The sequence below is a fragment of the Eulemur rufifrons genome, chromosome 17 (assembly GCF_041146395.1).
Source record: "Eulemur rufifrons isolate Redbay chromosome 17, OSU_ERuf_1, whole genome shotgun sequence".
NCBI lineage: Eukaryota > Metazoa > Chordata > Mammalia > Primates > Lemuridae > Eulemur > Eulemur rufifrons.
Genome location: NC_090999.1, coordinates 11,324,995 through 11,568,787, shown reverse-complemented (window position 1 = coordinate 11,568,787; position 243,793 = coordinate 11,324,995). Strand labels below are relative to the sequence as shown.

Here is a 243,793-nt window from a genome sequence, read left to right as displayed (position 1 = left end):
GATTAAAGAAGATAAAAATTAAAGAATGCAAATTGTAAAAAGTAAGCATAAACAGTCACCCCTTTCCCCCTCTCCCCACATTCACGCAGAAGCAGGGCCAAAGAGACCCGGCATGGGAGGTCCCAGTATCCCCTGTCACCCCACCACAGCCCAGACGCCTGCGTGAGGCACGGACACGAGAGGCACTCTGGAGTAGCCAGACCTCGTTCCACACGTGCAGAGGCGCAGTCTCCGCCGGGGTCTTGCTTCCCAGCTCCCTGCTCACCTGTCCCTTGCACAGAGCAACGTGCACTTCTGAGCCACATCAGTCAGCCACAAGGAAACCGAGAATCAGAGAGAGGAAGCGCCTTCCCCCGTGGCTGCAGCTTGGCCTTTGCTCACGTGTGAAACGAGAGGGCCAGACACTCCTTAATTAACCCCAAATGGTTTTTCTTCCTTTCTCAATCCAATATTTATATCAGCACGTTATTCCCAGGGTGCCAAAGACCCCTGCTATGGACGTGCCGCTGTCCCTGCAAGGGCATGGGTCGGGGAGGGGTGTCCCCTGGACCTGAAATCCGCTGCCAGGGGCACGGGGAGCCGGGTAACGCCCTCAGAGGCTGCAGGATGGGCGAGCGATGGCTCTGGCTTGAGAAAATGAAAATTGTCCAATTTATTTTGCCGGTAATCCCGACCCCCTTTTAGATAAGTAGCCGGGCAGCGGTCCTCCACTTCGCCCTGCCCGGCTGTTGCAAGGAAAAGGGGGGTCATTTTCCTTGGGTCCCTGGCAAGGCCATCGAGGGGGCCCGCGCTCCCGGGAACGCCGCCCTGCTCGCACCCACCGCGCGCGGGATGCCGCCCAGCCCCTCGGCGCCCCGCCCCGCCCCTGCGCGAACTTGGCCGCACCCACTTCTCCCGGGCGGCGCCCCCTCCGCGGCCGGGGCTGACGTCACAAGGCACCCAGCCGCCTGCGCCCCGCGGTGCGCGCCCCGCGCCGGGACCTGCCGCCGCCCGCCGCCCTCTCGGCGCCGCCACCCAGGCGCGCCCGCGCGCGTCCCCGTCTCTGTCCCCGCCTGGAAGCACCGCTGAAGATGGCGAGCCCGGAGCCCCGGGAGCACGCCGAGGAAGGATGCCCGGCTCCGGCTGCCGGGGAGCAGGCGCCACCGCAGCCGCCGCCGCCCCGGGATCCCCCGGAGAAGGAGAAGGAGGAAGACGCACAGGAGGAGGGGGCGGCGGCTGTGGCCGGCCCGGGGCCGCAGGTGGAGGAGGCCGCGGGCCCGGTGGCCGCCGCGGTGACTTGGCTGCTCGGGGAGCCGGTGCTGTGGCTGGGCTGCCGCGCCGACGAGCTCCTGAGCTGGAAGAGGCCGCTGCACAGCCTGCTCGGCTTCGTCGGTGCCAACCTGCTGTTCTGGTGAGACATCGGGCTGGGTGGGGGCGCCCAGGAGGGCAGGTGACCTTGGGGCGCCCGGGGACCCATTGTGGGGGGTGCACGCTGGACACTGCGGAGGAAGAAGTGTCAGCCCTGCCCCACTTTCTGGGCCACCTGTCTCAAACAGGTAGACACTCGATTCAACTTTCCTCCAGAAGCATTTCCCTGTAAACAGTTGTCATCCCCCGTGAGTGTATCCAGTTTCAGATGGGAGGTGGTCGGCTGACCCGCGGGCACCTGTGCCTACAGGTGTTCCCAGCGTGCATGAAAACTTCGGCCCCTGCTTTCTAAAACTCTCAGGTCTTGACCTGCTCGCCTAAGCAAGCCGGAGCAAACGTGCTTGAACTTGTATTCCTTCTTGCACCCCCAGCAGGCTTATCTAGACCAGCTTAGATGCACGAGACTGCGCCGCCTTCACCAGCCACCTGAGATGGGCACTGAATGATTTGTTTTTCCTTCCCCTGGAGGGTTGGGTTTACTGTCTTTGCTCCCTGATGGGAAGACAGGAGCCAAACAAACAGGTGGCTTGTGCACAGCACCCCGCCTCCCGGGGGTGCGGTGTGGAAAACAGTCGCATTTTTAGGTGAAGTACGGGAAGAACACACGGGAATGCTCTCTTAATAGCCCCTGATCAACAGGTTTGTCTCCCTAAAAAGCGCTCTTCTCTGATAAGGACAGGGAAGTGTCTGGCTCCTTCACTGAAGGCTGTGCCCTGTCTGAGGGCAGAGAAAAACCTTCTTGGTTTTGCTAAGTGTCCTCATAACACACATGACCCACACTGTGCAAGATAAGCGGAGCTTCAGGAACAGATACCTTGTTACAGGACATAGATTTCTTGAAGTTGAGAAATAAATAAATGCAGAAAACAGACACGGCCTGTCACTTTCTAGGTTAACTTGAGCAATGTGAAGATTTTTCTGCAGATCTGTGCCAGTCCTGATTTTCTCTTAAAACGAGCTGTATCTTGTAGGGGGGTCCCTACAAGAATGTGAATTAACTGTACTTTCGGTCTCTTAGCTACCTGTGTTTCTAGAATTTATTCCACTATCTAGCTTGTTAGGAAGTCATGTGAGCACTTCAATGAGGGGGACACATTGTATTATGCTAGATTGGGCAACTGTCCAATCGTTTGAGGGCTGTGTCTCACTAATTTTTTCAGGGGTGTGTTTCACTCATTTTTTCAATGAGCGACATGTTTTTAAAATTTTATTTCTTAATTTAAATTTTTGTTTATTTTAAAAAATAACTAATACAGTCTCACAGTTCAAAAGTTTAAAGGTACGAAAGCGTAAACATTTTGAAAATCTCTTTCTCGTGCCTGTGTTTGGCCACCCAGTTTCCTCACAGAGGCAACTGATGTTCCTAGTTTCCTGTGTATCTTTCCAGATAGTGCGTACTTCAGCAAATACATAATATCTTATGCAAATTGTGGAATACCATATGGGCTGTTCCTCTTCTTAGTATTACAATCACTTCCTGGTTCTTTTTCAGCTGCATAGAATGTATTGTAAGGATGTCTCAAATTACTTAACCTGTCCCCTACTGAGACACTGATGTTGTTTCCAAGGTTTTGCTATTTCAGTGTTATAGCTAATGGCCCTGTACATGCATCATTTTTCATATATGCAAGTATTTTTGTAGGATAAATTCTCAGAAGTGGAATTGCTGGGTCAGAGAGGATGTGCATTTGTAATTTCGATGGATATCACCATATTGCATGCACTTCCTTAGGGTTCTACCAATTTATACTCCTGCCAGCAATGTGTGTGACTACCTGTTTCAGTACACCCTTGCCAAGAGTATTTTATGAAACTTTTTGATCTTGCAAATCTGATAGGTGAAAAAGAATATCCCAATATGATTTTAATTTGCATTTCTCTGAAATTGTGCATTTTTTCTTATGTTCAAGAGCAACGGCCAGGCGTGGTGGCTCACGCCTGTAATCCTAGCACTCTGGGAGGCCGAGGTGGGAGGATTACTCAAGGTCAGGAGTTCAAGAGCAACTATAGTTATCTTTTCTCTGCATTGTTTGTTTATATTAAATAACTTTTGTCTATTTTTTCAATTGGGCCATTGATCTTTTCCTTATTGATTTGTAGGAACTCTTTTTATATTAAAGACTTTTGCCTAATTTCTATAATATGAGTTGCAAATATTTTTCTATATATTCTTTAATAATAGCTATTAAAAATAATGTTTTTGCATAAAATAATTAAAAAGCATATTTGGTATTATTCAGGAGTGATATAGCTTCTATCCATTTTACTTATGACTATGATGGAGAGGTGAACAATGGCCAGGGATTCAACCTATTATAGTTATAACCTTCTCCTTATCTGTTTTATTTCTTCTCCTGTTTTAGTATCTGCATTCCATGCATGTATTTTCTTTTTCTTTTTTTTTTTTTTTTTTTTTTAGACAGAGTCTCACTCTGTTGCCCAGGCTAGAGTGAGTGCCGTGACGTCAGCCTAGCTCACAGCAACCTCAAACTCCTGAGCTCAAGCGATCCTCCTGTCTCAGCCTCCCGAGTAGCTGGGACTACAGGCATGCGCCACCATGCCCGGCTAATTTTTTTTTTTTTATGTATATATTTTTAGCTGTCCATATAATTTCTTTCTATTTTTAGTAGAGGTGGGGTCTCGCTTTTGCTCAGGCTGGTCTCGAACTCCTGAGCTCAAACGATCCGCCCACCTCGGCCTCCCAGAGTGCTAGGATTACAGGCGTGAGCCACCGTGCCCGGCCATGCATGTATTTTCTTTGACAAAGATAATAGTCCTGCTCTTTAAATTCTGAAATATTTGTTCTTGCTGTTGTGTTATAATCCTTTGGAAATAACCCATTTATTAATTTCACTAAAATTTTGGAGTTTTTCCCCTTTTATTTGTTACTTTGCAGTTAAAATGCTTTTTAAGGACATTGAATTTTCTTTAAACAGTGTATTTCTTCTCAAATGATCTTAAATTATGTGATGCCCTAACATTATGTGTCCCAGGAACTTTAAAGCACTGTATTTTCTGTGAGAAAAACAAACAAAAATCAATATTAGAAATATGGGGGCCGACGTGGTGGCTCACGCCTGTAATCCTAGCACTCTGGGAGGCCGAGGCGGGTGGATCGCTCGAGGTCAGGAGTTCGAGACCAGCCTGAGCAAGAGCGAGACCTCGTCTCTACTAAAAATAGAAAGAAATTATCTGGCAAATTAAAATTAAAAAAAAAAAAAAAGAAATATGTGAAACTCATATCTGTCTTAAGCAATAGTGATTCTGTTTTCACTTTAATTGGTGTGATTTCATTTTTATGGAAATATACTTTTTAAACATATATTTTTGAATGCTTTCACACCTGGTACTAGCAATAGCTTGTAGGATTTTGAGTTCAACTCAAAAGCTTCAACATTTACTACTTGCATATTATCTGCAAGATTTCACTGCTGTATACTGGAAGGACAAAAATTGAGACATGACCATCACATAGGGGTTTAAGGTTGGGGTCACAAGGTTGCATGAAGCAAGTGTGGTGGAAGAGTCAAGAAGGGAGAATTTGTTTTGATATGGTTTTGGGGGACAGTGGCATTATGGATGGAAGAGACTGTGGGGATCTTCATAAGGAGATCATACTTGAAGTAGACTTTGATGGACAGGAATGATTTGGATATATCAAAGCATTCCAGCCCTAAAGAATAAAATGAACCAAATAGCATCTTGAGGGTATGCTTAATATTTCAACCGCAACAGATGATATGGCAGCATGAATTTGTAAAGGAAAATAGTGGGGTTGAGTAGGTGGTTTGGGGACACATTTGGGGGCAGTAGGTGCCTCAAATGCTATGTTGCATGTTTCGATTTGTTTTTTATGTGGGCAACAGGGACCAGAAAATGCCTTGTAGAAGTGTCCATAAATATTTTAATGGATAAGTAAATTGTGGTTCATTTATTCCTACCATAGGGTAGGTAATATATAACAGTGAAAATAAGCTATAGCTTTGACAACAACATGGATGAATTTTACAAATGTAATTTTAGGCAAAAGAAGCACTAAATAATATATACAGATTGATTCAATTAAAAAAAACACTTTACAATGTGCAAAACTAAACAGTATTGATTAGGGGTACATACATAGGAGATAAAACTACAAAGAAATTGAAAGACATTCTTGAATCAGATATGCACACACACATACATATATACATTCCTATCTATGATATATCTTATGAAAAATACTACAGTATAAAAAAATGCTAGAAAAGGGGTACTCACTGAGAGCTCAGAGGAGGTTGATAAAATGCAGACCACTTATAGTACCTGTTTCACAAAGCAGAGTTTCCACAACTGAAATAGATTGGGCAACAGTCCAATAGTCTTATGGCTGGGAGGGCCACAGATCAAATTATCTCGCCCATTTTACCAATTAGGAACATGTTTTTAGAAATTTTCTCCTTAATTTTAAATTTTATTTATTTTTTTTAAAAATAACTAACACAGCTTTACAGTTCAAAAGTTTAAAATGGTAAACATTCTGAAAATCTCCTTCCCGTGCCTGTCCCTGGCTACCCAGTTTCCTATCAGAGGCAACCCATGTGACAGCTGTAATCACATCCAGAAATAGAATGTGCCCAATGAAACAGAAAATGTTGCGTTTATTTTTGTTTTTAAGGAGTCAACTTTTTGTGGTTTACTGTCAATAAAATGCACACATTGTAAGTATACAGTCAGATGAATATACCTACGTAACCACACTGGCAGTCGGGGTCAAGATGTTCCGTCACCCCAAAGGGTGTCTTTGTGTTCCTTTCCTATCAGTATCCACGCCTGGGGACTGATCCTTTTCTATCATTGTAGAGTAGATTTGTCTTTCCTAAAGTTTCATCTAAACAATATCATGTAGTATAATATCTTTTGTGTCTGGCTTTGTTTAGTCACTGCAAAGTTTTGAGACTCAGCCCTGCTGTGTATACCAGTTCTTTTTTCCTTTTTATTGCTGAGTAGTATGTCACTTCAGGGATAGACCAGAATTTGTTTATCCACTCCCTAGTGGATGTTCATTTGGGGAGTTTCCATGTTTGATTGTTATGAATAAAGCTATTGGGAAAATTCAGGCACAAACCTTTGTGTGAGATGTCTGCTTTTGGTGAGGAAGGTGGTAAGCTCTGACCCGTGTTTCGGATGGCCATGTGTTGGTTGCCTTCGATAGGCAGGTAATGGAGCAAAATGCCCACATTCTGTTCTTCTTGCTGGTAATAATACTGAAATTTAATGGCTTACTAGGAAGCTACTTTTTTGGGACACTTGTCTCTGCAGCCTAGAAAGCCACTCGGATGTGATTTGGTTTTGAACCTCCAGTTGAAGACCATGAGATTTAGAAAATTCTATGCATAGGCCTTTTTCCTCAGCGTATCTGGCATTACAAGATGATGACATCACTTTCTTTTCTTTTCTTTTTTTTTTTTTTTTTTGAGACAGAGTCTCACTCTGTTGCCTGGGCTAGAGTGAGTGCCATGGTGTCAGCCTAGCTCACAGCAACCTCAAACTCCTGGGCTCAAGCGATCCTACCGCCTCAGCCTCCCGAGTAGCTGGGACTACAGGCACGCGCCACCATGCCCAGCTAATTTTTTCTATATATATTTTTAGTTGGCCAGATAATTTCTATCTATTTTTAGTAGAGACGGGGGTCTCACTCTTGCTCAGGCTGGTCTCAAACTCCTGACCTCGAGTGATCCACCCACCTTGGCCTCTCAGAGTGCTAGGATTACAGGCGTGGCCACCACGCCCAGCATCACTTTCTATTTGTATCTAGTAAAACAGTAGGAAAGTGATTTTCTCGAGGTGACTGCACAGGGCACACCTGGCAGGAGACTCTGACTTTCCCAGCGTCTCAGGCGGGGCACCAGGCAGTCCAGAATGCCAGCAGGGCCTGCGGGGGGTGTTGGGAGCACTGGCTGTAGAGTTGCTTTGGAAGCTTGCAGGGTCTGACTTCCAAGTTGGTATCAAGTGCCCCTTCTCTGCCAGCACTAATGGGTCCTTCTAGCTTGCGTTAGAGCTGTGCCCGTCAAAGTGTGGTTCTGGACGCTTTCACTGGCATCACCTAGGTGCTTGTTAGAGACCCAGATTCATGGGCTTCTCCCACACCTACTGAACAGGAATCTCTGGAGGTGGGGTCATGACATCTGGGTTTTCTTCAGCTCTCCAGGTGATTTGATATATGTTCATGTTTGAGAACTACTGTGTCCAAGCACTTTCTGAAATTGTGACCTCTCTTCTCCATAAGGCGGCATTCCCGTCGTTAGACAACACTAACTAGTAAGTGTTTTCCTTACATTGAGTTAAGGCCATCTCTTGGTTATCCCTGCAGCTGCCCAGGATCCAGGTCCCTCCCCAGGACAGTCCTTTGTCTGTTTCAAGATTCATTCTGTTCTTGGTTCCTGCTGAATCTTCTTTTCCTTCTCCGGCTGAGAGATCCTGGGCTCTACCACTCCTTGTCTTCCTGTAGGGTTTGCAGACGCTTCTGCACCTGCTTCAATTTGTGTGTATTCTGCCTGGAATGTAGCGTTCCCGAGACGGTGGGACCAGTGTGTACTTTCTCCCCTCCTCCTGGACAGCAGCCTTGTAGTCACATAGCCTGAGATAGAATTTCTTTATTTCAGTTGACAGTAACTCCCTTTGACAGCAGCTACTGTTGCTGGTTGGTAGACTTTCCTCAAACTATAACTACATAGTTATATATACCCACTAAGGTACTTGTTGCTCCCATTTTCCACAAGAGGAAACGAGGCCCATGGAATTTAGCAGTAAAAGATGACTTTGTCCTGTACTGTTCAACAGAACGTGTGCAGTGATGGAAATAGTCTACATTTGCGCTGTCTGGTACGGTAGCCAGTAGCTTCTTGCAGCTGTTGAGCATATGAAATGTGGCTAGTGGGACTCAGGAAGTGTAGTTTTATTTTTATTTAATTTAAATGTAAGTGTAAATAGCCACATGTAGCTAGCGGCTACTGTATTAGACAGCACAGTGCCAGATAACAGTGCTGGGGCTGGGTCATGTGGCCAAGTCCATTTTCCATATATTCTGTGTTTTCTTCTACTCTATCACTCTAAAGAACAGGAGGAGACAATTAGGGCTTATGTTTTTCTTTTCTTTTCTTTCTTTCTTTTCTTTTTTTTTTTTTTTTGTGACAGGGTCTTGCTCTGTCGCTCAGGCTGGAGTGCAATGGTGCGATCACAGCTCACTGCAGCCTTGAACTCCTGGGCTCAAGCGAGCCTCTTGCCTCAGCCCCAGAAGTAGCTAGAACTACAGGCGTGCGACCACCCACAGCATGTTTTTTATTTTTGGTAGAGGCGAGTCTCACTTTGTTGCAAAGGCCAGTCTCAAACTCTCAGCCTCAAGTGATCCTTTTGCCTTAGCCTCCCAAATTGTTGGGATTATAGGCATGAACCATCATGCCTGGCCATATTTTTCAATATTACAGAATTATGCTTAATGATTCCATCATAGAGTGAAACAAATTATATTGGGAGAAGTTTGCTTCTGCATTAGTAGAGATTTTTTTAGTCTGTTGACCAGTCTGGACTAAGTTCCTTGCTGCATCTCTGCTCCGCCTGGAGAGTCGGCAGCCGTGGATGAGGGTCTGCTCTGTGCCCAGTGTGGTACCAGGACCAGGGGCCACACCAGAAGTCCAGCATCTGAACTTGCCGCTGAGACCCTACCCTCTAGTTTAGGAGATGTGACTGCTTCAGTGAATTGATTGAGATAGTACATCACGGTTCTAAATTGCATACCACAGTCTCCAGGGCTTTACAGGTTAGGATAAAATGGGGATCGGGGGTTTTGGAAAAGGTGATAAAGTTCTGTGTGATTTATTGCATAGGCCTGGAAGAAAGGATGTAATTTTAAAAGCAAGGTTAATGGCGCGAGCTTTCTTTGTAGGACAAACCCAGGAGAAAATGGGGGGTGAGTGCTGAATGTTGTCAGGATGGGGAGACTCACCTGACTCCCCCTGAGGGGATGTTTTGGGGGGTGGAGAGTTAATCTTGGATGCCTAGATCAGCACAGGATCTGAAACGTTGTAGATGTTCAGAAAACTTTGGTGAACTGAGCTGGACTGGAGCATATTCCTCGACTGTGGAAGGGGTGGGGCTAGTTTTATGGGCTGGGGGGATACCCAGGGGGGAGGTGGGGAAGAGAAAGGTTTGGGCCAATTTTTGAAGAGGTCACTATTGGACTGTGCCAAGGAATTTGGACTACATCAAATAAGCAGTCTCCATTTATTACCCAAACACAAATACCATCATATTCCTCCTTCATTCAAGACTTCCATTAAAAATAATGCAGCAAGTATTTATTGAGTGTCTACTATAGAACTGACACTGTTCTAGGTGCTAGGGGTATAACAGTGGACAAACAGATAGGGTCCCTATTCTCATGGTGCTTATATGATAGTGGTAAAAGTGGTGAAGGAAACTAAAGCAGGGACAAGGAACAGAGAGTGACCAGGAGGTACTGCTTCGCTGGAGTGGTCAACGTGGGCCTTTCATGAAATGACCTTGAGCAGACACCTGAAAAGCAAGTCAGGGAATAATCCAAGCAGATAACTCTGAAGTGGTCTGTTCCAGGCAGAGGGAATGGCACTTGCAAAGGCCCTGGGGTTGGAAGTGGGCTTGGGGTGTTTTCAGAACAGTGAAGACCATTGTGGCTGGGGCCGGGTGAGCCAGAGGAGGAAGCGTTGGTTCAGCTCAGATTTTCATGCTATGACTGTGCCAGATTCTGCTTGTCAGCTTTCTGTTGGTCCCTCTGGTTGAATTAGGGGAGCAAAAGCCTGGGGCCAGGGACCAGCGAGGACACCATTGCGGGACCACATGGTGATGTGGAAAGGCTGAACTAAGGTAGTGGCAGTAGGGACGGGGACGAGGAGATGGGTTCTGAGGTGACTCTGGAGGTAAAATTGGTAGTACTGAAAGATTTGGTGGGTGGGGGAAGAGAGGATGAGGAGTGGCTGGCACTGTCATTAGCCAATGACAGTGTTGCTGAAGTTGCCCCAGGCTGGGGCTGTGGGGGTGGAGGGTGATGTGCTCGTGTTTGAGGATGTTGAATTGGATGTGCCTATAGCTCATTGCGTGAATTATCCACATACATCAGTAAGGGTTGGACACGTAGACTGACGGCGTGGGGGAGTCCCAGCAGAGGGTTGTTCCAGAGAAGCCAACTGCAGTGACCACTGCAGTCATCCAGCACCTGGGTTGTGATTGCTCCTTCCTGGCCTTAGCTGAAGCCGTTTCTACAGGGGCTTGGTGGTCTTGAATTGCACCAGAAGGGAAGGATTGTCTCTCCCTTCCTCCATGGCACCACCTCCTTGGTGCAGCACCGCAGCTCAGGGGAGGACAGGCTTCCCTGCTCTCTATTCCTAAGCCTCTCTGTGAGTTGGTTCTCAGGATAGCTCCTGACTTGGCCAACAGGAATTCAAGTAGTTTAGGAAATCTTTTCTCTCTGCCATGGTCTGAATATTTGGGTCCTCCCAAAATTCATGTGTTGAAACCTAATCCCCAGTGCAATAGTATTAGGAGGTGGAGCCTTTAGGAGGTGAGGAGGTCACAAAGGAGGAGCCCTCATGAATGGGATGAGTGGCCTTATAAAAGGGGCCTGAGGAAGCTTGTTCACGCCTTCCACCATGTGGGGGCACAGCTAGGAGGTGTCATCTGTAAAGCAGAGAGTGAGTCCTCACCAGACGCTAAACCTGCTGATGCCTTGATCTTGGACTTCCCAGCCTGTAGAATTGTAAGAAATAGATTTCTGTTATGTTTATGAGCCACCCAGTTGATGGTATTTTTGTGATTGCAACCCAAACAGACTAAGACACCCTCTCTGTAATGCCTGGCTTTCACCTTCAGTGACATCCCCTATTTTGAATGTCAGAAGCTGCATTTCAGCTGTGCATCTATTTACATTCCTTCCGTAGTGTCCTAATGCCCCTGCCATGCCATTTTCATCTGGGTGGGGGGTACTCCAAAGGACACTGGGATCTGTGGGGAAGGGGCCAATGGAAAGGCAAGGTCAGTGATGTGGGAGGGGGTGTGATGGCGTGAGGCTCTGAGGAAGAGACAGGGGCGGGCTGGGAAGTGTACCTTTCCCCTGATTCCTGAGGACAAGGGAAGGATGGGTGTGCCTGCAGCAGAAGTGGTGGGGAGTCACGTGCTGGCCATGGCGTCCGATTTCTCTCTGAAGCAGGAAGATGGTGATGTGCTGCAGCTGGGGAGTTGAGGCAGGACCAGTTACGCGCAGGGACTGGCGGTAGCATTAGCGGGAAAGAATATCTGCAAAGCACAAATGATTGGGAGGAAATACTAGATGACACTGCTTTATGTTTGGCCGTTTCTTCAGTGAGAACATTTTGTATTAGATTCCTATATCGTCTTCTTTGTCCTCATAGACCAATTTTTTTTCGAGGCCCATTTTTTAATAGAATAGTACTAAATTTAGTATTGTGGTCACCTCATACTATATAAGCTTAACAGTAAAATATCTTATGGGGAATTTCCCATTTGCTAAAGATAAAATGTGGTATCCACGTGTCAGTCCAGATGTGCTGTTAGCAGCATGCAGCTCCAAAGTTGTTTTCCTAGATTCTGCCAAGTGATTCAGCACGGTGTTCTTTGTTCTCTGCTGATTTCAGTTTATCTGGGAAGGTTTTTGTCTCAGGGATGAAGATGGCAAAACCTAAGAGAAAACACGTTGGGTGAGACGTGGCCACTTCTGCACACTTTCATTAATATTTTGACAGTTTTGTGGCACTCTTTCAGTGGCCTTGTATAATTTGATCATTGATAACTGCAGTGACCATTTACTGGGCTCCTACTTTGCTGGGCACTTGGCAGAGTTATCTTATTTAAGTTTCACACCACACGGCAAGGTGTCATTGCGCCATTTGGCAGAGGCACGTTGAGGCTCAAGGCATTTAAAGTAACTTGTCCCCAGATAACAGTATGTGGCAGTTGGGGGAGTCCAACCAGTTTTCTGTGTTTTCCCCCACAAACCAGACTGTACTACAATGGGAGGTTGCAGTATACGATTAGAACATAATTCTGTACAGCTTCTCCCCTCTGCTTCTAGAGGACAAAGTTAATTTACTTCTCAAATGAAAACACCAGCGGTCTCCCACATCGCTTGCTATCTCTATCTGCTTTGGAAAAAGAAGTCAATTTATTTTTCCAAGTAAAATTTCAGCACCAACCACAGCTTCGTCCTTTCAGAGGGCTCTGCGCCGCCGCCCTTGTTTTCCATTTTAGGCATTAATTACCAAGGCAGAGTGTGCATTTCTCTGAGTTGTCAAGCGGCCCGGTTTCATCATATTTCAGTGCCCTTTTGTGTCTGCCCTTTTGACCCGGGGCTGGGTCTTTCCTGACAGGTAAGATGTCGTGTGGGCCCTCGCCCATTCTTTGCTGATCGCACCGCTTGTGGTGGAATCAGATACACACGTGGAATGTGTGTGGCATGGGATGCCAGCCTGGGTGGATCTAGAGTTTGGAGAAATAACATGTTGTCCCGAAGGAGCACCTGGGCCACACCGGGAGTGGGTGGGCGGTGGGCATGGTGCCTTCAGGGAAGGAGCCCGGGAGGTCACTCTGCGAAGCCGGCGCTCTGCGCGGCTCCTCGCCCTGGGCCTGCACCCTCCTGCCTCCATGGCCCCTTCCTTGCCCTTCTCTGTCATTAGGCCCTACTGTCACCTCCTCCTCAAGTTTGTCCCTGGCCACCTTGCCTGTTAATTTTAACTGTTGTTAATATTATTCTCTTAGCTCTATATAGACTTTTCTAAATAATATTCTTAAAATGCCATTTCTTGATTTAGCAATCTAAGACATTAATTTTTATCTTTGCACACCGATTCACATAAACTCTTCCCATCCTGATCCTCTGTAATTATATCAGAAGTTTTGGTTAAATCATTATGACTATGTAAATAGCATTTGTACGTGACCTAAGCAGAATGCCACGTTTACATTTTCTTTCTTGTACAACTTTATTTTGCTGTTCCTCTTAGCTTTTTTAAAAAATTTGATCTTTTTTTTTTTTTTTTTTTTTTTTTTTTTTAGACAGAGTCTCACTCTGTTGCCCAGGCTAGAGTGAGTGCCGTGGCGTCAGCGTAGCTCACAGCAACCTCAAACTCCTGAGCTCAAGCGATCCTCCTGTCTCAGCCTCCCGAGTAGCTGGGACTACAGGCATGCGCCACCATGCCCGGCTAATTTTTTCTATATATATTTTTAGCTGTCCATATAATTTCTTTCTATTTTTAGTAGAGATGGGGTCTCGCTCTTGCTCAGGCTGGTCTCGAACTCCTGAGCTCAAACGATCCGCCCACCTCGGCCTCCCAGAGTGCTAGGATTACAGGCGTGAGCCACCGCTCCCGGCCAAATTTGATCTTTTTAACTCTTTTTTTTTCCTTGTTAAAGAAACAGAGGGATGGGAATAAAATGGATTTAGGACACCCAGGTTGAATTGCAGTTTACTTTCCTTCTGACGCGTGGCCAGGCTGTGGTGCCAGACCTGGGCTGCCAGCCTGATGGGCAGGGTTGTCCTTGGCACTTACGTGTGGGAAGGAGGGTTTTGTCTCTTGAACGTGGCTGCTTGGTAAGGAAAGTTGTAACTGTCACCAAGGGAGCCCTGGGACCTGCCACCCCTCAGATCGAGCTTGTTTTATGTGGCAGTGGCCCGAGTGGCAGGAACAGGAGTCTGGCATGCCCGGGCCGGCTGAGGGTAGTAGGGTTGCCCACCGCCTGCCTCCCTCTCGCCTGGAGCAGGTTTCTTATGCCTTGGCTTGAGCTGAATTTGGGTGATGTAAATTCTTTTGCTACTTGATAAAGTGACCTCTAGGTATTATAGAATGTGAAGGCAAACAGTTGCAATAAATGATCTGTACAAGCAATGTGAGCTATTTTTTTTTTTCAGTTGATAACAGGTCAGCTGGACATGTTACTTCTTGAATAGGTTAAAGTAACAGCTACTGTGAACTTTAGCAGTTTCTTCTATCGCAAACTAATGTCTTTCCTGGTGTCAGGCTTAAAGGGTTCTCTCTTTTCCTTTCCTTTGGAGCCATCGCTTCAGAGTCTTCATCCTTCTTGGAACCCTTACCCTCCTGCTCTGATCTCCGTCTGATGGTCTACTGGGCTTGCTGTCCACTTAGGACGTCTGTATCATCATCCCTTTCCTTCTCTTGTGAGCTGGAGCCTCTGTTATCCGGCCCTTGCCAAAAACGGGTGTCAGCACAAAGTCAGCATCATGAATGGGGAGGCCCACATTTTTTCTTCTTAGCAATCTTAATGGTGGTTCAAGGTTTTCTTAAGTTTGTTCTGAGTTCTTGATTTCTGTTTGTTTCTCTTCTGTTCCTCAAGTCTATCTTGGTGCACTCTTGTCTATTGGGAGAGCACATTGTCTAGATTGGCGGGAGTACAGAGGGAATACATGGTTTGAGAATTTGTGTGCAGAAAATATTTTCATCCCACCATTGGCTAGTTTGCTAGATCGCTAGTTAGGCTTGACTTAGAATTCTGGGTTGGGAATAATCACCATTAGAAATTTGTAGCATTGCTTCCCTATCTTCTTGCCTGCTTCAGTGTTGCCTTTGAGCAGGTGGAAGGCCTGCCAACACCCGGTCGCTTGTAGATGCCCTGGTTTGCTTCCCCTAGAAGCTTCCAGGATTTTCTCTTTATCCTTGATATTTCAAGTTGACAGACCTCTTTTTTTCCCCCATTTATTCCAGGTTTCATGAACCTTCTTGGCTAGAAGCTTAGGTCTTTCAATTCTGGACAATTAAAGTATTTTTTTTTTTTGATGATGATGATTTCCTCCTCTCTGTTTTCTTTCTACAAATCTTGTTGATCCAACACCGAACTTCCTGGATTGCTCCTGATTTTCTCAGCTTTTGTTCCTATTTTCACTTTTGTTTTCTGTTCTCCTTTCAGAAGGATTCCTTGATCTTTCAGTCATTCTATTGGTTTAAAATTTATGATCTCACTTTTAGTTCTAAGACGTTTTTTCTCACTTTTGATTTCTCCTTTTAGAATGCCCTTGTGTTGGTTCTTGGGTTTTTCTCCTCCTTGATAAAAAAGGAGGAGATGGTTTATTTAAGGTTTTCTTAGATGTTTGTCCTGAGTTCCTTATTTCTGTGTGTTCGGTACTCTGTTAGATGTTGGAGGCTTTAAATATCTCGGGCCCTTGGGTTCCTGTTCCCGTGTCACAGTAAAGGACTGCAAAGCCGATTGGAGCGCTGTGTGCAGGGGTGAGGTGTGGCCACTTCATGGAGTCACTGTAGTTCATCAGGTGAGGATCCACTCTCGTGGGGGGACGGGACAGGGAGCAGAAGCCTGACTGCTGGTGTTCTGGGGACTGGGCAAGTGCGGCGATGAAAACACCGGGGAGAGGGGATGCCTGTTCAAGATGCTCACTGGTGTCAGCCCCCCTGTTCTCAGTGTGGTTCCTCACCCCTGCTCTCTTCTGTGCTAGCACCCCCGCGTCTGAAGCCCCAGCGCTTTAATTTCTCCAGAGAACAACCCCCGTTTCTATCATGGCGGATGAGGGGTCCTCTCCTGACCCTGCAGGGTAGACAGTAAAATCTGAGGTTCGACCTGTTCATTGTACAGATTTTCAAACAATCCTCCCATTTTCAGACCTGTCCTCAGCCCCTGCCTTCTGCTGGTACCTTCTGTTCCTGTGCTTTTCTGAGTTCTGCAGCATAGGGACGTGATTTTGGGAGGCCTTCCCTTTGCATACCTGTGGTTTCCAGCGTCATTCACGCTGTTTGCTCAGTGGTCACTCTTAAGCTTACTTTCCGTCTTCCAGAAATCTGTTGTTATGTCGATTGTTGACTCCTTTTCAGCCCTCTTTCTGTCTCATGCATGCATATCTTTGTCATTATTTTACCCTTAATCTGGCATGGTTTGGAGACAAAGAGGAGAAAGATATGCGTGTTCACTGTGTGGTGTCTGACATTGGGTCTGTCCTGCCCACCTGCCTGCGGCTCCGGGACACTGGAGCTGCCCCTTCAGCTGTGTGTCCTCAGCACCATGGCATGTAGTAGGTACTCAATAATTGAGTAAGTAAAACTGCAATGACACTCGCAGCTTTTTCATCCATTTCCTCATGATTCCCCTGCTTGTGGGACAACATAAGGATTTAAGTCCTCTCCTCACCTCCTTAAGAAGGATAATTTCTGCTCTTTTTCCATTTTCTTCCCAAAATCCTGCTGGTGCGGTCATGAGAAATCATACCCAAGCCAAGTGCAGCACTTTGTAGATTTTAAGTTGAAAATTGGCTTGAAGGTACTTTATTACTGAGTAATACATATCTGGATTTTGAAAAGTTTACTAAGTAGAATATTCATAAATAAGGTATACTTGGTTCTAGCTAGCCTTGTTAGCATGAGAATGGTATTTTGTTAAAGCATTTTATCTGTAAAATTTTTAAAAATAAACTAAACAAATAGAGCATGACTTGATGAACGAGGGGCCCCTGGTATCAAACTCTAGATCCCAGGTGTCTTCAGGCTGCCTGGATCTGCCATTGAACTTTAGCTGGCAGGGGACCTGGGGGTGGGGTCCAAGCCTTCTAAAGGGTGGGCGGGGTAGTTCTGGTCCCTCCTGCAATGTTAGCGCCACCAACATCTATCGATCTTGGGAGAGATGACAAGTAAAGCAGCAACTACAGTTTGGTATGACAGTCATGAGCAATGAGTACTCAGGCTGTTTTCTAAATCCGGTGACCCCAGGGAGGTCACACTTCCGCTGAGTTTTGAGTGCCGTGTAGAAGTGGTTTGGGTGAGTAAAGGTGAGAGGGGCCTTGCAGGCTGACGGAGTGTCGTGGAGGCTGTAAGAGGGTGACAGTGAGTAACTTGGCCCTGGTTCTACTCACTGAGGACGTGTCAGGTAGATGTCACTGTGCTGGACGCTGGGGGCCGCCACCGTGCCTTCCTCCGTCGTGAAGCTCGCAATCTGGGGAAGAAACTCAGGTCAAAGAGCCTTTCCAATATGTTCTCATCGGGGTCATGCTGGGGGTATGTAGGAGGGGCAGCCGCGGTGCTTGGCGGTCATGGAAGACCTAGAATAAGTGACGTTTTAACTGAGACCTAAATAAAGGGTCAGTAGGAGTTGGCCGGGTTGCGGGGGCTTGCAGGAGATGGAATCGTTCCAAGGCAAGGGAGCAGCGAGTGTGAAAGTCCAGACGGAGGAGCACGGACTGCGGAGTGAGGTATGAGAAATCTGGTGTGTTTGGGAGGGCGAGGAGGGGAAGGGTGAGGGGCGCAGCGAGGTGGGGATGGGGCGTGACGGGCTGGCCATGAATGGGTTTGGGCTTTGTCCTAAGGGCAGTCAGAAGCAGGCACTGCCCAGACCCCCCCAGAGTGACACAGTGACCGTGAAGAATAGTGTGATGATTCCCAACTAACGCGTGTGGAGTGCTTATCCTGTGCCAGCTGTTTTAGGCAGTTCGCCCGTAGTGTCTCCTATTCCATCCACGTAACAGCTGTATGAGGAGGAAGGTGTAATTGCTACTATTCCCAGTGATGCTGAGGCCCAGAAAAGTGAAATGACTTTCCCAGGGTGTACAGCTCGTGTGTGGTTGTGGCTGGTTTATACCTGTGTAGTCTGACTGTAGAGTTTGTCCTCAACTCCCTGAGTTGTTTTGCCATTCAATGCCTTTGCCAGCCTGCTCGTTCGATATTCTTCCTGCGTCCAGTGGCGTAGATGCATTTCTCTGTAGTTGGTCCAACTATTGACTGTTGATTTCTAGTGTTTCAGTGAGCAGGGAGTCAGCCAGACAGACTCCTGTGTTATCATTTGTCATCCATTACATCTTCAGGGAAAGCTTAAAGCATTTCTTTTTGCCTTGTGTACTTCTAAGACCCAATGGTTGCTTGCCATATAGAAGGTGCATGTGATTTTTGTGGTCCATTCTCTAGGTGGATAGAGTTGAACACAGGGCTTCTGTGTCGTGCATCTTCAGGGCACTCACACGGAAAACAGCATGAGCTGCACCCCCGGAGTTGGCAGTGAGGCTGCCCTGGGTGGATCTTGTGGGCTTTGCTGAGTTGTGCCCTGGGGATGGGTGGCTGTCAGGCCAGTAAATTGGCTTGTGATCCTAGAATAGATTGCACTAATTCAACCAAAAGGCAGAGAGAATTCATACCTTGGTCTTAGCAGCACAACTTTCAAGACAAATATCCTAACCCACCGTTGACTGGGATGCATCGAGCTGAGGGAGCGTCCTGCTATTTACATTTTTGGTTTGGTTTGGAGCTCAATGCTACATAGGTGCTCATTTCCCTTGTCAGCTTCCAAAAAGCCACCCTGGCAGTTTTGCATGTGTTTTGCTAATCTGTGGCCCTGAAAGAAGTGTGCCTCTGGAGTAGCAGATTTCAGTCGAAGAATCACATTTAAATCATCTAGGACCCCAAGCTGCCCAGTTCTTTGAAGGTACTAACCTGTCTTCAGCATTTCAAACACTCAATGGAAGATGCTTACTTCTGTGATAAGTTGCACCAGCTCTGACCTAGTAAACCATGTTATTTGTTTTGTTAGCAGCTGAGATCTTGCCACAGAAGGCATCTGTATGATGAAATGAAAGGAGAGGAAATCTTCATTCCAGTTTAACCACCTCATTTTAGAGATGAGGAAACTGAGTCCCAAGGTCCCATAGTGAGCTGGTGACAACATGACCTGTATCAGAGCCTCCTGGCCCTTTTGTTAAACTGCATGAGGCTAAGTGTTGAAACAATGAGCATGATGAAACTTAGGAGGGCAAAATAATAGTTTCCAAGTCCCCGGATCACTGATCATAATTTGCAGGTCAGTGTGGGAACTTTGCTGTGTTGATCCAACCACATCTTTGGGGGGCTTGACGGATGGTGTATTGACAGATGTCCCCATGATCCGACAGGACCTAAAAAGCTCCAGCTGTGAGATTCCGGCCTTTGCCTCAGACTTCTCCATCCCTTCCTGCTCCCCTGGCAAATGCACCAGAGTTTGTTAACAGTCACGTTGATAAAGGAGGCAACGGAGGGCTTTCTTTTGCTCTCAGTAGTGATGGCTTGTGTTTGACCACATCTACTTGGAACAAGGTGTTTAACATCCAGCTAATGGCAATGCAGCCTTCTTTCAAATGGTGAGAGCAAGTCCATCCTGGAAAACCTTTCACAGGAGACATTCTTGGCAGCTGAAAATGCATTTACTATTCAAAGGAAACATTTTTATGTGTTCTTAACTACAAATTGATAACTGTGTTTGCTAAAACAACACCAAGGCCTGTTAAAACGGACATGGTCACTTTGATACAGTAGTTATATTATTTATCATAACGCAACTTGAGGATTTGTTTTGGTTAATAAAATTTCTCTAAAAGAGCTGTTGACCTATTTTCATTAAGCTCTTCTGCAGCTATTACACTTAATATAGGGTATCTACAAACAAAAAACATGCATGCGCTCAGTGCTTAAAAAATTCAACCTTTCTTGTGAAATAAAAGCAAAATATAAAAACAGGGACCATTGAAGAAGTCCATTAGAATGGCGAGGTTTACTGGGTGTGATATGCAAGTCTGCACATCACTGCCACCCTGAGGGGAATTTGCCCTGAGTCAGAAGGTGGCTTCGTGGTCTCTCGTCTGGGGCACAGTTGCTTGGGAATTGCGTAAAATCCAGATCCATCTTTGCGTATGAGGGAAATAGCTCATACGCTCAAAGAGGTCCGTTATATGAAACTCCTGTAACCTGAATGGGTATATTTTGCAGTACTGACTGCAGTATAGAAACCTTACTTCATTAATTTCTTCATCTTTTTAGGAATGACTGTGTATCTTGCTAGCATACCTTTTGAATTCAACTTCCAAATACCTTCTGAGTAAATTCAAAAGAATAGCTTGTATCCTTATGCCATCTATAATTTTTTTCCTGTTTTTTAGTGGGAGACTTTTAACCAGTTTATTATCATGGTTCATGAAAAATGATATGTTACACTTTTAACCTTTTTCTTATGAAAGTTATCTCAATATTGAAAGATATTTGACCATGAAATTTCACATTTGGCTCAAGTTCTAAGAGTGTTAGCATAGGTTTTTAAATGAATGGATTAAATGAATTCTTAAATAGAATGGAAATGAAAAATAAGATTTAAAAATTGCTTTTCTGTTCTTTTTAATTCACTAGTATTAGCGAACAGTAGCTTTTACTTATCAAAATGAAAATTGGGCTTTGGGAGAAATTTTGATATATCACTGAATATAGCTGAGAAGTTCAGCACATTTGTATATTGATGCTGTGTGTGACTGAGGCATTTGATTCTGTGCACGTGCCAGCTTTTTGCTGTGATGTTGCCCAGGGAGTCTCTGTTGCGTGTGGGTTTTGCCTGGTGCAGAAAGGTGGTATCTTAAGTCTCATGAGACTGTGATCGATTACATGCTTGCTGGGAGCGTGTGGCATTCAGGAGTACGGATGTTGGCAAAAGAACCATTCTGGGGTTACAATCCCCCCAGTGTCAGTGATGATCTTTGGCTTTTAGTTAGAAGAACTACCAGAGGTCTAGAAGGAAGCCCAGACCTACACTGTATTCTGTGTTGGTGTTGCTTTCACAATAAACATGGCTGCTTAGATTTGAGGGAGATACGTCTGCTACAGCTTCTTTGGTGATGAGGATGCATGAGTGGGCGGGGTGCCGTCTTCTTTGACCTGACCAGCCACACCCTTGCAACATGCAACATGCCGCCTTAGCGTGGGGCAAATTAGTAGAGCCAGACTTACTTCTGAGAGCATCCAGGTCCTCTGATAAAGAGGAAATCAGATTAGTCTAAGCCAAGATCCAGGGGCCATTCGTGTTCTCTGATACGTCACAAAAGGTCTTCAGAAATGGTATAGACATTTTAATGCTCCCCATACACTTTTTTCAGTTTGGCAAACTGTTACTGTTATGATAGTGTGCTTTAGGGAATCCATGATTAATGAATGAGCTCGTAGATTACATGCATGATTAATTAATTACATTAATTGAATCACTCACCCAACAAATACTGCATGAGCAACAACACACACAAAAATACTTATTGAGCACCTGCCATTGGCTAGGTGGTGTCCTAGTGCTGGGGTGATAATGGCAAACAGGAGAGAGTGGGCCCCTCCCTCACAAAGCTTGTAGTTTGGGCTGGGAAGGACAGACAGACGGGAAAAATGGACAAGCAAACAAACATACAAGTGGGGACCCAGGAGACTGTGAAGGAAAAGCCCGTTACTCTGGGGGAGCGGAGGGGTGACCTAATTTGACTGCGGGCTGCCAAGGAGCCTGGGTTGTGTTTCCATTGCTGTGCCGCTGTGCTGCGCATGGGATGGTGAGTCCGCAGCTCACCGTTGTGCCTTTGCCAAGCTTTTGAAACGCCTTTTGCCAAATAACCCGCATTCTCATTTCTCAAAACCATCAATTCCTGTTGGGTATAGTGGCTTTGAAGTTCTGATATGACTGAATGCACAATTGGGGTTATTTTAAAAAAGCAACTTGCTCGACCGAGGGCATTTCTCTGTCATTAATTTTACCGCCCGTTCACTTCTCATTTGATTGAAAGATAAGCTTATGATTAAAATGTAGACCCTATTCTATTCCAAGTTCACAGTCCTGATTATGAACTGGAGCACTTTGTGGTTGAACTGAAGCATTTTCTTTTATTGTTTGGGTTTAATGTCAATTGTTACAAACCCAGAAGCTATGCTGCTCGTTCGGACAGCTTAATGAGAAACTGCCATCTTTTCTTATTATGTATTCTTCTTGCTCCCTGCATTGTTTTTCATGGCTTTGTCTGTCTTGTTTGGAGCGTAAATACGGTGCTGGAAATCTCAGGTGGAATTATCAGGAGAGACGTATGTTTTCCTTTGGACTTGGTTAGGGCCAGTGCTAAGGGAGGGCTTTGTCTCGCTTGTTTAATTAGAGAAAGTTGTTAGGACCGTCTGCACCCCTGTGTACTGCACGTGTGTGCACACAGAGGGAGCAGCGAACGGCCAACCCCTTGGGTAAAGGGAACGCCTTCTAGCAAACCCATGTGAGTTTTGAAACAGTGTGTGCTGGAGAGGGTGGTAACACTTGTCACCACCATTTCTCTTGTTCTTCCATTTCATAGCTCCTTTTTGGCAAACAGGGAAAAGCATTAAAAACAAACATCCCAAGAGATTCACTTTTAACAAATCAGGGTGGTATTGCTGCTGTTCTCTGGCCCTACAGTAAACGTGGGGTGGGGCCGTCTGTGACATTCACTTATTTTCTAGGCTTGCTGTGTTTTCATGATTGAATCTTTCCATATTAAGAAGATATGGAAAGTTTCACTGTGTTAGTTTGTCTTCTTCGCCTGTTAGGTTAAAAAAGGGTTCCTTTCATGATGAGGTATCAAGTTCTTACCCTAAAGAGGTCATCTTAGAGCCAAATTTGTCATCTCAACTCATGGCTTGAATTCTTATGGGCTAAACGTCAACCTGAGTCATCTTCTTTTCCTCGGTTTGTTTTCCTTTTGCCCAATTTCCTTAGTTTTTTGTATTTATTCTGTGTTATAATAGATTCTTAAGCTTTATCAATTGGTTTTTGGACTGAAGTATAATAGAAATAAATCATCATGGAGGTAGGCAAGTGTGTGTGTGTGTGTGTGTGGGTGTGTGTGTGTGTGGGTGTGTGTGTGTGTGTGTGGCCGGGCAGGAGGGGTTTCTGGAAAGAGGTGAACTACCTTCTAGCTGGATAAACGCAGTTCAATGACTTCATCTTTCTGAGCTTTAGTTTCTTTATTTGTGAAAAATGGGTAATGCCATCACCTCATGGCTAACAGCGAGGCCCTGGGAGGCAGCCCTCCCTGGGAGCCCCCTCCTGTCTGAGACACGGTACCCTTGTGCTGTGGTCTTTCACAATCACATTTTTCCACTTCAAGATGTTTCATTAAATTTTGTGTTATTGAAAATTTAAAATTACTGAAGGTTGTTTTTAAAAAACAACAAAATGTGAAACAGGACATTAAAATATTATTTCAAATAAAAGTACCTTTATACCCAAAGGAAGCCTGGTTTGTAACTTTGCTTGTACTTCAAGGTCTAGGTTCAGTTAATCCGGCTGCACAGGTTTGTGGTTTGAGGACTTTTCTGTTGCGGCAGGAGTGTGCTTTCGTGCTTCTCCCTCCGCCAGAGCCGGCGCCATCACCTGCTTGTGTGAGTGGCTCCTCTTGCCCTGTCCTCACACCCCGCTGAGGGATCCTGGAGGTCCCAGGATTGGGGCTGAGGCTGGGGGACCCAGAGAAATTGACAGCCATCAAAAAAGATTCATTCTCATCCCAGGTTCACTCTCAGTTTGGAATGTTCTAGAAACACAGAGTCTAGGGAACTTAAGGAGTAGGGTCCACAAGGCAGCTACCAGTCCTCTCTCATGCTTGTGCTCTCATACATGGGTGTGTGCTTATGCTTTCTCTCTTTCTCGTTCTCTCCGTCTTCTCTTTTAATTAGACCCATAGGAAAAAGTCAAAAGGTGTTTTCCTCCCTGGGATGACACAACATAGTCTCTGGCCTTGAGGTGGCCCTGCCAATCAAAGTTTAACTGGAACGTGGTCATTGGCATGAGGCCCAGAGTGGATGTTCCTGATATTTAGTATTGGTGCCCAGATATTTGTCACCTTTTGTGCTGTCTCAGGATTGGCCACAGAATAGCAGGGAGTCATAGCTCCCCAAGCACTGGAGTTGATGGGCCACGGTTCTTCCCTTCCATGCCAGCAGCTAGGAGGGCATTCACTGGATACACTGCAGACCCCTTTTTTTTTAAACTCAAGTTTTGAAAACATCTCCCACCCTGTGTTGGTCAGGACAACTGCATCCAGTGGGATTATCATCCCCAGCTTTGAATTCTTTATCCCAGGGTTGCCTTCCATAGGGACAGATGCCCAAGGGTATCATCACTGTTCTGCCCCCTGAATATGTCCGTGGAAACTGTGATGACAAGAGTCCGTATCCAGTGTTGGGTTTTATATTGTTTCTCCAACATTTTGGCATTGAATGAGAAATAAAAGTGGGTGATGTTTTCCAGGAACAACTACTGCATATGTGGTCCCAGAGATTAAACAAAGTTCTGTGTAAGGAGGCTGCTCGCACATCCCAGGGATACTGTGTTCTCAGCAGAGGCATGTGCATGAGTGGCGTGACCCAGGTCAGCTCTGCTGAGCAGTGAACTTCACCATTACTGATAAAGGACTTGACCTTGGCCTTCAGATAACAGGCCCCCATAGGATGACAAAATTACTAATTCACTTCTCAGTATATTTTATGTTGTGGGCTTTTGAAACAAATTAGGCAGTTGCTTCTCTGTGTCATGTGTTCATTTAGATTTTTAAGTAGGATGAACATATAATTTATTGTCCAAACCTAAGTAGGCCAGGACATGGTATAAACCAGGATACTGTGGCTTCTTTGATCTTAAGTAGCCTGCTAGTTCTAATCTACACAGTTTCTTATAGCTTGTTCAGATATTGCAGCCTTGTTCTAGTTTTGTTTACTAAGGGTAGCAGCCTGAGAGAATGTTTGCATTTCCAGCAGGGAGTTTGCGAGGAGACAGGATGTGTCCTCACCATTGTGAGGCTGACAGGGCACATCACAGGGCTTCTTAACCTTGACATGGGAGTGACCTTGGAGCTGGCCGTTGTGTGGTCCAGACATTTGGTGTCATGGGCCAAATTGTTTTCTCCGCAAATTCAAATATTGAAGTCCCAACCCTTAGTAGACCTCAGAATGTGACTGTATTTGCAGATAGGACCTTGAAAGAGGTAATTAAGGTTAAATGAGGTCATATGGGGAGGCTCTGATCCAATATGACTGATGTCCTGATAAGAAGAGAACGAGACACCAGGGAGGCACATGCACAGAGGAAAGACCATGTGAGGACACAGTGAGAAGGCTCCATCTGCAAGCTGAGGAGAGGGGCCTCAGAAAAATCAAACCTGCAGACACCTTGATCTTGGACAACAGTGTCCAGAACTGTGAGAAAATAAATTTTTGTTGTTTAAGCCACCCAGTCTGCGGTATTTTGTTATTAGCAAACTAATACACTTGGCCCAAGAGATGTAAAAGCCTCAGCCCTAGTTCTAGAAGTGAGTACCGTGGTTTCAGACTGGGAGCGGGAGGGTCTGGGCAGTGTGAAATCTTACTGTTGAGTCCAGGCGGGAACTTGGCAAGGAATGGTCTGTCTCCATGTGGCTGTGATCTTGGACAGTGGGTTATTAAGATATGATCAAGATATGATAAGATTCACCTGGAAAGGGGTTAGCTGGGGCTGGGTGAGCAGACCCCTGGCAGGGCTTCTGGCAAGGAGGGGAACATGAGGAGTCAGGTCGGGATGGGCTGGAGAACCAGGCAGAACCATTGAGCACAACCAAGGCGAGAGTGGGTGCCACGTGGATGCACCTCGGCCACAGCCTAGTTCTTTGCATTCTTGGTTTTTTGGAGGGCGGAGTAGTTGGGGAAACAAGAGGCTGGCTCTTCTACAGCTGTGGCAACGCTATCAATCTTGGAACTGCAGAGTGGCTGAATTCCTTTCTGGGACCCTGGACAGGGTCAGGTGCATTATAATGGGCTCTTGAATAGACTGTGCACGTGAACTGATGAGTGGTTGACCACAACTGGATGGGAATTTAAAAGATAGGTGCTGACATGACAATTGGATTTTCAACTCTGCTCTCTAGAGCGTTCTGTCACTTTAAGATCGATTGCTTTACAAATGGTGTGTAAATAGAGCAGTGGACTTGGAGTCAAGAACACCAAAGTTTACAGTCTGACTCTTTCCATTATAGGCTGCATGATTTTAGACACATTGTTCCAACCTAATCTAGTTATGGATGTGTAATTTCCATATATCTACATTCATCATGTTGTTTAGGAACATTAAATGAGATAGAGATGTGAAAATATCCAGCACAAGGTGGGTACTCATTACATATCAGCTTCTTTCTTTCTTGGGCATACCCAGGGTTCCTTGAATTTATTAGTATGTGTCTTCCCCCCCAAGAACTGTTCTTCTTAGAAGCCTCTTTGACACCTATCGCTGTGCCGAGAACCTAGTTGCAATGAACTGAATTTATGTACCCCCCACCCCATCTATATGTTGAAGCCTAATCACCAATATGATAGTATTAGGAGGTGGGGCCTCTGGGAGGGGATCAGGTCATGAGGGTGGAGCCCTCATGAATGAGATTAGTGCCTTTATAAAAGAGGCCGTAGAAAGACCCCTTCCCTCTTTCACCATGTGAGGACAGAGCAAGAAGGTGCTATCTATGAACCAGAAAGCAGGTCCTCACCACACATCAAATCTCCCGGGGCCTTGATGTTACACTTCCCAGCCTCTAGAACTGTGAGAAGTAGATTTCTGTTGTTTATAAGCCATTCTGTCTATGGTATTTTGGTGTAGCAGCCTAAATGGACTAAGACACCAGCACATACATTTATTTATGCATGCAGGAAGAGGCCTTGAAGCTCAGTTTGATACTTGGATCAGTTACATGGCATGCTCTGGAACTAGGGTTTATGGACTCAGAGAATGTTGAAAGGGAAATGCCCTGAGAGATCCTTGCAGTCCAGTGGTCTGTAAACCTAACTATTAACATGTAGATTCCTGCACCTGCCCTTAGAATTCTGATCTGCCAGGTCCAGAGTCGAGCACAGAAATCTGTCATTTTTAGAAATGCTCCAAGTAATTCTGCTGATGACAAGGCAGTTTGGGGAAGGGCTTATCTAGTCAATGCTTCAACTTAAAGGTGAAAGTAGTGAGGTGGAGGAAGTGAGGGTGTTTCTCACTGGCCATGCTGGGGCCTCTCTGCACATCTCTCTGTGATTAGGGCCTGAAGTTCATATTAGAAGTTCCCAGTGGGAAGATACTTTGAACATCTCCTTGCCGTTTGCAAAAAAAAAAAATACAAAGAAACTAACTGGGCTGCCTATGACCACAGCTTACTGACTTTCATGTGTTTATTCTTTCTTCTCCATACCTCTTGCTACCCGTTTCTTCCCTTCTTCCCTGTAACTGTCGTGCACTACATTTCGATGTATGACTTTTATCTGATACTGTTTTTTCTTCTGGTAGCTCCTTTCTGTGACTGAATCTGGTTATATTTGACTGGTGACTCAGCTGGAGTGGGCTGCAGTGGTTGACTGACCTGTCCTGCTTGGCAGTCCCCTTATCTGCCGAAGGAATAGGTGTGGGCAGGACAGGTCAGGTGGAAGGTGTGGGCAGTACGACAGGGCAGGTATTCAGTGTATACAGTAGGTGGAGCTAAGGAGCCCATTGCACTTTCCTGGGACTTGACTTACCTGTGGCTTTTCCCATACTTCCAATGAGAGCAAGCAGAGTAGACCATGCCTGATTCCACTTGGCCTTGACCTCAGATGGGCTTGGTTCCACTCCAGCCATGCCTGTGGCTTCTCCCATTCCGTGGGCTCAAGAAAGCAAAGAGAATGTGAACTCCCCGCGGCTCCTCCACACTGTTCCCTCTGCTTCTCCACCACGCCTTGCTGACCTGGGCACATTCCCTGAATTCACTGAGTTATCACGACCTATTTCTCCTAGAGCAGGACTGTTTCCCTCCTCCACTGCATGGGCTCTTGCTGATTGCTAACACCCAACATTTCCCTGCTGATTGATGTCTTCCAAAATTCCTCATCTGCCTAAATAGAAAGAAGACCCACCCCCTTCTCCTGTGTTTTTTCCCTTTCTTATCATGCTTCTAATTCGCTTTCTTGGTCATTACAACTAAAGAAGTACTTCTCTAGAAAAAAAGGCTTTTGAGTGTTGTTTAATCTCTGATTTATAATTAACTGACATTACTTTATATCACTCCATTTTATGATGTGCTTCTTCTTTGCAAATTATTTAAAACTTTGTATGTTGTTGATTTTTAAGAAATATATCCCCCTTCCCAACACACGTGTGTGTTTTAAACAGCTCTGAAAATGGGATGCATATTACAGTTGGGAGGATCATCATTTATTTGATAACTTTCTTTCTTAATGATATATAATTTAATTTCACACTACATCTTCAGTCATTAATTTTGCAGAATCTGTACAAAACCCCAGGAAAAATTAAGGCCAATGTTAGTTGAAATTCAGAATTTTGTGATATTAAGTTATTAATAGATGGCTGTCAGTGTGCCTAACTCTTGAGAAGATCACTGTTTTCCAGTAAAATGTGATGATCTGGACCTTGAATAATGTTTAGTAAATCATACCTTATGAGACCCCCTTTCCTTTTGTAATTAGAGCCGCTGTGAGATCATATACAGCCAGCAGACATTAAGGAGTCTGTCTAGGCTGTCTTCAGTTATATGTCTTTCAGTAAGGGCACACAAAACCTCATTTTTGGATCTCTATTTTAAAAGAGTTATAAAGCAAATAATGCAGATTAATTCCCACATCAGAATTATGAACGGTTCCAGTGCTTTTTTCTGTAGACCTTTCTTTTATGACAAAAAGGATGTATATTTTAGCTGTTGGCACCATTCATTTCATAGTACTAAGTGAGTTGTGCTTTACCCAGAAATGAGGATTTGGTTTTTCACATGTGGGAAGAACTAAATTTCATCCTTTTCATCCCTTACCAAACAAGTTTTGTGTGTGTGTGTGTGTGTGTGTGTGTGTGTGAACTGTTCCTTGCTTTGCTGTATAAGAAATTTATCTTATTGAGCCATTCAATTTAGCCTTGCAAAACTCAGCATGGGGTAATAGAAAATTTTCCTTGTCAAATGGATATACAACTAGTCAGAAAACATTTTTTGTAGTTAGCCGCTGAGTGCAGTTCCACTGACGGTTGCTCTAGCACCGTCACCTTCTTTTTCATCATGTAAATTGCCCACACAGCACAATGCCTGTCCCCACTCTCTGGCCAGCCTAGCCACTTGGCCGTGACTTCTTCCATTGCTAAGCCTGAGCAGACACAGGTGTCTGCTTGGAGCAGCCGCAGCAGAGCTCCACACGTGTATGGAGTGCTTGAAAACCAATAAAGGGACTATCTATAAATATAGATCTAAAGTATAGATCTAAAAATAAAGATCTATAAATAAAAATTATATTTTATAAATATAAAAATGATATAAAGAAGGTAAATGTTTCTTCCTTTAAAAAAGAAATAGAAGTTGTGTTGTTAATGTTCATATTACGATGCCACTCTTTTAAATCATGCATCTGATTGAAAGGTATAAATATCAATAAACAGGACTACTCAGTTTATCAGCATTTAATATCTAAGGTGAGTTGGGGGTATACCAGGGGTAGGCTATTACAGAAGATAATTGGCTTGGTGTTCTAGAAGTTCTTTGATCCAGAGGTAGATGCAGCTGGAAAGCAGACAGAATGGATTGCCAGTTAATCACACGTTACCTCATTATTTGTAGAAGCCATGAATTTTGTTCACAAGTAGGAGATTCATAGGAGCAAAACCTCTAGGACAGATGAAATTTTTCCCCTGTTGCAATGGAACAAGAGTTGTTTTCAACTCTAAGGCACATTATTTCATAATGAGCAGGATGTTTTCTTTTACTTTCCTCCCTTTTCTCTCTTTCTCTCTCTAATATGTGGAATTTTCTAATATATGGAAGTGTCATTCTGAGAGCAATATTTAAATTCTCAAGAATTGACTTCTAGTGTTGAGAATAAATTCAATTTCAATCAAGTTCACGTTAAGTGTTGCTTTAAAAAAAGTTGAAATCGTTCTTTACCTGCAAAGAATCAAAACCACGTGAAATGACTTATGAGTTGGAGAGTGGTGAGCTGTGACTACTTTGCTGACTGTTTAGGATGTCATTGTAAATAAAGGTTTCTATTAAAAGAAAAGGGAGGGGGGACAAGAAAGAGCCATGGCCTTGGCAGGGCTCTGAACGATCGGAGCACGGAAAGGGAAGATGGCGGGTTCCCTGAGAGCAATTTCGTCCCCAGCCTGTGGTCTTCCTTGTTGAGCATCGTTGTGGAGTGAGTTCCCTACTCACAGGCAGCTCATGAGAAGCCTGTGCAGACCTATTTTGATATTGGCCAAAGCCTGTAATTCGATAGGAAAATTTTCTTCTTAAAATCATGGTGCATTATGAAATGGAAATAATCCAGGGGTTACCCAGGCCCTTACAGGATTTGAGACTTTCTGGGGATCCTCACCTGCTAGGCTTTCACTCTCTCTGTCCCTGAGCATGTGGCGTGCGGCTTACTTCTTAGCCTACCCAGATAACTGGATACAGACTAGTCCCATAAACTATCCCAGCACCTGGTTGCTTGAAAACCAGATTAAAATTCAAAATAATGTTACTGAATCTGGGGATGGAATAGAAAAAAGTATAGAAGAAATAAAAAAAACAGTAGAAAAAACAAATAGATTTAGCCAGTATAGGCTGTGGTAATCACAAGCTAAACATGAGTCACTCAGCTAATGTGGTATTTTTTTTTAAAGCAATCATCACATTAAGATGTAGAGATAGGCCCTAACTTGCTAAAAGAAAGTACACATAGTGATTTACAGAACTGTGCCTTTCCAATAGCAGCCAAACCACACTGTATGTCTTCATAAGACAAATGGGGTATTATTATACACATAAAACTTTACGTGTTTATATATAGCATAGAATTATCATATGTAATATTTACCTATCATGATGTGTATATTTATATTATAATGTTTGCTTATCTTAGTTTCCAAAATCTGAAATATCCTTTATCAGATAAATATTATATGCTATGTCAGCCAAAAGAACATGTAACTCTTGTAGTAAATAAATGATATTTTTAATTTAAAAAGGTACAGTAGTTTTTTTTTTTCCTTTTCATTGGTTATAAAAAGCCCATCAATCTACAGAAAGATGTTTCTGATAGCTGGAGACTGAGGGCTTGTTGCAAATGGTGCTTCTGAATCCTCTTGGCTCTAAGATCCATTGATGCTGTCATAGGTTCCCAGGCGAATCTGGATAAAGACAAGGGTCAGTGGCCTTTTTCACTGAACTGAAAACTATTTTAAGGAGATGAAAAGCCTCTATTGGTCACTGTGACGGGGACCTCACCTCGAAGACAGAGTGAGGGCAGGGCTGGCTGAACAGACGAGTGACCTGTACAGCCACCTGGGGCCTGAGCTTCAGGACGCCCTGCACTTGGGAACTAATGCTCCGTGGTTGTCGTCTTCTTAGTGCTTTCTTCTCTGAATGTGTGTTTTGTAAGTGAAGTGTGGTGGGACGTTGGAGCTTGCACAGGGGCCTGGAGCCTCAGCTCACGTGCAGTCCTGCATCCCACTGACCCACCTCCCCCGGATGGGTTCTTGGCCGTCCGCTCCCTACCACTTGGTGCCCCCTGGGAACAGCCTCTCCCTCCCCAACTCCACCCTGTGTGACTGCCCAGGGTGGTGGCCAATTGCATCAGCGGGGAAAGTTTGTGTCCCATTTTGGCCATCTGCCCCTAGAAGGGGCCTGAGCAGGAGGGGCTGAGTGCCCTGCAGCTGCGAGGCAGGTGGTGTTCGCCCTCACCTTGGCTGGCAGTGAAGTGGTGCATTCAGTGGGTGACCAGGCAGGGACCTCCCACCTACCCCGGATCCAGGTCCTGACTGTGCCTTGGCGTGGAGGTTGCAGTATCTTGGGGATCTCCTATGTGTCTGTGTCGGGGCAACAGAAGGGTGGGAAGGGGAGTGTTGACTTCTCCAGCCCAGACGATGTCTCTGCATTTTCACTTTGTCCTGGACCTCAAAATCATGGTGTTCCCTGGGTGATGATGATGATGTCTATCCACAGACCCCCACTGCAGCATCTGTACTGGATCACTGTGCTCTCATTATCTCCTGGGCATCCTGCATGTTGACTGCAACACCCCCATGATAATGAAATCACCTGTGTGTGGCCGTTTTTGCCTCTAAATTCCTCCATGGTTACCACATTTCTGTGAATTCTGTGCATGAGCAGATCAGCAAGGTTACCCTGAGGCTTTGGCTCCAGCTGTGTCCCATGATATTTTTGGCAGAGTCTAGTGGTGTTTAGTTCTTCTGCAGAGAACTATTACACACCTCAAAGTAATTTTCAGCAGCAGTCAAGCACATCAGCACTTGCAGACACTCTTAGACCTTAGGAATGCAGTAGGTCTCGGCAAAGCATTTAGGAAAAGCTCTTATTCTGTCTTTGTGAATAAAATGGAACGATAGGGACAAGAATACAGCAGCAGACTGGATTGTCTGCTGTACTCACGAAGTGCTGATTAATAATTCTAGGTCACTCCGCTAATGGAGAATGACGGGACTCCAGGATGATCAATATCTTTGATCAGTGGTCTCGATGAGGACTGATATCCAATGTGAAGCTGGACAAGAGAACAGATGTGATTGATGCCACCATTAAAGTCTGTAGGTTTGAATGATGGGCCGTGTCAAACGAGAACAAATTGAATAGGACATACTTTGATTCAAAAGTGGCATCTGAGAAATAGAACCCTGGGGGATTTTCACTGCCTGTGAATTCAGCACAGGCCAGCATGCTGATGGAACTGTTAAAAGAAAAAAGGGAGATTGTGCCAAAACGAACTGAAAACTTACATCCACACAAAATCCTGCACACAGACATTTACAGCAGGTTTATTCATAATTGCCCCAAATTGGAAGCCACCAAGATGTCCTTCAATAGGTGCATGGACAAATTTTAGTATAACGTATAATGGGATATTGTTCAGTAATCAAAAGAAATATGCTCGCAAGCCACAAAAGCACCCATAGGAACCTTCAATGCGTCCTGCTAAGTGAAAGAAACCAGTGGGAAAAAGCTGCATACTGTGCGACCCCAGCGGTTCATAGATGACATTCTGGAAAAGGCAAAACTATGGAGACAATAAAAAGATCAGTGGTTGCCAAGGGCTTGGGAGAGGGAGGGATGAATGGGTGGAGCACAGGGGATTTTGGGGACAACACAACTGTTCTGTAAGATACTGTAATGGTGGATACATGTCATTATGCATTTGTCAAGACCCGTAGAATGCGGTAAAAACTGCTCTAAAGTATAAAAATTCAAATTACAGAAGAAAAAGCCTATAAGTTGGTGCCAGTCTTTCCTGCTCTTTCCATGTGAGAGTGGGCAGACCAAGAGGCAGAACTGGCGTCCAGCAGCCGTTTGGCAGAGTGGCGATAGCTGGCTCCCAGCCAGGCTGCCAGATTCATATGCTGGTCCTGCTTCTTATCTTGGGGCTTTGAGCAAGATTCTTAACCTCTTTGCTCATCTGTAAGATGGGGATAATGGTACTACTTCCCTCAAGGTATGGTTATCAGGATTAAATGAGTGAACACATGTAAAGCTCTTAGAGCAATGCCTGCGCTCACTGGACATCAGCTCTGTTATTCAGCCTGAATTTGGTTCTGGAGGGCATAATTGGTACCCTTGGTGGAGGGAGGCAAAGTCAAGGGCAAACTTTCTAACTCTTAGGCTCTAGCCTCGTTGCTGTCCTGCAGTTCCCTTTGTGTATGCTGTTCCCCAATCTGGGATGCATTTGTCTCTTTTCCACCTGGCCAAATCTGACTTCTTTGGCAAGTCAAAGTTCAGATGCCACCTTCTCTCGAGAGCTTTCTCTGACTTCCTTACACAGTTTTCAACTCTCTTTCCTGTTCCCACAGCATTCTGAATAGCACTTGGGTTAAACATGGTTGGCTCTCTGTCTGCTTTCCTGGCTTTGCAGGGGCAGGCTGGGGTTTAGTCACCACTGTTTTCCCAGCAACTAGCCCAGTGTCTGACAGATGCTCGTTAATGGAATGAAAACAGAATCCCCCCTCCCTCCGGTAATAACAGGATACTGCAGGAAATTGGATGCTGCAAGAAATGTTGTGCTCCCTGGTATGAGATGTGTTTGAGTGAGTGGGTGATTGCAACTCGGGGGATTCATGGATGAGGTGAGAGTATAAATCAGATGACCCCAGAGCGTCTTCCAGCACAGTGATCCTGCCACAGCGCTTCCCTGAATGGTGAGACATAGTCCTGGCATCAGAGCCGCCCATGTCCAGCAGACAGGTATTGCTTTCTTGATGTCCTTAGATTGGTTGGAAACAACTTTGTTCAATTACTTTTTAAATAACAAACTTTGATTTTATAAAATTGTAAATTCCACACGCTCATTTTTCTTTCAGCTTTCCATCATAGCTGACAGAACATTAGTTTATACATCTAGCAAATTTTTTTTTAATTTTGCAAATTTTAACAAGCATTTTTAAGAGAGTGTTTGGTGAATGATTAGTTTCATTAAAAGGTTGAGTTATACTCCCTTGAACATTTTAAACTGCATTTGTAAGTTTGATATTTTCTATGTCCTATTAAAGTACTTCACTGTCCAGATAACTAAGGTTGTGACAAAGGGACTTGGGGGACAACCTGAGTGAGCTCCCGGGGGACAGCTGGAGGACCAGTAAGAATGTCACTGTGGTGGACTGAAACACGCCAAATGTGTGCGAATTCCTGAGTCTATAGTAATAGGGGGAAAAGAGAGAATGAGGAAAACGTTTAGAGGGTACTAAGTAACTGCCTCATTATCTTAAAAAAAAGAAAAAAAAAAAAAAGACCTGGTAAATAGAGGGAAAGAATCAAGAATTGATCCTGCCTTTCTTATGAGCTCCGTCTCTCAGGGTAACCAGACATTGGTGAGCGGGAGTTTCTGTTTACAGATCTGATCCAGCTAATACCTGAAGGAGAAAGGAAGGGCTGTCACCCCCGTGTAGCCTCTGAAGAGTTAATCACTAGGCAGTGACCATCTATGGCTGCCATGTCACAGAAGTGTAGGCACCAGACATCTGGACAGTGTATGTGCTTTTTGGTGGAAACATATCACCACCTATCATGAGGTTTTACAGGAAAAAAAAAAAAACAAACAAACCCAAAAACTCTATTTGATCAAGCCTCTGGATCCAACTGCCAATTTATAGTCTGCATGAAGGGTAGAGGAAAATGTTAAACTAAACCACAATGGTACCATAAGTGATTCCAAGAGTCTGGAAAACTTTACTGGACAAATGAGGCTGTTTCTTCCACAAAAAAATTCAAAAAAAAAGAAAACAAGAAACCCAGAAAAAAACCCCAAAGATGGCAGGGGACCTATAGAGACCAGGAAACTTAAAATAAAATCTACCAATTTCAATGTATGACTTTTTCTGATCCTGTTTCATTGTGTGTGTGTGTGTGTGTGTGTGTGCGCGCAATGATTGGGGAAATATGAACCTTGACAGAATATCTGATGACATTAAGAATTAAAATGCTTTTTTAGACATGATAGTGGTATTGTTGCTTGTTTAAAAAGACCCTTTTTGGACGATAAATGGCAATATTTTCAGATTACATAATGTTTGGGATTTGCTTCAGATAATTTGGTAGGAAGGAGCTGCTTGGCGGGTGGGAATATATAGTATTAGAAGAAACAAGATTGACTACGAATGTAGAGTTGAAACTGGGCTCATTACAATCTGGCCTTTCTTTCTGTATATGTTTGAAATGTACCAAAAACAGAAGCTTTTTGTAAACTACTTCAATTGTCTAACAACCTAAGCCTTCTCAAATATTAGATAATACCTGTAAAATGAATAAATGAAATTCATGTTTCCAAGATTTTAATTTCAAATCACAATTCTAAATTACCCAACCAGATATTTTAAAGTGGAGCCACGAGACAAATGATCTTCCACATTATAAATAATTAAAATACCAAGTATGCAAAGATTTTTCTAAATACCAATTATTCATCTTAGGGATTTATTTCTCAAACATTTCTATACGTCATTCTTAAGGCTAACAAAGGCAACATACCAAGGAATCGATTATATAGTCCCATACAGTCTCGGCATTAGCCCTCCCAAGCAATCGCTGGGCCTGCCTTCTCAGCTGACTGAGGATTCTTAGTGACCAACAAGACCTTGGCCAGGATGCCAACTGGACCCTTGCCCAGGACACAAAGGGAACAGACATCCCAGTGCTCTTTGGAGCTGCTATGGCAATGCCTTCCAAATGAGGTCTGGCAGCCAGGTCTGTGGGTCAAAGTCCTGTTATTACCTAATTTTTTATTCTTTTTTGTATTCTCAGTGGAAGTTTGTAACTTCCACTGAGAAAATAATCAATGGTTTTCACTGCTTCCGTTGGTATTGAATTCCCCTGTTTTTTAAAAGATACTTAAATGGCTTTCTGGTTAGCACCAAAGACCTTTAAACTTAAGGGGACTCTCTCTGTCTCTGCAAGGAAGGCCATTCTGAGGAAACAGACTGGTTCCCTGTCACTCGGTGTGAGCCAAACTGTGTCACAGCTCGTTAGCGGGTCCTGAGTCAGTTGTGAGTCAGAGTCAGCAGTTAAACACCTAATAGAATCGAATGGAAAAGATTGAAAGGCAGTATGAGTTGTAAGGGTAGACAATTCATTTTTTGAAACCTGTTTTCATTTATAGGTGTTTAGATGTGAATGAATTTCTTACTGTGGGTCACCATCAAAACCTTTGAAAACTGCCTCTCCCACGTGAGGTGGGGAATCCGGGGGAGCCCAGCACGCAGACAGCAGCAAGAATTAACCCTACACGGACAGTGAGGAGGCAGGCCCTGAGCAAAACAAACCCCAAAATGCAGCCTCGGTGAAAACAAGCGTAAGGGCCACAAAAACAGAGCAAGTGGTGGCCCCTGAGTGGAGAAACAAATGATTGTTGCTAACGGCATGGATTATGGCATTTTTATTAATTTTGTTAATTTTATCTTTTTTGTCTGCTGCTTCTCTCTATGATCCTTATTCACCAGTTATTCCCTTTTGGTAGCACAGTGCGTGGCCCAGTGTAGCAACCCATAAATAAGTATTTATTGAATGCAAATACTAGTAATTAGACCACTCGTTTCAGAGGGACGGGGGGAGGAGGCTGGGGCCTAGGAATCTGCATTTTATCCAGCTTTCCCGGCAGGCAGCCAACCTGGCAGCGGTTGTGCATCAGTAATTAAGCACCGACCTAGTCCACCCGCTCATTTTGCCGGCCCAGGCCACACACACGGTGAGCATTAGAACAGAGCTAGCGCTTGCATCGTCCGCCTTCCCGTGGAAGTTGGTGCCCAGCTTCGCCCAGCTCCTCATGCTGAGCCACTTCTCACCAGACACACTGCATAGCCTGGGCTCTGGGCTTCCTCCCCACCTCATGCTTTCTGCCGTCCCCCGGGCCTTTCCCTAAATTACCCACATTTCATTTTCCTGCTCTATACCTTTGGCTTTCTTTATTGTCTGTAGCATAAGACCAAGTGCCACAGCCTGTGTGGTGTAGGCACCTTCCCCTTCCCCTGACTCTGAGCTTCTGTCCATGCTGTGTCCTCTAATTGCATCCATCCTTCCAGACCAAGGTCGAGTGCTGCATCTATAAAACCTTCCCTGCTATGGTGTGATTCCTCTCTCTGTGCTCACCCCACTCTTTGTCCATATTCTACCATGGCGCCTAGGACTTGCCTTAGACTTTGTTAGCTCAGCCTGTGTTTGATGAGAAAGCGAATTTAAAGAAGGCAGTATTCGTGTGTCCTTTACTTCTCCAGACAGCCTTGCAACCAGTATTAAACATTTTTAAAGTTAACTTTTCTATGAGTTTAGATTCTATCATTGGCAGCTTGGCCAACTAATTTGTATGAAACAGTAGTTTCAACCTCTGGTCTCCCAGGAAGGCTCAAAGCTCCTTGTAACTTCTTTGCCATTTTATTCCTTTATAAGCCCAACCCAAAAAAGTACTGCAGGGTTTGTGTGCTGTTCGTAGTAAAGCATTTTCATAGTTTGTTTCACTCCAGAGAGGAGGTAGACAGGTGGACAAAAGAGGAGTGATCTTAAAGAGAAAGAGTTAGCAAACTGGATCGTTAATAATGGCTGTTTTGAAGATGTGGGGGTGTGGTAGTCAGAAAATAGGACGGGGCTAAAAGAAAAACATAAGACAGGGAAGAAGGGGCATCTGCCGTAGCTGCTGTGGGTCTGTTCGATGGCTTTCCAGCCCATCCTAGCTGTTTCAGGTCGGTTCCATTCTCCATCTGCTAGGGGAGAAGCTCAGCTCTCGGTGCAATATGGGGCCATACCCAAGATAGCAAGTCTTCTGCCCAAATTAGAGGGTAGAGCAGAAAGCCTAGCACAAAAGTGCATCTGGGCTCAAGCATTTTTATTTTGCTGACTTGGATGCCTATTAAATAACGTCCATGCAGTCACGTGGGGTGATTTCCAAAAGTGAAATCATTATTGAATGCATTTTTTGTTTCTGTGGCAGGAAGTAAACCTAATTTTTAAAAAGGATTAAAATCCTCCAGTTGAAATAATGATCGGTCTGCTTTGCTGTTACAGGTTCCTTGCGCTGACTCCATGGAGAGTGTATCACCTGATTTCCGTCATGATACTGGGGCGTGTTATTATGCAAATAATAAAGGATATGGTTTTATCTAGAACAAGAGGTAAGAACACCCACATTTCATTTTTATGATATTTAATTTTCTAGATCCTGAGTTTCTGGTCTTTGTGTAGACATAGTAACCAATTAGTCTTTTGGATGGGAGCAAAGTAATAGATTATATAGGCATTGACTTGGCTATTTTCAGTCTAATACTTTTTTTTTTAACTAATGTTATCTCTAGTCATAGCTACTGCTCCTGGGCCAAAGGTTTGTGTGTGCTAGTTCGTTTCTTGGCTTGAAGTGCTATTTTAAATACCATTTTGATATCTGAGTAGGCTACAGTGAAGATAACAGTTAAATATTTATTCCATCCTACGTGATGGAACTGGGCTGCAGAAAATGGACAAGTATATAAAAATTTTCTCTGCCTCAGTGAAGAAAAAGCAATGAGTTCAGGGTTTCACAACAATTAAGTGATAGTTAAATAGGTTTTGAAAAATAAGTTAATGGTGAAAAATGAATTAATTTTCAGCATTAAGTTTAAAAGTGAGAGCTTGAATTATTTTTTTTTTAATTTGCTTAAAGTGTTTTTTGAGCAATTTAACTGTGTTATAAATCTGAGTCAAGCTTTTCCGTATTTGAAGGGGCCTTGACGACCCGGGTTTGAGCTAGTTTTTGTAAATGGGCAAAAAACCCTCCTGGAGGTAATTGACCTCTATGAACCAAATGTAAGAAAGTAGATTTGATCAAAAGTACTCAAGAGGAGGTTACAATGAGGCATTTAATTACGCCAAATGTACCCCCAAACGGAAGGATGCTTTTGGTTGAGGTCCATGTGTGTTGAGGGGCGTGAGAACTGCCCAGCACCCTGGTCCTGGTAGGGATACTGAGGCCTGCGTTGTGGGAGGCGCCCTTCTCTTCCCTGTTGCCAACTGAGACAGGGGTATAAGCGATTATGGGTTTCCCATCATGATCTTCCATGGGTCTGCTTTAAATCCAGTTTATATTTTAAGTCTACACTGTTTTTAAACCAAATCTTCATGTAAACCATTTTTAGAAAGGTTGTTTTACATTGGTGCATTTCCATGTTTGAAGGTAATTCCTTCCCAGTGTTCTGGGAAGACACACAAATGTGTTTTTGTCCAGTTGCTTTTCATGAATCTGTGGATTTAGGTTATATGCTTGTGCACGATCTTCCTTCTCTCCCCTTGCCCTTCATCTTCCTTTCTTCTATTTCAAAGCACAATATTTAACTCCCCAACTTTTAGCCTAAGCAGGCCCTTGCTCTAACACCTGTTCGTCAAGGATGTACGAAGCCGCCTGGAGGTGGCCCTCTCCATGCGTTCGGGTTTTGTCGAGTCGGTCAGAGCAATCCCTGGAGATCGCCACGTTTCAGCCCTGATTCGTGACTGCTGGAGGAGAGCCCGTGTTTCTCAAACAGGCTTTGTGATATTTTCACCCTCGTAGTACCTCCCTCCTGGGACTCTTAGAAGATAAAGCCACTCACCCATTTATCCACAGCCATTTCAGCTCGGCAGAGCAAGTTCACTCAAAAGCAAACCAAGCATCTCAGTATTTTCCATGTGTGTCAAATTTGGCCCCAGTCAGGGCACAAGTTATAAGGAATAGACAAATGTGGAAGCCCAAAGATGAAGTTGAAAGACTTCAGAACTGTCCTTTTCTCGCTCCTAGCCCCTCACACAGAGATTATTTCCAGTGTAGACTCATTGGCTGGATATTCGTGCAAATGTGGACACTTCATACTAACAAATTGCAGGAAACCTTTACATTGCAAAGATTCAGTCCTTTAAAAAAATTGAGGTGGTAGAGTTAAAAGAATCCTAGCCTACAGAGTCTTTTTTTTTATTTATTATTATTTCAGGATATTATGGGGGTATAGACATTTTGCTTACAAGTAATGCCTTTGCCTCGCCCAAGCCAGGGCTAGAGGCGTGCCCTTCCCCCATACAGTGCACACCGCATCCGTTGGTTGTGAGTTTACTCAGCAAGAGTCTAATTCTTCAGCTGGTTCATTTCATTTCCTAGCTGTCGAGAATCCACATAATAGACTCTATTTGTTTCCTATGGCTGCTGTAATAAATTGTCACATACTCGGTGGCTCTTCTTTTGTTGTTCTAGAGGCCAGTAGTCCAAAGTCAGCATCACTGGGCCAAAATCACGGTGTTGGCAGGACTGTCCCCTTGCCGAGGCTCTAGGGAAGGGTCTGTGCCTTTCCTCTCCCAGCTTCTGGTGCTGCTGGTACTCTGTGGCTTAGAGCTGCGTCGCTGCAGCCATTGCTTCATGGTCCCTTCTGTGCTGCCTGTGCCAGGTCTCCTGTCTCTCTCTCGTAAGGGCACTTGCCATTGCATCTGGGGCCTGCCCCGACAGTCTGGGGTAATCTCATCTCACGTTTCTTGACCTCATCACAAATGCAGAGACCCTTTTTCCATATAAAGTAACATTCACAGATTTGAAGAATTAAGACTTGATATCTTTATGAGCTGTTATTCAGCCTGCTCTACCATCTGAACCTTTTTGTCTTGTAAAAGGGTAGAAACTCTCCTCCTACCACAGGGTTTTATAAGGGTCCAATAAAGGCATGAAATAGACATGGCTTCAGCACAGTATCAGCCCACTTTGTCCTGCTGACGCAGCATCGGGGCCACCTGGGCTTTGTTCGTTCCTGGGTGAGTCTGTGTCGAACCCCCTCTGTGTCCAGGCCTGTTGCAGGCACTGGGGTGCCAGGGGGATCCAGACACACTCCACCCTGTAGGGCAGGCCCTCGTCAGAGGCCAGTCTTGCTGTCGGGGTTCTCATCCGGTGACATTGCTCCAACTATAGCATTTCTACTGCAAAGGAAAAAAAAAATAAATAAAAGACACGGGAATAATTACTCTGCATTCCCAGAGCTCTGTAGCCTGTGACTGAAGAAACACTGGTGCTGGCTTCTTCCTCCTTTAGTGAAGTCTTGCGGGACAAAGACCCGTCTGAGCCCCGTGAATAGCTGGCAGCGGGCGGCGTGTGCAGGCCTCCGAGCGCAGGGCACTGCCGGGGGAAGTGGTCTCTGCAAGGCACAGTCTGGCTTCAGGTCAGACCCACATGCAGTTGTGGTCACTCCATGGCTTCGGTCAGAACTGCCAGCCGCTCTCGTTAGCTATCTCGGCTTGTAGCAGTGACAACAGCAGCAGCAGGACAACCACGTCATCAGGGCTCATCGGCCTCTACCTCCTACCCTCTCTCTCAGCTTCGCTGCTTCCCGTATTTTTTGGCTGAAGATATTAAACTTTTATCGTTAAGAGTTTAATTGTACCCCTCCCCCAGTTACTATTTTTTTTTTTTTTTTTTTTACCCTCTTAACAAATTTTTAAATGCAAAGTATTGTTGACTGTGTGCTCACTGTTGTACAGCAGATCCCTAGAACTTTTCATCACTGGTGGCTGGAACTCTGCACACACTGAACAGCCAAGTCTCCCTTTTCCCCTTGCTCCAGCCCCTGGCAACCACCATGCCACTTTCTGCTCCTCTGAGTTTGATTGCTCCCGGTTATTATCTTCGATACATCTTACATGCTTAATATGAAATGGATGGAAAAAAAAAAAGCAGAGATACCATCTTGTGAATTACCTTTGTGAAGCCTGCAGGAACCCAGGTGTTGTGAGCACCTGTGCAAACAACTGCTAGCTGCGACGGGTCTCTCTTACTGTGTGGGCCTTGAGCACGTGCTTCCCTGCATGAGCCCCTGTGTTTGGGCTCCGGGGAACTCTTCTGTGGCCTGGAAGACTCCTCCTGCATCCTTAAACTTTTCCTTAACCGCCTTTTCCCCCTCTCTCATTGAGATAGAATCAGTCATTTCTGCCACTGGCTCCCTTGAAGATCCTCTTCAGCTACTGCCCTGTGCCGTGAGAGGGGGGCTCAGAAGGTGGCCCCGTGGCTCCCCAGCCACCTGTGAGCATTTGCAGCCACTGCCTCTTTACACCATCCCCTCCTGCAAAATCTCCATGGTCCGCTTATGCCACCTCCTCAGCACCCGGTTGCTAATGACTGTGGACCCGTCAGGAATGGTGGCCCAGGAACTTTTCCTGCACTCTCTTCTGCCATTCCGACTTGTACCCCAATGGCTTATCTGATGGCCTGGGTTCGGTCACCTACTAGGTAGCCTCATCTTTGACCTTGGCCTTTGGAAGTACTGTGTCTCCAATATCTGCAGAGTCTGAGAGTCGGTTCCCAGCACACCCTTTATCCGCCCTTCCCTGGCCTCTTGCTCCTGTTGAACTAGCTCTTTGTCCATAAGTTTGACTCTTTTCCTGTTCAGCCTTTTGCCATCCGTACTGTCCCACAGGCTTGTCTTTGGCCTGACTTTCTCCCTCTACACAGCACCTGCCTAATCTCTACTCAGTGATTACGGAGATGCTGTCCTTGCCATTCTAAAGGTCCTTGTTTCCTTGTCCATCAACCATACTAATTTCTCCAATTTTTAATAATAAAAGGAGCAAGCAGACATCCCATACCATTATCTACTTTCTCCATTCTTGAATTCAGTGTTGTTAGAGAAATGTCAGATGATGAGTTGATGCCTCTAGACTTTAGTCTATCCAACTTTCCAATTTTAGTTGAGACCTCACTACTGCTCACAATTCCCTGGGTTCTTTTAAGTTGTTGATTTGTTTTTATATGCCACCTAACTCCAAAATGTGTGAAGCAGCTCATTAGGAACATAAAACACAAAACTGTTTAAAAGAGGTCAAGTAGAAAAGCAGGAGTCTAACGTGGTGACCATGATTGAGTAACAGATTTATCCTCGTGCTTACTGGCAGGCAAGGCACAAAGGGAAATCAGATTAATTGCACAATTCTAATCGACTAAAAACAATGAAACAAGCAATTCTGGGAAATTTATTCCTGGAAGTAAATATTAAAAAGAATTTATCACCATAGATCTTTGAATGGGGATATTGAAGAACATAAGGAAACACCACCTTTGGCCTTTTGTTTGATGGAAAAGGCAGAAATCTTCTCATGGTTATTTCTTATATTGAGCTTCATTAAAGCTGATAGCTTGGAGTTTAATATCAATGCGTAGTCCAATAAAGACATTCAGTGGAAAATTAAGAAAGCAAATGAGATCTAGGTATATATATTTTTTCTGTTGATTTCATTTGTGCCTAAATATAAGCTCAAAATGTCTAAAGAATGAATAAGTAAAAATCTCCCGTTTTTTTTTTTTTTTTTTTTTTTTCAGATAACAGTTGTCTTAGTTTTGTCAGGACCATGTCAATACTCACCTTAAATGCCACTTCTGTTATTGGCCCTTTTCTGAGCAGCCACATTTTCTCTCTTCCCTTGAACTCTCCTGGTTTGTGCCTCTCGTATAGTTCCTATGCTACATACCTTGGTTCATATTTACTTGAGTGCATATTTTGTCTGCCCCACTGGACAGCAAAATCCCTGAGACGGGGACCAGGTATCACAGAGCATTCCATCTCCCACAGTACCTACCCAAGTGTTTTGTATGTGTTAATAGTAGGATCTCAATGGATATTTGTGGACTAATTGCAGTATTATTTGTGGTGCATTATATATGCACCACAGTTTGGAGTGAGGTGGCACCATATCTATGTGAAGTATATATACACTGTATGGTTTGATTAGTTTCTAGAGTTTAAAGATCTAAGTGTTCCACCTTAAATAGGTTGGAATATTTCTAAGTTGAAAAATGTCTCAGGAGAAAAATACCTCGGTTAAAGTTTCTCGTTTTACCTCTCCCTGTTGCAGGTGCACAGTTGTGGAGAAGTCTCAGTGAAAGGTAGGGAAGCCTCCTTCGATGTCGCGGTTAATGGAGGGCAGGGCGGGGAGAGGGCTGAGCCACCAGGATGTATCTCTGAACTAATAGTTCAGTGACAGGGACCTAAATCCTGGGGTAACTTACAAGAAAGGGAAAATGAAGAACAATGCAATCAAACTGAACACAAGGATAAAATTGGGGCTCATTGTAGGAAATGGTTCATGTTTTGCTACAATATTGAGCAACATGAATCTGTGAGGTTGGCAACATGTGAGGATTTGGAAGTGAAGGGAGGGAGGCGTTTTCATTTGGAATTTCCACTTAGGCTTCATGTTGGGGGCATGAGCAACACTGCCATCCTGGGAGAAGAACAGGGTTACGCTGAGTCGGGGAACTCCGCTGGAATCTTCCTGACGGGTTGCCCATGCTGTCAGTTCAGAGGACTGTGGCATGAGAGGCTCATAGGGATGAGGGTGCAGGAGCTGTTGACCGACCTCTTGACTCCCTGCCCAGCCAGGGGCAAACATGGGCTCCCTCTTCATGGACCGCCCATCATCCACCCGTCCTATGGTACAGGTGCTATTTCCAAATGGAAGAGAAGAGAGCTGGGCCGGTTGTGTGGGGAACATCATTCACTCCACCAGTTGGACGTATGAGAAGTGGAAAAATGAAGAAAATATGAGGATTAATGTTCTAGTGAAATAATTTTTGCAGGAATTTATTTTTTTTTAATTCTGCCTTAAAAATATACTTATATTACTTAAAAAGGATGATTGAGGTGCCTGACCCATATCAAAGTAGACATTGTGAAATGAACGTGCAAAAAAGGAGGACAAAAAAATGCCATAAAAATCCTCTAGTATTTTATCTAATGTGCCTTCGGAAGCTGTGCTCGTGGAAATGATGCTTTCTTCAGGTGTAAAGGCTAATGTTATGGTCAGTTTATGACTGCTTGCTTGTTCCTTCATTTTGGATCCCAAATTTTCATGGGCAGAATGCAAACTTGCCAAGGAACTCGGGAAAGGGTGATGTTGGATATAAGGAGAGAAATCTGGTCCCTGGTGGTTCTCATGGAGGTGAGAGGCTGCCTGGGAGGGGCCAGCACAGGCATTTGTCTTGCCCCGTGTTCTGATCTGTGTGCTGTGCACAAGCAGTGTAAAGTTCTCTTTATATTTTATAGAAATTCCCTATGGACGTGTAAAGATAAAGAAAACTCTAAATTACTCCTTTGAGACAGTTAGAGAAATAGCTATGTGTTTTGGAATTGGTTGAAATGTGTTTTGGGTTTTGCTGTCCATCTGCTTCTGTGCTCCTGTGTGCTTTTCTACACTGTCACCTTTTAGGAAAAGCATTTACATTGAGAACGTAAGAGAACGTCTTAGCTGGAAATAACATCCAGGTTCCTCATAATGTTGGAAGTCAATAAAAAGACATCCGTGAAGATAAGGAATTTCATACGTTTGTCCAGTATGAATTTCTAGAATTATTTTAAGTTTCAAATATGCACAGACAATAACTTTCTTTACTATCAAACTTTTATAAAGTTTAGTAAAAGGGAGGATGAAGAAGAGAAGGAAAAGCACCCTGGGGACTTAAAACGTGGCTCCTAAGCAGAAAATACATCTGTGACCCAGCAGTTGCGTACATGGGACCGATGAGAAATATGCTTAAGTTTTAGATTTCTTTTAAAAATGAATAACACGAAAGCTTGAATTCATTTAATAAAGTAGTTCGTATAATTGGAAACAAAGTTAAGATATATTGCCAATGGATATAATGACATAATTCCTGCAATCATACATAATAAAATGTGTTCAGTGACTCATTTAACAGAAGTTTCCTCTTTTCCAGGATTTTAATTTATCCGGCAAATAAAGTCTGAAATACATGAGAAAAAGATTTTCTGTTTTTAGGCCTTATTGATAGAAATAAAGGTTAATGTTTTAAAGCCTTTTCCATAGAAAAACATTTCCATCTAGGAATATAAATTACATTTTACTCACATAGGTCATCTTTTAAAATCAAATTTTCATAAATGAATCAATTAGTTTAGAAATTAATAACTTGATAAGGGATAGAAACTGGGATAGGGTTACCGTGAGCTCACAGTTTGTTCTCCAGCTCCACACATGTTAAAGACACTCAGTTCTTACCGAAATTTCTAGACTCTGAGGAGCGATTCCTGCCAGCTAAAGCCCCAAGACAAAAATGTGTGAAGGCGAATGAAGTAGATCCATCTCTGCTGAGGAATTAGACTGTCCAGTGCATTTGAATCTCACAGTAGGTGGTTTCTCTTTCTCTCTCTCTAGTAGGCTTTATTTTTCTTTAGAACAGTTTTAGATTTACAAAAAAATTGAGAAGAAATAGTACAGAGATCCCATTTACCCCTATGAAACTAAAAGAATCAACAAGGTCAGAATCTAGCATAAAGAAATTTTATTCAAGGGCGAAATTTGAGGACAGCTATCCAGAAAATATAGAATTCCAAGGAGTGGAAATCAGTCTTCCAAAGTGTAGAACTTTGAAGTTCCTTATTATAGACAAAGTTTAGGGAAGCTTAACAGAATTTCAGCATCTTTCTATTGTATATAAGGCTTAATGCATAGTTATGATGATCTGATTAGTTGAGGTGGTCTTTATCTTTCAGGAAAAGTATATGTAACATTCTGCACTGAAGAGGTAACAGCCATGGGGTCTTTTGTGCCATCTGGCCCGAGTTAGGTGCAAGACAGTAAATAATCTAGAGCAATAATCTATAGCAAAGATCAGTGATTGGAAAGGGGAAGGCCCGGTCTCAGGTCTCTCCTAGTCATTTATAGAACAAGAACTATGAGGAAGAGAGTTAATCTGTAATCTAAGAAGCAGAGGTTACAGCTACGTGCTCCGTGACTCTGATCACAGTCACAGCTCTCTCAGGACTGGAAGTGTTTTGGGGGGTTTCTTTAAATTTTGTTCATTTTCACACCCCTCTACCCTCACACACAGTTTCCCCATTCACGGCATCTTACATTTGTTACAATATATGAAGCACTCATTGATACATTTTTATTAACTAAAGTCCATACTTTATTCAGTCATTTTTCTGTTCCAGGATCTCATCTAGAATATTTCATTGCATTTAGTCATCATGTCTCCTTAGCCTCCTCTTAGCTGTGATGGTTTTTCAGAATTTCCTTGTTTTTGTTGACCTTGACAGTTCTGAGGAATATTAGTCAGGTACATTGTAGGATGCCCCCTCTTGAAATTCGTCTGATGTGTTTCTCAAGATTAGAATGGGGTTATGTGTTTTGGGGAGAAAGACCACCGAGGTACAGTGTCACTCTCGTCACACCCTATCAAGAGTATATGCCGTCAGCAGGATTTATGACCGTTGATTTTAACCTTGATCACCTGGCTGAAGTAGTGTGTGCTGGGTTTCTCCAAGTTGGTTCTCTTTTAATCAGGGTAATCTATTAGGGAAACCGAATTAAGATTAGAGGGCTGTTGATGAAAACAGAACCAGAGAGAGGAATTAGGAAGTTTGTTAAAGATGCTAGGCACGCTCCCACCCCTGGCCTGGCAGTTCGGGCCACCACAGATACGCTGGGCCACCTTGGGTAAGTGTCTTAAGCTTTCTGTGCCTGTTTCCCCATTTGTCAGGTGAGGAAATTGAGGCTTGCTCTCTAATTGTGGTTGGGGAAGATTAGACCAAGTGATCTAGTGTAATTTCAAAGGATTTTGAAAAAGCACTTTGTGCTCTTCGATGCAGAGTTCTTTCAGATTTACTGATACACAATTTGACCAGAGCATTGTCTCCTCTTTCTTGGAGCCCGTGTCATCCACGGCGCTTCTGAGTGCATCCACGATTTGCGTGTGACAATTTCTGCTGTGTGCTTTCTCGTAACACAGAAGCTGTTTGAGTGCCTGATGATAATTTGGAAAAAATATTAGCACCGCAGGACCAAGGGGCTTACTTCACTAACAGTCTGGTTTTGTTCATGTGTTTGTCTCCTATGGGGAAGTGCTCCTGAGCCCCAGAGAAGGCATGCAATGGAGATAACCTTTTGTAGGAAAAGTCTCATTAACTCCAGAATCACCTGTGGGTATATCCAGGCCCAACTAATTTCCACCCTTCCCTAACCCTGCAGCTGTTGATCTTGCCAAGTTCACTTCTCGTGGCCTCAGTTTTCTCATCTGCTTAGTGGGAGGTGAGAGTGGATTATCTCAGATATCCCATCCAGCCTGAAAAGTCTGTTGTGGTGCAGTTGGAAGCATTTGTGGGTCCCTTTCATGCTGTTGTTATCTTTTTACATTTTGGTTTGGCCAGTGGCTCTTTCAAAGTGATTCAATTTATACCCGAAGGGACACTTTCCTGTGTTTGTCCACTGCAGTTTCCAACATGTCACTGTTCATCACATTCGAAATGTGAAATTAAAACATTTATTCTTTGAATTTCTTTGATGATGATTTGGTAAGTTGTGTGCAGTGATTCTTAGCGTCTGGTACTGGGTAGTGCTTATGTTAATGCTGAAAAATTTAAAAAACCACTTTATCTTAAAGATGGAGTATAGTGGATAAAGTGGATAGTGGCTGATAAGCAGATCTTTGGAGCCAGAGAGAGGCGCAGTTTCTCTCCTGTGGGCCACCCTCGTCCTTTTCACGTTCGCAGGTGCTGGGCTCAGAAACCTCCCTTCACGTGGCTGTACGTCGAAATCATCTGCCACTGTCCTTTGGCCGCCCGGCTGAGATTCTCAAGTCAGTCAGCCAGGGTTAGATTTTCCTCTTTCCAGCATCGTGCTAGATCAATTTTCGGTTTGTGCTCGATCTCAGAATAAGCCAAGCCTTCTCTCCAGGGGGTTTTAATCAACACCTTTAAGCGGCATTCATAGCATGAATTTCACTGTTAAAAAAGTGAATCGAATAGTGGACCATTTACCACTCATAATGGTGAATGCTATTTTAAGCCATTAAATGAAAAGGAACTGCTTCTTTCCTTCGCTACAGTCCTAATGGCTTGTTATTCACAGACTGTTATTTACTTTTTGGGAAAATTTGCTTTTGTCATCTGAACTAAGCTCAAAGTATTTCCTTCAAAATTTAGTATGAAGATGGTGGTGGCTGTGTACACGTAGGCATGCAGCTGTCCATGTCTCTGGGCAGTTAAAGAGTATTCATACAGTTCACAAGTGTTATACTGAACTAGTGCATAATACTAAAGGCAGGGTCTGATTTCTGGTGGCGCTATCAACAATAAAGTGTAGATAATTTTAATCATGTGCTATTCACATGTCCATAGTTGTACCTAGAAAATTCATTCGTGAAAATATGATTCTCAAAGTGTGTGTGTTCTGAGAAGGGCTCCTGCTTGACCTACTTCTTTAATAAACACGAACTCTACAGTCTGCGAACAGGAGTTATACAGAGCTGTCAGCTGAACCAAATTAACATCTTTTGTGGCTCGTTCCTAGTACTGTATTGAAACCTGATCGATAGTATCATAACAGCTTTTCATTTCTGCTGAAACTACAGCAGCTGATTGAATAAAGTCCTCTGTTAACAAATGCGAATGTGCGCACGTTACCTTTTCCTGTGCACATGTCACCTTTTAGAAACATAAAATTGCCACACTTTTCTAAGTATAAATTAGAAAAAAAAAAACTTTACATATAACAATCATTCAAAATTTCTTTATCTAGTTCTTTAATAGTTGGTACCATATAACCCAGATTAAGGAGTTAGTATCATCATACATCTTGTTTTACTGTTCAGTGCCGATTTAAAGAAAATAAATTTTGTTCTATGGCAACTAAACTTGGAAACTTGAAAACGATGGCTGAGAGCCATGGAATTTTCCAACAGGCATTCCAGGAATCCAGTTACCTCCAGCAGTGTGTTGTCTGCAGAAAGTGGGTAGTGGCTTTCCAGTGATGAGACCAGGGCTTCGCATCTCGTGGCCTTCCCTTGAGCTGACTCTGGAGAGGCAGAGCACAGAACTCACAGGGTCAGTTTTTCTAGAGCCATCAGGGATTAGCAAGAGAGTCCTGAGCTCTTTGCCTCTAACCTCAGCCTGTCTCTTTCCCTCTTGAACTCTTGAGACAAGCAGCTGTGTGGCTCCAGTTCTTGGGATGAAATGCCCTTTTGTTTTGTGAGCTTCCAGATAACTGCCAGTGAAAATTGTTCTAGCTGGTTGTGTTTTGGGGGGATAGAGGGAGGCCAGGAACCTTTGGTTGTAAAACCCAAGTCCTGACGTTGACCCAGCTTGTAGGCCCAGAACTAATTGGAGCATTTAAATCAGAGATGTCTAATAAGTTAAATCCTTGAGCACAATGTTATGCCACTGTTAGAAGTGAAGAATCATCTAGTGTTTGCTAAATTGTCTCCTGTGATGAATGAAACTTAGTGAGAAAACTGTGTTTATGTTTATGACTCGTATCATTTATTCATATCATATTTTGTAGACAGGGTGGCTGATTTGAATTCCCAAGTAAAAAGCATTAAATAGTTACCTGATAGCTTAAAAGGTTTACTCTCTTTCCATGTTAGGCATAACAAAATTTCTAACTTTCATATGTTGAAACAGTTTTAATTACAGTTTTAATTTTTTTCGAATGTGTCTTAAAGCCCCCCCCCCCCCGCCCCTTTTTGAGACACAGTCCCATTCCAATGCCCAGGGTAGAGTGCAGTGGCATCGTCATAGTTCACTGCAACCTCAAACGCCTGGGCTCAGGCCATCCTCCTGCCTCAGCCTCCCGAGTAGCTAGACCTACAGGTGCATGCTACCATGCCTAGCTAATTTTTGTATTTTTTATAGAGACAGAGTCTCAGCTATGTTGCTCGGGCTGGTCTCAAACTCCTGGCCTCAAGTGATCCTCTCACCTCGGCCTCCCAAAGTGCTAGGATTACAGATGTAAGCCACTGCACCTGGCCTAAAGTTGCCTTTTAACTTGCACTTTGTAACCTTGCACTTGTACCTTTGTAACTTGTACCTTGCTAATAAGGCATGCTATTAGTTTTATGTTTAGTCAGAACTATAGACAGGAAGCCACATCTCAACAAGTTTTAAAAGGAAAATCTTGCTTTGAAGGATGCACTTGTATCTTAGTCCATTTTATGTTGCTATAACAGAATATCTGAGACTGGGTAATTTATAAAGAAAAGATATTTATTTCTTACAGTTCTGGAGGCTGAGAAGTCCAAGGTTGAGGGGCCCACCTCTGGCAAGAGCCTTCCTGCTGCATCATCCCATGGTGGAAGGTGAAGGGCAAGAGAGTGCAAGAGCACAAGAGAGGGTCGAACTCATTTTTATAACAACTCATTCTTGAGATAACAAACCCACTCCCCAAGTAACAACTTTCATCATCTCTTAAGGGTTCCACCTCATGAATAATATTTTCGCAATGGCAATTACATTTCAACATCAGTTTTGAAGGAGACATCCAAACCATAGCAATTGGATTAAATGAAAAAAAAAATCTTCATCAGGAAAAAAAAGGCACTTAAATTCAGAAGATGCTGGACATATGCATTATGTGTAAGCATATCTGTGCTTGGGTAAATCTTTGGCTGAAGAAGCCTCGGCAAGGCTGGGAACTAAGCACCACTTTTAAAGTCTGTACCCTGCCAAACTAAAAACTCAAATAGGCCTTTTATTCCTTTTTTCAAAAATAATAATTGAATACAATTCTGTAGTCATATATTGCACAATGGAAAGTCAAAGCCCTTTTCTTCGTCTCCCTGATGAAATAACGGATCCATTCATTGTATGACAGATAGAAGCCCTTAGCCAGAGCTGCTGGGGTTTGGTCTGAAAGTTTCTCAGAGTTCTACATCCAGATTCCAATCTGTTGTTAATTTTTTAAAAGTTGTGCTTTGAAAATTAGATCCGTTGAAAATGAGTATGAAACAAGGGACTGCAAGCAGGTTTTAAAGCTGTTTTGGAGGAAAATGTTATGGAAAATTATGCTTGTTATCTCTCACCCTCAGTGCATACCTACATAAAAATTTTTCATGAGTTTTTAAAAATGTCTCATGCTGAACATTTAAGGGCCACTCTTTTCTCCCAGGAGTCTGTCACACTATAGTGAGTACATGCCTAGAATGTAAGTATGGGGAAAAGCCCTCTAGGAAATGGACGTGGCTCTCCATGACAGCCACAGATACACTTCTTAAGGCATTAAAAATAAAATGAAACAGGAAGCACATTTCGTATTCCAATTGCTTCATTGACAAGGGTGGCAAATTTTCAGACCTGTTCCTGGTTGAATATTCCTTTCATAAATATGTATTCTCCTTACATTCAGACAGATTTGTCAAGTCAAAATACAGGCAGAAAATCAGGGGTTTAAGGTTTTTGTGGCTATAGCAGCAGGAACATTAGGTGACTCCTAAATGACTTGATAACTCAGGATTCCCTAGGCGAAAGGCACTCAATATTATACTTTATTATAACTTACAATTTTTGTTGTTTAGGATAGTTTTCCACATTCCTTTAAGTTAATGTAATTCTATAATAATCTGATTTAACATGAGTTCAATAACCCGTTTTTTTCCCCCCATTATTTTAGGGCTACTTCATCTGTGCTTAATTAAAAACATTATTGAAGGCACTTCCTTGGGTCTCTATAGCTGCTTGATAACAAATGAAAGTCACAACTCTGATCACTTTATCTGTTTTCAGTTGTCTTAACCCCAAGTTTATTAGGTTTGATTAGTCAGTAGATCCTGAGTTACTAAGGATTTGAAATGAAGTTCATTTATAAATATACAAAATAATTAAGCTAGAATAATTAAGTAACCCAATAGCATGGTTGCTTCAATAAATTTAAATTACCAGAGAAGGAAGAATGATCAGTAGTTAACATTTCTTTTAACTCAACCTGGCCTGTGTTGCAATTATAAGAATATAAATTAAGACTTCACAGGTGGTTAGAAATCCCTTTCTCTTATTTATTTATTTATAGTTGCCAAACATTGTTATTTATAGTCATATTTGCCTAGTGGTATTTAAAAATAACTAATTTTTTTCTGATTTTGAAAGTAATACCATGCTAATTTAGCATAAATGGAAAATAAAGGAAACTTTACAGAAGAAAAACCAAATCACTTACAAACCCATCACCCAGAAATTAAACTTACTTTCAATTTTTAGTATATTTTCTTCCAGTCTTTTTGTAAAATTATATGTGTGTGTTTGTTCATTCATTCATCCATCTTTTCAACAAATATTTATAGAGTACCTTCCCTTTTTTTTTTTTTTTTTGAGACAGTGTCTCACCCCGGGTAGAGCTTGGTGGTTGGATATTAGCTCACTGCAGCCTCGAACCCCTGGGCTCAAGCGATCCTCCTGCCTCAACCTCCCAAGTAGCTGGGATTACAGGCACACATCATCAGACATGGCTATTTTTTTTTTTTTAGAGATGGGGTCTTGCTATGTGGCCCAGGCTGGTCTGGAACTCCCGGCCTCAAGCGATCCTCTTGCCTGGTCTTCCTGAGAAACTAGGATTATAGGCGTGAGCCACCCCACCCAGCCTGAGTACCTTTATTGCCAGACCTTCTTCTAAGCATCTGTGGAGGGGAAAAAAAATAAAAATTGACAAACAACCCTGTCCTCATGGAGTTTACATTGTACTGAGTGAGAATGATAAATAATAAATAATTACATATATAATGTCAGCTGGTGAACTGTGTTCAGGGGAAACTAAAGCAGGAGAGGAGGGTAGGGAGTGGTGAGGGGCAGGGAAGGTCCAGTTTGTAATAGGGTGTCAGGAAAGACCTGAATTTTGAGCAGGGCTTGAGTTTTGAGCAAGGACTTGAAGGAAGTGAGGTTATGAATCCTGTCCGGATGAAGCGTTTCGAGGCAGAGAGAACAGCAAGTGCAAAGGCTCTGAGGCAGGAGCTGTATGTGAGGGGGATTGTTGTTTTATACCTGTAAGTTTTATTTTGTTTTGTTTTGTTTGTGGTGTTTTGCAGCCATAGTGACTGGAATGAATGGAATATTATGTAGCCAATAAAGATTACGTTGCAGAAGAATATTTAAGGATATGAAAGGTCATCCTTTATTGCTAAGTTTTTATAAAACATTATAGATTTAAAGTAAGCACAGTGAGGTATCATGCATAGTACCTCAGTTCTCTGTTGGTACATAAATGTGTTTATCTCTGTGTGAGGGGAACATAGGTTTTTAATTTCCCTGAATTTGTTTACCCTTATTACATTTTTTCCTCATAATGAACATACCTTTATCAAGAGGGGAAATAAAAGATACTCAGTGGAAGAGGGAGTGTCCCAGCAGGCAGGAAGGATATGAGGAAGCGACGAGGTATTGCGTGCGCAGGGGCTCTGGCTCCGGGGCTGCCGTCGGGAGACGGGCTCTGGTTACGAGGAGAGAGACTGGCACAGCGCGGTTGCTGGGAACAGAGGTCAGGGCTGAAGTCCAGACAGCTAACCTGGGCCGGGAGGAGGGAATCCAGCCTCAGAAATAAGTCAGAGTCGTGACAGGTGGGGCCCAACTAGTCCAGGTGTGGCTTGACGCAAAGTATCACAGAATTGGGGGGAAGGTAAATATTCATTTCGAAGGCCCGATGCTGTCCCTGAGGAGTGGGATCAAAGCTCATCAATGCTTCCTTTCAGAGGCTGCGACGCAAGCTCCAAGTTGAGCCTCCAGGGACAGGGGATGTGGCCTAAATGCATGTGCTCATGATTTAGCTACACTCCCAAGAATGTTTCAAGTAAAGATTTGGAAACTCTCTCTACCATCCAGGGTAAGATTTCAGTCTCTATCCTTATGCTCCAAACTGGAGTCTTTGGACGATTTGAACAAAAATGAGCCTGAGAGGACATCGGGTTCTCTTCTCAACGACCTATCCCTGGATTCTATCGGTGGGCCGGTCTGTCTGTCTACCTGCATATATTCCTTATATTTTAATGATCATATTGAATATGTTGAAGAATACATATAACATATACGTAAGTTGTAAAACATAATGAAATGAATACACATGGCCGGGCGCGGTGGCTCACGCCTGTAATCCTAGCACTCTGGGAGGCCGAGGCGGGTGGATCGCTCAAGGTCAGGAGTTCGAGACCAGCCTGAGCAAGAGCGAGACCCCGTCTCTACTAAAAATAGAAAAAAATTATATGGACAACTAAAAATATATATATAGAAAAATTAGCCGGGCATAGTGGCGCATGCCTGTAGTCCCAGCTACTTGGGAGGCTGAGGCAGGAGGATCGCTTGAGCCCAGGAGTTTGAGGTTGCTGTGAGCTAGGCTGACGCCACAGCACTCACTCTAGCCTGGGCAACAAAGTGAGACTCTGTCTCAGAAAAAAAAAAAAAACAAAAGAAATGAATACACATGAACCAACCAGGACTGATGCAGTTGCTACTCCCCTTCCTGTCCTGCTGCCAAAGGCAAGCGTGGTCCTGAGTTTTGTGCTGTTCATTCCATTGCTTTTCCAAAAAGAGAGGAAGAAATAAATAAGAATAGTTATACATTTAAAAAATTATATTTAAATTAAATTTAAATATTCATATATTTAAATCACCTATATGTATACATAAATAAAATCTTTGGTTTTGAGGTCTATAAAAAATGGTACCATATTTATGCACTTTGTGAGGACCGGTGTCTGACCCTAAACATTTTTTTTTAAAAGATCGATCTTGTTACTGTGTAGAGCTGTAGTTCATTCAGGTTTTGCTGCTGTACATAATATTCCATCATATGACTGTCCCACAACTTATTTATCCTATTTTCACTGGACTTAGGGTATTTTTGTTTTTTGTTTTCATACTGCCCACTGTTTCTGTGCGTTTCTGAGTTTGCTATAATAGCAGCACAAAAGATCACGGAAAAGAAACAGGTAAACGCCAAATGCATAAAGTGAACACTTTCCAAAGCCAGAATATTGTATCCATGAAAGGCTGTGTAGAATCTATACCAGTACGTGGGCTCTGACACCTGTCATAGAAGCATTTCAGGCGTTCTTGAGTCTTTCTCCTGCGCCCGCTCAGCGGCGTTCCAGGGCGGGCGCCACTAGGGGGGGTGTGAGAGATGGGACGCCTCCCTGCTGTCGGAAAAGCTCAGAATAACCTGGCTCCTGCTCAGAGCTAACCCTGTGGCTCCAAAGCGTTATTAGTACTGGCACATTTCTGCAGGGCAAGAACATTAGTATTAATCCACTTCCAAAAAGAAAGTCCACTGAAAGGTTACGTCTATATCTGTACCTGTGTGCACATGGACGCATGGATACGCGTGTTCTAGTGTTGTGGGGGAGTGAAATAAATAAATCAAGACTGAGGACAGTGACAGTAGGGTGCATGGAGGCAGAATAATACAGAGACTGGGTGGGGAGGAATTTCACTACTGAATGGCATGAATCAATGACAAATGGCTGGGCTTTTTAGTTGAGAAAGAAGCTTAGGATTTTCAAGGCCTCTAAGAACATAATGGTACTTTGAATTCATGACCCTTTTATTGCTTGTTTCGATCCACTGCCTTATAAAATCTTTTGAATGTTCTTATTTCTGTGCTCTCAAAAGTCTTTCCTTCTCTCCTTTGTCCTTGACTTAGTACTTTTCCTCTCTCGGAAATGAGAACTCTAAGTAACCTCAAATCATGATTCCCAGAAAATAGCTTAATTTTTGAGTGACTGTGTAGAAAGAGGATGTATTAGTGAGTTATTGGCCCCAGGCATACATTGACCTGTTGCTTTTTGTATTGAGGGCAAAGATCCCTGCTTATTAGAACAGTGTACAAGAGCAGTGGCTGCCAAAGGACGACCTCAGGATCCTGGAATGGTTGGGACAGGCTGAATAATCCCGTCCCCTCACCAAAGATGCCCGTTCCCTAACCCCAGAAGCTGGCCTAACGGGGCAAAAGGACTTTGCAGGTGTGATTAAGGCTCTTGAGATGGGGAGATGGACCCTGTGTAATCACAAGGGTTCTTTTAAGAGGGAGGCAGGTCAAAAAGGAGAGAAGATGTTAGGCTGCAGGCTTTGAACGTGGAACATAAGACAAGTTAAGGAATGCAGGTGGCCTCTAGAAGCTGGAAGAGGCCGGGAAACAGATTCTCCACCAGAGCCTCTGGAAGGCAGACTGAAGAGTCTGGCCACCAGAACTGTAAGATGATAAATTTGTGTGGTTTTAAGCCACGTAATTTGTGGTAATTTGTTATTATACAATAGCAACAGGAAACTAAGATAGTGTTCTTCATACTGTGAAAGAATTAACTTTCATTCGAAAATGTTGAGGGGGGTTTTTCCAACTCACGTCTTCATCCACTGAAGAAATGCAGTTTCACCCCAATTTTTGGGAGAACTGCATCCTGAAACCAGGAGGGCTAGAGTATGCAGGACAGGCTAGCCACGTTCACCAAAGCAAAGGGAAGGGCAGGGAGACACAAATGGGTCTGGGAGAATGTTCCCACTGGGCAAGCGGAAAAAGAGGGGTTGAAAAAGGGGCCAATGTGGCCAGGGTAGTCAAGAACGGTCATGAACATGCCATGCTTGGACACCATGTAGTGTTTCAAGGAGGTGGCCATCAACCGGGGTTCTAAGAGCACTGAGCGAGGTTGCTGGCTTGCATAAAAATGTTTTTGGAGACCCTTATAAATAGTTCTCCATGCTTTTTGTTTATGTGTCTGGAGGAAGAGGTTTTTAGGAGTGAAAAGCCCAAATTCAGGGGGCTTACGGATGAGATGTGGGCTGAGAAGGTGGAGGTAGGTAGTGTGAACCACATGTTGGAAAATACTACTGGTGAATGAAAGGAGAGAAATTAAACAGTGCCAAGGAAACGAAGAGGCTTGGTTTTTGTTGTTATTGATGTTAAAAAGATTTTTTTTTAGTTGTGGTAAAATACATATAACATAAAATCTACTGTGAGTGCCATTTAGTATATTCACATATTGTGCAAACATCACGACCATCTAGTTCCAGAACATTTTTATCACCCCGAAAAGAAACCTGTGACCATTAAGCTGTCATTTCCCATTTCACCTTCCCTCTAGCTCCTGACCACCACTAATCTGCTTTCTCTCTCCGTGGATTTGTCCAATTCTGTATATTTCATGTAAGTGGAATCGTACTACATTTCACTAAGCATGTCTCCAAGGTTCATCCATGTTACAGCGCTTAACAGTACTTCATTCCTTTTCATGGCTGAATCATATTCCATCGCTTGGATATACCACATTTTGCTTTGTCATCCATTGATGGACATTTAGATTGTTCCCATTTTCTGGCTATAGTGACTAGTGAGCAGTTTGGTTTTATCTCGTTTGGCTTTGTTTTCAAAATACAGATGTGGCCACGCAGGTGAAGGAGAAGGGGTGAGCAGCTGGGCTTGGACATCTTTTGCCCACCAGGCAGAGCATTATGCGTGCTGCCCGGCCACGGAGAGCACTTGAAGGGAGAGTCTGGGTGGCCGCTTGGGGCAGGGTTATGTCGGGTGCGGGGGTGGATGGGGCACGTGATCGGCTTTGCTCATCATCCACAAATCTCTATTGGAAAACTGAAGACAGTGTTAGGTGACTCGGCAAATGCCAGAATGTCAGCTGGGGAAGTTGAATTCTAGGCACATTGGTTCCTCCAGTGGCAAGAGCATTGCGTCTAAAGGAGGAACCCAAGAATGTGCCCTTCATTTGTCATTTAAGTCCTGTTTCCTTTTAATTGTTTTTCGGAAGAGGAGGGAGTCTGCAGGAAGGAGGGAAATGAGGGGGTTGCCATTATCATTTAGAGGGATTTGGTCAAAGGAGAAAGAGGTACACGGTGTAGTATCCTTACTGGGGTATAGTGCATTATTACTCATGTGCTGTTTATTAGTTCTTTTGAAGGCTATTCTTACTTGTGCCTGTTTTTAATACCTGAACAACTGGGAGAGAGGACTTATAATCCCGCAGTCATTTGGCTTGTATTCTTAGAGAGTATTTTTAAACTATAACATTTAGAGCCATCTCATGTCACTTAAAGCCCAAGAAATGCTTTCAGTATTTATTTCTCCTGAGCTATAAACTTTAGATTTTGACTAGTTTTTTTACTTCCACAGTAAACACATTTTCTAGATCTTTTCCTTGATGTTTGCCGTATTTTGGGGGGTCAGTTAATGCCGTCCTTATTAAAATGGGTGACGATATTTCCAGTCATGACTCAGGAGTCATCTGCTGTGGAATGAAAACGGTCTGAATTCCAAAGCTCATCAAGCTGGACATCTTCAAGTCAGAAATGCTGTTTATTTTGAATAAATTGCATATTTAAATACTTTTTTTTTCCTGAGGCTAAGTTGGGATGAAATCATCTTGCTTCCAAGGGCTTTTAATGGATGTGTCATGTTTGGAATATATAATAGAGACTCAGTAATTGAGAGAATTTCTAAATGGAACAGAAACTTATATTTTTAAATTGAGAAAAGGATCTAAAACTGATATGGGACCAAAACAGGACTGTCCCAGGTTTTTATTACATAGAAATAGAAAATCCCATCCTTCTGCATAATCTTTCTTATATATGAGCTGTTCGATGCTTATGTAGGTAATTGAGTTGGACCATTTCAGCTTGGCTAATGGAAGAGGGGAAATGATCCTGGTGTGTGCAATTTGTGCTCTTTGTGCAGGGCACTTAGAAAGTTAGAGCTCAATTATAAGTTTGTCTTGTTTTTTGACCAAGGCATGGAAGTCCTCCAACAGTGAAAGAATATACGGCTCATAATAAATTAATTTTCTCATGCTGGTTAGAATATGGGTTGGTAATTTAATCAATAGCAGGAAGGTAGTCAGCTGAATTCTAGAGAAAGCTTTTTCTCTGGATACTGCCAACTGATTTCTGGAATAGGGGAAAAAAAACTCTTTTCTGGTAAGCAAGTGATTTAGAGAATTAGAGGGAGGCTGGTGAAAGGGTGGTGAGGCTGCTGGGCTGGGGTTTTTGACTCTTCTCCTGCGTCAGCAACACAGCTGGTGCCCACTGCAGGGACTTTGTGTAGCCTCTTGGCCTTGAATTCTCTTTGCCTAAGTCTGCTTGGGCTGCTATAACAGAATACCACAGACTGGGTGGCTTAACAACAAGTGTTTATTTCTCACAGTCTTGGAGGCTGGAAGTCTGAGATCAGGGTGCCAGCGTGTTTGGGTTCTTGGTGAGGGTGCTCTTTCTGGTTCACAGAGGGCCGTTTTCCTGCGTCCTCTCATGGCAGACAGAATGCTCTGGTCCCTTCGTCGCTTCATAAGGGCACCACTCCCATCATGGGGGACTCCACCTCTGTGACTTCATTCAAGCCCAATTACTTCCCAAAAGCCCCACCTCCAAATCCCAGCACATTGGGGGTTAGGGCTTTGCTGTGGTTTGAATGTCCCCTTCAAAACACATGTTGAAATTTAATTGGGAGGTGGGGCCTTTAAGAAGTGATTAGGTCATGAGGGCAGAGCCCTCTTGAATGGATTAGTGCCATTATCCCAGGAGTGGGCTCTGTACGAAAGGATAAATTGGGCCCCATTTTCTCTGTCTCGCCCACTTGCTCACCGTGGGATGCCATTCTGTCATGCAATAAGCCCACAAGAAGGACCTTATCAGATGTGGCCCCTTGGTCTTGGACTTCCCAGCCTCTAGAACGGTGTGCCAAATAAATCTCTTTTCTTTATATATTACCCAGGCTGTGATATTCTATTACAGCAGCAGAAAACTGGTTAAGATAGGCTTCAACATAGGAATTTGGGAGGGAGGGGGACAAACATTCAGTCCATAGCATTCTATTTCCCTGCCTGACCCATTTCCCCCTTTCAGATTTAATAACTAGTGTAAGTAGAGGGATTTAATTGTGTTGATACAATCCATAGGAACGCACAGTTAGAAAGCAGGATGAAGCTACAGATGGTCCAAGCCTCTGGAAAGGATCACAATGAAACAAAATCATAAGGATAGTCTGCCCTGCCCTCACATTCCTGGGGATTATTCGCATTGGCCTTTGGTTAAGTGGTTCTTGCATCTCACAACCCTCTTAGATACAAAGAAGAAATGTTCTTTTTAGACCCTTTTTCCTGCCTATTACTAACGAGCTCTGGAGCCCCTCAATTCAAGGGAAGTTATGGATACTTTGGCTTGGACCATGGAGGACTAAGCCATTTTCCGTTGCATATACAGTTTTTGCTCATTTGTATTCTGATGCCTTGGGAAGATAACTTTATGGCCACTAACAGGGGTCTAACTTTGTGGTAGGCACTTGGCGGGAAGTGTCACATGGCAGGGTCATCTGGCATCAAGATAGTATCAAAGGTGGAGCCACTAACCACTCCTGATCACATCCCCTCCCCCAACCCTAGAGTCTGATGGATCCTAGTGTCTCATTCATGTCATAGAAGGAGAGAATCCAAATGAAATAGCAAAGTGCATCTGTATAAAGCATTTTCAGTCAAAAAGGTTTATAATGCAGTGTTCTCAAGATCCTGTAAATCCTTTAAATTTTTCTTCATGTGAAAGCAAACGGAAGCAACATTAATAGTGAATGCATTATGACCCCTTCATTTGCTGTACTTTTCTTTTTATTACATAAGAACTTGTCATGGCCAGGTATTGCTGTGTTACAAACAAGCGTAAGACCTCAGGGGCGTACAGTGTGCAGTTGTTTCTTGCTTAGGCTTCTGTGGGTCAGCTGGGGTTCAGCTCTAAGTTTGGGGTTGCATCCAGGCCTGCTTTACAGTCTTTCAACCTCGTTGGACCAGAGGCTACCCAAGCGTATTATTCTCATGGACAAAGGCAGGAGGAGCACAAGAGCACAAACCTAGTAATTCAGGCACATCTCAAGCCTCCTCTGTTGGCTAATATTCAGTAGGCCAAAGCAAGTCACGCGGCCAAGTCCAAAGCCAAGCAGGGGAAGGTATATCTGGACACCACAAGGCCATGCAGGGTATGGACGTATCATACTCCTGTGGGAGAGTAAAGAATTGTCTCTCATAATTTAATCTGACCTTAATTTTTTTACATTCTTAGGTGAGAATTCCTTTCATATAGTTATACGGATTTTTATTCTACATTTAGTGCCTTGCAAAAGTCTTCAAAATAGTTATTTTTTGATGTATACATATATATTTTTCACTTATAAGCTTATAATCCAATCTATTTATTTTTAAAGATGGCTACTTTAAATACTTTTTTCTAACCCTTAGTATTTTATAAGTGTTGCTTGAATTTTTTTTACCATAATTATTAGTTTTACCCAGCCTGAATTTCAAGGAATTTACTCAATACCTTATTATTTTTTTTCTCTTTCAAAACCAGAACAGTTTTGCCTGCTAATAATTTCAGGATATAAAATTGTTGGCAAATTTGACATTGTAATGGTGCATTTGTGTGTGTTCATATATTCAGAGCTAAAGGGCTTTGTAAAACCTGCCGTGACATGACTCTGAACACATCTTGTACCTGTGTATCCATAGAAGAGCCTCATTGTACACGTTGAAAGGGGAACTTTGAAGAATCAGATATATTCTTTGGCAAAATCATCTATCTATTTCTGTAGCCTAAGTGAATGCTACTGAAACACAAGTTATTTATTTTTGGATTGTAAACTAAATTCCCATTGTTGCTAACACTCTTGGTTGTTCAGCAAAAGTTAACCGAGAGCTGACAGTTCGAGGCTCTGCAGAGTGTGGTTGAAAGGGAATTGTGAGTGCCCTAAAGATGCTACTTTTATTCTGAAGAAACCAAATTCTCCTGTTTCCTATTTGAGAGTTTATTTAGCCATCTGTGCTTTCCCTGGCTAAAATATCTTTTATCTTGGGGCTGACTCTGAAATTCTTCTCTTGAATTCCTTGAGATATTTGCAAAGGGATGAAACACTTTATACATGTCAATCTTTTTGTTTCTGAATAGAGAGAAGGCGGCGACATTTTCCGCTTTGCATGGTCCCCTGTTGGTCGCTGAAAGAGCTGCTATTTTGGATTCCTGCTTAAACTTTGGGGCCACATTGCCTGCAGCGGGCTGGAGCTGCAGTCAGTGGACTCATTCTTCCAGCATTTATTAAACACCTGCTGTGTGTAAGGGAGACGCTACTGGACATGTAGCATAGTACTTCACCTCATGTTAAGATTTTGATGTATTTCCCTTGACATTGGAACATGAGGAAAAGGCTCAGGTGTCAGTGAGGTGGTAGAAAGAACAGGAGAGTTGTACAGTGTTGGGCTTCGTAGAAGCTGTGTGAATTCACCTTTCAAATGATTCTAAAGAGATTCTGTTGCTATTCACGCTACATAAAGAGAGAGCGCCTGTGCCACCGGCATAAAAATAGCTGTCGAGTATTACATCATCAGAAAAAGTCTTCACTGGCACATCAGGCCTTGAAGGGAACAAGTCCGTGGTTATATTTAGATAGGTTCTGTTTTGCTCATTGAAATGATCATTTTAAGACAAAGGAAGGAAAAGGTGAGAGGGGGAGGGATGACTGAAGAAGGCCACCACATTTATTTTGTACATGTTGATTACTATTTTAATTGGAGTCTGGCATTCATTTTTATTTATACTGAATCAGCACTCTTTTATTCCTGTTTTCCAACCACCTGTTATAATTATGATGTCTCCCATTTAAACTATGAAAGCACAGAGCAACATGTTACTTCTAATGACTTACCTCTTTTTAAAAGTTGAATGTTAATGTATCTCAAGAATATGAAATTTCAAGATGTGTGCAGTAGAAAAACAGATGTACCAAAGGAAATTGTTTTCTTTTTAGTGTTTCTTTCTTCCTGGGGATTTCAACCATTGCGTTTTACGACCTGTGCAGACCGGGCTCGTTCAGGCTGTCTCATCAAGGGAGAAAGGTTTTAGCTCACCGCCTGCAGGCTGCACTGCATCTTGTTGTAACCCAACGCGTCATCCCCTCTGTCACCCTCTCCGGTGCTCCTTCCCTGGCTGTCTGGAGTGGGGGGACCCTGTGACCCAGAGGAGCAGCATCCTGGACAGGTTAGAGCCACGAGCCCGAGGAACTAGTTTACCTGTCTTTCAAGAAAGCTTCTGTGATAACAACAAACAGAAACCCCATCAGTCTAGCATCAATAAAGGAGGCATTACTATGGGGGCTCAGGGCATATCCTGGAAGCTGAGAGAAGGAAATAGAAAGAACAGGAACCGGGACGTTACCGGGAGCAGAAGCAGCTTAAAGCCTCCCTGGGAATCAGAGGACACTGACAGGGAGCTTGGAGTAGAGTCAGGGGCACTCGGGAAGGTGGAGGACAGTGGATGATGAGGATGATAAACTTTGAATAATGGTCGTCTGTTCATGTTTAATATCTGCCAGGCTCTGTGCTGAGTGCTTTCTGTGTCGTACCTAATTTATCCTCAAGACAATCTCACAAGGCAGGAATTAGTGGCCCCCTTTAAAAGACAAGGACACCAAAACTTGGTTAAATGACTCGACCAGAGTGAGGGATTCCACCCCCGTCTCTCTCCCCTCTGGCACCAGTGGTCTTCGCCTCGGCGTTCTGCATCCCATATCAAACTTCCCCAGTACGTAGCTTCTTAAACAGTATTTAGGAAAATAAAAGTATGGTTAGGAATTTAAGACAAGAATTTGAAACGTTCTCATCATGTGTCAATAATGGGGAAGCAAACAGAATGTTGGTGTCATTGGTGTTTAGGGACTAGAGAGGGTCAGAGACCCTGGGAACACCTGAGCTGGGGAGAGACAAGCCCAGGCCCTGGGGACTCAACAAATATCGCAGAGACGAGTTATGCTCTTTGTGCCTGAAATGTGTTTCTTTTCTGTTGTTTAAAGCTTATGTTTAATAGAGTTAAAGCTTGCTTTCATACAAAAATAAGGTTGTATTTTTAGTAGAAATTTATGTGGATCTCTGTCGTAGCAGCTAATTTTTTTCTTGGCATAGTTTGTCTCCTTACATGTAAAGTGTGAAATGTTAGGAGATGATGGGGCACCAGTGGAAGAACCTGGACTTTGAGCAAACCAGTGCAGTGCTCCAGGCCTCAGTTTCCTTACTGGTAAAACAGAGTGGGCTTGTTATAAAGCTATGGTAATCAAGACAGCATAATAAATGGATCAGGAGAACAGAGTAGAGAGTCCAGAAATAGATTCACACATGTATGACAACTAATTTTCAGAAAGGTTCAAAGGCAGTTCAGTGGTGAATGGATAGATGGTCTTTTCAACGAATAGTGCTGGAAAAGTTAAAAACCCATATGCGAAAGTATGAACTTGGATGCATACCTTGTATCATATATAAAACCTAACTCAAAAGGGAACATAGGCCTAAATGTAAACCTAAATCTATAAAACTGCTAGAAGAAATCATTGGAGAAATCCTTCATAACCCCAGGATAGGGAATGACTTCTTAGATTCAATACTATATGGATAACCCATAAAAGAAAAATTTGAAAAATTGGACTTGATCAAGATGAAAACTTCTGCTCCTTAACAGACAACGGTTAAGGAAATGAAAAGTCAAGCCACAGACTGGGAGAAAATATTTGTGAATCATATATCTGATAAAAAAAAAAAAAAACCTTACAGCCAGAATATATAAACAACTATTAAAACTTAGTAATAAAACAAAGTACCCAATAAAAAAGTCCAAAAGATTTGAACAGCACTTCAACATAGAAGGTAAACACATGAAAAGATGCTCTACATTATTAGTCAGTAAAACTGCAAATTATAGGCCGGGTGTGGTGGCTCATGCCTGTAATCCTAACAGTCTGGGAGGCCGAGGTAGGAGGATCACTTGAGCTCAGGAGTTTGAGACCAGCCTGAGCAAGAGCAAGACCCCATCTCTACTAAAAATAGAAGAAAATTAGCCAGGCGTTGTGGCACCCTCCTGCAGTCCCAGCTACCTGGGAGGCTGAGGCAGGAGGATCGCTTGAGCCCAGGAGTTTGAGGTTGCAGTGAGCTATGATGATGCCACTGCACTCTGCCCAGGTTGGCAGAGTGAGACCCAGTCTCAAAAAAAAAAAAAAAAAAGAAAGAAAGAAAGAAAAAACCCTTTCAGATCATAACCACAATGAGATACCACTACACCTATTTGAATGGTAAAAATGAAAAAAGATTGGCCATACCAAGTGCTAGTGAGGATATAGTACAATTGGAACTATTATATTTTTCTAGTGGGAATGAATATTAAATAGCACAACCCTTTTCTAAAACAGTTTGGCAGTTTTTTAAAAAGATAAACATATACCTATGTAATTCAAGCACTTCTGCTGCTAGGTACTTACCTAAGAGAAATGAAAGCGTATGTACACATGTGAATGTCTGTAGCAGCTCTATTTATAGTAGCCAAAAACTGTCAGCAGGTGAATGGATAAATTGTGGTCTATCCATACAATGGAATACGGCTCAACAATAAAAAGGAATGAATTATTGATACCAAACACCATGAATGAATCTCACAGTAATTATGCTGGATGAACGAAGCCAGACAGAAAAGAGGGCATACTGTCGGATTCCATTTGTATGACAGTTTTTTTTTTTTTTTTTTTTTTTTTTGTTGAGACAGAGTCTCACTTTGTTGCCCAGGCTAGAGTGAGTGCCGTGGCGTCAGCTTAGCTCACAGCAACCTCAGACTCCTCGGCTTAAGCGATCCTACTGCCTCAGCCTCCCGAGTAGCTGGGACTACAGGCATGCGCCACTATGCCCGGCTAATTTTTTCTATATAGATTTTTAGTTGTCCATATAATGTCTTTCCATTTTTAGTAGAGACGGGGTCTCGCTCAGGCTGGTCTCGAACTCCTGACCTTGAGCAATCCACCCGCCTCGGCCTCCCAGAGTGCTAGGATTACAGGCGTGAGCCACCGCGCCCGGCCTGTATGACAGTTTTAAAATGCAAACTAATCTGTAGTGAGAAAGCAGATCAGTCTTGCCCTGAGGTGGGGAGTGCAGGGAAGGATTAAAAGGGGCACAAGAAAACTTTGGGGGGTGATGGAGCTGTTCATTATGTTGATTTTGGTGATGGATTCATGGCTATATACATATGTCAAAAGTACCAGATAATATACTTTATACACGGTTCATTGTAGGTCAATTATACGTCATAAAGCTGTTTAAAATAAAGCAAAGCAGGTACAGCAGTCAACACTAGTACCTGAGTGGGCGCACCACAGAGTAGGAGCTGTCCTGCTAAGCAGCAATGCCGTTAGACTGTCTCTAGGTAATTCCAGAGCTGGTTGTGACAGCCTTTCACATTGCGGAGACGTCACTTTCACATGTGCTGTGTGGCACATATTTCCTTTAGTCAAAATGATTAAAAGGCCCTTTGACTTTTGAGAATAATGTATTATTTTAATTTTTTTAAAAAGATGGCTTACAGATTCATGGTACGAGGATGAGTAAGTGTGGACCTGAATTATGAGCGGAGTGCACTTGGGGGCGATGGCTCTGGGCCTCCTTGTTTGCATGTCATAAAAACAAAATCCAAAGGGATGGGGGTTGGTTGGAGGAAAACAGGTTCTGTTGACTATCTTCTAATGTTCAAAAGCCTGTCACCTGCTACTGTTGCATATCAATGAGCTAAATGAGACCTGCACTTGCTGCAACCTCCTCTCCGCTGAAAAGCCTTCAGGCAGAAGTCAGGTGGGGTTTTTGTTTGCTTGTTTTTCCCCCCTAGTACCTTTAAAGCTCCTGCCTTTACTAATCTGCAGGGACAGAAAGCAGAACGGTGGTTTCCCTTGTCCACAGAGGTGCCTGAAGCGAGGAAGGTGGGTGGGTACTTTCTGCAGCGGGCATTGGAAATGTTCTGTATCTTATTTGCGATGGTGGTTTCATGAGTGCAGACATCTGTCAAAACTCACCACCTTTTCTGCTTTAAATGGATGCAGTTTATTCTCTGTAAAATCTACCTCAGTAACGTTGTTACTTTTCAAACTCCACACCTTTCTGCTCTCAGGCTTAAGACATAGTGGGCCCTGCACCCAATTATTAATAAAATAATCGTCTCATTGCCTCCCTGAGTAATTTTTTTAGGAAACAAGACTAAAACCTCTCTTTTAGTTTTTTTCAACCATAGGCACATAGATTAGTTTTTATTTTTAAACTCAGATATTATTTCTTTATATCTGTATTTCTAAGGGCAAAGTCAAGTGTGAAATTGAGGCAATTTGCTTTAGCTAATTGTCGTAGTGCAATACGCTCTGGCTGCGATAATGAAATACTTGGCATTGGGTCATCTTTTATTCACAGTTCTGGAGAACTGGGAAATCCAAGGTCAAGGCACCGACACAGTCAGTGGCTGTGAGGGCTCATTCCTCACAGATGGCGCCTTCTTGCTGTGACCTTGTGTGGCAGAAGGGACGCGGCAGCTCCCTTCAACCCCCTTTATAAGGGGACTAATCCCATTCGTGAGGGTTCTGCCTTTCTAATTTAGTCATTTCCCAAAAGGCCCCCACCTTTTAATACTATCACATTGGGTATTAGGTTCCAATGTATACAATTTGGAGGGACACAAACATTCAGACCATAACACTGAATATGACAAAAGTGGGATTATTAGTCTCGTCTCCTCAGATGTGTGAGCTCTGGGGCAGTGTGGGGACCGAGGTGGTATTCTTCCCGGATCTCAAGCACAGTGATGGTGCACGATAAATACTTGTTTCCTTGTCAGTTGACTGAATCCTTGCTTTTCCCCCGCTTTACTTGGTCTGAGTTACCCACGACAGCTGCTCTACTCCCCAAGCCCCATGGTTTACACAGGCACAACTAAAAAGACACATGTGACAGATGAGCCAACCATTAAATGTCTTCGCGATGTGCTTTGCATCTCCTCTTTTTGTTGCCTCTTGCGCTCAAGTCCTTGGGAGGCCCATGGGTGGTGTGAGGGCGACCTGTGGTTTCCTGTTTGGTTCTTTGGGGGATGGGTGAGCGAGTGCACGCGGAGCGCCTGGCACCCGTGGTAGTACGGAGCGGGCAGTGTTCTTGCTCCTTCCTGTCCCTTTTATATAATCATCCGTTAGTTCCAAATCACTCATTAACAACTCTATCTTTTCCTGTAAGATCTGATTTTCTTACAGTGACGAAGTGAATCATTCACTGGTATGTTTGTGAATTTCCTAAAAAGGACAGAATCAAAGGGCTTGAGACTCTCAGTTTTCAAGATCCTCTCTGTAATAATTGAATTCACGGTGGAAATGAATCTGTCGTTCAGCCCTGGCCTGACGTCTGCAGAAGGCTCCTGAGCTCTTAGTCAAGCCTTAGCAGTTCTCCCCATAGACACTCTGTCCTTCCAAGTTTTATCAATTATCCACTTTCTCAATGACGCTGCTCCACAAACACGGCTAATGAGGGTAATTGATTTGCTGTTAAGAAATTTGCAAGTGCTTCACCCGCATCAATAGGACAGAGATTATTGCCATAGGAAATAAAACTACATAAAAGCCTGCTTTGGTGGTAATTTTTAGTTGGGGGATCCAGGCTTGGATTAAGAAATCCACTTTGGATTCCCAGATCTCCATCAAAAAGAGTTTCAAAAGAACTGTTTTTGCTAAATCTACTCGTTAAGTGTCTGTAGTCTTATCAGGGGCCAAATCCTTTGTCCTAACCAGAAAGCACTCAAGAATACAAATAAGATAATCATAAGCTTTACATGCTGGAATGTTATTAGAATGTGCACTTCCTTCGGGAGGAGATTCTTATCTGTTCATTTTTAAAATGTCATGCTCATTTTCTGTGCTGAGGCAACATTTAAAGAGAAAAGATATTTTAAAACATGTCATTCAATGTAGTCATAATTGATAAGTGGAGAATCTGGTACAGTAGTTATTTGACATGTAAATGTCTGGTGAATAAACTACTCATTAATTTCTGACAGTTACTCAAAATATGTTCAAGGCAAGTCAAGGAAGTGATGAAAACGTCTTCGTACAAATGCACGAGATCCGCCTTCAGCAATAGTGCCGTGACGGCAGGACCCGGGTGCCAGGGTGGTTGGTTTTCCTGGTGGTTGATTGGAAAGGACGTTGAGGATCAGATGCGGCAGCAGAGTGTGGAGCAGCTCGCGTGGGCAGCAGGAGACCAGGCTGCGCCGGGCAGGAGAAGGGGCTGTGTTTTGACCTTTCCTCGTCTCCTGGCGCACTCAGCCCAGGCCCTAGATTACGAAACATGTTCTGGAAATTATTTCCAGAGGGCACACGTCCCTTTGGTGACAGCTTATTTCTGGATTCCTGGTGCAGATGCCTGGACTCTGATGACATTCAGGGGTGTGTTTCGTGGCCCATCATCTGATTAGTCACTGAATTCTAAGGACTTTCCCTGCTGGCCTTTGGTCAGAGCACATGAGCACAGAAGCAAAATAACTTGTTTATTCCTCCAGGCTCTTTTTAACGGCTGTGAAGTCAGCCCCCCTTCCTTCCTTGGGTGTCGGCCTTTATGGATGTACCTGGCCATTTAGAAACGAAATACTCTGGCCCTTCACAGGAAAATGGCCTTTATGGCAGAGCTCTTTGAGGCTCTTTACAGTGATAAGTGAGCTTTATGTCTGAAGAGATGATTTTGGTCGCCTCTGGAAAATCTTGGAATACAAAGCGATTCTGTAACATATTCTTGCAAATGACCCTCAGTGTTGCTTTGAATAAGAGTGCTTTTGCTCTTCCTGATTGTGAGGTTTTGTCTGCCACCCCAGAGGTACACGGTGTCTCTGTAGGTCTGTGGTTACACTGAGAGGCAGGGACGTTGTGGTTTAGACAGACTTGAATTCAGGCTTCTTTATGCCTTACCGTGCTAATCTTTAAAATGGGTGTAGTGACAGAAACAGCTCTGGGGAAGATTAAATGAGGTCATGCATGTATAGTACTTGATAAAGTGTCTGGCATGTAGTATACATTTGGTTCATTTTAGTGATCATCATCATTGTTGTCTGTTGTTATCTTCATTTTATTTGAGAAGTAAAAGAGCCTCTGATTTGAAGCTACTTCCATGCTAAGAGCAAGACTCCGGGGGAGCCAGGAGCAAGCACTAATCCTGCAGCTGCCGGAGCAGTCACATCACAGGCTCCTTTTGTCCAAAGCTGTTTCGTCTCGTCATTTTGTTCCCCTAAGGGTGACGGCTTGGTCTCCAGCGTGGGAGCCAGGCGCCATCTGCTCCCTGCTTCAGTTGAGGCGGGTGGTGTGCGGTGGGGAGTTAAGTTTCTGGGCCTTCTCCAAGGCTCAGGGCTGCACCACAGCTCTGGAAATCTTGGTCTGATTGGGGACCCTGCTTGACCTCCATGTTTGACCTTGTGGACATCATCTCTCTCGTGCAGGCCACAGTCAAATGGAGGGACTGAGCTAAGCTGATCCCAGGTTCCTTCTCCTGCTAAAATTCTGTGGTTCTAGGAATATACTTGAGAGCTGAGGTCAAGGGGGCTTCATTTGCCTGATATTTCCCCCAAACACTGTGGACCCTGTGGCGCAGGGTGAGAACAGTCCCAGGCAGGGACGCCACCGTCTGCTCCTGGGTGAAGGGCACCACGTCTGGGAGTGGCACCCCTTTCTCCCGCCTCCTCAGCTGTGCTTCACATTGTCCTTTTCCCTTTAAAGAACTAACGCCTTTGTTGGATCTGCAGTCAAATCCACACACCATACACAAGGCATTCCTGCCACCTGGGCTGCTTCTAACTGTTGCCCGTGTTGGCAGCTGGCAGCCTTGCTGGGGACCGGCTGCCTTGGCGCCATCTGCAGGCGGCGGCCAGGGGTGGATCCCAGCGTGGACTCTGAGCCTCAGGCCTGGGGTTTCAACACAGCTCTCTCTCTTAACAGGTACCCAGCCCCGGACGAGTTACAAACCCTCATTTCTTCACTTTTAATATGTGGAAACTACTATTTAATTTGGGAGGTCATGGTGTGGCTGAAAGCACACGGAAGCTTGTAACGTGCTTGGCGCAGGGCCTGGCCCTTGGAAAGGGCTCTGAGAACAGAGAGCTCTTTGATTGGCACAGCTGGTGCACACAGACCCTCGTCCTCGTCCTCGTCCTCGGAAGGGGCGAGGCAGGCGGGGTGGGATCGGCACGGGGCTGGCCAGGGGAAGAGTAGGGACGAGGAGTCGGTTGTCACTGGCCCTTTGGTGTGACCCCTGCCAGCGGCAGCTCTTGCCATCTAGGACTGTGGTGGCTTCAGACCCGGGAAGAGCTGCCCTCGGCTCTGGAGTGTGCTCTTCCCCTCGCTGGGCTTTCTCCTCCCATGGCCCGCAAGCAAATCCATGTTGGAAAAACATGATTTTAATCCGCCAGAATGTTCCCACAAGACAAGAGTCTGAGATGAACGTTGAAGCCCATTCATTTATAAAACATTCCAACTCTAATTTTAATTTGTAAAAACATGATCTCAGGCATTCGTTTACTTTGGTGCCATCGGCACCTTGCGCCCATTTCCGGTCTTTTGGCAAACAACTGTCCCACCCCACGGTGATTCGTGACTTTTCCATCTGATGCAATCTGACACATCTGCGGAGTTAGTATTTCCTATTGGATGGGCTGAGGGAACAAATGTCAGAGTGTTGAGAAAATGAAACGGGAGATATATGTTTGTCCTGCGTCCTTGTGTCTCTTCGTGGCTCCTTGGGAGAGGAGTTAAAATGTGTTGAAGTGTTGGCATGTCTGGCTCCAAGGGGTGAACCGGGTTGGCAAGTCGTGTCTTGTGAGTTGATCCGCTTATGCTGACGAATAACCCTTGTCACTCCCGTTTCCCCTGTGAGTAATTGAATTCTTCGTATTTGCTGAAATAAGGAGTACGTTTGGGTTTTTATCAGCACTGTCCAGCTTCAGGGCATTTTGTGAATGCTTCTCTCTGGGAGTGAATCAGTGGGCTCCCTGGTTTCAGGGCCACCTGGGGAGAGGCAGGATTCTTCCTCTGTGAAAGCTGTCCTGAAAATTCTGATTCCTAGTTTTCATCTGGATGGTCCATTTCAAGCAAGAGAAGTGAAGTGAGTGGGTGGGGGGGCTCCCAAAGAGACAAAAGAACTCGCCATACTCTCGCTTTATGTGCTCCTGCGCGATATTAGACCAGGCAGGTGCACGTGGCAGGTGGCTCTTCTGCCCACCCGAGGCAGCACGCACGCAGTGGCCCCAGCTCCCGCCTTGAGAAGGGCTCTCTGCACTTGGCGTTGCTGAGATTGAGGGGAGTGCTCACATCTTGCAAGGATTGACCCCAGCCAGACAGCCTAGGAGTGAGCTGACTAAAAATATGTTTGTATGTTTATGAAATATACACTATATGTAAAAATATATTTGAGAGGGAGTACAAAGAATAGGAAAGCAATACGGGCATTCTAGTTCAAAAAACAAAATTGAGGCATGAACCTCCAAAGGCTCATATTTTTTTTTTTGCATTTTTTAGTAATAAAGCATTTTTGAATTAAAAAAATAAAATAAAATAAAATCCACTTTATTAAGAACCCAGCTTCTTGTAGCAGCTTCCTGTTCCTCTTAACAAGATGGGTCTTTGTATATTTATCTGTGTCTTCACTTGTTTTATGTCCAGCTTCTCTGTCACCCTGGGAGCTCCATGAGGCAGAGAGCGTGTCTCTCTCATCCACCCCTAGATCTCCGGGACCTTCCTCAGCACCTGGCACTTAATAAATGCTTAGTAAAAATACTTGAAGAGCGAATGAGTGATCTGGCTTCCATAAAAGAGACTTATATACAGAAGAAGAAAAATGGCAGCAGAAGACATTTCCTTTCAAAGTTTGGAAGGGCTATATCGTCAGTGTTCCCATCTCTGGTGTGAAGTATAGTTCTGAGGGGGATTCTCCTCTCAGCCAATTACTAAGATAGAGGTTCTGAGTCTCCTGTGAAAATTCAGAAAAGGAAAAAGGCAGCTGGCTGGAACTGGAGTGTGAATGTTGACATGAGCACAGAAATACCCGGGCTACCCCTTCTGATTCATTCGCACATTATCACATGATTGCCTCGGCCTTGATAAGGTCGGCTGAAATGAGCTTGGTAATCTCTCCTCTCTGCCTGCTCTATACATCCTCGCTCGCCAGAGAGGCTGGACGAGTGGGGAGCCCTCTGCAACTGCAGGATGATAACCTTGGGGTCACCCCTTCCGGTCTGTTCCCACTGCTTAAATCAGTGGGTAACTCATATCTCCGTGCTGAGAGTATGTGTAGACGATAATGTTCTCACACATAACCAAAGTCTTAGCTACCATGAATGTACTCCGATGCTAGGGGTTTTTTGTTGGTAAGAAGTTCATTATTGTAAATCAGTAGAGGCAGGGAAAATGTGATATTCTTTTTGGTTGCCTGGACCTTTTGAAGGACTGCCCCATGAAGGGGAATTTTCTGACTTATGAGTCCATGCCTTTGCAGAGTAGGAGCCGAGCTTCCCTCCCCAGCCACCCTTGAAGCTAGGGTGTAAGCACGTCACCCTAGACCCCACCAGCCAGGTGCATTCTCGCCAGACTTTGCATTAGAAGCTGGAAATGAAAGAGGCTTAAAGGAATTGGTTCTGGCCAGGACAGTGGTCAATACATCCATTTTCCAAAATAGTGAAGGTGAAGGCTCTAGGATGTGCAGCCTCTGGGAGCAGCACCAGGCACTTCCTTTGGTATTTCTGGGGGAGCAGTTCTGTGGTGTGATTTGAGTAACATTTGTGACCTGGTTCTCCGGCCTTCTAGAGACTCCCTGAGCTACACCGCATGAATTCCTTTCCTACTTGAACCAGCCAGAGTAAGTCGATCCTACTGGCCACCAGGAACCCTGGCTGATGCTGTGGGCCATTTGTGTCCTAGAACCCACAGGGGTCTGAATTATCACCATAATCACTTTGGGGCTCCCTGTCGGACACCTGCTGGTTAACACAGAAAGTTCTTCTTCATTCGTGAGCATTAGTTGAGAAAGGCTTAGGCCTGGGGACCCCTAGGTTGGTCTGCTTTGGGACATACTTCCTCCCCACTTGAAATTTGGCACTTCTCCTGGGAGGTGAGGAGGGATGGGGGCAGTGATTAGACTCTTGGGTTAAGCAGTTAAGAGAATCTTAGATCACTCAGACTGTGTTCCTCTTATCAACCGCTAAAGCGTGCATTTCACATTCCCTCCAACCCTAAAGTTTAGAATCCAGGATGTGGATCTTCCTAAAACGGTTTTCTTCAGATCTTTCCAAAGTACCACATGCAATGAATTCAGACAGCATATTGTATAAATGTATGTTTGCGTCTGTGTTGGGATTTGCAATTTGTGGGACAAGATAATTCTTCTAAATTATCTGTCTTCAAAGTAGTTGTTGTTATTGTTTTACATTTCACCAGGCCTTTACGTGAGCTGTGTTATAGGAGTTCTAACAGTTTATAAAACAAACATACTATGATGATAAACAATGAAGCCAGCTTGCTTCCCCGGCAACTTCCTTACATGTGGTCTCTTAGACTGTAACTTTATGTGGAGAATTCCCACAGTTATTGCATGGGCAGGTGATTTGTGAAAGTGTCTCCAGAAATTCGCAGATAGTAGCAGCACACTTTGTAAAACTCAACGGCATCTGGGCAATCGCTTTAGTCTTTCTCTTTACTGTCTGCACAGAGACTCTGTGTAACGTAACAAAACGAGTAAAAACAAACAGAAAAGCCTTCAGAACACTAATAAGTAAGTTAAGATAAGACCTTGGATGTTCTAGAAAACTGTGCATCAGACCTCAACCCCCAAAGACTTGAGTGAAAAACTAGCTATTAACATTTGATGTCACTGGGTCTCCACTGGATATTAGGAACTATTGTTTAATCTCCATGTGTGTCTTCCCATATCTGTCATTTAAGGAAGGTTTCCAAGGCCAAGGAGATCCTGGATCTGTTTCCCCCATCCCAGCAATCTAAGTACCTTAACAAGACAGACACAGCCCCGCATGGTCCGACACATTCATGGTGCTCTCTCTCCTACCTGGTGTAAAGGAACCTTGTAATCAGAGGCAGGTGCACGGAAACCTTCCTACTTTCCTCCCTGTGTGTTGTGAAAGAGAAGCCAAAGTCAGCGATGGCCCAGGCTAATTTGTTAAAGGAAACTCCTGTTCAATGAATGCTTAGTGAGGATTCACTCCCTCCCTTTCCCCTTCAGCTCTATCTAACCATCCCCCTTCGCAGGTCCTCAGATGTGTCTGGTGTCATCTTGCCTCTGCCTGGAATTCTCTCCACTTCCAAGCCCCGCACACCCTTTAGCATCACCGAGGCATCCCTTCCCTGCGGCCGCCAGACCCCCAAGGCTATCTCCTGTGCTCATTTTGTGGATTTCCGTAGCCCTTTGTATTTTCCCTGTCCTAAAACTTCTGTCACCTTGCTTTGTAATTGCTTGTTGATTTGTCTACCCCACCAGACTTAAAATTGGTGATGACAGGGACCATTTCTAATCTCTGCCCTCCCGGTGCTTGGCCTGTAATTGGCAATAATAACCAGTTGTTAAATGAGTCAGTCATTTAACCAAACTTGATCATTAATAAGTATCTATAATGATGAGTCTAGAACTGTACTGTGAGCCATAAGGGACTCGAGAGAAGAAAAACACGGCTCCGGCACAGCCATTTCCAAGCTCTGTGACATCAGGCAAGATAGGTACTGTGCCTCTCTCAACCTCAGCCTCTTTATCTGTGAAATGGGAAGGAACACCTTCCTTGAGACATTAGAGGGATTATATAAAACAATTAACATAAAGAACTGGGTGCATAGTAAGCACACTTTAGCTGCTGTGATTATTATCTGTCATCAAGGGGTGAACTGGCCAGCAGTAGTGAGGGACCAAAATTGAGAGATTAAGAAATCTAAGAAATAGTTCGTTCCCTCCCTCCCTCCCTCCTTCCTTCCTTCCTTCCTTCCTTTCATTATTCATTCATTTCTTATGTTGAAATTCTGATGAAAGTCAGAGAAAGGAAAGATTATTGTGATTGGAGAAAGCAACAAGGAAAATGTGGGATTGGATCTCTTTACCTCTTGGGTATTTTTGAAAGCAGACACTTCAGTGAGACGGTCAACATGCCAAGCACTGTTCTGTGTTTTGCATATGGTTACATTCTCATCCAATCTTTATACTTAATCCAACCTAATCATACACTTAATCCACTTTACAGACATTTACATATGTATTAAACCTTCACAACAAATATATGAAGTACTGTTATCCCCATATTACTGATGAGGAAGTATGCACAGAGAGGTAAAGTAATTTGCCCAAGATCACACAGCCACCAGGGGGTAGAGCCAGCATCAGAACCCAGGCAGGCTGGCTCTAGGGGTCAACTTGGCAGAAATGCCCCTGGGAGCATGTGCACTGTACCCAGCACAGTGAGAGGACTGGATGCCAGGGACACTGCCCTTTCGTGGTGGACTGTTCAGGCAAAGGGTTACAATCGCGGTGGGAAGTGAATACAGTTTAGATGCAGAGGAGTGGCCTATAGCCAGGGTGGGTGTCGCAGAAACGAACTGAGAGATGGAGATGGGCTTGTAGGATGTGTATCCGGACCTGCACCTGGGAAGGGAGGAGCAAGAGTAAGAGAGGAGAGGCGGGGAGTGGGGCTGTAACGTGGCCCTGGCCTCCTGGGGCAGGGAGAGCCTTTTCAAATGATATGAAGAGTAAAGGGTGCAGCTCTTTGGACGCAGGTCAAGCTACATCAGCCTATGCTTAGACTTGCTGCTGATTAAAACAGAGAGGCCAAAAATTAACCTAACGACGACCATGCAAGATGAACCTGAACGGGAGAGACTGAACTTAGTATTTATGCACCAAAAGGACACCTAGGGTTAAATTTCTACCCCATACCCTATTTCACGTTGGTTGGACTGACAAAACATGAAGTAATGCAATTAAGGGTGTAAAAAGTTAGGCCGAACTAGCTGATACAACTAAGAACTTAACTACTGTAAGCTTGCCATTGGACAATGATGCACAATAACCCTGGTGTGTGTTTGGTGGGTGGTCATAACATTAAATCAGATGTTGATACATGAAAACGGTGTTTCTGATTTGTTAAATTACCACATTAACAGCAAGTGCTGCTGGTTTGATTTGCACCTGATATGATAAGAAGCTAATTATATGACAGGGTGACCCACGTGGCACGGCAATTTCAGTCCTAGCAACACAATATTTATCTGGACAGAAAACAGTCAAGCTGCTAATTCAAGATGCAATCTTTTCCAGAGACTTAGCCAATGCAGTAAAAAACAACTTTCCCCATTCCTCATGCAGATACTCTCCAGGTCTAGGAAATACAACTATAGCTTATTTTTATTTTTGTCATTTAGAAATGATTTACTGATGACCTTACTTCTAAGTATTTTTATATTAATAGTCTCAATAAAAAAGTGTGATCAATGACAGGACACCAAAACAGAATCCTGGACTTGTTTGCATGTGCAGATTTTTAAAAGATAGAATCTCAGACTTTATTTTTTATTTATAGGTTTTATTTGATTGTACAAGGAATTCATAGGTGGGGAAATTTTTTTCAAAATACTTGAAAGAAAATAAGAATCATAGAGATAATCACTGTTAATATTAGGGTATGTGTAGTTTCTTCCAGATGTTTTTTTTTTTCTTTAATCAGTTTCAAAATAGGTAACTGTTTAAGTAAGTTATACAAAGTGTGTGTGTGTGTTTATAAAATGCAGGAGCAGGCAAACTATGGCCCACCTCATTTGTCTGCTCATGCTGCAACAGCAGAATTGAGGATTTGTAACAGAGACCACACGGCTGCAAAGCTGAACACACTATCCAGCCCTTTACAGATAAGTTTTCCAATCCCTGTTTTAATATGTCAAGGATCCCGTGCCATCCGCTGTTCTTCCAAAATGTGCTTTGAAGGTCTGCATGGTGTTCAGGTGAGTGGATTGAAGTCTTACTTGACTTCATCTTGTCCCTTACTGCACACACTCTGTCTATGGGTAAAGCTTCTTGGCTCTGTCTCCAAAACGTGTCCCCTGTGCCCTATTGTAACTCCTCCTGGCCCCCTGCTCCTTCTCTTGCCCTGAAGAGGCTGGTCCCCACACAGTCAAAAGCTAACAACTTTGGTGACTCCGTGTTCCATGCAAATACAATGTATGCCTGACACACGGTGACCTTGAACATGAGGTAACCACCCCCTTTCCATTGCCAAGGTCCAGGTAGAGCTTTTGGCCACCTTGAATATAGGCTGCCAGAAATACAAATGTAAAGCATCACATTTTCTATTCATACTAATTATAATCTCTGTAAAATCACTGCTAATTTAATTATGTTCATATATGTAAAAATTACGTCTTCACATAATATTTTAGTTTTAAAATGCTGCTTTTCCTATTCTCTCTTTATGCCTGTTTTATTGAAACAAGGGCCACTTTTTGAGTCTAATACATTTTCCAGAACAAATTGTCTTCACTACTAAGTTGTGATAGAGCAGGTTAAAGAATTAGAGTCACTGGAAATTATACTAAGCTGTGAACAACTGTTTTGATCAGTGTTCATCACAAGACCTCTTACTATATTACTTTTGAAGAAACTTTTGAAAGGCTATTTATAATGACACTTAGCCTTTTCACTGGTGAGATGACACCCCCACAAGGAATTATGAAATCTGTAATAAATTTCTTTTTCTACCTCTCTTTTTAATTATTATTATTGTTCTTATTGTGATTTGTACCAATTCTATCAGGAACCTCTATGATATCTACAAGGCCCTGAGCTAGCATTGATATCATTTCAACAATTCTTTCTTCCCAGTACTGTTCTATTCAAAATAAATGGAATGTATAGCCCTAGTACATGACAGATGTTGTAAGATCACATCACAGTGTCTGACCACATCCTATGTCTGGGGATAGTTTTGGGTAAAAAAAGCAAAGCAGAGAAACTTTGCCTTGAAATCAGATGTGTAAGATGAAATCTCAGCTCCTCACAGCCCTGCACAGCCCTGCCTGAGGAGCAGCCTGACTTGGTGGTTTAGAGCTCCACCCTGGAGCCATATGGCCTGGGTTCAAATCCCAGCTCCTCTGTTTACCAGCCTTAGTGCTCTGTCCCCATCTCTAAGGTCCCCCAGGATTCTGACTTGGAGATTAACAGATTCGATGGGGAGTGCTCTTGGGGTCACCAGCAGGGAGGGGAGAGGAAAGAGGCAGCGTGGGGCAGAGGGAAAAGCTGAGCTGTGACGAGGTCCCAACAAAGGCCACAGCCAGCACCACGCAGAGTCGTCCCCAATGGGCCAAGGAAGCCACTGTTTTGCACCCGTGTGCTGATCAGTCACAGGCTCACCCTGGATGGAGGTGTGACATTGGGACAGGCAGCTTTCTTCAGCGAGGACGGTACCCAGAGAGGGCTGATGGCTGAGAGCCGTTCTCTGCGTTGCTCCCGTAGCTGCCCAAGTAAGTCCCTCATCCCCGAAGCCTGGCCGTGCATCACAGGGTGCACCGTGGGGCCAACAACAGTCCCTTTCTCACAGGGTTGATATTGATGATTGAATGGATTAATATATGCACAAACGTTAGAACAGTGTCTGATTCACAGTAACTGGTATGTTTGTTAAGCAAAATTAAAATCTTGGGCCTGACTCATCTCCTCTCACTGTCTTCCTAACTGCACTTCTACTTAGGTTCCAGACCCTATTTCTGGAATATGCCAATTGCACTCCTTACTCGAGGCTTTTGTAGTTACTCCTGGGACGTCTGTTCTTGGGCCCACATTTTCCCACGTAATGCAGGAGGGAGCCTTTGAGAGGGGGCCCTCTAAGCCTTTCCTGCTTTGTCCTTCCTCCTAAAGGAGGCAGGTGACACTGCCCGGAGCTGGTCCTGACTTGTTACACCATGTGGGATTGCACAGAATATGCCCCAGTAAGTACGTGATGATTGGACAAATGAGGCTTGAGATTTTATTGTCTGCTCAACAGCGTGCCTATTGATCAAGATTGATTGGTTTTTCTCGGAAGCAAAATACTTTCCTACAGAATCGATTTGAGCCATTTGCTACCCACAGCGAGGGCCCTCCATGAACATTGGGAGGTTTCCCTAGTGTGGTGGTTAAGTTTATGTGTCAGCCTGGCCATGTTACGGTGCCTAGTTGTTTGGTCAAACACCAGTCTAGATGTAAAGTATTTTGTAGGTGCGATTAGCATCATTAGATCAGACTTCGAGTGAAGCAGATTCTCCTCCATGATGCGGCTGGGCCTCATCCAGCTAACTGAAGCCTTAGGTGCACGGACTGAGGTCCCCCAGGGAGGAAAGACTTGGCCTCCAGGCTGCCTGCACGCCCAGGACGGCACCTTCTGCGGGGATTACCAGCGTGTCGGCCTACCCTGCAGGCTTCAGCAGCCCCATGGTCACGTGAGCCTATTCCTTAAATCTTTCTCTATGCTCCTATTGGCTCTGGATTCCTGAGGAACCCCGACTCATACACCCAGGCACTTGGTATGTGCTCAGTCTCCAGCTCCCTGTTTTGTGGAAATTGCTGCCATGCCTGTCTGAAGGGCAGGAGAAGGCGCCATCCCACTGGTTTAAGCCTGTGTCCCAGCTGACTTGCCCAAGAGGAGCCCTGCTTTTGCCTTTAGGGTTTGCCATGCTGCATAATCGTGAAGAACCTAGGAAGGGTTGTTTCCCATTTTGGGAGGGACTCCGTGTCTGTCTCCGCACGTGTGGCCAGCTGTACTTGCGTGGGGGAGAAGGGGACCCAGTCATCCTGGGGGACAGATGTAAACGTAATGTCCCCACTCGCACAACCGTCCGCAGACGGTGTGGAAACTCGTCGCCTCCTGGCCTCTCGTGTGGTTTCCGACGCAGCGTATCTCTTTCTCATCACTTATATTTAGGACTCAGGTGATGTTTAGATTGTAGTTGCTTGGGACAGGCACAGAAGCTGCGTCGGAAGGCGTCTTAAACAGGTCACTGCCCTTTAGTTTTCACCACAACTTGTGATTTCATTGTCTCATTAACAAAAATAATATAAAATCAAGTTTGACAGAAAAATTCACATTGGTTATAAATACTCAGACTGAAAGCAGTGTCTGTCAGTGTGAATCTACCATGAAAATTTATGATGAACTGTGTGTATGATGTTGCCATGGTTTGATGCTAAAAGTAGGTGCACATAAAGAAGCCAAGTCTCCTTTCTATTTTTAAAGCTTGGGCTTCCTCTGATACTCAAAATAGGAAAGGAACACGAAAGGTAAGGATTTATGGCACGCAGGGAAAGGAAATCTGGACTTGGTCGGAGTGTCGGAGATATTATCAAAGGGGGGAAATGGGCATTATGGTTCACGGCTTTCCTAGGACCACGTTGGAAGTAGTTCATGCAGCCCACTGCTCTGGGTACACTCATAGCATCAGGCAGAAGCGCAGGGTCACCTTGTCTCACATGTGTTCGCGGCGATGGGTGCACAGGGTGTGGCCTGTCGCTGGTGCTGATGCCGGCGGGAGGGAAGCGACATCATCGTGGAGTGGGCTGGGTGCGCCGTGGTGAAGGCCAGCTCAGCTGGAGAGGGTGGGCAGGGCTGGGCGAGTGCAGGGGGCCCTGCTGAGAGGGTAGCTGGGGGCACTGAGGCAGGGAGGTGGCCCTTCCAGGTCGCCTAAGCGGTTGGGGGCACAGAGGCAAGGCAAAAACAAGTTCATGGCGGGAACAATTTGAGCAACAAAATAAATAACATGGCGCCCGATTATCACCCAAAGTGTAAGGTAAATACACGAATCTTTGCTGTATAACTAACTGACTGAACAACTAAGTGGGGAGAGGGGAGAGACGAATCTTCCCAGTGGAAGAATTCCAAATGCTGTGTGTCGACACCCCCTGGCTCTGGAGTTAGAGTTTTGTCCCTTGCGCCACCCTCCCTCCCCCTGTGAGTGAGCATGGGATTTAGTGACTTGTTTCAAAGACTAGAGTATGGAAAGGGAAAAATAAAATCTGTACAGTGGGCAAACCTGGCAAACACGATGTTCTCTGAGTGATCAAGTTAACACCACGTGGACCTCATGAACCCCAGCACGATGAGAGGAGACGGGCACTTCGCCTCCTGGTTATTCCTCCCCAGAACCCACACTCAGCCCAATCGTGAGAATAACATCAGACGAAGCCAAACCGAAGGATGTCTACAAAATACCCCTCAAATCTCTTAAGGTTGTGAGAACCAAGGAAAGCCTGAGGACTCTCAGAGATCCCAGGAGACTAAGCAGATAGGGAAACTGAGTGCAGTGTGCTGCCCGGAAGGGATCCTGGAAGGGAAGAAAGATGCCAGTGAAAAAAGCCAGTGAAGTACAAATAAAGTCTGCAGTTCAGTGTCTGGGAATGTACCAATGTTGGTTTTTAGCTTTGACACATGTGCCACGGTAACATACAATGTTAACATGGGGAAAAATGGGTGAGGGGGACACGGGAATTCTCTGTGCTGTCTTTGTAACTTTTCTGTGAATCCCAGATTATTCCGAAATAAAAAGTTTATTGAAATACAAGAAGTTCGTGTGTGCTGGAGGAGAGGGCGCCGGGTGCAGAGGACACAGGGACGGGTGTGCAGGCAGGAGATCAGGGAGTGACCCCGTTTCTCTTCTGGGGCTCTTCAAGATTAAGTTTTGGGTTTGTTTTATTCTATTTTTAAAACTCATCACTTTTCCTGGTCACTGAAGGCATTTCGCTCATACCCTGGTAGACATGAAGCCACTTGTGGGACACCTTCAAGTTGCTCTATCATTTGGAACCCTGAAGTGTCCTGAAGGACATAAAGCATGTTTCTGAGAGGGTGTGTGATAAACCATCCGGAGACGTGATTTGTCTCCAGACAGTGACTGAGGCGATAAGGAAACGACAGCCCATTAGGTTATCGGAGGAATCTGCTCTTCATAAGAAGCAGTTATTAGGTCTCTTAATTTAGGGCCCTCTTTTTCCTACCTACCAAGATCAGCAGGGAGCCCAGCTCCTGGTAGCAAATGCTTCTAAAAAGGCTGGTTCCTCTTCACAAAAGCCTCGGGGCTGTAGGATGTTAGCCTGGGAGCCACTTCCCCCCACCCATCGCCTGGAGGAGAAGTTCTTTCGGTGTCTGAGATCTCTCATCCCCATCCAAGGCTGGGTCAGCAGGTGGCGCTCCCCTGGCCAAAGCCACAGTGTCGCAAGATGGCACATGGCGGCCAGAAGAGGCGTTCCAGCCGCCGACCCACACCCTCAAAGTGAATATGGAAATAATGATTAAATGACAGGGCTGTGGGGCTGAAAAGTCTCCCTTTCTCTTGGGCTTCTCCGCAGACGACGGGACAAATGTATAGGTAGGAAGCATCTTATCATTTCCCATTCAAGGAATGAAAAGGTTTTTAACACTGACACAAGCAAAATGTAATAAGGAAGATCAACATGTACCCAAAGTATTACGTAACCCATCGTTAAGCAGAGGTTGTAGGTAATTGCCCCTGTATTGCACGGTGTTTTTAAACACAAGAGATGAGGTTTGTTTTGTGCCGTGTGCCACCCTTGTTGAGTCACTCCTGTCTTTACCATCCACAAAGCCCTCTGTCTCCGCGGTCTGTGGACTTGGCAAATGGCCACTTCCTTATGTTTGCTAAGAGCAGGGAGACCTGCCAGAGTTCTTTTGCTGCTGTGGCTATTTGTTCTGAATTTCTTGGAACCAAAGATTCTCCGTCAAGGAACTTCACCCCTGAAATACACATACTGTGCAGCCTTAAAAGAGAGCTTTGAGGAAGAGAGAAGGCAGGGAGATCATTCGGGAACAGGGGTGTTCCCTGGAGGGCAGCTTGAACCAACTGGTAATATTGGCCCCCCAGGGAATTTGTTGTCCACAAGTGTTTAAACTCTGCGGGGGTTTTATGGAAGTTTTTAGTGGGTGGGATGGGATGGGGAAGGACGAGAAGGAAGAGAGATAAAGAAATTGGCTTGATAGCAGAGGCAGAGCAGCTGTGTTTTAAGGATGGAGGAATGAGGAAGTAAGTAGGAAAAGAACCAGCCCCAGGTGACCGACAGGCCTTCTGAGAGGGAGTCACACACTGGGGTTTGTGGAGAGTGCAATGAAATGGGTCTCAGTAAACACAGGGCACAAGAAAAAACAAGCCGGTGACGTCGGGTGATGTGAGGCGTGAGGTCTGAGCACCTGCCCTGTTTAAAAGCTGTCACCAAGCAGCCTCCTCTTCCTCTCTGTGTTTCCCGAGACTACTCCTGTACCCCCAGTTCCCCGCCACTTCCAGCTCTCCTTCCCCACCTGCCATCACCCCACCCTGCCCGCAGTGAACCCCTGAGTGAGAGCAAACAGGTCACAGCGGACTTTACACCTTGCATCACCTACTCAGATGGTCATGAACTCCTAAATATCACAACTTAGAATTTAGCAACATAAAATGAAATTTTATTAAGAAGCATATTTGATCAGAAAGTCAGGACATAAAACATACTGCCACAGAGATCAGCATGACAAAATCTCCTGGAACAGCACAGCATCCTTGGAGGCTCTCGAGGCTTTTACGATGCTCCCCGGTGGCCTCTTCCACTCCCTTTCGCTGGCGCCACTGTCAGACTCTTCTTTCATATTTCTGTCCTTCCTCATGCCCTCGTCCCTCATTACCTTCTGCAAGTCCGTGTCCTCCACTCCTGGCCTTTCACTTGCACTGGGCTGGCCTGGCTTCCCTGTCCAGCTCCCTGGGTGTCTGCACGCTGCTCTGTACAGACCATGGTGTCAGCCTTTCCAGATAGCGTCGCCTCAGCAGATCCTTTTGGGAGGCACAGTTCAGCCCAGAACGGGATCGGGCAGCAGGCATGGCAAGGACCGGACAGGAAGGGCGTGAGAGGCACCCGGCCAAACTGAACGGTCCGTGGCAAAGATGTGGCACCAGTTGCTGGTCCCAGCCAAGACCATAACAGATTATGTGACAGTCGAGGTATGACATTCCAACACAAATGAACACAGTGGAAGTTCTGACAATCAGGGGTAAGAAAATGGTGACATATTGGGTTACCCTACAATTCACGGCCTAGACAGACACCAAGGAGAGTAAAAAAGATTTGTTAATAGTTGTACTAGGACAAGAGGTGCGACTGGGGACTGTCCCAGGCAGACCGGGCAATAGCATGACGACAGCGATGTTTCCAGAAAAAGAATGGAAGAAGCCGACAGCGGAGCTGGGGCAGAGGCAACTTCAGAGGCTCAGGGTGTTGGTGTGAGAATGCTGCCTATTTGGGGATGAAAAGAACTTTGAGGAAAACAGTTCCTGTGCTAAGCTTAAAAAAAGGTAGAAAGATAAAATGGGTAACTGGGTTAAGTCTGATCTAATTATTATGAAAAGAGGCTGAGAAAAAGTTTCCCTCTTTCTCCTGCTGGCTGTCCGGATTCTCCCAGCCACTGTTTCCAGCTGTATCTTGCTCAGCTCTGGGTTTCCAAGGACCTGAGTCAGGGGCCGCCTCTGGGGGCATCGAGGCCACGGTTCAGTGTCCTGCCCCATTTAAACCTCAGTAGCTCTTGTTGGCCTGGTGGTTGTGTCTTTTACATATTAAGGTTTGATATAACATAACATTTGCTGGGGGAAGTTTATACTGCTTTGAAGGCCACTGGTCTAGGACAAGTGTCATTATGATTCCACCAACCAGAAATCAAGAGAGGGGGACACCGTCTCACCCTTGGTAGTGTGACTGACACAGTGATTATCCACCAGATCATCGTTACCAAGTGGCATCATTTACACCATCGACATATGCTCATTTGATCCTTTGATTTTGCTTTTTTTTTTGGTTTGATCTAAGGTTTTTTGGTTTGAAAAATGTCCTCCTCTACTTTGTTCCAGAAATATACTTGGTTTGCTACTAGTTCTGTACTGTTCTTCCACTTTCACGAAGTGTATAACACGTATCTGAATTTTTGTGGGGAGCAAATTCTGTAGCCGTGACGTTGGAAGTCTTTGGTGGGATGTGGAAGGGAGGGGAAGGGGAATTCTTGCACTCTCGAGCCCACGGGCGGGGAGTTTGCTTTGCTTTCCTTTCTCTCATTCTTTCAGCCAGTGCGTGTCTTTCACCAGTCCCCTCCTGAAAGGTGGAGACTCCTACTGGTCGGCCGAGCAAAAGTCCTGAAGCCGTAGAGGCGGCTGGGGACGGACTCCTGAAGGCCGTGCGTCCCAAGCGAAAGAGAGGACCCTTCTTTCCTTTCCTGACAGCCCTGGAAAGTGCCCCCTTCCATTTAAAAGTAATCTTTTCCCTTTTTCATATTTTAAAAGTAATTATTTGTTCATATGGTAAGAGTAATCTGTATTTGTTGCTGAAAAACAAAAAAATGCAAAGAGTAAAATTAAAAATAATCATTATTTTTCTAAGCCAGAGAAGAAAACCACAGTGAATACTTTGGTGTTGGTCCTTCGTACATGTCCTTCCAGATATTTTCATCAGTATACAAATGTATATTTTCACACGAATGGGATACATTTTGCTTTCTGTTCTATCTCTGTCTTTCTCTCTCTCTCTCTCTCTCCCCCTCATTTTTTACAACTATATTAGGAAAAGACTTTTATAACAATCTTATCCTTTTTAATTGCAGCATAGGATCTCATTGAACCATAATTTAATTAACCTCTTACTGATAGACCTCTAGATTGTTTTTGTTTTTTTACTGTTTTAGAGAAAACTTATATTCATTTTATCTCTAATTTTTTTGTTTTATGTGTACAATTTATGAAGTACATAATATATTTATAAACAATATATACATTGTAAATACATTGCTCAATAGCCCCATGTGGCCAGTGGCTGCCATATTGGACAGTGCAGCTGGTTAGAAGAAAAACTTCCGACAAATTAAATTTAACAGTTGAGTTCAACTGAGCAAAGGACAATTTGCAAATTGAGAAGCCCTCAAAACCAGAACAGGTGCTAAGAACTCCAGCCTGCTGTGTGGTCACCCTGGCCTGCCTTAAGCAAGAATCCTGTCAGGTCAGTTTAGCAAAGAATTATCCTATCCTCTGTCCAGCCTCCTCACATCCCCATCAATGGTTGCAGCCAGGTGAGCCCTGAGCTCACCTGTGTAGCATACTTTTCCATCAGAGGGGTGGCCTGGCTGCAGGGCCTGGTCACAGTCACCTTTGTCTCCTAGGGAATCTCCAGGGCCTTCATTGTTGGTAAAGTTTGGGTGGAGCAGGTCTAAAGGAGTTCCTGTAACCTGCTGCCCCTCAATGCGTAAGATGCCCGGGCCAGTCCTGAGGCACCAGAGGGGGTCACTTCAGAGTTCTTGAACAGGTTCATTCTGGGCTCGAACACCTTGAACACCTTTACTCTCCTTTAACTTCCCATCCCCTTATCTCAGACCTGCCCTCTGTGGTCCTGTAGACTAGATTCACTCGTTCTTCAGCAGGAGCCCCTTTACATTTCTGAGCAGAGCTCTTGCGTCGCTAAGGTCTTTTCCCTGAGTTCCCCTGATTTGAGTGATCGTCTTTGAAATATAATTCTCTATTCTGGGTCTTCTCTAGAGCACACACCTTACAAACAACAACAACAATGAACTACTGACTTAATGAACCACTTCCTGGTTGTCATCGGGAACCAGTCTCAGAGGCCTGAGTGAGGATCAGGCAACAGGGGGCATCTGGCTTTTTTCCTCACACATTGAGATTGCTCTTACCATGTGACCTGAGATGGAAGTCTAGTGTCCTTTTTGTTTTAACGGTTTTGTTTTGTTTTAATGATTGTTCCTTATACTTTTGGGAAAATAGTTTAGGGTTAGGTTTGGGTGTGAGTAATGAAGTCTCAAAGTAATAGTGGCATAAATGTTATTTTATTTCTCTCTTACCTGAAAGTTGAGAGGTAGAAGGTGTCTAGGGCTGTTGACTGTCCTCAGTGCCTACTGGCCCCAGGCTGCTGCTTTTGTGGGTTCTGCCATGCTTGGCCTCTATTGCACAAGTCACCTCATGCCCAATGTGGCGTCTGGGGATCCAGCTATCACATCTGCATCCCAAGCAGCATGAAAGTGGAAGAGATGAAGGGGGTGTACCAGGTGTCCTTTAAGGAAGGTTCCTGGAACTGCCTAATATTTCTGCTGACATCTCCTCAGTCAGAGCTCAATCACAAGGCCTTGCTTGGCTCCAAAAAGGCTGAGAAGTATAGTTTTTATTCTGGAAGGCTATGCATACAGATAGAAATTGAGATTTCTGTTACCTGGCAAAGTTAGGAAGGGATATGAAGAGACAACCTGTCTCTACAGCATCTTCATTTGGCCACTCATTGCTAATATTGTCCTGTAATCACCAAGAGTGGGAAGGTCCCTCCTAGTGTTTCAGATAGAAAGTTCCAGAGCTTCAATCAAAGCTGCTGTAGAAGACATAGAAAGAAACAAAACAAAACTCAGACCAATGATTGTGTGAAGAGGAAAATGGCATTAAGAAAAGTAGACATTTAGCTTTGAAATGGCAGTGATTTTCTTAAACCATACTATTTGATTAAATTGGAAAGGAAAATAAAATGCTCATTTAAAGTATGTTACTAAAATTAAATGCATACATGTTTTGCAAGAGTGTGAATACAAGAAAATTTAAAAGATGGAAGTATCAGGCCACATGGGCTTTTGCAAGAATGTGTGAGCTCTGCTGGAGAGAAAGATCCCTCAGCCAAGAGACAGTCAGCCTGCAGGCTACTCCTGGCTCTGTCACCAGCGGATCACCTAACTTTGCTGGGTCACAGTTTCAGCATCTGAAAATCCTGGCGATAGCTTCAGTGGCCACATCTGTCTTCTGTGAGTCCTTAACTTCTGGATGTCTGCTAGATTTCAGGTCAGCATTGGTGAAGGAAACTTTAGCACCTTGGTCCCCAGCAAGACAGAAGGTGTCATCAGGGTGAGGAAGCCACAGGTAGGACCTCAGTGGGAACCCCCGTGTCAGTTGTGTAGCTACACTCTGGTTTTATCTGTGCCATCCTCATGAATTTTAGAAAACTGTGTTTTCCCTCTTTGTCCTTGTAAGTTTTAGAAATCACCATGGGTGTACCCAAAGGGGTTGGAGCAAGCAATTTTAAAATGCTTGGAGATTACTTTGCATGATGGAGTGGGGAAAAAATGCTTGAAGAAATGCTTGAAGGAAGTACAGATGTTGCTGCACTTACCACAGGGTTATGGCCTGATAAACCCATCATAAGTTGAAAATATTATAAACTGAAAATGCATTGGATACACCTAACTTACCGAACAGCACAGGTTAGCCAAGCCTGCCTCCAACGTGCTCTCAGAGCACTTACATTAGCTCACAGGTGGGCGAAATCCACTGGCAACACAGTCCACTGTGGAGTGTCGTTTTTTTACCCTTGAGACAGGGTGAGGGGGGGCTGACCAGGAGCTGCGCGCTCTGCCCCCACCTAGCATCTAGAGACAGTATCCCCACTGCATGGCGCTAGCTCGGGAAAAGATCGAAATCCGAAGTACGATTTCTACTGAAAATGTTTTGCTTTCACACCATTATAAAATCAAGCCATTGTAAGTCGAATCACCATAAGTCAGGGACCATCTGTATTGGTAAATATTTCATGGTGCTAATAGATAATTCATCTGTGACAGCACTAATCAGGTAAATGTCCTGTAAAATTGAGAGGCAGGTTTCAGGGATATATTTGGTTCTGTCGTAACCAGCAGCTATATTTAACAATGGTCACATTCAGACAGTCAAGAAATAGTAAACTAGGAGTTAAGGAGGAAGAAAGGTAAAATTCATGGACTAGAATGGTAGAACAAGAATTAGACAAGAGAATTAGTCTTTTGTGCTGATAAGGTTTAATACAAATACTGAAATATTATCAGTGATAATATTTTCAGTATTTCTGCTTCTCAATTCCTTAACACAGTAACTACCATGTGAGTTATATTTAACTCATGCTAGTTTTGAGCCTGGGGCCTCGTGAAGCATATGTAACTCACACGTCTTTTACCTTTACCCTTATGAATTGTTTTTCAAGGTGCGTATGTATATAACTCATGCCCAGAAAATAAAACACCCAAATTTTTCATTACATTAGAAAGGATTGTTTTGTTTTCAAAGTATTTATTCTATTTTTGTAATAAAACACCCAAGAATTTTTTTTTCTGGTGTGGCCGTCAATGTGTTAAAAACCTGGAAATTTCCAACAATACAGCACATTGCTTGGCTTCTAAGAGGCTCCTGCACACCCTGATCTTCAGAACTCAGCTTATGACTATTTTCTTTCAAGTTCCTGGTACTTGAGTTGTGTGTCTGAGTAACTGGACCTACTCAACCCTAGACTTTGAAGTGTCTAAGATATTAGTTCTCATGTGAAATATTTAATCTTTTAAAGAATTGTTTCTAATTGTGACAAACACACATCACAAAATAGCTAATGTTATGCAAATACTATATTGTTTTGACATTTCACTCCCCTTAATGCTGTAGAAAATCACTTTGACAAATATAAAAGGTAAAACATGAAATATAGATATCTTGCTAGGATTAGCTGTAACATATCAATGAAACACACATATTTTTAACAGGGTATTGCTTCTTAATAATTAGATCTTGCTTTCTGCTTCCCCTAATATTCCCAGTCAGGGAAAAAAGATGATTTCAATTTTTTATCCCAAGCTTTCAGGGTATGTTCCTAAAAGAATCTCAGATCTCAGTAATATTTCTCTGGGCTTTTTTTTTTTTTTTGAGACAGGGTCTCTGTTCTTTAGCTCACTGTAGCCTCAAACTCCTGGGCTCAAGGGATCCTCCCAGCAGCTGGGACTACAGGTGCACACCACCATGCGCAGCTAATTTTTTTATTTTCTTTTTTGTGGAGACAGGATCCCACTATGTTGCTCAGGCTAGTCTCGAACTTCTGGCCTCAAGTGATCTTCCCACCCTGGCCTCTCAAAGTGCTGGGAGCCACTGCACCCAGACATCTCTGGGCCTTTTTGAAAGCAAGATGTGAAGTGACTTTTGTCCTATGCTTAAAACAGTAGGGAAGTGGGGGTAGCTGGTCATGGATAACTCCTAGGCAGTAGCGAGGTAAGCTATGAGAACCCACAGCCCGATGACAGGGACATCTGGGGGAGAAAGCATTTTGTCCACATGAACACATGGACTCAACGTTTGTGTGTATTCTGGGTTGAGAAATCTAGATGATCTGAAGAAAGATTTTCTTGCAAAACAACATCCCTGAAATCCCGCTTGCGTACTGGCCTTTGTTTTTCACTATTTTGAGAAAGGATCTTTTTGCTGAGTGGCGGGACGTCCTGGGAACAAACAAGCTCGGCTCTCACAGGTACAGCCCGTTTTGCTCTCTGCTCTCCGGCTCCCTCCGGTGACTCAAAAGAGGAGATTTGATAGCCCAGGGTGAAGTGTCAGCCTCCTGGTGCTCATGCCAGGGGGAAAAAAGGAGCGGGAAAGGGCAGGCAGGCCTCGGTGAAGTCATCCAATAAAGGTTAGCAGCTGGGCAGGGCACCTTCTCACACGACTGCAGAGAGAATGCTGGAAGCTGGGCAGCGCTTGCTCCCAGCTGCCTGTCACGGTACTGGGAGTAAGAGGTGACCTAGTTATTTTTAGAAGGGGGCAGTCATAATAACCCTGCTCCTAGCTTCATTCAAGGCAGGCAGACGCTTTGGAAGTTTGTAAACACCAACTTTCTGAGTAAGGGAGGAGCGCTTTTTTCCCAAAAAGGAAAGAACTTCACTACTGCGGTTTTTCCTCTCCTGATATTCAGCTTTGGGGTGGAAAATAAACTATTGTTTGGCCTCATTAGCTGTGGGGAGCAGGTGGCTAAAGCCTTCTCCACTGGTATTATTTTTAAAGGGCAGAAATGCCTGAAGGTGAGGACTTCGGACCAGGCAAAAGGTAATTATGGTATATATGCACTTACTTTTTCTTGAGTCTGTTTCATTAGCTGGTTATCTTTTTGAAAATATTATCACTAATTTAAAAAGTAGTTTAAAATAAAAAAATAAGAATACAATCCTTAATTCCAGGAAACTGAAATTTCTTTGGCATGAACTACCTGAAGAGATACAAATAATATATTCATAAAAACATATGCAAATATGTTTTTCCTGATTGAGGAAGTGGTAGTCTTAATTTTTTTTTAAAGTGTTTCTCCATACATAATGTAAAGTCTAGTTGAATTTTTTGATGTTGGATTTTTAACTTTAGATGATAGTAGTTGGAAATCTAAGCTAATGAACATTTTAAAAACTGTCTGCATTTTAAAGACTTGTTGAGCATTTCTAGAGGCTAAATAATGGACCAATATACCAATTTTGATATTTCAAAACTTTTTGTTTTTAACCACAGGTCTTACCTTTGAAAATGTGATCAGTTGGCCCCCCATATGTGGTACATTAATTGTATCAGTGTTTTTATTAATATCTAATTCTAGATATTAATTTTATTAATATCTAATTCTAAGAAGGGGGCATCGAGAGAGGGGAAAGGAAACTGGCAATGAATTCCTGCTAATGTGAGCACAACTGAGCCGTATGGAAAGTGTCCATTGGAGCCCATTGCTGTTAACAAAACTTGCATGACTCAGATGTCTTCATTGGAATTCCAGTTGGGGTCACTGAAATTTGGATATGAAGAAGTAAAAAGAAAACTATTAAACAAGGAAAAGGGGTCATTGAGAACTTTATTGTCAGAGAAAGTGGAAACTGGTAACTCTCTAGGAACAAGAGCACCAAAATATATTTTTGTCATTGTATTAAACACAAGCATCCCCTTTCAGCCATGGTATGTGGAGCATGTTTGTGTGGGTGGTGATTATCATCAGTTGTAACAGTGTCCTTCAAGACTAATGTTCTCTTTCGTTTTCTAGCTTTTATTTTCTTACAAATTCCTTCCCAGTACGTCGACGTTAAGTTGACATTTAATTGAACAATGAAACAGCTTTCTACATAAAATGAGACAGTAAATCAGTTGCTGGACGATGACATTCATGGTAGTGTCCATAGTGGGATATGGGTTAACTAACTAGTAAGGAAAACATTTTCGAAGACATGTAAATGTCAGTTTTGGTTTAGAGGTGATGGGTTGATCTGGTGTTGTGTGTATCCCCTCTGTGACATTTCAGCTTTTCCAAAAGCAGAACTTTCCTCTTTCTCTCGGCACCTAGGCATTTCCACCAGCTCTCTGCATAGAATTTTGCACAGAATAGGCATTTTTAATAAATACTAAATAAATACTTGTTCAATGGAATAATACTATTTATAAGCCGTTTTACATTTGTAGTACCTATCTAGGGAGGCTGGTCATTATAGAGACTGAAAGGGAGGAGAGATTTGACAGAAATGTGATAAGGGTTAGTTTAATGAAATACAATATTTTCACAATTAAATAGTAATTAATTATTGATAATATTTTAAATTAACAATTTGTGATATAGACTAAACAAACATAAGAATTTTTCTAAGAATGTTTTTACTGGTTAAAAAGGATAAATAAACAAGGAGAATGTATATATACTCTCTATATATTATATAGCGTATAGATACCCACATAAATATATATTATATACACATATAATTATTATTACTAAAGTTAATAACATATTTGATTGAAAATGGGAAATTCCCTTTCAGTAGCATATTCTGTCCCCCCCACCCCCGTTTTATTTTGATGAGATTACTTTCAGCTCTTAACAGTGGTGGTTTTCTTTACAATATACTTTGCTTTACTTCATCCATTTGTTTGCTTTTTCTCTATTTGTGTAGAAAGAAAGGGTATCCTAGACTGGGGAATGTTTAGAGCTAGGCTAGAAATAACATATTACAATTGAGAGGGAATTTTACTCTTGCTAAATTTGAGATCAAATGCCACTGGACAAGTCCTTTGGTGCCATGTCTAAAAGAGAAATAACTATTATAAGTTTTGTATCTGCTGACAGAGCCTGTTCTAAGAGCTCAACTGCAGTAGGTTCTAGCTGAATCTCATGTTGGGGCTTATTGATGTTACTTTAGTCCCGTTTTGGGACTTGGTGACCTGGATTGCTCTGTAACTGCCAGTGAGCTAAACCTGAGTTTGGTCTTTATTTTAGTTTTTGTTATTTGTTTTTAATTTCAGAATATTTTGGGGGTATAAACATTTTGGTTACATAAACTGCTTTTGTGCCGTTTGAGTCAAAGTTATAAGTGTGCCCATCCCTCCAATAGTGTGCGTTGTACCTGTTAGGTATGAATTTACCAATCCCCTCCTCCCCCCTCCCACCTGCTTGATTTCCATTGAACGCTGAGTTTGGTCTTTTAAAAAATCATTAGGAACGAAATACTATGGAGCTTCATGAGTGCATCTGGGTGTGTGCCGCAGGCATCCCAAACATTGCCTGCTTTGTGCACCGAAGGTCCAAGGCTCCCAGGCACCATTTTATAGTCACTAAATGGACAAGAGTGAACCAACTGCTTGGGAGGGGGGCAGGCGGAGGGGAGACCCTCCTCCTTGCCAGCAATACTAGGTTCTTCTCATAGTAAGAACCTGCAGAGGCTCTGTGCCATTTTCAAGGTCAGAGGGGAGGCTAGAGGGTGACAAAGAATGACGCTCTGAAGCAGGCGAGGAAGGCAGAAACCCAAACAGGGAGCATCGCGTGCCAGAGAGGAGGGAAAGAGCAGTGGGGGCAGCGACTCGGGAAGCAGACGAGATCAAGAGACAGGAGGAAAAGTGTACCCTGGCCAGAGGCCTGGCTCTACCATGGTTCCTTGTCCCATGTCATTTTGGGCCTACCTTGGAGCAGTGACCCAGCAGGTCCTCTGCAGTGCCTTCAGCAGCCTGGGCGGAGGGCTGTGCCAGCCGTCAGGAAGGGAGAAGGAGCCCAGGCACCAAGACTGAGCACTTACTGCATCTTGTCATGGGAGCCCTCCTGCAGTGGAGAGTTACGTTCCCACATCCATTGGTTCACTCGGCAGGTATTTATAGAGCTCTGAATTTAAGCCAGTTGTCACGCCAGGGAACAGGGTGATGGATTCGGCCCCTGCTGTGACAGGGCACACAGCCTGAATGGGAGAGACACACAGCAAGGTAAAAATAAGTAAGTGAGAGAATTCCAGACAATAAGGGCTAAGGATATAAAAATGCTAATGTGAGAGAGGACCTGGTGTGTGGGTTGGGGGTGGGGTAGGGAACGTTATAAAGCAAAATGTTGGCCACTGATTCAGGACTCTGTGAAGCGCTGTCCTTTGACCTGTCATATGGTAAAGACTTAAACGTTTGTTTGGAAGCCCCCTGAGCCTATGAAACTGTAACTTCGCAGTTTTGGCCACTGAGAGAAGTTTTCGTTATTCCTTTGCTCGGGGTGGGGGGAGGGGGTGAAGTTGCCATCTCTCTCTGTTCAGGGTATACAAAAGGCTGTTGTATTTAAGAAAACCAAAGCTCTTTTACAGCACTACAGTCTGTTTTGTATTTGGAAATGTCATTAGTAATTGCATTGCATTTTATTCTTGGAAGGTTTAAAAGAAATTGATTTTAATGTATTCTTTAATCCAGATGTTCTAATAATTCAGGTTGGCCAGATGGTAGGCTTCATTTACATTGCGGATAAAGCCTAGCATCGATGATACCCTTTGTTTAAAATATAAGGTGAGGATGAGAAAAGCCTCTCACAGAAACCTGACCAGGCTGCTCCAACTCACGTTTGTGTGCCTCGACCTTCAGTGGAGATGGACTCCTCTGAACGAGCATATTTCAACTTTTCCATGTTTAAAAAAGTCCTTATGCTGCCTTTGGTTTTGAAATAGGCACAGAGAGATGAAGTAAATAAACAGTCATTAAGTGAAGGAGTTGCGATTTGAAGGCAGCGAGCTGACTCCTGCGTCTGTGCAAATAGACTTGTGTATAGTAGTTGCACGGCGGGGTTAACACTCAGAAAGAAGGTCGGTGTGGGTCCAGAAAGGCCAGTGGGATTGGCGCACAGGAGAAAGGAGAGAGTGGCTGGAGATCAGTGGGAGCCCCTCACGGGCCCTGTAGGCAGTGATGTGCTGGGGAGAGCTGGACAGCCGGCTCCTTGGGGAGGGAAGCCCTGAGCGTTAGCATTTGCTGATTCCTGCGGTGTAAATACTCCCACTGTGGACGACTGCACGCCATGCACCCACACGAGGCCACTGAAAGCAGAGAATCACGACACTGGCTCTCGAGAGCCTGTGCTCAGCCCCTGTGCTCAGCTCCAGCACACAACTGATTGAGGCCCAGACGAGAGTTAGCATTTAATTCTGTGTTACATCTTCTCCATTTACATATCTCTAAGGCATAATAGACATTCAGCAAAGATTTGTTGAAGGAATTAATGATTTATTTTTCTTCCACTCTTCTATACAGTCATGGAAAATGTCTACCAGGTGATGGAAAATATTTACCACTTTTGAAATCCCACTTTGACCCAGCTGGGCTAATATTTGCTATTGATTAAGAACACGTGGAACAATGCAGTCTGTCCTTGTTGGAATAGAGTTTGTTTGGTGTGAGATATCTTAATCACCAGTTAATAAGTACTGTGCTTCCTAAACCCTTGCAGCTCCCCAGTTAGTTTCCAGTAATCAAGGCCCTGTTAAAGCTGATTTCTATTTTATAAACATAGGGTGACTAATTCTTTGCTGCCGTCCCTAAACTGTGATGAAGGTCTGTTTGGTTTTCAATACCCAAGGAGGGCTGCAGCTGCGGTCTGGTGGGTCCTGGTGACTGATAGAACAAAAGCCTCATTGTGTGGGCTTCCCCTTGCTCCCTGCCCTTGTCCCTTTATGGCAAACCTGTGTCCAGATCCATTCGGGCGTCTTGCTGTTCTCCACACCAGGCTACTCTGGGTCCTGCAGAAGGTATGTGAGCACAAAGGCTTGCCTGAGGAACAAATCTCATACACTATCACTAGTATGTTTTAAAAGACAACATCCCATTAAACAGCTTCCCACAAAATGATGTTATAGCTGTTCATTTGGGGATATTAAAGTAGTATCAGGGAAAAAAAGATGAAAAGATCAACTGTAAGCTTAAAACCCTAAAAATATACTGTTGTATTGTTTTCTAGTTCTTCTTGGTTGTATTTTCTTGGCAAAGAAATACATATAATATTATAATCATATAATAAGTGTACGATGCCTACACTTGTGTGCTGTTTTTCTCCCTCATAAGCATTCCCAGTGGCATCTGAACATTTTAGATGCATTTTTAAATGCCTGCAAATATATTCTGTCCTTTGGATTTGTCCACCTGTATTAACCATTGTTATTAAAAATCGCTTTGCATTTATCAATGAGAGTGGGTTATGGCACTGTGTTTTTTCTAATTAGAGGAATGATGGGATCAAAAGATGGGAAGTACAAAGTGCTCATTTCCTAAGGCCTAGGCCCGGAAACCGGCAGAGCATCGTTCCAGCCAGGTTCTATTGGTGGAGCAGCCCAAGAGCCTGATTTGAGGAGAGGGAAAATAGAGCCCACTTTTCCCTTGGGAAGAATAATAGCAAAGAATTTGGGGGCTTTATTTTCCAAATAATGGAAAGAGAAAAAGTGCCTACTTAATATTTATTGTTATAAAATTTTATCAGTTGTCAGGGGAAAGGATATCTACGGTGAAATTTGCTATCTGGCCTCTCTCTGCTCTCAGAAAAATTGCAGTCTGATGACCTGTCTCCCTAGCAGGTGATGCTCCAGTGGTCTAGTCTCTTGATGAATATCCTCATTTACATAGAATAACTTTCTGGTTAATTGAAGCTCACATTTTTAAGCATAAACGAGTCTAGCCATTTTAACCATTCTGCAGGGTGGCTGTGAGCATGGGTTTTGGAATGATGCAAAGGTGTTTTTGATCCTGGCTGCAAATCCTACCCTCACCATGTCCTAGCTGGGAAACCCTGGACAAGTGAATTTCATTTTGTTATCAGTAAAATGGGGATAATAATACCTGCTTTATAGGTTTGTTTTATAGATTAAATATGGTAAGCCACATTAAATAGCTTAGTGAATGGCTCATTGTTAAGTTCTCAAAAGTGATTGTTAATAATAATAATAACACATAAGTTATGCGTTCCTTAAGCAATGCAAAACAGGTCACACTTGAGTGAAAACATCTCGACTATCTGTGGTCTATCCCTTGGGCATATCCTGATTGCTAGACATAAAATGTAGGGAGTGTCCTCAACACGTGCAGTGTATCCACTCTCTCTAGGTGGTGGTCTCAACTGAGGGTGTGGAGTTGCCTGCCCAACACCCTAAATAGCTCTCAGGCGCATTCCTGGTTGGTCTGGTCTGGATAGTCTATGGGCTCTTTGTGTTTGGGAATAGGACTGTGAAGGGTGAGTGTTTGGTTCACCTTGTTTCGACACTTCCTAGGATTGCTTTAGCCCATGTGAATGTTGGTGCTATGGCACGGACCTCCTTGAGTGAATGGCAGTATTTACCCCTTAGGGGGAAAGCGAAGATGTTGCCCAATGCATCTTACAGGGAGATGAATATCCACATAAGGACTGCAGGCTCAGGACGTGTCTCTTGTATAGTTGGTTTGCTTTAATCTTATGGGCGCTGTGAATCTTCTAAAGGGTCCTATTTCCATCTCTGATTGAGCCATTTGAAAGTTTGGAGCTAAAATTATAGTTCCTCTCTAGAAGGTGTGTAGAACTCTCTGGAATGCACTTCCATATGTTCTTCTTTTGCGTGGCTTTATTATCCTGTTCCCTTCAGGTCCTTTATCCTCATTCCTTGTAACACCTCCCCCATCCCCGCCCCATGGTTGCATAGGTTGTGTGCTAAGCCAGCCAGCTGAGAGAGCCAGTGTGGGGCTGCCAGTCATCCCAGGCTCTGACCCTGGAGCAGCAGATGTCCTGGCTTCGGGCTCATCTCCTGGGTAAAGGGTGCCATTTTCTGTGTTGCACAAATGCATCCTGTGGCTCAGAGAACAGCCTCTGCCACGTGCAAATTAAGTATATACACGCACACACACACACACACACACACACAGACAATGAAGTGTCCCATTCACCTAGCTTTAAATTTAAGACTAGGGCACGAAAAGCATTTCCATTCTAGAGAAGGTCAGTTAAGGGTTTGTGATACGGAGAAAGAAACGCAGTGCCTCAATTTTGCTTGTCAGAAAGTGGGGCACAGCCTACAGTGCTTAAAGATTGCTTTGAAAATCAGTATTTTATTCAGCAATCAGATGTCTCCTTCAACTAAAATCCAGGGAGTTTGATTTGTTTCTGTGGCTGGTCGGCCCTGTTGCAGCCTACATTCTTAACGTACACTAAGAGCCCTCCAAAACTCAGAAGAAAGACCTTCAGGCAGAAGTGAGTTTTAGAACTCTGCTTACGATTTTTTCAGCTGTTCTTATGAAACCACTTGTCAACTCTGGGAAAATAAAAATGACCTCCTGTGGGAACACTGGCCTAGTAGGAATAACCTCATCTAGTGTCTTCTCTGAGGAAGATGAAATTAGGCAAGACATCTCTACCCCGATAGGCTCTTACTTGCATTTTTTCTAATTTCTCTCTCACACTCTTGCTTATCCCCATAATCTCTCATTCATCTATTTCTCTTTAACCTTCTCTCTGCTCCCTGGTCTCTTCACACCAGTGAGCTGCCTTCTCAAACCCATCGAACCTGCTGTCTCTGGAGCCCCAGTTGACAAAGGGAAGAGGCAAGACCTGGATGTAGCGATGCATGGCAATACATCCAGGTCACAGTGTCCTGAGGCAGAAGTTGGGAAACGGTGGGGTAGGGAATGTCCCATTTGTTCCTGGGAAATGCACACGGGGTACGTGATGACCAAGGGGACTGCTGTGTTGCCTGGCTTCATGTGGACGAAGTAACCCGCTCATCAGGGAGACAAAGGAAATGCTAGTCTCAGAGGGAGGCTCCTGTGAGTCTGCCAGGCCGGGCCACACCCTCTTTCCTGCCTCAGCCTCATTTTTGCAGAGAGCCTGCCCTGGGAGTAACTGTCACCCCATGGCAAATACCATGGAGGGCCATTAAAGATGTTGTTCTGTGGCCCTTAGTAGTGTTTGGGGGAGGCATCGCCAGACTGCAGATTCTTCGCTTTGGAAGGGGGGATTGCAGCTGTGAGTGCCTGATAAGGGAATAGGTGAGTGCAAAGGGTCAAAGCCCAGAATGTTCTCTCTCCCCGGCAGCAGTGATTTATGAAGCATTGCTGTGTCCTCAACATGCAAGTGTTTCGTGGGTGGAGGCTGGTACTCCCAGAGTGGGGCAGACACGCACACAGGATGGTGATGGTGGTTAATGAGAGTCACATAGTAATTACCATCAGGATGCGGCCTCCTTGCTGGCCTATAAACAAAACAGAAGCAGCTGTGCAGAAACACTCCTCTGACTCAGGAAGTGGCATTGCAACCAGGTGGTGTTTTGGTTGAACTATAAGCAAGTGCTTTATTTTGAAAAGAAAATAAACCCATCTATCAGTGAAGCATCTTAAAATTATACCTATAAAAATGATAAACTCCATCTTTAGATTAGGTAAGGGGATTATAGATGTATTTATATTTCTTAGCAATTACTAGTTTCTACCACTCATTCTATGCAGGAATCACAAATTATGTGACATAATGTTTCTGGAGTAGCTTATAACATTAGTGGTGGATAACTTTCCCTCCAAAGTAATTGGAGTAAACTCCATGATTGGAGTAAACGGAACAGAAATTCTGAATACAGTCATGCACTACATAATGATGTTCTGGTCAATGACAGATCACACGTATGACAGTGGTCCCATAAGATTCTAATGGAGCTGAAAAAGTCCTGCTGCTTAGTGATGTCTTCATGATCTTGACCCTGGGTAGGGCTAGGCTAATGTGTGTGTTGGTGTCTTAGTTTTTAACAAAAAAGTTTAAAAAGTAAAATAAAATTTAAAATAGAAAAAAGTTAATAAGGATATAAAGAAAGAAAATAGTTTTGTACATCTGTACAATGTATTTGTGTTTTAAGCTCAGTGATATTACAAAAGAGTCAGGTCAGGCATGGTGACTCATGCCTATAATCACAGCACTTTGGGAGGCTGAGGCGGAAGGATCGCTTGAGCCCAGGAGTTCAAGACCAGCTTGGGCAACATAGTGAGACCCGGTGTCTACAAAAAATTAAAAATTAAAAAAACCCTAAAGAGTTAAAAAGTTTTTTTTAAAGAAGTTTATAAAGTAAAATAGTTACGGTAAGCTAAGGTTAATTTATTACTGAAGAAAGAAAAAAGTTTTTAAAAGTTTAATGTAGCCTAAGTTCTCATTAAGTCTTCAGTAGTGCGCAGTGACGCCCTGGGCCGTCACATTTACTTGTCACTCATTGACTCACCCACAACAACTTCCAGTCCTGCAAGCTCCCTTCCTGGTAAGCACACTATGCAGGTATACCATTTTGTATCTTTTATACTGTATTTCTACGGTACCTTCTCTGTGTTTAGATATATTTAGATACACAAATACTTACCATTGTGTTACAATTGCCTACAGCATTCAGTACAGTAATATGCTGTGCAGCTGTGTAGCCTAGGAGCAATAGGCTATACCCTATAGCCTAGGTGCACGGTAGGCTATTCCATCCAGGTTTGTCTAAGTGCACTCCATGATGCTGGTATAAAGACGAAATCGCCTAATGACTTTTGTTGGAATGTATCCCCATTGTAAAGTGACATGTGACTATAGTCATAGTTTCTCCATCCTGAAACATTGTGAAAACTACCTTTTAGAAGCATATTTGTTCTTGCTAAGGAAGGCTTTGCAATATAGATTTTATTATAAAATGAATACATGCATAGAGAAATTATAAACCTAGAATGAATAGACTTGCTTGCTGAAACAAGAAGAGATTTAATAAACTAAGATACAATAAACATTGGCATCAGTGATAAAGGAAGTAACTGATAATCCTTTTCTTTGGGCACAGTAGAGGGGAAAACTGGAAGCTGTTGTATCCCATAAGGCAAGTGTTGAGCATTTGACGGCAAATAGCTTCCTGTCTCATGCCAACTCTTACCAACTGGAAATGGCGCCTGGCGCTTCTGATAAGGATCATGAGGGTTTGTTGGGAATTTTCTGGAAAGAGTACTATGACACATTAGCACCATCTGCCATGTGTGGGAAGAGAAGACTATGCCTTCCCTGGGGTGAGAACAGGGGGTGATAATTTTTCTTTTTACTTATTTAGATAAACTTTGAAAGACCCTACCAATGTTCAGTGATGTTGGTGGCACCTTGACTTTCATCCCCTCCCCATTAAGTTACCAATGTTCTGACGCTTAAGATCCTGGAAGCTTTACCTAGGAAAATATGAAGGTTAGGTGCTTCCTTGCTAAAGCTGGGATGAGTATCTAGGGCAAGTGCTATTTTTAAGATTAGAGGGAAAACTTTGTCATTGTAATACTTTACAAGTCAAGTCTGGCATAACACCTTTGCCAGTAATATGACAAGAAATTGTGTGCATTTATTTCATGTATTGTTAGCTGAAGGATGATCTCTCATTCAACTTTGTAGAAGAACATTGTTTCGTCTGGAAGAGAACAGGCTTGGGAGCCGGGGGGTTGGAGGTGGAAAGACTGTTCTGATCCTGGTGTTGCCACTTCTTGGCTGTGTCTGCTTTCTCATCTGGAAAATGGAGGCATTTTGCCCACCTTGTCAGATTGTTGTGAGGATTAGAGAATATAGATAAAGCTCTTAATGTAGTTCCTAATACTTGGTATGTGCTCAATAAATAGGAGGTACTATTATAGTAGAAGCTCTCTTAATAGTTCCTAGTAGTAGCTTGCTGGGTTAATCAGTGATCTCCAACATCTCTGTACAGTGACATGTCTGAAACCATGACACCCTGAACTAGCAGACTCCTGTGGCTTGGGCCAAATCCACCCTGCAGCCTGATTTTGTAAATCAAGTTTTATTGGATTATAACCGCGCTCTTTCATTTTCATGCTGTCTGTGGCTGCCTTCTTGCTACAACGGCAGAGTTGAGTACAGAGACCATATGTATCGGCAACAAAGCTGAAAACATTTACTATCTGGCCCTTTACAGAAAACGTTTGCCTAACCTACTCTGGTGTATAACTGCTTCCACCATTTGAGTCGTGTGCTCACTAAGTCAGTTGTGTTTATTCTCAAATCTCTTTGTGCCCATTGTTGTTGCTATGGTACTTGCATAATTTAATTATAAATTATGTAAACTGGTGAAATGAGATCAAAAAGAGTATTGTTATGGCAGATTCTGCTGGTTGTTCTCAAATACCCAGCTTCCCTTTTTTCCTTGGGTAATAGAATCCCACGTTTCAGCTGGATGGTGGCCACCAGCAATTGAACTATGTTTCCTAAACTCTCTTGAAGCAAAGTGTGGCCATGTGACTATGTTCCAGCCAGTGGGAGGTGAGTGAAAGTTGTATGTGCAACTTGCAGGCCCTGACTTTAAAGAGAAAGGGGAATGCCCTTCCCTTTCCCCCTTCCTGCTGGCAGCAATGTGGGTGGGGTAACAAGAGCTGCAGTAACTATCTTCGTCCATGGGGTGGCAGTGTGATTGGAGAGTGTCTGAGCAACAAGATGGGCTGGGCCTCTAACATTATGGACATCCCATGTCAGCCTGGACCTCTAGACTCTGCTATGACAAGAGGGAGAAATGAACTGCTCTCTTGTTTAAACCACTGTTGCTTTGACATTTGATATAATAGGTGAACTTATTTTTAATACAGACAGCTGTTTATCTGCATGAAAACTAAGTCAGTGCATTGGAGAGAGTCAGTAAGTGCAAGTTGCTAGTACTGCTATTTAAAAAAATGTGTGGACAAAACAACTGAAAAGGGTTGGTAGGGATTGAGCATAAAACTTTAGAATTGTCCTTTACTTGGGTTTGACTTATGTCATTACATTCTTGCTTCTTTTAAAATAAATGAAACTAGAAATCATGCATAATACATGGGGGTGTGTTTTATGGAAGAACACCAATCTTTGTTCCAAGCTCTAAATCTGTCGGCAATTTTATAACTTCCTCAGCACCTATACATAAGTTAATATTTATTGGATTACATTGAATACCCCAGCGGTGTACTGCTTGGTTTGTTAAGTCCCTAGTCTGCATTAAAGTTATAGCCTGAATCTAAGAATATTCATACCAATTTCTTGTTAATATGGTTTGGAATTAATAGCTAATCTATACCATCTTAGATAAAGGAAGGGGATGTTATCTGATACTGAAAAAGCAGCTTAAAAGTGGCCATTGTTTGCAATATATAAGGACAGGATATAGTAGCCCTTTTAAACTTCATGATGAAAATCTAAGAATGGAAGGTTTAATTACTCCCAGGAAATTAGGCCCTGACATGTAGCAGCACCTATTGTTTTTAGTAAATTTGCCTTTACCTTCCAACTCCCATTTATGAGATCTCCAGCTGCATGTTTCCAATGAAATCAAAGACCCTTGCTTTGATTAAACCCAGAATTTCTGGTTCTATATTTTACTGACTTTGCTAAAGAAAGATAACATCAGTGAAGATCCAGCCGGCTGAGCCTACAGGAGGCAGGCCAGCAGGACACCTGCTCTGGCCACGCTGTCCCCAAGGGCCTGAAAATCAGCCTGGGACATCACAGAAATCCATTATAAATGAAAGATGAAACTCCTTATGGCTTAAAGCTTTTCCATTACAGGACCACAAACATTGGAATAACCTGGGTCTGACATTTTACATTTTAAATATCCTCACAGCATCAGAAAATGGACGTAGGCTGGGCCTTTCTCCGCACATTAGGAGGCCTGTTGGCTGGGAACCACTTTGGTCCTGAGATCTGACACTATAACAGTGTTGTACCTGAAGTGTCACTGATAGCTACTGTCTATTCTCATCCCCATCATTATCACCAGGGATGTTTTAAGGGATATTGTCGGCATTAAATATGCCTCTCTCAAGTTAATACCAATTTCTAAATCCATTCATTATGTGAGAAAGTAAATGTTTATTTCTTAGAAGTAGAGGGCTAAAGGTATTCAGATTTTTTCTGAATTCATATTTTCAAGTAAACGTGAATAGACTCCTTCTAGATTATAAAATCCTAGTCAGACCTCCACATGGCCTCCCAGTGACATCTGTGGCCACCATGCTACTGTGATTTGTGTTTTACTATATCTCCATATTCTTTAGCATAACTGGTTAAAAGAACATTAATTTCATTTGCTCTTACAATTCCAAAGGGATGATTCATATCAGAATTCACAGAGTTGATCCATTCCTGGCCTGTCTGGCTGTGTATTCAAAAAATCTTCTGTTCAAGAATTTGATTTTAAAATTAGGTGAACCCAAACATATACTTAGTCTCTGACTGGGGTGTCCTCTGGCTGTGATACTGTATGTAGAGGGATCACCCAAACCTTGTTAGAACTGGATGGTTTCGTTATAGACTACATAGATCAGAAGCAATGGCATGTATCTGTCTTTAAAAGCAATCACCTTTTACAAACCCAACATTTTGATGAGCCATTTTTCCATTTTATTGAAAATGCATTATGGTAACATGAACAAGGAAAAAGAGAAAAAAAGGAAGAATGTCCATGATAGATTCAGTTCTGGTCAAAATGTAATTCAAAGCATAGAGTATCTTTCAGGGCAGTGATTAAGGTATCTCTCTGTCTGTCTTCCATTGAATGTTGTTTATTTAAAAGTCACTGTTCATTAATAACAGGTGATTTTCTTTTGACCCTGGCTGGCTCCATTGGTTTCATTTTGTCTGTGCTACTTCTCTGAAGACTCATCCCCTAGGGTTATGAGCATCCAAGTAGGTTGGGATAAAATGTTTAGCGCCACCGGTGGATCCACTTAGCTGGGTGGAAACAACTCTGGGAATGTCCAGGCCCATGTAAATGCTGTTCCACAGTAGTTCTAGTCCTGTGGTTCTGGGTGGTTCTCACAGAGGAAAAGTAAATGAGGCTGAATAAAGCATTTCAGCTTACTAGAGGATCTTACCCAGTCTATTTCATGTAACTAAAATGTAGAGTACAAACAGAAAATGTAATAATAATTGTCAATCATTATTACAAACTGTGTGTGTCTGTGCATCTGTGTTTGCCTGTGTAACAAATAGAAGACATTTAAAATAATTTTACTGCCCGGAAGATTCAGTACACAGTGCCCCAGAGTGAGAGGAGCAGAGGTGTGGGTATGGCCTTGCACCTGAGGGAGCCGTGGTGGGTGAGAACACACACACACATCACCTTCCTGTGAGTTCTGATTAGTGAACACGGCTTCCTGAAAACAGTGTGGGCTAGCGGATGAGATGATCTCCAGTGTGCTGGCTTGGCAGTTTAGTCACATGTAAAACACGAGTGGCAGCCATTAGGTTTTCCTGCGCACCGCTGACAGAAACTTGAGCTCTGCCCTAGAGGCAGAGATGAATGCCTGCAACAGGCAAAAATGAAAGGGGATGGAGTGGATGGGCAGGCATCTCTCTCACTGGTGCAGCAAGGTTCAGCCTAGATCAGTCCAGCTTCACTTATTTGCATTGCATTACATTTCACAAAGGAACACTAATTTTTAAAAATGAGTTTTCCTGAGCAAATTAATACTGTGAAAAACATGTTGGAGGAACTCTTCAAATATCTGTTTTGAGGAACTCCTTAAATCACATATAAAATATACGATGAGGCACCTTGATTTTGGACTTCTAGGCTTTAGAACTGTGAAAGAATAGATTTCTGTTGTTTTAAGTCATAGTTTGTGGTATTTTGCTATAGAAATCCTCAGAAACTACTGTATCTTAGAAGTAGAAACTATAAAATATTAGGAAGAAAATTAAAATTATAAAATCAAGAGATAAAAAAATACAATGAATGTTATCACGATAATTAGAAATATATTGAAGGGCTGGTGCTTTTCAGGTATTTATTAGGCAAATTCCTATTGCTATTCTGTATCACGAGGAGAGGCCAGGTCATGCCTGTAGTCCCAGTGCTTTGGGAGGCTGAGGTAGGAGGATCACTTGAGGCCAGGAGTTTGAGTCCAGCCTGAGCAACAGAGCAAGACCCCATCTCTACAAAAAAATTTTAGCCAGGTGTGGTGGTGTGCACCTGTAGTCCCAGTTACTCGGGAGGCTGATGCTGGAGTATCGCCTGAGCCTGAGAGTTCAAAGTTGCAGTGAGCTATGATGACGCCACTATGCTCCAGTGACAGAGCAAGACCCTGTCTCTTAAAAAAAAAATTTAAAAAAAAAGAACCTAACAGTAGGAGAAATAACGTCTTGTGGAATATGCCCTCACTCCATAAATATCCGCCAGTGCTCACCCACCCTAGGCACAAGCTTCCTTCCCAATAGCACGTTTCATGTGCTTTTATATATTTCTAACTTCTCTCCCACACATCTCTTGCCTCCCAAAAACTATCTCCAGACTCTTCACAACACTTCAGCAATGTGACCTCCCACCATCCCCTTTCTTGTTTGTGCCCTCTGCACCGCCAGGGACACGCCAGTACCCATCTTCCCTGCCTGCCGTTGCTGAGTATTGCATTAGACTGATTTACCATTAATACACGCACTAAGCACACGGTAGCTGATTCTCAAAATCTGCTTTTGAGGGAAGCTGAGGGCAAGTTTAGCAAGCATCAATACATCATAATGAGATTGTCATCTTTTCTGATAAGGACCTGATCCTTTCTGTCAGAGTGTTTTCCTTTGAAAGGCACTGATTATGTCATTCAGTGGCTGACTTATAAGATGTATATGAAGATAAATGAGAGATGCATTCTTTAAAGGACTAAGGTGGGAATGTGGCCCATAATGAAACAGTCTAGCATCTTGATTGACTATCTCAATGAGCGGTAGGCACTCCAGGTTTATCGTAATTGAAGTTATCTCTTTGTATCGCGAAGGTGGATCACAAATTCTCCAGACAAAATTGATTTGAATTGACACCTTGGAGGAACTTGATGATTCAGTCTGTTTATACCTGCTCAAGCCCAGTGTGATGGGTACACTCTCTAGAAAGCAAAATTAGGAACTATATTGTTAGTGAAATGTTTTGCAGTGTAAGAAACATTTTTTAATGTTGCGGGTTTCATATAACTAGGCCAAAGGTTAAAGAACAGGGAGGGGACATTTACTTTTGACTCCAACTACAGTAAAACCTGGATTGTAATTGATTGAAATTGTAGATCCCAAGTAGAATACAAGGAAGGGTTTAAATCCAAATTAGCAAACTTGCTTCACAATAACAGTTTTCTATTTTCCTGGAGGAATGTTCCTTGACTTATCTGATATTATCTGTCCTTCAGGGATAAACTAGGAATCTTTTCTTCCCTCAGGGATAGGGATGGAAGCAAATCTTAGCGTTCACAAATGCAAAGGTGTTTAATCTCCCGCAAGTCTCACGTAGGTGCTTGTCCCGAGCTAGTGATGGAATTCACACTGTTCATGCCCTGGGCTTATGCAAGCCTAGTTATTAAAAAAGTTAACAGCATTAAAAAGGATGGAAAGTGACTTCTAACTGGCATGTTGTTCACAGAAACTTGGAACTGTAAAACCTCAGTGACGCGATGGGCAGTTTAGTGTCAGCCGTCCCGGTGATGCGGGCAGGTCTGATAACTGATGACCACTCAGGGACGTAGTCGTTTGAGATGGACGGGGAAAGGGACAGTCTCACAAAGTAACTGATCTCTGATTTGTTTCCAACGTGGTGTAAAAAGAGAGCGGGCCCCAAATAGAACACTAAGCTGCCCTGGGAAGGTGGGGCTCAGCTTCTCTGGGCAGAAAACCCAGGCTCTCGGCTGGCGCCTCCCGGGCGTTGGGAGGAGTTGTCACGTGGCTAATTGGCCTGGGAAAGTGAAGACTTCAGGTTGAGTGCTATGTAATTTCTTAATCTTGTGTTTGCTTATTTAATCCTCCACTTGACAAATCTCATTTGCTTTGTCATGGTTCTAATTCTGTGAGCGCTCATGCAGAGAAATATATCCGTGTTTTTATTTTGTTTCTCTGCCTACGTACACTCACACACAAACACACGCACACAGCAAGGTACATTAGTATCCACAGGATTAAAAAAAATTCTAGCACATTACTCTAAGAAATGTTAAAATCTGTAACCAGATACTGACTGACCTTTCTAAGAAAAATTCGACAGGAATTAGCATCGACAGATGTCCACTACCAATAGCGAGCATGAGACCCTTAGTCACTAGCTGAGAATGAAAGGTCTCCAGGCCAAAGCATATTTATAGGTGTGATCGTTGCAGCAGCTGTTTGTCATGGTTGCCAGGTGACAACTTAGGTTATAACAAATCCTTTCTTTTTATTTCAGAATATTAAGGGGGTACGAACATTTAGGTTACATATATTGCCTTTGCACTGCCCGAGTCAGAGCTACAAGTGTGACCATCCCCCAGACAGTGTGCACCACATCCATTAGGTGTGAATATACCCACCCTCGCCACCTCATCCTTTTTTTTTTCATTCCAATATAGAATGTTGACATAGCTAACTTTCTGAAAAATATTGTTTGGCTTCAGTTTCCATTTCCTATAGATTTTAAAAAATCATAAATAGTGTGAAATAATGTATATTCTCTGGAGGTATTATGACAGAAATCTAAATATCTTTGGAAACAATTATTGCAGCGTGAATTCATAGAGATGTGAAAAACCTAAAAAGTGACTAGAAAGGGGTGTGTGTGTGTGTTTGTGCGTATACGTGTGTTTGAGAGAAGACTGCAATATCTGAAACTGTTCTCCAGCAGTGAGGTGGCCCTACAAGAACTTGGAAAATACAGACAAGGGACTCATTCTTCTCTGATTTCTTATGTGAAGGTTGAGTATCCGTTGATCTTCCCATTCTTGCCCTACTCAGTTTAGGGGCCTTGGTCCTGGTCTCCACTGGTATCCCAAGTGCTGGCAGGTCCTGTGGGAGCAATGCCTGTACTAGGTTCTTGGGGATCCAGGGCTCCCCTTAGGGAATTCAAGTATTAAGGCCCAAGTTTGCCAGAAGGAATCCTACATGAAATACTGACTTCCCATTCTAGAAAGTCTTGGACTATATGAGGCATAATTCCTAATTACCTAATTTTGAAGACAGTTTACTGCCCATTTGCAAGAAAGAAAAAAATAAAGCAAAAACTATTCCATATAGATGAAATTGGTTTCCAAATTTTTAAGAGAGCTTTTTGTTTATCATTTTATATATTTTTATGCATATAAAAGTGTGCATGCTGATTATTGCCAATATGTAATATATAGAAACATTGAGACAAGTGAATAAATATGGTGATATTAAATTACCACTATTGACTATTTTTGATATTTGGATGCTTGCTGTTTATATTCATTTATTCATTCAATATTTTTATGTGCCTCCAGATGTCAAGCTCTCTGAGCTACTGAAGACAGAGTGGTGTCGAAGAATTCCTTCATGGAATTTAAAGTCTAATGGGGAGTCAGTATTACCAACATCATAAATTAATTGCAATTGATAATTGCTACCAAAGAACATTGCAAGATGCTATGGTGGTCGTAACGAGCAGGAGATCTGCCGGGCTTTAGACCCTTTACAGCCTCAGTTTTCTCTTGTGTAAAGTGGAGATAACACTAGTCCCCACTTGCAGGGGTTGGGGGGATGGAGAGGAGCTCACATGGTGGAGACTAAGTGAGACAGTGAAGGCAGAGTGCTTAATTTAGCGCCTGGCACACGGTGATAGCTCAGCAAATGGTAGCCACAGTCATGATTATCATGGGCACATGCAGTAATTTAGGTTTGAGAAGCTGAGATTGATGAGATTATGGAATCACTTAGTGGGTACTAATTTAGAAACAGCTGAAGGGGTTGAGAGAGAAAATAGGACTCTAAACTCCTTAGACCCAAGGAGTTTCACATGGAAACCAAAGCTGCTTGTTAGCTATTTCTTTTTATGCACCTTGGCATTTAGGGATCCATAATACTGCCCTGATGTGCTTTCCCACTCATCTTTGAAATGGTCTCTGTGTTCCAATCCAGAGTGTTCTGTCTGTATATCACCTCACAGTAGGAGCCTTCTCAGTTCCATGCGTTACTTCCCTGTTCCACTGTGCATTTGTTCTGTGACCTTGAGCAAGATACAGTTAATGTATCTGGGCCCTCACGTCCTCATCTGTTAAACAGGAACAATACATAGTAGCTCACTTACAGGTTGGTTGTAAGGATAGTTTACAAGATACAGAGGATTGCCTGGCTGCTGGTAAGTGTTAGCTACTGTTCATATTTTACTCTGCCTGTAACCCCCTATACTTGAATTGTTAATAAACTGCCTTTATCGAATTATTATTCAGCCTATCTGCAGCTTTCCTTTCTGCTAAAAATTACCACCTAAATAAAACTGTCATACTAATCTTTGCAATCTTATTCTATAATTTTTTATAGTCCTGCCTACCTAATAATTGAAAATCTACAATTTTCCATTGCTGGCACTGAAAAATGCAGCACTTTATTTTATCTTACAAATGCCTGAAACCAGCTTAGGGCAACAGGGAATTGGCTCCAATCGGGGGAGTGTCCGTGGGTGGGTGTGCTTCGCACCTCGCCTCTGGGGCCTAACAGGACCCGAGAACTCCACCATCAGAATTCTGTCATATTCTCCTCCCCACACGATTCTTTCCCCCCTTCCCTCTTTTTCCATCCACTCCAGGTTGCCTGTCTCATTGGTAATTATCTCCTTAAATCTAAAGCTCAAGAAATATGTGAAACGATTTGAGTTTTGATATATTAAAAAATAATTTTTGCATTGCAAATAACTTTCTCAACTTCAATAACTTTCAAAATACTTTCTTTTGACTTTTAAGTTCATTAGTATATGCTAAAAGGGTTTATTGTCCTATAAAATGTACAATAAAATATCTTGTAGTTAACAGGTTCTCCTCCCAAATCCAATCCCCAACTTAGTTTTCAAATTATTTTTTTCTCCAATAGCCCTAGATACAATTAAATGCCATTTTTAAAAGATGAATTTCCTGTATAGTGTGTGTGTGTGTGTGTGTGTGTGTGTGTGTATGTGTTCTAAATCACTGTGAGGTCACATGTAAAACTTTATTGGTTGGGGGCTGTGCCTCAGTCATTTCTAAATTCCTGGAACCAAGAATGGTGACAGTTCACATTCACTCAATGCACATTTATTGAAATGAACAGAAGTGAAGTGAAACGAGACCGAAAGATGTTATTTATTCTATGCCAAGATTCATTTGTTTCAGCATGATTTTTTCTAGTGCTCAAAGACACTTTGGGTGAAGGAGATGAATAGGCTGCTGGCATACATTCTCTCTTACAGAATTACAATCTATTTTTAAGGAGCACAGGCGTGTCATATTTCTCAATCTTACAGAACCCCCTAATGGAGAATACTGTGTGCTGCATTCTGAAACCACAGACGAAGTACATTAGAATTCCACTGATGCAGCCAAACTACACAAAGACAAATCTTTTAATGTAACATTAAAACATTGTATTTGATAAGTATATTTTTAAAGGAAAAAAGATACACAAAAATTTAAAAGATAAAACATATGAAAATAAAATAAGTAAAATCATTCTGATCCTACTTTGTCTTAGTTATTTGGTTCATAACAAAACCCACCACTTTGTATTCTTACAAATGACAGCTGAGTTACTTAAAATCAGTTCTATCCTTTTAGGGCCTGCTTTTAAGACTTGTTAGAAGCAGAGCAGCATTTAGTTTAGGGCTGACTATTCTCTCCTGCTGAAGCAAGACCCTGCTGAGTACTCTACCAACGTTCATGCATTTTTGAGGTTTTCCAGTATAGTTGTGGGGACCAGGAATCATTCCTCGTACAAGACACTGTCCCTTGTCCTTTCTGATGACTCTTTTCCAGCCTCTGGGTTCCTCTCACACACACCCCAGTCAGTCCTCAGCCGAAGACTCCAGGGGACCCCCCCACAGATCGACAGAGCGTGATCTCTGCACAGCATTCTGACCTTGACACTCTGTCCTGCAAACTCTGGCTTCTTGGGTCACCTCTGTTTTTTTTTTTTTAATGTCAAAATATTAAGGGGATACAAATGATTTAGGTTACGTGGATCATTTGTGTAATGCTTGAGTCCTGGCTATAGGTGTGCCCGTCACCCAAATAGTGTTCATAGTATGGGGTCGCCTCCTTGGACCCTCAACTCTTGTCTCCTCAACTCAGGGAGTCACCAGGCCCCCCCAGGTGCCCCCGCACAACTCCAGGGCAGCGAGCTGGGTGATCATAGGAAAACTTGCTGGTTTCCTGGCTCTCAGGGGTCACTGTCCTTCCTTGCCTAACGCCCAGGGTTTTGGAAACCGTAGTTTCTTATTATATTTTGTCTGTTTTTTCGGTTATTTCAGGTGGGAGGGTATATCAGCTCCGTGTCCCACCATCTTGCCCAGAAGCAAAAGTCTCGTCTTCTGTGTAACTCTGTCCAGGCTGTTTCTCACAGTGGCTCTCAGGGTGAGAAATGCCTGCCTCAGGATTACCTGGGACACTTGTTAAAGGTGCAGATTTCTGAGCCTCACTCAAGCCTGTTCCATCAGCGTCTCTCCAGCGAGGCCGGACAGCTGCTGTTTAAGCAGTGCCCTGGGGGTCTCACAACTCCGTCTTTAGGGACTGCACGAGGGCCTACTTGGGCCCGACCACCTAGTGTATGTAACTAATTGTATTCTAATAGGGATATGGAGGCAGAAACAAGGGATGTTAGCTTCAAATTCTGCCAAGAAGCCAAAGCTTCTTTCTGTGGGTGAAGTGAGGCTGTTTGTCCAAGAAGTCATCTTTTTAATTTTTATTCCCTTAGAGTTTCACATGCATAACCTCTGCAGCTGCTGAAAAAGCACTTTGCTCTGGCTTAGGGTTCTTTGGTAAATAATTGCTTATCTTGACTGCGGAATGGCCTTGTCAAAACACCTGACTAGTTTTTCTTAAAGAAGGAAAGCTTAATCAAATGGCATCTGCCGATGCCTTTTGGGGAAGCATTTACAGCTGGTGATCCTTGGGCAAACCCCACTGGAAAGATGGCATGTCCGTGGGGGGCTGGGAATTGTAGTGACTTCTCCCTGGGAACCACTTGGACTGGACTTGCCGAGAGTACAGGAGTTGGGGGTGATGGTCTTTGGGGGTGACTCTTACATGGTCCTTATCTTGTGGCTGGAGTGTGCAGTAAGTACACTCAGTAGTAAATACAAAAGTGTGAGAGAAAGTTAGGAGGGAGACAGGATGTTTGGAAGGATGAACTAAAGAATCTTGTTTTCCCCTAAACCTGGAAAGTGCATGTTCTCTCTGAAACTAAGGAGGAAATATTAATAATGAAGCCATTAGTGACTAATTTTCTCCCTTAGATGAGCTTCAGTCACAAAGGACTCGTACTCTTTGGTTAAGAACTTGGTAAAAACTCAAACTATTTTGAAGCCTTTGGCATGCTTCAATTCCTTTTATGTTAGTTGGGCCTATGTGGCGCATTGACCAGTGCCAAGGATGGTGGGGAGACGGCCACACACGGTGGAAAAGATCTGTTTTCCAAGCCGCGCCCAGCATTCACAGGAGAGCCTTCCTCTGGTCATGTGTTTTCCAAACAAGGCTCTCTAGGAAAACCTAGAGTTTCATTATGGAGCAACTCTGCTTGTGTGTGCAGATGTCACCTGTATTAAACGTCAACCAACCACCAGGCATGAGTCTTAGTTTCTGCTGAGTATTTGGATTCTGCACACGAAGTTCTCTATTTTCCTGGAAAGGGCTGGTCTTCACATGATGCCACGTGGGTTTGGTCAATCATGCCTCATCCTTCCTGGTTCTAGGAAGCAGTGGGGAGGAACATGAAATGTTCTTTTTCATTCTAACTTACAACGTGGTGTCTTCAAAGGATGTCATTGAATTTATTTATTTATCCTTTGAAGAGGGCACATGTGTTAAAGCAGTGGTCCCCAACCTTTTTGACACCAGGAACGGGTTTCTTGGAAGAGAGTTTTTCCACAGTTTGGGGGGGGGTGTGGGGAGGGTGCGGGGATGGCGAGCTATGGGGAGCAGCTGTAAATATGGGGAGCAGCTGTAAAGACAGATGACGCTTCTTTTGCTTGCTCACCTGCTGCTCACCTCCTGTTGTGTGGCCCAGGGGTTGGGGACCATGGTTTTACAGGAAATAGAACTGTACTGGAAATCAGGAGTCTCAGCCATGGGTCTTGGCTTTGTCCCAAATATGCTGATAAAATTTGAGTTTTATGTTCTTCATATATAAAATAAGGGAATTTGAAAAGTTGACATCAAATGTCCCGTCTTATGATAAATTAATAACTATATTACTTAAATCATATATATCTCCATTAAATTTTATTCAGCATAGTCTGAACATTTATTTTTTTTCTCAACCATCTATTCCAAACCCACTTGGTTAGATAAATTTTCAGGTTGTACACAATGAATTTCTCATTCCGATTGTAATAATTCAAATATCAATTATAATTTGTTATTATGTTAATATAAATGTAAGTAACAATGGAATTTATTGTTCAAAAAAACTATCAAATGGGGCTTTTTCAAAGGGAAGAAATTTAATTAAGAGTGTTTTCTTATAGACCTGGAAAATAGTCACAAGGTGAATATTCTCTTGTTTCTTCCCACCAACCAGTGTTTTCTATAGACACAGAAAGGACTAGTGCTACAGGCAATTCAAGTTTTTGAAATAACAATATTTTACACATTTAGTATAATCCAAGACACAAAAAGGGAACTTGATAACTTTTCATTGAATAAATGAATAAATTAATGGATGGATGGTATCCACTTAAAGTTCACTGTGGAAAATAGTTAAGACCCTTAAATGCAAATGAGAATTTTTAGTTATTTCATTGTGATCTCTGTAAAGTACATTTAGTTACATGAATTCTTTGCTCTAAAATTATCTCTATAGTGGTAGTTTAGTATTAGACTAGGCTCTTTCCAATTTTTGCTAGCATAATAAAAAGTATGTATACACATACATATATTTGTAGCTTTGGGAACAGTAGGAAGTGGATTCTCATGTATTCATCACCTAAGTTAAGAAATAGCCCATGACCAATACCTAAGAAGTTCCTACATGCCTTGCTCTAGTCACATTCTCTACTAAGCCCCCTCTCCTGAATTTTGTTTTTATCATTTCCTTGCTTAATCTGTTTAGTCTACCACAACTCTGAACTTTATATAAATGAAATCACACTGTATATATTCTTCTGTGATTTCTTCTCAATAGTATAATTATGAGGTTAAACACAAACATAGAGTTTTAAGTTCACTCATTTTCACTGTTGTTTTGTCTTCCATTGCTTGAACACAACTCATCTTATTTGCTCATTGTCCTGATGAAAGTATATTTTAAATTTGTTTCAAAATATGAAATGTTCATTTATTCCATCTTTATCTTTTCTTCTTCTCTTTTGTTAATGTTGGTACCATTCTAATCTTTAAAAGAATGTTAATCAAATCCTTCCGTCATAAGTTTTTCATTGATTTTTGTTAGAATTATATTTGCCAGACAGTTTAACTGAATCCTTAAATAGCTACTCAATGTACATACAGAACAGAAATTAAAATCTGTGTTTCTGTCTTCATGGTCTCATTAAACTGAACAGTAACCTCGCCTGTCTGTGCCAATTTGCCCCAAAGCCTGTGTTGTTCTGAGAAAAGAGACCACAATTTAATGACCTTACATTTCCTTTGCCATGCAGCTTTTGCTCTCCTGTGCAAAATCTTTTCCCATTAAGCAGATGTATTGGCAACATTTTGTTACAGATATTGGCTTCTTAGCCATTCACTTAAAGTGTTTTTTTGTTTAAGAGGTCTGGAATCATTCACGGGGTCTGCAAACCTGGTGCCAGATTTGGTCACCAGTGGAAACGAGTTTGCTCAGTGATTTAAGAGGAAGTAGAGTTCATGGAGACATAAACTGCTCCCTGACAGCTAGACATCCCCGAAAGTGCATTTCTTATGACAGGCAGAAAATCCTTCTGCGAATGTCTACCTGGGGGAGTAACATCTGGACAACTGGTAGCACAGTGACCTTCTAGAGCAGTAGTTGAGGCTGATGGAACCAAGAGGAAGAAAAATTAGATTACTCCCCCCACCCTTTTTGATGCTATTGTGCTCATTTAAACTCGAATTAAAAATTGTATTTTAAAAAGGAATTTTAATTAATTTACAAATTGTCATACTATTCAAAATATATTAAAAAGTGACAGAATCTATGTACACAACTTCTGTGTAATTCAGCATGTAAGGGCCCACGTAGTTTTGATTTGTCCTAGGGGTATGGGAGTTCAATCCAAAGGTCACCTTCACTCTGATATTTAATAATCACAGCTCAGATTAGAGGTTACTGATAATTTTTATCATGTGCTAGAAACTTTGCTGCATTTGTTTATTGCCGTATCCACAGCTCTGTGGCAGTGTCTTCAACATGATAGGCACTAATTATCTCTTGAGTGAATGAATTTGAGGGCCCTTGACACAGCTTGTTTGAACATGTATAAATTAGGATTGCAAGAGCAGGAATTAAGCTTGATGCCATTGGAATTTTAGGGAATGACATGTATTTGCATACGCATGTCTTCTTCCCGGAGTGGTGGCTTCTAGTTTTTAGCTTTCGGAAGTTCTTGTGGAAAAATGAGGGCAGGGTCACAGCACATTTCCTGGCCTGTGCATCACATTCAACACATTCTACATGATGATCGGAAAAAGATAACTCTAGAAAATAGGGAGTATTGTGAGATCCTGAGTTTAACAATGTTTTATAGAGTTGACCAACCACTGTGTATATTGAAAATATACTGTTGGTGTTTACTAATAATTATTATTATATGCTTAAGGCCAAGATTTCTTTGTAAGTACTGTGGCTTCTTGATCCTTAAGGTTTAAAACGTTTCTAACAAGTCCTGTACGGCCCTGTACAGTCTAGGTCCCTCGTCCTTCCCAGCTTCCTACATTAATCTTCTGGGCCACTTTGCTGGAGCCACACCGGGACACCAATAGGATGGCACCATTAGCTCCTTCCCACCCAGGGCCTCTGCGTATATTGGACATTGGTCTCTCTGGAGCCCTTATGGTGAACTGTGAATCCATTCCGGATCTGAGTTTAAAAATGACTTCACAAAAATATAGTTAGATAACTAGACAGAATGAACAATATTTGATAGCACAACAAAGTGACCATAGTCAACAGTAAGTTAGTGTGTACTTTAAAATAACTAAAAGAGTGGAATTGGAATGTTCCTAACACAAAGAAATGATGAATGCTTAAAGTGATGGATACCCCAGTTACCCCAATTTGATTAATGTACTTGTATGCCTGTACCAAAACATCACATGTATCCTATAAAGATAGACAACAGTTATGTACCCATAATAGTTAAAAATTAGAAATTTAAAAAATGACTTCAGAAAAGATGTCTCCAAGCCCCCACCTGGTCCTTCCTCAGTGTTTCCCTTGTTATAATTGTATAATTAATGATATAGCTAATTGTTTCTTTTGGCACATGAGCTTCCTGGAGCAGGTATCTGGCTCGTTCACCTCTGAATGCACAGGGCTCTTCCAGGGGCTGTGGCCAACAGTAGATGCTCAATTTGTATTTGCTGAAGCCGTGAATATTGACTGAATCATCTAAAATCCAGTTACTTTTTTTCTGTCTGTCTCTCTCTTTAGCTGGGAAGTTATCAATTCCAAACCAGATGAAAGGCCCAGACTCAGCCACTGTATTGCAGAATCATGGATGAATTTCAGCATATTTCTCCAAGAGATGTCTCTTTTTAAACAGCAGAGCCCTGGCAAGGCAAGTTTTACAGTATAAGAATGTGTTTTAAAATGTGCGACATACTTGGAAACAGATGAACTAACGTCTTTTATCAGCTCATAAGATATTCCAAATATATTAATAATATACTAGGAACATGTTCCTTAAGCACTGGTATCAGCGAGGTTCAGAAATGTTAGTGTGTGAACACTAGAGAATCCTCAACCTGACATTTGAAATTGGATTGGTTTTTATACATATTTATCTAGCTCATAAACTAGAATGAATGGTGATTGGTCTTATCAGCCAGACCAAAGAGAAAAAGTCTCAAGACTTTCGGTTACCATATTTAGCCTGGTGTTGATGTCAAAGGGAGATGAAACGAACATGTAGTCCTTTCAGGGTACATTCCAAGATAACTGAGTCTCACTTTCAGTCTAAAAAGTGGAGATTCTCGTATGATTTATTTCAGAAAGAAAACTTTTGACAAAGCATCTAGTGATTATATAAACAAAAAGTATTTTTCCAATTAAGGTGCAAATCCATGAGGGGAAGAGTCTTGAGTGGCTGGAGAGGGATTACATGGCGCAGTGCACACACTTGAGTTATTTTATGTGTAGAGGCAGCTCTAACTCAGATCGACTGTCTTGATAGCTCGGGTGTTGCTTCCAAGTTTCTCGAATATCCACCTGTAGTTGGAATGAAGAACTAGGAATGGCCGGGCGCGGTGGCTCACGCCTGTAATCCTAGCACTCTGGGAGGCCGAGGCGGGTGGATTGCTCAAGGTCAGGAGTTCGAGACCAGCCTGAGTGAGACCCCGTCTCTACTAAAAATAGAAAGACATTATATGGACAACTAAAAATCTATATAGAAAAAATTAGCCGGGCATGGTGGCGCATGCCTGTAGTCCCAGCTACTCGGGAGGCTGAGGCAGGAGGATCGCTTGAGCCGAGGAGTCTGAGGTTGCTGTGAGCTAAGCTGACGCCACGGCACTCACTCTAGCCTGGGCAACAAAGTGAGACTCTGTCTCAACAAAAAAAAAAAAAAAAAAAAGAACTAGGAATGTCAGCATTTAAAATCCCTCTCATTGAACCATGTACAGGCAATCTCACAACTTCACTAGTATTAAATAATAGAATTATGTTTGGAGACATTTTGAACACATCAAAGTGGCAGTGCTATATTTGGATATATTTTTTAAATCAATGAAGGTAATTTTTAGAATAGATATCCGTATGGGAGGGTACGATGTATTGTTGATGCCTATTTTACTGAAGTAATTAAGCATATTTTTGGAAGATTCTAAACTTCAAACTTCTGCATTTGGTTGCATTAATGTGCCCCACAGCAATTAACTTAAGATGAAAATGCTGCAAATCTAGGGGATGATAAGAAATCCCTTGGCCGGGCGCGGTGGCTCACGCCTGTAATCCTAGCACTCTGGGAGGCCGAGGCGGGTGGATCGCTCGAGGTTGGAGTTCGAGACCAGCCTGAGCAAGAGCGAGACCCCGTCTCTACTAAAAATAGAAAGACATTATATGGACAACTAAAAATCTATATAGAAAAAATTAGCCGGGCATAGTGGCTCATGCCTGTAGTCCCAGCTACTCGGGAGGCTGAGGCAGTAGGATCGCTTAAGCCCAGGAGTTTGAGGTTGCTGTGAGCTAAGCTGACGCCATGGCACTCACTCTAGCCTGGGCAACAAAGTGAGACTCTGTCTCAACAAAAAAAAAAAAAAAAAAAAGAAATCCCTTTATAAAACTAAATTCTGGACATAGTAATGGTTTTATTCACTTATTTGTCCTTTTGACTTTTATGGCCTTTCCTTTTCCATTATGTTTCTAGAATTCCAAATTCTTTCAAGATCCCTTGTTGTTTGAGAAGCATCTTTTTATTTTGTTCCACAAGTTGATCAGTTCCCCTTTTGAGTAGTGAATTTATTGACCCTCTGCCAAAGAATAACAAATCAGTTAACCTTAAATTTAGACCCCCTTGCTCTCTTAATCAGTTATTTATCAGAGGCTGTATGCCTGTTTCATGTGTCTTTTGGAAATTCCGTTAATGAATTTTCTTTGCTTGCTTCTCAGTTTAATTAAATACCACAAATAAAGATAAAAAGTAAGATAGTTCAAGACTGGAGTGTGGAAATTACATGAAGACTTTATGGGACAATTTTTCTGTCTTGATGTTTCTAATGGGAATTAAGGAGATTTTCTGTAGGTTGTTTTTTAATTTCTTAAAACAACCAAGATTTTTTTAACGGTAAATACCAGAGAAAAGGAAAATAATCAGATTTTACCGTAGGAGTTTCATTTCATTTGCATTTGGTTTCTAGGTGACATAGAAGTGGGGTCAATTTGAGTGGAGGATATGGTTAGGAGGGAGGATAGTAATGGTCATGGATTTATCCCAGAAGATCTCCAGCTGTGTAAATTACATTAGATTTGCATAGATGCCTCTAATTTCTGTAACATGTTTTGTTGTGTTTTTATGAATTTTGATGGGCTTATAGTGGTAGTCTGAACTTGCAGATTTAGTTATCTGGCTGCATTACTTTCATTAAATGATGCTGAATAAAAAGGGTTTCTGGGGACATACTACTCTTCTGTTCTCTTATATCTGGCAGTAATACAGTCACAGGCATGAGTAATGGCAGTTGTCGTTGTCAGTGTCAGAAATTAGCTCCTGTGCCCTCAAATGATTATTACTAAGTGCTGAAGTGGACTAAGGCCGGTTGAATGCAACAGTCATTAGAACTAAATGCAGAAGAATGCTGTTTGAAAAACACTTGCCATAACCTGACATGTCTCTTATAGATACAATATTGTGTATGAATCCTGTGCTCCAAAATGTCAGTGCTATGCATAACTGTCTGTGTTATTTCTAGTTTTGTCTCCTGGTCTGCAGTGTGTGCACATTTTTTACGATCTTGGGAAGTTACATTCCTGGGGTTATACTCAGCTATCTACTATGTAAGTATATAGTAGAACATTTGGCTAATTTGTGTGATAGATATGGTATCATTTATGGTCAACAGACCTTCTATAGTTTGGAAGAAGAGGGATGAGTTCTTAATTATACAACAAAAAGGAGATTATCCTTTATTCTCTTGTTCTGCAAAGTTTCTTCTTTTTTCCTAGAGATATTTTTATATATTTTAAAGTTGGAAGAATAGCTAGTGAATATACAGTGAATAATTTTATGTTCACTTATGTCAGTAAAACTATAAATAAGCTCTATGCCCCACCCCCACAAAATACACCAAGACCTTTGTCTTTTGCATGTTCTGTAAAACCAAAATGAGACACCATTGCACCCTCACCAGAATGGCTAAAATACAAAATACTGACTATATGAAGGCTATAGAACAACCGGAATTCTCACATACTGTTTGTGGGAAGGTAGAATGGCAAAATCACTTTGGATAATGGTTTGGCAGTTTCTTAAAAACTACTATATGACTCAGCCATCCTACAGGTAGGTGTTTACCCAAGAGAAATGAAAGCATTTGTCTGCACAAAGATTTGTTCGTGAATGTACATACCAGGTTTATTTGTAGTAGCCAAAAGCAGAATACAGTCCATGTGTCCATCAACAGGTGAATGGATAAACAAACTGTTACCATATACCATTATGTGGTATATCCATACAATGGGTTACTGCTGAGCACTAAACATTAGTACATGCAACATTATGGATAAATCCCCAAATAATTAGGCTGAGTGGAAGAAGCCCAATAAGAGAATATGTATGTACATATATTATATGATTATATTTATATATAATTCTAGAAAATTCAAACTAATCTTTAGTGACAAAGCAGGCCAGTGGTTACCTGGGGATGAGGTGGGTGAGTGCAAGGAGAGGCAGGACAGAAGGATTAATAACATGAGGAAGCTTTTGGGGGTGGCAGATATGTTCACTATCTTGATTGTGGTAATACTTTCTTAGGTGTGTACATATGTCAAAACTTACCAAATTCTTACCACTTTAAATATACAATTTTAATTTGTCAACTATAAAAAAATGCTGTTTAAAAAGTGTAGAATTTCTGCTTCTCCTGAAAAATATGAAGATCTGGAACTGTAACCTGGACAGTTACTCTCCACTTAATTAACTCTCATATTTTCCTATTTTTCTCATATTGGCTTTTAAATTTTACATATAATTTCTTGGTCTCTAGAGATATTTGAGTTTGCTACTCCTATTTTAAAAAGATAGTAGGGGACATTTCCTAACAACAAAGAAATGAATTTAGGAATACAGTACATTCAGTGTGGCCATCTTCATTTCTTTTTGTATTCTTAATGCATAATACAAATGGCAAATGGTTGGAGCGAAAATCTGTTTTCCCAGATAGAACTCATATACAATATAATATCAGGCCTCTTTGATCTACATTATTTAGGAGTTAAAGGAGAAGAGGGCTGGGGAATGAGAGTCTAATTTGGGCAAGGCTTTATTTAGATGGTTTGCATTAATCTCATTTACACTTCACAATAACCCCAAGAAATAATGTTATTATCCCAGTATTACTGATGAGAAGCTAGTAGATAATAATAACTTTCCCAATGTAAAATGGCATTTAATAAATAGAGTTGAAGTTTTAATCCAGGACTGTTGTCTGGAAAACATGTAACCTTTCTATAAGTTTTGAGTGTAAAAGGATTGAGGGGAGGGAGCTGATCTAATTGCAAGTCTGAAAACGATGACTATGAGCATGGAGCATGTGTGTGTGTGTGCGTGTGTGTGTGAGTGAGTGCACGCACGTGCGCTTGTAGTATTTAATAGAAAATGTTTACAGGAGAAGAATAGAAATTATAAATTTATTTTACAGAGGCATTTCCCTAAAAAACCAAAACTTCTATTTTTTTGGTAAGAGAACATATTATTTTGTGAAATACTAAGATGTAGCCTTTTAAAATGAAGGGCATTTTACCTCAATTCTCTTCCTTCTTTTATTTCAGTACTGTGTGCATTTTTGTGTCCACTGTTTAAGTGTAATGATATTGGACAAAAAATATACAGCAAAATCAAGTCAGTTCTGCTGAAACTAGATTTTGGAATTGGAGAATATATTAATCAGAAGAGACGTGAGAGATCAGGTAGGTAAAGTCTGAATTTTAGATTCTGTGCGTGAAATGAGACATTAACAGGCTCTTTTTATGAAATCACCTTTAATACAGTTCAGGGTACCTTTAGCCTTTTACTAAATATTATGATAGAAGCTAAAATCCCCACAAAGTAAGATATATGTATGTATATATATATATATATATGTATATATATATATATATATATATATATATATCCTTTCCTATTTAGACTTTTGTTCTTTTCTCAAACATACAATTAAATAAATTGACTTTTAAATCCAAGTTGTCTGGGGAGGGAGAAAAGGCCTCAACACTTTATATTTTGCTATTTGTGATTTACTTTGTTTTGTTTTGGGTTGGACTATTACTGCAAATAAAAAAATAACACAGGTAGGGCTAAGAGAGTGGGAGCCATGTGAGAGGGGATTGAAAGAACAGGGGAAGGAAAAGAAAATAGAGGAAAAACCAGTATGATCATTTTTCACTTTTTAACTTGGCCTATGACCTTCTGGGTTCTCAAACATGCACCAGAGCCACCTGGGAGGCTTATTAAAGCACACCTTGCTGGGCCCCACCCCAGAGTTTCTGATGCAGTAGATCTAGGGTAGGGCCTGAGAACCTGCATTTCCGAAAAGTTCTCAGGGCTGCTGCTGCTGGGGGTTCAGGGACCACACTATGAGAGCCACGAATGTGGACCATTTCCTTTAAATCAAACATTTTACAGATATGTGAGGTTTGTTACATGCACACAGTTAATTATATGGAGGTCTTGCAGAATGTGGGGTAAGAATATATAATGAAATAACTACACCATGTCCAAGCCGGCCAAGAAACTGAAAGCTTCCAAATTTTTTCTCAACAGAAGCAGATAAAGAAAAAAGTCACAAAGATGACAGTGAATTAGACTTTTCAGCTCTTTGTCCTAAGGTATTTTTTTGTTTAGTTTTCAATTCCTGTGTGGTTTGACTGTAAAATTATTTACATGTACCAAAGATGAATGATTTTTCTAATAGACTCCTCCTATTTCTGTAACATGATTGAATGATTTCAAAAGGAAAATACTCATCTAGTTTTTATTATTCTGACATTTTGGGGGTTAGTATGGATCTTTCAAAGTATTTCCTTCAGCAGTTTAAAATGTGTCGCTGGTATTTATGTTAACACAGATTAGCCTCACTGTTGCTGCCAAAGAGTTATCTGTGTCTGACACAGACGTCTCAGAGGTGTCCTGGACTGATAACGGGACCTTCAACCTTTCAGAAGGATACACTCCACAGACAGACACTTCCGATGGTATGCTAATATTTCTGGATATCCTTATTTTTATTATTATGAATGCATGTGAAAATATTTACCTTGTGTCAACTATTGAATGGATAAATAAAATGTGGTATATCTATACAGTGGAGTAGTCTTTGGTTATAAAGATGAATGAAGGCCAGGTGTAGTGGCTCATGCCTATGATCCTAGCACTCTGGGAGGCCAAGGTGGGAGGATCACTTTGAGGTCAGGAGTTCGAGACCAGCCTGAGCAAGAGTGAGACCCCCCCCCATCTCTACAAAAAATATAAAAAAAAAAAATTAGCCGGCCGCTGTAGCTCATGCCTGTACTCCCGGATACTAAAGAGGCTGAGGCAGAAGGATCGCTTGAGCTCAAGAGTTTGAGGTTGCAGTGAGCTATGGTGATGCACTGTACTCTAGCAAGGGGGACAAGCAAGACTCTGTCTGGAAAAAAAAAAAAAGTGAATGAAGTACTGATATTTGCTATGATATGGATGAACCTTGAAAACCGAATGCAAAGTGAAAGAAGCCAGACACAAAAGGTGCACTTACGTGAAATGTCCAGCACAGGCAAGTCCTTATAGAGGGAAGATAGGTTAGTGGTTGTTAGGGACTGGAGGAAGGAGGGAGTCCTGAGTGACTATTAATTGGTGTGAGTTTCTTTTTGGAGTGATGAAAATGTTCTAGAATTAGCGGTAATGGTTGTGCAGCTTGGTGAATATACTATAGAAGGGTGAGTTTTTTGGTATATGAATTATATCTCAAAAGCTGTTACATTTTACAAAGTATGAGGCAGGGGCAGGGGGAGGGGGCGGAAATCTAACTCATTGTCCAAATCTTTTATTTTGAAAAGAAAAAAAATCGAAACATTTTTAAACATTACCTTCTGAAATGTCTGGTGGCATTGCTTATAGCAATAACGAGAGGAGAGAAAGAAGCTAGTCCTGTCCATTCAGGACCAGTCCTCATTGAGAGGAGCTAAAGTACAGAAGCCAAGTTGCCCGAGTACAAAACTGACTCCAGAGTTTCTCATATGTGTCTTCAAAGTTTAAAAAGCTTCTTTGGCCGGGCGCGGTGGCTCACGCCTGTAATCCTAGCACTCTGGGAGGCCGAGGTGGGCGGATCGTTTGAGCTCAGGAGTTCGAGACCAGCCTGAGCAAGAGCGAGACCCCACCTCTACTAAAAATAGAAAGAAGTTATATGAACAGCTAAAAATATATATATAGAAAAAATTAGCCGGGCATGGTGGCGCATGCCTGTAGTCCCAGCTACTCGGGAGGCTGAGACAGGAGGATCACTTGAGCTCAGGAGTTTGAGGTTGCTGTGAGCTAGGCTGACGCCATGGCACTCACTCTAGCCTGGGCAACAGAGTGAGACTCTGTCTCAAAAAAAAAATAAATAAATAAAAAAATAAAAAGCTTCTTTGTTTTTAATAATTAGGTTAAATACAATTTAATATAGGAGAACACAGGGTTGTTTACTAATGCAAATTCTATCTGTAACCTCAAATGAGAGACAACGCTTGTGCAATAACTTTTGTTAGTCTCACTGGATTATTTTAAGTGGTCTTAGCCATATACTGAACACATGAGCAGACTAGATGAATAAACTGTTTCATAGTTATTTTCCAAGAACATTCTTTCTTTTCTATAGCAAAGAGGGAGCGAGGCTGTGCAGTGTTTGAAAGAAGATGGGTTTGGAGCTTGGGAGACCCAAGTGGAGTCTTGCCTGTGTCACTAGATGACTATATGACCTTGAATAGGTGACATTTTTGTGGGCCTCAATTCCCTCATCTTTAAAGTACATTAGAACAAGAAGATCACTGAAGCTTATTCAAGCTCTACAAGTTCAAGCTCATTCAATTTCTACAGTTGAGGTCATTTTAAAGATCAAGATAATGAGTGCTTTGTTCTTAAGCATCCTATCTCCAATTTACACAATAAAAGGGACAATAATAATAAAACTCAGATGTAAGGCTTTTCACTAATTGAATTGATTTCAAATCACTATTATAAGGAGTTAACTGTTACAGTGAAAGATTTTCTATGAAAAATAAAACCAATATAATCAGTTGACCTCCTAATCTGACATTTCAAATATCCTAAATCTTAGGATGATCAATTTCAGCTGTAGTTACAGAGAGACAGATGTTTCCATAGCTGTTGCGCTGAATATGGAATAGAAGGAACAGTATCTTCTTTTCATTGATTTAAACAAACACAGGTTTCAGATACTCAGATAGCTCTCCATGTATGAAAATACTGAGGCTGGATAATATTCACTATCTGATATGCCAGAACCCATGAAAACTTCCAATTGAAGTATTTTTTATTTCATGATAATCCATATGCACATTGGCTTAAGATAGTTCCCCACCTAGGAGCAGGACGGCATTTTTATAGTGAATGCTTAAACTGTAGTCAAAGCCTCAAGCTAATATTAGACAAGGTTGAATATTAAATCATTACTTACAGTGTTTTGCGCTTAAGAGGAAATCTAAAGATACAGAGGATGTATCTTTGGGAGGGGGATGTGTTTGTAAAGAGAGTGTTGCAGATTTGGGAGGGGTCCAGTATGTGGTTAAATTGATTCAGGTTGCCTCAGGAGGATAGATGGATGCCAAAGTTGCCCAGAGGGTTCAGATTAAAGTCAGGTATCTTTTAGACAGCTCTTTTATGTCAAATTTGTTATGGCACTTAAGCATGAACTTCTGTTATACATTTCACAGATCTTGACCGACCTAGTGAGGAAGTTTTCTCTCGAGATCTTTCGGATTTTCCATCTCTAGAAAATGGCATGGGAACAAATGATGAAGACGAATTAAGCCTTGGCTTGCCCACTGAGCTGAAGAGAAAAAAGGAACAGCTGGACAGTGGTCACAGACCAAGCAAAGAGAGGCAATCAGCAGCTGGTCTCAGTCTTCCTCTGAACAGTGACCAAACCTTTCACTTGATGAGCAACCTGGCTGGGAACGTCATCACTGCCGCAGTGACTGCTGCTATCAAAGACCAGTTAGAGGGTGTGCAGCAAGCGATCTCTCAGGCTGCACCCAGCCCAGGAGAAGACACAGACACTGAAGAAGGTGATGACTTTGAACTACTTGACCAGTCAGAGCTGGATCAAATTGAGAGTGAATTGGGACTTACACAAGACCAGGAAGCAGAAGCACAGCAAAATAAGAAGTCTTCAGGCTTCCTTTCAAATCTACTTGGAGGCCATTAATCTAGGAATCAGCAGCTTGCAACAGAGCACCAAAAAAACCACCAAAAAAATTTCAAACAAGCAAAAAAAAAAAAAAAAGAAAGAAAGAAAGAAAAACAGAAAAAAATTGAACTATAAGCTTTAATTATTACTTTAGATTTTTTGTTTTACTTTCCCTTCTGCAGTGAATTGATTGGATATATATCAGCTGACGCTGATAGACTGATATTTCTGATAGTTATTTTTATGTAATAAGCATGGAAATGAACTTTATATACACACACACTGTGTTGTCAGAGATAAATATTGGGGGTTGTTTTTAAGCAAAAAAAAAAAAAGAAAGAAAACCAAATTATTAAAATCTTCCTATAGGTATTCTTTCTTTTTTCTTTACAATTAATTTTTTAAGCATGCAAAAACAGTTTATTATAATTTATTGAAAAATATTAACAATTAATTGTGAATACATGCTGTATCAGCTCCCTTATTCCTAATACCTGGAAACAGTTTAAAAAAAAAAAACTGATAGATTTTGATGTAAAATGACAGAAATTATCACGGTACCTTTAGTTAAAGGACTTGGGAAATACTATCAAAATTAATTTCCTAGGAAAAAATTTAAAAATATATTTAAGTATTCTGGATAGGCTGAAACATTTCCATGTTATTTCTGCAGTTGTAGACTTAGGCTTACTTGTGAAGTGGCATGCTCCGTTGACGGCCATCTCTAGTCTTGCAATGGGTGGTATTAACCCATCGAAAGCAAGTAGTTATATATCACATAGACAATGGCTACGATGTAAACAGATTCAGCTGTTTTGCTGTTCATTTGTCATATGTTTGTAACAGGGATGTTGTGAGTGCAGATCTATTCTGCCTGCTCTGACTTAAATTAAACCTTTATCTTTTATATTGTGTCATGGAAAAAGTCTCCTAAAATTCTGAAACTAGTGCTTGATATGTTCTGAGTGATGTGGTCATCAGCAATAAAGAAATAATAACTCCATTTTCTTAGTCTGTATAGATAGAGGAGAGGAACTTGCTTGGCTTTATATTTATTTGCCACTGAAGTCTAAATATGTAATCTGTTTATTCTTGGGAAAATAGAATATATTTTTTTCTTTTATTTTAAACTTTTTTAGATCACTTTTAAATAACCAAATTTGATTTATGGTTTTTAACAAAGGACTAAAAAGCAGAAACCAAGCTAGTTTTGTTTTTGTGATACAAACTTTAAGTGTTGAGGGACCATGTCAGCAACTACCAAAAATCTCTTAAATCTTCAGGTATAGCTGGCATTTCTGCAGATGCACTCAGACATCTGAGACCCTCAGAAAGGAAGGATAATCTAAGAATATAGGAAATTTGTGTTCTCTTCCTTTCATTTTATCCCTTTTCTTATATTTTTAAAGACTCATTATAGGTAATCTCACATTTTAATGTAGCCTCTCTTATTTATTTTTTCTTTCTGAGGTGTTAAAATATCTAGACTGAATTTTGCCAAATGTTAAAGGGAGAAAAGTTACTGAAGACTTTGAACACTTGCTTTTTGTGACTGACTATGCTTATGTGTCATCAGTGCCTCGTGATTGTGTTGGATGTCCTTCATTGATAAAGTGAGCCTGTGCCTTTCTTATCTTGCCCATTTTAATACAAATGGAAACCTGGTGTTAGAACATCTCTGAACCGTGCAAGTTTTGGAGGAATATACCTGAATTCTATTCAATAAGAGTTTCTGGACATGAAAAAATACAGTCACATATTTATAAAACAGTTGTTACCAGGATTCTTTTATTTATGTGTATGTTTCTTCATTTTAAAAAATATCCTTTGTCACAAAGTCAAAAAGTTTAAAGCTCATTTCAGTTTTTTCATTGAGGAGAAAACAAAGTTAAATAATTAAAGAATGTATTGTAATTCACTGGACAAGCTTACAAGAATATAAACTCAAGGGCTGATAATGTTTGATGGTATGAACAAAAAATCTAGAATAAAATGTTATAAACTGTAAATCAAAAGGGGTTTGAGAATGGGGGTAGTTTGGTAGGGTAGAAAAATGTGTTATCAGCACTACGGAAGAGACATACCAGCTCTCAGTGGACAGTAGCATTATAACTATATATGTACTTTAATAATATTTGTATAAGAATATATGATTGCAAATTTATATAATACAATAATGGTACCTTTCTCAAAACTTGTAATTGAAACAAACACAGGAATGTTAAGGGTGTGTGGGGCTGTGTGTGTGTGTGTGTGTGTGTGTGTGTGTTGGTAGGGAGGGCACTGTTTCTGATGTAAGACGTAGCAAACTTATGATTAACTAGGGAACTATGTATCCTTTACCATCAAAATTTATATCAATAGTAATATTTCCTCAATATTGAAACAACTGATAAAGAATGGCTTGTAAGATCTCACTGGAATCCAGTCATTAAATGTGAACCATGGATTTTTTTTAAATTTAAGAGCTGCAGAAAGGTTTTCCATACATCCTATAAAGTGCTGAGCAAAATCATACAACGGGAATAGTATTCACCAATCATGCATTTTGATCTAAAACAATAAAGCAGTGCTCAGAGCTCAAGGCTTGCTTTGAAAGGTCAATTCAGGCTTGGATATTCTCATTCTGAAAACCTTTGCTTTTTTCTTATCCTAAAAATCTTCAAAGTCGATTTCTTAAAAACTGCCTCCTCCCCAGTTTAATAGAACATTGGGAAAATAAACTTTTATAAGGTTGAGCAATTTGCAAACATCCTCAACATATTTAGGCATCTCACTCTTATATTTGAAATAAGTGCAACTTTCTTCCTTTTAAAAAAATGGCAAATTCCAGCATGCTACAGATTTTAGGCAAGAAGCGAATCCACATTTAAGAAAAAAAGTGATTTTTTAATGTTTTATTATGTTTATAATTTAGATTGGTGTATTTCTTTACACTGTTGCAGCTATGTTAGTTGTAAGACAGGAAATTATTCTGAAAACCCTTTCTGAATTACTGTTGTCACATATGATTTGCGTCATGATGAAGTTAGAAAGTCTCAGAACTGTATTTTTGTGTATTATTCCTCCATTTCTACCACAGCATTTATGGTAGGAAGGAATGCAGGAAATATAAGTTCTGGTTCTGATGTTAACATTATGGCCACAAACACAATGTCAAAGTCATATAACATCCCCAAGCCACAGCTTCAGTTTCCCCCAAAATTATTTATTTCCCCATAAAATAAGGAAGTTAATTCTCATCGTTTCACACAGGGATGTTTTGGGAATGAATGATAAAAAGTATCTGACGCACTTTGGTTGGGGGGAAGTCTGTGAAAAACCAAGATACTGATTTTTTTCCTGTGTGTCAACGAAGCCATCCTTTTAAACATTAAAACAAAGGCAATCAACAAGCAACTGCTTACAAGAAAACTCTGTAAGGTTATTTTAATGGGCCTAGCACTGTATCGCCTCACTATCCAATAAACGCCTGTGGAATAAATGGATGGAAAGTGTTGCAAAATGTCTATTATTTCAGGTGGCTCTGTGAACCATGTGTAAGGTTCTAAACTAGTCTTTTTTAATGGTTATAACACTTAACTAGTTCTCAGAAAATCACCTAACAATTCCGTACCTGTTTCTCTCATCTACAAAATAAAGATACAATAGATGTTGCAAGGATTAAATGTCTTAAGGCTGGGGTTAGCAAACTATAGCCCATGGGCCAAATCTGTCTTGTCACCTGTTTTTGTATGCTAAGAATGATTTTTTTGTTTTTTTTGGAGATTGTGTATGTTGCCCAGTCAGGCTGGGCTCCAACTCGAAAGCCTCCTACTTCAGCCTCCCAAGTGGCTGGGACTACAGGTGCGCACCACTGTGCCCGGATTTTTAACATTTTTAAATAGTTGAAAACAATCAGAACTATTTTATGACGTGCAAAATAAATGAAAGTCAAATTTCAGTGTCCATAGATAAAGTTTTATTAGAACATATCCATGCTCATTCATCTATGTATTGTCTGTGGCTGCTTTTATGTTGTAATATAGGAAAGTTGAATAGTTGTGACAGACCTACAAAGCCAAGCATGTTTACTACCTGACCCTTTTCAGGAAAAGTATGCTAATCCTTAGACTAAGCCATAGAAAACACTCAGTTACAGTTAGGATCCTATTTAATCCTCATGACTCTATAGTTAAGTGGTACTAAGAACATTTTGCCAAAGAGTAGGGTAAATAAATTGTCCAAGGTCACCTAGCTAGTAAGGGGAAAAACCAGTCTGACCCCAAAGCCTATTCTCTTTCCGATATATCACATTATCTAATACTTATTAGCTTTATTTTTTGATGTATTAAGAATGATCATAATCTTAAGTAGTTTAACAGAATTTTATTGAATATTAAATATTGGTTTATTAAAATTTTCTTTTTTCAAAGAATCCAGAAACTAGTTGATCTACACTGTTTTAAATGCTGCAATAAACAGGCTTTGCAGTAAATTCCAATTCCTTATTAAATTAATAAGAGAAGACTTTATATATCTAGATAGCCAAAAATGATTGACTGAAAATCTTTCATACCACTTAACATTTTTATGAACACAGAATTTATAGAAATTGTAAACCATATGATAAATGTATTTTAGTTTTTATTTCTTCTATATTTGTTACCCCCCAAAAGTTAACCTCAACCAACCCAATCTCCTTTGTTGTTTTCCTTTAAAAAACAACAATAAACGACCCCCAAGGTGCCACTGCAATATTTGAAAAGCAGTAAGCCTGTTACAAGAGACTATTGTGATCAGTATATCAATTGACTTGAAGACAACCGTATTAGCCTTTATTTTAAATTCTGTAATTATCAACGATTAATATCCCAAAGTCTTCCAAGACTGAAACAGGAGCCACATTATTGTGTGAACTGTCACTTCCACAGTGCGCACCATAACTTGTGTAGTCTGAGAATTAAGCGACCTATCTTAGGGGCTATGTCACAGTATCCAGAAGGAATTCTAATTTTTAATATTTTCAATTTTTTTGTTATGGGTTGTCTTAGTTTGAGTTCTTCAGTAGAGTGATCAATTTGGTAATAAAAATTTTTAAAGTAGTACTGCTAGCAGAGAGTAGACACATTAAGATGGTGCTGTGGATGCGCTGCAGAGAGATCTAACTCAACAGTCCCCTGGTTTGCATTTACCAAGTAACTATTGGGAATCGACCTGCTCCCTTCCTGTATTTCTCTAACCAGTTCCAGATACTGCTACTGGATCTACTCAAGGTCGAATTCTATTCCTGATGCCTATATCAAATGAAATCCTCTGTGACTCCCTACTGTTTACCAAACAAAGAATGAATAGCAGACACTAGAATTCAAATCTCTAGCCAGTGATACCTTAACACTTTCTAGTCTTATTTTTCCTTGTTTGCCTGTATCCTATGCTTCACCCAAACTAGACGTAGTTGTATGAAATGTGTCCTTTATTTTACTCCCTCCACAGTATTTATTCTTCCTGTTCCACCTTCCTTTTTCCACTTGCAGAAAAAGTCCTCAATCCTCTCCTCCTACAAGACCCATCTGAAATGTCAACTCCTTAATGAAAACTTTTCTGATTTCTCTAATTGGATAAGATTTCTCTATTCTAAATGCTCACTGCCCCTTTCTTTATATTTCACTGTAGTAGACCCAGTCTTCATTCTATTAAAGTCATTAAATATGAAATGTGCGATTTTGAATCAAAAGTGTAGTTTATTATATCTCAAGAAGCAGTACATGCTAGCTCCACAAGTGGCTGGGGAAAAAAAAGCAGTAAAATTAAAGTATGCACCTCAACTATTGACACCGTTTTGCCATCTTAACGGTAGCTTGTTTATGCCAGCAGCAAAGAAGCCTGCAGAGTGAGTGGCAATGAAATCACGAACGGCATTTTCCACAGCTTGTAGAGAACTGAATATTTTTCATTGCAAGAAGTGGCCCAAAGCCTGGAAGAAGTGGTAGTCAGTCGGTGCAAGGTCTGGTGAATACAGCCGATTGACAGAGTTTCCAAGTCCAGCTGCTATAGTTTGAACAGTGTTGTTTGTCTGACATGAGATAGTGTTTCTTGCAACAGGATTGGCCTGTTTCTGTTGACCAACCTCAGCTGCTTAATTGCAAGCATCCTAATCATTTCATCCAACTGGGTGCAACAGACATTTGCTATAATCAACTGACCAGGCTTTCAGGAAGCTGTAGTGGATATCACCAGCACTGGACCACCAAACACCATTAGCTTTTTTTTTTTTTGATGAATATTCAGTTTTGGACTGTATTTCCACATTTCATCTTTATCCAACCATTGTGCCCAATGCTTGTGATTGTCAAAAAGAATCCATTTTTCATCATACGTAACAACACAGTATAGAATCGGTTCACATTTATGTCGTGACAGCAAAGAAAGGCAAACTTCGAGATGACTTCTCTTCTGATGCTTGTTTAATTTATGTGGACTCCATCTATCCAGCTTCTTTATCTTGCTTCAAATGGTCCAAAATTGTTGGAATAGTAATGTCAAACCTTGCTGCTAATTCACACATAGGTTGAGATGGATTCGCTTCCACTACAGCTCTCGCCTCATCATTATCCATCTACCTCGGTCTCAGGTTGCCCAAGTGGCTCATTTTCAAGATTAAAATCACCAGAATGGAACTTCTGGAACCATCGACATACTGTGCATTCATTTGCCACATCCTTTCCAAACACTTCGTTGATATTTCGAGCTGTCTGTGCTGCATTTGTTCCAGGATGGATTCATATTCAAAAATAACATGAATTTTTGACTCATCCATGGTTTTACAAAAATTGCTCAAAAAAAATTTGAAAGATAATCACAAGCCAACACATGCATTTGCAAGACGGAGGATGTGCCTTCACAATAAAAATACAATAAGAAGTGTCAAAGTGAAATGTCAGAGATATCAACTGTCAAATTTAGTACTTAAGGCAATCGGACATTTCATACTTGATAATGTAATTTATTATAGTTAATTGTGTATTTTTTTTACCATCCCTAACAAATCATAAAAAACTCTTTGAGGGTAGGAATGTCTTAACTTAGAACCAGTAGACTATTATAAAAGACAGATACCATGGGGGAGAGATTATGGGAGATATTGAAAGCCAGGCAAAGGAATGTAAACTTTATCTTATGGGCAATAGGCAACCATTTTTTTTAACAGAACAAGTGACATAGGAAGAAAAATGCTACAGGAAAATTATATTTACTGTAGAGTAGGCTCAGGGGAAAGAGTAAGGTCACCTTGGAGACTGCAGAAGAAGAGGAGTACACTGGAAAATTAATATGGTGGAGGAAACAACCCTTAATAGAGGAAAAGTAAAGAACCTATAGAGAGCTCAAAGATGCTGAAATGGGAGGATCATGAAAATACACTGGGGGAAACAGGGAAGAAATAATGACCTGAAGAATGAACAGATGCGGGAAGAACCATATAAGGATGATAATACGAAAGAGTAAAATCAGAAGTTCTTTACTTTATACAGCCATCTTCTGCTTTATTTTTTCGGGAAGCTTGAAAATACACACTGCTTTGCTTATTCCAGTTGATGACTAATATCAGCCACATTTCTTCAAAGTAAGTTTTCTGGAATAAAAATCATCATCAGATTCAACTTTTGCATTGCAAAGATTCATTTAACAAATACTGAACAATCTATGTATTAGCACTGGTCTAGCATTGAGCTATACAACAATGAAAGAAGTGCCTGCTCCCACAGAGCTTATAGTCCAGATGCAGATAACTAACAGGTAGTGTGACTAGCCATCCTGGTTTGTCCAGGATTAAAGGGTTTCCTGGAATGGAAGACTTTCAGTGCTAAAACTGGGAAGTCAGTGACAACAAATGTGAGTGGTAGCCAGTCTCCCAAGATGATCACAAAGACCACCCCTCTTCTCCCTCTCCTGGTATTCATGCCCTATGTAGTCCCCTCCCACATTAAATAGGGCCAACCTGCATAAGGAATGGCACATCGTGGAAATGACTGTGTGACTTCCAAGGCTAGGTCAAGACACTATGGTTCTACTCTGCTCTCTCCACGGGAAGCCAATTGCCATGTATAAGGATACTCAAGCAGTCTTACAGAGAGGTCCACTTGGCGAGGAACCCAAACCTCTTGCTATTAGCCATATTAATGAGCCACCTTTGAAGGCAACGCTCCAGCCACAGTCAAATACAGTCAAACCGTCAGGTGACTTCAGCCCTGGCAGGGATGTTCAGTAGCAACCTCATGAGATCTGTAGTCAGAACTACCCAGCTAAGTCACTCAAATGCCTAACTTACAGAAACTGAGATAAAGTTTGATGTTAAATTTTGAAGTAATTAGAAACACAGTAGTAGATAAATAATACAATGCTATAAAGAAAAGTTATGCCTGTTAAGGACTTTGAGGGTAGGCGCTATTTTTGACAAAAAGGTTTGGATAAGCCTCTCTCACAAAGGCATTTGGGCTGAGATATAAAAAGTAAGGGGGCTGGGCGCGGTGGCTCACGCCTGTAATCCTAGCACTCTGGGAGGCTGAGGCGGGAGGATAGCTCAAGATCAGGAGTTCAAGACCAGCCTGAGCAAGAGCGAGACCCAGTCTCTACTAAAAATAGAAAGAAATTATCTGGACAGCTAAAAATATATATAGAAAAAAATTAGCCAGGCATGCTGGCATATGCCTGTAGGCCCAGCTACTTGGGAGGCTGAGACAGGAGAATGGCTTGAGCCCAGGAGTTTGAGGTTGCTGTGAGCTAGGCTGATGCCACAGCACTCTAGCCCAGGCAACAGAGCGAGACTCTGTCTCAAAAAAAAACTAAGGGAAGCAAACCAGCAAAATGGCATTACCAGCATAAGAATAAAGGACATCTCCCATCCAAGTACTAACCAGGCCCCACTCTGCTTAGCTTCTGAGATCAGATAAGATAGGGTGTGTTCAGGATTGTGTGGTCTGTAGATGGGATTTCTAAGACTTAGTACCAACCAAAGATGCTTGCTTAGCCTTGTTAAAAGAACATAGAAATGTCACTGTGCCTGAAGTGGGGTGATTAGGGTGGGGAAGTGGGTGTGGTACGAATTCAGAGGTAGGGATAGGGCGGTAGCAGATCCTGTAGGGTCTCACCGAATAAAAAGGTGTTTGAATTTTATTGAGTCAAGGGAAGCCACTGGAGGGTCTTGAGCAAAAAGAGCAGCACCACCTGTCTTACATTTTTAAGAACGTCCTTATCTTTTTTGGTGCTGTGGTTAGCTTGGATTCTAAACATGCAACATTCGATTCTGTAACGGAGCTGACTCTAGTTCTGTCTAGGCTCTTGCAGATGAATCTATGACCTCCCCAAGCCTTTAAAGTTCATGTTTTCCATAGAACTGTGCTGTTCGATATGAATGAGGCTACACAGGCAACTGGGCACCTGAAATGGGGCTAGTGTAAATTGAGATGTGTTGTTGCTTTTGAGACAGAGCTTCACTCTCTTGCCTGGGCTAGAGTGCCGTGGGGTCAGCCCAGCTCACAGCAACCTCAAACTCCCCGGCTCAAGCCATTCCCCTGTCTCGGCCTCCCGAGTAGCTGGGACAAGTGCAAGCCACCACGCCTGGCTAATTTTTCTATTTTTTGTAGAGATGGGGTCAGTCTTGTCTCAAACTCCTGACCTCAAGTGATCCTCCTGCCTCAGCCTCCCAGGTAGCTGGGACTACAGGCACACACCACCATGCTCAGCTAATTTTTTCTGGTTTTAGTTGTTTGGCTAATTTCTTTCTCTTTTTAGTATAGACGGGGGTCTCGTTCTTGCTCAGGCTGGTCTCTAACTCCTGACCTTGAGTGATCCGCCCGCCTCGGCCTCCCAGAGTACTAGGATTACAGGCGTGAGCCACCGGGTCCAGCTGGGAGATGTGTTGTTAATTGTTAAATACACACTGGATTTCCAAGACTTAGTACCAACGAAAGAATGTAAAATATCTCAATTCTTTTATATTGATTACATGTTGCAATGGTGGTTTAGATACACTGGATTAAACAAAATACATCATTAAAAGCAATGTCACCTATTTCTCTTTTGAAAAATGTGGCCACTATTAGATTTATTTTTTTTTTAATTTCATCTTATTGTTATGGGGGATACAGAATTGCAGGTTACATACGTTGCCCATGTACCGCCTTTCCCCCCAAGTCAGAGCTCCAGGCGTGTCTGTTCCCCAGATAGTGTGCCTTGCACCCATCATGTAGGTATATATCCCTCCCTTCCCCACCCCCCCTTCCCGAGTCAGCACCTTCAAGCGTTACCATTCCCCAAACGGTGCGCAATGCACTCATTGTGTAGGCATACACCCATCCCCTCCCCCACCCCCCATCTCAGTCTTATATCCGATTGGTGTGTTCCCAGATGTGCATTTAGGTGATGATCAGGGAAACCAATTTTCTGGTGAGTACATGTGATGCTTGTTTTTCCATTCTTGGGATACTTCACTTAATATAATGGGTTCCAACTCTCTCCAGGAAAACCATAGAGATGTCGTATCTTCATTATTTCTTATACCTGAGTAACATTCCATGGTATACATATACCACAGCTTACTAATTCAATCATGTATTGATGGGCATTTGGGTTGTTTCCACATCTTTGCTATTGTGAATTGTGCTGCTATAAACATTCGGGTACATGTGTCTTTGCAGTAGGGTCGGGCCTGGTTAGTACTTGGATGGGAGATTTAAACTTACACATGTGGCTTGGTTTACATTTTTATTGGACAGCGGGACCGTGCTATTTGCACCTAGCAGGCACACTTTTCATTCAAGAGTTTCGCCTGTGGACTTCGCTGGAAGGGCCTTCTCAGAAAGGCCCAGCCTCCAGGCTGGGCTCTCGGGTTTCCTGGTGAATCCGTCCAAGACAGCCCAGCGGGGACTCTGGTGGTTCCACAGGAGGGCGAAAGAGCAGCCCTCGCTTTCTCGACATCCATTCACCGCGCTTCAGGGCCGCAGCGCGCAATCCTCAGAGAAAACCCGCGTCACCGACTGGACCGTTCCTGGGCACCTCCCAGGGCCAGGGGCAGCCCCGGGCCCCGCACTCCTCCCTTCTGGCACGGCCGTCGCCTTAACTGCGTCACACCGCACGGCACAACCACCAAGGAAGGTAACTGGGAGGGCGCGACGCCCTTCTAGCCACACCCCCCTCAGGCTGACCAGGCAGATCCACGACCTGGTTAACCCTAGGATTCCCCTGTCTTCCGGGATCTCGCCGCGGCGGGGGCGTGGCCACAGGCTGAGAGGCGGGATTTCCTGTCCAGCTGTATAAAAACTTCCGGCATGTGCCGGAAGGGCCCTCAGTGAGAACCGGGAAGTCCGCTCGCAGTGTGGCTCTTCGTGGCCGCTGAGGATAGTTAAGGTCTGAGGGTATTGTGTGGACAAGACGCTGATCATTAGGTTCTTGGCTTGGTCGCCTCTTATTTCTCGCCTGGCGATGGCGACGTACACTTGCATAACTTGCCGGGTGGCGTTCCGCGACGCGGAGATGCAGCGGGCCCACTACAAGACCGACTGGCATCGCTACAATCTGCGGCGAAAAGTGGCCAACATGGCTCCGGTCACCGCCGAGGGCTTCCAGGAGCGAGTGCGGGCGCAGCGGGCCGTGGCGGAGCAGGAGAGCAAGGGCTCCGCCACCTACTGCACCGTTTGCAGTAAGAAGTTTGCCTCTTTCAACGCCTACGAAAACCACCTCAAATCCCGGCGGCACGTTGAGCTGGAAAAGAAAGCCGTGCAGGCCGTGAATCGGAAAGTGGAGATGATGAATGAAAAGAACTTGGAGAAAGGACTGGGCGTGGACAGCGTGGACAAGGATGCCATGAACGAGGCCATCCAGCAGGCCATCAAGGCTCAGCCGTCTATGTCTCCTAAGAAAACGCCCCCAGCGCCTACAGAGGAGTCCACGAGTTCTGTGGCCATGGCTGCTGGTGGCCGTGTGACTCACGACCGAGACCCGACCGAGAAACCGCCCCGGCTTCAGTGGTTTGAACAGCAGGCGAAGAAGTTGGCCAAGCAGCAGGAGGAGGACAGTGAGGACGAGGAGGACCTGGATGGAGACGGTAATGGCTCTGTCCTGGGCGGGGCGGGAGAGGGCGGAGAGGAAATTGGCTCCCTTTACGTTTCCAGGTTTATACTCGAGGTGGGGATGTCGGTGTGTGTCAGTTTTTAAGTGAAAGTGTTGAATGAAGATAGGTTAGACGCTTTCTGAAGTGCCTTATCTGGCCAGCATCCCCGCAGGGAAATTTGTCTGTTTAGTTCACTGTTGTAGATTCAGGGCCTAAACCTTACTTGGAAAAAGAATAGGTGCTTCATAAATATTTGTAGAATAAATTGATGTCCTCTCTGTTTTGGATGGGGAGGTGGCTTTGTACTTAATTTAGTTGATTAAAACAGAATGAGGAGCTCAAAATCAGCTAGCAACCCTGAAATGTGGAGCTTGAGTTAGCAACCTAGCCTTCTTGATTTCGTGAGCTATTTATTCCTTCCTTTCCTCATACCACATCCTATTAACGCTGGTATTGTATATGTTAATGTCTTTATGCTGCTATAACAAAATATCTGAGACTGGGTAATTTATAAACTAAGTAAGTGTATTTTCTCACAGTTCTGGAGGCTGGCAAGGCCAAAATCAAGGTGCTGGCTGATTCAGTGGTGAGAGGCCTGTTCCATACATGGAGTTTTCTTGTGGTATGCTCACATGGCAGAAGGAACAGAGGGCAAAAAAGGAGCTAGCCAGTTCCCTTGAGCCCTTTAGTAAGCACGCTCATCTATTCTTGAGGGTTCTGCTCTCATGATCTGATCACCTCCGAAAGACCCTGCCTTTTAATTCTATTCCATTGGTGATTAAGTTTCAACATAACTAATTTTGGAGGGACACAGTCAAATCATAGCAGTTCATACAGCAGCCCGCCACCACATACATACACACCATGGTACTCCTATGAAATAGTAGATACAGACATTGTTCTAGCAGTTTATAAAAATATTCAGCCAGATTTGAGACCACTTAACTATGTATTCAGCACTAGGAATCCTGTGTACTGGAAAAGATTAAGGAGTTTTTTAGCCATGCACACTAATTTGGTAAAATGAATAGCTATAATTGAAATCTTGAAAGAGGATTCATCCCCAGGGGGATGTAATTGGCATGCTGTGTCCCCAGGTATAGGACTATACTACCTCATGTGAATCTTTATGGTATCTTTGTGACTAACACTTATCTTAAACTTTGTCAAAATTTTGGTTTGAAGATTGGGAAGATATTGATTCTGATGAAGAATTGGAATGTGAGGATGCTGAAGCAGTGGAGGAGCAGGAGGCAGAGGAGGAAAAGGCTGGAGAAAGACCACCCCTTGGAGCCATCCCTGTAACAGACTGCTTATTTTGTTCCCATCATTCAAGCTCACTCATGAAGAATGTGGCTCATATGACAAAAGTCCACAGCTTCTTCATTCCTGATATAGAATATCTTTCAGATCTTAAGGGACTGATTAAATACTTAGGTAAGTACAATAATTTTCTGTTTAGTGAGGAAACTGGGGGACTGGTCCCAAGGGAACATTAGTTTTGTTTGTCACCAGCCTTTGATTTAATTACTTGCTTATTTTTGTGAAAACCAAAAACTTGATGAATGTTGTTTGAATTGTGGACATAAGTGGTGAGAATTAGTCTGGTTGCAAGAAGCTTCTTTCATATTTTCTTCTCAAATTATTTTTCCAGGAGAGAAGGTTGGTGTTGGGAAGATTTGCTTGTGGTGCAATGAGAAAGGAAAATCCTTTTACTCCACAGAGGCTGTACAGGCACACATGAATGACAAAAGCCACTGTAAGCTCTTCACAGATGGCGATGCTGCTTTGGAATTTGCAGATTTCTATGATTTTAGGTAAGTGTGTTTTGAAATGTGAGGTAAGGTCATCATATTTGCATTGAAGTGATGATGTTAGATGTGCCAGTGACAGATATGTGACTGGCCCTGTATAATACGTTCTTGTTTTGTTTTCTTTTTGAGACATAGTTTTACTCTATTTCCTGGGCTAGAATGCAGTGGTGTGAGTGACCATAACTCACTGCACCCTCTAACTCCTGGGCTCAAGCAATCCTCCTGTCTCAGCTTCCCAAGTAGCTAGGACGACAAGCACGTGCCACCACTGCTGGAAATTTTTTTTTTTTTTTTTTTTTTTTTTTGGTAGAGATGGAGGTCTCAGGCAATATATTGTTAATAATCCTTATAACACCTCTATCTAAGGTGGTTATTTTCTCTTATTTTGTAAGTAGGAAATTCAGTTTGACAGAGTAACACATCTAGTAAAGAGAAGATCTCAGACCTAAACTGATGTTTTTCTGACTTGTTTTGGGGGTTTTTGGTGGTTAAATCATCAGGAATTCAGTGTTGCCAGTTACCCCATGAACAGAGGAACAGAAATTAGGTTGCACATTTCGGGTTCCCTGAGAGTCCTTGAATCACAAGCTGTCTTCTGAGGGAGTTGACATTTGGTGATGAGATTATCCCATGGGCAATCTCGTCCCATGGGTTTACTCCTAACTAGAATCTTGAATAATTTATACATCGTTTAACAAATGTGTGCTAGGTGCTCATGAACAACTAGTTCCTATTGTCAAAATTGCTGTACTTACTGCAGGAGATAAGCAGCTGTGTATAATTACCATGCCAGGCATGCATAGTCCAAGTAATACAGGTATTCAGAAAAGTCTTAGTCTTTTAAGTCTTCCTTTTGCGTTTTCTCCCTGATTTCTCATTTTGCAGTTGGAGACTTGCCATCAATAGGTGTCACTGGGTAGGGGTGGTTGGGGGTTGGGGATGGGTTAGAGGTGGTGGCAGTGGAGAAGACGATTGAGTGTCTGCTGGAAGTGCAATGCATCTTCTTCCAGGCAGGAGACAATATTTATCCCTCTCAGGGTTCCTTTCAAACAGCAATTTATGACCTTTTGATTGATGTTATAATCAGAGTAGTCAAAGCAAAAGCATAGGTGGAACTAAGTGGCTGCCACCAGCAGCTGGCTTAGGCTGCCGCAGCACTCGGTCTCTCACAGATGTCAGCACCTCCTACAGGCTCATAACTCCCAAATTTATGTCTTTAGTAAAGGCTTCCCATAAGGCTATCTAAGCTCCAGACTTAGATACCCAACTGTCTCCTTGTCATTTCTACTTATGTGTCCAAAAAACATAATTAATTTAACATGTCCAAAATCAAACTCCTGCTATGCGTCCTAACCTGCTCCTCCCTAAGTATATGGCAACTCTGTCCTTCTAGTTACTTAAGCCAAAAACCAGCCATGTAGTCATCTTTATTCTTGTTTTCTTTCAGGCTTACATTAAATCCATTACCAAATCCTGTTTTATCTACCTTTACATCGTCTTCAGAGTGTGACTACTGCACTGTGACTACCTGGGTCCAGATCACCATTATCTTTCACCTGACTTACCAACCCCTACGTTCTGTTCTCAAAACTGTAGCCAGAGGATCCTTTTAAAATACTAAGTCAGATCAAACTACTCAATCTTGCAAAGACTTCCTATCTTACTCAAAGTAAAAGCCAAGTGTAGTGACCTACAAGGCCCTGCATGATCTGACTCAGCTATAGTTCCCGTGTTTTCTGTTTCTTGCTCTCTGGATTCCTAGCTATTCCTCTAAGGTATCAAGTGTGTTTCTCAGAACCCTTACTGCCATTTTACATATTATATATAATTTGTTTATATATAAATTCTTTCCTTCTAGAATCTAAGCTTCAAAATGGTAGGGCCTTTTGTTGTTATTACTGTTTACTGGGTGTTGCTCAAACTGTTAGTTTGAATTAAAATATGTAACTGATGTAAATGGTACAAGAGATGAATTTCCCTTAGTCCAAATGATGCTTTTTTGGACTCCATTTATTGAGTTTTATTCTATTAGTGCCTAGAAATGAGAAATTTTGTGAGTCTTCCTAAAAATGAATATTAAATGATTTATTTCCTTTAAAAAACCAAAAGTTGGCTAGGTGCAGTGATACATACCTATAGTCCCAGCTACTCAGGAGGCTGAAGTAGAAATATCACTTGAGCCCAGAGGTTCAAGGCCAGCCTGGACAACATAGTGACCCTGTCTCTAAAAAAAGGAAAAAAAAGTTGATAGTGCTTAATAAATGGAAAATAAAAAACCTTCACATACAAAGCCAGCACCTTCCCAAGATAACTAGTGTTAATTTATTTTTTACTTGAAACTTTTTATTGAAGAATAAACTTACAGAAAAGTGCACATATGTATACAGTCAGCCCTTTGTATCCATGGGTTCTACATCTGTGGATTCAGTTCACTGTGGATCAAAAAAATGGCATCGGGAAAAAAATTGCATCTGTAGTATAATAAACATACACAGTCTTCTTTTTCTTGTCATTATTCCCTAAACAGTACAGTATAACAACCATATATAGCATTTGCATTGTATTAGGCATTAAAAGTAATTTAGAGATGATTTAAAGTGCATGGGAGAATGTGCATAGGTTATATGCAAATACTATGCCATTTTATATCAGGGACTTGAGCATCTGCAGATTTTGGTATTCAAGGGAGGTCCCGGAAGCAATCCCCCATGGATACCAAGGGATAACTGTACTTTTGATATCATAATTCAGTTCAGTGAAGTTTTAAATATAACTAGTATTTAGATGAAGAAACAGAACATTAATAATACCCAATGTTTCCTTTGTGCGTCCTTTCATGAGCTACCCCTTCTGTTTCCAAGAGTAACAACTATTCTGACTTACAGCTGCATAGATTGGTTTTGCCTGCTTTTGTACTTTATATAAATGAAATCACAAAGTATGTACTCTTTTTTTTTTTTTTTTTTTTTTTTTTTTTTTTGAGACAGAGTCTCACTCTGTTGCCCAGGCTAGAGTGAGTGCCGTGGCGTCAGCCTAGCTCACAGCAACCTCAAACTCCTGGGCTCAAGCGATCCTACTGCCTCAGCCTCCCGAGTAGCTGGGACTACAGGCATGCGCCACCATGCCCGGCTAATTTTTTCTATATATATTTTTAGCTGTCCACATAATTTCTTTCTATTTTTAGTAGAGGTGGGGTCTCGCTCTTGCTCAGGCTGGTCTCGAACTCCTGAGCTCAAACGATCCGCCCACCTCGGCCTCCCAGAGTGCTAGGATTACAGGCGTGAGCCACCGCGCCCGGCCACAAAGTATGTACTCTTTGGATCTGGCTTCTTTTGCTCTACTTTACATTTGAGAGACACATTCACACTATTTTGTATAGTTGTAAATAATTCATTATCATTGTTGTAGAGTATTCTGTTTAGCACCCACAACGTCTGGTCTACTGTTGATGTGCATTGAATTGTTTCCAGTTTGGAGCTATTACAAATAATGCTGCTACTTCATTCTAGTATGTGTCTTTTGGCAAATGTATATGTATACTTTATCTGTTGTGTGTATATGTAGGAGTTGGACCAGAGAATGTACATATGTTTGGTTTTAGAAAATACTGTCAAATTGTTTTCCAAAGTGGCTCTCTATACTCCCACTTGTAGTGAGGGAGAATTTTTCGCTTTAGCCACATCAGTGGGTGTGTAGTGGTCTTAATTTGCATAACCCTGATGATGACTACTGTCATCAGGAGCCTTTTTATGTATTAATTGGCCATTTGGATATCTTTTTATGGAGTGTCTGATCAAGTCTTTTGTTCATTTTCCTGTTGGGTTGTCTGGCTTACTGTTAATATTTGAATGTATGTTTTCTCAATTTTCCATGTATATGTGTGAATATGAATTTGTGAATATTTCTAGGAACATAGAGATTCTTCTAGACCTACACTGTCCATGGACAAGTGTACTTAGGTAGCAATTTAATTTACAGTTAAATTAAAAAATTCAGTTCTTCAGTAGTTACACTACCTGCATTTCAAGAGTTGAGTGCCTGAAAGCCTGTGTGACTAGAGCTACCATATTGGACACACAGACATAGAACATTTCTGTCACAGAGTTCTATTGTACAGCAACTTGATTTTGTAATGGTTAAATTGAATAGAGCTTCTTCATCTCTACATTCTCCTCCTCTTCCATTCGGAAACCTTCCTAGGGAGAAAGAATACTTATAAGTCATTTGCTCACTTTTACTACAAAAAAATGTTAACAAGTTATTTTCTTCCCCAAACTTTTCAGCTGGCAGTCCCTACAGCTGTTTTCCCCCTCCTTTAGGTAGCTAGCGGGTTTGCCACATTGCAAATACAGTATATGTTTTTGTGGTTCAGTTTGGGGTATTAGTGTATTTATTAGTGCCATTTCACCATTACAGGAGTAGCTACCCAGATCACAGGGAAGGGGAGGATGCCACTGAGTCTGAGGAGTTGCCCTCAGAAAAGAACTTGGAATATAATGATGAAACCATGGAGCTGATTCTGCCTTCTGGTAAGTGCATTTGTCAAAAATAAATAGCTTAATGTCCTCGGGATTGAGGGGGAGACATATCTCCATCAATTACCTTCCATACTGAGGGAAATGGATCATAAAACTTAAAATGTATGTTTGTGTTCTCATGTACATGATAAACTCTGAAGGTTGCCACTTTAAGTTGGCTGTTTTGTTTAAACTGGATCAGTGTTTTTGCTCACTTCTGTTATGACTCAGAATGTTTTGATCAGGCATTTCTTTTCTTCTCTCTTTTTTTTTTTTTTTTTTTTTTTACAAAAGGTAGACCTTTTCTAGTCTATTCATTATTTTTTTGGTCCCATCTAAGTTTTTCTTGTTAATCTTAACCTATCAATCAGTTCTTTGAACTAATTTCTGTTTCCTTGTGTCGCTTAGACTTCCAAATGGTAGTCTGGCGTGGGTCTGTCTGACTCATGATAGAAATTTATACCAGGTATGAAAAGATAAAGAATAACCATGAAAATGAGAAGCACCCACTGTTATTTATTGTGTGGGAAGAAAAAATTTTTGCAATTAGCTGATAAGAATAGGGGAAGCTACAAAAGACATGTTTGAGATCTGAAAGAGAATGAAAAGGTAGAGCTAATAAGATCTTAATAATACCTGGTATTTTCTGAGCAATTAGCAAATTCTGGCAGATATTTTATCTTTACAGCAAACCTGTGAGTTAGATTTAACATCTTGATTTTATATATAAAGCTTAGAGAGGTTGAGTAACTTACTCCAGATCACATTCCTAGTCAGTGAAGCCTTTTCCCCACTTCCCTACACTTTCTCAGGAGAGTTGCAGTAATGGTGCAGGCAAGAGTACCCTGCCAGTAGAGATGTCTGTAATGAAACAAGCCTGTAGTAGGGGTTTCCACATGGAATATCCCTGCTTAGGGACAGACGGCCATCATTAACTCAGAACAATAGTGCTTTAAGGTCAAAAGCAGCTTTAAAGTATGACAGTAGAAGGAAAGGGCAGGCAGAACCTGTTTAGAACATGCAGTTCCTTCTACAGTGGTAAGAAAGTTACAATGCAGTACAGTACTGTGGCTTATACAATACACAGTGGCTAAACCTAAATACAGTTACAGAAAGCCTCTTCTAGTCTTTCTCTGGTGAAAGTACCAATACAGAACATCAGAACTATGTTTAGTGACTTGTTTTCCAGGACTGTTTGTTTAGCTTGTTGTCTCATTAGCTTCCACTTCCTAACTGTAAATGGAAATAACAGACCTTAAATAAGTTGAATGAGATAATCCTTGTAAAGTAGTGTCTGACATGTAGTAGGATCACTATAATATTTGATTCATTTTGCATCTACTTTGGCATGTTATATAACAAATGTGCACAATAAGTATATCCTATTTAAGAAATACAGTATATTTGAGAGAAGTTTTCATCTGTACTTCAAGCTTTTGAAACTTGAAAAAAATAAAGACTCCTCAGCTATGTGGAAAACACATTTTCCTTTTGTGACTGAGTGTTCTAACATTAGCCAAAGTCAGAACTAGGTATCTTTTTAGGATACTCTCTTCATCTCCCACATCAAGATGATTTGGCAGCTCCTAAATGTCTTCTGAATATTTTTTCGTTCCCTCTTTGTTCATTTGTCTGTATCACCATTACAGCTTCCCATCTGGCCATCTCCAAGCTGGTTTCCACATGCCACCAGAACATTCTAAAGCACCAGTCTATTTTCTTTGCCCTCTGTAATTCCTTCAGTGGGGGCCATTGCCTTAAGGTGACTTTTAGTTACTCCAGCTCTGGTCCCTCAGGTGTCTTGTGCTATTGCTTTACCCAGCCACTTGCAGTTTTCCTCCCCTGGGCCTTTGCATGTGTGCTGCCTCTGTGTTATTCCTGCTCCTCCCTCCGTAACACTCAACTGACTTGAGTTCAACCCTCCGGGAAGCCTTCCTGATTCCTCTCCTGTCCACGTGCTGGGTGATGAGAGTCTCCTTTGCTCCCAGGACACTTGCATATCTGTTGTCACGTTCACCTCACTCCTTTGTGACCACTGGCTTGCTTGCCTGGCTTTCCCCATTACTTTTGAGAAGAAAGACTGCTTCTTTTTTCTCTTAATCTTAGTACAGGGTCTCGGACACATAAGAGCCGGACACATGTTTGTTGGCTGAGAAGGTAGAGGTAACTTTTAAAAGGCAAGCACAGCTGATTCTCTTGTGCCTGTGTAATAAAGGAAAAGGAGAACAGAGGTGCTTTCAGGGATTAGTATCTTATTTGCCTACAGTACCCTTTTAAGTCCATGGAGAAGATTGCTTTGCCACTATATTACATAGTCAAAGAAGAAAGTGGCCTGAGATTAGCTCAAAGGTCCATTTTCTCCGCTTTTTAAAGCCTGGGTTGCCTTGCTCACAACTGCAGGTCTAATTACTGACCTGCAGTAACAACTGAGTCATGTTATTTGAAAGGATTGGACAATAACCTCAGGACAGCTCTTTGACATACACTTGGAAGCAGTGAGGTAACGGGTTTGGTATGAGGGTACTGCAAAATACTGTATTTTTAGGTAGAATCAGTAAAGACCTAACCAACAGCCAGAAACTGTCTTATTGCAAGAGCTCTTAATTAGGTTATGCACATATTTTTTTTTTCCTGTGGGCATGTGCATTTTGAGGGGGAAAGGCCATAGTTTCTTAAAAGCTCCGTGACCTGGAGAAGACTAAGAGCCACTGATAAAAATATCCAAATCCAAATTATTCACTGTTCTCTGGGATCAGCACAGATGACCAAGACCTTAGAATAGATTGTGTTTAAATGGCAACTAAACAGATGTCTGAGGAATAAAACTCTACCACTGTTCTGAAAGTTCTTCCATCTTTTAATGTCAGCCATACTTTCACCATCTCAGATTTTAAAAAAACCAGTCATGTGTTAGTCAGTCATGTTTACCATGAGACATGACAGTCCATTGGTTTGCACCTGTGTCTCAATATTCGGTTAGGGGGGCTTGTAATGACCCAAGAAAATGGGAGGTCTCTGAACAAACAATATATAAAAATATAGTAGCATCATATATAATCTCTTATCTCTGAACAAATTTACCATTCAGAAAGCTGTTTAATTATGTTCTTTTGTATGACTGGGTTATTTGGAAAGGATTCTGATGTATAGAGCTTAGTGATATTTAATCAACTACTCTTAGAGTCTGCTTTAAACTGGTTTCAAAAGCATAAGTTTTGATACTTGAAATCTAGTTACTTAGATAGGACTTTAGTAAAGTCCTCAAGTTGCTGATCCCAAAGCCAATGACAAAAAGCATCCGGTAGAGGGCGCTGTGAGCATGTATTTTGAAAGTTGTGGCCTGGCTCAGCTCCTTGCCTTTCCTTCATTGCTCTTCAGCTCATATGGAGTAAGCTGGTGTCAGAGACCCATTCAGTTAGCTACTGACAAGCCAGGCAAAACTGTTGGTAGATCCTCAAGAGATACATAATTAATCTTCTTAGGAAAATTATAGTTCGAGACACTTTTTTCTTTTCCAGTATCTGATGTCATCAGTTGTAAAGCTATTTCTTAAGAAGGTGTGGAAAGTTTTGAGAGCAGTTACTGTGGAGGTGCGAGCTAGATGGACAGGCTGTAGGCTTCACCATGACTCAGACAGAACCAGTCCCTTACTTATTGGGCAGTCACACTGTTCTAGAAAGTATTTTTCCTTAATGAGGGCCTTCAAGTTGAGCTGTCCTTAGCACATTATACTTGGTGCTAATGTCAAGTGGTCACTGTCATTGACACAGGGCAGGAGTAGCTCTAAACACTTTTAGCTGTCAGAAACCTTGGCATTGAGCCATGAAGCCCTTTCAGGGATGTTTTAAAAGGCCACCCTTCAGTAAGATGTATTTCCAAATGCTGCAGAAGCCTACGAATATATTGATTTATTATATACTAATGACCAGCATTACCATTTCATGGTTTGGGGATAATCCTTGCAAACCTGGAGCATCCAGACCTAATATTGTAAATCACAGTAAGTAGTGCCGGGGTTTCCTGCTAGAGCTCCCATTTAAGCTTGTGTCTTTATCCATCAGTTACATCTCAATTTCTTGTGCTCTAGGAGCTTTGTTAACTCTTCTGCTGCCAGAACCATCAGATTCAGGGAAGCATGTTTTTATCCATACTGATATGCAAAGACCATATCTATGAATTGAATTTGTCATTTCTTGAGTATTATAACAAAACAAGCAACTGAAAATAACTACTTTTCCATATCTATGTAGCAAGTAAATTATTTTCCAGGTGTCTTGCCAGGTATGGGGACTTAACCCGACAGCATTTTCTCACACAAATTAAAGGTTTAGATCCTAAAAGCAAATACAACCTTCCACAGTATTTATATTATGCTATTCATGTCTTTTTACACAAAAGGTTCTGAAAGAAATGGTTTTATATATGTATATGTAAAAGTAAAACTTTCCTGGAAACTCTACACAGGGTTCTATGGCCATATTCCCTTTTAATTTTCAGTGGAAATGGCTGTTTTATGCCTTGTATATATGCTGTTGTTAAATGTCTACATGTTTATGTCTGTCTGGGAAGGTATTTGATGGTTTATATCCTCAGGAATATTTTTGTGAAAGCATAGCTTATATTCAGTAAGCTCTTAGGTGATGCTGATACCATGGGCCTGGGGACCACCTTTTTTTTTTTTTTTTTTTTTTTGAGACAAAGTCTTGCTTTGTTGCCCGGGCTAGAGTGAGTGCTGTGGCATCAGCCTAGCTCACAGCAACCTCAAACTCCTGGGCTTAAGCCATCCTCCTGCCTCAGCCTCCCGAGTAGCTGGGACTACAGCATGCGCCACCATGCCCGGCTAATTTTTTTCTATATATATTTTAGTTGGCCATATAATTTCTTTCTATTTTTAGTAGAGACGGGGTCTCAATCTTGCTCAGGCTGGTCTCGAACTCCTGACCTTGAGCGATCCACCCGCCTCGGCCTCCCAGAGTGCTAGGATTACAGGTGTGAGCCACCGAGCCCGGCTGGGACCACCTTTTGAGAGCCACCGCTCCGATGGAGCTGGGAGTTATTCAGCCCTGGGGCCTGCCCCCTCAGTTGCTCTGCCCTGAAGCTAAGACACAGGGGTTGGGACATTTTTCCTAGAAAAGGCCAGAGAGGCAATTGTTTAGACTTTGTGCACGCTATTCTTTCTCTGCAGCAGCTCCTCACCTCTGCCATCGTAGTACAGAAGCAGCTAGAGGTGATACCTACACAGATGGGCATGTGTAATGATAAATACATATGAAAGTAATGAAAATAAGCTTATTGGCCAGATTTGGTCCTATGGCTGTAGTTTGCCACCCCTTGATTAACATATCAGATTTGCCTCAGCCTTACAGAGAAACCTTGAGTCGTTCCTCCAGTAAATGTCTTTACTTATCTTGGTTTTTTTTTTTTTTGCCCGGCTGCAGAAGTTCCAAAGCTTTTTGTGGTCAATACCTTCGTCCCGTAGTTTTTTTATTTGAAATGTGCAGGGTCTCTTTTTTACCACTATGTTACAAGTTGATAATAGGCCTATGGGATAATGATATATACAATCATATATTGTAATGATGTCAGAATACATTGGAAATTAAAATTAGAAATTCATTTCTGAAAGCATGATTACTGGATCCCTCTAAATAAGCAAAAGCTGTAGAAAGAATTGAGCTTAGTTATCTTTTTATATTCTAGTTCACCAAGTGATTTCCATCATTTAGGAAGCAATAGAGTAGGGTTTCTCAACTTTGCCACGACTGACATTTTGGGCCAGGTAATTCTTTGTTGTAGAGGGCTGTTTTATGCATTTTAAGATGTTTAATAGCATCTCTGGCCTCCACCCACTGTATCCCTCTAGTTGCAATCACCAAAAATGTCTCTAATCAATGCCAAAAATGTTCCGTGTGGGGTAAAATCCACCCCCATTGGAGAATCACTGCAATAGAGAATTTAAGCAAAGGAAGGGTGGGTTGATTTCTATTTTAGACCCTGACTGTGGCTTGTAGACCTAAACGTCAGGACTGTTCTCTATGTTTAATCTTCTTTCTATTAAAAAAAAAAAAAAAAAAAACGCGAATCCCTTACCTGCTGGGGCCCTATTACCTGTATTAATGGGGGCTGCTATGTGAATTTCTGGGGAGGCATATCGTAAGTACAAGATGCTGAGTTTTCCACTTAACAGTGACTTGCCATTTTGCTATTTTTAAAAAATCTGTCTATTCTTTGGTTTTCTGTTTCTATCTGACTTTCTTTCACCTTTTCATTTTTATTTTATATGCTGCTTCCTCTTTCTTTAGTAGGTAAAACACTGTTTCTTCTGGTATATCCATTTCCCTCTAGATATACTTAAAGATCGGATTTGAAAAGCCCTTGCTTTATAGCTCTGCCTTGATAAAACTATTCAACTCAGTGGTTTGTTATTGCTCTTTTGAAAAACAGGCGCCAGAGTGGGTCATCGTTCCTTGATGAGATACTACAAACAGCGATTTGGCTTGTCAAGAGCTGTGGCAGTTGCTAAAAATCGGAAGGCTGTGGGCCGCGTACTTCAGCAGTACAGAGCCCTGGGATGGACTGGCAGCACAGGTACCCCTATGTTTACAACTGCAGACTTGCACTTGCCTGACGACTTGTATTTCTAGAAGGCGCTTGGGGAAGTCTTTTCCATTTGGGTTGTCCTTGGGATCCCCTCTAGGGCAAACTTAACCTCTTGGCGCCAGGGGCTTTCATTACCACGTGATAACACACCTATGGCAATAAGCCCAAAGCTCCATGAGTTAAAGTTTTCATATTTCTGACACAGCAACTTTATGTATACCATTAACTTTTTCAGAAGATAATAGTTACAAAAAGAATTTTTATTTAATCATCATCAAAGGTTGAAATTATCCTGGAGGCTACACAGAGGAGTTAAATAGAATCCTAGTGGTTAATAGGTTGAACTGTGGAGTCAAACGTGACTTATATGATATACTTATAGGTTCTTATACTATGGGCATGAGTAATTTAATTAATCCAATCTTCCATTTCCTCATTTATAAAATGGAGATGATAACGATGGGACCTGCCTCTCAGAGACCAGTGGGTTGAGTATCATGCGTGTGTGATAGGTGCATGCACGTGCTAAAGGTTAGCTGTCAGTCCCCCTTTTTATAATTTTTCCATAGACTAGCAGTCCCCCAACCTTTATGGCACCAGGGACTGGTTTCATGAAAGACAGTTTTTCTACAGAACTGGCGTGGTGGGGGGAGCAGCTGTAAATACAGATGAAGCTGCGCAACCAGTACACCCCCACTTCCTAAGTTTCATGGAAGACAATTTTTCCAAGGGGGTGGGGTTGGGAGTGGAGGCCCGGTCTGTGGCCCAGGGTGTTGGGGACCACAGCCATAGACAACTTAGAGTCAGAAGAGTAAAGTAGGCCACTGAAATTGTTAAGGTTTGAAACCTCATCCATATGATATATGATGCTGGTTATCCTTAGATCTTCAGGGAAAACATCCATCCAACCAGAGGACTGTGGAGAGCGTTAAGAGAGAGCTGCCTTCTGATGGCCTGGGAAGCTCTGGGTGACTAAAATCCATTTCAAATGCCACTGTCGATGCGTGGTTTTCTTCACTCTGGCTACTTGTTGGCCACTTGAATCTGGCAGTGACTGACTTCATCTTACTCTTGTCAGGAATTATTGTCTGACTCGACTTATAGTTTCTGCCTTTCTCTGTCCTCTTAGATCAATTGGGCTTCACCTTTTGGGCTTACAGACTTCCAGATGATAAAAACTAAAGATTAGCGCCTCAGAAAAATGTATATATACAAAAGTTCTGGTGTGCAATTCTGACAAGCACAGAGATCCCTGAGGCCCATTTCTTAAAGACCTCAAGTTAGCAACTCTTTCTAAAATATAAGAACCCAGTTACTTCAGACTAACTTTTAGATTCTCTGCCAAGATTGGGTTTTCTCTGATCACAAATAAGTCTTTTGCCTCATTTCTTGACCCGCTTGCAACCACAGGAGCGGCTCTCATGCGAGAACGAGACATGCAGTATGTCCAAAGGATGAAATCAAAGTGGATGCTGAAGACAGGAATGAAGAACAATGCCACCAAGCAGATGCACTTTAGGGTCCAAGTGAGATTCTGAGAGTCTGCGGCATTGAGTGATCGACCTCCTGCTCAAGCTTCCTCCTTCGTCTGAGGACCGGTGAAGGCCAGATTGTGTGATGGGCCCTTTTGCTGCTACTCCATTTGTTCTGACCTAATAATAAAACTCAGAATCATACTGGTTTTCAAATGTCATCTTGAACAGTGTTTAAAGGTTATGTTTTCACAGAGTGAGTGGTATGTCTGTAGACCTGGGACCTGCACTGCTGCTTGGCAGTTGCTTCACTGCCTCAGCTTTGTAATGATTTATGGCTGTCAGAATAATGTGCGCAACTCAGGAGTGACTGATCTGCTTCAAACTTAGTTTAACTTTCAGAACAAGTCACCATGCCTCAGCACTGGGGCCTAGGTGAGGGGGCTTTGAGGTTTATATAGGAGCAAAGTTGAATGTCACTTGTGGAATGTGTCTTGGCTCAGGAGGTGGTGAATGTGTCTGGTCCCTTTCATTAAATCCAGACAAAGTTAAAGAGCACGTCAATGGCTTGTGGTAAAGGCTTTTTATTTCTAGATGTGAACATGTACAGAATGATAGTGCTGTGCCCTCAGACTCCCGTGCTGCTTCTGCTTGAGCAGTTAGCTTAGCAGGAAAGTAAAAGTAAGATGCTAAGATACCATTTTAGAAAAAAAGATTACCTGGGGGTTAAGTATCTGAAGAGAGTCTCAGTTTATGTGGCTTAGGGGAAGGTATAACATATTGGAAATGAAGCTAAACATGAAGTTCAAATCCACTGACTTAACTTTGTGACTTTGGAAAAGTGACTTGGTTTTTTAAAATCAACAAAATGGAGGTGTTTATTTCACAGGTGGTTGTGGGGGTTAAATAAATCTGGCAAAGGACCCATCACTCATTCCCTAGCACAAAGTTAGTGCTTAAAGTTCTTTATGGAGCAAATGGATGCTGCACCAAGTAAGGCCGATGTTCTAGTCAGCACAGTGTTCTGAGTCGTGGGTTCCAGATGCCAGGAGGACATGGTTGTCCTTACTGGCCCTCGTTTGCTTGAGGGACATCTTTTTCTTTAAACTATGAGTGCAGAATTGAATTAATTATAGTCTCTCGGACTTAGGTCCACTCTTACGCAACAGTGGAGGACTCTCTGGTTTTAATTTTGCTCCTTCATTCTGTTTCTAACATTCTCCCCACCCAAGTACCCAACCTCTTGTGTTTAACACATCTTTAATCTGTATCTTGAGAAAGTGGTATAGTGCTTTGCATGTGGTATGTTTTTAATTTATACTTAACTGAATGTATGTGATATTATGTCATAGCTCTTGGTTTTATTTTTCATTCCAACATTTTTACACTTAACATCTAGCAGTGTCTGGATCATTGCTTCTGGCTGCTACCTGGTATTCCATAGTGTGTGTCTACCACACTGTTCTTATCTCTTTCCCTAGAGCAGATGCCTTGGTTGTCTCCAGTTCCACATTAGCACGCCAGCCCAGCACTATTAGAGTGTACCTCATTGATATACATTTATTTCCATACAGGCAATGAGGACAGTATGTGTACTCACCTGTAAAATACTAATACTACCTATGTTTATTTGATTAGCTGCTACTTCCAGGCTTCAGGAGATACCCTCTTAGTTTTGATTTTGGGTGTGTGGAACAATCGTCTCACTTCTATACAGATTGTAATTTATAACATTCTATTTATTTGACTTCCTGGAGTAGAATTCTATTTGCAGGAGGAGGGCAGAGAAACAGATTTAAACCTCACCTCCTTATGGTTAAGTGAATAAGACAAGAAACCTGACAAATGGATTTGTTCTTTAGGGTGAACCTCTTTGCAGTGTAGGAAAGTATGGAAATGTCTTTGATAGCTTATTTGCTTATCATTCCTTTGGTGTGTGTTTATTTTTCTTTCTCTAGGTACATGCTGTTGTTCCCCACTCTTTGTCTTCTGTATTAGGATTCCCTGGGCTTCCTAGTCCATTCCCGCATGATGTGTTATCTGCTATCAGTTCTCCCTGTCTTGGTTTTTTCATAGCTGCATGTTCCTTTCCTGGTGTCTTATGCCTGTAACATTGGAGAAGTGAACACATGCATGAACCTGCCCAACAAAGCTACAAGCCTAAAGTGTAGAGGATGCTTACACCCTTAAATTTCCCTATTTACAATATGGTGTTGACATAGTGTTTTTCTTCCTCTAAATTTTTATTCTCCGCATTTCTTTTTGATTGGAAGAACTAGTCCAATCTGTATCGGTATTTCCCCCCACCCCTGACACCTGTTGTCTTTAAGACAGTTGTCTAAACTTACAGGGACACCAGAGTAATCACGTTCAGGGTTCTTTGTCAGGACCGAGTGGGCGCTGTCTGCTGCAGCTGGCTGCCAGCGACTTGTGTGGAGTCTTTCCCCCTGGGAACCAGATGGCCCTGGCAAGTTGGTCTGTCTTTAGCTTAAGACATCATGGCCGGGATCGAAAGCGAGGGGACGAAAGTTTGTCCTCTCCATGAGTGTTACAGGAGCCCCTGGAGGCCTTGCTGCCTGTCTGCATACCAGGCACTTCGCCAGTGTTTCTTTCTCTTGGCGCAGGATGAATTTGTGTTTTACTGAGTAAAAAGTGCCATTTTACACTTCTCCACTGTGAGGTGTAGGTAGTATTCCTATTTTACAGATGAAGAAATAGACTCAAGGAATTTCAATAACTTTTTAAAGGAGACACCAAGGGAAGCTAGAGATGATTTCTTGTCCAGAATTCTGAGTATTGCCACACACTTGTGCACTGTGCTCAGCATCATCCCATCCTAAGGAGTACCTTCAGAGGGAGAAGGTGAAGCTATAAAAACTTACTCAAGTCCATTAAATTTGCAGCAGCTGTCAAAAAAAAACCTCTAGAAATACAATTTAATGTTTACTTAATACATAAAAGAAAATATCACCTTTCCTAGAATGCAAATGGTTTTGGTTATTTGTGGATTCTTAATTGTTAAGCTGTTTTCTTCCACCTTGATTATCATTTCTAAGCTCTGGTAAGATCTCATTGGACATACTAATTTGGACTTCAGAATAATTCATACGCAGGAGTCCAGGTAAGAGCTGTGTTGCCAACTTTCAATGTGCAGACATATTTGCAAGAGAATTGCTGGCAGTCCTAGAGAAGTTTGTAAGTTCTTTGAAGAATACATGTCATTTAATTCAGATTCACTTGCAGTTGGCACCTGAATTATTTATGACACTGAAATTGATGGAGATTAGGAAGATTTGATTAGCTTGCAAACATTTGAATGTTAGAATAATAATTTAGTGATCATTTGTGGGGCAGATGGTTGTTTCCCTAATCAATTCTCTCCTTCCTCCCACGTGGCTTCCCAGCCAGAAACTATTTCTCATCCTCCCTTCCAGCAAGATGTGGTCATGTGACTAAATTTGGGCCAATGGTTGTGCACAGAGTCAAAGGCTGCAATCCTCTCCAACTCTGAAACAAGCTGCTTTTCTAGACTTTGCCTCTGTTTCCTGAGCTGGAAGTGAGGTGTGCCAGCATTACCTGTGCATGTAAGGGCAACACCTTAGCGAGTGGCAGAGCAATAGCATGGAAGGAGCCTGGGTGGTGAAATGACATCATGGGGTAGAGCTTGCCTGCTAGCCCGAGCTGACTGGACTGCTCTAGGTGAAATAAATCGAAGCCATGGTGTTGTGGCATTTCAGTGATTGCAGCCTAGCTTATAATCTATTAATAATAGTGAAACCGTACAACAATGCTAATGTGACTTGGCATAATGCAAATTTGTTTGAGATGGAATTGGCGATTGCTGTTTATTACCTTCCCTTATGTCCCTGTTCTCAAACTGAGGTAGGCTAAATTTTTATGCAAGGTTGGACTTGGGGACAGTTAGGAAGTCCCTCAGGATCGTTTGGGACTTTCTCAGGTCAGTAGTTTTAGTATTGTCTCTTTTTTTTATTCTTTCTGAGACAATACAGGCTGAAAAGTAGTATTTTTCATTAACCTCACATGGCAACTTTACAACATGCCAGCTAATCCTTGGACACTCCTCCCATGGCTGCTGGGTGGGCCTTACTTGCTTGCTCATTACCAATAAAATGCAGCTGGAGTGATGCTGCTGACATCCCAGCATAGTCAACAAAATGCAGCTCAGCTCCCACTTTGCTCCCTTGGATTCTTGACCATTGTAAGAATTCTGACTGCCCCGAGGAGAGAAGGTCCTGCTGTGCAGGATCCCAGGCCACGTGGAGGTGGGGAGATCACATGTGGTGGTCGGTTTCATGTCCCAGCTGAAGTCTCAGTCAACAGCCAGCACCAACTGAGAGCACCGGCTTGCATGTCCAGTCAGTTGAGCCTTTGAATAACTGCAGCCCCCACCAACATCTGACTGCAACCATATGACAGACCCAAGCAAGAACTGTCCAGGTGAGTCCTTCCATAGTTTGTGACCCACAGAATCTGTGAGCATAATAAAATAGTTTGACACCACTAAGTTTACACAGCAACAGTAACTGGAACACCTCTCCATTACACCGTCACATGTTTTGCATTGTTGGACTTTTTGGATTCCACTTACCGCCTTGTGGTGGAGTTTTCCTGTCAATCTTTTATTTTAATTTTTTTTAATATAAATTTCAGGGCCAGTTGATCGAGCAGGTGAGCTGTTACACACTTCATAGTAGATCCTGACTTCCATGGCCACAGTCCTTCCTGTCAATATGTTAGAGGAAAGGGCTTTACATACATTATATTGCCTTATTTAATCTTCACAACACCCTTAAGAAGTAGATACAATTATGATTTCCATTTTACAGCTGAGGACTCTTGGGCATAACAGCACAAGGTCATGCTGCTCTTAGTGACGATGCTCTCTATAGTCTATGCTGGAAAATGAGAACCTTCTGCAGTCACAGAATTTTAGACTTTGGTGGCACATTTGAACTGATCTAGACCAGTTCCCTCGCATTGTGATGACATGCCAAAATCTCAGTGCTCCAGGTGGTATAATGTAACTCATCCATGGTCTGCGTTAGTAATTGACAGTGCAAGAAAAAACTTCCTCCAAGTGTGTGTGTTAGTCACTATGCTACTCTGCAAAGTCAAATTGTTTTCAAGTACTTCAAAAAATAATTTAGTATAAACTATTATTTCCAGAGTGATATGGTTTGGAAGATGTTTGGCCTCTCCAAATCTCATGTTGAAATTTGACCTGCAGTGTTGGAGGTGGGTCCTGGTTGGGGGTGTTTGGGTCATGGAGGCAGATCCCGCATGAATGGCTTGGTGCCCTCCTGTGGTAATGAGTGAGTTCTCACTTTGTTAGCTTACAGGAGAGTTGGTTGTTTAAAGGAGCTGGCACCACCTCCTCCCTCTCCCTTGCTCCCCGTCTCTTCACGAGACACACCTGCTCCCCCTTCACCTTCCCTTCCGCCATGATTGGAAACTCCCTGAAGCCTTCACCAGAAGCAAATGCTGGCATGATGCTTCTTGTACAGAGCTGCGAGTCAAATAGACCTCTTTTCTTTATAAATTACCCAGCCTCAGGCATTTCTTTATAGCAGCACAAAATGAACTGAGACACTGAGTAAGCATTAATGCACTTCTTTAGAGGAAAAGAATGCATCTATATTTAGCACATACGTAGACCTATATTAAAAGCAATAAAACTATATTAACACCAAATCCGTGCTTCTTAAGGAATCTACAATTTTTATTTCATTGAATAAGACCTCTAAATCCTGAATTGAAGGCATCATGTTTTGTTACTAATCACCGCATTTGGTATTCCAATCTCATGTACCATTTTCCCTTGGGGTGACGTGTCTCAGACAGGTTGCCCTGCCCTAGTTTACCCGTTTCCTAAACACAGCATCTGCAAATGTGGAAAATAAGACTCTATTTATAAAAGTGGTGGATTTTACCTTTTCTGAGGAGATTTTTATAATGCTTAGCACCAGAGAATGAGAATATTCAATTGAGAGTAAACAGTGTAAATGAAAACTATTTTAACATTTCTGCTTGAAACATGACTCCGGTTCCAAGATATCTTTCCCATTTCTAATTCAAGTAAAAGAAATCTATTAATGTTTGGATAATTTAGTAGTTTATTCTTTTAATTCATCTTGAAACTTGAGGGGATTTTTCCTTGAAATAAACACAAGTATACAGAGTATGTAAAAATTCAATAACAATAACCGCTAAAATAGTGTATTAAATAACAGATGCTGTATGTGATTTACATGTGTTAACTTTTAAAGTCCTCACAACAACTCTTACGGGGCAATATATCATTTCCGTTTTCTAGGTGGCGAAACTGAGGCACAAAGAAGCCTCCATAGTTAGTAAGTGGCAAAATTGGGGTATGAATCCAGTTAGTCAGGATTCAGAGTTTGCATTCTTACTACACTTGGAGTTCTTACATTTTTTTGGTCTCAGATCCCCGTCACACTTTTAAAAACTTTTGAGGATTCTGAAGAGCTTGTGTTTTTTTTTTGGTCACATCTATTGACATATACACTATTAGAAATTAAGACTGAGAAAATTTTAAAATGTTAAATCCTCTAAAAGTAATAAAATCATTTTATGTTAATATCAGTATATTTTTATGAAAAATAATTATGCTTCCTTTAAAAAACTATAGTGAAATGAGTGGGTTTATTTAAGATTTATTGCAAATCTCTTTAATGCTGGCTTGACAGAAGACAACTGGGTTCTCCTATCTGCTTCTGCATTCCATGGTTGTATTAATATAATATTAATGCATGCCATGTCGACTCTAGGTACTCTACAGTTCTCTAATGGGAAAACAGGATGAAAAGGGAAAATAACATCTAATGATCATTACAAAAGTAGCTTTGGCTTTGCAAACCCTCTAAAGGGTCTTGGGGATACCTGGACATCCCTGGATCACACTTTGAGAACTACTGCACTTTGCTTTACTGCCTCTCAACACACCAGGAAAATGGCTTGGCTAAATACTAAATGCTCCTTAGGAAACATTGTTTCTTCAAGTAAATCCCAACCTGCTGTAGTAGGAGCAGAGGCTGAGAAGTCAGAGATTGGGATGCAAGCCTGGTTTTGTACTTGGAAGTTCTTGACCTTCACTAAGTTACTTCATTTCTCTCTGTCTCAAATTCCTCATCTTTAAAACAAGGCTCATCACCAGTCCCTTGCAGGGTCATTGTAGATTCCCAAAGAACACGTGAGAAGGTGCCTACCAGGTGCTGAAGCATAGAGGATGTCTGATCAAGGGTGGCTTTTATTTCAGATTGGCTAGTGATGGCCAGGTGAGGAAGGAGAGAGCCCACAACCAGCCCAAGGAAGGAAAAGAGAGCCAACAAGAACAGGTCCACAAATTCTTACCAGAATTGGAGCCGTGGTGTCTGACTTTCTGCCTATGGCTGTTGCCTGCAATTTAAAGTCCAAACAATTATTTTATTTTGGTGGGGGAGGAATTAGATACGTGGATTATACTTGTGTGTGTATTTCAAAATGAACCCAATAGCATCAACAAATGTCTTAATGAATGCATAGAGAGCTTACATTTAGCTTCTTGAAAAGCCACCTAACCAGGAGCCTAATTTCCTAAAGAATAAATAGAAGGTAAAATGATATATTTTGGATACCAATAAGATCCCTTACCCACTACATTCATAGAGATATAAATTGAACACATGGCAACAATTCAAAATCCGTAAACAAGAGCCCAAACTGATTGTCTCATGTTTATAATCTCCAACTTACAGAATTTCACAGAGAAATAAATCTTAAAGTTGTTTGAAGATAAAAGTCCTGGCTAGGAATTAATGTTGAACAATATGAAAGGATTACAGGTACTTGGAAGTAAACTTCTGAAGAATTCATCAGAATTTCTAATTACACAATAATTAATATTATGACAATGCTTGAGGATCTTGAGAAACCATTTCAACTATTGGTTTTCGTGGGAGTCTATAATAATTTGCAGCTTCAAAGACAAAATAATTTAAAATGATTTTTTTCTGATGGTACCTACACTATTATGCTGATTTAGGGAGAATTAAATTACATTTATTTGGACATCTATGCATGCCACACACATTAATAGGCACTTTGCTTTGTTGATTCCAACTTAAATACATATATATTTTAAAATTGTGGTAGACCTGTGCCACTGTCACACATTCAGCATCGTGGTACTTAAATGTCCTCTCCCCAACCCTGCCAAAAAGCAGGAAATGTTGTTTGTTAAAAGGCAGGGAAGTAGAAAGCCCAACGTTTTATTATACCTGCGTCCAGTTAAGTAGATACAGCTGCTCTAGTGAGTTGGGAGGTCTTGATTTTTCTCCACTTACCTTTTTTCTTTCCTTCCTTCCTCCCTCCTGCCCTCCCTTCTTTTCTTCTCCAGCGCTTCTCCCAGTATTCCTAGTAACTAGGAGGTGACAGTAAAACTGGGCTCATGGGTGCCTATCTGATCTGCTTACTGTGGATACATGAACTCGACAACTCCGTGTGTGCCCGTGGTGGACAGGGTGGTGTGCAGCCCCCATGTCCCCTCCAGGACTCCAACACTCACTCCCCCAGCTGCCAGGAGTGCTGGCCTTTGATGTCTCACAGAAGAGTCCCTCCGTGGGGGATCCTTTCCTTAGCAGAACGGAGCTGCCCTGCTCAAGGCCACACCTCCTCTGTGGTTGGCAGTGAGGGGACAGTAGGTATCCTGTGGCTGGCCCGTAGCCTTGACTGGACAACTGACAGCAGTCCGTGGATTGCCTAAGGCCTTTAGTGCAAGTGAATCATAGTTTGACTTCTGCCTCTGTAGAATCCTTTTGCTCTTACTTTCTTACAGGTATTGATCTCCAAAGCACTCCTCAATAAAAGTACTGCAGGTAAATCTCCACTTCAGAGCTTATTTCTTTGGGTGGCATACCTAAAACGGTAGGTGCCAGGAACGGTCTGAGGAAAGAGACTCTAAAATGGGATTTGGAGCCGGGTCACCAGCTGGCTGGCCCTCGGGGAGGATGGCCCCTGGCAGGCTGTAGCTGTGTAATTGTTGGGACTCTCACTTCCACAGTGTGACTGCTGGAAGGGAACGCATTGGTGGGTCCAATATCTGAAGTATTTGAGAGGTTCAGGGGAAGTGGTAATTGTAAGTACAGTGGAATTGGATGGCTGTGCTGAGTGCTTTAAAATGAATTAGAGAAAGGCAATGGAAGGTTGCAGCGATTAATCACCAATTTAAGGCTAAGTGTGAAAGCCAGAGGACCTGTGGCAGTTTATAAAAAGAAGCTCAGCTCCTGTAGCCAGAACTGAGCCTAGGACTTAATTAAAAGGGCAGTAGAGCTCCAGAGAAGGTTAAATTTTCAGCCCCTGCAAGTGTGCTGCACCAAGGTCAGGGCCCTGCTTGGGAAGGAATGAGATGCTGAGACTTGGGATGGGGACATATCTGTCCATGCACCCAAAATCCCGAGTCCCCAGATTCCCCTGAACCCTTCACCCTATTAAAAGCTAGCACTGATCCCTTGCTTGAAGACAGTGCAGAAGCCTCTGCCTTGCAAGACAGCACGTTTCCAACTTAGGATCAATCTTAGCTCCATTCCTGGACCCTAGACCAGTAACTAGGATGGGGCAGCAACTGGAGCCCACTGGCCAAATCCAGCCTGCAGTCTGTTTTTGTACATGAAGTTTTACTGCAATACAACTACACCCATTCAGTGACATACGAATTCTCTGTGGCTGCCCTCATGCCACAAGGGGAGAATTGAGTAGTCGCAGCAAAGTCCATATAGCCCACAGAACCTAAAATATTTCCTGTCGGGCTCTGTACACGCAAAGTTTGCTGAGCCCTGAAATAAAGTTATAATAAAACCTAGCAGGGGAAGTGCTGGTCCTAATAAGGAAGGAAAGGGAACATACACCAAAGAAGATGCAAGACCGAGCAAGCAAGTACCAGCAGGAGTACCTATGGGAGTGAATCCTGCGGGTTCAAGAGTCTGGATTAAGGAGGATGGAATGTATAGTTGGGTAATGGAGAGTTTATCTACATGGGAGCACTCTCCTGAGAAACAGGACTTAGCACTCTGCTTGGTTGATTCTTAGAGTCTCTTAGCTGACTCTTTTCTTTTGTAGAAAAGCAATGACCAGTGGGAGGAAATATGAGAAATGCCTTAGCAGACAGTGAAGAAAGAGAACAAAAGGCCCAGGGAAGCAGGAGTGCTAGGGTGGACAGTCAGCCCTGCGGGTTTCACACCCACGGATGCAACCAACTGCGGATCGAAAATACAGTATTCAAAAAAATTGCGTCTGTACTGAACATGTACAGACTTTTTTGGGTCATTATTCCCTAGACAATACAATGTAACAACTATTTGCAAGGCATTTACATTGTATTTGGTATTATAAATGATATAAAATGATTAAAAATATATAGGAGGATGTGCAGAGGTTACATGCAAATACTATGCCGTTTTATATCCGGAACTTGAGCATCTGCAGATTTTGGTATCCAAGGAAGATCCTGGAACCAATTCCCCGCAGATACTTAGGAACAACTGTACAGTAGTCTCCCCTTATCCACGGTCTTTCTTTCCACAGTTTGTTACCCACAGGCCAAAAATATTAAATGGAAAATTCCAGAAATAAATAATTCACAAGTTTTAAATTGTGCGTTATTCTGAGTAGTGTAATGAAGTCTCACACCATCACGATCTGTCCTGCCCATGATGTGAATCATCCTTTTTTCCAGTGAATCCATGTTGTCTACACTACCCACCTGCTAGTTACTTAGCCATCTCAGTGATCAGATCGATTGTCAAGGTATCACAGTGCTTGTATTCAAGTCACCTTCATTTTACTCAATAATGGCCCCAATGTGCAAGAGGAGCAAGGCTAGCAATTTGGATATGCCAAAGAGAAGCTGTAAAGTGCTTCCTGTAAGTGAAAAGGTGAGAGTTCTTGACTTAAGGAACGAAATAAAGTTGTATGCTGAGGTTGCTAAGATCTATGGTAAGAACAAATCTTTTATGTGTGAAATTATGAAGAAGGACAAAGACATTTGTGCTAGTTTTGCTGTTGTACCCTCAGACTGCAAAAGTTACAGCCACAGTGCCTGTTTAGGGAAAAAACATAGTATACATAGGGTTCAGTACCATTCAAGGTTTCACGCATCCACTGGGGGTGGGTGCTGTTGGAATGTATTTGTCACAGATAACAGGGGCTGCTCTACTCTGGAAGACTGGAAAATCTACCTGTTCACTGTGTGTCACAGGGGCACCCAGAAGACACCGTTACCAAAGCTGTAAGGGATGAGCAGATGAGAGGAACACTGGCATCTCTGAGAAACTCAGTGGTGGCCATCCTCTGTAGGGCAGGGCTGATGCTATAGACGACACTGTTGTAGAACTGGGCTCCCCAAAAGCAACGGGGATGATAAGATTCCAGATTGATAGAGGCCAGGTGGCAGAAGCAAGGGGGGTGCAACTATTATGAGTGGCAAGGTTGGAGTGGCTGCTCTAAACATGCTCAACACTGCAAGAGTGGTGGTCCTCATTGTGTTCCCATTTAATCCACCATTCTGCCCTCTTCATTCACCAGGGGTCCTGATGATTGAGAGTGGATCAATCATCACCATAAAGTCAACTAATTATCTAATATATCTATTGCCACTACCAAACATCCAACCTGCCAGCAACAGAAACCAACCCTGAACTCCCCAAACACGGTCTCCAGAGACCAACCAGCCCACTTCCTAGCAACTTGATTACATTGGAGCTCTTTCAGTCTGGAAGTGGTAGTAATTTATTTTGATTGGAATTGACACATATTCCAGAACTGGCTTTACCTTTTCTGCCCACACGGACTCAGGCAGCACAACCATCCATGGTCTTACAGATTATTTGATAAACTGGCATGAGATCCTGCATAATGTGACCCTCTACCAATGGTCCCATTTCACAGCAAAGGAAGAACAACAATGAACATATGACCATAGGATCCACTGGTCTCATCACATATACGCTGCCCAGAAGCAATGTGTCAACTAGAGCCTTTTAAAAGCACAGCTAAGGTACCAGCTTGGAGATGATACCTTGTGAGGATGGGCTGGCATGAAATCAATGCCCATAATATAGTGCCCTGTTCCCATTAGGTGGAATTGATGGGCTCAGAAAACCAGGATTGGAAGTAGGCCTGGCTCCACTTACCATGACTCCCAGTGAGCTGCCTGAGGAATTGGCACTTCCTTGTCCTTGCACATTTAGTCTCTCACGTCCTGGTCCTCTAGGGGAGTGTGCTCCTATCTGGGGACACAGCAAGAATTCCATTCAATTTTAAGCTACAGCTGCTGCCCACTTGTAGCCATAGCCACCTAGGCGATTCACTGAGTTGTCTTTTGCTACTCCTTTGCCAGATCTTGATGAAGAATGAGCAAGTGCAGTAGCCATGGCTTGAACTTGGCCCTTTGCCACCTCACAGCTGTGCCCTCACAGTGATCCAGGGCTCAGGGTTCTCAGGGATGGGAATCACCCCATCAGGTAAGCCACCTACACTAGCAGCAGTGCTGTTAGGTGCGATAGCAGAAGAGGGAGATCGTGAAAAAGAGATCATCCAGAAGCATATGGAGCTATTCTAAGTGGGGTGAACTTTCTATGTGAAGGAATTAGATCTGGGAGGTTCCAGGGGTGGGTCATGATGGATGGGGAGGTACACTCCCCAGACCGCCCCTTCTGGATCAAAGCATTCATTTCCCAAGCAGTCAGGAGAGTTGACATCTGACCCCTGCAAAGGGACTCCTCAGTGAGGCCCACTTGGGAATGGCTCTTTGCCAAAGGGAGCTACCTCGTCCAATGCCCATTTCCATTGGCGTCCATTGACGGGTTTATGTGAGGATGCAAAGGCCTGGCCCTTTTGCCTCTGTTGGGAAAACTGAAGGGCCTTTCTGCTCTGGTTTCCCTGCAGTATTTGCTCAGGTCTCTTGCAACTGCATCACAGTTTTGTGTCTCCCTGTGCCCCAATCCGCTTCCCTCGTCCCTCCCAGGTGATGTTTCTGAGAACATTCCCTAATAACGTTCCTGCACGTGACCTTCCATCTCAGAGCCTGGCCCCCAGGAACCTGACCTAAGAGTGTGCTCTGGTTTAAGCATCTTATAAATGCCTTTATTTTCCTAATTGTTGTGATTCTGTGGTTGAAAACAAACTGGTGATCAAGAGTAAATAATTTTTCCCTCAGAAGCTGAAAGTTAAAATATTCAGTCGTTGCATTCAGTGGAAAACATTTTGCTGGACACAAAGGGCTTTGTTTCTATGGGTAGACATCTCCACATAGCATCTTTCCTTTAATGAGCTTTTGGTGTTTCCATTATTTATTTTTTAATCAAATTCTAATCCATTGTTTATACAGATGTTTCTGAAGCATTTTTTAAATGTAGTACGTTTGTAAAATTAGATCTCCATCTGTCATTACACGGAATGTGTGTGGGCATATGGTGAATGGACTTATTTTTACCCCTGAATGCTATTAGTTTGCGTAACAGTATCCCTGGAAAAGAAGTGTCATTATAAGTGATCTTTGCTTCCCTTTACTCACAATTAATTTTGCTTCCTTTTGTAATCCACAGCATCAGATTTTTGAAAAACCAAATTACCACCTTAACCTCTTTAAAGAGGATCACAGACCAGCCTGAGCAAGAGTGAGACCCCATCTCTACTAAAAATAGAAATTATATGGACAGCTAAAAATATATATAGGAAAAATTAGCCGGGCATGGTGGTGCATGCCTGTAGTCCCAGCTACTCGGGAGGCTGAGGCAGGAGGATCGCTTGAGCTCAGGAGTTTGAGGTTGCTGTGAGCTAGGCTGACGCCACGGCACTCACTCTAGCCTGGGCAACAGAGTGAGACTCTGTCTCAAAAAAAAATAAAAAATAAAAAAATAAAATAAAGAGGATCACAGAAAATTGATCCGCAGAATTTTTGTCTTCTTTCCTTCTCCAAACTATTTCTTTGCCATGGAAGAGACATGCTCATTGAACATATCAGAGACCTTTTAATTGACTAAATTTCTTTCTTAGGTTAATAGCTTTGATGCTCCTTCCATTTAAATTGGTGGTAGTGTTAGGTGCCAAAAGAATGTGGAAGGTGATTAATCTTTTCATCATCAATTTCAAAATGAATCAGATATTAACATTTGAGTGATTCCATCTGAAACATGAATAAGAAATCAGCATATGGCGTAGGCTTTTCTGACAGATTTTTTTTCAGTTATTTATTCCATGTTTTTCCAGTCCATGGCATGTATGGAATTTCATTTCTACATGTTCTGATGTCTGTATAAACATCATTTTTTAGTGTTAATTTTTGTTTTTATTATGGAATGTTCCAAACATACACAGAGGTAGAGAGAATAGTATCATGAATCTTCAGGTACTCATCTTGCAGCTTCAATGATTATCAACATTTTGCAACTCTTGTTTCATCTACCCACCTCCACCTTCTCCCTCCTCCTACCACCTACATAACCCCCCATACCCCACACACATATACAGACACACACACACACACACACACACACACATTTTTTCCTGGAATCTGTAAGGCAAACACCAGATATCATATTTTCCTCATAAATACTTTATATGCATTTAAGCAGTAAGACTTTAAAAAAATACCTAGGTAGTATCATACCCAAAAATAATATCTTAAATATTCTAATAATCCATATTCAAATTTCTCAGATTGTCTCAAAGTTGGTTTTTTTTTTTTTCTTTTTGGAGACAGTCTTGCTCTGATGCCCAGGCTAGAGAGCCGTGGCATCAACCTAGCTCACAGCAACCTCAAATTCCTGGGCTCAAGCAATCCTCCTGCCTCAGCCTCCCGAGTAGCTGGGACTACAGGCGCACACCACCACACCCGGCTAATTTTTTCTATTTTTAGTAGAGATAGGGTCTCGCTGTTGCTCAGGCTGGTCTCAGACTCCTGAGCTCCAGTGATCCTCCCATCTTGGCCTCCCAGAGTGCTAGGATTACAGGGATGAGCCACCGTGACCAGCCAATGTTGTTGTTTTTATAGTTGGCCTACTCAAATAATAAGAACCAATAAAACCCATTAATGGCATGGCTGTCATATCTGCTGTTTTAGTCTACACCATCCCTCCTCCTCTCTCCTCAGTTGTTTTCACACCATTGAATGTGTTGGAGAAATCAGATTATTTATCTTTTAGGTCCTATATTACAGATTCATATGCTTGTTTCTCTGTAATGTTTAAACTTGTTCCCATGTTTTCTGAATTTCTTATAAACTGGTAGTTAGACCTGAGCCTTGATTTGATTAAGGCTCAAATGTTTTTTAGGTCATAGTATTTCTTATGTGGTATGCTTCCTGTGGAATCATACCATGAGTCATGATGTCTGTTTTCTCTGCTTTCAGTAATGACAATCAGTCCAAATGATGTTAGAGTGCTCCATCCTCTGCAAGTCTCCTAGGAACATTGCTCCTATGGTTTTAGCATTCACTGACAACTATTGCCTAGATCCAGTGTTTTATTAGGGATTTGAAACAGCAATTTTCTTATTCTGCCCTTCCCTCTGCATTACTTAGCCATAATTCTTCTATAAAGAAGAATTTATCCCCATCAATTATCTGGCTTCCCTGAAATACAGTTTATACAAGAAAGGCAGGACAAATCCTTGATTCTTTCTATATACATATTATTTTCAGAGTAACGAGCTAGTGCTCTTACAAGTAAGTTTTTTAAAAAGTGTCATTATGAACTGATCGATTTTTATATTTAATATTTTAATTGAGTGTGATTATTCTTTTTGATAGTCACACTGTGCCATTTTGGCTAGTGGGACCTTTTTCAAGTTGGTTATCTTTTGACATGACCCATTTAATCTTTGATAGTTTCTTGCTTTTTTGTATCTGAAGTGGTCTCATCCCAAGCTCATCTTGCACATTTCAGATTCCGTATTGATCCCCAAAAGGTGATTTACTGGGTCAAAAGGATTAACTATTTTCAAGGTGGTTTGACATAGAGGAAAGAATACGGGGTTGGAGGTAGGTAGATCAGGGTTACAACCCAGGTCTGTTGCTTATTATTATGGCTCTGGGGTCTTGGAAAAGGCTTAACCTCACAAACTGATGGTAATACGAACTGCTATTAGGAAGAGGAAGTTATGATAACAAATTGTTTGACTCTAGTGTAAGTGGAAAAAGCAGGATTCACAATGATATAAAATGCATAGAGAAACGATTAGGATCAAATATGCTAAAATGTTAATGGTGATTTCTTTTGATGATCGGGCTACAGGTTATGTTTCTCTTTTTTTATGCCTCGTACTGTACATTTCCACATCACATAGAATAGAAAAAAATAAGGTAACTTGATTAAAAGAAAAATAAGCCTCTACTGTAAACCTTATAGTGTTGATTAAAATTCATTTGAGATATGATTCATCACATACTCCTTTTGTATCTCTCATGGTCAATTTAATCCACTTGTCCTTTAGCAGAATTTAATGCAAATTATATAATAAAGAAAAATATTGATGTAACTATACTCCACCATCTGCTTCCTTGCTCTATGCCATGTTGTATTGATTTCAAAAGACCAGGTCAAAGCTGAGTGTTTCCTGCTTTCAAGGCTGGCCTCTGAAGGCCTCATGCTATTCTGCCTCCTTGCTCCCTGGGGAGAGCTTCTAAGTTCTTGGTTGACAGCTGAAGGCAGGGTAAAATAAAATCTCCATTTGACGTGCTTATAAATCAGTTTTCCTATGGGACAGAATAGTTGGTGTTGGGTGCTCATTGAAAATAGTCTTATTGATCAGAAAACTAAACCAATTGGTTCTTTATTCACGCAAGGATTCAGATTGACTTATCAAAGATTCATTCGTCTTGTAATCTTTAAAAAATACGGCAAATAATAAAATAACTTTTGTGGAAGATGCCTACAAAATGCCTTCTAATCTAGGATTCAAATTGATTTTTAGGAATGGTATTTTAATCTTGGAGTTGAGGGTCACAACACAATGGACAATAAAATTCAACACATATTTGGATATAAGCGAGAGTGATAATCACAGATTTTTTTCTTTATATTTTTTTCTATTCGAATGTATCTTATTTCAAAAGATAATTCTTGATTTTAATTTTGAAATAGTGTAGGGGATGTCCTGCATTGTGGGAACTTGACCACTGTGTCCTGCTCGAGGAATTCTGAACAATCAGTTGCCTTTGATAGTCTTCAGGTGGCTGTTTAAGCAGCAGCCTGTAAAATACAGCATCCTGGGAACTGAAAACAACTGGTAAGGGTTGCTTTCCTTTTTCTTTTTCTTCACGTTCTTCCCAATTGATGAGCTCATTTGGATACTGATGTATAGATGAGCCAAACCCGAGCATTCGGCATCACGACCATTGTCACTAAAAGTGCAGCTTCATTCAACAATGCATCTTTATTGAGCACTTGTTCCTGGCGCAGGTTCTCCGTTGAATGTTAGATGGACATCAATGATGGAGACGTGGTGCTGTCTCACAAAGACCCTACAGCCTCGCTAGCAGGACTGGACACAGGGACAGGCACACCGGTAGATCTGAGAATAGCAGAGGCTACACCAAGCGTGATGAGTGGTGATGAGTGGTGGTGTGTGGTAGTGGGGAGCCAGTCCTGTGAATGGTGGATTAGTCAGGGTTTGCCAGAGAAACAGAATCAATAGGATCTCTCTCTCTCTATCTCTCTCTCTCTCTCTCTCGATGGATTTTAAGGAATTGGCTTTTGCAATTGTGGAGCTGGCAAGTCTGAAATCTGCCAGACAGAGGCCAGTGGGCTGGAGATCCAGGGGAAGGTTGATGTTGAAGTCTCTAGTCCCAGGGCAGTGCGGGGGGAAGAATTTCTTCTTCCTCAGAGGATCTCAGTCTCTTTTCCTTAAGGCCTTCAACTGATTGGATGAGCCGCCCACATTAGGGAGGGTAAATCTGCCTTACTGAAAGTCTGCTGATTTAAATGTCAATCTTGTGTAAACACTGCCTTCACAGAAACATCTAGACTGGTGTTTGACCACACATCTGGGCTCTATAGTCTGGCCAAGTTGACACATTAAATTAATTATCAGAGGTGGGGAGATACTTCATGGCGGGAGGCTAGTTAGGGCACAGACCAGTATTCAGAGAAGCCTGAAAATCTAGGTCCTCCCAAAGTGCCTGAATGGACTGCCCGTCAGAAATCAGGAAGCCACCCAGTGGAGAAACCTTTTCCCCAGCAACAAGTGCGTGAACATTTGCCACGTGTTGAGCAGAGGGACACAGCTCCTGCCAGAGGCTCCAGCGAATGTGACTGGTCTCATCCTGGCCTCGCCATCTTCCTTAGAAATGCCAGTTCCTTTCTCTGCACATTTATCTGATTATCTTTTCATTGTTCTCTGCAGATCCATGATTTTCAATTGGTTCTTCTCTCTCTCTCTCTTTTTAAAAACATGAACTTTTTCTCTATTTAAACATCAATATTTTAAAACTTATAATTATATATTATTTATTTCTTGAATATGTAATTCATTCCTGTGGCACAAATTCAAAAGATTCAAAAGGGTATACAGTAAAAGTCAGTATCCCCCTCGCTCCTGACTTTAGCCCACCTTAAGTTCCTCCCCAAAGGCAGCAACTATTATCTGATTGATGATTCTGTTTCAGAGATATTCTATGATATGGAAGCAACTGAATATAAATACCTTTTAAAACAACATGCCAGTGATAACACTTTGCTGTTTTTCACTTAAGAAAACCTGTTTTAGATTTCACTTGAAGTTAGTTAAAGTTACCTTTTTATGGCTACATAATATTCCATTGTACAAATATATGATAACTTATCCAGTCAGTCCCCATGTAGATTGTTTCCAGGCCTCTGCTTGTAAGACAATACGGACATAAATACTCTTGTGCACACACTTTCCTCCCATTCTTTAGGATACATTCCTAGAAGTAGAATCGCTAGGTCAAAGGTACGTGCATTTGAAATTTTGACATATCAGCGATTGTGCTCCATGGAGGCCGTATGAGTTAACACACCTACCACTGGTTATTTTTAGCTCCAACTTACAGATGTGCAAACACAGCATCCAGTGGCCTTATTATAAAAGATGGTGATGGATTTTGGTGGATCCATTCTCTCCTTTTCCCTCACGGCCCTGGTGGCCAGTCACCCGTACTGGAAGTCCGCTGCCTGGGTGTGGTCTGAGGGAAGGCAACAAAGTGAGGGCAACTTGCCCGTGGTGACACCGACCCCAGAGATTCACCTTGTTACTATTTGGATCTGGTTCAGGTACAAAAATAGAGGTCTCCTCTTTGTGACTTGCCCGAGTTCACACAGCTCATAGGTGTTGGGAGTAGAACTTGAACTGTGCTCCAGAGAGTCCTTGTGACCCTGGGGGCCATAGATTTGCAACCACACCTAGAGAAGCCAACCATGTGCATTGTTTAGGACAGCACCCAGTCCATGGTAAGCACTCAGCAAAGTCAGCTGTTGTCATTCTGTTCACTAGAAGGTGGCATGAGTGGGTGGCAGGGGCTGGAGGGCATTAGCAGTCTGGATGTTGTTGGGGCTGAGGGCTGACAGGTGGGAGGTGGCTTGGGTGACCGCCCCAGTCTTTCCAGCTGTGTAACTCAGACAGCTCCAGCTTGGTGGCTGCACTCGAGTCATGGGGGTAGACGAGCATTTTTCTTCATCGAGCAGGATCTAATGAGAGCTATATTTCTTTGAATCTGCCCACTGGATGAGAGCAAACATTAATGACCACTGGGCTGGAAAGGCCAGATGCAGTTTACCAAATAAGAGGGCATCTTCCCCCATCAGTTCTAAAACAGCGCGCAGAGGACCGACGCATGCTTTCCGACAGCCAGAGCCCATCAGCGGCTGCGGTGTTAAATACAGAGCGAAGGCCCCATAAACAGGCATTCACGTGTGAAACAATTAAATGTGGCGCTGCCCCTGCAGCAACGTCCCAGCAGCCGCCTCTGTTGGAGCTTTCAAGGCTCAGCAACTTGTAGGATGACACAGGAATGACAATGCGCTGGTTTTCTTTGCGGACACAAAGAAGACCACAGCTGGGGAGCTCATCTCTCCTAATTGGTGCAAGATTCAGACAGCATCGTCACCTGGCTCCCAAGGGAAGGCCAGAGCTAAGCTCTCCCCGCCGGGTGGCACCTCCGGCCAGCTCCCTCTGCCAAAACAGACTCTCTAATCTGCCCATGGACACACCTGGTGGGAAACACAGGCTGCAGGAGGGCAAGAGTGCTCAGACAGCTTCTCCTTCTGATTTTTTTAATAGTATCTGCAACCTACCATTTCACACTTTTCATCTCCCATTCCACTGAATGCCCAGCTTCCCTACTCTAGCTTGGGAGCCCAGAGAGCATTTCTAAGTCACTGGGGCTCAGTGAGGTTGGTGGTTATTCTGAGTAGGTTTTTGAGATGGAGCAGTTAGCTTGTTTCATAACAGTTTAACTCCCTCCATTTAATGCCCATAATTTGAGGTATTGAGGATATTGGCATTAGCGCAGAAAAAGACAGGACTGAATGACATCTGGCCATGAAGGCAGAATATTGTGAGCTTTCTTTCTCCTCAAAGCTTGGAGTGTGGGTGAGTCTCTTCAATACTAACACCTGTGTCTCCAGGGCATGCCCAGGTGGCTGCTGGGCCCGTCTAAGCCATCTTGGGTGTGTGTATGGGTGTGTCTGGGTGTGGGCACCTTCTTGCCAGAAGCAAGCCTGCTGGCCCTGTCTGCCGCACACTCCCGGTCTGGTCCGGGGGCCACTGCAGAACCTTCCCTGAGGCGTCTGTGAGATCCTGCTCCACTCCATGCCCTAAGGGCTGTTTACCTCCTAGGTGCTAAGGGGGCCAAGCAGCCTCCTGGGTTTCTGGGAAGAGCAGGTTAGAAAGGGGTGGGCTGCTTCTATGTCACTCCGGCTCCAGAAGCATCTGCCTGCGAAACTGAGGCAGTATTGATGAGTGGTTAACACTTAACCGTCTCTCTTAGAATGTTGGCTCCACCTCTTACTGTGTTTCTGTGGGGGGACTGCTTACCCTCTCTGTGGCTCAGCTCCCATATCTGTAAAGTATGTGTAATAATAGTACCTACTTTGTAGGACTGTAGTGAAAATTAAGTGATACCATGCATGTGTAGTGATTAGAAAGGTGTTTTCTGTATAAGGACCCTTCCTCCCACCCCCACCCTGCCCCAGTCCTTGAGCATCGCTACCTCATGCTTTCACCTAAAACCTCTTTCTGGGGCTCAGATCTAGTCTGGGTGGGATGGGGTGGGGCAGGCAGGTAAGCGAGGACAGCTGCCAGGTTGTCCCGGGCTCTCCCTCCTCTCTTCCCCTTGCACACACGACTTTCCTCTCTTCATGCTGACACAGAACACTTACAAGCTCCCAGGCATATCAGCGTACGGGCCTGGGTGCCAACAGGGGCCCAGCTCTACACATTGCATGTGTGACCCAGCTGGGCCTCGCTAGGCCCCTGTGAAGTGCCCTTGGCTCCTGCGGGGGGGTCCTCCGAGGCCTATTGCACATCCACGGACAGCCCTGTGGGGCCTCTCACCCCTCTAAAGCCATCTTGTCACTCCCGAGCATGTTGCCATGATCATCAAGCTGACTCTCAACCTTGGGGTAAAGACATTTTGGCATTTACACACATTCTCAGCCTTACAATCAGTTTTTTGCAGGGCACCTGGACCCAATATTTGTCGGCTATGCCTCAAAAGGCTGTTCCCTTCCAGAAGAACTAGTACTAGCTCACCTCTCAGTGCTGGGTGGTATTGTCCTCGCGGCAGCAGAACTCTTGAATCTCTGATTCAGGAGAGCTCTGTGGGCGCTTTTGTTCTCTCTGTGCTCTGGGGCGGGGCCAGATCTCCCGGGTTTTCTAGTCCTGTCCTGATAGACGGTGAGGTCCGTGGCTCATTTGCCATGATTTTTGGCAGGTGAATGTCAATTATAATGATTTACTTTTTAAAGAAGCAATTGTGGTTCCTATTCCCTTCCTTTTCATCTTCAAATGAGATAGTCTTCTTTTATCTTTCCCTTTGAGTTACAGCCTTCTCCCCAGTCTTTTGTATTCTGAGTTTCTCTCTTTTTACATTAAAATATTTATTGGTTATTCATTTGATAGTACGCATTTGTACTTTTAGTATCAGTTGAATCAAACTGTTCACCAAATAAAAATAGCCAATAATGTAAACATATACATTTATTTAAAAATATTTTATTTAAAAAAAAGAAGTTCATTGATGGGATAATTTATTAACTGAGCACAACCACTGCTTTAAAGAGGTGAGTCCTACAGTTTGGAAAAACCCACTGCTCGCTCGCTCTCTCTCACACAGAATCATTGATGGTAATCAGCAATCTGTGATTGTTCTTTTTTCTAGCTGAACCGGGGTTATAGTGTAGAGACAAAAATATGGGCTACGGTGATCCAAATTCCGGACTGGCCACACTCACTGGCCACACGCCCCTGGGAAATCCACCTGGTCGTGCTTAGCCCCAGTTTCCTCATCTTTAAAATGAAGAAATTTGACTTCTGATTCTGTAGAGTCACTTCCGCCCTTTATGTTCCACGACTCCCTGGATTCTGCAGACCAGGGCTCCGGTTTATAGTGGTGATTAATCCGGGAGCAACAAAGGCAAGTGCTTATTTGCATGCTAATAGAATGCTAATCAGGAGGACAAGCTCAACTGAACCAAGCTGGGCTGTCAGGACACCATCCTCCTGAAGGTGCCCAGACAGGGCGAGCGAGCGCAGGCAGGAGGAATTAAATTTAGCAGGAGTAGTGGAATCTATCAGTTATCGCAGCCCCAGGAACACCAAATGGCATCTGGCTCCGGCTTGATTAGCAGGGGAGCACTTATCGCTCCAGTCCTGGAATTTGGAACCATTATCTGCTAGAGTAGTGGGATTAAAAATAATGTTTGGGCTTGATGGACAGCGGTTAACAGCCGCGCGGTGCCTTTACTGCTCGTGGAAAAGGAGGCTTAGCAGAGCGGAAGTGAGGAGGCCAAGGTGGACAGAGTCCGGACCACTAGCAGATACCCAGGGTCCTGTCGGGAAAGTTCTGTAAAGACTTCTCTGAAACTAAGTTTTAATCTTCATTTTGTAAATAGTTATTATCCGAATCTTGTTATAAGAATACAATAAGGTGGCAACAGCTCTCTGGAAAATTGTAAATGCAATTGACCCTTGAACAACACAGGTTTGAACAGCACAGGTCCTTTTATATGTGGATTTTCTTCCACCTCTGCCACCCTGAGACGAGACCAATCCCTCCTCTTCCTCATCCTCTTCGGCCTACTTAATGTGAAGCTGGTGAGGACGGAGAGCTTTATGATGATCTATTCCACTTGATAGATAGTAACTATATTTTCTTTTCCCTGTAGTTTTCTTAATAACATTTTCTTTTTTCCAGCTTACTTTATTGTAAGAATACAGTATATAATACATATAATGTACAAAATATGTGTTAATGGACTGTTTATGTTATCGGTAAAGGCTTCTGTGCAACAGTAGGCTATTAGCAGTTAGGTTTTTTTGAATCAAAAGTTACATGTGGATTTTCAACTGTGCAGCGGGCCCAGTGCCCCTAAATCCCATGTTGTTCAAGGGGCAACTGTCCTGTGAAAATTGTCAGAACCCAAATGGAGTCACTTGTGTCAAACTCTGGCAAATGGAGCCAGGGACAGTCATTAAGGATGGTTCTCACACATGATTTTCCAGATAACTGGAACTAACACAGAAATCTTTTCAGACCTCAGCTAACTATTATACATGAGTCATATTAACACAAAGACAGCTAGTGGCACAAGAACAGCTAGCCACTTATATAAGAACACCTGCCTGTTCCAAAAACTGTCCTAAAGCCTAGCCCACAACTACAAGGGCCTAACCAGAACTCCAGGATTACAAGTCCTACCTAGCAACTGCTGACACTTGCCAATCAGAATTCACCGGCTCCTGGAAGATGCTGCCGGGGCCAATAAACTTTCTTTTAAAACTACCTGAACATTTGTACCCCCATAATATGCTGAAACAAAATAAATAAATAAATATTTACATAAATAAATAAAATGTTAATATGTATTTTGAGGAGGAAAAAAGGTAGGTGGAGATTGGAAAGTGATTTAAACTCCATGAAAGAAAAAGGCTGTAGAAATCCGTATTTTTAGTGGTTTGTCGTGAGGCTCCTCACGTTCAGGAGGGATGTCTATCATGGGTGGTGGAAGTGCAATGTGAGAGAAATTTTCCTGTAGGCCCCAATTCAAATAGGGCAAGGAGTCAGCCCCAACGAGGCAGACGGCAGACGGGACTCAGAGACAAAAGGAACCATACTGAGCTTGTTCTGCACTCCAGACAGGGACCCGGATAGAGATTGATGATCTGGCCCAACCTCTTCCGCCTGAATGTGGGGTGGTTGCATGACCACAGGTCATACGTCTTTCTGGGTCAGCTCATGGCACAGATCAGGCTATTTTTTTTAAAAATGACATTCTGACCTGTTCATAAACCACAGTGCAAAGTAACAACCCAGAAACACCAGGAAAGGGATCTGTAAATAGATTTGCTCACCAGGTCAATTAGAAAACAAACACCAATAAAATTCTTGGTAAGAATTTCATTGTTAACTCTATTTTTGTCCTTTAGCTGCTGCTCCGCAATTAACAAGTAACTGTCCGTGAGCACTTAACTATCAGGGAGCAGCAACCAGGGATGGGTCTAGGTGAGGTGAGTAAGGCACTTGTGTTGGGAACAAAATTTAAGGAGGTTTCAACAAACTCAGTAATCAAGATAAATCATATTTAGATGCAATATTAAAAAAATAAAATTAGTAAACTCTGTCCCTCTTGTTATTGCCAATAAAGCTTTAGCATCTAACTGATGCCTATAAGTGCTTTCCACACATCAACGCCTTTCATCCTGTTCTATTTCTGTGCATCAACTCGTCATCTTAGTCAGCTTGGGCTGCCATAGTGAAGTCTTACAGACTGGGTGGCTTGCACAATAGACAGTTACTTCTCACAGCTCTGGAGGCTGGAAGTCCAAGGTCAGGATGCTGGCATGAGGGGGTTCTGGTGAGGGCTCTCTTTCTGGCTTAAAGACAGCCACCTTCTTGTTGTGTCCTCACTTGGTGGAGATAGAGAGCTCTGGGGTCTCTTCCCCACATCAGGCACATCAGAATCGTTGGGTGGAGAACTTTGCAAAACCTGCACGCAGACAGCCTGAGCCCCACCCTGCTCCTACCCCTGCCTGAGATTCTGATTTAGTAGTTTGAGACATTCTAACTTAATCAGTCCTTGAAATTTATATTTTTAGAGAGATTTCCGGGTGATTCTGATGACCAGACAGGTTTGGGAACTTCAAAAAGAAGCAGTGTCAGTGTTGGCAGAAGGGCGTGGAGCAGGTGGTGGATGTATTGGGGTTGACAGGCAGCCAGGCCTCTGGGATCAGGAGTCAAGGATGTGAACTCCATTCCCTGGCAATGTAATTTCTCTAGAAATTACAGGCTCACTCTACAGTGGGCTGACATCAGCAATCCTGGGGAAGGCATTATATGCATCCGTTGTACGAGGTATGTGCTGGTGTCCCTGTTTTACACATGATGAAACTAAGGTGCAGAGAGGGTAACAGATTTGCCCAAGATCACAAGTCCAATAAATGGTGGAAATGGGAAGTGGACTCTGGTTTTTGTTTAGCCAGTGACTGTGGGAGAGTGACTCGAAATGTCCATGGGGAACTGACTGTGTGCACCCAGAAGAAATAGAAAGTGGAGAGGAGGCAGACAAGAAAGAAAGGGAGAATACACTGGGCTTAATCAGAATGAGAGCACGGCAGTGTCGCAATCTGTTTGGGCTGCTATAACAGAATACAGACTGGGTGATTATAAACAGCAGAAATTTATTCTCCCATGGTTCTGTTCTGGAGGCTGAAAAGTCCAAAGTCAGGTGCATCTGGTGTCTGGCGAGGGCCTTCTTGACCCTCACGTGGCAGAAGGTGGAAGGGCAAAAAGAGCCTAAGCTCGTTCCCTCCAGCCCTTTTCTAAGGCACTCACCGGTTCCTGAAGGCAGAGCCCTCATGACTTAATCACCCCCCGAAAGGCCACCTCTTCACACGACCACAGTAGGGATTAAGTTTCAACATGAATTTTGGAGAGGACACATTCAAACCATAGCATGGTGGAAGGAGAAAAAGTTATTCAAAATGAGAAAAGACTCTTGTTTTCTTTCTTCAACTGCATTTATTCATCACTTATTTATTATTATTTTCACAGATATACCTTATTTCCTTAACTCCTCCTTCCTCTGAGTTCCAGCTTCCCAACTGTGTGAGTTCCCCACCCCCCATCTCCCCAAAGCCTTAAATTTTTCCTTATTCTCAAACGTGTTATCACCGCCTTCTTGTTGCTTGGCCGGACGTCGTGGGACGTGGTGGCTCTTCAGCCATCTTGGTGTGCAGACTTCTTTCCAACTCGATTCCTTCGGGCACTCAGACAGTGAAGTGGACTCTTGGCTCTGGAAGGAGTAATGAATCACTTTGTGGGGTATTGGCTTCTTTTATTTTATAAATAATGCCTCTTCAGCAGCCAAATATAGAAATGACCCATTTGTCTGAAACTAGGCAAAAGAAATCTATAACTAATTAGTTTTTCTGATACTTTTTGGATCTCCTGATACTTTGTGCTGAGAGCCATAGAAACATTTAGGGCTCTAAAAGTATAAAATTCAACATTATCAATATATTTTATAACAGCCAATGCGCCATCTGAAGCATCTAACCATGAATAATGGGAAATCCAGGACAACTGGGCTCACCGTGCTTTCAAAAACAAGAGGAAAATGCCATTTGCTATGAACAGTCCATGAGACATTTTACAATCTTCTGTTCAATTTGAAGAGTATAAAAAATAAACTTTGTGCCTAGTCTTCTTTTTAGGGTTTACTTACCAACAGCAAGAACTATGTTCTTTAGTTTTCTGCAATAGACATTTTGTGCAGCAATATATTAGACCTTAAATTAAAACAGCAATTAAAATATTATGCTAAGCATTCCCTTATTTATAACATACTAATTTATTGTAAAGCAGTTTACTTTCTTCTATGGTTAGGTTTAATAAGTTTCTTTGAGAAGAACCATAAAAAGCATGCCCGGAGAAAGAGACAGAGTTGTTTTTTTCAATAAGCAATGAGGCTGTCACCACATGTTATGAAGATTGATTACTAATGCATTTTTAATGCAGATAATTTATTAGATAATAAGTTTTTTTCCCCCCTCTAAATTTCCAGTAGGAGGAAATCACAGAGTTTTTCCATTGTAAATTAAAGGTTTTCTACAATTGTTTTTTTGCTAAGCCTTAAAATGGATGATGAAATTCAATTATGTAACAAACACACTTGGGATGAAGCTGATGCTTCCCTCTTATGCTCTATGTTTGCTTGAATGTCAACAAACCTGTCGAGGGCAAGAACCAAACAAGAGCCATAACCCAACCGAGGTGCCTAGTAGAATGCTGTCGATATATAGTAAGTGATCCATGAATGCTTGTTGAATGAATAAATGTCTTGAGCTGTATCGTTTGTTTGTTTGTTTTGGTGGAAACACCAACTGAGAGATTCTTGCTACTGAGTATGCTTGCCCTGGCTTGTTTATCGGTGATGGATTGCTATACAGGATTCACACTTCCTCATGTCTCTCTCTCTGTTGTCTTCCAGCAGCCAGGAAGAGAGGCAGAGTGCAGAGGGTAAGAGTGAATTAGCCCATCTGCATCCCTGTTTTCTTCAGTGAAGGAAGTTGCAACTCTCTTGTCTTAGCAACACCAGGGGATCAGGCTGCAGTTCAGCTTCATTGAGATAGCCAGTGGAAAATTTCCTATTCAAGGTGATTAAGAGCTCTAAGATGACCAAACTGAAGCTGCCACAGCAATTGTTCTTAAGCTTTTGTATCTATTGGCAAAGAAGTATTAGTTATCTCTGAGCGAGACTGTGACACATAGCCCAAAAGAGATTATGGAAAGAAGAACTTTTCCTTGAAGTCTCTTGTTCTATTTTAAAAATGCATACAAGTTTGCATTGCAAGTCATAATATACCTCTGTTATAATATGATAAGATAAAACAAAAGAAACAAAGCAGAAATTTCTGACCTATCTTTGTTTAACATCAAGTTGAGTATAATTTCTTTTTTTTTTTTTTTTTTTTGAGACAGAGTCTCACTTTGTTGCCCGGGCTAGAGTGAGTGCCATGGCGTCAGCCTAGCTCACAGCAACCTCAAACTCCTGGGCTCAAGCGATCCTACTGCCTCAGCCTCCCGAGTAGCTAGGACTACAGGCATGCGCCACCATGCCCGGCTAATATTTTTTTTATATATATATTTTAGTTGTCCATATAATTTCTTTCTATTTTTAGTAGAGACGGGGTCTCACTCTTGCTCAGGCTGGTCTCGAACTCCTGACCTTGAGCGATCCACCCGCCTCGGCCTCCCAGAGTGCTAGGATTACAGGCGTGAGCCACCGCGCCCGGCCTACTAAGTTGAGTATAATTTCTAGAAAGGTAGACTAAGTTGAAAAGAGCTGATGTTGATACCAGATTCACAGCCTCTATTCGATGTCCTTCTTGCCCTTGGGTTTACACTATGTTGAATCATAGACTCTCAAGAAAATGATACGAGATCTCGTCATGTTGTTCAAGCTGGTCTTGAACTCCTGGACTCAAGTGATCCTCCTGCCTCAACAACCAAAGTGCTGGGATTACAGGAGTGAGCCACCATGTCCAGCCAGTTTACATCTCTTAGTAGACCATGTTCCCCAAATCTCTTCCCTTTTCATTACAAATTAGTCTGGAATAATGAGTCTCTAAGTCGGGAATATTTGCCTTAAAAAAAATCAACCCCCTTGAACATAGTAAGACACAGAAGAGGCAGACAGGTGGTCTTGGTGAAAGAGGCAGTAGCTGCTACCTTCTGAGACACAATGGTGCTCCCAAATTTTGACTGCTCTGATTAGTCTTCACCTCTCATACCCTCTTACTTTTTTTCTAGTTGATACACCATTAGTGATGACTCACTCTTTTTTGGACTGTGTAGTAAGAAATAAAAAGGCCTAATTGTTTTCAGGTGACACATCTGGGCGCTCCTACAAAAGAGTGTATTTTCAACATGAAAAAGTGTGATTCTTTGCATTCATTTCAACATGGAATGTGACAACATCTTTTGGGGGCAAAAATTTCAGGTTTTCCTTTCAACAGTTGATCAACTCATTACTCCTGGGCATATGTGACATGCTTAAGGCGGTTAGGAGAAAGATTTAGGGTGGTTCTCAAGGACAATGGCCCTTGCTGTCTGTTTGGTTATATCCAAGGTCAGAGGTGGGTGAAAGAAAACATCTTTTGAAGGAGAATACCAAGATGACTGTATCTGTGGCTAAGATTTATGAACTGGGTGTGTGTAGTAGATTAGTAGGTCCAGTGAATTAAAGGACTAAAGGTAAGAGAGATGATCAGAGAGTAACAATTCTGGCTGTCGGTCTCCAGAAACGTTGCAGAGATTTCAAACCGTCACGATTTCAAACAATGGAACTAATTGATTGTGTTGGCTCCAGACTACAGGGTTCTTGTTTACACATCTTTATATCCTCTGATCTCTTCACCCAGTGCCATGTACTAAGAAGATGATCAATAACAGTGGTTGACATACCCCCAGACGCTTTAATTTGTACAAATTAATGAAGGGAAATGTGAGGTCCATTGTCACGGTTCCCTTCTGTGCTGTACACACCCAAGCGAAAGAGGCTAGTATAAATATCAACATCCTAGAAATGTGTTTAAACAACTACAAAATTTTTCCCACTGCCCAGGCTGTTCTTTTACATACGTTAAACCATACTGAAGATTGATTTAATTAGCAAAATGTGAGTAAGAAAAACACAGCCGGTTAGCAGGATGGATGCAATAATCTAGGAGAGAGAGTAGGAGATGAAAATAGAGACATGAACATCTCCTTTGGAGTCGGGGGGGGGGGGGTACATGTCTACCATTAGGACCAGACTGAGAAGCCAGTCGTATTTGCAAGTAAAGGAGATGAAGAAATCTAAAATGATACTGTTACGTAGATAGTTAGGATCTCCGGCTCTTCTCCACACAAGGGTTCCCTGTTTTGGTGCTGTTTAGAGCAATTGCTTCACCTGGGGAGAAGGATAAGGGCAGGCACTCCATTTTGGTGCTGCCCCACCCTTAATCCTATCCCAAGAAACCACTACACCTGGGGAAGGAGGGCATGCTTTATCAATCTAGGAATTCCCCGGCCCCGGCATAGTAAGATTTAGAAAGTGACCTAGAGTAACCTAAGGGTAATTGAGATGCCATTAGCTTGAGTCTGCATTGGGGTTCATCTCTCTCCCCAGGTGGGCTTTCTTAGAGGGAGCTCATATATGCAGATGGCTTTTGAGGACACCTGTTGATCATTTGCTAACATCCTGCACCTCCCAAGCGCCCTCCTCCAGACTGGGCTAATAAAAGGGAACAAGAAGTCAGCAGTGAGAAAGTGAGTGGGCCGGTGAGTGAGTGAGTTGGTCTGTCTCTCTCCACTCTTGGAGACAGACCCGTTTTATTCTACAGTGAAGAGCTGCTCTTATGAAACTGCTGCCTGCCTGAGGCTACTCTGTCATGTTGGCCCTGCTGGTGATTTTTCTAAGAAAGGAGTCAGAGGAGTGGGATAGTAGTCTGGACTTGACACTTTGGTGTGTCTGGTGATTCTTTGGCCAAGAGCACACCAAAAACCAAGCGAGAGGCCGGGCGCGGTGGCTCACGCCTGTAATCCTAGCACTCTGGGAGGCCGAGGCGGGTGGATCGCTCAAGGTCAGGAGTTCGAGACCAGCCTGAGCAAGAGCGAGACCCCGTCTCTACTAAAAATAGAAAGAAATTATCTGGCCAACTAAAATATATATAGAAAAAATTAGCTGGGCATGGTGGCGCGTGCCTGTAGTCCTAGCTACCCGGGAGGCTGAGGCAGTAGGATTGCTTAAACCCAGGAGTTTGAGGTTGCTGTGAGCTAGGCTGATGCCACGGCACTCACTCTAGCCCAGGCAACAAAGCGACACTCTGTCTCAAAAAAAAAAAAAAAAAAAAAAAAAAACAAAACCAAGCGAGGACAGACTCCCACCCTGACATCTTTGGTACCGAAACCCAGGATTCTGATGATACTAAGGTTTTAAGGCAATGAGCAGTTAGCCTTAAAAACTGCTTGATTCTTTTGTAAGAGGAGATGATAATTTATGTTTTAGGTATAATGAGTTTGAGATTTAGTGGGGGTACTTAGGTGGGCACTGGCAATGTAAGGAATGTAGGAAATGTAAACTTATTGTTTGACAAGAGAACTTGGGAAAGGATAAAAGATAGGTAGACTCAATAAAGGATATACCATGCAGGTTGTTCAGGGCCTACTCATAACTGCATGTTTGCCTTAGAGTTACTTATGTATACAATGGTGAAACACAGGGTGACACTCAAAGGAGTGCAGTTAACTGTAATAAAAATTCTGAATTGAAATCAGGAGCAAGTCAAGGATGCCCATATCACCACTTACCTACAACACTGTCCTGGAGGTTCTAGCCAATGGATATAAGATTAGGGGAAAAAATTATGTATGAGAAATAAAAAGGAAGGAAAAAACATGTTATTATTTGTAGGTGACAAGTTCAAAAACACAAAAGACAAATCATTAGAATAAGACAGAATATTAAAACAAAAAATTAATTACATTTTTATATACCAGTAATATGAAGTTAGAAAAGCAACATTTATAATAATAAAAACATAACATACCAAGAACTAAAACTAATAAAAGAATTGCAAGACATTTATAAACCAATTTTTAAAACTTTATTCAAAGACTTTAAAGAAGACATAAATGAAGAGATGTGCCATATTCATGGTTGCTGCTTCTTAGCAAATTGATCTATAAATTTAATGCAATTCTCACCAAAATCTCAGTAGCATTTGTGGTAGACCTGACAAATTGGTTATGGACTTTTCATGAAAGTGCAAAGGGCCATGAGTAACCAAGGCATTTCTGAAGAACAGATCTGAGGGACTTGCTCTACCAGATGTCAAGACTTAGCAAGAAGTCTAGTTATTTCAAAAGGTAGTTTTGGACAGTGTTAGATAAGGAAACAGAATTAAGAACCCAGAAACAGATTTACACATATGGAAACACTGCATATCAGATTTTAAAGGAGGAACAATACAAATGGTGCTATGACAACTGATCAGCTATCTGCAAAAAGAAAGAAAAATAGGAAAGTGTTTCACATCATATAAAAATCAATCTCATTTGGATTCAGGATAAGAGTATAGAAATAAAAATTAGAACTTCTAGAAAACAATATTGAAGAATATCTTTATGAACTTGAGATGTGAGTAATTTTTTTAAAAGACACACCTCAAACAAAAGATTGGTAAATAGGCTATATTAATTATTTGAATTTCTGTTCTTAAAAAAGGAAGTTAAAAAGTAAGCTATAATTAGGGAGAAGATATTTTAAACACACATAATCTGATAAATAATTCATAGCTGAAATATATCCAACAGTAAGAAGTAAAAAAAAAACACCAAAGAGAAAAATACTTCAAAAGAAAAATATATTTTCTGTCTAAATATTTAGACAATAATTGGACAGACTGCAATGTCTGTCCAAATATTTCTATCTGCCCTGTAGAAAAATGAGCAAAGAAAAAAAATGAGCAGGTAATTCATAGAAGAAGAAACAAAAATGACCACTAGGTTTATGAAAAGTTTTCACTAGTAATCAAGGAAATGTAAATGCAATGAGATGTCATTTTTTACACCTACCAAACTGGCAAAAATTAGACTAAGGATATCAGGGATGGTGAGAATGTGGTCAATATCATCAATTATGTAGGAATGGAAGCATATACTGGTGCGATCAAGCTGGAAAACAATGTGGCATAATCTAGTAAATTTGATAACATCTGGCTATACATACTCTCGAGCAGCACTTGCTTATATGCACAAGGGGACATAAATACATGTCTGCAACTCAAAGCAAAAACTACACAACTGCTCGCCAACAAAATTCTGGCTAAAGAGTTATGGTATAGGCCGGGCGCGGTGGCTCACGCCTGTAATCCTAACACTCTGGGAGGCCGAGGTGGGTGGATTGCTCAAGGTTAGGAGTTCGAGACCAGCCTGAGCGAGACCCCGTCTCTACTAAAAATAGAAAGACATTATATGGACAACTAAAAATCTATATAGAAAAAAAATTAGCCGGGCATAGTGGCGCATGCCTGTAGTCCCAGCTACTCGGGAGGCTGAGGCAGTAGGATCGCTTAAGCCGAGGAGTCTGAGGTTGCTGTGAGCTAAGCTGACGCCACGGCACTCACTCTAGCCTTGGCAACAAAGTGAGACGCTGTCTCAAAAAAAAAAAAAAAAAAAAAAAAAAAAAGAGTTATGGTATAGTCATACATTGGACTATACCGAGGTAGGTGAAAATAAATGAACTATACTTACAGACATCAAAACAGATTAATTTCACAGCCAAAATTGTCAAAAAAGATGAAGTTTAGATGTATATTGAAATGTACATGCATATTTTAAAATAATTCCATATATATTGAGAAATGTATAAAAGTAAAATATGTAAGGCTCAGGGATGTATAGTTATAGTTGATTCTCATTATTTGCCATAGTTATATTCTATAAGTCAATGGAAATACTGAATTAACATATGTTGCACCATTGTTCTTAGGGAAGATAAAGGGTTAAGTTGCTGTGAGCCTCTCTGGTCACAACATTTTTATCAATTGGTCTATATATAACTTTGTTTTATGTGTGTCTTTAAAACACCATATTTAATATATACACAGGCGTACCCAGTTTTATAACGCTTCACTTTATCGAACTTCATAGATACTGTGTTTTTTCACACATGGAAGGGTTGTGGTAACCCTGCATGGAGCAAGTCAATGGCTGCCACTTTTCCAACAGCAAGTGTCCACTTCATGTCTCTGTGTCACATTTTGGTAGTGCTCACAATATTTCAAACTTTTTCATTATTATTATATCTTTTATGGTGATTTGTGATCAGTGATCATTGATGCTACTATTGTAATTGTTTTGGGGCACCACAAACTGTGCCCATATGAGACGGCAAACTTAGCTGATACATGTGTGTTCTCAATGCTCCATCAACTGGCCATTCCCCTTTCTCTCTCCTTGGGCCTCCTTATTTCCTGAGTCAGAACAATACTGAAATTAAGCCAACTAATAACCCCACAATCAGCTCTGAATGTTCAAAAGAAAGGAAGAGTGGCCTGTCTCTCACTTTAAATCAAACGTCAGAAATAATTAAGCTTAGTGAGAAAGGCATGTTGAAAGCCAAGGCAGGCCAAAAGCTGGGCCTCTTGTGCCAAATAGTCAAATAGTGAATGCAAAGGAAAAGTTCCTGATGGAAATTAAAATTGCTACTCCAGAAAACATATGAATAATAAGAAAGCAAAACAGTTTATTGTTGATATGGAGAAAGTTTTAGTGGTCTGGATGGAAGATCAAACTAGCCAAAACATTTCCTTAAGTCAAAGCCCAATCCAGAGCAAGGCTGCCATAGGTAGTCATTCCTCTGATGGATCTGGGCAATATGAGTTGAAAACCTGGAAAGGATTCACCATTCTAGATGTCATTACGAACATCTGTGATTCATGGGAGGAGGTCACAATATCAAAATTCGCAGGAGTTTGGAAGAAGTTGATTCCAACCTTCATGGATGGCTTTGAGGGGTTCGAGACTTCAGTGGAGGAAGCCACTGCAGATGTGGTAGAAATAGCAAGAGAACTAGAATTAGCCGCTGAGCCTGAAGATGGGACCGAATTTCTTCAATCTCATGATAAAACTTTAGCTTATGAGTTATTTCTTACGGATAAGCAAAGAAAGTGGTTTCTTGAGATGGAACCTACTCCTGGTGAAGATACTGTGAACATTGTTGAAATGACAACAAAGAATTTAGCATATTACATGAACTTCATTGGTAAAGCATTGGCAGGGTTTGAGAGGATTGATTCTAATTTTGAAAAAAGTTTACAGTGGGTAAACTGCTACCAGGCAGCATCACATGTTGCAGAGATTTTTTTCAGGAAAGGAAGGGTCAAAAGATGCAGCAAACTTCATAGTTGTCTTATTATGAGAAATTGCCTCACAGCAAAACCCAACCTTCAGCGATCACCACCCTGACCAGTCAGCGCCATCCACATCAAGGCAAGACCCTCTACCAGCGAAAAGATTATGACTTGCTAAAGGCTCAGAGGATCATTAGCATTTTTTAGTAATAAAGTATTTTTAAACTACAGTATGTATATTTTTCAGACATAATGCTATTACACACTTTATAATAGACTATTGTATATTGTAAACATAATTTTCATGTGCACAGGGAAACAAAATAATTTGGGTGACTCACTCTGTTATAATATTTGCTTCGTATCTCCTAAGTGTGCTGTATATTGTTGATCTGTTACCATTGCACACACTGCCAAAGCACTCTAACTCATGCCTGAATGAAGCTTATCTAATACATGCGTTTTTGCCATAAAGCACATCATAGCCTTCTTGGACTTATGCACACTAGGTAGCGCTTCAGCGTTACGTTTGGGGGGCCATTTTAAACAATGAAATCACTAACAAAAAGTCCAAAGTTGCAAAAAAATGCGCTACTAAAGACCACAAAAAGGCCACCTGCCTACAGTATGAGAGCTGAAACCAGAAGGCAGAGCGTCGCCTTGCTCAACCTCAGCTGGGGACGAGGGCACCGCATGGGGTGGCTCAAAATTTTCGCCACTTTGTGCGTGTCTGCACATGATCAAGAAAGGGCCATGAGTATAGATTTGGGGATTACAAATAAATTTTAGAGAGTAGACGAATTCACAAATACTGAATCCCCAAGTAATGAGGATCAACTTTCTGTGGTAAAACCACAAATAAAAGCAAGGAAAGGATAAACACTAAATTCGTGATATTAGTTATTGCAGTACGGGGCGGTAGACCGGGAGGCAATTTGGGAAACACACATGGAGAGCTTCAAAGACTTGGAAATGTCCTATCTGCTCAACTGAATTTCAGTTGTTTGTTATAGTATTGTTCTCTTTAAATAATAAGTCTAATAAATAAATATAAATTCTTTACAGTATTTTATATAGACTCTTGATGAGCTATATTTTGTAAACATAAAATATTTTAAAATTCTACATTGAGATGTCCATTTAGACATTAATTTATTTATTCACAATATATTGTCAGCTTGTGCTATATGACAGGCACTGGGCTTTGTGTATGGAGAATCATCATTGCCCTCTTGAAAGTTAGTGACAGAATTCTTGTCACTAGGATTCTGGGCCCTGGCTGGTACAATGGGATTTTTCCTAGGATGGAATAGTGTCCAAATATATGAGTGTTGTGTAGTTGCTGGAACTGAACTTTGGCACAAACCAGAGCTTCCCTACTCATTGTGATCACCCATAGTGCCTGGCATTGTCTGGAATACAGTAGGTGCTTAATGATGCCTGTGGAAGGGAGGAGGGAGGAAGGCACGGAGGCAGTGGCACATTCACTGGTGATGCCGGGCCGCCAGTGAGATGTCCTGCTGGCCCCAAGTTTCCCCGGAGCACCTGTGCTTTCTCTTTGTTGCTCTCTTTATCTTGCCCTCTTCTTATTTCTCCAGACTCCCGCCATCAGTGGGAGCCTCTTCCGTCCCTCTCAGCTTCCCGGGGTTCACTACACCCGCGGAAAGGACAGCTCCCTCCTGGGCGTCCAAGACTCTCTTAGCCTTTTGCTTAGCAATGTCTCCTTTTCAAAGTCCTGTGATCTCCTCCATATCCCAGCCCAGCAGGCACAGATGCTTTTTTCTTTCATAGAGTGTTATAGCCAAAGAACGAATTTAAAATGTGCCAGAGAGTGCAAATGTGTGACAAATACAGGTACAGGCTTTATTTTAACGGTTCTCTGAGCCCGAATATGAGTTTGAACTTCTAGGTTCATGTCTGAACTCATGCAATTCAAATATTCAAAACGTTTTGGAAGTTACGTTTCTGAATTAGGAAACGTATGTTTGTTCCTATATGGAGGTGACCAAGCGACTAAATTGGTACCACATTATAGGTGAGGTCACGTGTCCTTGTACCATTAGTCTGGTGGTGACGCAATTCTGTTGTGAAAACAGCGTTAGAAATATTGAAGCTTTTCCAACTATTTGGAAAATATGTTTATGTTCTACCAGGCTCTTGGACTTTAGGTTCTCATCATCTTGTTTTTTGTTTGTGTCCGTAGCCAAAGAAGGGGTGAGTCAAACAAGAAATTTAGAGGGCATGATTTTATCCTTAACAATCTGCTCCTTGCCTCAAAAAAGCAGCAGTTGTAAATAGCTTACATTCATCTGACCTCAAAAATATGCTACTTCTGTGCCCTAAGCACTTGGCTTATTTGAGAATACATCCTCAGCGCCTACAAATCCTTTCCTTTACCTCCTTCCTGGAACTGACGGCCATCTTCCCTTGTTTTCTACTCTGTTCCAAAGCTGCATGTGGCAGAACACATTTGTTTGCATGAAACCCAGTTGCTCTGTTGGTGGCACATGCCACCTGCTGCCTCCCAGTAAAGAAGTTTCCAGAAATATTAAGACAGATGCTTAACTGTGGGTAGATTGGCACTAAAAATGTTTAAAATGGTCAAGCCACTTCTCCTACATTTCTAAACATAGGACATTATGAGGAGGGGCATCCCTCTAAGGATAAAGCGTTCAGTCCTGTTTATTTGGGATCACAGCACCCCCCTAAGCGACAAGGGGACTGGTGGTATATGTCAGAGATCTGTAAACAAGAACCCACTGCTGCTCCGGAATATTCATTTTCTTCCTGACCACTTTCAGTTAATAGAGAGAAAGTTAAAAGCATCCAACTCATGCAAAAGCTTTTATGAAAATGAATGTATCAAACAAATGGATCTTTAAAAAAATCCGAGAGTTGATGCATGCTAATAATATTAGCTTCAATTATATTTAGCCTTTTTCAAATAAAGCCCTTGCAAATAGATAAGAGAGAACTGCTTCCATTTCCGCTCCTCCCACCGCCATCCTCCCTCTCTGCGAAGGATGATGACTCATGGATTAGTCTGAGGCCCAAGCAGCAAGCAAATGGATCGACAAAAGCACAGAGGGAAGGTGGTGCCTCCCTTTTCCCTTCTTTTAAGTGATCACACAAAGGTCTCCCAAGAGATGCTGAAATTGGTCAGGATGTTGAATTCTATCTGGCAAATTTTATTCTTTTATGCTTATTGTCTTCCTCTCCTAGTTGCCATTCTCTGCAATTAAGTAGAAATAAATGTTAGCATCAATAGGAGGCTGAGATAATTCCTCAGTGCATACTAATTCGCCCTGGTCTGTCTGCAATGTGTTTTCAAATCCCAAGCCCAGCTCATTTTGTTTCTGGATCTTTAGAAAACACTATTTATAACATGAGTTGTCACCTCTGTTGGAGACACTTTCTGTCCACCTCTGTTGAAGTGATAATGAACCTTGCCGTGTTTATACAAGAAGGTATGTCTCAGTAAATCACAGCCTTCCCTTTGCATACCATTAGTGTTATCAAGCCAGCCTGGACACCTGCAGATTGGGTGGGAAAAGGAAAAAACCCGTTTATAAATGTCGATCACTAGCCGCAGAGACTTCATCATGTTTTTCCTAGAATGAATCACTTGTCAGAGGAAATTATGTTGATAACTTTCATGCAGTTACATTGATAACAAATCAACACTCCAAGTCACTGTGTGCATTAATTGTAGTGAATGCAAGCCAACTTCCCTGCTGTTTGTTAATATCCATCTGGGTAATAACAATTTCCATCACTGAGCAGGGACAATAGGGAGGCATCTCTCACCGTCTGGAAACTGACACCTTTATTTCCCTATTTTCATTTTTCCATTCCCATCCTGAGATTGCTGGTTGCAGTCTCATGGCAGTTTATGACAATACTACTGATTAGAACACAAGGATTCTTCATTGATTACATGTGGTTTACATGGATTGTTGGAAATGGATCACGGAGCATGCAGATAGAAGTTGTAACTGCTAATGAATAGTAGGCCTACAACTACCTATCTTGGAAAGCAACCACAGTATAGAGGAGCGATTTAAATCCCACATACAGGGCTAACTCACTCATATTCTAAAATGAAATAGTCAATTCAGTAAAGCAACTGGTTTGATGAATTTTAAAGTTCAAATCAGCTAATCTAATCAATCGAGTCTGTAAATTATCAATTTTTTAAAATTTCGAAATATTAATTAAGAGGGTACAAGTGTTTTTGTTACATGGATACCTTGTATGATGCTTAAGTAGGGCTTTTGGTGTGCCTGTCACCAGAATAGTGTTCACTGCACCCAATAGGTATCAAACTTGTTCTTTATGTAACCATAAGCCCAAGAATTTTTTTCAGTGATGTCTTTATCATTTTGGTTTTATGTACAAATAAAAATGAGCGTCACTTTGACAACTGTATTGGATCTTTCTTTTTCTTTCTTTCTTTTTCTGAGACAGGGCTTTTCACTGTCACCCAGGCTGGAGTGCAGTGGCACAATCACAGTTCACTGAAACCTCTAACTCCTGGGCTCAAGTGATCCTCCTGCCTTGGCCTCCCAAGTAGCTGGGCCTACAGGTGCATGCACCACACCCAGCCTACTCTGATAACTGTAAACTCAATTAACAGCTTAGCAAAGAAGCCCTGTTCTTTCAGTTATTCTATTCATAAATCTGCAATCGGCACTCAGCTAGTAATTGTATGTATACAAAACCAAACTTACTATCCAGAATATTCCTAGTTAACAGGTTAAACTCAGCTCCCCCCGGCCCCTTTACTGTTGATGCAGGATAAAGGCAAGACTATTTAAATATACTTTTTTAGACTCTCAACATATTTGAAATACCTTATGACCGGAAATGTTGTTTGGGGCAATTCAATATCACTTTAAGTAATTTGCAGGAGAGAAAAGGTTTCTGTTTTTATTTTTGTCTTTTAATTTTGTGGAGCTTGGGCTTTTGTGGGAAAAAGTCATCAAAGTTTGGCACATATCTACTGAATTAACATATCGCGTTAAACCAAACTATACATTAAGATCATATATCAAGTAACTCGCAAACTAGGAGTTGGTCCGATTTCTGGAAGATGATTTGTTATAAATTTATGGGGAAGTCCTCTTAGGGGAGGTGAGGAGCAGGGACAACGAGACAGAGAACACCCAAGATTTCAATTACCTGATGCAATAAATATGGAATTTATGATCATTGGTCTAGAGGCTGGGCTGAAGTTTAGCTTCATATATTAATAACAAAATATTTAACTAATATAAGGAATAACATGAAAACTGTTTATGTTTCTGAAATTAAAAAATTCAAAGAGCTTATTATATACAAACACATCGTATGTCTTAATTATATGTGGTTCTTAAATAGTTATTAAAGCAAAGTGAGCTGGGCTTCCACCAGCCTATATTTTGTTGATCTGTTCAGGTTGCTCTATGTCCCTGAAACACAGAAACTGGACTTCTGAAGTCTGAAATCCAAACTTGCCTTTCTCCCCATGAATGTGTATTACTAAACTTTACCATGATAATTTTTCTCTGTTCCAGGGCTAGAGTGGAGCAGAGCCCAGCATATCTGTTTTAGGTTGACTTCCATGGAGTTCTGGATTCCATTCCACATTGTCCTTCAAGGAAGAGTTACTAGTGAATTTCCGTACAAAGTCACTTTACCAGGTGACCCCTTCACCATCATTGCAGCAATTTTCCAGGTTTTCTAGGATCATCTTAAAGGCTACTTTTCTCTCAGTTGTTCTTACACATTGATGCTAAAAACACTCCACTAAACATGCTCATTTATCATCATATCATAACCTGCATTAAATTTCTCCAGTCCCCGTCAGGTGCTCAACATATCTATCTTCTTGTCTTCATTCTCTGTACAACCCAGGCAAATTTATGGGCTGGTATCCTTGCTTCCTTTCTAAACCATGCTTTTATTCCAGCTGTCTCTACCTCCCACTGAAATGGTAAGTCTCTTCTGACAGCACTTAAAAATTTATATCCAACTCCCTACCACTCCAAGTAAAGGCAGAGTTAGGTTAAGACCTCTAAAGAGGAAAAGGGCAGGTCAAAAGTGATAATCTCATTTAATATGGTGAATCACTGTCTGACACCCAAAATAGCATAAATTCCCCTGCTCTTACCTGATAAAATAGACTGGATGAGGTTAAATATTTTATTTTCACTCCTCAAACTGCAATTTAGCTGTGTGCTAATGAAAAACTATACATATTTGCCACTCATAATAGGAGATAATGCTTTTTGCCAAGTTTGGAAGTGAGGTGAGCAGTGACTAGTTAATACTTAAAAACAAATCCAAAATTATGGTTAGAATTCTGTTCTTACTGAGCAAATCTTAATTAAAAAAAATAATAAAAATACCCAGTAAGAGCATTGATAGAGCAGCAGCTATGCACCAGGCTTTGATCATAGTGCTAGGGCACATAGTAAGTGGTCAGTAAATGTTAGCCACTATTATTACTTTGCATTTATTAACTTATTTTAGTTTCATGCTATGGTTTGGGTGTTTGTCCCCTGTAAACCTCATGTTGAAATTTGGTCCCCAGTGTTGGAGGTGGAGCCCAATGGTAGGTGGTTGGGTCATGGGAGCGGATCCCTCATGAATAGATTAATGGAGGGTGAGTGAGTTCTATTCTATTAGCTCCTGCAGGAGCTGGCTGTTAAAAAGAGCCTGGCACTGACTTCTCTTTCTCTCTTGCTTCCTCTCTCGTCATGTGATCTCTGCACATGCCGGCTCTCCTTCACCTTCCGCCACGAGGCCCTCACCAGATGCAAATGCCCAGTCTTGAACTTTTCAGCCATCAGAATCATGAGCCAAATAAAACTTCTGTCTTTATAAATTACCCACTTGCAGGTATCCCTTTATAGCAAGACAAAACACACTAAGACATCTCACAACTACCCTATGATGTGAACTGAATATCATCCCATTTAACACACGCGTTAGTTTGCTAGGCTGCCATAACAAAATACCACAGACTGGGTGCCCGAAACATCCAGTAGAAGTTGATTTTCTCATGGCTCTGGAGGCTGCACATCCAAGACAAAGGTGTCAGGAGAATTGGTTTATTCTGAGGCTTCTCTCTTTGGCTTGCAGATGGTCACCCTCTTGCTGGGCCCTCACATGGTCATCTGTCTGCATGTATCTGTGTCCTAATCTCTTCTTCATATAAGGACAATAGTCCTATTCCACTCTAAAGACCTCATTTAATCTTAATTACCTTTGTCAACACCCTGCTTCCAAATATAGTCACATTCTGGGGTAGAGGAAGTTAGAACTTCAACGTATACATTGGCAGGGGGACACAATTCAGCCCACAACAGCAGATGAGGAAGCAGGCACATAGAGAGCTGAGCTGTGATTCCAGGCAGTCCGGCTCTGGGGCCTCGTCTGGACCACTACCTAGCCGTGCACTTTGAATGAAATGTAAGACCAATACTTGCGGCATTTCTTACTGGTTATCTCACTGTACTTTCGTTTCTGTGTAATTGATATTAATTAAAATCATCGGGAAATTAGATGTCTGAGTTCATTTTTTTCTAATTCATTAAGCATCAAGCATAATATTTTTGATTTCATACTTTGTTTAAAAAGATCCTAGGCTGCACATCTCCTTTCATTCTTTACTACACAGACTTTGTAACAATGACTGAATTCTTATTTTATGATTGAGAACTTCATTTTATGACCTGTGAACAAGGTGAGTAACACTTCAAATTGTACAGTGAAGGTGTCACTGAAGGTGTGAGAGCCTAGATAAACCATTTGTCAACCAATCAACCATTCTCATAGAATGAATATGTACATATATGCACATATGCAGTTAATTGAGGGTGCAGTTAATATGCTAATTTGAGGATTTTAGTCCTATCTAAAAATACAGAAATTTTGTTGGGATTTAATTCTACAAATTATTGCATATTTCTTTCTGATGACATTTTCTTTTGCCAACAAAAAAGTACCCATACGCCTAGGAAAAGACTAATTATTCTGTAGCCATGGTAACAAGTAACCACCAAAATGAAGTTTAAACCTGCTTATTTAAAAAAAAAAAAAGACAATTTTATAACATCAGAACCAGTTTTAAACCTATTTAATCAAGCAACAACTCCCCTCAATGAATATGCTTCTGAAAGCCAACTAATCAGCGTCAGCCTCTAGCTTTGGAAAGTCAGCCCATAGGAAATGGACTCACTCCAGTAAACAGGCTTCTAGAAGACCTATCCAAGATGGTCTCACCTGAGTAGTTGTATTTCTACAGCTTCCATCACTCCACTCCTGCCTCTAAACGTCTACCAATCCCTGAACCCCACACTTTCCGAATACCCTATATAAGATCAGGTACCTACTCTTCCTGAGAGATTACTCCCATCCAGCATGACTCTTTGTCACTTAAGGAAGTAAGAAATTGAGTTTTGTGGGTTTTTGTTGTCGTTTGTTTAAGACATTGAGCAATGGTCTTTGACACTTCATTGCTTCTTAATAGCACTCAGATATTGACTTGTCTAATGCCCATTTTGCCCTCCTTTATGTCCCTTTTTGGTAGACCATGTGGAACAAAAGACAACTTGGCCTTCTTAACTCCTTTTTTCCAATCGTCTTCTTTATTGATTGAATCTCAAGCATAAGACATAAGTAAATGACTTGTCTTCCTTGTGGCGTAACATAAGATAGCTCCAACTTCCAATTTCTGCAAAGTGGCAGTTTTGCCACTGAGAGAACTTTCCCAGTACAGAGCACCTAAAAATGCTGTATTAAAAAAATCAACCTCTCCCATCTTTGAAGATGCAAGTAGAGCTTTGAGAAAGTAAAGCAATTTCTTAGTATCCTTCTAGAAACCTCATGAAAATAGAAATCTAAAAGAGCAAGGTAGCAGCGCTGAAGCCAGTGTTTGCCCAGAGGTATTTAGTAAAACCTGGTACCTGTTTTTTTTGGGTGTAAATGGGACAAATGCACAGAGACAAAGCCTGCCTTAACAGGGAAAAGCGTGTCAAGTCAGAGTTCCCATATAAATCTAGCACCTCTAAGGTGGGCACATAGAAAAAACAACTTGCCTTGCTGATAAAGATGTTGGAGATGTGAGGATTTTTCCCCACACACCAAACAGCAGACACCAGCTGGGCATCTTCTAATTCAATTCCGACACTATCTATCTGGAGATAGCGTCAGATTCCACAGGGTGAGTGTTCAGTCCCCAAAACTGCCCTTGCTCTACCGGACACCAGTCACAAGTCTGGGCATCTGGAACTTCCGACCTACTGGCTTCAAGTTGGGGTTCAGTTAACTTGCCAGAGTGGCTCACAGAACTCAGGGGAGCACTTACATTTACTGGTTTATTATAAAGGATATTACAAAGGACACAGATGAAGAGATGTGTAGGGCGAGGTTTGGGGGAAGGAGCGTGGAGCTGCCATTCCCTCCCTGGGTGCACCACCCTCCAGGGACCTCCACGTGTTCAGCTATCTGGAAGTTCCTTGAACCCTGTCCTTTGGGCCATTTGTGGAGACTTCGTTGTTTGTCCATGACTGAAGTGTGGACAGCCATGTTGAAATGTGATTGGAAATAGATACAGCAATAGTAGCAACACAAATATGCCTAACATTTGGAGAAGCCAGTGTGGGACAGATTTAAAGAAAATATGTGATTAGACAAAAAGTACATGATCTAAATCCAGTAAGATCTGTCCCAATTCTTCCTGGCCTGTCCGTGCAGCCTTCCTTCCTCCAGGGTATGGAGCAGGACTCTCTCTGGAATGAGGGTCTTTTGACTCACAGTCAGATTAGAGATTAGAGTCCTGCCTTGGACAGGTGAAAGGAGGACAGGAGAAGGTCAGAGAGAGAAAGATTCTGTTTCCTGAGCCTGCTCCTGAGCTCTGAAGCACCCCTACATTGTAACAAGAACTATGGGTTAGGACCCAGGAACTGTGGAAAACAACCAGTATATATATCATAGCACCACAGGGGTAATTTGTTAAGCAATAACAGATAACTAATATAGGGACCATATATTACACTTTTTGGGTTTTTCCATATATCTTCTCGTTATGTATCTTTGTACATAGGAAGTAATCACTAAATATGGTTTTTAATATAAAAACATGCATGTAGTGAGCCAATTACTTGTGAAATAGGTGGAGTAAAGCTTTATTTTCTTTGAATTGTGGCCAAAGAAGAAAGGTGCACTGCCACAGTCAGCAGCAGATGTAGGATTCAGATGGTCTGTGGATGCTTATGAGTTTTCTATTACAGACGCTTACCTCTCATTTAGGTGAAGTTAATGAATTTGGGGAGATAATGTAGTTCTCACAGCTACTCTCACCCTGTCTCAGTATATTATGTCATCCTACTTCTCCAGACTATACACCTTCTTAATGTAAAGAAAGCCACTAAGTTTTAATAAATCCAAGCATATACTTTATAAGCTGGTCATCACTAGAAATCAGAAAGAAATATTCTGTCTAATTTTGAATACCAGTTCACACAAGGGAAGACAATGCAGTGCTGGGATAGTGTCCCCTTAACTAGTTAGTTCATTCATTCATTCATCATGCATTCCATACATATTTATTAGTGAAGGTACTGGTCTTCGTGCTATGGAAAAACACAAAGTAGAAGCAGAGTGATGGAGTGGTAAGAGAATGGCCTCTGGAATCAAATGAATCTAAGTTTGTCTCACAGTATTTGAGACAACCCAATAAACAACTTCTGCTTCCCCACCTGGCTTTTGAACATCCTGAGAGGTATGGCAAAAAGGTGGGACAAGGTATGGGAGCCCGTATATCACTACTTTTACAGAGAGAGAAAGATTCTGTTTCTGGAGATGATTTTGGAGAATGTGGCTTATATCCATGAGAAAGTTGACTTCTTAATTCTGAACTTGGAAATTAGGCAGACTCTTATACCAATCACTCCCTGGGGCTGGGAGAGAAGATAACCCATGCTCTCTGGGCACTCCCATGAGAAAAAGAATAGGAGCCACAACAGAACAGTTCCTTACTCCAAAACCACCAACAGACGTGTTGTAGCACCTGCCCTGAGGCACAGTGAATGCCAGGGTGGTGGAGGGCAGAGTGTGTGCTAAGGGCATTCTGTCTCAGGAGAGGAAACTCCAGGAGTTGAGAGGGAGCATTTGGCCCTGGAGCCCAGCAGAGGTGTGGTCGTTCTCCACCTGAAGGAGACCCGCTGGCTCTCGGGAGAGACCCCCTCATGCTTCTGATGCTGCTCCCATACCAACTATCATCTTTTGGGCACCCCCTGATATCTCCAGGAAAGTAGAGATTTTGCTCAAAGAAGTTTCTGGTATGAGTCAGAAAGGTGGATTAGTGAAATCAAAGCCAAGGCCACTCTGAAATCAGTAAATTCAAAGCCAAGGCTGAAAATGCAATCCTCTTCCATTTCCATTTTAAATTATCATTAGCCACACTGTCCAAATTCAGTTCATTCTGGTGTCTCTAATACAGAGATTTTGGAATAAAATTACATGACAAATAACAGCAAAGTACAGCAATATAGTAAAACAACATAGATATTTCAAATTTAACTCCAAACCTTCTCCCATTATAAATTTCCTAGCAAGAGATTAGAGTTGAATGATTAAATCCCCTTGCAGATTAAAGTTTAAGCATACACACGAATTAACATCTGGAAGTAAATTCTGTTTTCCGAATGTGTTAAAAATTCAAAGATATTAGTCCCCTCATCCCTCAATTTCTTATTCTGGCTGTTTTAGCCGGAGGGTTCTCACTGTCTATGTCAGCAGTTTTCAAACTTTTTAATCTCAGGATTTCTTTAAGCTCTGAATAATTATTGAGAACACCAAAGTACTTATTAATATTTATTATATTATAAATTAAAACTGAGACATTTAAAAATACTTGTTCATTTAAACATAACAAAATAAACCCATTACTATTTAACACATATAACATTTATGAAATGGGGTAAGGAGCGAGGCTGGTCAAATTGTACGAAGACTCAGACACAAGGAATAAGTTTTGGTGATCAATTATTGCACAGGGTGGTGACTATAGTTAAAAATGTACTGTATATTTCAAAATTGCTAGAAGAGGAGATTTAAAATGTTCTCACTACAAAAACTGGTAAGTAGTTGAGGTGATGGATATGTTAATTAGCTAGATTTAATTATTCTACTATGTTTATATATATAATCTCCACACATCACATTATACCTAATAAATATATAGTTGTTATTTGTCAATTAAAAATAAATTATAGTGAAAAAGAAGGGCTTTTTCTATGTGTTTGCAAATCTTTTTCATGTTTAGTTTAATAGAAGACAGCTGTATTCTGCTTTTGCATTCAATCTGTTGCAGTATGTTATTTTGGTTGAAGAATCTGAAGAAAATCTAGCCTCACCCAGAGATGCTGTTGGAAAAAGGAGGTCTATTTTATACTTGTTTCAGATAATTGTGGATTTTCTTCTTTAATATTATGCTGATACTTGGCAAATGGTAGTTTCTTAAAGGTTAGTTGCAATGTTTAATCTGAAACTATACCAGTCAACTATTCATATTTTACTCCATTAAAATCCACTGAAGTATCTTGCATTTTGAAAAGATATCTTAACCATGCATGAGTTTGTGAACATCATACATTGGTCACTTGGAAAATATTGATTCACCAAGTTGGGCAGATCTCACAAATGTTGACACATTTCATTATATCAAAAAATCACATTTGTTAATATCACCACCCATTTCATCAAAAAAGTCTTTAAGTATTGGGAAGCCATCAAGCTCAAGGTGGTAGACATATGTTTTTTAAAATTCTAATTTTCAGGATGCTGGTACTTTCAGATAAGAATCTGCCAGCTTTCTTATTTGTCGGCAAATTAATAAACTCATCTTTCCTTCTTGTCAAATCACTTGCCCTCATTCTGTTCTTCTGATGCAGGCTTGGGGACAAGTGCTGGACTTTAGGTAACGGAATTTGGCATCCTTGGGTGGGCCGTCGGCACCCCAGTGGAATTGCACCCCGTGAAGAGGCAGAGAGCAACCCTGGGTCAAAGCCATGGGTCTTCATGGGTAGGAGCAACTTCTTTTGGAAGTAAGAGAGCAAGAGACAGCGCCAGTAGCTGTCCGAGCCTGTTTTAGCTCTGGGGAACTCCCAACTTTTTCTTCCTGAAGTAGATGCAGCTCCCCCCAACCTGAACAGAGTTGAGGAGAAGAAAATGGATTTGGAAACATCCGGATGCCAGCCCTTTTGTTGGATAAGTTCCCCGGCCTGCATGCCAAAGACCCTAATTCTACCCATATAGGGGGTTTTCAGAACTTCCTGTTGGTTTTGTTTATTTTCAGGCACATTTTGGGGGTGGAAGTCATGAGGTTGAGTGGAACTATGGGACCTGGTTTGAATTTGGAGCTCATTTTTGGTTCCCAGGGAATGGGGGGACTAGGCCACCATTTGGGAAGGGTTTTGAACCTTCCAGTTGGGGTGGTGTATATCCCCTTTGGATTCCCATTTGTTTGATAGGCTCTGGAATTTTTGTATCTCCTGTGTCATTATTTGTGAGTTTTTTTGCAACATAAGGAAGTTCTATCTCAAAGTCCCTTGGGAAAAACTTTGGCTGAATGGTTAACATGTAGCTATGAACCCATGTGTAAAGAGAACGGTGCTGTATTCCAATGTACATGCTGGAGTGTGAGGGGAAGCGGCTGTTAGATAAAATTTCCCATTTGATTGATAGGCTGTGGCATTTTAGATTGTATTGGGAATTTCCTATACTGTTTGTATTTGATTGTGATTTTTTGTCTCTATGTCTGATGATTATTGTGATACGACTTGTCTGGCGTGTGAGGAAAATGGTGGTTGGTACTGCTTGTTCGGAATGTGAGGAAAAGTGGCAGTTAATGGACTGTGGTTTATTCTGAGCTGTTGGTTCTTTTAAAATTCAGAGCTCAAATGGCCAACCTGCTACTATAGAGTTAAAATGTTGAGTCTCAAGAGCTCTGCTTGAGATAAACTCCTTGTTTAGGGTATACAAAATGATCTGTGTTTGTATGATTTTTGATAAATGAGGCCTGCCTGTCCCTGCCAGAACCCCCACAGCCAGCGGGGCAAGGTGCTGGGCGGGGCCACAGCTGGACCCAGCAGGAGGGAGGACCGGTGCTTGCTGCCCGCTGCTGAGTGACACACAGCAAGGAGGAAGGAACACCTGCCCCTGCCGCCATCTTGGCACCTTGGGAACGGCCCGGGAGGGCACTGCCTGAACTAATTCTTCAATCCCACACCCATTAGGTTATGCCTCAGGGTTGGGAATGGTCTCTCCCTACCCAGCAAGGGACTGAATTTGGCCAGAGGGTGCCCGGAGCTGGGGCAGGGCAGTTTCCGTTGTGGCAGTACTCCATAGGAGCCTTGAATGCACAAGGGTAGCCGACAGGCTGTTACTAGACTTACCCCACATTTTCTACCTTGGATTATGTCAACAGACACCCCATCCTCAATAGGACCCAGGAGCACACTCCACGGAGCCCTGGGAATTTTGAAAGAATAGGGACCCTCCTTTGGGGAAGAGGTAACCCAACAAGTAAGCAAAGCCCTAGAATTGATGCAGGAAACTCATATGAAGTGGGATAAGGTATTGCCGCTTGCCCTCCTCTGGATAAGGGTAGCCCTTTAGAAGGAGGCTTAAATTAAGCCCCCAAAATAGTTTATGAGAGACCCTTCCTAGCACCCTGAGGTAAGTGTGGTAATATAACTATGAGTAAAGAGAGCAGAGTAAAGCAATATGTCCAATGAGTGGGTCAGATGCTAACCACTGTGCACGAGTCTGCCCCTTTCAGGGCTCTGCCCCCCTTGGAAACAAATACGTGAAAGAGACCTCTGAAGTGCCTCTAACAGCTCACACCTTGTTGAAATTGTCAGAAATGCAAACCTTGAGTCCATCACATCAGGAAGAAGAGGACCCAAGCCCCCAGTGGAGGGGCCAACCTTTAGGCAATCTAAAGTACCTATTAAAGGAAAAGTGAAAAATAGAAATGTTGATATTTTTACTAATTTGTTTTGTCTGTAGGATGGATTTCTATGTTTTGTCTATAGTGAGGATTTCTCTGGGCTATCACCTCTTCTGTTAATCTATCTTGCTGCTGGGTTCACCATCCTAAACCTTGTTCAGTGCGGTATATGATTTCTGAATTTGCAGAAGCCAGTCTCTCAGATGACCCACAGGGTGCAACTAACAGCTCTGCACTCAGAGGTCCCATGTTTCTTTCTAACCCAGCCTTATATCGGACATTGTGTGCAAGGCAACAGTCCATTTTGCCTTGTCAATCCTCACTGTTGTAGTTATTGCTTATGACCTTTTCCCACCTGGTCATCTGTTGTTGGAAATACACTGCCAAAGCTTTGCAATGGCACACGTAAGTATAAACCTTCCATCTAAAACATCACCCCAATTCAGCAGGAGCTATGTTGCCCCTCCTCCCATACATATGGAAGGGTAATATTGACAGGGGGAATATGTAACAGAAGAAATGGCTTGAGAAAAATGGCAGAAATGTTTTGTGTGTCTCTAAAGCATCCCCCATTCCTTCTGGAGAACTGGGACCTGCATCTCTGCCTCAGACCAGCAGTTGGAGGGGCAAGGGAATGTCCTTAGTTCTTTGTGCCATAGAAGATGGTATTAATTAGGCAGAGGTCACAAGATCATCTTAGCTGAAGAGGGGATGAATCCAGGCAGAGGTCACAAGATTGTCTCAGCCAAAGATGGGACTATGGGATTAATCAGAACCTTTAAAAGCTCTGAACTTCTGCTCAGAAGCAGGACGCTGGTACTTTGAGGCGGAAGTCAAACAGCCTCCTCATTTGCTGGCTCCTCAAAAAAAAAAAATTCTAGTTTTCACTTGAATGCTTGACTTCTATTATTGGCAACAATTATTGTCAGCGCTTTTGCTAGAACTGACAGGCTTTCCCTGTTCATTTTGGAGCAATAGTTGTCAAATACCCAAATTTGAGCAATTATAAACTTGATTCCTTTAAGTAGAAAAGATGATCATTTTTAAATAAAGGAAGAAAAAGACTAATACAGCTCTTATTCCAAATAATTGCACAGTGCTTGCCCTCAAAACAACCTTTGAACTTTGGCAAATTGCAAAAGTAATCTATGCAAATTTCCTGTTTTGTCATACAGAATATTAAAATGACATGTACTCAATGGATAAGATTTAATAAAATTAACAATTTTTACAGTTTCATCAAGGACATTCTTAAGTGAAAGTGGCTTTAAAAATTTTTTTTGTGGGTGCATGGTGGTGAGGAATTCACTGCCTGCTAATACAGCTGGATGCTGCAGGGGAGAGAAGGTAACATCTTTCCCTGGATCATTCCAAGGTTCATGGCTGAAGTCCCCTTAACAGAAGACAGATTAACAAGAGAAAAGCATACAAATTGATTTAATAAGTTTTACTTTATGTGACATGAGAGCCTTCATAAGGCAATTAAGACCCAAAGAAACAGGCACACCTGTGTATTTTTATGCTACGTTTGATGAAGAGGTGGGTAGTCGCGGAGAAGTATGATTGGACAAAAGGATGTGATATGACGGTAATAAACTGGGGGAACTTAGCAAGGGCTGTTCAACTTCTCTGTGTCCTTGTGTCTTCAGAGATAAGGATGTTCCTTTCCTTTAGGTATAGGGTGGGGATCCTTCACATGAGGGTCTTATGACCTGCTTTAGAAGGTCAGAGAACTCTAGGTTTTATGGCTTGATTTAGGGAAGAAGGGTGGGAAAGGTGAGAGAGAAGTTCCTCTGTTGTTTCTGCTGTCTCCCCAAATGCCAAGTGACTATATTTGGGGCAGCGAGTCCTGAACCCCATCAGTGCTATGCCTTGATTTTCCTAAGGGCCAGCAGTTTACCCACCCTTGCTCTTGCACCAACAGTGCTAATGTCAACAACAACAACAACAGCAACAAAAATATCTTACTATTGTAATGAAAATAGTTTTGATCTGGCAGATTCCCCCAAAGGGTCTGGGGACCCCTTAGTTGTCTGTGGGCCGTGCTTTGAGGACTGTGGTCTGGGGAGATGATTAGCCGGTTTCTATCTGGAATCATTGCTTTAGCTGTGCCTGATTAGGAAAGTCTACACCTGTGTAGGTCAAGCGCACACTGGTGCACCTGTACCCAGAGGCCACCCTCACCTGCTAATGGCCCACACCTTTGCTGAGGCCTGCGGGGTCAGTGTTGGCTCCAGGTGACACCATCTATGGAGGACACCTGTGCAAAATGTACACACCTTTGCTGAGGCCTGTGGGGTCAGTGTTGGCTCCAGGTGACACCATCTATGGAGGACACCTGTGCAAAATGTATTTGGCCGGAGCCCTTGTGCTTTTTGGTGGCCACGTGGTCCCCTGTGTCTTTGCTAATCCTTGTGCTGCCTTGCTCTTTTTTTTTTTTTTTTTTTTTGAGACAGAGTCTCACTCTGTTGCCCGGGCTAGAGTGAGTGCCGTGGCGTCAGCCTAGCTCACAGCAACCTCAAACTCCTGGGCTCAAGCGATCCTACTGCCTCAGCCTCCCGAGTAGCTGGGACTACAGGCATGCGCCACCATGCCCGGCTAATTTTTTGTATATATATATTTTAGTTGTCCATATAATTTCTTTCTATTTTTAGTAGAGACGGGGTCTCACTCTTGCTCAGGCTGGTCTTGAACTCCTGACCTCGAGCGATCCACCCGCCTCGGCCTCCCAGAGTGCTAGGATTACAGGCGTGAGCCACCGTGCCCGGCCTGCCTTGCTCTTTTGATGAAGCCTCTGTACGTTATCAGCTTTTGGCACCATGCGAGCAACCTGCCTCTCTGTAATCAGTCAACAGTCTGTGGACAAAGCAGGCATAAGCTGCAGTCACTTACCAAGGTCAAAATACTATGTAGCCTAAGGCTCAAAGCTTCTGCCCAGGCTGCAGCGGTTAAAATCCAACTGCACAATTGTATTAACCATTGTGTATGAGCCTCTAGAACTTCCAAGGTTGAAACACCTGTCATACACTAAAATCCCAGGCTCAAAGCCACTTCTCTGGCTCAGTCACTCCATGTATATTTTAGTCCCCTGGAGTTTTACTTCTGGTTTCTTTCCTAAGATTACTGATGTGCTGTGCCAGATATTGGTGGGTTTGAGGTTATATCCCCCACACTACAGTCCCCCATGCCCTTGGCCGCAGGAAGTGGGGCTACTCCCAGAAGATTTACGGTGATTAGAGGAAGAGGAGAACTTGTGCTTCATGCACCAGAGAAATGGAAGGGAAAGGAAGAGAAGGGAAGAGGAAAGTGCTGTCCGGATTCTCCTTCCAGACTAAACCATCATGAAGACCTGGGCAGGAGGGAGCAAGGGGACGGGAGAAGCCTGGAGTTTTAGGAACCATGAATGGGTTTCTCTGCTCCTGAAGGAAAACACCAGGGGAGGAGCAGAAGTATTTAATATTACCTTACAAACAACATCTTAGTTCAGCTTCTTACCCACTGTGTGTTAATTTAATCTCTATAAGTTACAGTTGTCTCATCTTTAAAATGGGAGTATTAATAGCAGTATCTACGTGGAAGGGCCACTATGTGGATCAGAGATAATACAAGTCAGTCGAGCTGCTAGCACAGTGGAACACAGCAGGCCCTTAACAAATACGTCCGTGACTGGGATGCAGTCGCAGCCCAGAGGGGAGAGAAACGTGCAGGAGCATGTATATTATATGGCCAAGTGTGTGTTCTAAGTGCTACAGTGAGAGAAGCCATGTCCTCTAAACACCCGAAGGAAAATTTAATTCTGACACGGACTAGGGCGGGAGATACTGTGGAGGGTTTCATGAGAGGGGGGGCTCCGGAGCTGACTGTGAAGATTTTATGAGGGGGTCTCCCTTCATCTGAGGAGCATGTTGTTTTGCCTGAGACGCCCTTGGCCAGCAGAGATGTAAAATATAAATAACAGAATTCTTGGATCTGTAGACCTAGTGTTGGGGAAACATCTCTCTCTCTCTGTCTCTCTCTCTCTCTCTCTCACACACACACACACACATGCACGCACATACATGGTTATGGTCTGAGTATTTTTGTCCCTGCCAAATTCACATGTTGAAATCCTAACCCCCAAGGTGATGGTATTAGGAGGTGCAGTCTTTAGGAGGCAGAGCCCTCACGAATGGGCTTAGTGCCCTTACGAAAGAGACCCCAGAGAGCTGCCTGGCTCCTCCAGCACGTGAGGACACAGAGAGAAGGTACCATCTATGAACCAGGAAGTGGGTTCTCACCAGGAACCCAGTCTGCTGGGTTCTTGATCTTGGGCTTCCCGGCCTCTTTTTTTTCCTTTTCTTAGCCGTCGATGTTGCTTGAAGTTAGACAGAGCAGCACCCAACCTCTAGAACTGTGAGAAATAAATTTCTGTTCTTGAGCCACCCAGCCTATGGCATTTTGTTAAAGCTGCCTGAACTAAAGACACACACGCACACAAGCACCCCCACCCTACCCAAGTGCATGCACAGCACAGACCCGAGAATAATCCAAAGTACGTGTCTATGCTTCACGTACATACGTGCTGGTTTGGGCAAAGGATGCAGGAGGGACGAGTGTGGAAGGGCTCATCTGAGATGCTCTCCCAGAAGCCGGAAGCCTTAGTGATAAGAACAAAGGAGAAAAGGATGGGAGAAATGTTTGGGAGCTGGGTTACTTAAGGCCTGTGGCAAGAAAGTAAAGCAGTGCATGTGGTCAGAATAAAGAAGGCTATTGCAGGAGGTTTCTTTGGAGAAGTTTGGTCCTACACAGATAGCCAAGTTAGAGTGAAAAATCCAGATACGAATCGAAGGGCGGTAGGGAGCAGGTGGTTGGGCAACAAGCCACTTCCTAGCTCTGTGTAGCCGTTTCCTTCCCACTGGAATATTCCCTTTTATATCCAAGATCTTTAAGATCATGGCCTTATCACAAATAGTATGTCCATGTAGAAAGTCGCCAATGATGCAGGACCTGTTTCTCCTAGGGAGAGAAAGAGACCACGACACGATGTTTCAATAATCCATCATTTATGTTTGAGTATGGACATGTTTTCTGGCAGGTAAACTAAAGTTGGAAAGTCAATAGTATTTCATAGTTTACCCTTATGCCTACTTTGTGAGTGTTTCAATTTCCGTAGAGAAGTTCAGTGAAAGGAATACATACATGATGTCCCGGCCTACCAAATGGGTGGAAGTATGTTTAGTGGCCTTCAGTGCCATGGCTTCAGTCAGATTTCTCAGAGATCCGAAGAAAAGTAAATTGCAGGGTCTCGACTCAGCAAACTGTGGACAGTATAGTCTGTACCATACACAATTAAGCTCGTGACCGGGGACTCATCCATGGGATGGGAGAAGAATTCTTGCACCGTGAGAAAGGAGCCCTCTCTCCCCAGCCTGACAATGCTGCCCCTCAGAGAGCTTGCATCATTTAACAGCGATGTCAGTTTATTGACCATCATAAGCATAAGTCTCACTGAAGCACGAATAAATAAATTAGTATCTGGAAAGTACAGAACAGGAAAAGGAAGTAGAAAATAGCTGCAAGACCAAGAGTGCTCTAAAGTGCAGTGGTTTGGATAATGCAAACGTTGACTCAGATCTTCCCCTGCCCCCGTGTTCCCCTAAAAATAACATGGGCCGTTTGTACAGACGGACGCCAATTCCATTGACCCACGGGTATCTGGGAAGGAGGGCATAGGGAGTGTGTATTCCTGCTGCTTGTTGTTATAATTCTCCTCTGTGGGGGGGGGGTGCAAATTCCGGAGAATCGACTGGGGTGTGGGTTACCTCCTGTGGCCTCAGAGTAGAGCAAGGCCAAGGAGCCACCTGGGGCCTGGTCTTGTGCTATTGGTCTTACTGGTCTTCAGAAGGGCTGCTCTCACAGGCTCTTGGGTGGGACCTTAAATTTGCTAAACCAGGTTCACTGCAGTCTCCCCTCACACAGGAGTGGGTGCCTGGAGTGACCCCATCACTGGACTCTGTTTCCAGCACCTCCAAATTGGCTCTATGTGTTTTGGTAAGAATGACTTTGAAGCTACTTGACTCTTTGCTCTCTAACTGTGGGAGAGAGTAGGTTTCTGTTCAGTGTTCTAAATGCTACCTGCCTGGCTATATAAGGTTGTAGTGACCACTGTGGATGTTTTATTGAAGCCTAGAGTATCCCAGAAAATGTACATCTCTCTCTTTCTTATTAAATGATGCATACGAACAGGCTCATCATCATCCCAATTTGATTGCAAATTGGTCTGTTTAATTAATTATCCCTTCTGTATTCCTATTTTCCTTTCTTACCTCTAAGCCCCCTCCTTCCACAGAATGGCAACATTCTGCCTTAAGATAGAGACCAAGTTGATAGGAATGTGGCTAATTGGGTGTCCGGGGCAGCGTCATTTCCATACACCGATTTTCCCTCACTTGAGCAGTTACACACGAAGCAAATTGGCAATTAAAGTAACCACACAACCCTGTCGCTGACACTGTGTTCTGGTTATTTCCATTATTCAGATGTGCTGCCAGAGCGTGTAAGGAGACAACCAGCGCAGCTGGGGCCAATTCTGCCCCATTGGCAAATTCTTCCCAGGTGATCTGGATAATGCACTAGCAGGGCCGGAGTACACAAATGGAGCTGAGCTTTCTGGAGCCTTTCTCTCAGAAGGCATCAGGCTCAGAAAGAACTGCAGAGGCTGCTGTCAGGAGTACTTGCTGCACCAGCCTCCCCTGTTGGCAGGTACTTTCTTCTTATACTGTGGGATGTCCAGATTCTTCCACAAGTACGGTTGTCAACAAGTGGGATCAGGAAAGACTTCCAGCAGGAGGGGTGGAATGCGGAAATGCAATGCCACTGATGTAGCAAATCCCAGTCTTCCTGGGCACTTCTGCTGGGTGCCATAAACCACAGGCTCGTTTTCCCTTGTGGGCAGAGGGCCAGCTTGACAGACGGTGGGGCGGGTGGGCCGCTGCCCAGAGACGGAGACTGTATCTGGAGAGGTGCACTGGGGAAGGGCAGGCTGCCCAGTTATATAACCTGAGCTCTTCCACAAAGGTTAGAGGAGGCATGGCTGGAGTATCTCGTAGCTAACCAAACATGTCGATAAAGAGGCTGGAGGCATTTTGATTTGGTGTTTTGACCTTGCTTAATTCCAAGGGCTGGCAGGCATTGCAGTAAAACCATTCTGGTCTTCATCACCATTCTTGTCTTTATTAGGGGTGGGGGTTGTATTCTGGCCTGGGGGCCTGGGTGAGGCTGAGCGTGGATGAATAGGGTGCATGTGAATTAGAGCCTTTTCTGAAGCAGGTCAGTGTCCTTGTGGATTAACTACTCTGGAGCATGAGATTCATTTCATGTTTGGTGTTGGGCAAGGATTGAAGAGCACAGGTTTCACAGAGACCATGGGGTCCTAAAATGCAGCTCAGAGGGCTTTCTGGCCAACTGGGTTAAAGGAAAGGGTGTTTGGAGGGGCAGAGAGTGATGCCGATGCGTGCGTGTGCTGAGGGTTAGGAAGGAGGATGACTCCGATTCGGCCGGGTTTCCCAGCTCCCAGGCTGAGATAGTTGCACACCTCTGAGACTAAGTGCTGAGGAGAGGCTCTTGCCCGTTTTTCAGTCCTGGCCCCAAGAAAGAGACGAAAGCTGACAGGTGTCTCTCAGAACCAGCCCGTCCTGTCAGGTTTGGTTTCTGGAGCGGAGAGGAGTCTAGTCTACCAGGCTTCCGGGTGGAACCCAGCCTCTCTCCCAGAGCTTCCGCGCTTGTCCAGCTGCAGGAAAGCGCCTCGGTCCTTCTGGGCTGATCCCGTGATACTGGCCAAGCACCTGGCTTGGGAATGAGGGGCCCTGGCACTTATTGTTGTGTTCTTGGCCTTTGGGACATTGGCCAACAGTCAAAAGTTCTGTTCCAACCTCCACTTACATACTTCCTCCCAGAGCAGGGCAATGGGGGAAAATGGTTAAGGAAATGTACCCTGGGGATTTAGTTCACGTTAAAGAATATTACTGGGCACTCAACAGAGATGCAAGAATTTACCAGTAGCTGAATTGAAGTGGGTAACAGAGATGTATATTAACTAACTAATTAATTTGGCAAATACATTAGACACCAACTATTAGTCAGACATTTTATTGAGCATTAGAGATGCAGCAATTTTTTTTAAAAAACCAAAATTCCTGCCCTTGGGGAGCTTACAGTATGGAAGGAGAGACTCAAAGCAAACAAACTAAATAGGTTAAGTAATGAAAGCACGGCAGGTAGGACCGTGGACTCTCCAGCCAGACTGCCTGGTGATTAAATCGTGGCTCTCCCACTTAGTCATTTTGTAATCTTGGGCAAGCTGCTTAACTTCTCTGTGGCTCAGTTTCCTCATCTGTGAAATGGGACAATAGGGGACCCGCTCTGCATTGCTGCTGTGAAGGTTCCATGAGACAGCGTATGTCAAGCTCTTAGAACAGGCCTGGCATGTAATGGGTCTTCTCGAAAGGTTTGCTATGACCCCGTCATGTTACGTGGTGGCAAGTGCTCTAAAGAGAAATGAACGGACAGGGGTGGGGGAGGGGAGGGGATGGTTTAAGTTTCAGGTGGCGCCATCGGGGAAGGTCTTTTTGAGAGGGGGACATTGGAGCAAAGCCTGAAGGGGTCTGAAACTTGAGGCTGGCCAGGGGAAGAGTCCACTGGGTCGAGGAAGGTGCAAAGACAAGTGTCCTTGCTCAGAGGTCGTCAGGCAGACTGAAAAATCCAGTGAGAGACCAATGTGGCTGGGGTGGGCAAACGGGAGTGTGAAAATGAAGGGAATGGTAAAGAGTCGCGAGGGCCTTGTAGGTCACTGTAAAAAGGTAAATGTCTGGAAAGATCCCCTGACCTCAATAAGTTGATTGCTTTCTTGGCAGAGGTGACAACCTGGAGGCTGTTGTTGACAATGTTCCTGGGGTTTTGTATTTTCAGAGTCCTGGGGATGTAATTAAAAATTTCTCCTCTATAGGTTTAACATTTGGGATGGATGGGATAATAAGTCCTTGAGTTTCCTACTGAGTTTATTCTTTTTCTATGAACAAATAATAATTTAACCTCAATAAGGGGAAAAGATGAAAGAAAAAAATTACCTATGATTCCGTCACTCTGGCAAAATAACTTTTGATTTTGCCACATTTCACACTGGAAGCTTATAAATAAAATGAGGATAAGAACATCTTGCAAAGTTGCAGAAAATGGAATCAATATTGTTTGACTATGAATAGGGGTGGGGGTGGGTATTGGCAACACCCCCGTCAGAATCTACATAAGCAGTGGCTTGGGGCCGGGCACTTCCCCAGGCTCAGGGAACCTCCACTTTGTGCTGCTACTGGTCTGAATTTGGGGCCACCCACCGAAATGGAAGATGGGGAAAGGATTGGAGAAATCTTGTGATGAGAATTCTTGTCATTGTGATTTAGCAAACAGTTGCTTAAAGGAGGGTGAGAGAAGGAGTCAAAGCGAACTCCAAGATTTTGGTTAGGGGCAATTGGGAAATAGTAAATTTATAACAGAAATAGGGAAATCAGAAAAAAAGTCCTGATTTGTGGGGATTCCCTTTTGGACATGCAGAGTTGAAGGGACAGGAGCTATGTTTCTTAACTCTGGGGCACTTTGGAATCCTCTAAGTTGTTAAAAATTTTGGATGCCCGGGCTCCACCCAGACCTACTATATCAGTATTCTGGGGTGGAGCCAGGGTGCTGGTATTTTATAAGAGTTACAGTGATTACAACGTGAAGTTGGGGGTGAAAACCTCTGCCCTGTAGGAAAATTCAGGTGCTGATGCTCCCGAGAAATTTAAGAGCCAGGGAGAAAAACCTGGGAGTTGGTTGCACATACGTTGAGAGTTGAAGTCATTGGACAAGAAGGTTTAAGGAGAGTAAATAAATAAGGGAGGCCTGTCATTGTCTCAAAGGAAATTGGGGCAAACAGTATGAATGGTTTCAACAAATCCTTCAACAATTGTGTGAAATCTCAAAATCTATGCTATAGTCACAAAAGGAATAAAGGAAGAAGTGCAGGATTGAGAGTTGGGACATCTGGATTTTACTCAAAGTCGATACTAACTAGTGGTGTGATCTTAACCATTCACTCAACAAATGTTAAGTGAGCACCTATTATGTACCAGGCATTAATCCTAGGGAGTGGGGATACAGCGTGAATAAAACTAGACAAAAATTCTTGTCCCCCTTGAGCTTACATTTTAGTTAAAGGGACTGGACTGAGTTGACCCTCAGATTCCTTCTTGCATGCCAAGAGTGGGGGAAGCGCAACTCCCTCGTGTTCCCAGAAATAGTGACAATAAAGATAAGAATAATAGCATGGGTCACTTGCCCTTCCAGGACCACTGTACCCTTCTCTGCACCGTAGAAGGTGATTTGTGTGGGCTGCATCAGTGGGTCTCTTGTCCCCTGGCTTCTGGGTCACTTTGACCGATAGGAGTGTGGGCATCGCTAGGCACGGAGTTGGTGGAAGGACAGGGAGGTGCAGGCATTTATTCCTTCCGCTCTCCCCCCTGGCCAAGCCACCAGGGGTTTGTGTATCCCCCACTGAAGGCAAAGAGTCCTGGCAGGTGGTCTTTGTCACTTCCTGTCCAGGGTGTTACAACTGCTTCCTCCCCTTTTAGGTCTTAGAGTGATACAACATTGTCCCTTTTTGGCTCCCATAAACTCTGCCCACATCTTTGTAAACAGTCCCTTTGCTAAACTCTTCCAGTGCACCAGTTTGAGTATGCCGTGTGCTTCCTGCTGGGCCCCTGACAAGTGGTTTTAATGACTACCCAAAACCATTAGCCTAATGCTAAACATTTTAAAGTAATGATAACATTGCTGGAATAAATGAAAACTCACTGACATCCTTCAACGTCAGCTGATGAAGCAGCTTATAGACCCCCACACCTACAGATTTTGGGAATTATGGATGCTGACTATGAACATAATGGTCTTGGCTCTTGGGAGCCTTCCAGCAAGGGTTAGGTGCTGCTCATACTTCGGGGCATAGGTGTTCATTTTATGCTCTTGGAAAGTACTTTTTCCATCATCTCCAGTTCCAGGCAACATAGATAGTGAAAGGTCTGGATAGAGACAGTGTCAAGGGAGGACAAGCACTGAGAAGGGGTGCACATTCCTAAGAGCCTAAGAAATACACCCTAATCACCCTGAAGAAAGAAGGAAAGAGATTGCTTGCAGAAAAGCAAGCTCTTCAGCTTTCTTCTCTTCAGAGATTCAAGAGAGTGAAAAGCAAACACCAGCCCTACAGAGAGGCCATTTGAAATGATGTCTTGGAGATAGTCTATTGAAATCTTTAAGCAAGTGTTGAACAACCGCCAATATATGAGTTCTCCTCGCCATGACATTGGCCACACCACACAAACATCCTAAGTGGGTTGGAGTGTGCCGTGGGGTCAGCAAGGCAACAGTTGGCAGCCAATTGTCCAAGTCAGCTGCTTCTAACATGGGCCAGGGATGAAGCCATTGAACACATGGCAGGTGAGATCCCAGTTTTCTTTTTCTCCTTTCCCGAGAGCAGGGCAGGAGAAGCTCATGCAATGGATGGCCAGCCCATCTTGGTTTGCCCGGACTGTCCTGGGTTTAGCAGTGAAAGTCCCGCTTCCCAGGAACTCCCTCAGTCCTGGGAAACCAACCTAAACTTTAAAAATCTCTAAGAAATCATTTGTGAGCATGTCCATACATCAGATATAGTGTTTCCTGGCGATGCATAATGTATCTTCCATTTTACAATATACCATTCTGTCATTCACGATCAATTAATTAGACTGTTAACATAGTTTTTGTGGATGTAGTTATTTTTTTAAAGGTGTCGAGGAAAAAAAAAATCTTTGAAATCTGATGTCATCTACCCATAGACCGAGCCAAATATTCCTGGGTTTTGAGATGTGCCGAGCTAGACGCAAATACTTTCAGAGCCCAGCACACATCCTCTCTCTCTTCCATTTGCTCCCCATCTCCTGCTCTCTCCATCTCGCCCTCCTTTCCCCGCACCCTCCTCCCGCTGCCTTGGTGGGTTGCTGACTTCACAGCAGACACTGTCCAGCCCCTGCAGGCACAACGCAGTCTGCTCGCTCACTCCAGGGTGCGCCGAGGCCAGACATCTGCCATCGCCATCGATATCAGGTTTCATTTTATGCCCAGGGGACCCACGGTACACATGATCTCAGTGAAAAGTTCTTGTACCGGAATAAGGAGAAGCTGGAGAAGCCAATGTCTGATAATCACTCCTGCTCTTAATTGTATTTCTCTGTTTCCACCAGACAACGCCCATCCTTCTTTCTCCACTGTCTTTCAGCTCCCTTTCAGATGGGAAAAAATAGCCACTGGTTGGTAGAGTGAAAGAAAAAGGAGAGTGGAGACAGGGTGGGGAGGAGAGAGGAGTGACGCAGATGGGAAGTAGCAAGAAGGAAATAACAGCAAAGCACGCCAGTCACCCAGGTTAGAACTTGTGACATGAAGGGAGAAGCTGCCGCCTGCTGGGAGGGGCCGTGGAAGAACGGGAGTGACTGGGAGAATCTTGTTTCAAAGGATGCTCTGATGAGCAAACCATAATTTCTCTATTCTACCTGATTTTCCCCTTATCTTTTTCTAGTTTTGCACAACTGCTACCAATGACTCGGGCACATTATTATGCTATCAGCCAGTGAAAAACTTACCCTTCCATTCTGAGCGTTGATCTCTGCCTAATGCTGGATGGAGATTTTTCAAATCCTCATTCAGAGAAGCAGCTGGATTGCACTGGGAGAAAAAGAATCACTCCTACTCCTAAATCTTGATATAAAAATGACAAACTATCAGAGCTGACAGGCCATAAAATCATTTAATCCAGCCCTTCATTTTCCAGAGAAAGGAGCAAGACACAAACATTTTGAGTGCACAGCTGTTTGATGGAAGAGCCCAGGATAGGGACTCTTCTACTGAGTCATGACAAGAGGGGTGAAGAGGATAAAGTTAAAGAGGAAGAAAAAATGATGAGGTTGGGGAAGCTCGTGTTAATAATTCATTCTGTATTTGTGTTGTTCAGAATTTGAGAATGCTTTTTGATAAATTATTCATGGCGGAAGGTAAAGAAAACATCAGACTCCGTAGTACATCTGATCTGACCCTTTTGAGATGAACGATTTCCTGGGTCCGGCATAGCATAATGAAATTAGTCCATCGGGGGTTTTTGAACATGTTCAGCGAACATTTTCCGTAGACATCCTGAGATACCCCAGAAAATAAAGACAGCCTCTTCCTCAAGGGACTGCTGTGCATCCACTTGCATAATAAGCACAAAGAAATGTCTGCTGCTTCCAGTTAGCCACGCCGCCTCCGAGACACTGACTGGGTGAGTGTGAACTGCTGGGCTCATCACAAAAGCAGGAGTCATTCGTGATGATACTGTGTCAGCCCCTAGCACACTCCCCTATCATTAGGAGGGGCCACAAAAAATTAATGAATGAAATTCGAATTTCGTGAGTTAGTGAATGAAAGCTAGTGGCCACTTTCAGTGTACCGAAGATAAATTTCCCAGCACATAAAGCAGGATTATCCAAAGTGCTAGACACATATTCTTCTTTCTTTTTGTTCTAAGGCTCTTAGTCTTGGAAGATTATGGGCTGCGTTTGAGATAGAAGAAAGTCAATTTCAAGTTCTATCAGATTAAGATTGTGTGTGTAGCTCCTCTACTAGTTGGGTAAGTTTAAGAGTTCAGCACAGGGCTATGTTTCAGGAGTGTGGATTAAAATTTTGAAAACAAGTTATAAATGTTTTAAGAAACAGACATTTTAATGAAAGAGTACAAATGGTTTCACTCAGGTAAGTGATTGGGCATAATGTCTTGGAGAGATGTGAACATTTTTTCCTTCTGACTTTTATGAAAATTACCTCTTAGGCTGTCTAAACTCAAGAAAAGAATTCCAGAAGAGCATTTGTAGATTTCTGCTTAAGTAGATGCCCAAGGATCTGGAATAAAAGAATGGAACAACATCATAGGATTGAGTGAATTGTATATAACAATATATTTAGAAATGAATAGACAGACAAATTTCTGCACGTAATACTATCGCTAAGCTAGCAGAGTTTCTTTCCTTAAAAGGTAAAATGGAAATAAGTGATAGCGCGGTAGTGCAATTTCTGAGATGGAACTGTATTTTTGTATAGTTGTATTTTATCTGTAGGTCTGTGCAACAGATGGAAGTAGGTAGCACTTGGGCTAGTTCACTTTGGCCTCCGTGTCTACCCCTCCTCTCCCCCCACCTCTCACATGGCCCCAACCAAATCAATGAATTCGCGAACACTGGGTTGGCATTCAGCCAGGAAGATCTGAAAAGGCCGTCTCACGTTGCCTGAATCTATAAGGAGGAAATTATTCAGACGATTGATGCTCCTTAGGGCAGAACATTAAATTGATCCTCTGGCAAGGAATACCTCGTGGAACTTAACACAGCAGTTCCCATAAATATCAATGTGATTATCAACCAGAAGTAGGGCTTACCTATTTCTCAGAACTAGGCAAGAAGGATATGTGTGTACATTTTTGTGTAGTTGTTGAGTTTAATATGTGCGTATCTTGACGTGTTCAAACCCACCATTACATAAATCACACTAATGAAACTGCTTTGTCAAGCATGCAATGCGCTTGATGAAACACTTCCATTATAAGACTTTGTTTTTGAGTACTTACCTTTCAAATAAAATTATTCCCTGGGCTAACATTTCTTCCTCGCATTTTCCCAGCTAAGTGCAATTCTCTTCTGAACAGAAAGTTCTATTTTAGCCCCTTCTGTGACATTCCTGTATTTTAATGATTTAAGCTTACAGAAAATACATTTTAAACTACTGCTTTCTTATTAGGAACCAAAAACATTTCTAAAACTTTTCTTTCCCTGGATGACATTTTTTGCATTCCTTTGTTTCGTCATGCTCTCATCTGCTCACTCATTCAGTAAATATTTATTGAGTGGCTGCTTTGTTCCAGATCCAGGTTCTAGGCATTGGGTGCTCGCTAGTGACCAGAGCGGACACAGTCCCAGGTAATTGATAAAGAAAAAGAAAGTAGAGTGGTTTAACAGGTGATAGGAACATTGGGTGAGACAGGGTTGCCGGGACAGTCCTCTCCAATGGCGTAACATTTGATTAGTGACCTGAAGTAAGGAATGAGCCAAGCAGAGGTCTGAGGGGAGAAGGCTCAAGGGAGACCGAACAACATGTGCAAAGACCTCGGACAGAGAACGTGACGGGTATTTCTAAATAAAGTGCACATGGTCTACCCTTTACCTGTTGAGAATGCCTTTTAAAAATAACTCTCTCAGTTATTGACCATGTGGAATTTAATTGCTTCCTGATTTTGAATAGAACTCCCGTCCCATTGACCATCAATTTTGGTAAGCGTGGCCGTTTCAGGGCTGGTGAAATGGATATCCCCCATTTGGAGAGAGAAGCGGTGGATGGGAACGTTGGCATGGGCTTGCCTTGGCAAAGTTTGTCACTGAAACAAGAAGATGAATAATTAAAGGCTACATGATAACGATTTCATGAGGAGATTTTGAAAATGTTTCATGTGAAAATAATTAAAATAACACTTTCCTCCAATCACTGTCACGCATTTAAAGATCTGGCTTGTGAAACGCTTCACGGGGTTTAGGGAAAGACCATGTTCCTTCCTCACCGACAGGAAATGATCTAGTTGTTCGTTTTACTCCGTGGCTTTGTGTTTGTGTTTGTGAACTAAATGGAAGGCAACGTCATAGAGTGCTTTTGGCGGTGGGAATTTTACAGGCTTCAGGCAGCTCTCTCTGCAGATTGTTGGACAGATTCTCATTGTTTCAGTCCCCGAGACCACGCTCGTACAGAGGGAGCAGCTGGCTGCCGTGTGGCTGAATCCAGTGGTTGGGTTTGTCACATCTCATGGACTCTAACGGACTGCACATGTGGCAGCTGAACCCACCTAACCATTGTCTTCTTGGGGCGGTTCCCTGTGTCCCTCTCCTCTTCACAGCATCACTCTTTCCCCTTCCTCAACATTGTAGCTCCCGGCTCACCCCCTCCCACACTACTCTGTCTGACGTCTTGAGGATTTCGGTACCTACGTACCCTCGTACCCTCGAAGTACTTTAACTTTCACTTGCTAGTGGCCTTAGCCTCCTCCATCCAAGCCCCTCACTCCTTCCTTGTCATTCAATAACTACCAACTCTGCGCCTCTCCCACCTCCCGCCTTTACATAATAACTCTTCCTTCTAGTATCTGATTTCTGCAATCCAACACCCTCGCTACCCACAGGGCCCTACCATCATTTCACTATCCCTCACTTCTCTCGTGTCCTCACTTTGCTCCTTAACTTCTAGGGTCGATCACTGAAATCACTTCCTTGCCTGTATCTTCAGCTCCTTTGTTCCTGCCTTGATTAGAAGCATTTCCTTGGCCTCCTGAACACGGCTGGAAAACACACGGTGACGTGGATTGGTCTCACTCTAACGCCACATTTACTAGCGCCTCCCCCTGCCCCAGCCCGTGCGTGCTGCTTGGCAGTCGTGCTGTCTCCCAAGGTCATCAGCCTCTGGCCTCCGGAGGACAGGTTCATCCCTTCTCCTCTCTTCTCAGACCTCTGAATCTCAATTTGAATAATCAGAAGAGAATTGTCAGAAGCTCCTGCCACCACACCTACCCACCTGTGCCCTCGTAACCTCACTTCTGTCCCCTTACCAGGGATGAGCAAACTGTGACTAGCCCATCCACTGGTTTCTGCAGTGGATCTTGCTCCAGCAATCTCAAACCCTCTCTGATACATGGGCGGTTTCCTGGATCACATCCATCTGCATCCAAGCTGTTCCTATTTCTCTATTATTAGAAAAAAAGAAAAAACCTTTTGACCTCATTTCATCTTCTAGCCCTTGTCTTCTCTCTCTCCTTCCCTGAAGGGAAGCAAAACTTCTTGACTATTTTGTCTACGCCCTCCATCTCCAATATTTCTCCTCCAACTGAATGGACTTCAGCAAGGTCACCCCTAGGAAGGCACCCAAATTACTCCTACCAGGATCATTGGTGACATCAGCATTGCTAAGGGCAGTGGTCCTTTTTTGATAGTTGCATCTGGTGAGGTGTGTGTCTTCATTTGGTTCATATTCTAGTGGAGAAAAGGTGAGAGTGCAGATAATAAACAAGACAGAGATAGCTGCTGCTAAGGCAACAAAAAAGAAGTGAAGGGGGAGAGAACCAGGGTGCAGGGACCACAGAAGCACAAGGATAAGGGCAGGGGACCAGGCAGGACAGGAGCATCAGAGATGAAGTAGGAGTCTGAGCATCACAACCCCAGTTTGGTTTGAACCCCTTGGAGAAACAGGGAAAGATAGGATTGGAGGGGAGTGGGCTGGGCCTGCCACATGGATAGGTGGAGCCTGACAGCTGCCTGAGATGAGGTGTGGCTGAGTAGGAACAGCAGCTCCAGGCAGACAGAGGATGTGCAAGGAAGAGACGTGTCACACCTGTGAGCCAAGGGCGGCCCCTGTAGGTTGCCCCCGAGGCTGTTTTCTTGCTCACACCAGAGTGATATTTGTTAGCTCAAAAGCTTGCCAGTACCAAACTCAAATTTTCACATATCAATTGCTTTAAACATAGCCCAAATAAGCAGATTTTTAGTCATTTAGAACCTACCTGCATTGCACACCCCATGAAACTGTGCCCAACACCTGCTGGCCATTGTTAGGATAAACCCTGGGGCTGTAAAGACAGACCCCAGGCTGCTGCTTGCTGCCCCTGGGAGCTCTCTGACCCAGAGACTCCCTGCTGCGCTGCCGAGAGACATCACCTAGGTGTGTAAAGCGCTCTCCGATGGTCCTCTTGCATGGGAGTTCCCTTACCCACCCCTATCCTGGATAGTGGCCCTCGCACTATAGCCTCTGGACAGGCTCATCCTGCCTGGAAACTTGTCAAAGTGGCACCCAAATAACGCTTGTGTGTGCTACGGCCACCTAGTGGTCACATATTTTTCTTTGCTCAGCTCCCCAATCCCTTGAACTCCCCACAAATGGGAAAGCTTGTCTGATCCACGAGTGGAGGGGTGTCTCCTTCTTGGGGGCCACAAAACCAAGGCAGTTGGAGAAACCTTGAACCAGAGAAATAAAGGGACTTGTTTGCACTCACATACTGTATTTGTGGGAGGGCTGGAGAATCTCTACTTCTGAAAATCATTTTCTACTTGTAGTTTTTGGGTGAACTTGGTAGTTATATAAAAATCTACAATCCAGGTATATTTAAAAGTGGGTCTTAAACTTCTGACCTTGTGTGATAAACCTTTGTTATGTAATTGAGTGCTTTCATTTTTGCCGTAGTGGAAAGGGAGTCAATCTTCACGCTTCCAGTGTCAAACAAGGGAACGTGAAACGTGTGAACACAGCTGCTTTAAACTGTTCATTTACTGTAAACTTCGGACCGTACACCACTTCTAATCTAATGGCATAAGAATAGTTAACTCTGCTGGGAACAAGAGGTAAACTGTCTATTGCATTCCAAATACAAAGCAACTTCAACAAAATTGATTTTTTTTTTGGATAATGTCTTTGAGACAGAGAGTTAGCTATTAAGCCAAAGTACAGGACTCACACCATGCCACAGTTATAACTGCATGCCCTCCTGATAGCCCCATAAGCACACATTAGCCATTTTGAGAGTTTCTGTATTTTTTGAGATTTTCACTTGTGTGGAATGAGACAAAGCCTGAGTTAGCAGGCAGGGGCAGAGCAGAACATTATCTGTAGAGTGAAGAAGTAAGAAAGTCAAGCAATTGACTGTTCAGCCAGACACGTGGATAAGAAGAATAGCTGTTGAATTTTCAGAGTTCAGCTTTTGATTGAACGCCATAATTCTGAAGATTGGTACCATATCCGAAGATAAGGCACAAGACTCTTCTAAAATGACCAAGAGCAGTGGGAGACAAGAGCCGGAAAAGGAGGAGACTGTAAGAATCTTCCAAAAAAGAAACTGTTGTTTGATTTTTTTACTAGGATGTGATTTGCTGCATAGGTGTGCAGCTTTTTTTGTTTTTTTTTGTAAGACTAAGTTTTATTAAGGTGTCAACTAGTATCACATCGTGCCAGGTGCCTCCTGAGAAGCAGAATTTAGTAAGAACTCTCAGTTAAAATCACTGAAGTTTCTTGGCATTGGAGTTCACTGACATCGGAGTTGTTCTCTCTGTAGAAATTGACATCCAGAATCGATGCAATCTGTGCCTGATTGCATGTCACCCGCAGCAGCCCTTGGGCTTCTACATCATACTGGTTACTTAGTCTTTGCACAGGATGTGGGAAATCTTCAGATTCAGAAAGATGTGCATTAAAATCCTGGCTTCAAGCATTTCTCTTATGTTTTCTTCTAGTAGTTTCATAGTTTTGGGCTTTAAATTTAACTCTTTAATCCATTTGGAGTTGATTTTTGTATATGGTGAGAGGTAGGAATCTAATCTTGTTCTTCTGCATGTGGAAATCCAATTTTCCCAGCACCATTGATTGAAGAGCTCTCTTTTCTCTATTGCGTGTTCTTGGTAAATTTTACAGCCACTATGGAAAACTGTATGGAGGTCCCTCAAAAAATTAAAAATAGAACTACCACATGGTACAGCAATTGCATTACTGGGTATACATCCAAAAGAAATAAAATGAGTATGTCAAAGAGATCTCTGCACTCCTATGTTTACTGCAACACTGTTTACAATAGCCAAGATATGGAATCAGCCCAAGTGTCCACTAACGGAGGAACTGATAAAGAAACTGTGGTTTACATACACAATGGAATACTGTTCAGCCATAAAAAAGAATAAAATCCTGTCATTTGTGACAATGAGGATGGGCCTGGAAGACATCACGTTAAGTGAAATAAGCCAGACATAGAAAGACAAATACTGCATAATCTCACTCCAGTGTGGAATCCAAAACAAAAACAGCTGACGCTACAGACGCTGAGAGTAGAACAGTGGTTACAACAGACTGGGGAGGGGCGAGGGAAGGGGGTCCACATCTGATCTGCCAGCTTCCAGCCCTGGGGAACAGCCATCAAGCCCTTTCTCATCTTCTGCTCCTGGGTGCAAGAACTCTCGGAGAAAAGCTTATGCCTGTGTCAGCTGGCCTCACTACACTCACACTCTTTTAACAGTGAAGATAAAATATTGAATTTAGAAAGAGTCACTTAGCAAGATCCTCAGTATTGCTCCCAAGTTTTTTGTGTGTCTCCGGCCACTTCCCTTTGGCATGTCCCCAACCCTCACCATCCCTCAAACCTCCACTCCACCCTCATTGACCCCTGAGCTGAAGATGAGACCTTCTGGCAAAGCGAAGATAGGCTATTTGACAAAACCTTGTACCTTCTTTCTTCTCCGCTTTAGAATTAGAAGTGACTCCTGCCTCAGAAGAACAGAAGTCCTGGGTCTTTCTCAATGCCAGCCTTTCCTTTTGAGGGCCGTATTCCCTCCTGTCACACCTCGTGCCACACATTCTCTTTTCTCCATCTTCACTATCCCCTCCTCCCTCTTCCCTTCTGCCTATACAATTACAAAATTGTTTCCCATTGAGAAATACCTTTCTGTTTTTACTCTCCCTTGTTTTCAAGTCATTAACCTGTTTTTCCCCTTCCTTTTGAGGCCAGCCTTCATGAAGGAGTATTCCACTCCGCATCCTCTTTCTACACCCCCCTCATTCCTCAACCCGTTCCAACGTGTCCTCTAACCCCATCCTACAAAAACTGTTGCCGCCAAGGTTATGGCTGTGGACTGAATGTTCGTGTCTCTCCAAAATTCATATGATGAAGCCCCAGTCCTCAATGTGATGGTATTTGGAGGAGGGGTCTTTGGGAGGTAATTAGATAATTAGTTTTAAATGAGGTCATGAGGACCCGGTGAGGCTGCTGTTTAGAGCCCTCGTGATGGTATTAGTGCCCTTATAAGAAGAGAACAGAGAGTGATGGTATGTTGAAAATGTCTCTCTCTCTATATAAAATATGAATAAAATATAAAAGTACATTGTATATGTTATGTATATATCATATATAATTAATTATATGTCTATATTTATGATTTATAATATTTTATGTGCATAATACATAATTTCTCTTTTTATATATGTATGTGTGTATATTTATTTTATATATATGATACATAGACTATGTATTCGTATGTTTATGATTCTGATGGGGTTTAGGACATGCTACTCCAAAATATGATACTTTGGCCTATTGAATATTTTAAGCTTAGAGAATCTGAGAAACAGCAGGTGCAGGAAGGACTCTCTGAACTTGCCCTGAGCAGGTCATAAGACGGTGAAAGTCATCAACATCCTCATGGAGGCAAAATGTCAAACCCTAGCAAAATGGAGCTGGGAGGCCCTGACGGAGCCCTCACGCACCTATGGCTGTGGCGGGACGTGTGCAAGGAACTCACCAAAACCTCAGTGTTCCAGATAAGCCGCTTGCATAAGGGCACTTGCCTAACAATGGCTGTCCTCCCAATGAGCCAATGCCAACTCTTCGACAAGTGCCTGTAACCAATGGCCTTTACTTCAAAACATTTATGTGGACTTCTCCCTTGTGTCTGCAAAAGCTTCTCCTGCCCCAGCCCCCTCAGATCCACGTATGATCCGTCGTAGCCCATGTATCCCAGATTGCAATCCTGCTATTCCTGAATAAACTCTTTGCTTTGGAAAGTCAGTCCCTTTGTCACTCATGTTAAATTGACAAGATGGTTACAGGAGAGGTGTCCTCCCTATACCCAGAGGAGAAACGCACCCTTGTCTCTGAGGGAGGAGAGAGATGCAGAGAGGAGTCTGAACACACAGGGCTTGCTAAGTGTCCCCCGTCTGCTCCTCTCAGCTGGTACCCCGAGTTCTCCTATCATGCCTTCCCACAACTCTCTACTTCATCAAACCTAGGAGAAAACACTCAGTCTTAACTGTTTCTTCAGGTTTTCATTTCCTTATGGTGGCTCCTGTGTCACATAAAACATATATGAAATAAATTTGTATGTTTTTCTCTTATTTATCTGACTTTTGTTACAAGAGTAGAGGGAAAAGATATTTTCCCTCCCCTACAATACAGCTACGTCAGTTGATTGTTTCAGAACTATAATATGCAGGCATATTCAATTTTTTAATATTACTTCTTAAAAATACAAGTTCATTTTTTTTTTTGCAGAAAACTTTGGAAACAGAATAAGCCAAAAAAAAAAAAAAAAGCAGTACTCATAATACTCACTGTTACCATTTTATCCACACGATGAGTGCGATGTGTACCGTCTAGGGGATGGACACGCTTGAAGCTCTGATGGGGAAAAGGGGGGCAAGGGCAATATATGCAACCTAAACATTTGTACCCTCATAATATGCTGAAAGAAAAAAAAAAAAGAAAAAAAATCATTGATTATAAGATATACCATTAAGAGAGATAAAAACAACCAAGTGGGAGACTAATAGGAGCCCCCCTCCCTGCCACTGCCCAGCCCAGATAAATCCAGGTACAGAAGCTCCTTACACACCATGCAGAAAGGAGCAGAAGGCAACTTTTATTATAAACTTAGTGCTGGGAATAGGAAGAAAAAAATCTTTCCCCTGAGAATTCGTATGACAAGCTGGTACCTATATGCAGGTTTGTGGTCTGAATTTACAGCTCCCGTGTGGTCCAAAAATGTTAAAGAAGATAATTTAATTTAATTAAAAAACCGGCAGAAGCAATTCCAAATCCTCTCTGGAAGAATTCAACCTCTATACTCCAGGCTGTCAATAACTGTAGGACACACACGATTATAATATATAAACAAATTGCAAAAAAAAAAAAAAGTGCGTCCTAGAGTAGATGAAATAGTTTATTTTGGCCACATTTTTATATTTTTTTCCTTAAAAAAAGAAAAGATCATATTGTGTATGTTTTTTCTATATAGTGGTTTAGAGCGTGAATTTTAGAGTAAGACAAACCCACATTCAAACCACAGCTTTGCTTCTTTCTGAGTCTGTAACTTTATACAAGGTACTTAACCGCTTCGTGGCTCAGTTTCTGCATTTGAAATTAGGTAGCAATAGCATGTACACGGCTTGTTGCAGGGGTCAAAATGAGAAAAGCACAGTAACCAGCACACAGCAGGCACTCCTGATATTTTTTAAAATGTCACCATTATTCTTACTTCTCACTTGGCAGTGGGTCACGAGCATTTTTCCATTACAACAAATGCAGATCCACACTTTCACATTTGAGAGCTGCCTGATAAACTGAGGGGGCGAATAGGATATTTCTCTTGTTCAACATTTAGCTTGTTTCCAATATTTTTTGTAAAGTATAAGCGAAGCTGGAACAGAAATTCTTGTATATACATTTTGGCATAATGTAACTTTTTAAGAAAAGTGTCTAGAAGAATGCCACTCAGTCTTAAAATTATTTCTATTTTAAACTGTCTTTGTAGCCAGATATTCACCTGCTCTGCTTTTAAAACTGTTCCTCATTTCCTTTGAATGGGACAATGGACCCCTCAAATTTGTTCCTTTATGTGACATCTCAAAAACTTTGTCTCCAACTTCCTCCAGACTTAGAGGCTGCATTCATTATTGTCAAACTGTTTTGGTGGGACTTGGTGTTCACGACTTTCTTTCATTTGCAAATCTTCGTTTTTATCCCTCCTCATTTTAATTTGCTGGTTTTACTTCCCAGATATCCTTGTCTACTACGTAGGAATCTACTTCCGCTCCTACCCAGGTATTTTCCTTTTTGCAGTTGGAGATCCTCTTACCAAAGTATCTTAAGTGGAGTTTTCTAGCTCCCAGAGGCCTGGCCACTCAGTTTGGAAAGGAGAGTCAATTTTCACTGAGTCCAGGTCATAAATCATGACTAAGGTTTTGTAAAAGACCCTAATATTTTCTTATTTTACCATGATTAAGAGGCAAGCTACGTGCTATAGCAACCACGGCTACCAGATTCCAACAATGATTTCTGAGGCTGACATTTTTCTTCAACTTGTTGACACTACAACCTACCAAATATCAAAACAACAGCTAGCTGTACAATTAAAATAATAAATTATGTGAAAAATAAAACTAATTTCACCAGTAGTTCAACTGCTTTGATATGTTATGCTTGGGTTAAAATGGTAGAACAATAAATATAGGCAAAGATTGCTGAAAGAATGGTAGAACCAGGCTAACAAAATTTCAAGCATCCTCAGACAGCACAACCAACAATCCACCAGATAATGCAGAGCATAAAGTGACCCTGAGTAAATGTCTGTCACTAATTAATGGATGCTGTACCAGCACAAGGAAAAACAACACCGCCACAGAAAAGACAAACAAGGTCAAAGTCATAAGAAGAGACAACACTGTGCTTTAAATATTGTGAAAAGCAGATCAGTTGGGTGAACCCAATAAAGCAATCCTAACAACAGAAACTGAAACTGTTTAGAGACATTTGCCATGACATGGCATAAGTGGGTGAATCAGGCATTTTTTTGTTGTGTTTTGTTTTGTTTTAATGCCGTGTTACCAAATTACAGCAAATTTAGGGACTTGGAACAACACCCATTTATCAGCTCTCAGTTCTGTCGGTCAGAAGTCTTGGTGAGCTTGGCTGGATTCTCTGCTGCAGAATCTCACAAGGCTAAAGTCAAGGTTAGCAACATTGCAGGGTTGTGTTTTTTTGGAGGCTCTGGGAAAAAATTCTACGTCTAATCTCCTTTAGGTTGTTGGCAGGATCCAGTTTCTCACAGCTGTAGGACTGAGGCCTCCTTTTGCGGCCCCTCCATCTGCAGCCAGAAATGATGTGTTGAGTTCCTCTCATGCCTCAAACCTCTCCGACTTCCCCTTCTGTTTTCTCCCACCTTCCTCCTGTGCCACCAGCAGGAGAAAGTTCTCTGTTTTTAAAGGCTAATGTGATTATATTAGGCCCACCCAAATAATCTCCCCCTTTTTAAGGTCAACTGTGCCATGTAACACAACACAGTCAAGAGAGTGATATCACATTCACACGTTCTGGGCATTAGGGTGTGGAATCATGGGGTCCCTTCCAAGAAACTCTGCCTAGAAATTCAGTGAGGTATTGAAAGTACATAGAAATCTCTAGCCTTGTGGACACAGAAACCAGAGACTCCTATAAAAAACACATTCGTGGAGAGATTTTTTTGGAGAGCTTTCTTTTAAAGAGTATTTCTATTTGTAAAATAACTTCAGTTTAAGCTTTTGTAATTATTTGAACATTTTTAAGATATTTTTTCTGATTAGTTAGCCACTGGACTTTTCCAACAATATTTTTTTTTGTAATCAAGGTTACCCTGGATTCAAAATAGAAGGGGCTAGGCTTCTTTTAAATTAAGGCTCCAGGATAAATATAAATTCTGTATATAATAAAAACGTGGAAATATTAATAGTAATAATAGTATTGATATTAATTTAATATTAATTTTAATATTAGTTTAATATTAATACATGTAATAATTATCTTAATGAACTATGTCTTCATACTGCAATATGTGTTTGGGAATAATGTCTCCATATGAGGTAGCATGGGCTGCTAAAGTTTTCTTATATGTATGTAGGTTTTTATAGTGGTCATGATTTGATCTGAGAAATATCTGAATCTATGGTAATATTGTGACAAAGTTTAATCATGTAACTCTGGGATTTTATTACTTGCCCTTTCTGTCATAACTTTGGGAAATGTCAAACAATGAAGGCTTGTCTCGCACCTGCTTTTTATCTCTGGTCATAAATACTATTTCCTTTCCTTTTCTCCTTGGCTCTTATCTTCCCTGTCATTATTTACTTGTTTCTTGTATATCTCTCCTCTGCCCACCAACTAGAACGTGAGTCCATGAGAGCAGGGCCTCTATTTTATTGTTTCTATAACTCCTGTGCCTAGCACAGTGCCTGCTGTATAGTAGGTGCCCAATACTATTTGTTGAATGAATGAATAATTGAAAATCAGATGGGACACCAATTTTCCTACAAGTATAATACTTCAAGCGCATGGAACTATTTTTTTAGAAGCTCATGTTTGTATAGGGCCAAAGGAAACTTTCCTTCTACCCTCTGAAGGTTTGAGTCTCTGGAATACACTGATAGTAGACATATTAACAGGAGAAAAGGCATACAAATATATTACAGGCATATTCATGGGAACCTTGCAAAATGAAATTCAGTGGAGAGCCAGATGACTGAAGTTTTTATAGTACCTGAGCTAAAGAAAGAAATAGGGGCTTACAGTTTCTAGGGGGAGGTGGTAACAGGTCATGGGAGGTTGAGGGGAGGAAATGCATGGTGAACAAAAGCTGTGTTGTCATGCAGACTAAGTCTCTCTCGGACAGGTGTCCTCTCCTTTCCCGTGGGCTAACCATCCCCATTAGGTGAGATTATGGGGCTGGGGCTCGTGAAGCTTGCATTCCTTCTGGAGGAACTTTCTTAGCCAGATAAGGGAACGTCAGAGAAAGCCTTTCCCTGAATTTGCTGCTCCCAAGTTGTTCTCAGTTTGAAGTTCAAAGCAGCATGTTTTAGGATATCATTTTCTGAGCCTCAACATCAGGACAAGTAAGATGTTTCTGATGATTTAAGCACCAAGAAAGGATGTGCGTGAAGTTTGACTCTTATACCTAAAATGAGAATCACCACTGCAGGGTACTTCAGGGAGAGAGGCAGGCAGGTTTTCAGGGAATTGCGACTCCAGTCAACCAGTGGGCAGCCAGGGGTGGGCATCACCTGGCTGCCAGGACTCATGACCTAAGCCATTTTTGGTGACCTAGAGACATAGGTGAGCATCAGCATTAAGAGCACTCTAGAATCAAATGGTCTAGATCCAAATCCCAGTACTGCCACTCACAGCTGTGTACTTTCAGGTAAATTTCTCCACCATCTTGTGCCTTGGCTTCCTCATCTATTAAATGGAGAAGATAATAGTGCCTCCCCCAGAGGGCTGTTGTGAGGACTGAATGAGTTGGCACACATAAAGCTGTTAGAACAATGCCTGACACAGAGCAAGAAATATGTGTTCTCTGCAGTTGCTGTTGTAGTTGTTATAATAACTTCTGTTTTACTGGGTCTTGAACCTCCTCTTAGGATGTAGGATCTTATTTCCCTGCACAGTTGACCTAAAGTATTTCTAAGGTTTCTGGATATCATCTTAACTACCCAGAAGCAAGGTGTGCCAGTATCTGGTCTTCTATGATGTGCTTTCCTCTTCTGTGGCACTTTGCCTTAGTCAGCTTGGGCTATTATCACAAAATACCATAGACAGAGTGGCTTAAACAACAGACATTTATTTCTCACAGTTCCAAAGGCTGGGAAGTCCAAGATCAAAGTACAGTAGGAGTCGGTTTCTGGTGAGGGTTCTTTTGCTGGTGTGCAGATGTTTGCCTTCTCACTGTGTCCTCACATGGCAGAGAAAGAGTGATCTCTTTATTTCCGTCTTCTTATAAAGCAATGATCCCATTATAAGGGCACCATGTGCATGGCCTCATCTAACCCTAGTTATCTGCCAAAGGCTCCATTTCCAAATATAGTCATGCTGTAGGTTAGAGCTTTGGCATACACATTTTGGGGGATACAGAGTTCAGTTGACAGCACACCTCCATGTCAGTGGGACATTGTGCTGCTTCTCCTGGTGTTTGAGCTCCTAGTGGCTATGGCTGACATATCTGCCGGGAACAGTCACATCTGCCTGGCCCTATCATGAAGCCAAGAACCACAATGTCCACCCCATTTCTGAGATACCACTGTCTGCCACTGAAACTCTGGCCCTCAATGTGTTTTCAAAGTTGTACTCAGCTCTGATGCAAAGTAGTATAAAACATGGCTCTCTTTCCAATTGTGTGTGCTTCTTATCTCGATGTCTTACCGTATTTATAAGTAAATGGCTCACATCAGGCAGGTTTTGTCACCAAATGTTGCATGTTAACCACCAAATCTCAGTAGCTTACAACACACATTTTTATCATGCTCAGGTCTGGAAGTTGGCTGTGATTTGGCTCATCTCGGCTCTATCTAGTTGGGCTGACTGAGCTCCAGGATCAGCTTGGGTTTAGGTGTTCTCTGTGTCTTTAATCTGGTACACATGTTGAAGAAGGTACAGAGGTAAGACATGGTCTTCTCTTGGTGAAGGGTATCAGCTGAATCAATGGATGCTTAAGGCTAGAATCTAGAATCCAATGCCAGTAGAAAATAGGGATGACAATTAGAAATGAGAAGCCCAAGCATTTGGCCAGTAGTCCAGGTTGGGGAAAAGCTCATCGCACCTCACTGAGCCTGGGTCCCTTTGAATCAGGGCCTGATTTGGGCTGAATCTGCATGTGGTCCAAAGGGCAGGACCGGGAAGGGATTAATAGTTGCAGAACAATACGAGCCCGGAGAAGCCATCTAATGGCCTAAACTTCAGGGGTGCTGTCCTGGTTCATTCAGGCTGCTATACGAAAATGCCACAAGCTAGGTGGCTTATAAACAACAGAAATTTATTTCCCACAGTTTTGAAGTCTAAGAATTCCAAGACCAAGGTGCCAGCAGATTCATTGTCTGGTGAGGGCCCATTTCCTGGTTCATACACTGCTTTTTACTGTAATCTCACATAGTAGAAGGGGTAAAATGGGTGAGGGACCTCCTTGGGGTCTCTTTTATAAGGGTTCTTATTCAAAAGGATCCAGGCTCAGTGATGTGCTATGACCTAATTACCTCCCAAAGGCTCTACCTCCAAACACCCTCACATTGGGGATTAAGTTTCAACATATTGAATTTTGGGGGTGATACATCCAGTCTATAGAAGGAGCTAAGGAAACCAAAGTTCAACAATGATGACCCAAACAGCTAGTATTTCTTCAACAACAGAGATTATTTGGTAGTTAGATTATCAGTGACATTTCATTATTACAATTGGTTCTCAGAGCTGGTTCTATAGTTTCCTTCAAATTTGGACTGATTGTTTTTTTATAAAGACAAAACTAACCACTGTAGTTTTGTCTTTATAAAAACAAATCAGTCCAAATTTTTAAAAATAATTTGTCTAAATGAAGGGTTCACAGATTCTTCTCCATTAAGGGGTTCATAAATAAAATTCAAGGACTCTATGAACTTAGTTAAAAAAAAGTTTATATCATTATTTTCACTGATCTTTAGTCAAAATGTAGAATTTCCTTTGATTATAAATGTGAGTAACAAACCATAGTATAATAGTATTCACATTATCTGTAACTTTATCACCAGTAGAAATCATAGATAAGTTCACGCCGTATTACTTTTGTTGCAAATATCTTAAAATACTGTTCATAATCATTCATACACTGAAATTTTTGTTAACATTAGACCTGTCATTATTGTGTTAATAAAGAAACATGTACATCACTACATAACAAATTTATGTAATTTATTTTTTAAATTACTATTAAAAACTGGAACAAGACAAAGATGCTCACTGTCACTACTTCTATTCAACACAATACTGGAAGACCCAGCCAGAGCAATCAGGCAAGAGAAAGAAATAAAAGGTATCCAAACTGGGAAAGAGGAGGTCAAACTATCCCTGTTTGCTGATCTTTAACTTTTTTTTTTTTGAGACAGAGTCTCGCTCTGCCCGGGCTAGAGTGCTGTGGCATCAGCCTAGCTCACAGCAACCTCAAACTCCTGGGCTCAAGCAATCCTCTTGCCTCAGCCTCTCGAATAGCTGGGACTACAGGCACGGGCCACCATGCCCAGCTAATTTTTTCTATTTTTAGTTGTTTGGGTAATTTCTTTCTATTTTTAGTAGAGACGGGGTCTTACTCTTGCTTAGGCTGGTCTTGAACTCCTGAGCTCAAGCGATCCGCCCACCTCGGCCTCCCAGAGTGCTAGGATTACAGGCGTGAGCCACCGCGCCCGGCCCTCACTGGATATTGTCTCAGATCCAGGGTGCTGTTTAAAGCAGTTTAAAACGCTCATTGCCAGAATAGGTGCTGGGATATGTTTCTGGCCAGCCTCTCTTTCTCAACAGCTGCTCCCAGCTAATGAAGAAATGCACGTCTCGGTGCTGGCTAGGACCCGGAGAGAGGCACTTGTCGGAGAACTCCAGACAGGGAGTGTTCATCTTTGCTTCTGGCAAAGCCTGCTGCTCCCTTTGGCGAACCTGATGCCATGCTAGAGGGCATTGCTCCATTACGACTGTCGTCAGAACCCAGGGTGCTGGTGCTTTGCAGAGAGGCCAGAGCAAATTAAACGTCTAGCAGAGAAGAATGTGTGTTGACAGAATGGCCTGAACCCATTTTTCCAAGTAAAAACTGAAGCTGCGCTTTTGGAGGAAGATAGACACGGATCACTGAAAAAAGGTTTAGTTTAAATGAAAGAAAAGTAATAAAAGGGCACATCCCATTTCTTGCTTTAGCGCCTCTATTTCTACAAAGACTAATACAAGAACACAATCTAAGGAAGCGGCTCCGTTTCCACTCGTCTCCAATTACATAATTTACATACCAGTGAGGCTTGTACCTCTGTGAAAATGAAGCCACCAAAAAATTCCGTGGTTTCTTTATTCAAATTATTTTCTCGTTAAAATGGTTGGGCAGAAGAAGAATTTTAGAAATTTTTTTCAATGGACAACTTAAATAACCTTCAGCGATCTTTCATGTCTTCTTTCCCATTTACTGAAGAGTGATTATTCATCTAGGATATTCTGGCAACGGAGACAGAGGCGAACAGAGCTAAAAATGTCCAAATGACTCCTAGCTGTTCTAGTAAATTTGCACTCCCTGATAAAAAGAATGTCTCATAAATGAACCTGCATATGCTAAAGAGAAAGAAGAGAAAAACTGAGGAACTGCTATATGCGTGGCTAAAAGAGTGTACTTAGGATTTAGCTTTGGTTCAGGTGTATGGCTTAAGCACTTTTGATAAGGAGGAGAAGACCAAGCAGTTTCTACAGACATAGAGCAATACTATGGTCCATCACTCTACTTTCCCTGACTCAAAAAGTGTGGCTGATTAAGGAAAAATGAAGAGAAAAGCATAGAGGTTTGGGTGGCTCACTAACTTTGTTTTCATCTTACCTGCACTGGAGTACTTTATATAGCATTACTGGTTTTGGGAAAAGACCATGTAAAGTTATGTAGAATTAGTTATTTATAGATGACATTTATTTTCAAAACATTTGGAAGAATAGGAAGATTATGTGCAAGGCAGAGAGGAAAAAAATGCAATAAATCTGGTAGATTGTTTTAAAAAAAGGAGCCTGAATAAGGAGAGAATATTATGTATATCATAGACATAACATACACACTTCAAATTGACTTTATCAGGGCTTTACCTGGTGTTCAAGAACTATATTATTCAGGGAAGCTGAAAACATAGACGAGAAAAATGACATTCTAATTTTTCCTAAGCTCTAACTTACATTGTGCTTTTCTTTCAATTATGAATATAGGTTTCATTAGATTGTTAAAGAGATTTATGGCACAAAAAGATAAAACCTCTGGAATATTAGTATCATCACCAACAAACTGGAAAATAAGAATTTTTCATGTTGGGACCCAAATATCAGTGTATTCAGCTAGTAAATACATGAATCTAGTAAGAGATATTATAGATCAAAGGACAGTGATAATGTTACCTACAACATCCTAAATATATTAATATATCATCATACTTTCTGCAACTGATTATTTTCAATTCTGTTCTATTTGCTTATTGAGAATCTACTAGAAAGCAGATATTATTCAAGGCTCTGGGGGCTACAGTGATTGAAAAAGCTTACAGTGTTTTGGAGGATGATGCTGTGTACGTGGTGACTTTGATGAAAGGAATGATGTAATAATGTTTTTGAGAGAGATAAAGAGCAATTATTTAGTGACTGACTTGGACTCTGCATGTATTGGCAGGGAGCATAGATCCTCACAGTATCTACATATGCCTTCTTTCTTCATCGACCCAGTTTTTTGAGCACCCACCTTGTATAAGGCATGAAGCCAAAGAAGGGAACAAATATTATTTTGATAGGTAGTAGGAGACACATTCACACTCCCTCAAAACTCCCAAACTAACACACTCTTCCTGGTGGTCTCATGCAACCCTCGCCAGGTAAGCTCATCTCCACCTCCCTAAATCCCTCATCCCATTCTCCAGGTCACTTGGCCCAAGGGATAGGAGACTATAGAGAGATCATCACAACCCATTCATTCTTCTGGACCACAAATGAAAACTCACTTCCCAACAGTGGCTGTACAGAAGTTTCATCTGGGTCTTCAATATATGGTCCTTTGGAACATCAAGACCTTATCAGGCTTTGGTAAGCATGGTTCATTTGATTCATGATCTTCATTCAGACAGAGATAATTAATGGGAAGATATTGGATATTTCAATATGCTATGCTGAGTCTCCTGATTTATTGCTGAGATAACTACTTTAACTTTCAGATCAAAGTGTAAATGCTGACTCATATGTGCCAATTCAGCTATAACAATATTTTAAGAATAATCAGCTGAAACAATAGAAAACTAAGGTCCATTACCATGTAAGCCTTATGTAAACTAAGCTGATTTCATGTGATGCCTGTTAACAAACGTAAGGTATATTTTAAAAAATCCTTATGTTTGTCACCTAGCATCTCTTGCCCAGGTGAGGATGTGCACCTCTGTTCAATATCATGAGGAATTTCTCCAAGTCCTGGTTCTCATATTATTTCTCAAGCCAAGAGATGGATCAGTGGAACCAGGACTCTCATTGGCTTAGAGTTTCAGTGATGTGCTGATTTCTAGGCCCTTATTAGTTCTGTACATGCAACATGATCTTGGGCAAGTTCATTTATCTAAACCTCAGTTTCTTCATCTGCAAAATGGGCATAATAAAAATAGAACCTATTTCACAGGATTGTTAAGAAGATCAAATGAGATAATTCTTGTAAAATAATTAGTAGAATGCCTTGCTTTTATTATTTTATTATGAATAATTGCTTTTATTTTTCTTATCATAATTGCTAATATGCACCAAAAATAAAGCCATGAGCATGTATTTTTACCAAGTTCTCAGTCTTTCTTCATCTATAAATTTACTTTCTCCCATCCCATACTTGCATTATTCAGTTCAGTATGAGAATGAGGTGTACTTTCTCTTAATGAGCGTCAACTTTCCATCTCTATGATTGACTTTTTTCTCTTCCATTTCTTTTTTTCCCCTTTGATCTTCAATCTCTTCTTCTTTTTGCCTTTTTTCCATTTAGGCTATAAATATTGGCAGATCCATTCTAATATGAACCAAAAAGCCCACAAGACACTTCCTCTAAGCTTATAGCCTGTACCCACATTCCCAACTACCCTATCTCTCTTCTATACAAACTTCTTAAACTTCAGAACACACAGTCACAATGTCGTAACTATTTCCGGCTTCCCACTTTGTCTTCTGAACACAATATCTGTATCTTACCATTGAGTTTTTGCACAGGTTCTTTTCTTGGTCAGGAAATTCTAGACCTCACTTCTTCATCTGGATATCTCCTCCTTACCACAAAAGGTTCATCTCAGTGGTTACCCCATCAAGAAGTACTCCCTGGCCATAATGTGTACATGAAAGAAAGAAAAAAGAAAAAAAATTACTCCCCGTCTCTCATAGGCATTGGTTACCAGAACTTTGTGAACCTATGTGCTTTCATCTCTCCGCTACAGAACTTATCCAATGTCTCATAACCATTCGTGTCCTTGAAAAAATGTTTGCTAGACTTAGACTATATTTGAGAGCTAACCTTCATGGTATCTTTTCTAGGGTGTCAAACTAAGTAAAAAATTCAGTAAGTGAACAAGTAAAAATTCTCTCTCTTTTCTTCCCCAGAGAAAGTAGCCATTGGTTAGTGTAAAAACCTTTAGCTGATAAATAGTAACATAAACACATTTCATCAGTTCGCTCATCATTAATGAGCTTTAGTTATTACATATGTCAATAGATGAATTGATAAATAGATGGATGTAGGAGATCACTAAATGATCTATGAAATAGGAGACCTGGGTTCTGGTCAACTGTGTGAGACAACTCTGTGATTTTAGAAAATACATTTTCTTAATTTAATTTTAATTAATTTCTCCTTACTAATTCCTTTCTTAATCTCACCATCTACAAAGGTGGAAATAATAGCATTTGCCCTGTCTACATGACAGAGTTGTTAAGAGGTTTAAATGGGAAAATATGTGTGAGATCTCTGTGTAAATGGTCAGAGTGTCTATAATTGCACAGTATTGGTATTAATGTAGATGATTATTACTCCCAAATAATTTTATTCTTTAATAACTTACAGTTAATCAGATGGTTCTTTCTATCACTACAGTGAAATCATACCAAGACCTGCCACTATCTCTGTGACTGTATTTGCTACTGTTATATGAATATTTTCAAAGTCATTTAAATTCGTACCCTGTATGTCAGAGATATCTGGGCCACAGATTTATTTCTAGGCAAAAATCCTTAAGTGTATTCTTAAGTGTAAATAAACACCTTGAACATCCCATTATGTTTTCTAATTAAATTTAAAATTAAATTTGAAACTCAATTTAGAGTTGTTAATGGCTATTTTTATCTCATGTTACCCTCACATTTTCTGTAGATGTTCACTTGGTAAGGGAGTTGACGTGGTTGGTTGCCTAGCCAACGGCCATTTTCCCTTTTTTCCCCTCCCTCTGACACAATGCCAACTTGACTCAGGAACCTGACACAGCATGATTTGCTAGTGTCAAACCGCAGCGGCCAAATCATGGTCATTCTACGGCAATCTTAGCCTCCCCACCAGTGACTGGTTTTGGGGTTGGGTTGTGACTCAGATCTGGCTCATGAAATCTGAGAGGACAAGTGTTGTTGAGGGAATGGAGGGTGTTCTGAGAAGATTTTCTTCCTAGATATTATAAAAAGAAAGAGATATACAAGAAGAAGCCTTCTTCCTACGTCCTTGTTACTTTTGGATGTTTTTATGAGAGGATGTCTTGATCGTCACTGTGGCAGCTATTCTGAAACCATGGAGGAAAAAATCAGGAGACTACAGAAAAGCTGACCCTGGAAAGCATCTGACTTAACCAACTCTGTAACTGCTAACTTCTGACCTTTTATTATAATAGACAATAAGCTCCTATTATTTAACAGGAACAATAATAGTAATAAAGATAATAATATTTACAATAGGAACAGCCTCCTATCATTTAACAACAAGTCTGTTAACTTGTATCTGAAAACATCCCAACTGATACAGTTAGGTTAGAAAGGTTCCTGCCAAACACATTCTTCCAATTCTTCGTGAGATTCACCTGCCAGGAGTCCATTATTTTATAAATCCCAAACCATAATTCAGAAATACAGTGCTACTTATTTTGTGTGTGCCACCATTGATGTAACTAGTTACTTCTAATATCTTCTTTCCTCTTTCAAAATTGAGATATTCAGTTGGATAAAAGAAGTGGACAGGCCCGGCGCGGTGGCTCATGCCTGTAATCCTAGCACTCTGGGAGGCCGAGGTGGGTGGATTGTTTGAGCTCAGGAGTTCGAGACCAGCCTGAGCAAGAGCGAGACCTCATCTCTACTAAAAATAGAAAGAAATTAGCTGGACAACTAAAAATATATAGAAAAAATTAGCCGGGCATGGTGGCACATGCCGGTAGTCCCAGCTACTTGGGAGGCTGAGGCAGAAGGATTGCTTAAGCCCAGGAGTTTGAGGTTGCTGTGAGCTATGATGATGCCACAGCACTCACTCTAGCCCAGCCAACATAGTAAGAGTCTGTCTCAAAAAAAAAAAAAAAAAAAAAAGAAATGGATGTTAATACTTGGAATGATTTTCACATATGAGTTATGATGTAGTCTTAATCCTGAGTAGAAAAATCACCATCGTTTTCAATGGGAAATGGTACCATGGCATAAAGACTCTGGTGTTTGGTTTGATTATTAAAACATGATTTTTAAAAGTTTTGTCCTATAATTCAATAAAATTTAAAAATCATTGAAATAAATGGTGCTGGGGCAAATGGACATCCACAGAGAAAAATGAATACTGACTTCTATCTCATGCCATACATGAAAATCAGTTCCAGATGGAGTGTAGTTATAAATGGAAAAGATAAAATTATGAAGCTTTTAGAAAAAAATAGAAGACTATCTTTATGACTTTGGGGTAGACAAAGATTTACTAAACAGGACACAAAAAGCAATAGTCATAAAGGAAATGGACAAATAAAAAGACATTAAAATTTTAAATTTATCTTGAGCAGAAGTCATCATTACAAGACTGAAAAGGTGGATACAATGTGGGAGAAGATATTTTCAACAAAGACTGTAGAGAACTCTTAAAACTCAATAAGAAAAGATATAAAAAATAGGTAGAAGACTTTGAACAAGCAGTTTACAAAATAACATATGAAAGTTGACTATAAATATATGAAATAGTGGTCAACACCATTGGTTTTTTGAAAAATGCAAATTAAAACTGGAGTGAGATATTACTGTATACCTACCAGAACAAGTGAAATTAAAAAGACTGACAAAACCAAGTGGTGGTGAAGATTTGGAGAAACTAGAATTCTCATAGACTCTTGTGGGAAGAATAAATTGCTAAAACCATTCTTGGAAACTCTTTGACACGATCTACTAAAACTAAAGTAATGCATATCTGTTGAACTAGCAATTCCATTCCGTGGTACCACCCAATAGAAATGTGGACATGTGCTTACCAAGAATATTTATAGCAAAGCTCTTTGCAAAAATCCCAAACTGCAAACAGCCCAAATATTCATCAGCAGTAGAATGCATGCATACATTATGGTATATTCATAGAATGGGATACTAAACAATAATATGAATATACAAACTAGAGCAACATGGGTAAATTTCATCAACATAATTTTGAGCAAAGGAATCCAGATATACTGTGTGATTCCATTTATATAAAGTTCAAAAGCATGTAAAACTAATCTCTGTTCTTAAAAGTCAGTCTCAATTTATAGTTGTGAGTCCTTTTCTATCTCTAAATAATATATTCTCTTAGACACATAAATTTAGTTTGTGATAATTAGACTAATTTACTAACAAGTCAATGCATTCTCCTATTATATAAAAATACTGCTTTAGATATAGCATATATAATCAATTTGGAATGTAGGTGAAGAGTTTATTAACTAACAAGTTTAAAAAAATTGTTGTGAGCCCTTGATGGCTTCCTTTTCTTTGAACTCTTCTAGTATTAGCCTCTAATCCACCTTGTTTACCAATGAGTTGTATTTTGCCTTGGGTTGTTGGCAAGTCTTGGTTTTTCTTTTTCCCTATGTGTGCTAGTCTTGACTCCCCATCTAGACCATAAGCTATTTGAATGCAAAATCCATGTCTTATAATCTTTCCAAAAATTCTCTCACCTTGGACTTTACTTATAGCAAATGTTCAGTTTTCACTGATTAATTACCAGCCACTCTCATGCTTAGGTCAGATAAGAAGAGCATGATCATGGACAATTAGCAGAGAATTTTTTTTTTTTTTGGTAGCATTTAAAGATAAAATAGGCATGCTTCTAATTATAGTCTTAATGGAATCAAAGAAATGGACTAGGAAAATCATGGCAGTCTCTAT

General features: G+C 42.2%; 2 protein-coding genes across 7 annotated transcripts; both read left to right on the top strand.

The window, feature by feature from the left end:
* The first annotated feature begins 960 nt into the window (after positions 1-960).
* On the top strand, positions 961-130,861 carry RETREG1 (reticulophagy regulator 1). Of its 6 annotated transcripts, none has more exons than XM_069491992.1 (9): positions 961-1,390; positions 38,729-38,835; positions 44,546-44,576; positions 119,937-120,063; positions 122,912-122,996; positions 124,992-125,129; positions 125,983-126,047; positions 126,287-126,413; positions 129,129-130,861. In XM_069491992.1, exons 1-9 carry the CDS (start codon positions 1,071-1,073, stop codon positions 129,620-129,622), a joined length of 1,494 nt encoding a protein of 497 aa, XP_069348093.1. In that variant the 5' UTR covers positions 961-1,070; the 3' UTR covers positions 129,623-130,861. The 6 variants fall into 6 exon arrangements, with proteins under 6 accessions (XP_069348093.1, XP_069348095.1, XP_069348096.1 ...); XM_069491994.1 differs by lacking the exon at positions 961-1,390 and adding an exon at positions 17,154-17,205 and having other exon boundaries at positions 129,129-129,932; XM_069491995.1 differs by lacking the exon at positions 961-1,390 and adding an exon at positions 17,177-17,215 and having other exon boundaries at positions 129,129-129,932.
* A 10,068-nt stretch (positions 130,862-140,929) lies between these two features.
* ZNF622 (zinc finger protein 622) lies at positions 140,930-156,299 on the top strand. Its single transcript, XM_069492075.1, has 6 exons — positions 140,930-141,686; positions 142,878-143,129; positions 143,347-143,509; positions 147,923-148,035; positions 154,468-154,611; positions 156,034-156,299. Exons 1-6 carry the CDS (start codon positions 141,065-141,067, stop codon positions 156,159-156,161), a joined length of 1,422 nt encoding a protein of 473 aa, XP_069348176.1. The 5' UTR covers positions 140,930-141,064; the 3' UTR covers positions 156,162-156,299.
* Positions 156,300-243,793: the final 87,494 nt, after the last annotated feature.

Bases quoted from the DNA above. Each gene is read 5' to 3' on its own strand.
- RETREG1 (XM_069491992.1), top strand. From the start codon at position 1,071: ATGGCGAGCCCGGAGCCCCGGGAGCACGCCGAGGAAGGATGCCCGGCT. The intron at 38,836-44,545 runs GTAAGAACACCC...TCCCTGTTGCAG, and splicing joins GGTTTTATCTAGAACAAGAG to GTGCACAGTTGTGGAGAAGT. The intron at 126,414-129,128 runs GTATGCTAATAT...TACATTTCACAG, and splicing joins ACAGACAGACACTTCCGATG to ATCTTGACCGACCTAGTGAG.
- ZNF622 (XM_069492075.1), top strand. From the start codon at position 141,065: ATGGCGACGTACACTTGCATAACTTGCCGGGTGGCGTTCCGCGACGCG. The intron at 148,036-154,467 runs GTAAGTGCATTT...TTTGAAAAACAG, and splicing joins GGAGCTGATTCTGCCTTCTG to GCGCCAGAGTGGGTCATCGT. The intron at 154,612-156,033 runs GTACCCCTATGT...TTGCAACCACAG, and splicing joins GGGATGGACTGGCAGCACAG to GAGCGGCTCTCATGCGAGAA.